The sequence below is a fragment of the Homo sapiens genome, chromosome 2 (genome assembly GCF_000001405.40).
Source record: "Homo sapiens chromosome 2, GRCh38.p14 Primary Assembly".
Taxonomy (NCBI): domain Eukaryota; kingdom Metazoa; phylum Chordata; class Mammalia; order Primates; family Hominidae; genus Homo; species Homo sapiens.
The window spans coordinates 94,639,668-94,858,959 of record NC_000002.12 but is presented as its reverse complement, the minus strand read 5'-3'; the positions used below and the strand labels follow the sequence as shown (position 1 = coordinate 94,858,959).

At 38.4% G+C, this 219,292-nt stretch overlaps 1 long non-coding RNA gene and 8 pseudogenes across 2 annotated transcripts, besides 1 other annotated feature; 7 read left to right on the top strand and 2 right to left on the bottom strand.

Annotated features, from left to right (window-relative positions):
- Nucleotides 1-1,884: 1,884 nt before the first annotated feature.
- ANKRD20A8P (ankyrin repeat domain 20 family member A8, pseudogene) lies at nucleotides 1,885-98,032 on the top strand (annotated as a pseudogene). Its single transcript, NR_003366.2, has 24 exons — nucleotides 1,885-1,993; nucleotides 5,308-5,422; nucleotides 5,585-5,758; nucleotides 9,653-9,759; nucleotides 10,806-10,943; nucleotides 13,525-13,595; nucleotides 26,872-26,953; nucleotides 29,762-29,790; nucleotides 29,882-29,954; nucleotides 35,886-35,956; nucleotides 40,036-40,199; nucleotides 41,607-41,787; nucleotides 42,955-43,878; nucleotides 45,420-45,569; nucleotides 50,377-50,489; nucleotides 52,490-52,619; nucleotides 59,947-60,226; nucleotides 60,819-61,033; nucleotides 62,942-63,164; nucleotides 66,602-66,647; nucleotides 67,817-67,870; nucleotides 68,710-68,789; nucleotides 97,795-97,830; nucleotides 97,928-98,032. The product of NR_003366.2 is annotated as an ankyrin repeat domain 20 family member A8, pseudogene (transcript).
- Nucleotides 12,321-12,427, top strand: RNU6-1320P (RNA, U6 small nuclear 1320, pseudogene; annotated as a pseudogene).
- Nucleotides 71,016-72,488, top strand: SNX18P14 (sorting nexin 18 pseudogene 14; annotated as a pseudogene).
- On the top strand, nucleotides 97,776-103,634 carry FAM95A (family with sequence similarity 95 member A). The gene is made up of 3 exons (NR_038409.1): nucleotides 97,776-99,679; nucleotides 102,814-103,003; nucleotides 103,331-103,634. It is a non-coding gene; the product is annotated as a family with sequence similarity 95 member A (long non-coding RNA).
- CYP4F32P (cytochrome P450 family 4 subfamily F member 32, pseudogene) lies at nucleotides 98,681-99,701 on the top strand (annotated as a pseudogene).
- On the bottom strand, nucleotides 107,665-108,381 carry LOC100419684 (zinc finger protein 114 pseudogene; annotated as a pseudogene).
- Nucleotides 113,650-113,850: a silencer, noted in NCBI's record as "peak3791 fragment used in MPRA reporter construct". NCBI's record gives its function as "represses an SCP1 promoter by STARR-seq MPRAs in K562 erythroleukemia cells {active_cell/tissue: K562}" and the evidence as "EXISTENCE:reporter gene assay evidence [ECO:0000049][PMID:32103011]".
- On the bottom strand, nucleotides 120,523-121,664 carry CNN2P8 (calponin 2 pseudogene 8; annotated as a pseudogene).
- GXYLT1P7 (GXYLT1 pseudogene 7) lies at nucleotides 123,170-124,284 on the top strand (annotated as a pseudogene).
- CNN2P11 (calponin 2 pseudogene 11) lies at nucleotides 133,048-133,484 on the top strand (annotated as a pseudogene).

Below are 219,292 nucleotides of genomic sequence, written 5' to 3'. Positions count from 1 at the left end.
GGCAAAATAACTCAAGAGAAAATAGGTAGAAATAGGTAGAGTTGGGATAGAAGCCTTGGAAGCTCCCCCCTACCTTGCCCACCTGGCACAGGCGGAGGAAGTCCTGGGACAATGCTGTGAGCGACCTGAGGGCCGTCCAGGGGAGCCCCGCCAGCCCATGCTGGCGCCCGAGCTGCCCGCCGCCATCTGAATATGTTGCAAAGACAGTGCTGGCCTGGCAACCGGTGAAGCTCCACGCCCCACCCCGACCCCCACTTCTACCCAAGTAGCAGCAACGCTAGAGACAGATGCCTGGGCGGCAGCGGTTAAGTCTGGCAGTTGGCCAGGCGGCCAAAGGACGGGAACTGGCCTTTCACCCCATCCCAGTTTCCATGGAGAACTCAACCACTATGGCCCCTGAGCAGACCTTCAGGTCTGGTGGGCTGTGCTCTGTGCCCGCAAACCTGACGCCATCCAGGGGAGCTCCACCTTCCCGTGCCAGCGCCTCAGCTGCTGCACAAAACTGCAAGTTGCACACGGGCAGAGATGACGGAGCAACCCCCGGCCCTCCGCGCCACTCACCCTACCTGCACACCTGCCACGCGGACCCTGGGGCCGGTGCCTGGGCGCCCAAGTCAGGCAGTCCGCACAGCAGCGGCACCAGGGTGAAAACCTGCTGCTCAGTACCATCCCGGTTACCACGAAGAGCCAGCCCCGGCGGCCCCTGCGTTCTTGGAGGAGGCCAAGTCAGAGCAACCCCTCAAGTGGGAGGGCGATGCACTTGACCCTGAGGACATCAGGTACCAGGCCCGCCAGCTCACGCCGGCATCGGAGCCGCAGCTGCAGTCTAGACGTGGTGCACCGGCAGCAAGTGGCTGGACACTCCAGACCATGCCCGCCCCCCAGTAGCGTGGATCCTGAGGCCAGACCCCCAGGCGGCAAAATCAGGCAACCGGCCCCGCCAGCAGCCGCTGTTTCATCCGTGTGGATACAGAGTGCCCAGCGCCAGGGCCCAGGATCCAGAAAGGTGTCCAAGAGGAGCGGACCTTTGAGGCCAGGTGGGCTGTGCGCTCTGCGGCCCTGAGGCCATCCAAGGGAAGCTCCGCCATCCTGCGCCAGTGCCAGATCTGCAGTTGCAAACCGCGCGTGTGGCACTGGCAGCAGTGAGGGCGGGTGGGGGAAGGAGCAGCCCCTGACTCTGCCTCCATGCCTCTCCAGCTACCTTACACTAGCCACACAGACTCCAGGGCCAGAGCCTCAGCGTTCAGCCAGACAATCCGCGAAGCCACTCAGGTGGCCGCGGAGGGCCCTTGCCAGCACCCTCTCTTCCGAGGAGGAGCGGGGCGGGCTGCAAGGCCAGACAGGCCCTCCTCCTCAGGCCGGGCTGGCTGCGCGCCTGCGATTCTGGGGCCGCCCGGGCGATCCCAGGAGAACCGGAGAGCCCATCGGCGCCTGCCCAGAGCTGCAGCCCTACCTGCCGGCGCGCGCCGCCAGGGAGCGTCTTCCGGGAGCCTGGCAGCAACCGCGGTGCAGGCGCGCGCCCAACGGCTTTGCGAGGCTCACTCGGTCTGAGAGGTCGGAGGCTGCCAGTGTCGCTGCTGAAGGCTGTGGTGGACCGGGCTGGATCGCGGATTGTGGAGTAGATCATAGATTTGAAATAGCGGATTTGGGGTTGGATCGGGGCTTTGGGGTTGGATAGGCGATTTGGGGCTGGGTCGGCCGGGGTCGGGGGAGGGGGGTGGTGAAAAGGTGACAGGGAGCTGCCCCCGCTCAAGAGCCGGTGGTTGGGGGTCTGAGAAGTAGTCACCGCCATGAAGTTATTCGGCTTCGGGAGCCGCAGGGGCCAGACGGCCGAGGGCTCCATAGACCACGTCTACACGGGTTCCGGATACCGAATCCGGGACTCCGAATTGCAGAAGATCCACAGGGCAGCTGTCAAAGGCGACGCCGCGGAGGTGGAGCGCTGCCTGGCGCGCAGGAGCGGAGACCTGGACGCCCGGGACAAGCAGCACAGGTAGCGGGGGCTCAGCCCGGGGTGGGAGGGGGTCCCCAGGCCCGGCTTCCCCGCAGACCCTGGGACGGGGCCTTGCAGGGCGCCGGGCACCCTCGGAGCGGCGGAGCCAAACGGACTCTCAGCTGTTTTCCATCCCTCATAATTCTCTGGCTGGAGCAGTTGGAGAATTTGAGTGATTTAACTCACAAAGTTAAGCATATACAGCGTTGTTATTTTTAACGTACGCTTTTAAAACATGGTTTATATACATTATAGGAGGTGCCTAATGAGAGAACTCGTTCCCCTATCAAAAATACCGTGAGTTATTTCAGTGGGCGAAAAGTTGTCAGATAAGAGAGCTTACTTGAAAAATATTTACTATATTATATATATATATTTTTTCAGATGAAAAGTATGTTTTCATTTTATAGGGAATTCATTATATATATATATATTTTTTTGAGTCGGAGTCTCGCTTCTTTGCCCAGGCTGGTGTCCAATGGCACAATCTTGGCTCACTGCAACCTCTGCCTGCCGGGTTCAAGCAATTTTCCAACCTCAGCCTCCCAAGTAGCTGGGATTGCAGGCAGGTGCCAGCATGCCTGGCTAATTTTTGTATATTTAGTTTCACCACGTTGGCCAGGCTGGTCTCGAACTCCTGACCTCAAGTCATCTGCCTGCCTCCGCCTCCCAAAGCGCTGGGATTACAGGTGTGAGCCACCGCGCCTGGCCTATGTTGTTTATTATATATCGTAAGATATATATATATATATATTACTGATATGTATACATATATAACAGATATGTTATATATATCAGTTATATATACACATGAGATGAAAAGTACATCTTCATTTTACAGAGAATTCTTTCAAATCAAATCATCAAACACTCTAAAAGTGGGCAAAGTACCTTTTTCCAGATCTACAAGTTATTTATATACATAGGAAAAAATCCTTTGCATTTCTGGTATAAGAATTTAAAAGAGGAATGAAACAGTTTTCTATCCACAATATTTGTGAGGATGTTTTATACTGCTGCTTAAAGTTTAAGTTGCTGATTACTTTTCAAAGTACTCATTTGAAAATGGTAAGTACTACATTTAAAAAGTGTGTAAGCCCTTTACCCACCAATTCCATTATACTAAAATACCCTTAGGAAATAAAGAGACATGCACTTTATTTTTCACAGTACTTACTTTAAAAAGAACCCATAGAATGGATCCTATAAATAAATTTCAGTTGCATCCATAGGATGGAATAATATGTGACCACTGAAGGTGGCAATAGATACAGAAGTACGTTGATGTGCAAAGATGTATTTTGTTATAGCTAGCGAGGAAAAAAAATTAGTTAAATTATACATACACATACTATGGTCTTGTTTTAGCAAAAATATGTACAAAATATAAAATTTGTAATTTCTGAGCATTTGTATTTTAAGTAAAGTTTTTTTCCTTTTTCTTATCTGTGATTGCTGCAGTGAGCATGTACAAAACTTCTAGTAAAAGTTTATTATTAATGGAATAATCCTTGGGAAGAGAGGAATATGAATCTTGTGCTGATGAAAATAATTTCTCACTTTCTATTGTTTATCATTATTGTGTGTGTTGTTATCTTCTTTGAGCTTTTAGCCTCCTCAGAAGTAAAAAGGGAATATTTTTATCTGTTTCCAGATTTTATTATCTATATATTTTATTATGTACATATGTTTTTCTTATATACTCATTCCATTTATGCAAACAAAGCTGGATTGATCATTTCATTTTAATTGTATTCTTTAAAAATAAAATAACATATAAATAATTACTATTGCAAAAATATTGCTTTATAGGAGTTTATTTAAAAATATTGAACTCCCCAACTGTATTTATCCATTCTTTCATTCTATTTATGGATCAAGCGTAACCTGAGTACCTGCTATGTAGCAGACATATTCTACCATCTCTCAGGACCCGTCCATCCTTAAACACTTCATGTTTACCTGTCCCGCCTGCACAAGCTGAGAGATTTAAAATAGGAATATTGGGACTTAATCTCCTTGAAACTTTATCTCCCACCTTTCAAACAAAAGCATTTCTGAAGTTAGAAAATAGAAGATAACCTTTAACTGCTCTTTCGAAAGTTTATCAGTCTTAAATACTAATATTAATCATTGGAAAGTCTTATTTGCATATATTCTCTAAGTATAAATATTGAATACAATGAGCCATATGTATTCATTTGAATCATGAGTTTCCTTTGGCTTCAAGTTGTTTGAAAATCAAAGAATTAATTTGTTTAAAAAATGCATTATTGTTATTTCAGTGCTCTTTCCCCATAGTACCTTTAAGAACTAAAATGTATTTAAGTTTCAGTTACATGCTTAGAACTGCCCTAGACCTGCTGAGTATACCATATTCTACTTAATGTAAGGTCTCATGGATTGCGTGATGCCCCGCTATTTTATATATCAATAAGATAATTTTTAAAATGCTACCAATTATAGTTATAACAAATCATGAATTATAAGTGACATTCCAATGTCAGAGGTGTTAAAATGTGACCTACTCGTTAAGTCATCCTGCAAAGTAGGTATAATTGTATCATTCTACCTAATTAAAATGGTTTTGTTTAGTAGTAATAGTAATAATTATAATATCTGGCTGGGTGCAGTGGCTCACACCTGTAATCCCAGAACTTTGGGAGGCTGAGGTGAGAGGATTGCTTGATGCCAGGAGTTTGAGACCAGCCTGGGCAACAAAGTGAGATTCTTACTCTACAAAAATTTTTAAATAAATAGCTGGGCATGCTGGTGCTCATCTGTAGTCCCAGCTACTCAGGAGGCTGGGGATGGAGGATCATTTGACCCAGGAGTTCCAGGTATAGTTACACCATTGCACTCCAGCCTGGGCAAAAGAGTGAGACTTTGTCTCAAAAAACAAAAATCTTAGAATTATTGAGTTGTTGTAGGAACTGTTCTACATACTTTACATAGCTTCTCATTTAAGCATAACGATGGTGTCCTATGAGATAGCTACTATTGTCATCTTTATTAATGAGGAAGTTGAGGCACAGAAAGGCTAAGCAATAGTTGGTAAGTGTCAAGGCTTAAAGTAGGACTCAAGCCCTAGTTGAACGGAATCCAAAGACTGAGCTCTTTCTACTCAAATAGGCTGCTGTTTTCATTAAGGCAGTGAGCAATAAGAGCTAGTAAGTATTGTACTTTCTTCAAAAAAATTATTTGTTTTGAAGGCAGAGGAAAAACATGCTATTCAATTTTTACAGTTACATGAATGATTGTATGTTTTGAGATATTGTACTACAGTTTCTTAAAAAATCCTCTTACTCTCGTAGAACTGCTCTACACTTGGCCTGTGCCAGTGGCCATGTGCAAGTGGTCACTCTCCTGGTTAACAGAAAATGCCAGATTGATATCTGTGACAAAGAAAACAGAACGCCTTTGATACAGGTATATTAGAGCCAACTATTTCAGCATGACATGGATTTGATTTACATATATAGAATTAAAATAAATTGATCTCATTTACATGTAACTAGTTGGTGAAACCTGTGGAATGTGTATTTTGAATTCTTGGAATTTACAATCTGTTTCTTGGTCTAACACGGACAGGCTGTCCATTGCCAGGAAGAGGCTTGTGCCGTTATTCTGCTGAAACATGGCGCCAATCCAAACCTTAAGGATATCTACGGCAACACTGCTCTCCATTATGCTGTGTATAGTGAGAGCACCTCACTGGCAGAAAAACTGCTTTCCCATGGTGCACACATTGAAGCACTGGACAAGGTATAGATCAATCAACTTTCTTTCCAAAATATTTGTTTTAACATTGACATAGGTAAGGGTCAATTTTTTATATGTGGAAGCTCAACCATTCCCTGAATGCAAATACAAATTAAGTTATTTTGAAATAACTTAATTGTCTAAGATTTTATTTTAAATATTGATACTTTTAAAGAAGCATTAAAGGGCACAGCTTTATAAAATGCACTTTGGAAAATATTTGTGAATTTGTTAAAGGTAAAACCTTTTCAACTTTTTTTCTACACAGGGTTATTCTTTTTTTTTTTTTTTTCTTAATTAGTGTAAAACAACACAGGAAAGAAAATATTCCCTGGAAATAGGCTTTATCTTAAAACTCAAACAAAACTAAAGCAACTTAGAAAAAGTGGACATGCTGCTGCTGCTGCTAATTTTCTGAAAAACTGATGTATTATCTCTCAGTGGCAAGGCTTAAGAGGGAAAAATGGGAGGGGAGAAAGAGAGCAATCAGAAATATGCAGGTCACTTGGATATTAGATAATGAGGGGAAATGCCAGGAAGAGGTTTTTTTTTTTTTTTTTAAGTTTGTTTTATGTGTTTAGACAAGGTGCTGTTTAGCTTTGGGTCTAATAATTTTTGGTTTGAAAAAGAATGAGTTGCAACTTGCCTAGAGACGAATTTTAGGAGGACTCTGAGGAAACTAGATTGGCAGTGAATATGTGGTGACGAAGTGAGAAACACTTCAGCAGAAGGTGGAACAAATTATTAACTGACTTATTGCTCATCCTGGCAGAAACAGCCACTTAAATAAGAACCTAAAGCCTCCTCTCAAATCTAGAATGTCTTAGTGGGAAGGTGGGAGATAAGGAGCTTGTAAATAGCAAAATCAAGTGGGATTTTGAGTTTACTTGTCCCTGTTCTACCCATAGCCAGGAAACTTAACTGGAGTTTTAATAAATGACACTCTCTCTTACTCTTTTCTCTTTTTGGCCACATCTCCAACTGATAAAGGAATTAGCCATGTGGGTGAGAGGTGAGACTGAAGTGATTGCTGCACTAATTCTCAGAATTGTGCATTACAGTGACCTGAGGACATTTTGTTAAAAATCTACAATTGTAGGCTTTCCCCTGAAGATTTTGATGTAATAGACCTAATAAGGCCTGAACATGTTTAAAAATGTTTTCTTGAAGCTGGGCAAAGTGGTGTATTCCTGTAGTCCCAGCTTGAGCCTAAGAGTTTGAATCCAGCTTGAGCAACATAGTGAGACTCTTGTCTCTAACAACAATAATAGCCAAAAAAAAAAAAAAAAAAAAAACCACACACAAAATAACAAAAAACCTTCAAGGTTGGGATACACTCTTGATTAAAAACCCCAGAATAGATAAGTGCAATATATAAATTTCTGTATCTCAAAAATGTAAGAAATCTCTAGAAGAGTTGGCATTTGATAGTTGCCACTTCCTTCAAAGTTCTCCTTTTCAATAATATTAGCCTGACTTATCTGTCTTTCTCTACATCTGTGACTGGGAAGTGAAAGGAAATATCATTGGCAATATCTCTCAGCTTACAGAATAACATGTTTTCCTTCCCACCATGAATCATTCACTACCATTCAGAGAGTCTTCAGAAATTTGCTTATGGGTAATCTTTCAATAGGTAGAGGCTGACCCTTTCATGATTTCATGTCCCTTTGTCACCACGCAGGTGATTATGTGTCAACAAATGTTCATTACAAGTTGGGCTTTCTCAATTAGAATAGTAGCAAATCCTAAACTTTTTTTTTTAGTTGAAGTTTTATTATGAACTATCTCAGTATGTTTAAGTTTATAGAACTTTAGCATACCCAAAATGTCAGTTTTAAACACTGAAATCCATGAAGTTACTAAGAATATAGATAGGAATTCTTTTAATAATTTAGTTTTAGCAGTCTTGTGAACCAATTATCTATTTGGTTAACAATCTGGGAAAATTATATACAAACATATTTTAAATGAATACATGTTGGAAAAATTCTTGAAGCAGGTATTGTGAGTCGTTTTAGCAATTTTTATTACATATGAGAGCCTGATTTTTTGGTAGAACATATGATACCAGAGAAAGAAAATATTTTACATGCAAATACTTGGATTATACACAACCATTTAGTAACACATTAATGGCGAATATAAAAACACAAGGGCCATATTCTAATGTGGTACACAGATTTGTTTGTTTTCCTCTATAAGTTGAATCAACATGTAAAATTTAGAAGACTCGTGAAGAAATGTGGACTTCAGGCTTATCCTAAAAAATCAAATCTGGTGTCCCCTGAGTTTCTATCATTCTTTGGTCTGCTGTGCAGAAGTTGCCCCTTTATAGAAGGCAGGTATTCTCCAGTTTGCTACTGTGCCCACCTTAGTACTTCCCTTACTCAGGCAACCTTCCTTTGTCCTTGTAAGTATCTGAGTTTACAACTCCTATGTTATAGTATATTTTGATAAAAATTTCAAGGTTTTTAAGTCAGCATGTATTTGTTTATAATATATAGTCTATAGAGTATATAAATCCCTCAGTTATGGAGTTGAATTTTAGAGTTTAGAATTTTTTAACTCTTTTCTTTATATATACCACAAATAATTCTCTGCCCATAAGAATGCCTAGAAGCCTTTTTAGGTTATTCCTGGTTATAGTTGGATAATTTACGAATATTGCAGACAGTACATCTTTCTCCTCAGTGCTCTTCCTTAAAGATGCAAGTGACTTATTGGCTTGTATAATGCCAGAAATAATCCATATGGATCAGTATGAGAACTTTTATTGATAAGCCATTATGTTTTTATTTCCAATTTATATTTTGTCTAAAATAAAAAATAATTTTAAGTAGCCATTTAAGTGGAAGCCAGTAAAAATGGATTTAAAAAGTAGAGCTGCACTAGGGTCCCGGGATTACCATTATAATTGAGAATAGTATTTCTTACTGAGTTTTGGTTTTTAAAATATTTGTTCTTAAGTTTTTTAAACCTATCTCTCTTACACAGAATATACTGAGCTTTCTAACAGTAAAGATAAAAATCTCTTCTCTTGTATTAGGGGAAAAACCCATGGACTACTTAATAATAAGGAAAATAAATGCATTTGAAGGCAATCTCTCTTAATTCAAAGCTCATTTCCATGGTGACCCATTTGGAGCAGGAGTGCCTGACATTGGCATCTGGGATCCTGACACCATTGATAGAAGTGAATCAAGCAAGTTTGTACCACCCAGAGGAAACCGCCACCTGTATTGGGAAGCTCTGGCAACTGTATCTCTGAAACTCTTAATTCCTCAAATGTTAATGTTTGCCACAAATAGTATTGTCAAAGGGGGATTAGGTAAAATTAAAGAGATTTCTTGATTATTGGACATAAAATACAGTTTTGTAATACTTCTCAAATACAGATGGTCATGGAGTCTTTCTCTTGGGGTATAATACTTCTGATAAAGCAAATATTCTTTGGAATATAGTTTAAGAAACACTGCTTTAGAGATAGTAATTTAGATCATTAATTTATGTAAAAAACTTAAAATATTTGCTACTGTGTCTTAGGGTTTTAGGCCCTTGCCTCAAGAAGCTCTTGGTTTCAGTGGGAAACAGTGAAATGACTACAATGTACCATGCTAAGTGCTGTGATCAAAGCAAGGATTCTTGGGACTGGTAAATGTTTAAAGTGAGTTTTGGCAATCACCACAGTTAATCCGGGGAGACAGAGGAGGGTTGTTTGCAAGGCAGAGCGCAGCACATCAGAAAGCACAGAGGAGTGAGAAGGAAGGGACTGCTTTTCATTTACTTCCTTTCTATATTGTATGTTGAAGTTCAAAGCATCCTAGAGAAGACTTTCAGTTCAGTTGAGAAATATGTAATTTTGTGAATTATTAATTTTTTTCTGCTGTTTTGTAGGACAGTAATACCCCACTTTTATTCGCTATAATTTGCAAGAAAGAGAAAATGGTGGAATTTTTATTGAAAAAGAAAGCAAGTACACATGCCGTTGATAGGCTGAGACGGTACAGTAGTTCTTTTTTTAAAAATAAAACCTGAGTATTCTAGAGTGGTCACTCAAGTCAGAAATATTAATAAGAAGATTAACATAATTATTGGCATATAATGAAAAATATCACCATGAATAATCAGATAGACCAGCAAATATTTGGACTGAGTAACATAAAGAATAGTACATAGTAGGATTCATCTTCTCTTATAATATACAGTGTTTGGTATTTATAATCAGATGTTTTTGGTACTGTAATCTTTTATTAGCTAAAGGGTTTTGTATTAGTTTTATTAATTTTTTTTTTTTTTGAGATGGAGTCTTGCTCTGTTGCCAGGCTGGAGTGCCGTGGTGTGATCTCAGCTCACTGCATTCTCCACCTCCCAGGTTCAAGCGATTCTCCTGCCTCAGCCTCCCAAGTAGCTGGGACTACAGGTGCACGCCACCATGCCCAGCTAATTTTTGTATTTTTAGTAGAGATGGGATTTCACCATGTTGGCCAGGATGGTCTCGATCTCTTGACCTCGTGATCTGCTCTCCTTGGCTTCCCAAAGTGCTGGGATTACAGGTATGAGACACTGCACCTGACAAGTTTTATTCATTTTTAAAGTGTGGACTTTTAGTTTATGACTACTAGCATTGTCATTATTATTATTGTTGTTGTTGTTGTTTTCAGCCTGCAGATAACTCTTATCTGACCCCTAGCTGATTTGACTAGGAAAGCAATGGGGAAATCTTCATCTAAGTCTTTGCCTACTTTAGATAAGTGACCTCAGCACAGTTTCTTGGCCATCGAAGGACTATAAGTTAGCAACTTGTATTATGTCTTACCCCAGTGGGACAAGAGGCTTCCCTGTTGTCCCTTTCTTTTAGCCTTGGTGACAATTTACAAAGATGAACACTTGAGCACCCTAGATGCTTATAGACCCAAGCTAGTACATGCAAATGGTTATTACATCTACACTGACAGGCGGATATTAAATTGGTAAAGTGTATCAAACTAGCTTTTTAAAAAAGTCTTTATTAAAGTTCTTGAGTGGAGTTATTTCTTTGTTATTTTAGGTCAGCTCTCATGCTTGCTGTATACTATGACTCACCAGGTATTGTCAGTATCCTTCTTAAGCAAAATATTGATGTCTTCGCTCAAGACATGTGTGGACGAGATGCAGAAGATTACGCTATTTCTCATCATTTGACAAAGTAAGTGTTTATGTTAAAAGGCCAGTTAATGCTAAATTGAAGTTTAAAATAATTGCAACTACTCCATCTTATACATTAGGTGAGAGTTCACAGTTTGGTTCAGATAGTTTGAAATAGCGAAGAGTTAGTCTGCCTTTTAGCCAGAAATCAAGCAGAAGTCTAGATTAGTTAGAAGTAGAGTGCAAGATTTTTTCTGGATTTTTGAGACCTTTATCCCTAGGGATCTCAATGTTATTCATTTTATTCTAAGTATAATCCCCATGCATGGGATAAAAGGAGCCATGTCTTTGATTTCTTTTCCTTTCCTTTCCTTTTTTTTTTTTTTTTTTTGTAGAGACAAGGTCTCACTCTGTTGCCCTGGCTGGTCTTGAACTTTTGAGGTCAAGTAATCCCCCTGCCTCGGCCTCTGAAAGTGCTAGCCACCATGCCTGGCCTGACTTTTCTAATTAGTTATTGAGTCTTGTAATGTCCAGTTTAACAGAAAATCTTGTCCCCTGGGGCTCTCTCCTGTGTCTTCCTTCTTTGAATTTTCCAAGAAGCTAAGGGGTTTCCTAAGTCCAAGGAAGGCAATCTTTCTTCACAAGTCAGAAGAAGGGGAAAAAAGGCCATTCTGATCATTCTGTTGTTTCCATGGACTCACTTGCTGTATTATTGCCATTATAACCGGTCCTGCAATCTGATAATGATTGACCTTTGCCACCAGGATGCCTTCACTGATTCAGACCCCTCAGTTTTCATGGTGATTCATATATAGAGGTCAAAGCTACGGTGTTTATTAGTTTATGTACTTGTGCTCGGTCATTGTTCCCAGCACCCTGCTCTGGCAGCTAGGCCTCCTAGCTTTATCCACACAAGTATTGAGCAAGTTGATGCTCACCGTACACTAAAAACCTTATTTGGAGCCCACGTCTTAGCTAGACTTTGCCTAGGCCTTCATGGTATGTTATCCTTTGAGAGCCATGTTTGTCTTTCCTTTAACCAATATTAGTTGGGATTGTTCTCAATAGTCAGGGATGTTCAAATAATGTTGCAGGAAGAGATCAGAGTTCCCTGTCTCTTTTGCTATCAGATCTGTACCTTGAGGCTTTTTTATATCCTGTGCAGCAGCTTTGGTTAGATAGCGGAATGTTCCATGTTATCTTTCCACTGAGTAGTGGGAACCAGCTTGCAGTTGGCCCCTCAAGTAATGTGTCTCTATAATCATGAAAATCTCCTGGGCTACTTGCAGCTCTTCCTCAAGTTTTAAATATATTTTAAAATTCTACCTCACAGGAAGCCATTCAATAAAATTCTCTGAATCTGAAGTAAGTGAGTTGGATTTAATAGAGCTAAGCCTCATCCATGACTCATGAGTATCCATGTATCAAACAGGGCTTTGTACTTATTTCAACAGCACATATTTTAAAATTGGATCAATACAGAGCAGATAAGCATGGCTACTGCCTAGGGATGGCACACAAATTCAGAAAACATTCCATATTTTACATAGTCCCAGGAAGGCCATTTGACTATTTGTTGAGTAGCTCCAAGGAAGCAGTGTGAGCAAAACCAAAACAGGTGACACGCAATATTGAAATTGTGATTATCGCTATGAAACTATTGATGTATGGTGATCTCTGAAATGGGAACAGAGCTGAGTAATAAGGGGATGTTACATGTTGTTAGTACATGTCTTGGAAATGAGAAAATGTCAACTTGCATTTCCTTCATGGAACTGAAAAACAATCAAAGCAGGGTTTTGTCTTGTCTGTTAGTTGGAGAGGACCATGGAGATCCAGCAGCCAAGCACAGATCTGCTGGCTCAGAGTTTGGGGAGGTAGAGAAGGAGTGGTAGTTGTCCAAGCCAGGTTTTGACACCTATTAGTTTTCTGCCCTTGGTGTGATTGATGAGCTCAGTGATGAGCTCACTAAATTTATATATATATATAAATTTAGTAATAAGTTATGAATTAGGTAAAATGCCCTGAATTACAAGCCACAATGAATACAAGTAATAACCAAAATTAGCACTTAATAACATTTTCTGAAAACTGCAACATTTGAATATTAGAACTTACAGAAAAACACACACCGAGCATTATTTGGGATTCCAAAATGGTTTCAGCAATAAAGTTCAAGAATAAATTATTCCATTGCTTTACTATTTCTCTGAACATTTAAACATGTAATCTCATTACATCTTCCAAACAACTTAGTGAAGTAAGGTAGCAGAATCCTTATTTTTTAGAAGAAGCCTAAGAGAAGCAACTTGTCTGAAGACAAAATACCTACAGAGCGAGGTATTTTGGTTACAGAGCGAGGACTTACTCTGAGTGCAGGACACTTTGCATGATATCCAGCTAACTAGAGTTCATTTACTGAGCTGTGCTTCCTCCATTTATGAGTACTTCACTTTCTTTTCTTCTTTAATTATAAGCTTAATAAGCTTGTAAGGTTTACAAATTTGAAGTGTATGGGACATTAAAATTCTGATATTAGGTCTGATATTGCCTGAAAGGGTTTTGGAATTTAATATGTTTGGTAAATATTTTTTATTTCAGTATAAAAATAGCAATTTTATTTATTACTTTTGTATACGTAGAATTCAACAACAAATTTTGGAACATAAACAGAAGATACTTAAAAAGGAGAAATCAGGTAAGACTTCTGATTGTGAATTTCTTACTTCTCTTGGTGGTCCTACTCTTGATAAGAAAGTACAAAGTAAGATGTAAGATTAAGGTAGTTTCAGTCAAAAAAGACCAGTTTAAAAATATGTGTAAATTGAAAGTGTATATATGTATATACATATGTAAATTAATTTTTAAAATTTAACTTGTTTAGTTTGAAATTCAGATTTATTTAAGAAGGTAGTTGTAGCTAATTTATAATCTCAAACATTATTGTCTGAAAACATTCATTTATTTAATTATGATCCCTAAAATCCTATATAATATTTTTGCATAAATAAGAAAAAAGATTTTTAAGTTAGTATGTTGTATGTTTCCTCTATAGTCACATTATACCAAATTGGACTTGTTATACAAATGGATCTTCGATTTCATTTTTATAATAAATTGTTTATATTTAGTAAATAAATAACTACAGTTGACCCATGAATAATGTGGGGGTGAGGGACTCTGATCCCTGTGCAGTTGAAAATCTGAGTATAACTTTTGATTCCTTCACCTTAGCTACTAATAGCCCACAATTGACTGGAAGCCTTCCTGATAACATAAACAGTTGATGAACACCTATTTTGTTTGTGCTGCATTATTATATACTGTGTTCGTACAATAAAATAAGCTAGAGAAATGAAGCTGTTAGAAAGGAAATCATCAGGAAAAACATATTGACTTTTCATAAAGCATAAGTAGTCCTGACAAAGGTCTTCATGATCTTCAGGTTGATTAGGCTGAGGAGGAAGAGGAGAGGTGGATCTTGCTGTCTCTCTGTTGCAGAGGCAGAAGAAAATCTGCATATAAGTGAATCCCTGCAGTTGAAACCCTTGCTGTTCAAGGGTGAACTGTATTACATATTGATTTGTGTCACTAAGAAAGTAACTATCTTTAGAACCGGGAACTCAGCAATCCCTTTCTGGTACCGTAAATAAATGGCAATAAGAACTGTAGAACTGAACCAGTGTGCACCCATACAAATAGGAGATTATTTTTTGAAGATAGCTACTGAGCACAGAAGATGGAAAAGCAATTCCTTTGTGAGAAGCACAAGTTATATTACATATTCGTACACAAGCAAAATGATTTTATCTGTCATAGTTTACATACGTACACATACACACATGCACATGTGCACACACCTGTGCACACAGACACAAAGTTAAAAGTCCTGCTGATTCTTAATGACCAAATCCAACTGTTCACAGAGAGCGGTGGATAATGCATCCTACTGTTTGGATGCAATTCTTTTGACTTTTTGACTTGTTTTGTGATGAACTGCCTTTAATGGGTTTAAATCATGTTTTTAGTTTTATGAGAAATGAAGAAAAAGATTAGAAGCAAGTAAACAGGAACTCTATGGTCTGTAGTAGACTATAATAGTATATTCAATAGTCATATGTTTTTCTCCAGTTATACAATTTACTTGAATGATGCACAATTAATCAATTATTATTATCATAGTAGATGGGGTCTCTCTATGTTGCCTAGGCTAGAATACAGTGTCTATTCATTGGTGCAATCATAGCTGACTGTAGCCTTGAACTCCTGGGCTCAAGCAGTCCTCCTACCTCATCCTCCTGAGTAGCTGGGACTACAGTTTTGTGTGGTTACATCTGGCCTGATACACAATTATTTATTTGTTTATTTATTTTTAATACAGGGTCTCCCTCTGTTGTCAGTACTGGTGTGCAGTGGTGCCATCTTGGCTCACTGCAACTTCTGCTTGCTGGCCTTAAATGATCCTTTCACCTTAGCCTCCCAAGTAGCTGGGACTACAGGCATGCACTACCACACTTGGCTAATTTTCTTTTTAAGGGTTTTTTTGTTTGTTTGTTTGTTTGTTTAATAGATGAGGTCTCACTATATTGCCGAGGCTGGTCTGGAACTTCTGGGCTCAAGTGATCCTCCTGCCTCAACCTCCCAAAATGCTTGGATTTACAAGTGTGAGCCACTGCACTTGGCCTTCAAAATTATTATAAAAAGGAATGAAGCCCAGTTTAGTTGCAGAAAATTGACCACTTTTTCATTTTTGTTTCTAGAAACATTCATATTGTAGAACATATTGTCAATCACCCAGATTCTCTATTTTTTATTCGGATAAAAGAGGATTGCTGCTTATTTCACATTATTTTCTGACATTATTTTTTCATTTATTCCTTCTATGGCTTTATTCAATTGGATAGATATAGAAATACAAGAATCTCCAAGTCAAATATCAAGGCAAAAAAAGAAAAGAAAAACAGATTAGGGAAAGTTATTCTGTGAAATAACCATCTGATTACAGTTACATGTATCATATCAACTTAATACAAATCTTACACAATGAATTTGTGTCAAGGTTTCCCAAGACCACCCCAGGTTTGGTGGTTCATTAGAAGGACTCACAGGACTCAGCAAATAGTCATACTCAGATCTTTAATTGATAACAAGGAAGGGGACAAGCAAAATTAGTAGAGAAAAAAGGTGCATGTGGTCAATTCTGGAGGAAACAAGGCACAAGCCTCCAGGAGTTCTGTCCTGTGGAGTTCCCGGGATCTGCTTAATTCTCCCAGGCTCACATTTTGACAACATATGTGCAGTGATGTCTACCAGTAGCAGAGTCTCATTAGAGACTAAGTGCCCAAGTTTTTCTATGGAGGTTACTCTCCCTCACATGTACCGAAATTCCAGACTCTTACAAGGAAAGCAGCTGTTTAGAGTAAATACACTGTTTCTATAAGCACTTTAGACACAGTGAGCCATTCTTCTCAGGGAATGGTGGAAACCCTCCCATTTCCAATTTCCTAAACACCAGCCAAGGGCCAGCCTTGCATGCAGGCCTTTCTAAGGATGGATGGCAGCCTCTTGCCTGCTATATGAAATCTTTTCTGCACAACACTTGTAACCCCAACTTAATTTTTGGTGTTGTTTTAAAATTTCATTTTAATAACATAATATTATAAGATAAGGTAACTTGGTACTAATTTCTGTTGTATGATCCATCTTAAGTTGCAGTGCTGGTTACTTTTTTGGCTTTTGGTGATGAACAGCTATTTGTATATAAGTTACCATAGCAATGTTAGGTAATTATAATCTGTCCTATTTATCTCATTAACCTTTCAGTAAAATTGTTAAATTAAATGAGCAAAATAATTTCTGAGTTAAAATTAGAATAAAAATTGTCTTTTATTTTGATTACATGAATAGTCTAGTTTTCATATTGTGCTAAATCCCTGTTTAGAATTATGAAATAAGATAAAATATTCAATTATTTTTATCAATATTTTCTTACCTAAGCATGCAATTAAATTTATTTATTTTATATATTTTATATAGCTCAATTTGAGAAGTAATGACCACATGTTGTTACTTTGGTCTTCAATGATCTCTAATTTTTAGGGACACCGTGTCTTGCTTAAATATATCATAGTAACAGGTTCAGTGAATATCTTTATTTTTTATTTTATTTACTTATTTTTTTTGAGACGGAGTTTTGCTCTTGTTGCCCAGGCTGCAGTGCAATGACACAATCTTGGCTCATTGCAACCTCCACCTCCCAGTTTCAAATGATTCTCCTGCCTCAGCCTCCCAGGTACCTGGAACTACAGGCATGCACAATCATGCCTGGCTAATTTTTTGTATTTAGTAGAGATGGGGTTTCACCATGTTAGTCAGGCTGGTCTCGAACTCCTGACCTCAGGTGATCCACCTACCTCGGCCTCTCAAAGTGCTGGGATTACAGGCATGAGCCACTGCCCCCAGCCATTTATTTATTTATTTTAATTGTTGTTCTGGAGATCCTGGGATGCATAGACAGTGAATATCTTTTTTGTTTTTTGAGATGGAGTCTCACTCTGTCTCCCAGGCTGCAGTGCAGTGGTGCGATCTCAGTTAACTGCAACCTCCGCCTTCTAGGCGCAAGTGATTCTCCTGCCTCAGCCTCCTGAGTAGCTGAAATTACAGGTGCCAGCCACCATGCCCAACTAATTTTTGTATTTTTTATTAGAGATGAAGTTTTGCCATGTTGGCCAGGCCGGTCTTGAACTCCTGACCTCAGGTGATCCACCCACCTTTGCCTCCCAAAGTGCTGAGATTACAGGCATGAGCCACTGAGCCCAGCTGAATATCTTTTTTAAATCAATAACCTTATTTCTTAGAGCAGTTTTAGGTTCACAGCAAAATTGAGAGGAAGGTACAGAGATTTCTCATATATCCCATGCCTCCCACACACGCATAGGCTCCCCCATTATTACTATTTTCCACCAGAGAGTGGTACATTTGTTAGAACTGATGAACTTACATTGACACATTATAATCATTCAAAGTTCATAGTTTACATCAGGCTTCACTCTTGATGCTGTACATTCTGTGAATTTGGACAAATGTATAATGACATGACATGTATCTATTACTGTAATATTATCGACAGAACAGTTTCACAGCCCTAAAAGTTCTCTATGCTATGCGTGTTCATCTCTCCCTTTCTCCCTAGCAACTCGTGGCAACCATTGATGTTTACTCTGTCTTCATAGTTTCACTTTTTTCAGAAGAGTCACATAGTTGGAATAATACAGTGGATATCTTTTTGAATAGTTAAAAAATTAAAGCTCCGTGGCAGTTGAATGTAGTCATTTAAGATGTTCTTTGTCCTTTTGTTTTCCTTTTGCTTCTTTATCATTGTAAAGAATGATATATTCTGATGACATATGCTTTACATACTTAGAAAACGTGATTTGTATAGATATGTGGCACATAATAGAAAGGGTTGAGGAAAAGGACACCGTGCTGTACCACACAGCACAAACTGGAGCATCTTGCTCTGTGAGGTGGGTCCAGATAGACTCTCTAGTAATGGAAGGGGACAAGTGCAAGGGGTTGTACTTTATAAAACTGGAATCACAAAGTCTTTCATACTTACCTTCGGTTGGAAATAAGACCAGGCAGTGAATGCTATAGGTAAATACATATGTTCCTCACTGATCCTCTTCCTTTGACTGATGGGGTTGATAACAGCCTGTATTATGATGATGTGACTCACTTACAACTAGATTCTGTCATGAGGGATTGCAAGAGAGTTTTGCTTTCTGTGAGGTGAAAAAGAATTTTTTTCCCCTACTAGGGAGAAGGGCAAGCACTGGAACATTCTGGTAGTAAAAGGGCATTGATGGTTTTCTTTCTATATATTTTTCACATCATATAGTACTGCCCAGCAGCCTGCCACACCTCCCTGGTGTTTCTTCAGCTTCTCTCTGAATGTGAGGTGTGGTTCCTAGCGGATAAGCTCTTAAAGGAGTGATATTTCCAGCGGTTTTTCTGTGGGAGGTAAAATGGCAGGTGAATTTGGGCCTTGCTATATGTAGGGCAGAGCAAATAGCTACAACTAAGTAAACCACCCAGCACCGTCCCCAAAGAGTAGTAGCCAGAGTAATACATTGATCTCTTTTGAGCTCTTTTCCAGTAGCAGCTGGAAAGTCTTTGCAAGGATTCCTGTTTCTGGTCTGATTCCTATGTTTTGCTGACTTCTGGTGATAGGGTGTTTTATTCTAAACTGAGCAGTTTGAACTGAAGAGCTAGAGAGGCTGTGTTGTGTTATAACAAAATAAGTGCAGTAGCTCCCCCTTAACTGTGGGAGATACATTCCGAGACCCCCAGTGGATGCATGAAACCATGAATAGTACTGAATCACAAACTGTTTTTCCCTATACATACATATCTATGCTAAAGTTTAATTTATAAATTAAATTGAATCTGATGTTACCAGCAGATAGGGTGTGAGAATTGAATTGTGTCATCAGCAGGAATGATTGCTTGCTTGTTGGTGGGGAAAAACCCTCCACATATTTGGTCACAGAAGCCTTCTTTGTTGATGATTGTTGCTGTGGTGTGACAGCAGAGAAAAACGTGTCAAGTGTGTCTTTCTGCACATATAGTGGATAAGGGATACTACTGTATACTCTGTTTTAATGGCACCTCATATTGTGGTCCAGAAATCATGCTCTTTGACACTTTTGACTCATCACACCTGTTCTGCTAACAATACCATTTTTACTCGATCTCACAGGGTTTGGCTAGGATGACTTGCATACTTCAGTTCACTTGTAGATACCAAATTTTAATAAATTTATTCTTCTTTGCATCTAATAAATACAAAGGGAAGAGTTCTTACTGCATTAACTACCTACCAATATGTATAACGAATGTTAATTCTAATAAGGTCCCAGGCATGCTCCCAAAGGAATGCTTTGTAACAAAGCATCAGTCTTATGCTTTAAAAAACCAAACCAAACCAAAACAACAACAACAAAAAACAGGATCTAAAGCATACATACAAGTGTGCACAATTTTTTTATGAAGGTAGAGTCTTACTATGTTTCCCAAGCTGGTCTCAAACTTCTGGGCTCCTCAAGTGATCCTCCTGCCTCAGCCTCCCAAGTAGTTTGGATTAGAGGGATGCATCACTGTGCATACTTATGCTTTTAATATTCTGTACATTTATTATTGATTTAAAGTGCGTTTTACCTTTTTCTTTAATAGATGTTGGAAGTTCTGATGAATCTGCAGTCAGGTAGGATTTTATAGATTTAAAAAATTATGTTAACTAAGAAAATATAGATGGAAGAAACGAATATCTGTTGAGTGTTGTATTGTGGGCTAGACATCCTAATATGTTCTATGCATTTATCATCTCATAAAGCCATCACAACATCTGTCTTCCTATAACCTGCTGTTTATTAAATAAACAACTATGGATTAGAGCTGATTAATTGCCTCATGATCCCATAGTTAACAAAGTAGCTGGCCTACAGTTTGACCATCAGCCTGCCTACCTTCCAAATTCTGTCTCTTGCTCCTCAGCATAGATTGACAGATATCTGTGCAGCCCTTGGATCAAGGTATAGGTCTGAATCAGATTAGTCAGATTCATTAATTTGATTAATGTCTAAATTAATGAGAGTTTAAATACCTTGAACTCTCATTTATCATTAGAATGTGGTTAGTCCAAGAGTTTGTCCTAATAAATTTGACAATTTCAGTGGTAACCAGTATCTTATTTTTACCATCAAAGGCTCTAGGGCAGATCTTACTTAGCTTTGGCCATAGGGGTGTAAGTTTTACAAAAGCAAGTTTAGGCAAGTCTTAGAGACAAATTATTTGACTTCCCAGTTTGGTTTTCCATTTAGGCAAGTATTTCTGCTTACTTCCATAATACATTTTTTAGTCTTGTTGCTTTTTCCATGACTTTTCTATAATCTTGTCTGCATTTTTTAAAACTTTCTTCTCTGCTTTTCTTGGTATTTCTTTTGTTCTATTATTTTTTCAAACTCTGCTAGCTATGTATTCTAAGTTTTTCTATAGATAGTATCAAGAGGACATAGAATTACAGAATTTTAAGGAATCTTGGAATGAATTAAAATACCTTCTAGTATTTTTACCTGTGTTGAACATTCTGGTCAAATGATTCTCTAGATAGAGAATGTGAGGCTCAAAGAGATTAGGATGCTTTTTTTTAGACATAGGAATTGGCAGAAATGAGATTTGAACTCATGTTAAAGCCCAGTACTCTTGCTTCTTTTTATATCCTATTGGCGTGTGTTTTAATAATACAAACGGGAGTGAGTCTGTGGGTAGAATGAGAATGGAATTAGCTGGTGAACCCAATGGAAGTAGATAAGAATGGAATGAGCAGGGGAAGTCCAAGTTTGAAGATAAACAACACTGGATTGGATAGGAGTACAGACTCTTCTATAAGAGATCAAAATATTGGGGTTTATGACAAGTTTGATAAAGATAAATTATAAAAATGAAGGACACAAGATGTTGGGAATTATCTACAAAGGCATATTAAAATAGAAGGTTCAAGGGAGCTCTAAAAAGTTTGCTGCTTTTTTTTAAATCAAGGACTGACAAACTTGAAGATTTTTACTGAAAGATGCTAAAACATTTTGAGACACTGGGAGGAGCGTCTGCAGCAGATAGAAATGTGGTGTCATCTATTTCCATCCTGACTTACAAAGGGGTGGCTTAGAGCCCCTGGAGTAGTGAGGGGCTGGAGATTGCTGAACTACATAGATCTGTGGCCCAGTACAAGTGTCTCCTCACCTCTGCCTCTTTTCCCGATTCACTGATGTCCTTCCCATGTCCATGTGGGCTGGGTCAGGGGCATGACTGGCTGGCAAATCAGTCATGGAGTTCAGTTGGGTAGTTGGTAGTGTGTCTAGCTGGGGGCAGGTGATGGAGACTCCAGTTAGCTTGTTTTTCAGGAGCAGGGATATAGAGAGCTCCTACTCCTGGTCATTTGAGGCCATCCTTTCAGGAATCTGTGCTTTCATAGACTGAAGATTTAAAGATTGAAGACTTCTGTGGAGCCCTGCAGAAGTGGAATCTGGAAGTGGGAGCCCATAGGAAGACAGATACTTAGAGAGTACTTAGGGAAATAGAGGTGCAACTACCAGGACTCTGTTTTTTTCTGGCAGTCTCTCTCCTTGGGTGTCTGAGTGCCTATGAAGAGTTTTAAGGGCTTGCTAGTTTATGTGGACCTGAATAAGGTAGGACCTATAGGGTGAAAATAATGGGATTTTATAATTGTTAATATTTCAATCTTTCTGGGAAAAGTATTCTCAATAAGAACATACACCTTTGTTATTTGACTTCTGTACATTTAGCTTTCATACATTTCAAATATTGTAGGGGCTTTCCTGTACTGATTTAGGGCAAAGGAAAGCAATAGGACCTTCCTAAGTGGGTTCCATGCTGAGGAATCAAGACTGCCATTCTGAAGTGATGCAGATTAGTCTTTTATCCAGAGACAGATCATGGAAAAGAGACAGTGGATCTTTCTACCTTGTTTTAGGTCATCAGTTTTCTTCCAGTTTAGGTAACAAAATTTATGTCATCCATTAATTGAATTTTAAGTTTAGCTTCAGGACAGATAATTTGTGAGGGCAAATCATTGTCAGGCTCTGCCAATTTATTGACTGTCACTATTTGTTATAAAGCTCAAAGTTAGTTTTCATTGAATATTTTATAGATTTAGACAGGTGGAGGCAGAAATAGGTAACTAAAATCTATTTTTAGAACAGAGGACATATTTTAATTATATCAAGAATCACTATTTAATATATAGATTGCTGACCTTTCCCAAGATTATGGTTTCCTTTTTTGAGGGGGAAGCTGGATATAAACTGGCAGTTAAAAAAATTGTAAAGAAATCAACTTGCTCATTTTCGTTGTGTATTTTCGCTCTCAAGCATTTTCCATGAACTGCGTGTGGATTCATTGCCTGCATCGGATGACAAAGACTTGAGTGTTGCTACTAAGGTAAAGTGGTCTCTTGTAAAATTAATTTTCTCACTCTGAATGTACTTTTGCAGAGTATTTACTTTTCAAGTTTAGCAGTGGTTTACCTATCATTGTTTTATGGTGGTAATGGAAAGTTGGTCAGAGAAAAACATACATATGGCTAGTTGATTCAAAAAATGTGTTTAACTTTGGTAACTAACAAAGATTGATAAGTACTGTGACAGGGTGGGAGCTGAAAAAAAATGAATTGGAAAATTAGTAGTGACAGGAAAATCACATTAGGAAATGCTTTCTCCAATAGAGGAAATGTGAAATTTGGTTAAGGTTTATTTGGATAAATACTAATACTTTGACTTTTAAATCATACGAGTGTGACTTTCTTAATATTTATGCCTGTATAAATCTTCAGTGGATCAAATTATTTGCAGTAATCATGGGATCCTCCTGGTGATTTTTAGTGGCAAAAATATTCAGCACATAGCATATAGCTTTTGATCTTGGAAACTTATTATTTTGGTATCCTATTGTTTTTATGAGAGATTGTTTTTCTACTTATATTATTGGTTCTGTAGTGAGACAAAAAAAATTAAAAATTGTAGAAAAATAACTGAGTGTGGTGGTGTACACCTGTAGTCCCTGCTACTTGGGAATTTGAGGCAGGAAGATTGCTTGAACCCAGGAGTTTGAGAACAGCCTGGGCAACATCGTATCTGATTTAAAAATATAAATTGTGGAAATATAGAAATTTAAATTTATGTTCTCAAAATGTGTATTGCAAAGGAATTTTTGTGTGGTTTATGAGTTGTCCATGAAGAGTTTATATAAGGCACTTCATCTAATTGAATAACATGTATTTTGCTGCAAATAACCAGTTCTAGAAGCAGAGACTCTTAATACCAATGGATGGTAAGACTTTATCATCATAATTTTGTCATTGTAGTTTATTTAAAATATTTATTTCACCAGGTGTGGAGACTCACCTGTAATCCCAGCAGTTTTGGAGGCCGAGGTCGGTAGATCACCTGAGTTCAGGAGGTCGGTAGATCACCTGAGTTCAGGAGTTCAAGATCAGCCTGGCCAACATGGTGAAACCCTGTCTCTAAAAAAAACCAAAAACAAAACAAAACAAAACAAAAGCAGAAAAATTAACCAGGCGTGATGGTGCATACCTGTAATCCCAGCTGCTCAGGAGGCCAAGGTGGGAGAATCGCTTGAACCCGGGAGGCAGAGGTTGCAGTGAGCCAAGATCACACCATTGCACTCCAGCCTGGGTGACAGAGCAAGACTACATCTTAAGAAATAAAATAACCACTCAAAGTCCTCATATCATATTCTGAAATTTTGAATTTCAGAAGGTTTTCTATTTAGTTGTTTAAATAATCATTGGAAGCTCCTGCATACCATAAGCTACTGGAGGTCAGTAAACATATTTGTGTGTATCCTGGAGTACCTAGAATACATTCTTCCATGTAAGAAGCATTTTACTTGTTGTTTTTTGAGATGGGGTTTCATTCTGTCCCCCAGGCTGGAGGGCACTGGTGAGATCTTGGCTCACTCCGATCTCCATTTCCTGGGCTCAGGTGATCCTCACACCTCAGCCATCCCAGTAGTTGAAACAATAGAGCTATGTCACCATAGACCTGTGTCACCATGCTCAGCTGAGTTTTGTAGAGACAGGGTTTTGCCTTGTTGCCCAGGCTGGTCTTTAACTGTTGGGCTCAAGTGTTCTGCCTGCCTCAGCCTCTCAAAGTGCTGGGTTACAGGCATAAGACATTCAGCCTTAATAGTTGTTTAATCTGAATAAATAGACAAATGAATTTTTATATAATGGAATGTTATAAGTAATATAATAAACCTAATGTATCTAATAATTAAATATTGTATTTAAAATATTGCTTACATTGTATTTTTTAATATTTAAGGGTGTATAAGTTTTGATATGTTATGTTGAGAAATTATGCCATAATTAAAAAGGAAATAAAATAGAAATAGGTCATCAGTAGCAAAGAGGGTTACAATATATTTTCTAGTATAATTCAACTGGAATCTTAACATTGAGATTTTAGATTAACATTTCTTAAGCTTTTTATTAGCTCCAACTCATGTTCTATTAAATATACCTTTTCAAGCCATACATTACTCTTTATTATTATTATACTGTAAGTTCTAGGGTACATGTGCACAATGTGTGGGTTTGTTACATGTGTATACACGTGCCATGTTGGTGTGCTGCACCCATTAACTCATCATTTACATTAGGTATATCTCCTAATGCTATCCCTCCCCCCTTCCTCCACCCCACGACAGGCCCCAGTGTGTGATGTTCCCCATCCTGTGTCCAAGTGTTCTCATTATTCAATTTCCACCCATGAGTGAGAATATGTGGTGTTTGGTTTTCTGTCCTTGTGACCGTTTGCTCAGAATGATGGTTTCCAGCTTCATCCATGTCCCTACAAAGGACATGAACTCATCCTTTTTCATGGCTGCATAGCATTCCATGGTGTATATGTGCCACATTGTCTTAATCTAGTCTATCATTGATGGACATTTGGGTTGGTTCCAAGTCTTTGCTATTGTAAATAGTGCCGCAATAAACATACGTGTGCATGTGTCTTTGAGCAGCATGATTTATAATCCTTTGGGTATATACCCAGTAATGGGATGGCTGGGTCAAATGGTATTTCTAGTTCTAGATCCTTGAGGAATCACCATACTGTCTTCCTCAAAGGATGAACTAGTTTACAGTCCCACCAACAGTGTAAAAGTACTCCTATTTCTCCACATCCTCTCCAGCACCTGTGGGTTCCTGACTTTTTAATGATCGTCATTGTAACTGGTGTGAGATGGTATCTCATTGTGGTTTTGATTTGCATTTCTCTGATGGCCAGTGATGATGATCATTTTTTCATGTGTCTGCCATACATTACTCTTTAGAATTCTGGTGACCAATTTTTTTCTGGGTGGAAAGCTGATTGAAAGTTCTAGTTTTCTCTCTCTCTTATAATAATGTTCTTTCAGGTAGTGGTCGATGACCATATTTAGCTAATTGAATGTCTTATAGTAATAAACTCTATCACAGAAGTACTTACAAAAAACTAATTGTAGCATAAATATTAATTAGTATTATCAGGGATATGAAAGAGCAAAAGGCTCTGTTATAGATCTATTTCCCCATGTACTTTATTGTACTTCATGCTGTTTCTTTTCTTTCTTGGCTTAAGCTCATATTTCATTGACCAATTAGGTTTGTTTTTTGTTTGTATCTCTCTTCATTCTCACATTTTAAATTGAAATTTTTGGGGAGTCAGGGTCTTGCTCTGTTGCCCATGCTGCAGTGTAGTGGCATGATCTTGGCTCACTGCAGTATCCACCTCTCAGGCTCAAGTGATCCTCCCACATCAGCTTCCCAAGCAGCTGGGACTACAGGCACACACCATCATGCCTGACTCCTTTTGGTATTTTTTGAGCAGAGATGTGTTCTCATTATGTTGCCCAGGCTGGTCTCAAACTCCTGAACTCAAGCAATCCACCCACGTTGGCCTTGCAAAGGGCTGAGATTACAGGTGTGAGCCACCATGCCTGGGCAGCATTGAGATTGATTTAAAGAAATTGATTAGGGCTGGGTGTGGTGGTGCACACTGCTTATCTCAACACTTTGGGAGGCAGAAGTGGAAGATTTACTTGAGCCCAGGAGTTTGAGACCAGCCTGGACAGTATAATGAGGCCTTGTCTCTACTAAGATAACAATAAAAACATTAGCATGGCATGATGGTACGCACCTGTAGTTCCAGCTATTCAGGAAGTTGAGGTGGGAAGATTGCTTGAGGTCAGGAGTTTGAGACCACAGTGAGCCATAATCAGGCCCCTGCATTCTAGCCCTGGGTTGACAGAGTGAGACCCAGTTTCATAAAAAGAGATTGATAAGAAACTCTTGATGCAACTCATTATAATTTTAAAATGGAAACTAATTCTTGATATTACCTTAGCAGTGTGTCCCCGAGAAAGTGTCAGAGCCTTTACCTGGACCTTCGCATGAAAAAGGAAACAGAATAGTCAATGGACAAGGAGAAGGTGAGAACCGTATTTTATTTAAAAAGTCATTTGATGGAGGCCGGGTGCGGTGGCTCACGCCTGTAATCCCAGCACTTTGGGAGGCCAAGGCGGGTGGATCGCGAGGTCAGGAGATCCAGAACATCCTGGATAACATGGTGAAACCCCATCTCTACTAAAAATACAAAAAACTAGCCAGGTGTTGTGGTGGGCGCCTGTAGTCCCAGCTACTCAGGAGGCTGAGGCAGGAGAATGGCTTGAACCCGGGAGGCAAAGCTTGCAGTGAGCGGAGATACCACCACTGCATTCCACCCTGGGCGACAGAGCGAGACTCCGTCTCAGAAAAAAACAAAACAAAAAAAAGTCATTTGATGGAATGTTTATTTGAAAATATGAGCACTAATAGAGTGTAATAGCTAAAGAAAGTGTCCTATTAACTGTATAATAAGTAAAGGAGAAGTGAAATGGTGATAAGTTGTGTGTCTAACCAAGGGTCAGCAGTTGATACTATCAGGAGTACCACTAAAGGAGCTGAGTTATGAGTTCCATTTTAAGATACTCTAAGACCTGAGGCAAGTCAGGAGAGAGGGAAGAGGAAATGAATAAAGAGAAAGAAAGAATGAGGAGAGCGGAGTGTACATGGAATAAATAAAAAAGCATATGCAGAGGTAAGTAATAGAGGATAGTAAAGGCAAATTGATCTGTAGAAGAAGGAAGAACATGGTGTTAGAAACAGGAAAGAAGATAAAGTGAGCTTCCAGTACGAAAATGTGTCAGAGAATTAGAATAACATTTTCCTTCTCTTGCTGTCATCCTCAATACTGGGGAGGCATTAAGGATTGAGGCAACTCACCACACAGACCTGTGTTTTGTCTACCATAGATGAACATCACCAAAAATGGTCAGCCATGTATGGCTATAATTTGTTTTTATAGAAAATGTAACCTCATAGGATAGTATCATATAGGCCAAATTAACATAATTGAATAGTGTTGGGTGATTTATGGAGAAGAAATTAATTTGAGAAGTATTGCCTGATTAAAAGTTCATTAGAAACATTATGGCTTACAATGTAGTATTAAATTGAGGGACATAATAGGGAAGAAATTGAGGCTAGGGCAAAAGGGCAATTAGGGTAAACCAATATGGAAGCACATCAGTGTAGAACGGGGCATTCAAATTGTCATGAATTAGTTGAGAAGCTTCTGGAAGGTGCACATTCTGATTCAGCAGGTATGGGAGTCTGCATTTCTCATGAGTACTCAGGTGATTTTGGTGCTGGTCCTTGGACACAGCTCTGAATAGCAAGGGAATAGCCTTCCTTTAAAGAACTCTGGAAAAAGAACCATTGGAGAGCAATTTAAAAAATAACAGAATCCAGGGAAAGCATTAATTTCCTTTTATTTCTGAGCATGATTCTAGCCACAGAGGAAGGAGAATGAGATGAAAACAGAGAGATTACAGGTGTATACTACTGCTGAATACAGATGAAAAAAGTGGTCAGTGGTCACAATTATCCATAAAAAGCAGTTAGGAAGGGAAGCATCAGGATGACAGTTCTAAAAATCAATTTTTCAAAGGAAGAGGGATTGTGAAAGCACACGGAGGGAGGAAAGAAAGACATTTGCTGGGGTCTTGGGAGTTGAAGCCAAGTAAACTTGAGACAACTCACTTCCAGTTGCTTCAGCATATGCCCAGTCTCACAAAAGAGGTTATTGCTGTGGAGAGTACTGGAGGCAGGAGGGAGTGCTAGAGTTGGGGTAAACCACAGCAGCTCATTTCACTTGATAACTGTCAGGCCTCAGAGAGAGAAGTTTCACTGACATGAGGGAATAAGATGTGATTAAGTTGCATATAGATGCTTTGGCTAATTTTTTTTGAGACAGCCAGTTCTTTGATATGATAGCTGTTTTATAAAAGTCCTTTACAGTGTAAGATAATACACCAAACTTAGTTAATTTTAGAAGCAATCATATTATAAAATTCATTCTGTGAATACCAAAATTCTCTTTTTCAATAAATACTGCACTGATTTTGAAATTAAATATGTATTCATATCCAGCAAGTCTGTGGTAATTCAGTGTTTTCTTTTTTGATAAATATTTTGATATCGGAAGCTTATTCGACATGGTTTATGTGTTTTATGGACCGCCTTGCATGAGTGGATCAAGGAGCTCTAATTGAAGGCCAAATGAGGGGACAGGAGAAATGTAGGTGCTGCAGTAGCCCATGTGATCATGGGAAAAATGAGTAGTTTGATTAGCTGTCATTTCATAAGTGTGTATAAGAGCTGATCAATGTAGAACACTTTCTTTGATGAGAGGTGAATCACACATTCACCTGAACTGTCATCCCAACTGTGTATTTCCTCAGTGACAAGACAAGGGGAATTTGTTTGTGGCATGCTGGCAGCAATGCCTCTGATGTGTTGAGTTAAAATACTCTGTACATTCACCATCAGCTTTGATGTCGATTCCCTCAGGTTTGATTTGCTCCTCTGTTTAATGGTCCCTTTTCTCCTCATCAGTCCATGTGTTCACGGTGATATCCATGCTTTTCTATTTTAGGTATAGGCATTTGAAACATAATCTCACTACTGAAATGTAAACTGTGCATTTTAGGAATCCTATATTCCTATTTTCCTCATTATGTTTCTGTCATGTTGCTGTCCTAGGCAATGAAAAGAAGCCAAGAAGAACCCTCCAAACCTTAAGTAATTATTTTTATAGCCAGGCATGAGAATTCAGCTCGATAGTACCACTGCATGAATGTTTGGTTGGCCCTGTCATACTTACATATAATTGATGACATATCCCCTTTGCTTTGTAGGGCCTCCTGCAAAACATCCTTCCTTGAAGGTAATTAATTATGTATATTTTTGAATCACTAACTCCATGTTGTATAAAACATATATGATTTATGAATCATTTTCTTTTAAAACCCATTCAGCCTACCACTGGAGTGGAAGATCCTGCTGTGAAAGGAGCAGTACAAAGAAAGAATGTACAGACATTGAGAGCAGGTACATTTAATGGAATACTGGAAATAAGTACATTCAATGATTGGAAGTACTCACATTATTCTTATTCCTAATTCTATTTGTTTAAAATTGAATGGAAGGCATTGACATAAATGTTATTGTTGGTATCCATATTTGAATAAAAGTAAATTTAGAAGCATAAAAAAGATTTTAAAAATGTAAGCTTTAACTCAGATGTTTCTCTTTTAATGTTTTGAATAGCATGAAGTTTTCAGTATAAAATTTTTATACCTGTCAGGGATTCAAAGCAGTGAATTTTGAGACTCTAAGATATTTCCAGTGAGTTAAGTGCTACTTGGAGTTCTGATCTTTACCTAGAGGAAAGCTTTACTTATTAACATGTCAGATTCTGTTTTAACTTTAGAGGCTTGCTGCTGTGTGTTTGTGGCATCTTTGACTATTAAAAATGAGGAAAGTAATGATTCATTTGTAACTGGTAGACACAGTCTTTTAAAATGGTGATTTTGAGACTTTTTGGTGTTAAGGTTTTTAAAACATGATTGCATAGAGGCTACCGACATCATAAGTTGGTTGTTTTTCATTTCAATGCCCTTTTGAAATCTTTAACTATATTGTGATGCTCAGAAATAATATGCAGAATTTTTTATTTGTGTCCCAAAATGGTATGTGAGTGGTTATACACTTTACATACCTTTCTGCCACTTTCTTTGGTGTATTTTGTATTATATTTTCCAGATGTATCCACATTGATATGATTATCTCTGGTTTAATTCATTTTACACTTTTCATTGTATTCCCTTATACCACTTTACCACATTTAGTTAGACTCTCCTGTTGCTGATAAATGAAGAAAGAAAGAAAAATAAAAATAATGTCAGATTAAGTGGGCTTTTCTTTAATCAGTTTGTATTTATTAATATTTACTATATGAGAGTTTAAAGTTGAAAAGTTCAGAATACAAGCATGCACCACCATATTTTATAAATGCCCTTAGAACTGTGACTCATGAGCCTTTAGCCTATGAAGTTAGGACGATTCATTTCTCTGAAGAAGTTTGTTGTGCTGTTCTCAAAAAAGAAAACTGAAAATAGCAAATGATATTGTCTTATTTGACCTCTTGGACATCTTTGAATGAAACTGCAACTCCGGGGATACTCAGATCAAAATTCAGAACTAATGTTTTGAACAATATAGTTTGTGAATGTCCAGTGGATCATGAGCCCTTGATGGGAAAATGACCTTTCAAGTTTCACTTTTGCATTTTTTGCTCTTTTCCTTGACTTGTCTTAAAAGCTTAAATTCAACCGTTTTATTTTTACAGAAACCAGAATATAACTTTTAAAATTTATGTCTGTCCTGTCTCACGGTGTTGTGTACTCTTCAGATCTTGTGTGAACATAGACTTATGTGGGAACAATTAGGTTTTTTGTTTGTTTGTTTGTGTTTTTGAGACAGAGTCTTGCTCTGTCACCAAGGCTGGAGTGCAGTGGCTCGGTCTTGACTCATTACCACCTCTGCCTCTCGGGTTCAAGCAATTCTCCTGCCTCAGCCCCTCGAGTAGCTGATACTACCTGCATGTGCTACCATACCCTGCTAAATGCTCTATTTTTAGTAGAGATGGGGTTTCACCATGTTGGCCAGGCTGCTCTCAAACTCCTGATCTCAGGTGATCTGCCTGCCTCAGCTTGCCAGTATGCTGGGATTACAGGCAGGAGCCACTGTGCCAGGTACAAATAAGATTTTTAAGGCTATTATATTTTATACAATTCTTTGGTCTTTGTGAATTCTGAAGGTATTCATGCATTGAGGGAAGATCATCTCAGTGTAATGAAAGCAGTTTTTAATGTATATTCATTAAAATTTTTTTTGAAGTTTTTGTCTCTAGTACACAGAAACACACAATATTGTCATGGGTATTTGACCTTAATGTGTTTATGCACAAACTTAGTTATTCAAATATTTTCTTATCCCTGAAGAATCCTAATTATTAATAAAAAAATTTCTCATGGAAAACAACATATATAATAGAGATTGTTGAGTGATAAAGTAAATTGTAGTAAATAACAGAAGCTTAGAACAAGTTAAGTAAACTTGTCTGAGTTAATAGCAATTACAGGACTTTTAAAATACATTAGACCATGAGGGAGTAGTGTGTTTGTGGGGTACAGGACATCATGGTCCTGCTTCAGTGAAGAAAGAACTTTTACACCTTATTACAATTTGTATTACTATTTACATTCTAATAAAAACTTTATTGTCAGATATTTTAGATTATGTTTCTACTAGTTGAACCATCAATAGTAAGACTTTTCAAAGATTTGGGAAGTTATGAGTTGATGATAAATATCTGTATCACCATCCATGATCAAAAATCAGACAGCAACTACAAGACTTTGGACCCGCGAACTTCATAGTTAAAGAAAGGATTAATCTTGGAGCTGTGTTTTTATCAGGGAATTATACTCTTCATTACCTCTGTGAATCGCAGTTATTAGAGTAGAAAGAGAGCAAAGAAGGGAAACAAACATAGAAAATTTTATTCTAGATTACCTCAGTTGGCTTCATGCTACCATAGTTCTAGCTTTTAAAAAGTCATTTTGTGGTCAAATGTACTTTGTGTTTACTCCCTTTATGCAGCCTACAACCAAACAGAATGCTTCTTAGCAAGGCATTTGTATTCTTCCCTTAAGGAAAGCAACATATAAATAACAAAGAGAATGAGGAGAAAGAGTAATTTCATTGAAGTTGGTATTTAACATAAATTTGTGTGCGGGTACCATGATTATATTTAGAATTTTGGGCCTGGAATAGAAAACCAGCTAGACGTCTACAGATTTCCTACTCAAACACAGTGTGCCTTTGTTTTATTTTTACATCTCTAATTTTGCAATTATTAGGTACAACTGTATGCACTGTCACTAAAAATACCTTCCAAAACCAAATATTAAATAATGCCTATGGCTTTCTGTATTATAATGTTGATTTCCCCAATATTAATGGGAACCATTGAGCGTTTGCCTTGTGGTGTCTCCTCAGCTGTATTCACACATTCCATCACCTTGTCTTAATGGATAATCATGCACTATGAGTATGGGTTTTCAGAAGAGCTGTATCATTTAAAGATAACACAGGAGCATCAAATTTAATTCTGCTAGAATACCTGGTCTATTGATTAACTGCAGCTAATATGGGGTCTACTTCACATACAAGTTAAATTCAGTGCCCTTAATCAGTCATATGATCAGGTCAACAGTAATAAATTATGCAATATTTTTTCACCCCTATAGTTTTAATTTCTTTTTCCCCTTATGTCTAGAATTAACATTTTATTTTACATAACATGATGATAATCTTCTAGAGTAGTGATGACGAAGTATAAATGCAAGGTTTCTTACCTATGCAAATGACTTGTTTGCTTCTATTTTCTCATGAGCTTGGTAGATCCAGGAAACAGAACTTTTAAAACAAAATCCCCATATATGGCTGGGCGCGGTGGCTCGTGCCTGTAATCCCAGCACTTTGGGAGGCTGAGGCGGGCAGATAACCTGAGGTTGGGAGTTTGAGACCAGCCTGACCAACATGGAGAAACACATCTCTACTAAAAACACAAAATTAGCTGGGCATGGTGGCACATACCTGTAATTCCAGCTACTCGGGAGGCTGAGGCAGGAGAATCACTTGAACCTGGGAGGCAGCAGTTGTGGTGAGCTGAGATTGCACCACTGCACTTCAGCCTGGGAAGCAAGAGTGAAACTCCATCTCAAACAACAACAACAACAACAACAACAACAACAACAGCAGCAGCAGCAGCAACAACAGCAGCAGCAACAACCACCACAAAACCCAAATGCATTTCCTTGGCACAGTAAAACTGAAACAGAAAAAGTGTAAAGTAAATACAAGTAACTGAAACAGTTTATGTATATTATTTTACTTCTCATTTGATAAAATTTGTAAAGTAATGAGCAGAGTGTATTTCTCCAGGGACCCAGATATATACATTTATTCATTCAATAAAAATTCATTCTTATAATGGCCACTGATACTTGTATCCTAAATATTTCTGAAAACATCTCCTCAGGCCTGCAGCATCTTTGCAACACTGCCTTATATTTTATCTTTGTTCATTGATTTATGTGCCTCAGAATTTTATGCTCCTCACAATAATTAGAGTTAATTATCTCTAATGCAAATAGATCTGTGAACCACTCCTGAATACCTATGTCCAAGCATCTTAAAGTTTTATATAAGGATTTCAGAAACTGATTTCTGGGTTGGGCATGGTGGCTCGTGTCTATAATCCCAGCACTTTGGGACGCTGAGGCAGGTGGATCATTTGAGGTCAGGAGTTCAAGACCAGCCTGGCCAACAAGGCGAAACCCCATCTCTAATAGAATACAAAAATTAGCAGGTGGTAATGGCACATGCCTGTAATCTCAGCTACTTGGGAGGCTGAGGCAGGAGAATTGCTTGAACCTGGGAGGCCGGGTTGCAGTGAGCCAAGATCATGCCACTGCACTTCAGTCTGGGAGACAGAGTAAGACCTTGTCCCAAAAAAAGGAAAGAAAAGGAAACTGATTTCTGCCCAAATCTCCATCTGTAGCCCTTTCCCCATCTGCAGCCCTTTCCCCATCTGCCTTTTTCTCTGGAATTACTGAGCTGCTGGTAATGGCCCCCTCACCATTCCTCTTTTGCAGAGAAATACATACTCTCTTGGAGGCTTCTCTCCCCCTCTTGTTGCTGCCTGGCATGTGCTCACCCTTTCTTGCCCTCTGCCTCACTTAATCTGGCTAACCTTACTCTCTAAGTCTCAGCTCATGCATGATCTTTAGGAAAGCCATCCCTGACAGCTTTTATTTTCCTTCCTTATACCCCAGTGCCTAACACTTAGCAGGAACTCAATAAGTAATTATTTAGCAAAATTAAGACTGTTTATACAAAGATGATTCAAAAGATTGTCCTCTACAGTCTAGCAGCAAAGGGGATCGACATGTTAAGACATGATGTGCAGTTCAGGTGGTAAAGTGACACTGGAAAAATTGACAAAGTACTAAGGGACTCCAATGAAGCAGATACCCGTGTGTGTGGAGAAAGATAGCTAGAATCAAGGAAGACTTCACACAGCATTCTGAGCCTTTTTTTTTTCTTTTTCTGTTGTTGGAGACAAGTTCTTACTCTATCACCCAGGGTGGAGTGCGATGGTGTGATCGAGACTCACTGCAACCTCAAACTCCTGGGCTCGAGGGATCTTCTCACCTAAGCTTCTTGAGTAGCTGGGACTACAGGCACATATCACCATACCTGTCCAATTTTTTGTAGAGTCAAGGTTATCTATGGTTCCCAGGCTGGTCTTAAACTCCTGGCCTTGAGCAATTCTCCCATTTTGGCCTTCCAAAGTGCTGGGATTACAGATGTGAGCTATTATGCCCAGCCTACTTTCTGAGTCTTAAAAGATGAAAATAGATTTTTCAGAATAGTAGGGGAAAACATTTGCGATGTAAAAAATGGGGTGCACACTAATTAAGGTATGAACAACAATAATTTTGCAAATTATTAGTAACTGCCAACTCAATTAGTGTCTTGTTAAAAAGATACTGTTATGAAGTATAGTAAAGTGTTACATTGTATATTTTGACTGTATTTCAAAATTTTGTTTTGTTTCTAACAGTTTTGTTGATTTATGTTGGGTGGAACAATTTGTGAGTGACCCTGAGATTTCATATGGCTTGAACCTGGTGATATCTAGTGTCTCCCCAAGTGGTTTGTTGAAGTTTTGGATGATTAGAAGTATTTCTTAAAGAACTAAATATTTCAGTAAACATTAAGCTTCATTGAAACTCTCAAAATATAAAATACAAAGAAATGTTATTCTCTATTTATTTTTATATAGATTATAGTCTTTATCTAACTGTTCTTAGTTCATTTGAACTAAACCAGTGAATTTGTCAACAGAACAAGCCTTACCAGTGGCTTCAGAGGAAGAGCAAGAAAGGCATGAAAGAAGTGAAAAGAAGCAACCACAGGTATATGAACATTTAAGTTTCTTGTTTAATATTGGGTTTTGTTTTTTTTCTTTAGTAACAAGGCATAGTCCAAATGACATGACCTTTTAGATTATACCTTTAGAATCCAATAGATCATAATTTTATATTTAATTTTTAAAACATTTTAACCAGTTATGAAACTTAAGATATTCTTACTATCTCTAGTAACTATTAGTTATTCTGGTAATTCTTACTATCTCTAGTAACTCATAGCTGTCTTTACCCTTGGAATTGAGGCAAGACATTTTCAGAATTATCTTGCTCTTTTATTTGTATAACCTTACTCATAATACAGAAGGTAACATGAAATATTGGGTTATATTATTAAGGAATAGAAATTATGAACAGTTTAACAACAGTGGCCACTGAGTTAAAGTAGTGTTAAAGGAGTCATCATTGCCAGTGGTTCAAATGTTGCAGTTTTGTATTGCTGGTCACCAGTGCCGAGTTTAAAGATTTATTCTGTTTTGTGGTCACCAGTTGAGTTCTGTGTCTGTGTTCAGGGAGTGAATGGTGTCATAAAAATCAACCCAGTTGCCTATTAAGAGAATCGTACCTTGTGGAATGGGACCTTTGGTGTCAGGGTACAAACAATAACTTTATTTTGACATAAATACATAGTAAATGTTACTAAAATTTAAAAAATCCATCCACTATCACTAGTGGAACTTAAAATACATTAGAAGTGGATACAAGCAGAAAATCCATCTAGGTACATAACACTATCATAGTATATTATTTGAATTAGAATTTAAAATTTTGCTTCCCTTTCTTATTGGTGTTCAGTTTGGCTCTTAATAATTCAGTGTTTCCCTAGTCTCTAGTTAATCTTCAGAAATATACACGCACTGTAGGGGCTCACTTTTGCTGGTATGCTGAGGTAAAATCTTTGTAAGAGGGGAAGATTTTATAATACTACCTATCAGCTTTGAATTCATTTCTGGTAGATTTTACACATAATGCATTAAGTTTAATCCAAACAAATGCTAAGAGTTCAGCTTGCCAGTTCATATTTCTGTCCTATGTTAAGCCAAGGCAAATTATTTTTCACTTTTTAGTTACAATCCTATAATTTAAGAGTGGCAACACATAGATTAAGTTTCACAGTTAAATTTTAATTATTTTCTAGTATTTTTGTTTATGCTTGATTAAAGCTAATTTTAAAACATGCACTCTGACAGAAAAGACATCTGAGAAACAAAACAAGCAAATTTGTTTTCCATTTTGCACCTGCCAAAAAAAAAAAAAAGTCTCAAGAACCAGAACTGGGTAAGAATTGTGATAAAGGGAATAATCTGTCTGTATATTCACGACTTTCTTTAAAATTCATTACAAACAAGTTCGAGCTGAATATTGGTGAAAGTTTTGAAAACTCCAGAATTACTGCTTGCCCTGAGGAAGAGCTCCTATGTAGTAACTCTAAAGAGGGACGAACAAAAAAGGAGTGCCCTCTAATCTGATGAATCAGGTCCCTGATTGTGAGGAGGAAGATGCATCTGGAGGGTCCAACTCTGTGGCAGTCCAGGCAGCGCCTGAACAGAGGAAGCCCATGTCAAATGTCTTTTTATTCCATTCATACTCCAGGTCCCTGAAATACAGTTACCAGTCATCTTCTAAGCTTCATTTAAATGAAAATAAATCAGACTATAAAAGTGATAGCAAACCAGACACATAGCTTGTTTCTAACACAGATGATGAAAATTTTTGTAATGATACAGAAACCAAAAAATTAAGGAACCCAGTAATTATGATTGAAATGAAAGATGATTAAGAGTTTGACATGCAAATGGCAAAAAATGTAAACCCAGATACCACTAATTGGAAATTGGACATTAGGCATTGGCTTCAGTCTAGAGATCCAGAAAGTCTTTTTGATTTGTTGTTTACCCACCCCAAAGAAATGAAGCATATGATTCAGATAGAAAGCCACAGTATTTCTGCTGCTACAGATACTTAATGAAAACAGAAAACCAATACAGCGTTTATTCCAGAAGCCACTATATGGCAGTCCCAGTGCTAACAACTACAGAAGCATGAATCTTGAATTATAAAATGTGAGTTATTCTTTGCCACATAGTGAGAGAACATCAAAAATATAGCTAGAAGACTTATGGGAATATATTCCAAGGTCACCAACATGGCACATGAATACATATGTAACAAACCTGCATGTTGTGCACATGTACCAGAACTTAAACTATAATAATAATAATAAAAAAAGAATGAGGTAGGCATGTTACAAGTTGAGTTCCTGGCTTTGGAGAAAAGCAAGTCCAACTTCAAAAAGATAGAGGTTCACTTGCTGCTGCTTTTTCCTCTTTATCAATTATTTGATTTAGTCAAATTTTCTATTCAAGAAAATCTCATGTGTACAGTTACAGTGGGGTTATCTAAATGTGTAATTATGTGTCAAAGTAGATTAGTTCTGCTATCTAAATAATGGTTCTGGAGAATGTTCTCATAATGTTTGTTCATTAATCAACCTATGTCTCACTATCAGTCTTCCAAGTGGCGTATGAGCTGGGAAACTAATTCAGCCACATACCATGTGACCTTCTGAACCAGATCAACATAAAGAAATTGCTAAAGAAACAAGCTCTAGATTCTAGATTCTTTTTTCTGTATTCATTTAGAGATGATTTACATTTATTTAATGATAGAATGGGAATACAATGGGAGGGAAGCAATGACTGAGACAAGCCACAAAAACACATCTAGCCTTGAGATTTGCAACGAATATTCCCAGCCAAATGAGTCTGTTTAATGTGTTTTCATGCATGCAAGTTTATCTGCTTAGCTCAAACTGTTTGAACTTACAGTCCCATCATAGTTATTTCCAATATTTTTGAAAACAAACATATACTTACACATATTTTAAAAAATCACCATTCTGCAATATTTCTGTTGAATCAGACCTTACATTATGTTGTTTAATAAAGTATGGTAAGTTTTGGCATGTATGATTTTTATCATATAAGAAGCATAATTTCTTAGCCAAAAATTTAGCCTTTGACTCTTTAGTAGAAAGTTGAGTTCTGTACATTGTGTTCTAAAGATAGACAAAAATCTAGAGATTTTCTTCTTTCAAAGTAAAAGCAGATGAGGCCTTTTTCCACCCTCTGAGGCATTAAATTGCTTTGCTCAAGGTTAGACTTTTAATATATCTGACTAATTTGATAAATTTATCTGGCAATTTATGTAATTCAGCAATATGGAATTGTATCATGTTATATGGTGCCATGAAATGCTAGTGAATGCCACCTCAAGAGCTCTGGATGAAACATTTAATATGTCTTGGTTGGTTTGACTCCCATTATCAGTAGATAATGCAGTTAAAGTAGGTAACTGTACCATATGTTTTCCACCTATAAACTTTTGTGGTAATTGAATGTGAAATCTGGGAAGCATCTCATTTTCCAGAATTCGGCACTAGAAACTCAGCAGTTTCACTCTGCTTCTTGTGTTGTGGCAAACGTTGGTTCCCATAATTCAAAGAGAACCTTTACTTTTTTTACTTTTTTGATATCACAGGATTCAAAAAAAAAAAAAAAAAAAGAGAGATAAAAGGCAGTGGGGAAAAGAGTAGCTCAGTACAGAAAAGGGAAAACTTCTTTACTGTTCCTGAAGGCCTACAATGTCACATCCTCTTAATCTGGCTATTTCATGTAAAATCCAGGTAGTAAAGACAGAAGACATATGTTATGCCTGTGTCTTTTTATTTCTCTGTTTCTGCCAGCCAGATAGCATAAAAATTTATACCAGATAGCAAAGAGTGGATGGGAATAAAAGCACAAAATGGAGAAGAGCCCTTTTTGAAATTTTAGAAAATTCTTCTATTCACTCAAACAGAAATGAGCAGATTTGACAAAAATTTCGATGATAAAATAAGAGTATCTTATAATTATAATAATTATGTATAATGATAAAATTAAAGTAAGCACAAAATACTTTTATCATTAAAGTGGTGATAACCTGAATCAAGTAAAAAAAATCAGGGAAAAAGTTCTTTTTATTGAATAAAATAATAACAATTATTATTCATCTTACTTTTATTAAAGGTCAAAAAAGGAAATAATACAAACAAAAGTGAAAAAATACAACTTTCAGAAAATATATGTGATAGTACATCTTCTGCTGCTGCTGGCAGATTAACCCAACAAAGAAAGATTGGGAAAACGTATCCTCAGCAATTTCCCAAGAAGCTGAAGGAAGAGCATGATAAGTAAGCCTATAGCAGTGTGTGTTTTTTTGTTTGGTTTTGGGGTTTTTTTGTTTGTTTTTGTTTTTTTGAGATGGAGTTTCTCTCTTGTTGCCCAAGCTGGAGTGCAATGGTGTGATCTCAGCTCACTGCAACCTCTGCCTCGTGGGTTCAAGCGATTCTCCTGACTCAGTCTCCCTAGTAGCTGGGATTACAGGCATGTGCCACCATGCCTGGCTAATTTTTTGTATTTTTAGTAAAAATAGGATTTCACCATGTTAGCCAAGCTGGTCTCGAACTCCTGACTTCAGGTGTTCTGCCCACCTCGGCCTCTCAAAGTGCTGGGTTTACAGGAGTGAGCCACCGTGCCTGGCCGCCTATAGTAGTATTTCACAGGAGATAATTGTCATTGTGCTATAAACTAATTCAAAATTGGACTAATATTCCTTATGATTAACAAGTTTTATATTTTTACCAGGGGTATTTAGCCCTGCCTGGTAATCAGAAAAATGCAAATTAACATAAAATAAGATATATTTTGTAAAGTCATGCTGATATTTAAGAAGTAATTACTAGTGTTGGCAAATGTGAGGAAAAAGGCATTCTCATACACTGTTGGTATAGGAAATTAGTAAATTATTTCTGAAGGTTAACTTAGTGCTGTGTATCAAAATTTCAAATAGCCTGACATCCCTTTAACTCAACAACTCCACTTCTGGGACTAGATTTCACAGGAAAACATAACTTGTGTAAACATACACACACTTATTAAGGGCATTAATTATATGTTACACATAATGAACAATAGGTTAATGAATGTATAAAATATATGTAATAAGAAGGTGAATTGAAAGTATTAAGAAATAATTATAAAAAGTGTGGGGAAACAGATGTTAGACTCTTTAGCCTAGTTTTGGATGACAGTCATCTGCAGATATAGTTTGTGTGAGAGACATCTGAAGGTGTCATCTCACTCTGTAAATCATTTGGAGAAACACCGCAATATTTCATAAAGATGAAAATTTATTTCTAGTGAACTTATACGCTTGTCAATAAATAGTAACTTTAAAAATTTAGTTGATTGTAAATGATCTTTTCTAATTAGGGAGTAATTATGACTGTGTGATTTAAAAAGGTAATTTTGAACCTGTAACTTTACTGAATTATCTCTGGTATCCTTTTTTATAATATATATTAGAGTGAATAGTAACAAAAACTTTAGCAGAATATTCTTTCCTTACTACTTTTCAAGTATATGCATTCTTTTGAAGATGTTGAAGTGAGAAATTAAATATCTGAGAACTGCAAAGGAAAAATAATCCAGAACATAGAAATTTTATTAGGATAATAAACATCTGCAGAGGTATATCACAGGATGAACTCTTTATTTTTTAACAAAATGAATTTTAAGATAAATGTCTTTATCTGCAGATGCACCTTAAAACAAGAAAATGAAGAAAAAACAAATGTTAATATGCTGTACAAAAAAAATAGAGAAGAATTAGAAAGGAAAGAGAAACAATATAAGAAAGAAGTTGAAGCAAAACAACTTGAACCAACTGTTCAGTCACTAGAGATGAAATCAAAGACTGCAAGAAATACTCCAAATCGGGTAAATCAATCTTTGGTAAAAATTCTATATTTTAAACTTTATCTTATCACTGTTACTTATAATGTCCACTTGATTTAATATATATTGTTTAGGTCTAAAACCAGAAATTTTATCTCATTTTTAAAAATGAATGATGACACTTACAGGTACAATTATTAATATTTATTATAAATCTTGGCATCCACATAGGATATTATTTTATTACAAAGAGCTTTTGAAAACAATAATATGCCATAATATATACTTAGTGATAACCTATTGATAAAAATTTTGTTCCAGGTAAAATTTTTCCTTGTACTTTCCCCTATTTCATATTGATTACTGCACCTAATATTATAAAGAGGAAACAGAAATTATTGCAATCACAAATAATCTCATGATATTCTAAGAAGAGCTCTATAAATTTTATCTTATTTACTGTTGGTGTTTTGAAATAAAAGTTTTCTTTCGTATTGATGTATTTACACCACAGAAGTAACTGTGATCTGTTGGAGAACTAGAAGTAGAGTCAGAAGTCCTGGGGAAAATCCTGTAGCTTGCTTATATTTTTAACATTTCTTTTTCAAAATTGTGGTAACTAGATGAGTTCATCAATGAATGTATATAGGAGTGACTAGTATAATGTCTAGTTTATGACTTAGTGAATGTAATTCTTATAACTGACTATAAAAGTGTTAAAAGAGTCAAACTGAAATAGAATGTTATCGGTGAAACAGAACTGTAATAACTCTGGGAAATTTTATCTGTCCAAATACGTGTGAACAAAAGTTCTTACTATAGGGTGGTGTATGGGTTAGATATCAAAGTGTAAATGCAATTTTTTGATATATCTTAATTTAGTCAAATTTGTTAATGCTTTAATTTATGCTTTTGAGTTTGTTGTAATTCAGGGAAAGGCTTTTCCAATTCCGATATTCTTAAAAATTCTCTGGTGTGCGTGTGTGTGTTTACTTTTATAAATTCATTGACTCTAAATACATTTCTGAACTTTCTGGAATTTATGCTCTATAAGGTTCAAAGTTTTGCTTCAACTTTTTCTCCAGGTGGATATCCACTTATGGTAAACTTTTTAGTGTACGGATGTGCAGGTTATTCTTTAACTTCAGAGGTAATCATGATATGTTATTTTATTGAGTACTAGCTAAAACTTTCTTTTGTTTTATTTAGGATTTTCATAATCATGAAGAAACGAAAGGTCTGATGGATGAAAATTGCATTTTGAAGGCAGATATTGCCATACTCAGACAGGAAATATGTACAATGAAAAATGACAACTTGGAAAAAGAAAATAAATATCTTAAGGACATTAAAATTGTTAAAGAAACAAATGCTGCCCTTGAAAAGTATATAAAACTCAATGAGGAAATGATAACAGAAACAGCATTCCGGTATCAACAAGAGCTTAATGATCTCAAGGCTGAGAATACAAGGCTCAATGCCGAACTGTTGAAGGAAAAAGAAAGCAAGAAAAGACTGGAAGCTGACATTGAATCTTATCAGTCTAGACTGGCTGCTGCTATAGGTAAACACAGTGAAAGTGTGAAAACAGAAAGAAACGTAAAACTTGCTTTAGAGAGAACACAAGATGTTTCTGTACAAGTAGAAATGAGTTCTGCTATTTCCAAAGTAAAAGATGAGAATGAGTTTCTTACTGAACAACTTTCTGAAACACAAATTAAATTCAATGCCTTAAAAGATAAGTTCCGTAAGACAAGAGATAGTCTCAGAAAAAAGTCATTGGCTTTAGAAACTGTACAAAATGACCTAAGAAAAACACAGCAGCAAACACAGGAAATGAAAGAGATGTATCAAAATGCAGAAGCTAAAGTGAATAATTCCACTGGAAAGTGGAACTGTGTAGAAGAGAGGATATGTCACCTCCAACGTGAAAATGCGTGGCTTGTACAGCAACTAGATGACGTTCATCAGAAAGAGGATCATAAAGAGATAGTAACTAATATCCAAAGAGGCTTTATTGAGAGTGGAAAGAAAGACCTCGTACTAGAAGAGAAAAGTAAGAAGCTAATGAATGAATGTGATCATTTAAAAGAAAGTCTCTTTCAGTATGAGAGAGAGAAAGCAGAAGGAGTAGTAAGTATCAAGGAAGATAAATATTTTCAAACTTCTAGAAAGAAAATTTAAACATTTGGTTCTGGATACATGTTGAACTTAGTTGAATATAAAAATCTAGATAAAAAGTGTGTTTACCATACTGTATAATTCCATTTACATGAAGCATCCAGAAAAGATAAATGTATAGGGACAAAAAGTAGATTAATGTTTGCAAGGGGCTGGGGCTGGAAGCTGGTAGTGACTGCTAATGGGCATGAGGAATCTTACAGTGATGGAAATGCTCTAAAGTTGGATTGTAGAGATGGCTGCACAACTCAGTAAATGTACTAAAAATCTTTTAACTTTAAGTCAAAACAGATACATTCTATAGTATGTAAATTATATTTCAACAAAGCTGTTTTAATAAAAAAGGAAAAATGTTTACTATATCGGCTTAGAAACATGCCTCATTTCTAGGAAATAAAAGAGGTGAGAGATGATTTACTTTGAGAAAAGACATTGTGTCACCTATGAAATTTTATTAGGCACAGAGTCATATTTTAAGGTAGATAGTTCTGTACTGCTGAAATAGTAATTTTAATGTCTTTATATTGCCACATGTTAAGACCATAATGTAGTTATAAATGGAAATGTTTACACCTGAAGTATTTTCAAATTAAAATTTAATTAAGTGATTTTCTTCGACACTTAATTCTAGATTCCCCAGATGAATTGAAGTGTATTGCTGTGTCTTGTAGTACCTTGCTTTAACTAGCTTTTTATGTATTTTAGTTGGTATAGCTTTGTTATTATTCATATTAATTTAACAAATCTGAAAATATGTCAAATTACGTATTTTTATGACCACGTAATGTTTTAAAGGCACCTACTTGTTATAAAATCATAATTTAGGAGAAATGTGGTAAAACTTAGCAAAACTATATTTGGTTTAGTCTTCCCACTGGTATTTATAGTTTACTTTGAATATTTATATTAATAATTAGGTCATAATTTTTATTTCAAGGCTCAATGACTGTCATTGGAATATAATTTTGTTCAGTACAAAGATACTTGTAGCTGTCTGTGATTTACGAGTTAGGCATTACATCTCCATTTTCAGACTGAGGGGTGGCAGGCTTCACATACAGTGGGAATGGAGTAATTACAGGAGGGAGTTGTAGGAGCTTTGAAGTCAGAGAGGGAGGTAGAGGCCTTTTTACCTAGGGCCTCAAAGGCCATTGGAATTTTACTTTTATTCTGAGATAGGAATCTGTTGGAAGGATTTGAACAGGTGATTGAATATGTTAGGAACTTTGAGGCTGAGTTGAGCTTCTGAGATGATTGAATGTTGGAATGAATCTGTTGTGTAAGTAAGAGAATACCAATTTGGCAGGAAGAGAACATATTCTGCATCCCTCACTGAATTCAGTAATACATAAAAATGTGTACATGTGATTAAAAGAAGGTGAATTGATATGTGTGGTGATAATTTTCAAAGTAGATATGTTAGAATTAAACATTATTAACATAATTTAATAATAAGGCAATTTATAAAATCAGTAACAAAAATATTTTATCAGGTGGTTGTGAGACAACTTCAACAAGAAGTGGCTGACAGCGTAAAAAAATTAACAACGTTAGAGTCTCCACTGGAAGGTATATCACATTGTCACATTAATTTGGATGAGACACAGGCCTCAAAGAAGAAATTATTTCAAGTGGAAAGTCAAGTATGTATGGAATTTAACATGTCAACAGTTATTCTGTAGCTAGTTGAATTATATAACATGTTTTAGGATACTAATTTTGGCAGAAGCTTGATTTTTTATTTTCATTATAATGAATGATTTCCATTTTACTATCTTTATAATTATTTTTTTATGTTGTGACTTTCATTCTACCATTTTGAAAAACCATTGCATACCTTTTCTCTTACAATATGTACCCTTGGAAAAGTTGAGAATTATACATCATTCCTCATAGAAAATTGACTTTTTTCCTGTTAAACAGTATTTTTAAGTAATTTTTGTATTTCTCTGATGAGGCAGGCCAGATTAAATCAGAGGAGAATGTTTCATGGAATGTTCCAGAAAATTGTCTTATTTCTTCACTTTTGTGAATGGACACAGAATCTGTGTCTATTTGTTTCACAGATTCTAGGTTAACTTGTACAGAAAGGCCGTTATACTATTCTTTGAAATGTGCATGTTTTAGGTTAATTTACAAACTATTTGAAAAGTTAGGCATTTTCTTTATCTATCTTTTATTTAAAATATACTGTAAAACTGTAGAAATATTTAGATTTGATATAGCATGTACATCAAAAATTAAGAGTTGAGAAAATTATCTTGATCCTGCCTTTGGATTTTAAAAAATTCACTGAGATGTCATTCACGTATCAGACAGTTCAACCATTTAAAATGTACAACTCAGTATCTATTAGTATGTTCACAGCATTTTCATCACCCTGAAAAGTGACCCCACATCTCCTAGGCATGACTGCAGCCTTCCTCCATGTCCCTCCACCTACCCCTGTTGTAGGCAACCACTGTCTACTTTTGTCTCCATATGTTTGCCTGTTCTGCATGTTTCATATACATAGAGTTATACAATATGTATACATATACAATATGTATATGTATACTTTGGGACTGGCTTTTTCACTTAGCATAATGTTTTTAGAATTCATGCATGTTTTAGCACACATTCATAGTTTATTTCTTCTTATAGTTAAATGATATTCTATTCCATGGCTATACTGGTTTTCCATTCATTCATCAGTTGATGGACCTTTAGGTTAGTTTCCACTTTTTAGCTATTATGAAAAATGCTGCTGTGAACATTCACTTACAGGTTATTATGTGGACACAGGTTTTTATTTCCCTGCCATTGGACTTTATCCTCAGAGTTAACTGGGCAGATTTCAGCACTTGTCTTGCTCATGCTATCCTTTCTGCCTTCTCAGTTTCTGTTCATCTAGCCTCATTCATTCAGACCTGGCAGACAATTTTTTTGTTTTCATGAAGCTTTCTCTGACTGTTCTCTCATTGACCTTATGTGTTAGCAATCGTTGTCTAGTCTGTGCTGAAAAACTTAGTCCTTAATTTTACATGGCTTTTTTTTTTATGGAAGATAATTTTCTCTCATTATAAATTTGCTTAATGGGGGAATAATATATAATATGTATGCCACCTATCCTTGCATACATTGAAAATATTTTAGCTTAGAGGTTTGTAGCATACAATTCAATCCTTTATACCATACCAATTATTTCTTCTTTGAGACCTTGACACAGTAAGGTTATATTCTAAATGTATTTTTAGCAATTAAATATCAAATCTAACCCAATTAGTCTAACACAGGAGATGCGTTCAATCACGTGTTTATGTTTTTCTCTCTATGAAAAAGAATCTCAATTGGCCTTTTTTCACTATGTAGCCATTACTGTGTTTCTGGATTGCTCCCAGTCTGTCAGCTGAACAGTTCTGGGTGCAGCTTGTCTGATGAAGGATAGCACAGCCCCTCAATCTCAGTACTCAGCAGAGTGCTTGTGAAGGCAGCACCACAGCAACAGTTGCTCAGAGTGAACGGATTCAGGAGCCTTGACTTAGCAATAGAGTCCAGGGTTTTCAGCTCAGTGTCTTTAGCCTGTCTCTGCTGGTCATGTCAGTTACATACTATTCCATCCAGGAGGTGCTATTTACATTGTAGTACATACATAGTCATTGCCTAATGAGTCATACAGAGAGAAAAGTAAGTTATAAATTATGTCCCCCATTTGCTGCAACTCTCAGTGGTAAGAATGATTAAGTGCAGCTATAGGAGAATACTTCCATTGGCATGCCACCTGCGTAAAACACACAATTTTGTTAAGATATACAATAAAATTATTATGCTAATAGCAAATATTTTATGTAGCTCACTATGTTCCATGTAGTCTTCTAAGTGCTTCATGTTAGTCCCCAGTTAAACACCTGGTTTTGGAAGGCTGAGGCAGGAGGATTGCTTGAGCCCAGGAGTTTGAGAGCAGCCAGAGCAATATAGTGAGACCCTGTCTCTAAAAAAAAAAAAAAAAAAAAAATTTTTTTAAACACTTAGCTGAGGCATGGTGGTGCATGCCTGTAGTCCCAGCTACATTGGGAGGCTGTGGTAGGAGGGTCGTTTGAGCTTGGAATATTGAGGCTGCAGTGAGCAGTGATCAAGCCACTGCACTCCAGCCTAGGTAGCAGAGGGAGACTCTGTCTCATAAATAAAACATGTTGTATAGATTCCCATAGAAGTGAGTTAGATATCAGACATAGAATTATTAGCCACTTTGATGTCTACCTTGGGAGTAAAACATATAATAAGGGGCAGCTTTAAACCATCTCAATCAATGCCTCTAACTTCTCGAGAAGGTTCTTATTTCATGAATTTCTAAGCAAAGGACTACCTGGATTAAGACATTTGGTAGACACCATTTTGAGATGAAGAATCTTGAATGGGAAGAAGGGAGATCTCTACTTACTGAAGCCTCCCAATGACATAGTTAAGTGTCCCCCAAAAGGAACTTTAGAACAAGATGTTCATCATGCCATATGTCTATGGGAAAGGAAATTCTTTAAAAGAAAATAAAGGCAAACAATTGATAATCTGATTCTCATGGGAAGGTTTTCATTATCAAAGAAAAAGAGGGCTGGGTTCCATGGCTCACATCTGTAATCCCAACACTTTGGGAGGCTGAGGGGGGTGGATTACCTGAGGTCAGGAGTTCAAAAGCAGTCTGGCCAACATGGTGAAACCCTGTCTCTACTGAAAATACAAAAATTAGCCAGGCGTGGTGGTGTGCACCTGTAGTCCCAGCTACTTGAGAGGCAGAGGCAGGAGCATCACTTGAACCCAGGAGGTAGAAGTTGCAGTAAGCTGAGATGGCACCACTGCACTCCAGCCTGGATGACACAGTGTGACTCCACCTCAAAAAAAGAAAAGAAAGGGACAAAGTATACTGGTCCAAAAAAGAAGAAAGAATGAAAAAAAGGACAAAGTATACTGGTTAGTATCGTAACAGTGAGATAGTCCCCCTTTGAGATTAGAAAATAACAGTATACTCAAAGTAACATCAATAAGAACCAACATAAAATAGACAAGATTCACTATCTACAAAAGTAATCTGCACCAAGTAGCAATGTATGAGCATGTGGTGGAGAATATTGTCTATAATATGTGTTCTAGAAGGAAGAGACCTCAAGAAAAAGGTCAGAGCTAGAAATGTAGATTAGGGAATCTAGGTAAAAGTTTAGGAGATTTTAGGAGTCCTGAGAGAATTTAAAAAGTGAAATAGCTGCCGGGTGTGGTGGCCACACCCGTAATCCCAGCACTTTGGGAGGCCAAGGCAGGCAGATCATGAGGTCAGGAGTTCAAGACCAATCTGACCAACATAGTGAAACCCCGTCTCTACTAAAAATACAGAAAATTAGCTGGGCGTGGTAGCATATGCCTGTAATCCTAGCTACTTGGGAGGCTGAGGCAGGAGAATCGCTTGAATCCAGGAGGTGGAGGTTGCGGTGAGCCGAGATCATGCCACTGCACACCAACCTGGGTGACAGTGGGAGACTCCATCTCAAAACAGAAAACAAAAACAAAACAAAAAACCAGAAAAGGATAGGGCTGAAGAACAGAGGTTGCTAAATTTAGAAATGAAGTGGGGTCAGAGGAATAGAGATAGGGCTGAAGAACAGAGGTCGCTGCATTTAGAAAGGAGGCGGGGTCAGAGGAGCAGAGGGAGCATTTGGTCACTGCTCTGCTGAGTAAAGTAGGATAAAGTCCTTCATGACCCTTGGACTTTTTTATTGGAATTATTAAAAATCAGATTTCAGTATAAAAAACACAATAATTGATGAAAAAATATTTCTGAATGAGACCATGTGTCATAGAGTCCAATGGAAGGGGAGAAACAGGATAATAGAAAAGCCACAAAAAGTAGACAAAAGTTGTTTTTGTTTATTATAGAAAAAATAAACTTTATTTAAAGAGAAATGGTTAAGAGAAAGGGAAAAACTGAAACCTATGGGTGAATACTTAGAATGACAGTGTTTAGCTCAGCCTGAAGACAGATGAGGATGAAAAATGTAATGGGAACTAGATAAGAGTTTTCTAAAATTTGTCTTAGTAAGATATAATTTAAGAAAACTTGGAATATCTTAAACTATTAAAAACAATATTTCTAGAGCATCTTTAAAAACTAAAATGTAAATATAACTACTCTTTTTTTTTTTTAACTAACACTTAGTATTTTTTGTGTAAAAACCCTCATTTGTAACGAACATTGTTGGCAGTTTAAATTTCAGAAAAGATAATGATGAAAATTTGAATCATTTTTAGCAGTTTTAAGAAAAGTGACTATTATTGAAATCTGACCTTATTGGCATCAGGTTTATAAAATGCACTTTATACACCTGCCTAAATACATATTACTCATCCACTTATGAGAAATAATATGTTTGAGATAAAAGAGGGTCTACAGATTTTACAAAAATAATTTTAAACACTTTTTTTAAGCCTAAAAAAGAAAATGAAGAATTAAGAAAACTTTTTGAGTTAATATCATCACTGAAGTATAATGTGAATCGAATAAGAAAGAAAAATGATGAATTAGAAGAAGAGGCAACTGGGTATGGTTTTCATATTGTAGAACATGTTAACCATTTATTAATTGATTTAACGCTAATTTTACTTGACTAAAACAGATACAAATTCATTTTATGTTTGCATTTTCATAATTAAATGAATTCTATTTTAAAATGTATTTCAGAAACTCACAGCACAACTTTTTAGACATGTGTGTCATGGGGCGGGAGTCAGCTGAGCTGCTGGGGCAAGGTGAAATTTTTTTTGAATGCCAAAATATTCTTTTTTTTTTTTTTTTTTTTTTTTTGAGAAAAAGTCTGGCTTTGTTTCCCAGGCTGGAGTACAATGGCGTGGTCTTGGCTCACTGCAACCTATGCCTCCAAGCAATTTTCCTGCCTCAGCCTCCTGAGTAGCTGGCATTACAGGCATGTGCCACCACACCCGGCTAATTTTTGTATTTTTAGTAGAGACGGGGTTTTGCCAAGTTGGTCAGGCTGGTCTTGAATTCCTGACCTCGTGATCTGCCCGCCTCGGCCTCCCAAAGTGACATGAGCCACCATGCCCGGCCACTTATTCTTTAATGATTTTGAAAACAATGACCATGCCTTGGACATATAGTGTCCGGTGCACTCTTCATTATCTAGTTTGAATTTTTATTTCTGAAGATATTTTTTGCTGTCTGTGGTCATTTTTTCTTCCTTTTGTAGTATCGTCTGCTGCACTCAAATTGTTTAAAGAAGACCTGTTTGTGTCATACGTTAACATCAAATTTATCTTGATATGTAGCTTATATTTTGTTTCTGCTTCTTTTTCTTTTAGATATAAAACATATGGAAATTTACTCATTGTACATGAGTACGTCTGTTGTATACATGAAGTATACATGTTATTAAACTTGTTTTACATAAATAAATTTCATATATATAAAAATATATGTATAACTTAAAGAAAAAGTAAAATGAACATTCATGTTTTGATCACAGATTTTTTTTAAAACAATGGAATCTGTCTTTGAAGCCCTGAACACAGCTACTTTCCTATTTTATTTACTGAGCACTTAATTTGGTTTTCTGATTCGAATCAACATTTTTCTGTCATTGCCTTTCTCTACATGGTTTTGTATCTCTTTCATTTTGTTGACATTATGTCAGCAAAGATGTCTAGATCTCTTCTTCAAAGTCTTTAAATCGTCACACATCTCTCTGCCCCTTTCCTTTTTTCTAAAACTGCCTGTATCCTTTTTCTCCTCAACTCAGATATTAAAGATGTTTTCTTCTCTTTTTCTACATTGAATGATCTCCTTGATGCTTTTTGTGTGTACTTTTTTTTCTTCTGATAGACTGTGGTCAATGGGTATCAAAATGTACTTTTGTGTCTTTTTAAACGTATGTGTTTTACTTTTTTATCTTGGTTACTCATCTCTGGGTTATGGCTTATATTTAGTAATAGGTTATTTTACTTGGCATACCAACATGGATATGAGTAGTTTATTTACAAAAAGTGTATGGTTAGGCCAGGTGTGGTGGCTCACACCTGTAATCCCAGCACTTTGGTTGGCCAGTGTGGGTGGATCATTTGAGGTCAAGAGTTCAAGACCAGTCTGACCAGTGAAACCCCGTCTCTACTAAAAATACAAAATGAGCCAGGCGTGGTGGTACACACCTGTAATCCCAGCCACTTGGGAGGCTGAGACAGGTGAATCACTTGAGTCCAGGAGGCAGAGGTTGCAGTGAGCTGAGATCACACCATTGCACTTTGGCCTGGGCAACAAGAGTGAAATTCCATCTCAAAACAAAACAAAAAACAAAACAAAAACACTGTATGGCTATAATATCACTTTACCTGCCATATATGCCATAAAATTGTTCTTCATATTATTTAAGATTATAATTTCATATAGAATGCTTTCAAACTATGTTCAGTTGAAACTGAAAGGAACATAGTTTATAGATTTGTTTCTTTGATATGCCATAACAGATGTTTAAACAATTATTAAATATTTACTCAAAAATAGTTGACTTACTAATTCTGTACATTTCTGCAGATATAAGAAACTCCTGGAAATGACAATAAATATGTTAAATGTATTTGGAAATGCAGACTTTGATTGCCATGGAGACTTAAAAACAGATCAACTGAAAATGGATATTCTGATTAAGAAGCTAAAACAGAAGGTAATTTAAAAAAATTATTTTATCTTAAGGTCTAGATTACATGTGTGAGACATGCAGGTTTGTTATATAGGTAAACGTGTGTCACGTTGGTTTACTGCACCTATCAATCCATCACCTAGATATTAAGCCCTGCAGGCATTAGCTATTGATCTTGATGCTCTCCCTCCTGACCCTAACAGGCCCCAGTGTTTGTTGTTCCCCTCCCCGAGTCCATGTGTTCTCATCATTCAGCTCCCACTTATAAGTGAGAAGATGCAGTGTTTGGTTTTTTCTTCCTGCATTAGTTTGCTGAAGATATCAGCTTTGAGCTCATCCATATCCCTGCAAAAAGCATGATCTCATTCATTTTTATGGCTCCATAGTATTCCATGGTGTATGTGTACCACATTTTCTTTATCCCGTCTATCACTGATGGACATCTGGGTTGATTCCATGGCTTTACTGTTGTGAATAGTGCTGCAATGAACATACAAATGCATGTATCTTTATAATAGAATAATTTATATTCCAACGTATGGTAATTTTAAATCAGTTTTGGTATTAAAAATCATGTAATTTTGGAAAATATTGATAATGGAAAACCCAAATTCTGCCAAAATATGTTGAGAAAATAGAGGGCAAATATATATTTTCAGACTTTCAATGCCTCAGGCTCTTAGTTAATCTTCCCCAGATCTGGGAAGACCTAGAAGGGGAGAGATTGGGCTACGTTAATGAGGGCCATTTCAATCTCTTGGCCCTGCAGCAGCCATTTCAAAATATGACAAAAAAATATATTTGGGGGTAAAATATTTTGATTTCCTTCAGCTTCTTCTCTCTGTGATGCTGCACCAGAATCAGGTTAGAAAGGAAGCCACATTATAGGAGTTAATAAAACCCATCTGATGAGATTTGATAGTTTGAAGGGTGTGATTCCCAGACCGTTTAGATAGAAATTGGGGCCAAAGAAAACAAGGTCTTATTCCTCAATATAAATCTGTCAGTGCTTTAAGCAGTGAAAGATTTTTCATTTAATTTTACAGACTTGAAACTAATGAAAAGGATAGCTTTTAAAATATAAATCTCTTTTTCTATGAAAAGGACATGCTGTTGATTCTCTTAGGCCTTGAACCCTGGCCAGTGATCTGAAACCAAGCAGTACCTGTCTCCAGATCACTAGTACCAAAATCACTAGTACCAAATTGATTTGGGGTGGGGGGTAACAGGTTCATTGAGAAATAATGAACACACCATGCAATTCACTCATTTAAAATATACAATATACTAACTTTAGTATTTTCAGAGAGTTATGCAGTCATCATTACAATCAATTGTAGAACATTTTCATCACCCTAAAAACAAACCCCACATCATTTAGCTATCTTCACTAGTTTTCCCTTCCTCCCTCAGCCCTAGGTAACCACCCACCTTCTTTGTATAGATTTGCCTATAAGCCTCTGAAATGAAAAGCAAGTGGTCTACTGTGACTGGCTTATTTCACTTAGCATAATTTTCCATGCTGCATCTGTGCTGTAGCAGGTATTGATGCAGGGTTTTTGCTCCTTAGTTCAGCTCAATCTGGGTTCTTCTCTTATGACCAGGAAAAATTAATCACACAGACACATTGAAGGGTGAGGAGGACAGAATTTATTAAGTGAAAGGAAAGCTCTCAGCAAAGAGGGGGGTCCTGCAAACAGGTTTCCACCTCACAATTGAATAGCAGGAGCACAGGAGCTGAAGCGGCCAGGTTCCTCCTCTGCATAAGGCGTGAATTCCTGGTGACTCCACCCCATCCCCCCAGTGCTTGTGGGCCTCGGGTCTGCTGCTGGCATGTCCAGGCAAGACAAGTCCAGGTTCCCTTATCTGCACATAACATCTGGTGTAAACACTTGTGGGGCTGGTTGGGGATTCTCTGGGGACCCTTCCATATCTGCCTAGGCATTTTGCTGTCTCCTCCTAATACAGTATCAGTACTCAGTTTCTTCTTATTGCTGAGTGATATTCCATTGTATGGATACATCAAACATTTTATGTATCCATTCACCAGGTGATGGACCTTTGGGTTCTTTCCCACCCAAAGGTGATGGACATTTTGGTTCTTTCCACTTTTTGACTCTTATTAATAATGCTGCTGTAAACATTTATATATGAGTTTTTGTGCTTGCATATGTTTTTGATTTTCTGGAGTATACTCATGACTGGAATTTCTGGGTCGTATGGTAACTTCATGCTTAACCTTTTGAGGAGCTGCCAGTTTGTTTTCCAAAGTGGCTGCATCACTTTACATTCCCAGCAGCATTGGATAAGGGTTTTAATTTCTTTACATTTTTCCTAACACTTATTTTCTCTTTTTTATTGAAAAAATGTTTCATCCTGTGGTGTGAAGTGATAACACATGTGGTTTTGATTTACTTTTTCCTAATGACTAATTACATTAAGCATCTGTTAATGTGCTTATTACCCATCTTTAAATCTTCTTTGCAAATATATCTATTCAAAATCTTTGCCCATTTTTTAAATTGGGTTATCTTGTTATTTATGAATTGCAAAGGTTCTTTATGTATCCTACATATGTAAGTCCCTTATCAGATACATGCTTTTCAAATACTTTCTTCTAGTCAGTGTCTTACCTTTTCACTTCTTGATACTGTCTTCTCAGGCACAGCAGTTTTCAATTTTGAAGTCCATTGAATCCATTTTTCCTTTGGAGTTATAGCTAAGAAAATACTGCCAAATGCAGTCACAAAGATTTATGCCAGGGTTTTCTTCTGAGGGTTTTATAGGTTTAGCTGTTACAGTTCACTGTTTTATTTTGAGGTAATTTTTAAATAAGATATTTGGTCCAACTTTATTTATTTTTTGCATGTGGATATCCAGTTGTCCCAGCACCATTTGTTGAAAAGACTATTCTTTTCCCATTCTGTTCTTTTGTTAACCTTGTATAAAATCAATTGACTGTAAATGTGCAGGTTTATTTGTAGATTATCAATTCTTAGTTTGTTTATATCTATTCTTATGCCAAGGCCAAATTGAATTTAATGAGAAGTTTTTTTCAATCATGTTGCATATTACCAGTTGTCTTATATCATAATAAAAATTAAATTTAGTGGAATATCTTTAACTTCACCTTTTGTGTCACAAAGGAGTCTCTGGCCAGCTTATACCTTACTCTTAAGACATGATGGCAAGTCAAGCTTACAAGACACACTTTCTTTTTTTCTCTATTCAAACCTTCAGTCTCTATTCCATCGTCTCCCTCTATAGTTATATTTTCAGTAAGTTTTGGTCACAGGATCTGCTGATGTAGTCTAATATTTAGTGTATTATGTTTTGCTAACTCATTATAATTCATAGAATCTTCCATAGATGTTTACCATCCAGGAAGGAGAAGTCTGAGCTGCCAGCTTTCCTCAGTGGAAATCAAGTGAAGTCATCATCTTGTAGTTTGCAGATCCTCTTTCCACCTGGTAGCTGGTTCTCTTGGGTAGCACTGCATCTAATCCTTTACTTGATGCAGATCTTGCATTCTCAGAAACCACAGTTCCCTGTATTGACCTCCTTTTACTGAAACAGAGATGCACAGCTCTGCTTTCTAGCTCAGTAGAGGATTCTTGGAATATAAAGTTTAACTCATTCCAAGAAAAAGTCTTAAGAGTGCAGCACTTCAAAATCAGGTAATGTTCAGGCAATTTATCAGAGACAAATAGTAGATTAGTATTTTGACTTTTGAAATTTCAGAGCCAAGTTGTGTGCTGTAGAGAAGCATTGTGGCATAACAGAGATGGGACGGTCTTAACTTCTCCATACAAACAAGCTTGAAGTAAGATAAAGGAGAAATTGCATTTGATGTCTTAACACTCAAAGCATACTGTGTTTATTTTACTTCTGTGAAGACTAAAAATCATTCCATAATGTTCTCCTTATTTCCTCATTGAGAAAAGGAAAATGAAAATTGAATACTAGATTGATTAATAAATACTCAAAGTTTATTCTTTTAGAATTTCCATTAACTGAAATCAGGTACATGTCTGATTTTGGTTATCTAACCAAGTATTTCTAGTTGTTTTTCAAATCATACATCTTTTTGCTTTGCAGTCTTATTTCCTAACTTAAGGGGAAATTGTAAGGAGACACCCTTGCCTTGTTATTAGAGTTCATAATTGAAGGGGGTTTTAGGAAATGTTCCTCCTCAGCAGCTTATGTCTCTCTCCTGGTTATCTACTGCTTCTCAATAATGTTTGCCATCAATAAATTAATCTCAACATTTTTTAGATCCTACTTTAAAGGAGACTCTTTTCTCTACGTAAGTTATGTTTCCTGTTGTCTCTTTTTAAAACTTATTTTTCTAACAATTATCCAGGGTTTTGTGGCTTAAAAGAAAAACATTTATTTTGTTCATGAACCTGTGGTTTGAAAAAAGCTTAGCCAGGACAGGTCATCTCTGCTCCCCTCAGCTTCCCTAGGAACAGCTGATCAGCTGGGGAAATGGAATCATCTGAAGCTTTGCTCACCCATATGTTTGATGGTTGATGCTGGCCATTGGCTGGAACCTTGGTTGGAGCAGGCAGCGTGAACATTGACACTGATACTCCCAGGCTGTCTCTGTGGCCTGATCTCTCTCACAATCTGGGGGCTGAGTTCAAAGGGAAAGCAGTCTGAGATAGGGAAGCCACGTGATATCCCTTTTACTGCATTCTATTCATTAGAAGGAAGTCTGTAAGGATTGCCCATATTCTGTTTTTTTAATGGGATAAATATAGCTTCTCTTTTGTTTTAATTGACGTGTATACATAACTTTGGCCAATAGAGTGATATTTTGATACATGTATGTAATGTGTAATGATCAAGCTAGCTAGTACATTTACTACTTCAACCATTTTTCATTTTTTGAATTGTGAACATTCAAAATCTTCTGGCTTTTTAAAAATATACAATAAATCATAGTTAACCATATTCACCCTACAATGCCACAGAACACCAGAACTCATTCCTCTTATCTAACTGTAATTCTGTATCCCTTAACCATCCTCCCCTCCCCTACCTCTGTGAGCTTTTTTGTTGTTGTTAAGAGACAGGGCCTTGCTAGTCTAGTCTGGGCTCTGGGCAACTGTAGTCACCCAGACTAGAGACAGTGGCTTGATCATAGCTCACTGCAGCCTCAAACTCTTGGGCTCATGTGATCCTCCCACCTCAGCCTCCTGAGCAGCTAGGATTATGGGCATGCACCATTGCATCTGTCTGATTTTTGACTTTGTAGAGCTATCTACCTATGTTGTCCAGGGTGCTCTGGAACTTTGTCCTCAAGTGATTCTCCTGCCTTGGTCTTTCAAAGTGCTAGGAAATTACAGGCAATAGCCATGTTGCCCAGCCCTCAGTTTTTCTTTAGCTCCCACACATGAGTGAGACTGTGCAGTGTTTATCTTTCTGTGTCTGCACTTAACATAACATCCCTCAGACTGATCCACATGGCCACAAATAACGGGATTGAATTCCTTTATATGGTGAATAGTATTCCATTGTGTTTGTGTGCCACAGTTTTTTGTCCATTCATTTGGTGATGGACATGCAGGTTGATTCCATACATCAGCTATTGTGAATAGTGCTACAATATACATACAAGTACAAGTATCTTTTTGATCTATTGTTTTCTTTTCTATTGCCTGAATACCCAATAGTGGGTTTGCGGGATCCCTTGGCAGTCCCATTATTAGTTTTTTGAGAAACCCTCATGTTGTTTTCTATAGTGGCTGCACTAATTTACCTTCCCACCAACAGCATGTAAGAGTTTACTCTTCTCTGGAACCTCACCAGCATTTGTTATTTTTTTGTCTTTTCAATGATAGCAATTTATTCAAATTGAAGCAAGATTGTATCACATTGAAGATTTGATTTGTATTTCCCTGAGGATTAGTGATACTGAGCATTTTAAAATTTATTTATTGGCTATTTGTATTTATTTTTTCTAAAGAAAAAGTATAGTTAGATATTTTGCCCAATTTTGAACTCAGATGTTTTTTTACTGTCAAGTTTTTTGAGTTTCTTGTATATTTTGGATATTAGTCCCTTATTAGATGAATAGTTGACAATATTTTCTCCCATTCCACCGGTTTTCTCTTCACTCAGTTTGCTGGGCAGAAACTATCTTAATGTAATACCATTTGTCTATCATTTGGTTTTTGCCTATGCTTCTGATGTCTTACCCATAAAAATCTTTGTACAGCCTAATGTCCTCAAGCATTTTTCCTATATTTACTTAGAGTAGTTTCATAATTTTGGGCCTTACATTTCAGTCTTCAATCAATTCTGAGTTTATTTCATTATGTGCTGTTACATAGGAAGCTAGTATCATTCTTCTCCATATGGATATTTAGTTTTCTCAGTGCCATTCATTTGAAGAGACTGTCCTTTCCCCAGTGTATGTTCTTGGCACCTTTGTCCAAAATCAGTTGGCCGTAAATATGCGGATTTATTTCTGGGTGTGTATTCTATGGCCTTTACCCCAAGAATCATTACTTCTTAAAATGCAATTCAAATTAGCATGAAACATTTGCAGTTTAAGGAAAGGCTTATGGCATCAGAATCCTTATTTACAGGATTCATTATTTTGTGTTTTTTTGAGATATGGTCTTTGTCTGTCATCCAGGCAAAGTGCAGTGATGTGGTCATAATTCATTGCAGCCCTGAACTCTGGGTACAAGCCATCCTTTTGCCTCAGTCTCCCAACTAGCTGGGTCTACAGGCATGAGCCACCATGCCCAGCTAATTTAAAAAAAATTTTTGTAGACTTGGGGGTCTCACTATGTTGCTCTGGCTGATCTCAAATTCCTGGCCTCAAGTGATCTTTCTGGCACAGGCTTTTAAATTGCTACAATTACAGGCATGAGCCACCATGCCTAGTATAGAGTGTTATATTATTTTCAAAGTCTTATTCTGAGAGCCATTTATTGACTTTGGCCTAAATAACTCAATATGATATCTCTGCAACTTTTTTTGACATATTATGAGGAATGATAATGAGGGAAGGTGGTTAGACACTTTTTACTAAGAGATAACTTAAGTGCCATCTAAGGAGGAACAAAAATGAATTATCAGAAAAATAAAAGTAAGATGAAGTGCAAAAGTTCTGTGGCAAAGATGATGATAGTAAATAATATATTTCTGTGACTCATGGTAACTTTAACTTTGTTCTTAAAATTCTGAGTAATTTAAGGGTTCACATTTGAAGAATCCACTGCATTACAGATAACATTTTATTGCAAGTAAATGCATTTCAAAATTTGCTATTGGTTTTGTATTAGATTATTCTCAGCCTACTTCATTATCAAGCTGTATTATTTTATTCATGCAGTTTGATGATCTTACGGCAGAGAAGGAAGCTTTATCTTCAAAATGTGTCAATTTGGCTAAAGACAATCAAGTTCTTCAACAGGAGTTTTTATCTATGAAAAAAGTACAACAGGAATGAAAAACTTGAGGAGGATAAAAAGATGTTGAAAGAAGAAATATTAAATCTTAAGACACATATGGAAAACAATATGGTAGAACTTAGTAAACTACAAGAATATAAATCGGAGCTAGATGAAAAGGCAATGCAGGCAGTAGAAAAATTAGTAGAAATCCACTTACAGGTTAGTTTTTTAAATCAGGTAAGTTTATCTGTAATGTGCTTTCATTTATTTCACCGCAAATTTTATTTTGGATATGTATATATTATGTTTCCTCTGCCTTTCTTGCAGCAATTTGCTTTGTAGAGTTCTAGAAAAAAAAATGACATCTGTTTTTTCTTTTAAATATTTACATTTCCATTATTATTATAACAAAATCAATCTTTCAGAGTAACGACTCACTGTGGAGTCGTTTGATGATTAAGATCAGTTGGCATAAGAAAAAATTGTGATTTAGAAATTATGTGACACTTTTGAATTGGTCATAAGCTACGTTCATTAATCACTTTTTAAAATTATGAATGGATTCTATTACTTTTTATATGACCAGATTACATTAATACTAACATAATTATGATTTTGAATTTTTATAAATCAGACAATTCTGAATTCAGTTATTAGTTTTGATATTGCTGATAAATATTTTAAGCTTCAGCCTCTTTTACTAACATATTCAAAATCGCTCTTTGAATCACTGACTCAAAATGAAGGGCAACAAACATACAATAATTAGGTTATAATTGTTTTAAAAGTGTATTCTTTTCCTTTGTTTTAGGAACGAGCACAATATGAAAAACAATTAGAGCAGTTAAACAAGGATAATATGGCTTCACTAAGTAAGAAGGAACTCACACTTAAAGATGTGGAATGTAAATTCTCAGAAATGAAAACTGCTTATGAAGAGGTTACAACCGAATTAGAAGAATATAATAAGGAAGCCTTTGCAGCAGCATTGAAAGATAACAATTCCATGTCAAAAAAATTAATGAAGTAAGTCAAAACGTACACTCATAGAAAATGAATTCAGCTCATTAATTTGTTTTGAAAGCATAATTTTTAGTGAGATGGCTTCAGGAGATTAGTAGGAAGTGAATGCTAATCTAATAATGTAATTTCAGAAAATAATGTTAGTAAATAATCTTACCTTTAAAATGTTAGTCAAGGATAGTTTCTGTCCCATTTCTTTCTCTCTCTCTCTCCCTTTTTTTTTTTTTTTTGCTTTTGTATGGCTTTTTTCCCCTGAAAAGTCTCATGTAGTTAACCTGATCTGTTAGTTTTTGTCACTAAGTATTTTTGAAGCTTTATAATTAATAAAGTGATCTTGTTATAAAATTGCTTGTCAGAATTTCCCTAAATAGAAATATTAATGAGTTTAATTTATTTTTTGGTAGATCACAACCTAAACCCAAAGTGTCAAGTGATACTGCTACTCTGGGCACAATCTTTTTTGATTGTGATCTTTAGTATTACCACTAGAGGGTGCCTCAAGAAAGACTATTTGTGTAACATTTTCAAGATGTTACAGAAAGGCATCCTTGTGAAATAGGGAATAATTATTAAGGAATTTGAAGTGTAATTCAGAAAGTGGTTAAAAAATAACTAGAAATACCATTTGACCCAGCCATCCCATTACTGGGTATATACCCAAAGGATTATAAACCATGCTGCTATAAAGACACATGCACACGTATGTTTATTGCAGCAGTATTCACAATAGCAAAGACTTGGAACCAACCCAAATATCCAACAATGATAGACTGGATTAAGAAAATGTGGCACATATACACCATGGAATACTATGCAGCCATAACAAATAATGAGTTCATGTCCATTGTAGGGACATGGATGAAGCTGGAAACCATCATTCTCAGCAAACTATCGCAAGGACAAAAAACCAAACACCGCATGTTCTCACTCATACGTGGGAATTGAACAATAAGAACACATGGACACAGGAAGGGGGACATCACACACCGGGGCCTGTCATGGGGTGGGGGGAGGGGGGAGGGATAGCATTTGGAGATATACCTAATGTTAAATGATGAGTTACTGGGTACAGCACACCAACATGGCACATGTATACATATGTAACAAACCTGCACATTGTGCACATGTACCCTAAAAAAGTATAAAAAAACAAAAAACAAAAAACCTTGTTCAGCCTGAAAGGGTGTGTGGAAGGCAGAAGGAAAAACCCCACCTCTAGTGCCTTGGTCACAGTGCTGGGGGCTAATTGCCTTCAGACATGCTTTAGTTCTTTTTGATCATCAACCAACCAATCTAGTTCTCCCCCAGGAGTTGTTGTTCTGAATTATTCCTCAGAGCCAAATGGTTAATTGTTCCTAGATAATGGGTGAAATGCACAAGGGTGAAACCTAAAATTTGTTTGCTAAACACAAGTATTCCTAGATTTTTTTGTTGTAGTTCATTTTAGTTTTCTTAACCTACATTAAGGAGTACAACATGATGTTTTGATACAGGTATTTCTAGTGAAGTAGTTCTTATAATCAAGCAAATCAACATATTCTTTTCCCACATTGTTACCCTTTAAATACGAGTATTTCTAATGGAATCTTCAGAATCTCACAAGTAGAGCCCTTTTAGAAGGCAGCAAGTGTTACCTGTTGAGCCATACATCACTGATAGCCATTTCTCTTCCCTGTCTACTTTGTACTGCTTGTTCAGTATAAATTACCTTAGAAACACAGGTGCTTCTTTAGAATGATGTTAAAATTATAATTGCTTACCACAGTATGCTCTCACACATCTTCGGTGTGAAAACACTGTTGAGTGGATAATTTGGTTTGCTCTCAGGGCAAGTTTTTAAAAACTGCAAGTCATTAAGAATCATTAGAGGAAAAATGAAATACTAAGTGTTTGTCTTTGCTATCTTTACAGATCGAATAAGAAAATAGCAACGATCAGCATGGAGCTCCTTATGGAGAAAGAGCGGATGAAATATTTTCTCAGCACTCTTCCTACAAGGCGAGACCCAGAGTCACCTTGTGTTGAAAATCTTACTAGTATAGGACTCAACAGAAAATATATTCTCCAAACACCCATAAGAATTCCTATTTCAAGCCCACAGACTTCAAATAACTTCAAGAACTCCTTGACTGCGGTTAGTTACATGACCGTTTCTCTTTTGGGTTTCATTTCTCTAATATAATTCTTGTTTTTAATTTGGTGAAATACTGAGTTCTGTTGACTTATGCATGTTTAGTAAAGATCATAATTAGCTGTGTTAACACAGAAAGAAAATGGGAACTTTACGTTTTTTAATTCCCTGGAGCTCTCATTGTCAAGAGATACCCGTTTACTAACTTTATTCAATAAATGTGACTAAACTGACACATTTAAAATGTCTTTAAAAGCTGCATTTAAGTTAGGTTTTAGAAATTGCATATTATTGCCTGATAACTGATGATATGGTTTGAGATGCTTTGGCTTACTCTCTAATTGATTATAGTTTGTTTAGCTGTGGTTCATACTGCCCCCCCCCCCCACCTTTTTTTTTTTATTGAGACAGTGTTTCACTCTATTGCCCAGGCTGGAGTGTTATGGCACCATCTTGGCTCACTGCAACCTCCACCTCCCGGGTTCAAGCAATTTTCCTGCCTCAGCCTCCCAAGTAGCTGAGGCTACAGGCACCTGCCATTACACCCAGCTAATGTTTGTATTTTTAGTAGAGACAGGGTTTCACCATATTGGCCAGGCTGTTCTCAAACTCCTGACCTTGTGATCTGCCTGCCTCAACCTCCCAAAGTGCTGGGATAACAGGCATGAGCTACCGCATCCAGCCCATGTCACTTTTAAAGTTTCTTTGCACTGGCCAGGTGTGGTGGCTCATGTCTGTAATCCCAGCACTTTGGGAGGCCGAGGCAGGTGTGTCACAAGGTCAGGAGTTCAAGACCAGCCTGGCCAAGATAGTGAAAGTACAAAAAATAAAAATTAGCCAGGTGTGGTGGAGAGCACCTGTAATCCCAGCTACTAGGGAGGCTGAGGCAGAGAATTGCTTGAACCCAGGAGGCAGAGGTTGCAGTGAGCCGAGATTGTGCCACTGCACTCCAGCCTGAGTGACAGGGTGAGACTTCATCTTGAATATAAAACATTTTTAAAAAAGTTTATTTGCACTGTCTCAACTCTTCCCACCCATAATCACAACTGAATGATTGGCATCCAAACAGTTTACCACATATAGATGTTTATTATTTAGTAGAATCCAAAATAATTGCATTTTATGAATTAAACAAAACACTAAAATGTTCATTTCCATTTTTATGTTACAAGCTTTGTGCTTGGCCAGGTGCCGTGGCTCACACTTATAATCCCAACATTTTGGGAGGCCGAGGCAGCTGGATCATCTGAGGTCAGGAGTTTGAGACCAGCCTGGCCAACATGATGAAACCCATCTCTACTAAAAATACAAAAATTAGCACGGCATGTTGGCAGGCATGTGTAATCTCAGATACTCGGAAGGTTGAGGCAGGAGAATCACTTGAACCTGGGAGACAGAGGTTGCAGTGAACCAAGATCATACCACTGCACTATAGCCTAGGTGATGGAGACTCTGTCTCAAAAAAAAAAAAAAAAAGGTTTGTGCTTTTCTTACATAAGAGTACATCCTCTGACTATAAAAATCCTAGAAGAAAACCTAGGAAATACTCTTCTGGACATCATACTTCTCAATTAATTTATGGCTAAGTCCTCAAAAGCAATTCCAAGAATAACAAAAATTGACAAGTGTGATCTAATTAAGCTAAAGAGATTCTGCACAGCATGAGAAACTATCACAGGATTAAACAGACAGCGTAAAGAATGGAAGAAAATATTCACAAACTATGGATACAGCAAACGCCTATTATCCAGAATCCATAAGAGACCTAAACAAGTCAACAAGCAAAAAATAAATAACACCATTAAAAATGGGCAAGGAACATGAACAGACACTTCTCAAAATAACACATGTAAGTGGCCAACAAACATATTAACAAATGCTTACCATTGTTAGTCATCAGAAAAGTGCCAAACAAAACATCAATGAGATACCATTTCACACCAATCAGAATAACTTTTGTTAAAAAGTAAAAAGAAAACAAAAAAGATGTTGGGGAAGCAGTGGAGAAAAGGGAACACACACCGTTTTTGGCAATGTAAATTAGTTCAGCTACTATGGAGAGCAGTTTGGAAATTAAGAACTAACAATGACCGTTGGATGCAGCAATCCCATTACTATACTAGGGGTATATCTAGAAGACAATAAATCATTGTAATAAAAAGATGCATGCACATGTGTGTTCATTGCAGCACTATTCAAAACAGCAAAGACATGGAGTCAATCCAGGTGCATCCAAGGCAGATTGAAAATCCAAGGTAGATTGGAAAGTTCCATATATACCATGGAATACTATGCAGCCAAGAAAAGAACAAAATCATGTCCTTTGCAGCAACATGGATACAGCTGGAATCCACTATCCTAAGCAAACTAACACAGAAACAGAAACCAAATATCTCATGTTTTCACTTATGTGGGAGCTACACATTGGGTGCACATTGTCATAAACATGGGAACTATAGACACTGGGAAATAAGAACAGGGAGGGACAGAGTGGGCCAGGGTTGGAAAACTACTTATTGGATCCTATGCTTACTACCTGTGTGATGGGTTCCACTGTACTCCAAACCTCGGCCTCCCTCAGTATACTCTTGGAAGAAGCCTACACAGGTACCATCTTAATTTAGAATACAAACTAGAAAAAAAGAAACAAACAAAAAAAAAACCAAGAAAAATTTACTATTAAAAAGTTTACTATGAGTAGAGAATAGAAATTTCTTTTTAAGATAAAATTTATTGATGTAAAAAAATGGATTAAACTTGTATAAAGGGCAGAGTTTTGCTAAGAATTTCAAAGCAATGCATTCATTGCAAAAGATGACTTTAATTATTTAATTTTTTTTTTTTTTTTTTTTTTTTTGAGACAAGGTCTCACTCTGTCACCAGGCTGGAGTGCAGTGGTGCAATCTTGGCTCACTGCAACCTCCACCTCCTGGCTTCAAGCAATTCTCCTGCCTTAGCCTCCCGAGTAGCTGGGGCTACAAGTGTGCACCACCATGCCCAGCTAATTTTTGTCTTTTTAATAGAGACAGGGTTTCCCCATGTTGGCCAGGATAGTTTCAATCTCCTGACCTCATGATCTGCCTGCCTTGGCCTCCCCAAGTGCTGGGATTACAGGCATGAGCCACCACGCCTGGCCATTGTTTAACTTTTGTACTAATAACACTACCTTTCTAAAATCATGTATATGCAATAGACCAATATTAACTGTATTTTTGTCCGATTACTCTAAACAGCATTACACAGATGCATCCTCTGTTATCTAAACTTAAAATAAGTAGAAATTTTACTTTATTTATGTGATTATTTTTCTATTTAAGCAAACTTCAAGTTATGTCTAGTTGCTAAAAATACTAAAGGCCACATTTTGTAAGTGATACATTATTTGCATGATAATGTTTCTTGTTTAACTTAAACATTATTATTATTTTTACTTATTTTAGATGGAGCCGGACTATGTAGAACAGATAACTAGAGAAACAAAGAGAAGTATGTTGCCAAAATTTATTAATTACATTTAGGTTTATTTTAGAAATAAAGTGTAAATAACAAATGGCATTCCTTTTCATTGTTTGGTTAGTAGATACTATGTCAAGTATTTTTTATCTTACACACATCTAATGCGAGATGTGAAAACAAAATCTTTCACAGAGAAGACTGTACTTATGCACCATAAATTCATCATGTTCCATAGCTTAAAAAATTCCCAAGAAGTCTATGCATCCATTTTTTACTGGCTCTACACTTTCTTAAGTTTTGCCATTCTCATGGAAGTGTCAGCCAGCACACTGAAACGATTCTCAGAAAACAAAGCCATCACCAAGTTCTCAGGGTTTTGGTAGAGATTGAAGGCCAACAGACCTGAGACTCATTTTGAAATCCTTAGCTGGGCAATAACCCTTCATAAGCAGTCACTTGACAGGTGACATTTTAAATCTCCTGTCATTTACTGTGTCATTGGCTTACATCTGTTCTCAGGAAAAGTTCCAAATTTTTCACCATGAAGTAAAAACACCCACATCAATGTGATGCTTGTCAAGTTACTCAGCCTTGCTTCTTGACACTTACCGCACTCTGCCCTTTGCTCTAGCACCAAAGTGGACAGAGTAGAACTCCGCAGGGCTCTTCCTCACCTCAGGCTCTTTGCCTTCGCCTCTTCCCTCTATCTGGCAAGCTTTTCCTTGTCCTTCAGGTATCAACCTATGTTATCTCCTCCACCAGAAAGCCCATGATATTGACATAAAAGTGGGATAGATGTCCCTTTTGTGTGTTCCAGTAGTGCCCTGCCGTATACCTGTCATAGTATCTATGACACTATGTGGACCTTGCCTGCCTGTCTGTTTTTTTAGGTTATAGCATATGACTGTTGAGAGGTGGCCCATACCATCTTCATCTTGGAATTCCAGTGCTGGTTCTAGGACCTTAGCACGTGGCTGTTGATTACATGAATGAAGAATGAAAAACCTCTGATATTTAAACACAATAGAATTAATGTCATGTGTAAATTATTTAATAGTAATTTTGTATTGTAAATGTACATACATATTTCTCATTCTTACTAACTCTGATAAAGTTCTCAACTCTTTAGTATTTAAACTCACATTTAGTTAACTGAAGTGTTTTAGGTAAAGAACATAATTCTTTCTTTTTTTTTCCAGCTGTTGCTGTGTTGGACACTTGCTCCCATCTACTTACTTCTCTATAATCCACTGGTAAGCCACATCTAATGAAGAGAATGTTTAACCATAAAGTCTTATGGAAAAATTTTATTATTTAAAAGATTATAAAACTTTATTACTGGGCTATTTACACAACATTTTAATTGTTTCTCATAAAATATATAACATTACAATCTTTACTGAAGTAGGATGTTTTTGTATCACATGTATGATGATAATTTATAGGGTAATTTAAATGATGTTTTTTAGCCTCCTTAATTTTAAGTGGATCTTGCAAATGAACACCAGTATTATTGAGTTTGACGTACTCAAATTGCCCAAATGTCAGCTGTTTAAACAGCCAAACAACCAAGTCATCATTGATACTTTAGTAAAGGTCATCGAAGGCTTCTTTGCATTTTACAGCTTTTACTGCTTAGGGGAGTTAAGGAGTACCTGCCAGGCTTGTCCATGCTAATGTGACAATTTTCTTTTTGTAGTTGAACCGTATTTTGTGGGGAGATATTTTGAGGCTCTGTAAATATCTAGTTACTCCTCAGAACCCACTAGATTTAGCATTTCATGGATGACTTGTGTTTGAACAGTTATTACTATGATGGTTGCCAGATGATTATTTTCTTCTCTTCTTTGCTGTACATGGAGAAGTAAAACCAATAAATAACTGAGAAGGGAAAGCTCATGATTCTGGTGCTCCCATTCCCCAAGATTAGGCCAGTGGTAGACATTTCAAGCTGACTTCATGTCTTTTTTATTTGTCCTTATTACTCTGTCAGCACTTTTTTAGTTTCTGGAACAAGATGTTCTAAGCTCATCTTGTATTTTCTCTGCTCCAGCCATGGAATGAGTGATTTTTCTTAGAAGCAGAGGTGGAGCCACTGAGGAAGCACAGGCCAGCCCTCCCCAGCACATACTCACTGGTCCCCAACAGAAGAACCGCTGCCGCCTCCATGAGGTACCAAGAAACTAGCAAAGGGCCTTCTGGCTGTCTGGGCACAGTCCTCATGTGGTCCCTGGCTCAGCCTCAAGGGTTCTGCATTAGTCTTCCTGTAGCCTCTGTGCTGTGTCTGTAGATCGGGTCTCTGTGGGAAGGGCCCTGGGAGGCCCAACAGCACAAGATGTCTCATCTGCCAAATGTCCCTGCCTTCCTCCCACTCTGACACTCAGGAATAGGCTACATGGCATGTCCAGGCAGTGCCAGGCCACCTCACTATCTCCTTTAAGATTGGCCCAGAGGGCTTTTGGGGTGAGTGTGGAGCTGGGCACCTGGAGCCTGAGGCCAACTGTCTCTCCCTCTGTCTTGGAGGAAAAGCCATGTCCCAAAAAAAACCCCAGGGCCTGACCTCTGGGCACACATACAGGGAGGGATGGTCTGTGGGCTGAGGGGGGCATTGTAATGAGACTTTGAGCACGCTGCTCAGGGGCCTGGTCAGTGGACCATGGTCAGGGGGCCTGGTCATCAGGACCTAGTCAGTTGGGACCTGGTTAGTTGTGGCCTCCTCAGTAAAGGCCTCATCAGTGGGGACCTGGTGACCTAGTCATTGGAAGCCTGGTCCATGGGGACCTGGTCAGTGGTGGTCTTCTTAGTGAGGCCTGATGGGTTGGAACATAAACAATGAAAAACTGGTTGGTGGGGCCTATACAGTATACTAGGTGCCTGGTCAGTGTTGGGCCTTAGTGGCTTGGAGCCTGGTCAGTGAGGGCCTGGTCAGAGGGGGCTCGGTCAGCTGGGGACTGATCCATGGAAAATTGTTCAGTGGGGGTCAGGTGAGCAGCAACCTGGTAAATTGCGGTCTTGTCAGTGGGAACCTGGTCAGTGGGGACCAGGTCAGTGGGAAATTGGTCAATGAGGTCTGGCCTATGAGGCCTATTAAGTGTGAGCCTGGTTAGGAAGACATAGTCAGTGGGGACTTGGTCAGTGGGAACTGGTAAATGGAGGAGTGGTCATTAGAGGCCTCATCAGTGGGAACCTGGTCCTGGGCGGCTGATCAGTAGGAACCTGGCCAGCTGGCCACTGTGTGGCCTCAGGCAGGGGGTTTGTCTGTGGAGTCTCCTTGCCTCCATCTGCAGAGAAGGTGAGTCAGGGCACCTTGGAGGGTGGCTGGAAAGAGAAGGTGAGAAGATGTGTCGAATCCAGCACTGCTTGGCCGACCTACAACTTTACACATGACCTGTGTTTCACCTAGAGGTGGTGCCAGCCCTCTCTGCTGTGCCTGGTGCCCCTCCTCTGTCTGCATCCCCAGGACCACCATGGGTGGGGAAGGCAGAGATTGGGGAACACCTATAGAAGCTCTAATGCTGGCCATGAGCCCTCAGTGATGACCTGGGTGCACCCGTGAGTGGAGAAGCTAGGCCTGGCCAGAGAAGCAGGAGAAACACACACATAAGTGCACACATATACAGGCACACACACATGCACAAACACACTGCATCCACACATGTCAGTTCAGGGGATAGAGGACATTGACTCTGGGCCCTGTTGACCCATGCAGGCTCCCATTGTGGTGGGTTGTGTCACCCCACAATGTCACTGTTGCTAAGCCCCCATCGCCTCTGTGTTGTGGAGCAGTTAGAGACACACAGCCGTGTCTGTGAGTGGCTCTGCGTGAAGGACCATTTTCTAGGTGAGAGGCACATCTCAACACAGCTGACTGATCAGACTCAGGTGAGTGGGACCTGCTCTCTTCTTTTTCTCCTGGCTTGGGGACAGTCGCTATCAGGTGGGTGGTTTTGGCCTCTGGGCAGCTGCTGAGGGTAATCCCTGAACACTCACTGGGTGCCTATTCTGTGCTGACAGTCATCTCATTCATCCTCGCAGCAATTCCATTCTGCATCTTTTCTGATCACCCCCGTGATGACCCAGGACAACCCCATCAGGCCCTCTCACCCAGGCCCAGTCCAGCTCCATGATAACCAAGAAGCAGGTCCAGAGACAACCACCCTTCATGGTGCCTGCATCTGACCCCCCTTGGTGGGAGTGACCAGCACAACATGGAAGAAGCCAGGGCAGCATGCGGCCAGCTGCCCTGCAGCCCCAGATGGCTCCTAGGCCTTGGGAAGTCATTCTCAAAGGGGAAGCTGGTCATTTTGAGGTCCCTGGAGGGAAGGGTGAATGTGTCATCCCAACATCCCTGGAAGCCAGAAGCATGCCATACATCTTAGCCAACCTGTGTGACAGAGGCCCCCTCCTGGGGCACAAGTCCCATACCTAAAGGGTCCTGTCCCAGTTGAACCTCATCCTGAGTCCTGGGAGGGGAGGAGCACCATGGGCCTCCCTGCAGCAGCCAGGATTACCACCCAGGGGACTCAGCCTTCTGTGGCCCTGGCCAGACTTAGAATTTGGCCCAAGACAAGACAAGCTCACTCGGAGCAGCTTGTCAGTACCCGGGGCCTGTGCATGCCAGGTAAGTCCAAGCTGACTTAAAGAGCAACTGGCCACCTCTGCAAGGGTGTGCCAAGAGCAGGTGGACCAGCCACCAACCTCACCCACTCAAGGAAACAGGGATGGCCAGGTTCCCACAGCCTGAGTGACCACCACCTGACAGCTGATGGAGTAGAGGCCTGAGGAAAAGCAGATGGCACTGGGGCCCTACCTCTAGGGCAGAATAACTGATTTACCCTGACTGGCAGCAAGTGAGGTTGGTGGCTGGTCCACCTGCTCCTGGCACACCCTTGCAGAGGTGGCTGGTTGCTCTTTGAGCCAGCTTGGCCTTGCCTGGCATGCACAGGCCTCAGTGCAACAACTGTGCTGCAAATGGAGCCACATATAGGAAATGAGCAGCAGGTTCAGGAGCAGGGTGTGCGCTGCCTTTGGGGCTCCAGTCCATGCATCAGGGCTCCTACAGCACTGTGGGCTTCTTGGGTGCCAAGAGGCAGACCACAGGCCCTCTTGAGGAGGCTTCTATGTTCAAGTGCAGAAAGGGCCTAATCTGGTGGATGAACCACTAGACCAGCTTCTAGTGCCACATCTTTTGTCACTTCCTGATGTGCCCCACCAGCACTGAAGAGACAGCCTGGAGGCAGGGCAAGAGGAAGGCTGAGAAGGATGAGACGGTGAGTGCCAGATTCTCCCTGGCCCTGAGCCCACCCCCAGGGTGACACTCAAACTTTAGGAGTGGGAGAGCAAGGTTGACGGCTTCAAGTGCTTCACTAAGAAGATGGACAACAGGGCACTCACCTCAACTTCACAGCCAATGAGTTGACATGCAAGCAGGTGATGGTGACAGGCTTTAAGAAAGAGCATCAGAAAGCTGCCAGTTCTTCAGCCTCAGCCAGGCCTTGGAGCTGGACCAGGCCATCCACTTCACCACAGATGCCTTCAACACTGTCAGTGAGCTCTTTGCCAATCAGCCCAGGCAGGACCTGGACCCAGTCATGGACCTGTTAGTGCTGTCTCAGGGACACCAGACCAACATCCTGAACATCATCCACATACACAAGGAAGTTCTTACCAAAGTCACGGAGGGCAGGCAACATGTGGCAGAAGGGAAGACAGCGATGCAGAGGCTGATGACGTCAGAATCACAGGAACAGGAATTCTTTCACCACTTCAGTGGAAATTAACCACTTCCATCCAGTTTGAATGAGAGACATGAAATCACAGATGCAGCATTTCTTGCAACAAGAGATACAAATTTTTCAAAAAGTCATCCAGTAATCGATAGCGTTGAATGACTAGATATTTGATTGTGGACTGTTTCCAGTTCAAGGATACCTTCTACACAGAATAATAACACTAGCAAAGAGCTAGTGCCAGCTATCCGTGGTAGCACAAGTATGGTTTTGTGCTCAACTGAAATCCAGCTGAATACAGAATTGTGTAGGACACAGTTAATATGGTGATAGAATAGAAACAGTAGCAAACATGAACTAAATCATGCCATGAATGCCTAAACTACCATTGTAAATTTTGGAAGAATGATCATACCACTTTACTGCTTTTTGAAGTATGAATATTTTAGTGTATATGCTATAGACCACAAACCCTGTAAAGAGTCTCAAATAAGTTGGCTGGATAAAGCCTGCTGTGCATGTCTTTATACTCAAAGACTGATGATGCAATTCGAATATGTGTCCCCACCAAATCTCATATTTAATTATATTTCCTAATGTGGAAGGTGGATCCTGGTATAAGGCGATTGATTTATGAAGGCAAATTTCTCATGAATGGTTCGGCACCATCCCCTTGTACCATCCTCACAATCATGAGTGACTTCTCATGAGATCTGACCACTGAAAACTCTACGTCACCTCCCTACTCTGCGTGTTTTCCTCTTGCCATGTGAGACAACTCACTCTTTCTTTGCCTTGTACAAAGATTGAAAGATTTCTGAGGCCTCCCAGAATCAGAAGCCCTGTGCTTCCTGTCAACCCTGCAGAACCATGAGCCAATTAAACCTCTTTTTCAAAATGAATCAAACAGAAAATGGCAAATGACGATTGCAGCATTGCTATAAAGATACCTGAAAATGTGGAAGCAGCTTTGTAACTAGGTAATGGGCAGAGGTTGGAAGAGTTTGGAGGGCTCAAAAGAAGACAGATGAGAAAATTTTTGGACTATCTTAGAGACTGGTTAAATGGTTGTGATAAAAATCCTGGCAGAAACATGGACAGTGAAGGCCAGGTTGAGGAGGTCTCAGATAGAAATAAGAAGCTTTCTGGAAAATGTCTTCCTTTTGAATATGGAAAGCTTACACAATGCCTGTACCATCATTATACGTTAGAAGCTGTGAACTTGCTTTTTATTTCAGAGGCTCGTAAGAAAAAGAGACTGTAGCCTTGACTCAGATGAGACTTTGGACTTTGTAAGTTTGAGTTAATGCTGAAATGAGTTAAGACTCACTCTGGCAAGGCATGATTGTATTTTGCAATGTGAGAAGGACATGCCGTTCATGGGGTCAGGGACAGAATAATATGGTTTGTCTCTGTGTCCCTATCAAAACCCATGTGGAATTATACTCCCTAATGTTAGAGGTGGGGCCTAGGTGGAAAAAGATTTAGTTATAAAAGGGTATGGGTAGATTCTTCACGAATGATAAAGGACCATCACCTTGATGCTGTCCTCCTGATAGTGAGTGAGTTCTCATGAGATCTGGTTGTTCAAAAGGCTGTGGAACCTCTTTCCTCACTCTGTCTTCCTCCTACTCCTGCCTTAGGAGATATCTCATTGTCTTGGCTTCTCGTATAATTAGGAGGCTTCTTGATTCCTTCCAGAAACAGAAGACACTATGCTTCCTTCACAGCTTGCAGAACCGTGATTCAATTAAACCCCTTTCATTTACAATAATACAGAAAATTAGAACTGCAGAGAGAGCTGTGAAATATCTTCAAGGCCTTTTTCCCTTTGTCTTGGCTATTAGCACAGGGCTTCTTTATATGCCAATTTCTGAAGTCTTCTTGAATTTTTCCCCTTAAATGGGGTTTTGTGTTATTGCTACATAGCCAACCTGCTATAGAGATACCTGAAAAAGTAGAAGCAGGCTCAGTAGTGGGTAGCAAACAAAGATTGGGAGGGTTTGGAGGGATTAGAGCATGACAGAAAGATGAGGGAGTGGGAGGAAGTGATTTAATCATGGATGGGCAGGGGTGGGTGTGGACGGAAAAAGGGGTGGGTAGGGTGGGAATGAGTAGGCTGGCTGTAGGGTGGTGGGAGGGTGGTGGGTAGTAGGAAGGGGGAGTAGCCTGCTGCAGAGGCAGAGCCTCATGGAAAACCATTACTAGGGCAGTGCACCTGTGGCTTTGCAGGTTTGAGCCCCCATGGCTGCTCTCATGGACTGGACCAGTGTTGAGTGCCTGTAGCTTTTCCACACTGAGGGTGCAAGCTGTTGGTGGGTCTCTGAATCTGGGATCTGGAGGGTGGTAGCCCGCGATGTGGGGGCTCCAAGTCCGTATTTTCCTTCTGCAGTGCCCTAGTAGAGGTTTCCCAAGAACTCTGTGTCTGCAGCAGGCTGCTGCTTGGAAACAGTGGGAGGTGGGGGTGGGAGGCAGATCCTTCACCAATGGTTAAGCACCATCTTCTTGATGCTGACCTAGTGACAGTGCATTTTCATGAGATCTGGTTGCATAACAAGGTGTGGCACCTCTTTCCTCTCTCAGTCTTGCTTCTACTCCAGCCATATGAAACATCTCCTTGCCCCTTGGCCTTCTGGTATGGTTGTGAGGCTTCCTGAGACTTCCCAGAAGCAGAAGCTGCTATGCCTCCTTTACAGCCTGCTGAACCATGAGCCAGTTAAACCTCTTTTCTTTATGATCATAGAGAAAATTAGTGCTATGAAGTGGAGCTATGAAGTGCCTTCAAGGGCCTTTCCCCTTTTCTTGGCAACCAGCACTCAGCTCCTTTTCATGCAAATAACTGAAGCCTTCATGAATTTTCTCCCTGAAAGTGGACTTTTCTTCTTTTACCACACTGCCAGGTTGTGATAAAGATAGCTGACAGTGTAGAAGCAGGTTCAGAAGTGGGTAAAAGACAGAGGTCAGGAGAATTGGGAAAGCTTGGAAGACAGCAAGATGAGGAAAATTTGACCACTGTAGAGGATTGTTAAATACTTGCGATCAGAAGGCTGACAGAAGGATAAACACTGAAGTCCAGACTTAAAAGGTCTCAGATGAAAATTAGGAATTTCCTGTGAACAGGAGCCAAGGTTACATTTGATTGGCCTTAGCAAAGAACGTGGCTGCACGGTGACCCTGCCCTGGAGATCTGTGAAACTATGAACTTGGGGGTGATGATTTAGGATGTATCTGGTGGAATGAATATCTAGGCAGCAAAGCACAAGAGGTGTCCTGCCTGCATTGCACAGCCTGTGTTCTTATGTGTGACCTAAGAAATGATTTCAAGTTGGAACTTCTATTTCAATGAGAAGTGGAGACCTAAAGTTTGCAAAATCTGCAGCCTGGCCAAGTCGTCAAAAAGAAAAGCTGATTTTCAGGGGGAAAATTCAAGACGGCTTAGGGTATCTGTATAAAAACAAGCCCAGTACAAATAGCCAAGACAATGGGAAAAAGGCCTTGAAGGCATTTCAGGTTCCTCTGCAGCAGCCCTTGCTGTCACAGGCCCTAGGGCCTGGCAGAGAAAAATGGTTTCCTGGGGAAGCTTCATGGCCTCATTGCTCTGTGCACCCTCAGGACACTGCTGGCTGCATTCCTGCAGCTCCACCTCCAGCCATGGCTCAAAGATGCACAGGTACAGCTTGGGTTACTGCTTCAGAGGTGGCTCCAAGCCTTGATGGTTTCCATATAATGATAAGCCAGCAGGTGCACAGAGTAAGAGACTAGAGGCTTGGGAGCCTCTGTCTAGACTCCAGAAGATGCACAGAAATGCCTGGATGTCCAGGAAAGAAGCTTTTCCAAGAGGCAGGGCCTCTTGGGAAACCTCTACTAGGGGAACAAAGAAGGGACATATAGGATTGAAGCCCCCACACAGGGAGGCATCATTCTCCAAACCCCAGATTCATAGACCCACAAACAGCTTGCACCCTCAGTATGGAAAAGCTACAGGCACTCAACACCAGCCCTGTCCATCAGGGCAGCTGCAGGGGCTGAACACTGCAAAGCCACAGGTGCAGATCTGCCCAAGGCCTTGGGAGCCCAGCCCTCACACCCCTGTGCCATGGATTTGGGACAGGGTTTCAAAAAGGATGATTCTGGAGCTGTAGGATTGAGTGACTGGCCTGCTGGGTTTTGGACATTTATGTATCCTATGAGTCCCATCTGTGTTTTGTGCTTCTTTCTAGCAATTTTTTTTTCTATTGGTTGAGAATGCTTACCCATTGCTTGTACAATCATTGTACTTTGGAAGTAGTTAAGTTGCTTTATAATTCAGAGACTCATGGCAGAAGGGACTGTAGACTTGTCTCAGATAAGACTTTGGGCTTTGGACATTTCAGTAAATGCTGGAGTGTGTTAAGATTTGGGGGACTGTAGGGAAGGCATCATTGTATTTTGCAATGTGAGAAAGACATGAGATTTGGGGGACCCGGGACAGAGTAATATGATTTGGCTCTGTGTCTCTCCCAAAACTCATGTGGAATTTTAATGGGGAATGTTAAAGGTGGGGGCTGGTGGAAGGTGATTTAATCATGGTGGAGAGTGGAGGTTGGATGGGAGGGATGGGGAGAGTTGGAGGGTATTGGGGGGGGTGGGAAGAGTTGGGAGGGATTGTGTTTGGTTGGGGTTATGGGTAAAAGGTGGGAGTGGGGGTGGATCCTTCACAAATGATTAAACACCATCTCCTTAATGCTGCCCTTCTGAGAGTGAGTTCTCTTCATGATTTTGGAGCTGTGAGATTGAATGAACACTGTCCTGCTGGGTTTTGGGTGTGCATTGGGCCTATGGTTCCACTTGTGTTATTTTTCTTGGAAATTTCTTCCCTTTGGATTGAGAAAACTTACCCAATACCTGTACCATCATTGTACCTCGAAATAAATGAATGCCATTTTAACTTCAGGGACTCATAGGCAGAAGAGACTGTAGCCTTGTCTCAGATGAGACTTAACTTTTCACATCTGAGTTAATGCGAGAATGAGTTAAGGCTTTTGGAAACTTTTGAAAAGGCATGATTGTATTTTACTGTGTGAGGAGTGCATGAGATTTGGGGGGATCAGGGTCAGCATAATATGATTTGGCTGTGTGCCTCTAGAAAAACACGTGGAATTATAATCCCAAATGTTGGAGGTGGGGCCTGGTGGGAGATTATTTAATCATGGATGGGAGGTGTGGGGGTGGGAGAAAAAAGGGTTGGGTAGGGTGGGGAACAGTAGGCCGGCTGTAGGGTGGTGGGAGGGTGGTGCGTAGTAGGAAGGGGGAGTAGCATGCTGCAGAGGCAGAGGCTGATGGAAAACCTCTACCAGGCCAGTGCACCTGTGGCTTTGCAGGCTTTAGCCCCCATGGCTGCCCTTATGGCCTGGGCTGGTATTGAGTGCCTATAGCTTTTCCATACTGAGGCTGCGAACTGTTGGTAGGTCTATGAATCTGGGGTCTAGAGGATGGTGGCCTCCTGCATAGCAACTCAAAGCCCTTGTTTTCCTTCTGCACTGCCATAGAACAGGATTTCCAAGAGGCTCTGTCTCTGCAGCAGGCTTCTGTCTGGAAACAATAGGGGGTGGAGGTGTGTTGTGGGGTGGCTCCTTCACCAATGGTTAAGCACCATCTTCTTGATGCTGACCTAGTGACAGTGAGTTCTCAGGAGATCTGGTTGTATAACAGGCTGTGATGCCTCTTTCCTCTCTCAGTCTTTCTCCTACTCATGCTGTATGAAACATTTCATTGCTGCTTTCCTTCTGGTATGATTGGGAGGTTTCCTGAGTCTTCCCAGAAGCAGAAGCCACCATGCTTTCTTTACAGCCTGCAGACCCATGAGCCAATGAATCCCCTTTTCATTATTACCACACAGAAAATAAGTACTGCAAAGTGGAGCTATGAAATATCTTCAAGGACTTTTCCCCATTGTCTTGGCTATCAGCACTGGGCTTCTTTTTAACGCAAATATCTGAAGCCTTCTTGAAGTTTCCCCTGGGGGAGAGTGGAGGGTATTAAGGGGGTGGGGAGAGTTGGGGGGGATTGTTTTTGGGTTTACGCGTGAAAGGCAGGAGTGCCAAACTGCAACAAAGATAGCTGAAAGTGTAAAGCAGTTTCAGAAGTGGGTAACAGCCAGAGGTTGGAGAGTTTGGAGAGCTTGAAAAAAGACAGGAAGATGAGGGAAAGTTTGGACCATTGTAGAGACTTGTTAAATAGTTTTGATTAAAATGCTGACAGAAGGAAGGACAGTGAAGGTCAGGCTTACAAGGTCTCAGATGAAAATGAGGAACTTACTGGGAACAGGAGCCAAGGTTACTTTTGTTTTGCTGTAGCAAAGAACGTGGCTGCAGGGCGATCTTGCCCTTAAGATCTGTGAAACTTTGAACTTGAGGGTGATAATTTAGTGCATATCTGGTGGAATGAACTTCTAGGCACCATAGCACAAGAGGGATCCTGTCTGCATCAAACAGCCTGTGCTCTTATGTGTGACTGAGGAAATGACCTCAAGTTGGAATTTCTATTTAAATGGCAAGCAGAGCTCAAAAGTTTGGAACATTTGCAGCCTGGCCAAGTGGTCAAAGAGAAAAGCTGATTTTCAGGGGGAAAATTCATGAAGCCTCCAGAAATTTGCATAAAATGGAGGCCAGTGCTAATAGCCAAGACAATGTGGGGAAAAGCCTTGGAGGCATTTCAGAGATGTTTGCAGCAGCCCTTGCTGTCACAAGCCCTGGGACTTAGGAGAGAAGAATGGTTTCCTGGGCCAGCCCCATGGCCCTGCTGCTGTGTGCAGCCTCAGGACACTGCTGCCTGCATCCCAGCAGCCCCAGCTCCTGCTCTGACCTTGGCTGAAAGATGTACAGGTACAGCTTGGGTCACTGCTTCAGAGGGTGCAAGCTATAGGCCTTGGTGACTTCTATATAGTGTTAAGCCAGTGGGTGCACGGAGCACTAGTCCAGAGACTTGGGAGCCTCCATATAGATTTCGGAAGATGTATGAAAATGCCTGGGTGTCCAGACAGAAGGCTGCCCAAGAGGCAGAGTCTCATGGGAAACCTCTACTAGGGCAGTGCAGAAAGAAAATATGAGGTTGGAGCCCCCACACTGGAGGCCACCATCGTGCAGATCCCAGATTCATAGACCCAACAAAAGTTTCATACCCTCCATGGGTTAAAAACTCCAGGCACTCAACACCAGCACAGCCCATGAGGGCAGCTGCGGGGGCTGAACACTGCAAAGCCACAGGTGCAGAGCTGCCCAAGGCCTTGGGAGCCCAGCCCTCACACCCTTGTGCCCTGGATGTGGGACAAGGATTTAAAAAGGATGACTTTGGAGCTGTAGGTTTGAAAAACTGGCCTGCTGGGTTTTGGATTTTCATGGGACCTGTAAGTCCCACTTGTATTTTATTCTTCTATCTGGTGAAAATCTTCCTTTTGGCTGGGGATTCTTACTCAATGCCTGGACAGTTGTACCTTGGAAGTAGTTAACTTACTTTGTATTTCAGAGGCTCAGGGGCAGAAGAGACTGCAGCTTTGTCTCAGATGAGACTTTGGGCTTCAGACATTTGAGTAAATGCTGGAATGAGTTAAGACCTTGGGGGTCTTAGCCAAGACGATGGGGAAAAGTCACTGAAGGCATTTCATAGCTTCACTTCACAGTACTAATTTTCTGTATGATCATAACAAAAAGGAGTTTAATTGGCTCATGGTTCTGCAGGCTGTAAAAAAAGCATAGTGGCTTGGGGAAATGGCAGGTAAGGCATCACTGTATTTTGCAAAGTGAGAAGGACATGAGATTTGGGGAGGCAGGGAGAGAATAATAAGATTTGGTTGTGTATCCCTACAGAAACTCATGTGGAATTGTAATCAAAATGTTAAAAGTGGGGCCAGGTGGAAGGTGATTTAATCATGGAGGGTGGTGGGTGTTAGAAGGTTTGGATTGGGGAGAATGGGGGGATTATGGTGGGGGAGAGGGGTGAGAGGTGGGGGTGGGGGTGATCCCTCACAAATGGTTAAGCACCATCTCCTTAATGCTTTCCTCATGATGGTGAGTTCTCGTGATGGTTTTGGAGCTGTAAGATTGAATGGATACTGGCTTCCTGGGTATCCATTGCATTGGCCCTGTGATCTCATTTGTGTTATTTTCCTGGTAACCCTTTACCCTTTGGATTGAGAAAACTTACCCAATGCCTCTACCATCATCATACCTTAAAAGAACTCCCTTTTAAATTCAGGGACTTATAGGCAAAAGGGACTGTAGCCTTTTCTCAACTGAGATCTTGAACTTTTTACATTTGAGTTAATGCTGAAATGACTTAAGACTTTTGCCAACTTTTGAAAAGGCATGATTGTATTTTACTCTGTGAGAAGGATATGATATTCAGGGGATCAAGGTCAGAATAATATGGTTTAGCTGTGTATCCCTACCTAAACTCATGTGGAATTGTAATCCCGAATGTTGCAGGTGGGGCCTCGTGGGAGGTGATTTATTCATGGATGGGAGAGGGGTGGGGCTGGAAGTACAAAGAGGTGGGTTAGGTGGGGAGGAGTAGGCTGGCTGTAGGGTGGCGTGTAGTGGGAGGGGAGTAGCCTGCTGCAGAGGCAGAGGCTCATGGAAAGTCTACTAGGGCAGTGCACCTGTGGTTTTGCAGGCTTTAGCCCCCATGGCTGCTCTCATGGGCTGGGCTGGTGTTGAGTGCCTGTAGCTTTTCCATACTGAATTTGGGAGCTGTTGGTGGGTCTATGAATCTGGGATCTGGAGGATGGTGGTATCCTGTGTGGGGGCTCCAAACCCATATTTTCCTTCTCACTGCCCTAGTAGAGGTTTTCCAAGAGGCTCTGCCTCTGCCTCAGGTTTCTGCTTGGAAACAGTCGGGGGTGGATATGGGGTGGGGGGCGGATCCTTCACCAATAGTTAAGCACCATCTTCTTGATGCTGATCTCCTCATAGTGAGCTCTCATGAGATCTAGTTGTATAACAGGATATGGCCCTTCTTTCCTCTCTCTGTCTTGCTTCTGCTCCTGCCATATGAAACATTTCATTGCCTCTTGGCCTTCTGGTATGATTGGAAGGCTTCCTGAGTCCTCCAAGCAGCAGAAACCACTATGTTTTCTTTACAGCCTGAAGAACTGTGAGTTAATTAAACCTCTTTTCTTTATGTACATACAGAAAATTAATGCTGCAAAGTGAAGCTATGAAATGCCTTCTAGGCTTTTCCCTGAATCTTTTGGCTATTAGCACTGGGCTTTTTTAAATGCAAATATTGGAGGCCTTCTTGAAGTTTCCCCTGATAATGGACTTTTCTTCTTTTACCACATTGCCAGGCTGCGACAAAGATAGCTGACAATGTAGAAGCAGGTTCCGAATTGGGTAATGGCCAGAGGTTAGAGAGTTTGGAGAGCTTGGAAGAAGACAGGAAGATGAGGGAAAGTTAGGACCATTGCAGAGACTTGTTAAATAGTCGTGATTAAAAGGCTGACAGAAGGATGGAGAGTGAAGGCCAGGCTTAGAAGGTCTCAGATGAAAATGAGGAACTTACTGGGGACAGGAGCCAAGGATTTTTGTTTTGTCTTAGCAAAGTAATTGGCTACACAGCGACCCTTCCAGGGAGCTCTGTGAAACTTTGAACTTGAGAGTGGTGATTTAGGGTGTATCTGGTGGAATGAACTTCTAAACAGCAAAGCTCAAGAGTTGTCCTGCATACATTGAATAGCCTGTGCTCTTACATGTGATCAAAGAAATGACCATAAGTTGGAACTTACATTTAAATGAAAAGCACAGCTTAAACGTTTGGAAAATTTGCAACCTGGCCAAATGGTGAAAAAGAAAAGCTGATTTTCAGGGGGAAAATCAAGAAGGCTTTGGATATTTGCATAAAAAGGAGTCCAGTGCTAATAATTCAAGACAATGGGAAAAAGGCCTTGCAGGTATTTCAGAGACCTTTGTAGCAGCCTTGCTGTCACTGGCCCTGGGGCTTAGGAGAAAGGAATGGTTTCCTGTGTGCAGCCTCAGGACACTGCTGCCTGCATCCCTGCAGCTCCAGCTCCAGCTCCAGCCATGGCTGAAAGATGCACAGGTACAGCTTGCATCACTGCTTCAGAGGATGCAAGCTCCAAGCATTGGTGGCTTCCACATAGTGTTAAGCCAGCAGGTGCACAGAGCACAGGACTAGAGGCTTCAGAGCCTGCATCTAGACTCTAGAGGATGTATCAGAAAGCCTGAGTGTCCAGCCCGAAGCTCTTCCAAGAGGCAGAGCCTCATGGTAAACCTCTACTCAGGCAGTACAGAAGAAGAGTATAGGGTTGGAGTCCCCATACCGGGATGTGCCATTTTCTAGACCCCAGTTTTGTAGACCCACCAACTGCTTGCACCCTTAGTGTTGAAAACTACAGGCACTCAACACCAGCCCAGCCCATGAGGGCAGTTGTAGGGGAAAGTTTCTGCAATGCCACAGGTGCAGAGCTGCCCAAGGCCTTGGGATCCCAGCCATCACAGCACCCTGTGCTCTGGATGTGAACATAGATTCCAAAAAGATGATTTGGAGCTGTAGGATGGAATGACTGGCCTGCTGGGTTTTTGACTTGCATGGGGTCTGTAAGTCCCATCTGTATTTTGTGCTTTTTGGCAAATTTCTTCTTTTTGGCTTGGAATGCTTACCCAATGCCTGTACAATCATTGTACCTTGGAAGTACTTAACTTGCTTTGTATTTCAGAGGCTCAGGGGCAGAAGGGATGACAGCCTTGTCTCAGAAGAGACTTTGGGCTTTGGACATTTACGTAAATGCTGGAATGAGTTAAGACATTGGGGGACTGTAGAGAACGCATCATTGTATTTTGCAGTGTGAGAAGGACATGAGATTGGGGAGGGGGGCAAGGGGAGAATAATATGATTTGGCTCTGTGTCCCTACCAAAACTCATGTGGAATTGTAATGAGGAATGTTAAACGTGGGGCTCGGTAGAAGGTGATTTAATCATGATGGACAATGTGGTTGGCAGATCCTTCACAGATGGTTAAATACCATCTCCTTAATGCAGTCTGTGTGATAGTGAGTTCTCATGATAAATGAATGCTGTCCTGCTGGGTTTTGGACTCGCATTGGGCCTGTGTCACAGTTGTGTTTTTTTTTCTGGGAAAATCTTCCCTTTGGATTGAGAAATCTTACCCAGTGCCTGTACATCATTGTAACTTGAAGGAAAAGAACGCCCTTTTACATTCAGGGACTCATAGGCAGAAGGGATGGCAGCCTTGTCTTGAATGAGACTTGAACTTACCGCATTTGAGTTACTGCTGGAATGAGTTAAGACTTTTGGAAACTTTTGAAAAGACATGTTTGTATTTTTCTCTGTTAGAAGGACATGAGATTTGGGGGTGTCAGGGTCAGAATAATATGGTTTCACTGTGTTTCCCAAAAAAACTCATGGGGAATTGTATTCCTGAATGTTGGAGGTGGGGCCTGGTGGGAGGTGATTTAATCATAAATGGGAGGTTGATAGTGGTGGAAGGAAAAACCAGTGGGTAGGGTGGGGAGGAGTAGGCTGGCAGTAGGGTGGTGAGAGGGTGGTAGGCAATAGAAAGGGGGAGTAGCCTGCTGCAGAGGCAGAGGCTTATGGAAAACCTCTACTAGGGCAGTGCACCTGTGGCTTTGCAGGGTTTAGCCCCCATGGCTGCTTTCATGGGCTGGGCTGGTGTTGAGTGCCTGTAGCTTTTCCATACTGAGAATGCAAGCTATTGGTGTGCTTATGAATCTGGGGTCTGGAGGATGGAAACCTCCTGCGTGGGCCCTCCAAGCCCTTGGTTTTTTTTTTTCTTTTTTTTTTTTTTTTCCTGCACTGCCCTAGTAGAGGTTTTCCAAGAGGCTCTGCCTCTGCCTCAGGCTTCTGCTTGGAAACAGTGGGGGGTGGGGGTGGTGGGGGCAGATCTTTCACCAATGGTTAAGCATCATCTTCTTGATGCTGACCTTGTGATACGTAGTTCTCAGGAAATCTGGTTGTATAATAGGGTGTGGCATCTTTTTCCTCTCTCTGTCTTGTTTCCACTTCTGCCATATAAAACATAGCATTGCTGCTTGGTCTTCTGGTATGATTGGGAGGCTTCCTGGGTCCTCGCAGAAGCAGAAGCCTCTGTGATTTATTTAAAGCTTTCAGAACCATGAGCCAGTTCAACCTCTTTTCTTTCTGATTATACAGAAAATTTGTGCTGTGAAGTAGAGCTATGAAATGCCTTCAAGGCCTTTTCCCTATTGTCTTGGTAATCAGTACTCAGCTTCTTTTCAGACAAATATCTGAAACCTGTATGAATTTTTCTCCTGAAATGGACTTTTCTTCTTTTACCACATGCCAGGCTGCAACAAACGTAGCTGAAAATGTAGAAGCAGGTTGACAAGTGTGTAACAGCCAGAGGTTGGAGAGTTTGGAGGTCTTGGAAGAAGACAGGAAGATGTGGAAAAGTTTGGACCAGTGTAGAGACTTGTTAAATAGTTATAATTAAAAAGATGACAGAAGGATGGACAGTGATGGCCAGGCTTAGAAGGTCTCACATGAAAATGAGGAGCTTGCTGGGACCAGGAGCCAAGGTCACTTTCGTTTTGCCTTAGCAAAGAACGTGACTGCATGATGCTCCTAACCTGGAGACCTGTGAAACTTTGAACTTGAGGGTGATGATTTAGAGTGTATCTGGTGGAATGAACTTTTAGGCAGCAAAGCTCAAGAGGTGTCCTGTCTGTGTCGAACAGCCTGTGGTCTTACATGTGACCAAAGAAATGACCTCAAGGTGAAACTTACATTTAAATGAGAAGGAGAGCTTAAAAGTTTGGGAAGTTTGCAGGTTGGCCAAATGGTCAGAAAGAAAAGCTGATTAGCAATGGGAAAGTTCAAGAAGATTTCAGAAATTTGCATAAAATGGAGTTCAGTGCTAATAGCCAATACAATGTTAAAAAGGTCTTGAAGGCATTTCAGAGACTTTTGCAGCAACCCTTGCTGTCACAGGCCCCGAGGCCTGGGAGAAAAGAATGGTTTCCTTCTCCAGCCCCATTGCCCTGCTGCTGTGTCCATCCTCAGGACACTGCTGGCTGCGTTCCTGAAGCTCTAGCTCCAGCCATGGCTGAAAGATGCACAGATACAGCTTGAGTCACTGCTTCAGAGGGTGCAATCTACAAGCCTTGGTGGCTTCCACATAGTGTTAAGCGAGCAGGTACACAAAGACCAAGACTAGAGGCTCGGAATCCTTCATGTAGACTCCAGAGTATTTACAGAAAAACCTCGGTGTCCAGGTCGAAACTTTTCCAAGAGGCAGAGCCTCATGGGAATCCTTTACAAGGGCAGTACAGAAGGAATATATAGGGTTGGAATCCCCACACAGGGAGCACCATTCTGCAAACACCAGATTCATAGACTCACTAACAACTTGGACCCTCATTGTGGATAAGCTACAGGTACTCAGCACCAGCCCAGCCCATGAGTGCAATTGTGGGGGTTAGACCCTGCAAAGCCACAGGTGCAGAGCTGCCCAAGGCCTTGGGAGCCCAGGGCTCACCACTGTGCTCTGGATGTGGGATCTGGATTTAAAAAAAAGTGATTTGGAGCTGTTGGGTTCAATGACTGGCCTGCTGGGTTTTTGACTTGCGTGGGGTCTTTTAGTCCCATCTGTGTTTTGTGCTTCTTTCTGGCAAATTTCTTCCTTTTGGCTGGGAATGCTTACCCAATACCTGTACACAATCATTGTACCTTGGAAGTACTTAACTTGCTTTGTATTTCAGAGGCTCAGGGACAGAAGGGATGGCAGCCTTGTCTCAGAATTCTGAGACTTTGGGCTTTGGACGTTTGAGTAAATGCTGGAATGAGTTAAGACATTGGGAAACAGTAGAGAAGGCATCATTGTATTTTGCAGTGTGAGAACAACATGAGATATGAGGGGGTCAGGGTCATAATAATAGGATTTGGCTCTGCATCCCTACCAAACTCATGTGGAATTGTATTGGTGAATGTTAAAGGTGGGTCCCAGTGGGAGGTGATTTAATCATGGAGAAGAGTGGGGGTTGGAGGTAGGGGTGTGAGGAGAATGGGGGAGATTATTTTGTGGGTGGGGGTGAAAGATGAGGGTGGGGGGGCCGATCATTCACAAATGTTTAAACAGTATCTCCTTAATGCTGTTCACATGACAGTGAGTTCTCTTGATGACTTTTGCAGCTGTGAGATTGAGTGAATACTGTCCTGCTGGGTTTTGGACTTGCATTGGGCCTGTGGGCCCATTTGTGTTATTTTTCTGGGAAATTTCTTCCCTTTGGACTGAGAAAGCTTACCCAATGCCCATACCATCATTTTACCTTGAAAGAAAAGAAGTCTGTTTTAAATTCAGGGACTCATAGGCAGAAGGGACTGTAGCCTTGTCTCAGGTGAGACTTTGAATTTTTTACATTTGGAATGAGTTAACACTTTTGGAAACTTTTGAAAAGTCATGATTGCATTTTGCTCTGTGATAAGGACATAAGATTCTGGGATATCAGAGTCAGAATAATATGGTTTTGCTGTGTGTCCCTATGAATCTCATGTGGAATTGTAATCCCTAATGTTGAAGCGGGTGACTTAATTATGGACAGGAAGTTGGTGGTGGTGGAAGGCAAAAGGGATGGGTAGGATTGGGAGGAGTGGGTTGGCAGTAGGGTGGTGGGAGGGTGGGTGGTAGTAGGAAGGGGGAGTAGCCTGCTGCAGAGTGAGAGGCTCATGGAAAGCCTCTACTAGGGCAGTGCACCTGTGGCTTTGCAGTGTTTAGCCCCTCAGCTGTTCTCATGGGCTGGTTGGTATTAAGGGCCTGTAGCTTTTCCACACTGAGGGTACAAGCTGTTGGTGGGTCCGTGAATCTGGGGTCTGGAGATTGGTGGCCACCTGTGTGGGGGCTCCAAGCCCATATTTTCTTTCTGTACTTCCATAATAGAAGTTTTCCAAGAGGCTCTTCATCTGCTGGAGGCTTCTGCCTGGTAACAGTGGGAGTTGGGGTGTGGGTCATATCCTTCACTAATGTTTAGGCACCATCTTCATGATGCTGACCTTGTGATAGGGAGTTCTCTGAGATCTGGTTGTATAATAGGGTGTGACATCTTTTTTCCTCTCGTGTTCTTGCTCCTACTTCTACCATATGAGACATCTCATTGCCCCTTGACATTCTGGTATGATTGGGAGGCTTCCTGAGTCCTCTCAGATGGAGAAGCCACTGTGCTTCCTTACAGCCTGCAGAATCATTAACAATTAAACCTCTTTTCTTTATGATCATAGAGAAAATTGGTACTGCAAAGTGGAGCTATTGAACTTTTGAAAAGGCATGATTGTATTTTACTCTGTGATAAGGACATGAGATTCTGGGATAGCAGGGTCAGAATAATATGGTTTGGCTGTGTGTCCCTGTAAAAATTCATGTGGAATTGTAATTCCAAATGTTGAAGGTGGGGCCTGGGGAAGATGATTTAATCATGGATTGGAGGGGGTTGGGGTGGAAGGAAAAGGGTTGGTTAAGGTGGGGAGGAGTAGGCTGGCAGTAGGATGGTGTGAGGGTGGTGGGTAGTAGGAAGGGGGAGCAGCCTGCTGCAGAGGCAAAGCCTCATGAGAAATCTCTACTAGGGCAGTGCACCTGTGGCTTTGCAGGGTTTAGCCCCTGCCACTGCTCTCATGGGCTGGGCTGGTGTTGAGTGCCTGTAGCTTTTCCATACTGAGGGTGTGAGCTGTTGGTGGGCTTATGAATCTGGGGTCTGGAGGTTGGTGGCCATCTGTGTGGGGGCTCCAAGCCCATATTTTCCTTCCACACTTCTCTAGTAGAGGTTTTTCAAGAGGCTCTGCCTCTGCATCAGGCTTCTGCCTAGAAACAGTGGGAGTTGGGGGTGAGTGGTTGATCCTTCAGCAATGATTAAGCACCATCTTCATGATGCTGACCTTGTGATAGTGAGTTTTCATGATATCTGGTTGTATAATAGGGCATGGCACCTTTTTCTTCTCTCTGTCTTGCTCCTCCTCCTGCCACATGAATCATCTCATTGCCCCTCGACATCCTGGTATGATTGGGCGGCTACCTGAGTCCTCCCAGATTCAGAAGCCACTAGGCCTCCTTACAGCCTACAGAATCATGAGCCAATTAAACATCTTTCCTTTATGATTCTAGAGAAAATTAGTAGTGCAAAGTGGAACTATTAAATGTCTTCAAGGCCTTTTCCCTATTGTCTTGGCAATCGGCACTCAGCTTCTTTTCATTCAAGTATCTGAAGCCTTCTTGAATTTTCCCCCTGAAAATGGACTTGTCTTCCTTTACCACACTGCCAGGCTGCGGCAAAGATAGCTGATAATGTAGAAGCAGATTCAGAAGGGGATAGCAGACAGAGTTCGGGAGAGTTTGGAGGGCTTCCAAGACAAGAAGATGAGGGAAAGTTTGGATCTTTGTAAAGAATTGTTAAATACTTGTGATCAGAAGGCTCACGGGAAAATGGTCAGTGAAAGCTAGACTTAGAAGGTCTCAGATGAAAATGAGGAACTTAATGGGAACAGAAGCCAAAGTTACTTTTGTTTTGCCCTAGCAAAGAATGTGGCTGCACAGTGACCCTGCCCTGGAGATTTGTGAAACTTTGAGCTTGAGGGTGATGACTTACTGAGTATCTGGTGGAATGAACTTCTGGGCAGCAAAGCTCAAGAGGTGTCCTGTCTCCATGGAACAGCCTGTGCTCTTATGTGTGATGGAGGAAATGACCTCTTGATGGGACTTACATTAAATGAGTCACAACTCGTACATTAAATGAGAAACAGAACTAAAAAATTTGGAAAATTTGCAGCCCTGCCAAGTAGTCAAAAAGAAAAGCTGATTTTCCGGGGGAAAATTGAGGAAGGCTTCAGAAACTTGCACGAGAAGGAGCCCAGTGCTAATAGGCAAGACAATAAGGAAAAGGCCTTGAAGGCCTTTCAGAGACCTTTGCAGAAGCCCTTGCTCTACAGGCCCTGGGGCCTAGGAGAGAAGAATGGTTTTCTGGGCCAGTTCCATGACCCCCCTTTATATGCAGCCTCAGGATACTGCTGCCTGCATACCTGCAGCTCCAGCTCCAGCTCCAGCTCCAGCTCCAGCCATGGCTGAAAGATGCACAGGCACAGCTTGGGTGACCCAAGCTACAGATGGTACAGACTAGAAGCCTTGGTAACTTCCTCACAGTGTTAAGTCACTGGTGGATGGAGCATGAGACTAGAGGCTTGGGATCCTCTCTATAGATTTTGGAAGATGTATGCAAATGCCTGGGTGTCCAGGCAAAAGCATCCCAAAAAGGCACAGCCTTATATGAAACTTCTACTAGGGCAGTGCGGAAGGAAAATATGGGGTTGGAGCCCCCACACTGGAGGTCACCATAATGCAGATCCCAGATTCATAGACCCCCCCACCCCCCGCCAACAACTTGTATCCTCAATGTGGAAAAGTCACAGGCACTCAATACCAGCCCAGCCCATGAGGACAGCCATGGGGCATAAACCCTGCAAAGCCATAGGTGTCAAGCTGCCCAAGGCCTTGGGAGCCCAGCCCTCACACACCCCTGTGCCGTGGATGTGGGACAAGGTTTCAAAAAGGGTGATTTTGGAGCTGTAGGATTGAATGACTGGCCTTCTGGGTTTGGAGTTTCATGGGGCCGGTAAGTCCTATCTGTGTTTTGTTTTCTTCTGGCAAAATTCTTCCTTTTGGCTGGGAATGCTTACCCAATGCCTGTACAAGCACTGTACCTTGGAAGTAGTTAACTTGCTTTGTATTTCAGAGGCTCATGGGCCTAAGCTACTGTAGCCTTGTGTCAGATGAGACTTTAAACTTTGAACATTTGTGTAAATGCTGGAATGATGTAAGATTTTAGGGGACTGTAGGGAAGGCATTGTATTTTGCAATGTGAGAAGGACATGAGATTTGGGGAGCCAGGGAGAGAATAATAAAATTTAGCTCTGTGTCCCTACAAAAACTCATGTGGAATTGTAATCAGAATGTTAAAGGTGGGGCCTGGTGGAAGGTGATTTAATCACAGTGGAGACTGGGGGTTGGAAGATGGGGGGGTAGGGAGAATGGGGGAATTATGGTGGGGGTTAGGGGTGAAAATTGGGGGTGGGGGGTGGGTCCTTCACAAATGATTAAACACTATCTCCTTACTGCTGTACTGTGAGTTCTCTTCATGATTTTGGAGCTCTGAGCTTGAACAGATACTGGCCTCCTGGGTTTTGGACTTGCATTGGGCCTGTGGTCCCATTTGTATTCTTTTCCTGGGAAATTTCTTTTCTTTGGATTGAAAAAGTTTACCCAATGCCTGTACTATTACTGTAGCTTGAAAGAAAAGAACATCCTTTTAAATTCAGGGACTCATAGGCAAAACGTACTGTAGACTTGTCTCAGATGAGATGTTGAATTTTTTACATTTGAGTTAATGTTGGAATGAGTTAAGACTTTTGGAAACTTTTGAAAAGGCATGAATATATTTTGCTCTGTGAGAAGAGCATGAGACTGCGGGGGATCAGGGTCAGAATAATATGATTTGACTGTGTTTCTTTACCAAAACTCATGTGAACTGTAATCCTTAATTTTGGAGGTGGGGCCTGGCTGGAGGTGATTTAATCATGGATGGGAGGGGGGCCGGGGGTGGAAGGAAAGGGGTGGGTAGGGCAAGGAGTAGGTTGTTAGTAGGGTGGTGAGAGGGTGGTGGGTAGTAGGAGGCGGGAGTAGCCTGCTGCAGAGGCAGAGGCTCATGGAAAGTCTCTACTAGGGCAGTGCACCTGTGGCTTTGCTGGGTGTAGCCCCCATGGCTGCTCTCATGGGCTGGGCTGGTGTTGAGTGCCTGTAGCTTTTCCATACTGAGGGTGTGAGCTGTTGGTGGGTCTATGAATCTGCAGTCTGGAGGGTGGTGGCCTCCAGTGTTGGGGTTCCAAGCCCGTATTTTCCTTCTGCACTCCCCTACTAGAGGTTCTCCAAGAGGTTCTGCCTCTGCAAGAGGCTTCTGCCTGAAAACAGTGGATGTGGTGTGGGTGGATCCTTCACCATTAGTTAATCTTCTTGAAGCTGATCTCCTGTTAGTGAGATCTCATGAGATCTGGTTGTATAACAGGGTGTGGCACCTCTTTTCTCTCTCTGTCTTCCTCCTACTCCTGCCGTATGGAACATCACATTGTCGCTTGGCCTTCTGGTATGATTGGGAGGCTTCCTGAATCCTCCCAGAAGCAGAAGCCACTATGCTCCCTTTACAGCCTGCAGGACCATGAGCCATTTAAACCTTTTTTAAAAATAATATTACAGAGAATTTGTACTGTAGAGTGGAGCTATGAAATGCCCTCAAGGTTTTTTTCCTTATTTTTTTACTATTAGCATTTGCCTTCTTTTATATGCAAATATCTGAAGCCTTCTTGAATTTTTCCCCTGAAAATGAACTTTTCTTTTTCCACATTGCCAGGCTGCCACAATGATAGCTGAAAATGTAGATGCAGATTCAGAAGTGGGTAACGACCAGACGCTGCACAGTTTGGAGGGCTTGGAAGAAGACAGAAAGATGAGGGAAAGTTTAGACTATTGTAGAGACGTGCTAAATAGTTACAATTAAAAGAGTGACTATAGAGACTTATTAAATAGTTACAATTAAAATGGTGACTGAAGGTTGGACAGTGAAGGCCAGGCTTAGAAGGTCTCAGATGAAAATGAACAACTTACTGGGAACAGGAGCCAAGGTTACTTTTGTTTTGCCTTAGCGAAGAATTTGGCTGGATGGTGCCCCTCCCTTGGAGACCTCCGAAACTTTGAACTTGAGGGTGATGACTTAGGGTATATCTGGTGAAATGAACTTCTAGGCAGCAAAGCTCAAGAGGTGTCTTGTCTGTATCGTACAGCCTGTGGTCTTCTGTGTGACTGAATAAATGACCTCAAGTTGAAACTTATATTTAAATGAGATGCAGGGCTTAAAAGTTTGGAAAATTTGCAGCCTGGCCAAGTGGTCAAAAAGAAAAGCTGATTTTCAGTGGGAAAATTCAAGAAGGCTTCAGAAATTTGCATAAAATGGAGCCCAGTGCTAATAGCTAAGACAATGTTTAAAAGGTCTTGAAGGCATTTCAGAGACCTTTGCAGCAGAGCTTGCTGTCATAGGCCATGGGGACTAGGACCGAAGAATGGTTTCCTGGGTTAGTCCCATGGTTGTGCTGCTGTGTCAATCCTCAGGACACTGCTGCCTGCATCCCTGCAGCTCCAGCTCCAGCTCCAGCTCCTGCCATGGCTGAAAGATGCACAGGTACAGCTTGGGTCAGTACTTCAGGGGTGCAAGCTTCAAGCCTTGGTGGCTTTCACATAGTGTTAAGCCAGCAGGTGCACAGAGCACAAAACTAGAGGCTTGGGAGCCTCCATCTAGACTCCAGAGTATGTACAGAAAAACCTGGGTGTTCAGGCAGGAGCTTTTCCAAGAGGCAGAGCCTCATGGGAAAACTTTACTAGGGAAGTACACAAGGAACATAGGGTTGGAGCCCCCACACAGGGATGCACCATTTTCCAGACCCCAGATTCATAGACCCACCAGCTGCTTGCACCCTCAGTGTGGAAAAGCCACAGGTGCTCAACACCAGCCCAGCCCATGAGGGCAGCTGTGGGGGATAGACCCTGCATGGCCACAGATGCTGAGCTGCCCAAGGCCTTGGGAGCCCAGCCATCCACCCCTGTGCTTTAGATGTGGGATGTAGATCCAGAAAAAATGATTTGGAGCTGTTGGATTCAATGACTGGCCTGCCAGGTTTTTGACTTGCATGGGGTCTGTAAGTCCCATCTGTGTTTTGTGCTTCTTTCTGGCAAAATTTTTCCTTTTGGCTGGGAATGCTTACCCAATGCCTGTACAACCATTGTATCTTGGAAGCGCTTAACTTGCTTTGTATTTCAGAGGCTCGGGGCAGAAGGGAAGGCAGCCTTGTCTCAGATGAGACTTTGGGTTTTGTACATTTCAGTAAATGCTGGAATGAGTTAAGACTTCGGGGAGCGAAGGCATCACAGTATTTTGCAGTGTGACAAGAATATGAGATCTGGGGGAACCCTGGTCAGAATAACATGATTTGGCCCTGTGTCCCTACCAATACTCTCATGGAATAGTGATGGGGAATGTTAAAAGTGGGGCCTGGCGGGAGGTGATTTAATCATGGAGAAGAGTCGGTGTTGGTGGTAGGAGAATGGGGGAGATTATTTTGTGGACGAGGGTGAAAGATGAGGGTGGGGTGCAGATTCTTCACAAATGGCTACACACTATCTCCTTAATGCTGTCTGTGTGATAGTGAGTTCTCTTGATGACTATGGAGCTTAAAGATTGAGTGAATACCGTCCTGCTGGGTTTTGGACTTGCCTTTGTGTTATTTTCCTGGGGAATTTCTTCCCTTTGGATTGAGAAACTTTACCCAATGCCTGTTGTACCTTGAAAGAAAAGAAATCCCTTTTAAATTCAGGGACTTATTGACAGAAGGGACTATAGCCTTGTCTCAGATGAGACTTTGAAATTTTTACATTTGGCATGAGTTAAGACTTTTGGAACTTTTGAAAAGGCATGATTGTGTTTTGCTCTGTGAGAAGGACATGAGGTTCTGGAGTATCAGGGGTCAGAATAATATGGGTTGGCTGTGTGTTCCTATAAAACTCACATGGAATTGTAATCCTTAATGTTGGAGGTGGGGCCAGGTGGGAGGCGATTTGATGTTGGATGGGAGGGGGTTGGGGTGGAAGGAAAAGGAGGGGTAGGGTGGGGAGGAGTAGGCTGTCAGTAGGGTGGTGGGAGGGTAGAGGGTAGTAGGAAGGGGGACTAACCTGCTGCAGAGGCAGAGGCTCATGGAAAAACTACTAGGACAGTGCACCTGTGGCTTTGCAGGCTTCAGCCCCCATGGCTGCTTTCATGGGCTGGACTGGTGTTAAGTGCCTGTTGCTTTTCCATACTGAGGGTTTGAGCTGTTGGTGGGCTTATGAATCTGGGGTCTGGAGGATGGTGGCCTCCTGTGTGGGGCCTCCAAGCCCATATTTTCCTTCTGCACTGCCATAGTGGAAGTTTCTCAAGAGGCTCTGCCTCTGCAGGAGGCTTCTGCCTGGAAACAGTGGGCGGTGGTGTGGGTGGAGGATCCTTCACCAGTGGTTAATCTTCTTGACGCTGATCTCCTGATAGTGAGTTCTCATGAGATCTGGTTGTGTAACAGGATATGGCACCTCTTTCTTCTCTCTGTTTTGCTCCTACTCCTGCCATGTGAAACATCTCATTGCCGCTTGGCCTTCTGGTGTGTTTAGGAGGGCCCTGATCAGTGTGGGCCTGCTCAGTGGACCTAGTCAGTTGGGACTTGGTCAGTGAGGCCTATTTAGTTGGGAGCATGGTCAGCAGGGGTCTGCATAGAGAGGGTCTCATTAGGGGGATCTAGTAGTGCAGGTCTTGGTGAGTGGGGACCTAGTGGCAGACAAATGTTTGGTGTCTGGTCAGTGCAAACCTGGGCTGTGGGACTTGGTCAGTGGTGACCTGGTCAGCTGGGGCTTAGTGGTGGCCTTGTCAGCATGGGCTGGGTGACTGGTGACCAGGTTAAGGGGTGCTACTCAGTGGAGGCCTGGTCACATGGGACCTAGTCAGCAGAGGCCCTTGTCAGTGGGGCCCTGGTCAGGGCAGCCTGGTCAGTGGAACCTAATCAGTGGGGGCCTGGTCAGAGAGGACTTGATCAGTGGTGGCTTTTGTAGCACTGGTCTACGGGGTGACCTGGTCTGTGGGGATCTGAGCAGTGCGTGCCTGTTCAGGGGGGCCTACTCATTAGGGTCCCGTTCAGGGGCATCTGGTCACCTCAGTCCTGGTTAGTAGGGGCCTGTTCACTGGCAGCCTATTCCCTGGAGGCCTGGTCAGTGGGGCTTCATCTGTGGGGCCAGGCAATAGGGTCATGATCGGTGGAACATGACCAGTGAGGCCTTGTCAGTAAGAACGTGGTCAGTGAGCGCTTGTCAGTGAGGCCTTTGTCAGTGAGGCCTTGTCAGTAAGAACATGGTCAGTGAGGCCATGTCAGTGAGGCCCCTGTCAGTGAGGCCATGTCAGTGAGATCTTGTCAGTAAGGACATGGTCAGTAAGGACCTGGTCAGTGAGGCCTTGTCAGTGAGGCCTGGTCAGTAAGGTCCAGGTCAGTGAGGTCTTGTCAGTAAAGTCCTGGTTTATGGAGTCCTAGTCATTGTGGGCGTGGCAGCGGGGGCCTGGTTAGTGGGGCCTGGTGATGGGGGTCTAATCACTGAGGATGTGGTCAGGGAGGACCTGATGTGCGGGATCTGGTCAGCAGGGACCTGGTCAGTGGGGACTGCTGAGCCCTGATGGGAGATGTCAGGGGAAATGCATGTTATCAAGGTCCCTGTGGACAGCTGGGATGGCCCAGTGGTGTCCAATGGCCCAGTCAAAAGTGGACAAAGCAGGTGTTTGGATGGACCGGGGAGATCTTGCTCAGAGATTCTCACAAGACAAACATAAAGGAAGGGCCAGAGTGGTCGGAGAGATGGTCACAGTCTATGGGCTGCACAGGATGGAGGAAGCCAGGGAACAGGCAGGGTGGGCAGCTGGGGTGCAGGGATAGGCAGGTGCATATTGGGAGATCAGACCCTGTGAGGGCTGTGGGGGCGTCAGGTGGGGTGGGCTCCAGGTGCACCTTCAGTGCACTGGGCAGGTCTCAGCCCAGGCTCCCTGGACCCTGGCCGAGTGATGTGGTCACTCCTTTGGGGGACTGCTGTCAGGCCCCGGCCACCCACCATGGGCAGCACTGTCCCATCTCAGGACTGGACTTCCTCAGATCCTGCAGAGGGCACAGCCTCCAGCCCAGGAGGGGCAGCCCCTTGGTGGAGCCTGAGCTCTCCATGGTCCTGGAGCATCACCTGCCAGCCCTGTGCTCCATTTTTTCCCAGGTCCCACATTTCCAGTGTCAGCCAGCAGGGAGGCCCAGTCCTCCCTTCCCTATGTGTCTCCTGGGCTGAAACTTGCGGCGCACTGGGACAGGGATGGTGCTTTCCTTAGGCCCATTTAGGGAGGGGACTGGTTCCCAGCCTGGCACAGGTCCTCAGCTCTGCCTTGATTGCCTTAGAGTGAGATGGATCAGTCAGTGCTCTGAAGGTAAATGTAAGAGACTGTCCCTGCTGTGTGCGAGGCTGGTCTAGGGATGGAGGACTTAACAGGTCCTCCCAATCTGTCAGGCCTGGACAGCACTGTCCTGTCTCAGGACTCAGAAAGTCCAGTCCTGAGATAGGAAGGTGTTGCCCAGGGTGGGTGGCTGGGGCCTGACAGCAGTCCCCAGGGAGTGACCACATCACCCAGCCGGGGTCCAGGGAACCTGGCCTGAGACCTTCCCAGTGCATTGAGGGTGCACCTGGAGCCCACTCCACCTGATGCCCCCACAGCCCTCACAGGGTCTGTCCTCCCAGCATGCACCTGCCTCTCCCTGCACCCCAGATGTCCACCCTGCCTGTTCCCTGACTTCCTCCATCCTGTCCAGCAGGATGGGCTGGGAAGTGGGAAAGCCTGTGTGCACATTTCGTGGCAAGTAGGAGTGACACACCATCCCTGGGAGGCACCTGCCAAACCCAACCCCAGAAGTCTCCCTGAGGTGGTTTTACCAAACCCATAACCCACAACTGTGATTGTGGTTTGGGGGTCAGCACCCGCTAGTGCCAGGGCACTACTGGGAAGCTGGGACCTGACCAATGCCCATGGTGTCTGTGGCCTGAGGACAGGGTGTCTTGGGGCCATGAGGACAGGCCACCAATGGCCATTGGGTCATAGGGCCTGAGCCCCAGTGTTTTTCCTTCCCTGGCTGCTTCTGGTTCAGTCCCATTCAGGGCCCTAGAGCCCAAGATGCAGCATCCAAGGTTCCCTCCAGAAATCCTGGTGGCTCGACTTATTTTGTCATGTTTCATCTGATAACAAAAATATCATATCAGCTGCACAGAAAAATGGCTCAAAGTGCTTAATGACTAGAAGAAATCGAGGAGCAGCAAGAAGGTAATGTGGAGAGGGGAGGACCTCCATGACCGGTGTCTGCAGAGCCAGGGGTACAGGCACCCAGTGCAGTGACCTGGCACCACCTGCCTCTCAGAGGGTGGGTAGCACACTGTCCTTACCTGGGGGACAGCAGGCCTGGCCACCGGCTTTTCTCCCTGTCCCTGCAAGCATCACATTGCTGGAAGAGAATTTCATGCCAGAGCTTGGACCGTCCCTAGCTTGGGAGGTACGGGTTGTCTCTTGGTGACCTAAATGAAAAAATAGGTCCAGAACAGAGTTCCTGATGCTGGGCACTCATCCACTCTTTGAATCATGGGAGGGGAGGCCTAGTCCTAGGTAAACCTAACCTCTTTGAGGAACCACAGTGCCCAAGGCTGGAAACCTCCAGAATCCTCCGGCCCCCGATCCTCCCCAGGGACCCCTGTGGCCTGTCTCACCAGAGCATTCTTCCATCTGTAGATGTTTCAGCTGCTGTACAAGGGAGTCCCATTTCAGGTGTGGGGCTGGGCATGGTCACTCCTGCTGGATGTCTGGAAGGTGAAAACCAAGGACCTAGGGAAATACCAGGTACAGCCTTTCCACCCTCATCCAGAGCAGGACAAACAGGCCAGGTGGTATCAGGAGCCCAGGTCTCCAGCTGGAGGGAATGTCAACCCTGCAGTGGGAGCCCATCACGCATCCTAGGCACAGATGCTAATGTAGGCACCGCGGGTAAGCTGAGCTTGGTACCCCTCCCTGGCTTCAAAAATAAGCCAAACAAGGAGCTTTCTGCAGAATGAAACCTGTTTTTCATCCAGAAGCACTGCTGACTGTTTGGTGGTTGCTGTTGGGGCAGTGAGCCTTTTGTCCATTCTGAGATTGGGCTGGTTTCTCCTCTTGGCCCTGCCCTACAGACCATAAAGGAAAACAGCAAGAGGTCCGCAGCAAACATCTACAGATGGCCCTGGACATCAGCCACATTCTGAGAAACATGTCATGTTCTGGGAGGGCTAAGGCATCAAGTAAGGCCTCTGGGGCTGGAGGATCCCAGGGCAGGTGGGGCAATCCAGAGCTGTGGGGGCTTCCATGGGAATTGGGAGGTCTCAAGGCAGAGGGAGGGGTTCCACAGGAGGAGTCACAGAGCCACCAAGGGGTCTCCTGGCCCAGGGAGCAGCCAACACCATGGACTGAACACCCGCTGGGCTCCAAGCCCTGGGCCAGGCTGGGGCATATGGGGCCAGGAGGCAGCTCAGAGTGGGAGACAGAGAGACAAGTGTGCTCAGAGGGCACCCGTATCTGGATGTAGTGTGGTCCTGAGTTTCTGGCTGGGAAGCGCTTCCAGGGTTTCATATGTATTATGGAGCTGCTTCCTCTCTCCAGGCTCACCCTGCAGGAATCCCAGTGAATATATTGCCACCATCTTGGAGCTCAGTGCCCTCTTAGTGTAATGGCACCAGCAGATCTGCCTGTGCACGGACTTCCTGTACTACCTCACTCCTGAGGGGAGATGCTTCTGCAGGGCCTATGACCTGGTGCACAACTTTAGACACCATCATCCTGGAGCAGCACCTCACCCTCACTTGCCGGGGTGTTGATGACTTCCTCAAGGCTAAGGCCACATTCAAGATTTTGGACTTCAGTGATGCATTTTTGCTGAGCAAGGTGGGCTTCTCCGGGATTTTAGTTCAGGAGGTAGAATGCAGCTTGAGATCAAGTGTCTGATCAAATAACTTGAACTTGATCTGGAGAGCTCTGGGGAGCCATAGAAGTTGTTGGATAAAGGAGGGACAGTCGTATATGTTTTAGAGATGACTGTGGAAGGCTGCCTGGAAGGAGTGAACAAGAGCCAGGAGACCAGGGAGGGAGCTTGTGGGGCAGGTCTGGAGATGACAAGGGAGGGATCCTGCTTTGATGAAAGGTCTTCAGGGAATGTCTCAGGTTACACTCAGGTGTCCTCAGAGCTAGTGTGTTCAGGGGTCTTGCCTCCAGGATGAAAATGAGAAGGAGTTGTCAGACAAGAACATATAAATGAAGGCTGGCATCTTCGTGAGTGCCAATCGTTGTCCTGGTGTGGACTACTGTGGGAATAGGGGTCTCTCCATCCAGGGACATGGTGGATGGACCCTACATCACTCCATTCTGCCCTTCCTTTCCCTCCCATTCTGAGGGCCTCAGTGCAAGGGCGCTGTCCAACCTCTGGTGCTGAAGCAGCCGAGAGACCCAAGCCTGCCACTCAGGATATGACAGCACAGCCAGTGGCCTCTACTGGATCCTGTACAACCTCAGAAGACACCTAGACACTGGGAGTGCTGCCACCACGTGGTGCAAGAGTTCTGAGGGACCGCAATTCTGAAGACATTGAATGGTGGGTGCCAGGCCTCGTGGCTGTTCCCCAGCCCCTCTCATAGGCTCTGCTCCAGCTGGTGAAGGGGGATGACGTCTCTGTCAATTCTGCCATGATTGCCTAGCAGGAAAAGGAGCAGAGCCCAGAAGCAGGGCCTGGTACCCAGCCTGCCTAACAAGGGAGAATTTGTAGGCTTTGTGGACAGAAAGATCTGGGAGTCCATATCACCCACTAACTTGCTGAGACATTAGTAAAATCAGTTTTCTTTTCTGAGCTATGTTTCTGTCATTTGTAAATTGAGAGGAATTTCTTTTACACCACGAGGCTGCTTGGAGAATTAGTGACAGTGTGTGTAGAGCAGGTGCCACGCAGCAGGCATTTGGTGTCCAGACCACTCCTCTTCCGCCTTCATTTTCAGCCTAAATTTGCATTTTGTTCTTAAGACTTTCACTCCCCTTAATTTTGCTCTTTCCTCTGATTCCCAGCTTATCGTCTATCCCATGGAGTCACTAAGATCTATGTGGGTAACAGTCATGTATGCATTTATGTGTATGTACATATATACTTTGTTGGTGTTGGAGTGCGGTGTGGGAATGTGTGTGTGTTTGTGTGTTGGAGTCACTGCATGACTGAAACTGTGCACACCAGGCTGTGTTTTTGCTCATTGCTGGAGGTGCTGTCAGGGGCCTTGCCGTCAACCCCAGGTCTGACCCTTGCAGTGCAGGCAGGACATTCTGGAGCAATCATGACCTTGGAAGGATCCCCAAGGAGTGCCTGGTGGGTATTGGTGGATAAATAACCCAGTTCCCTTGTTCTGGGTATGATGACTCTGAGGCACATGTTCTATGCTGTCTCTCAGAGGTACCTGGCAGGGCTGAGTCCTGGCTGCCACAGTGGAAACTTTCTTGATGAAAGTCCCTTTAACTGCTGCATTCCTTTCCTATCTCTGTTCCCCACTCCTCTACTGGTGTTTCCTGGGATTAGCACCCTAAGGAAGAACTGGCAGTCAAATTAATATCCTAGAGTTATCTCCAAATAAAATTTTTATATTTGAATCTTTGCCTTAGGATCTACTTCTAGGAAATTCAGACTAAGACACACATTTTTCTTTCGGCTCCTTCAATCCCCATAGGCCTGACATTGTGCTGTTTTTATCAAAAAGGAACATGAGAATCAGAGAGGGAAAGTCACTTGCCCAAAGTCACCCAGCTGAACAGTGGTAGAGTTCAACTTTGACCATGGGATGTCTGGCCCCAAGGTGGAGGCTTGCTCCTCTCCTATGAGACTCCTCCCTTATCAGGGTCAAATGAATGAATGGAGGATGTTAAAAGTAGGGTCTCTGAGGCCTTTGCCAGAGAAACCCCAGGCTCATGGCTGGTGCCTGTGTTCTCATTCTTACCTCATTAAGAGTAGTAATGAAAAACATGCTCAGTGCTGACCGTGTGCCTGGGGGTGTTGTTGTAGGCATTCCGCTTACTTTAATTCATTTAATTTTCACAATAACCTTGTTTTTACTTCTAGTTGTTAGATGAAAAAACCGAGGCAAAGAGCAATACAGAGAGTTGCAAAAATTCATACTGCTGGTCCAGGTTTGAACCAAGCAGTCTGCACCTGGAGTCCTTGTTTGTAACCATGGCACCCTGGCTTCACACATATCTCATCGTGGAGTTCCACCTTGTGTCAGGCATGGCACTGAACAGCTTCTTTTAAGAACATAATTTGTAGCCAGGCGCCGTGGCTCATGCCTGTAATCCCAGCACTTTGGGAGGCCGAGGCGGGCGGATCATGAGGTCAGGAGATTGAGACCATCCTGGCTAACTTGGTGAAATCCCGTCTCTAGTAAAAATACAAAAAATTAGCTGGGCATGATGGTTGGCGCCTATAGTCCCAGTTACTTGGGAAGCTGAGGCAGGAGAATGGCGTGAACCCGGGAGGCAGAGCTTGTAGTGAGCCGAGATGGCGTGACTGCACTCCAGCCTGGGCGAGAGAGTGAGACTCCATCTCAAAAAAAACACATAATTTGTAATTATGTAAATTACTAATTCTACTTCAAAGTGCCACACAGCCTTCATGTGATAAAACGAAGCAATTGGTAAGTCTAAGCACTGAGAAAAAACATTCTTTTTTCCACTCCCAACTCCATTCCAACAGTTGGGACAGTGTTTTCTCTGTGCCTATAGAAACCTCAGCTACTGTGCCGAGGAGTCTGGTCCCTTTGGGGAATGTGGCAGTCAGGTGCTGGCAGGGACCTCGAAGTGGCTGAAAGATCATTAAGAAAAAGCTGTTTACAAAGGTGTGGGCTGGGCCAAGGGGAACCATGAGGGATGGCGCAGGTCCCTGGTGTTAGCGTCATCTGGGAGCTGTCACCACACTCCAGGCTGATGGGGCCATAGAGAAGCTGTTCCAATAACTCAGAGGGAGAATCTACAGCTGAAAGAGGAGGCCAGGGGACACATCACTCCCTGTGCCCTTTGACTGCGTGTGGATGCCCCCACCGACCACACTACCATCTCCTTATTAGATTGGAGAGGCTGCAGAGTGGGGTTCTAAGCCTCCTATTGTGGCTCACCTCCAACAGTGAGTCAGCAGCAGCTCCCCTAGCCCCACAGCCCAGGGTCCACTTAGCCCCTCTATCCTGTACGGTCCCCTTCCCCACTGGGAAGCAGATACCCAAATGAGCAGCAGAATCCTGTCTCTCCCTGCAGGTCCCTCTGCTCCTTATGAGTGGTGTTTTGTGGGTGTCCTCCCTTGGTTTAGGATGGGAAACAACCTTTTCCCTTCCACAGGGATTGTTTCTGTGTACCCCACCCTGAGTTTTCCCCTGGTGGGACAACGGGCAGGTGGGGATGGTGGGACGAACTCTTTAGAACCAGCAATGCCAAACACATCCCACTCTGGGGAAGTTCATTCTAAGTGTCATGGATCCTCTGGAATTTTTTGAAGGTTTCCTGTTTTCTTCTCCCCCTAACCAGCTCATCTGATCTCCTGGGATCTCTACTAAGATGTTGGCAGCCCAACCAGCTGGTCTGGCCCTGGACATGCCTTCAGGGACTGGTTATGCTTCATGACCTGTGTTGCGGTCATTAGTAAACAGCACCTGCTTCTAGCTTTACTGTTGGGCCTGATTTTATCCCTACCCTGGCTTTTCATTGCAGCTGCTTCCTGCTCCCTCCATGGACCTGCACAGAATTGTCCCATGTTTCTGTTTGTTTGGGCACCACTGAGGAAGGAAGCATGAAGGACGCAGAGGTCAGGCCATTCTATTGCCCTCCTGCTGCTGGGTCTTTAATCCTGAGATGGCTTCAGGGGCTGGTCCTTCTCCATGGCCCCCTCCACATATCTCAGGTTTGTGCTCAAAAGTCACCTCTTGGAGGGGTCTCTCCCTGTCACTGTGTTTGGAACAGCTCCTTTGGTTTCTTTCTAGCTCATCTCACTCTGGTAATGTCTTTCATTACCACCACCATCTGAGCTGGTCTTATGACCTGTTAGCTTCCTTCATCAAACATGAGCACTAGGATGACAGGGACCTCATCTGTTCTGTTCCTCCTGTGGCCTGGGTCCTAGCACCATGTCTGGTACAGTGTAGATGCTCAAGGGAAGTTTACTTTATAGAACTGTCTACCTGGGAGATGTTGCTGTTAGTCTAACCTGTACCATTTTGTAATCCTGCAGCCATTTTGCAAACCCTGGTCAGAATGAAACATTCCTTGGGAACTCGGGCCATGAGAAGCATCCTTCCTGACCACCTGACTGCGGAAACATCCTTATCGCATCCTCCCGGGCGAAGGCCCAACAGCCTGACTGCAGGAACATCCTTGCCATATCCTGCCGGGCAGCAAGCTCTACCGCCCAGACCCCTCCTTCCCAGTCCCATGATCGCCCCAGCCTGTGAGCGGCAGTTGGTGATGGCACTAAGCTGATTTCCTCCTCTGCAGGGTTTTGCTAGTAATAAAGGTGTTGCTGTTGAAGCCACCAACCATGTCTCTCTGTCTTTCTTTAACCCTAGCCTTGCCTTCAAAACCTAACAATAACTCTACCTCTCCATTTTACCAAGGATTATATGAGACTCAAGGAGAGCAAGAGACTTACCCAGAATTACAGAGCCAGTGAGTCACAGAGCCTGAACTTGAGCTCAGTTCAGCTGAATCCAGAACTCGTGTCTTCCTGAGAGTCCAGGGAAGGAAAGGTGGAACTGCAGCCAGTGGGTGCCCACATGCTTGTCCTAGGAGACCCCAGGTAGCCTCCTGGGAATTGTGTCCTCATGGGCACGAAAGAAGAACTGCTCACCTGTGCTGCATCAGCTAAGTGTCCCCATTGTCCCAAATTGTTATATTGTTTCAAAGTTTTGTTTTAATAACTAAATTTCTCACAGCTCAGTGTTCAAAACAAAGCACAGAGGCATGTAGAAAGTCGTGTGGGTTTTTCTCATTTTCTTCCCAGTGACTACAAATGAATGTACAAAAGAACACAAATACACTCATACTTTTATATAGAGATGAGGCCCTCCCACTCATATTCCTCTGCCACTAGCCTTCCTTTTTTTTTTTTTTTTTTTTCCCACGGGAGGACCACTTCTCCATGTCTAGTCCATGTCATTTGGGAAGGCTGACCCACCCTGGGCAATCAGCAGGGTAATTCATTCAGGAGTGGGCATGTGATCCAAGCTGGGCTCATGGAAGTCATCCCTGAACTTTTGATGAAACTGCTGGGAATGAGGTGCTTTCTTTTTATTGGCATAGCTATTTGCAAGGAAGTAAGTGATGTGAACTTTATGGGGCCATTTTTGCTGCTGTCTCAAAACAGCCACTAGAAAAGCAGAGCTGACACAGGAAATGAAGGGACAGAATGAGCCTTGGTTGATATTAGTTGACCCCTGATCCCGTTGAGCCAGAAGCCCATCTACTCATGGACATTTTAAGTAAGTAGAGCCAAATAGTTCAATGTTCTGCTGGATCAAGTTAGGTGTCAGTCACTTGCGGTCAAGAGAGTCCTGCATAATAGCACTTTCTCTGATGCTTAGGTCCCACCTGCCAGAGCTTTAGAGCTGTAGAAGGGTAAAGTGAACCCAGGCAGTGCTGAGCTAGCCAGTCTCCTGGCTAAGTGTGCAAAGGAACCCTGGAGTCACTACCACTTTGGTCTCACAAATAGCCTTGCCTGCTGCTTACCATACAGCCACAGGCGTATTGCTTCCCTGAGTCCTTAGGCATTATACCTGTTTTTGAAAATGATTTTTATTTAAGAAAATGTTTTGTGGAGATGGTGTCTTGCTATGTTGCCCAGGCTTGTCTTGAACTCCTGGCCTAAAGTGCCGAGATTATAGGCATGAGCCACTTTGCTTGGCCAGCACTGTACTTCTATTAGTTATCAGTGCTTTTTTGTTCTGTAGTTTCTAGTGTGTGCTTGAGTGTGTGTGTGTGAGTTTATGTGTGTGTGTGTTTATGTGTGTGAGTGTGTGTGTGTTTATGTGTGTGTTTATGTGTGTGTGTGTGTTTGTGTATGTGTGTGTGTTTATGTGTGAGTTTGTGTATGTGTGTGAGTTTATGTGTGTGTATGTGTTTGTGTGTGTTTATATGTGTTTGTGAGTTTATGTGTGTGTGTTTGTGTGTGTGTATGTGTGTTTATATGTGTGTTTGAGTTTATATGTGTGTGTGTTTGTGTGTGAGTGTGTGTTTATGTGTGTGTTTGTGTGAGTGTGTTTGTGTGAGTTTATATGTGTGCGTGTGAGTTTATGTGTGTGAGTATATGTGTGTGAGTGTGTGTGTTTGTGTGTGAGTTTTTATATGTGTGTGTGTGAGTTTTTACTTTCATCTTGCAGGGTTATTGCAAGCATCAAGTGGGATCCTGTAGGCACAGCACTCAGTCCAGTGACTGGCACATACAGTGAGCTCTCTCTGTTCTCCTGGTTCAGAGAATTACTTAAGGATCTGTGATGTGTGCCAATTTTCAATGCCCTGGATACATAATGGGGAGTACTGTTGCCGTAACTTTGCACTAGTTTTAATTCATTTTATCTGTTTAGCATGAGATACCTCAAAGTCACTGAATAAATTTGTCACACACAAACACACACACACACATATATATATACACACACACACAAGTATGTTTCTTCAGAGCTGACAAGCTTATTTTTTATTCCCTGATGCTGCAGTAGAGGCCACTGTGTTCTGATTTTTTGAGTGATGGCTGCCAGCTCTCCAAGTGTCACAGTCGGTGAGGCATCCATGGGGGCGAGTGCCAAAGATGAGTGTGGCCAGTCAGCATCTGCAAGCCCATTTTGTCTATTCTCTTTATAATATGTTTTATTCATTTTTTAGGTTTATCATTTAATCTGTTATAAACATCTCTCCTAAAATGTTTCTTAGTTCTACTAGGGGTTAGTTTCATGAAATAAGTCCAGAAATAGTCCAGGGCAGCCAGGGATACCCTACATGCCATTGGGGAGGGAGAAATCTTGTAGATTGAAGGTTTTGTTGTAGGGACAATCGTTCCAATTGTCTTCAAGTTGCTAAACCCAACTCAGGGCACTTCATCTTATTTGAAGAGAGCAGCAAGCAGAGAGAGCAAAGGGAACTTGGTTAAGAGAAAAGAAGAACAATAACTCTCCCCTTTCCAAACAGATTTTCAGAAATCCAAAGCAGTGAATTCTGCATTTCACATTGGCCAGGACTATAAGCTCTGCTCACTACAGTTATGAGAAAAACTGGGAAACTCATTTAAAGACATAAGCCAGGGCCAGGCATGGTGGCTCATGCCTGTAATTCCAGCAATTTGGGAGGCCAAGGTGGGAGAATCACTTGAGCACAGGAATTTGAAACCAGTCCAGGTAACATAACGAGACCCAGTCTCTACAAAAACAAAACAAAACAAAAGCTGGGTGCGGTGGTGCACACCTGTTATGCCTGCAGTCCTACCTACTCAGGAGTCTGAGCTGGGAGATCACATGAGGAGTTCAAGGCTGCATGAGCTTTGATTATGCCACTGCACTCCAGCCTGGGAGACAGAGTGAGACCATTTTTCAAAAAATTATAAATTAAATAATAAAATGTGGATAAACACATAAATACATTTAAACAGTGCTCCTTGGAAAAAGTGAATCTATGTTCCCTTAGTGAAGAAGATGAGAATAACGGATATAGCAGGGAAATGGACAGCATTGGCCACATTAGACCAAAATGAAAGTCATAACAGGTACCCCAAATCAGTACCATTAAAACCACATAATGTGACCATAATGCAGTCAAATTGTGACCAACAAAAACAAACTGACAAAAAAGGTATCATGGAGCATACGAATTCTAAATCTAAATTGAATGGAGCTCAGAAGGGCTTCACATTGAAAATGAAACCATGTGTATGTAAGTGACTTGTAACAAAGCTATCACATAGCAACATTAAGGTGGCAGAGGGGAAAGGGTGCTAAGACAGATATCTGTCATCTTATACCATTTTTTAAGAAAGGAAAAACTACAAAATTATGAATTTGAGTTCTAATTGAGGGATAAGACAATGATAAAGGCAACAATTGTTAACATTTACTGTGCTTCAGTCCTACCCTGTGCTCGTTCATGCCCAATAAGTGAAGAGCTGGAACTGAAAGCTTTCTTATATTTATTCAATTGTAGTCTCCCTCCAGGGTGTGGAATCATGTATAAAGGAGGGATAGTGTTTAAAGAGGTATTTTCTGCATTTTTTACTTCCATAAGCAGTCTCTGCTGTGTGAATTCTTGTATGAACTATGAGTCTGAGGCAACACTGAGGCTTTTTTTCATATTCCTTACTTTCATAGCTTCTCTCTAGTGAGAACAAATACCTACTCAAGATGAAGGAAGATGAAAGGCTTTCCATAGACTTTACCTTCAGAGGGTTTCTTTTCACACTTCTGTAAGATAGGAGAGTTCAGGAAAGATGTTCTCATGCATGTTAACTCATTGAGCTCCCTTCCAGTATGTACCCCTCACATGTTCAGTTTGGTGAAAAATTAATGATGATTTCCCTGCCTTTCACTCACAGGGCTTCTCACTATTGTAAATCTTAAGATGGCTTTTAATTCTGATGACTTTGCAAGTCTTTTCCACATTTATAGGGTTTTTTCCAGCATGACTCCTTATATGTGCATGTTTTGAGGCTTGCTGAAGGCTTTCCCACATTCCTTACATCCATAGGGCTTCTCCAAAGTGTTCTTTCTTAAATGTTTATTAAGGTGTAGGGAAGATCTAAAGCCTTTCTGACTTTTGTTACATTCATAAGGTTTCTCCCCAGTGTGAATTTTCATAATGTCGCATAAGAAATGACTGATACCTAAAGGCTTTCCTTCATTTGGGACATGTACAGCTTTTCTCTCCCGTAGTACTACTCCTGTGTGAACCAGAATTTGGAGCAGGGACAGAGGTTTTTCCACTTTGATGATTCTTATTCTTCATCTCTACAGTACAGGACTGCATCTGGACAGCACGGACTGAGTTATTTCTGAAGATGTTTTCACATTGAGTAAAATTATACATTTTCTCCCTGAGTTATGTGTGCCCTAAGGCATATGTCTCCACTGCGGGCTATTCCAAATGGACTCCACTCATGAATGTTTGTTCTTGTATTAATTTTACTATGTATATGATGGACATTGTTCTGACTGCCTGTCCATGTGTTTGATTTTAGCTATTTTTCTCCCATATGAAACCCAGTGAATGTTGCACCTCAAGACTATCATGTTGATTGTTTTCATATATATTACTTTATTGCAATAGTTTTTGGGAAACAGGTGGTTTTTGGTTACATGGAAAAGTTACTTAGTGGTGATTTCTGAGATTTTGGTGTATGCATTACTCGAGTAGTGTACATTGTACCCAATGCGTAGTGTTTTATCCCTCACCCCCCAATCTTCCCTCGGAGTCCCCAAAGTCCATTAAATCATTCTTAAGCCTTTACACCCTCATAGCTTAGCTCCCACTTATAAGTGAGAACATACAATATTTGTTTTTTATTCCTGAGTTACTTCACTTAGAATAATCATCTGTAACTCCATCCAGGTTGCTGCAAGTGCCATTATTTGATTCCTTTTTAGGGCTGAGTAGTATTCCATGGTGTATCTATAACACATTTTCTTTGTCCACTCATTGGTTGATAGACATTTAACCTGGTTCCACATTTTTGCAACTGTGAATTGTGCTGCTATGAATGTGTGTACATGTGTCTTTTTCATATGACTTCTTTTCCTCTAGGTAGGTACCCAGGAGTGAGCTATACTAATTTAAATAGAGATAATTATAAAATAATGACCAAGTGAAAATTACTGTTTCTAGTAGTAAAACAAAATACATTTATTGAGTAAAGTTAGAACATATTTCTGCTCACATAAAGAACATATAACTTTTGTATTTTGAATAAATGATATGCTTTATCTCACTGGACTCATCCTATGGTTAATTGGTCAGGGAGGGTTGGAGAAAGTAGCATATCTTTAAATTTAGCTTCTTGATTCACATTTTTCTTCAAGTTTCAATAGCTCTCTTTTAGTTAAATGCCTCTAGGAAGATGTTCAGATGCTTTGGGCTTTCTGTGGCCTCAAGGCAAAGGGATAGTGAATCTGAAGTCTCTTACTGTCTTCATGCTGTTCTCTAGACCTCTGCTTTCTCTGTGGCAGAGGGTCTCTCTGGTCTGATCGCTGGGGCCATTGCATTGCTCTTCTCTGAGATGAAGCTTGTACTCTTGAATCAGAGTACAGTGGAATTCTCTTGCTTTATTAGCCTCCTGTTGGCTTGGATAAGATCTTCAGATCTCTCTGAGTTTCCACATCCTTCTTCTTCCACAGTATGTCTGGAATGGTCACATGAGATTTTTTGGCAGGATCATTTTGCCCCATGGGGCAGTGGCCCCATGTTATGTATGTTAGTTTTCAACTCAGTTAAGTTGCTTATTTACCTCTATGACACTTCCACATTGCATAGATTCATAGGTCTAGCAGGAGGTTTTTTATGTAAACCAAGCTGCCAGAAACAAGAATGCTGACACAGTAAGTCAGGCAAACCAAATTTATTACTCACAGAGGAGCAGGAAGAATCAGCAAAAGCCTAAGTTCTATGGCAAGTCTGACCCTTGAGGTCAGAAAAGTTGCCCAGGGTTGACGGAGTCTCCTCTGCACATGCCCCACTGTGTACTGCGCTGAGGAACCCCTGAGTGCTCCACCCTAGGTTTCACACCCCATGTGCACCTTGGCTCTCTGAGTTTAAGAGTTGCAGGGATATCCTGTTCTAGGAACAACAAGGACAGATTCCAGACTGTCCCAGACAGTTTCTACTCATCTCAGGATATTGTCTTCTTGGAACATTCTAAAATTATCCTGAGAATTAGGAGATACAGAAAGCTGAGTTGGTCAAGGGCATTCAGGTCTTTTCCTCCTGACCACATAAACAAAGTAGACTATGAAACAATAAGCGTTGGCAGAAATAATCATATTGCATTATGATAGCCATTCTTCATTATGATACAAAGAATTTATCCTCCAAAAAGTTATCTGAATTCTAAATCTGAATGAACCCAACAAAACATAGATTTGGGGCTGTTGTTACAGTTTAATTAAAGATATACTAAACCAACAAATTTAATTAAATACATAAACTTTAGAAGAAGTAGAAAAATCATAGACTCATTTCAATAAAGGCTGGCATACAAAGTTATCAGATATATGACAGAGTAATAGAAAATGTTGACACTGCTTAGGGCAAAGTGAATATGATTGATATTCAGATGAACAAAGAAGATAGGAAACTCAATAGAAAAATGAGCCAAAAAATTCCAATACATTATTAACAATCTGACAAATGCAAATATACACAAATAAAATGAGATCTGTATTTTCACCACTTGCTTAGAAAATATAAGAATCCTAGGTAACATTGAGTGATGAGGATATGAGGAAAACAACCTTTATAGGCAATGGATGGGAAATTAAATGGTATTAACCATTTCAGAAAATAACATGACAGGACCCATTTGAAAGTATGCATACTCTACAACCTGTCTCGATGATGGGTACATATCCCTGATATAGTTTGGATGTGTGTCCCCTCCAAATCTCATGCTGAAATGTGATCCCCCATGTTGGAGGTGGGGCCCAGTGAGAGGTATTGGATCATGGGGTGGATCCCTTATGAATAGTTTAGCACAGGAATGTCCAACCTTTTGGCTTCCCTGGACCACAATGGAAGAAGAATTTTCTTGGGCCACACATAAAATACACTAAAAATAGCTGATGAGCTAAACACACACACACACACACACACACACTCTTATGTTTTAACAAAGTTGACAAATTTGGGCCACATTCAAAGCTGTTCTGACCTGCATTCAGCCCACAGGCTGCAGGTTGGACAAGCTTGGTTTAGCACAATCCACTTGAGTGAGTTCTTCTCAGTGAGTTCATAGAGATCTGATTGTTAGAAACAGCCTGGGACTGCCCCCTTCTCTCTCTTACTCCCTCTCTGACAATGTGACACACTGGCTCCCCTTCACCTTCTGCCATGATTGTAAGCTTCTTGAGGCCTCACTCAGAGCAGATGCCATTGCTTCCTGTGCAGTCTGCAGAACACTGAACCAAGATAAACCTCTTTTATTAAAAAATAAATAAATAAATTACCCAGCATTGGGTATGTCTTCTTAGCGATACAAAGAGACTAACACAGCCCCTGACAAACTGTGACACATGACCAAACAGTGTTTTCATAAGGATACCATAAGGAAGTGAATATTTCAGTAGCAGGATATCAGTGTGAATTCTACTGCAAGACTGGATAGGGAAAATGTGGTTGATTCATTTTATTGAAAACTATGCAGCAGCTACAGGGGAATAAACAACCAAAAATAACCTACAGCAATGTGGGAATGTATGAAGGATGTTATGCTCTGTGAAAAAATTAGAAATAAAATTAGATTTATAGCACAATACTCTTTAAGCAAAATGTATACACTCATGTATATACACATACACACACTCAGAAAACAACCTTCTTATCTTGTAAGAATTCTTTAAGAGTAAAGAACCTATGTCAAACACATTAGCATGCCTGTCTTTGACAAGGGATAAGGAATAAAAAAATGAAACAAGTAAAACCAGAGAAACTTGTAGGAAACAATAATGATAATGTCTCATGAAGTAAAGAATGTGATTAATTTTTTGCAACTGTGGTATAAAAACAGATTGTCAAATTCAAATGTAATGAGCTCTGGCATAGAGCTTATTGTAGGGCAAAAATCAAATTTAAATACTTAGTTTATATAGTTTGATGCAGGAATGGTCTCCTTTGTGAAGTAGTAAGATACACTAAACAATCCATGGGTGTATGGGAAGAAATACTCAAAATGCTACTTATATTTATTTTTTACTCATTTTTCCAACAGTTTAGTATCTAAATGCTAGGGGAGGCCAGATGTGGTGACTCACACCTGTAATCCCAGTACTTGATTGGAGAGGGTGGGGGTCAAGGCAGGAAGAACACTTGAGGCCAAGAGTTCTAGACCAGCCTGGGCAACCTAGTCGGCTTTTGTGTCCACACAAAAAAATTAAAAATTAGCCAAGCATGATGTCGTGCACCTGTAGTTCCATGTACTGGAGAGGCTGAAGCAGGAGGATCACCTGAGGGAGGAGTTTGAGGCTGCAGTGAACAATGGTTATTCCACTGCACCATAGCCTGGGTGACAGAATGAGACCCTGTCTCTTAAGTGGAAATAAGTAAGTGTGAGGAGAACACGTGATCTTTCTAGTTTTCAGTCCCTCTTGCAGTTCCCTGTAGATTATTTTGCTTATTCCCAGTGTTCCAGCTGTCTCTGCACATTGTAGGCTTGTTCTTCTACCTACTCAAGTTCCCAGATCCAGCAAATGTCCTCAGAGATGGGCTCTGCTGCTAATCTGTGATCACCAAGGAAGGGCTTGTTTTTCTCTGAAATTTAGTTCATTGAAACTTTAGGCCCACAATTTTTTGATGGCTTTAAACAAAAAAATAATAATTTTTTAAAGTTCATCCAATATTTTCTCATTATGGCAGGAACAATTGTCTTTGGTAACTTTATTTTAATTGGAATAAGAATTTCTAACATTGGCATTGTAATGAGGTTTTTGGTCTTTGACCCTAGCGGAGCAATTAAATCCACGTCTATTTCTTCTCTTATGCATGTATTGAAGGATCAAATGAGAAAATATATGTAGAGTGCACAAAGTGTCTGATGTACACTAGTGATATACAGTTGTATTATGACTACACACTGAAAACACATAATCAACCAGATTGCTTCCTGAGAACTAGAGCCAGGCTTTTCCAATGATACTTCACTGTCAAATAATTCTATTCAATTTTTCATGGGACTTAGGGTTTGGTCCATGAAGTGCTGCCACAGTATGCAAATCAATTATGTCAATAAATGTGCTAATTTATTCAGCAAACATATTCTTGTAGCAATAGTTACTCATTGAAAGAAGTAACATATTTAATTTCTAGTAGAAGCTACTTCTCTCATTGTGAACTCGTTACAAAGCTTGAATGCTCTAGCTATTTTGAGGAGCATTAATAGGCATTACCCAAAGAAGATGATATATTCCCTAGACAACAAGAACTCTTATTTCTCTTTATCTTCTTTTTGATAAATGCTACAGTCTCTTGGTAGTGAATCCAGATTCTGTGGTGTGGGGAAAAGAAAGAGAGATCAGACTGTTACTGTGTCTGTGTAGAAAGAAGTAGACACAAGAGACTCCATTTTGTTCTGTATTAAGAAAAATTCTTCTACCTTGAGATGCTGTTAATCTGTAACCCTACCCCCAACCCTGTGCTGGCAGAGACATGCACTGTGTTGACTCAAGGTTTAATGGATTTAGGGCTATGCAGGATGTGCTTTGTTAAACAAGTGCTTGAAGGCAGTTTGCTTGTTAAAAGTCATCACCACTCTCTAATCTCAAGTACCCAGGGACACAATACACTGCGGAAGGCTGCAGGGACCTCTGCCTAGGAAAGCCAGGTATTGTCCAAAATTTCTCCCCAAGTGATAGTCTGAGATATGGCCTCATGGGAAGGGAAAGACCTGACCATCCCCCAGCCAGACACCCATAAAGGGTCTGTGCTGAGGAGGATTAGTAAAAGAGGAAGGCCTCTTTGCAGTTGAGATAAGAGGAAGGCATCTGTCTCCTGCTCATCCCTGGGCAATGGAATGTCTCAGTGTAAAACCTGATTGTATGTTCCATCAACTGAGATAAGGAGAAAACCGCCTTAAGGCTGGAGGTGAGACATGCTGGCCGCAATACTGCTCTTTAATGCACCGAGATGTTTATGTATGTGCACCTCAAAGCACAGCACCTTTTCTAACCTTGTTTATGGCACACAGACATTTGTTCACATGTTTTCCTGCTGACCCTCTCCCCACTATTACCCTATTGCCCTGCCACATCCCCCTCTCTGAGATGGTAGAGATAATGATCAATAAATACTGAGGGAACTCAGAGACCAGTGCCAGCGTGGATCCTCCATATGCTGAGTGCCGGTACCCTGGGCCCATGTTTCTTTCTCTATACTTTGTCTCTGTGTCTCTTTCTTTTCTCAGCCTCTCATCCCACCCAATGAGAAACACCCACAGGTGTGGAGGGGCAGGTCACCCCTTCATGTGGGATGTACAAAACAATTCTCCACAAATTTAAATTTATGCCTATGATCATGTGTAATGAAATTAGTCCTCAAGAGCCAAGTTGAGACCATGTTCAGAATGAAAGCTTCAGAAACCCATGGCAAACACATGAATATAAGACCATTTTAGACACAGTCCCCAGATTACCTCTGAATTCAGTGGGGGAAAAGTGACAAGGAGCAATATTTAGGGCATCTAGGATAGTGCTACCTTCTCATCCCTAACATAAGCAAATTAAAACTTCATACTAATGCTCTGAAGCCTAATAATAACTAGTAAGGTTTATGTCTGTCAAAAAGCCACTGCAGGCTACTGTTAAAACCAGCTACACAACCATCTGGAAGCCATTTGCCTCCTTCTGGTTAAAAACAGTCCCATGTCTACTGATGATGTAGTTAAGGCTGTATCAAGATCTTCTATCTCTCAGCAGGGATGTGGTTTCCCAAATGCTAATGTTTGACCAACAAAAGTTTTGCAGCCAGAGTTTGCGCAAGTATTGGTAGATAGAAAATACAAAATCCAACCATTTCTCATGAATGATTAAACAAAAAAAGAATGCAAGAATCCTGTGTGCGTGTGCATGGGTATATGCATGGGTGTGTGTGTATTCAAGTTTGTTAACTTTATTAACTTTGTTTAAAATTTAATTTTAAAATTAGGTTGGGGAGTAAAATATCATTCTTCCTCTCTCATCATAAAACTTTTGGCTCACGGGATTCTGACATTCCATCATGCTTGGAAAAGTTGGATTTATGAAACCAGTAGCCGGACTGAGCCAGCCTATGCAGCTCTTACATAGGTGCTCCCTATTTTGTGCACAAGCATCCTCAAGAGACCAAAGATAGTGATTGAGAGAGATGGGCTCTGAAGTCTTTTTATTTCAACTTCTTGGAATCACCACCTTAAACATCAAAATCTTTTGGGTCATTTATCAGATTAATTACTTTTTCCATAAAAAGAGTGAGTTGAGAGGATAACAAGAAACTCCCTGTCCCTGCTTCATCCTGAAAACAGGAGAATCAATATCTTAACCCTGTTTTTGAGAGATGAATGGGTAGGTCAACATTGCTTGGCTATTTGTCCTTCCACTTGGGACAGATTACCACTGCACTTTCCCCTCAATCTCTAGAATCATGGCTTATGGAAAACAATTTTGTACTGAATTACTAAATGCATCAAAACTTTATTAGACTTATTATCAAAGAGCATGCTCAGATGTATCTATTATAAATAGTAATAAAAATATAAAAACCTAAAAACAATATTATAAATAACAGAGAAAAGGTATGCACTGTTATGAAAGCCTTTCATATTTAGGGATATCAGGTAAGGCTTCCCTTCGTGGGGAAGATGAAGAGCAAACTAAAATAAGAGTAAGAGCTGGCTGGATGTGGTGGCTCACACCTGTAATCCCAGCACTTTGGGAGGCTGAGGCAGGTGAATCACGAGGTCAGGAGATCGAGACCATCCTGGCTAACACCATGAAACCCCGTCTCTACTAAAAATACAAAAAAAAAAAAAAATTAGCCAGGTGAGGTGGCAGGTGCCTGTAGTCCCAGCTACTTTGGAGGCTAAGGCAGGAGAATGGCATGAACCTGGGAGATGGAGCTTGTAGTGAGCTGAGATCACACCACTGCACTCCAGCCTGGGCAACAGAGCAAGACTCCATCTCAAAAAAACAAACAAAAAAAAAACCCAGTAAGAGCTAATTATATAAACCTGGGATGGTAGTGGGAAAAGCATATGAATAAGAAGACCAAAGTCCAGGAGACAAGAAGAAATATATCTGAATCATTTAGTTCAACAATGTTCATGCCACAAGAGGGGGGAAAGAGAAAGGAAACAAATTTTGTACTGCTTGAACCCATTTTTGGACTCTTGCTATTTATCCTAGTACTAACGTGAAGTCTTTGGGAGTTTTTAAGCAAAGCAATTTACAATGCAAATTGTATTTGCATTTCAAGTAATCATTCCAGATATAGCACAGAACCATTTTTGGAGAGAGAATCAGGGAGAGCACTTTAGAGGTTCTCACCATAGCCCAGGTGAGAGAGTGATGGGCTGGAATCCATGATGGCAATGAAGATAGAAAGAGAAAAATTCATTCAAGAAATAGAGAGAAGGTAAAATCTGACAATACTTGGTGATTTGAAATGGAAATGTGAAGAAGAAAATGTCAAAAGTTAATTGAGATGTCAGGTGTAGGTAGAAGTTGACATCATTTGCTGCAAAAAAAAAACACACACACAAGAAGAATACCACTTTCAGTGAAAGAGACATCTGGGTTGCTTAAAGTATGAAATGGGACTTTTCCAATTTCATGCAGGTAAATTAGGAGGGCTCAACCTTGAAGCACAAAAGATGGTGATTATGGTAACACTGGCCTTGAGACCAGGACCTGTATCAGACTCTAGAAAGATCAGTGTGATTTGGAGCAGGTACAGACTGGAATATTTCAGTGAAAAACAAAACAAAACAAAGCATTCACACTTATTCTTGCAGCCTTGTTTTATTTGAAGGAGTAAATAATTGGGCCTTATTCAGAGCTGCAAGTTTTGGTAAGCCCTAAAATGAACAAAAAATTGTATAAAATGGAAGCAATTCACCAATTCTATTCACTTAACATTTACTGATTTTCTTCCAGGTTTAAGTATTATGATAGTCATTGTACAGTAATTACTTTATTGACCATCTTCTCTGGTGTTTGTATTAATACACAAAGAAATCTAACTTTAAAAGTGTAGCATTGCTTTCAGCTGACACCAATCATTACCCGTTATCTCAATTCATTAAATCATATTGTTTCAGCAATAAGTTACATTTTGAAGTTAATGAAATACTTAAAAGGCTGTGATGTTGTAGCTGCAGATGTAGTATGCAAAACACATTTGATTCATGTTATTTAGCACAATTTCATCTTAAAATCTTATCTATAAAACATTTTTACACATCTATTATTCTCTTGCTTTATGTAAAGTTTATGTCATTTATCTCTATCAAATTAAGTTACATTTCTAGTTTTACTCAACCATAAAAGACAGCATTAATTTTTACAAACATTAATAATGAACTATATTCACTCATAACTATTTATGTCTAAGTTGTCTTAGATTTACTGAACAATTTCTGAGTAACTAATGGCTAACCTTTTATTTTTCTATGATGATAAACATTTTTACAGTATCCAGGCTTCAGACATATTTTTGAAAACTTATTTCTATATGGGTCAAAATTTAAATCAGTTGTAATATGTGATCCACTCAAATATATTCTCCAGGATGCACTATTAAAATGAAATACCGAAGTGGTTCCCCAAGACACCAATTTAAAGTGTATATGTGCAGTGCAGGGTTACTGGACCAAGGCACAGTGTAAACAGCAAAATTTTATTTTTTGTTTTCTTTTTCCTAAGATGTTTCTTATTCCCCGTTATATGAAAATGTATATTACAGGCAAAGAAAAATTAACACGAATAGAAGTAAATATAAAGTATATTCACATTAATATCAGCTTTGCTTTATCTATTAAAGGATGTAACACACTTGTGGTTTTCAGGACCTTGTAACTCCTGGTTCATTGGAAAGCATAGAAATTCTTCAGAGCCTCAAGAGTTGTGTTTAACGCATTATTTAAATAGTGTCCAACCAGTAGTTAGATAGCTTAGCACTCAAATAGCCTTTGAAATCTCTGTAGACTCACCTCAATTGAGGAGTCCTGATAATTTACAGAAGTGTGTAGTGCACTGATGGATAATGTCTTTGCCTGTGGAGTGTTTCATGTGTTGGTCCACTGGAGTGTGTGTGTGTGTGTGTGTGTGTCTGTGTGTAGGTGGGTGAGTATGGGTGGGTGTGGATTGTGTGTGTGTGTATGTGTATGAGTTTACATTGTGGTATGTGTCTGTTGGGGTGCTGCCATTTGGGATTTGGAAGAGTGAGGACCATAAACTTGTCAACATTCCTACATGCCTGCTTCATAACAAGTGTACTGAACGTGGCCAAAAGTAACTAAACCAAGTAAACAAATTAGACATTAATTAAATTTAATGCTGGGCAGGAAAGAAGTATTCAAGACCAGGTAAAATGAAGAAATATAACCAAATGAATGAAATGTTTAGATTGATTCGTAGAATGAGACGAATATTTTTTAAAATTTGTAGTTTCTAATGAATAACAGCATATAAAATAAGAATGATATGGCTCTCAATTGACTAAAAACTGTACTTAAGTTTTGAGCTAGTGAAACAACCATATATGATCTTCTATTTCCACTTTTCTGTCTCAAGAATGACTTGTGAAAATGTTTTTTTTGAAATTTTACATTCTTATCTTGAAAGAGCTTCACAAAATTTACATGAGAATCTGGATGCTCATAAGAGGTCTGATTTTTTAATGGCATGTTTGTATTTCTGTTATGAACATCAATGTCAAGCATTCGTTTCCTGAGCTGTTCTCTACAACACAATTTAACTTGTAATGGACACTCAATAAATCGTTGGTTGGATATGCAAATCAACACCTTAGTTCCATCAATTTTCATTTCATATAAAAATGCCTGATCTTCTATACTCATCAATGAAACAGAGAGAGATGAAGGAGGGAGAGCAGTTGAGACTGAGAGGATGACAAGCAGACCTCATTCTGCAGTGGATTTCCTACACTCTCCACTTCTGAATGCTTGGAAACACTTGCCATGCTCAAAAAATATTGGTATTTCCTAGGCAGCAAATGGGAGTTAAAGAAAGTCCATATTTCTATATTACAATAACTTACACTATAATACACAGATGGCATACATTTCTAAGCTATTTCAATTCACAGAAAATGTAGATAAATTTAGGTGAGCAAGATGTAAGAGAAGGGTTAGTAATCAAGCTGAGTGTGATTGTGAGATTAAATCTAATATTATCTTATACAATTATTGTATAATTGTATCAGTTGACATATCTGTTGAAACAGAAGGTGGGAGAGTTTTGCATGCGCTTCTGAAATGTAATGGATGATGTTAGGAGAGAGGCGGGTCAACGTGGCTAGGCCAGAAGTGTTTACTAATTGAGGCTTAGGAAAGTTAAGCTCCTAATCAGAGACCGGGAGATAGAGGCGCTAAAGTGTATAACATTTATATTTAATATATATTTAATAATATATAATAAAGTCTTAAAATGCCAGTTTTAAGTCTTTTCATTTTCTTCTTAAAAACAGAGGTTTTATTGCGTTTGGTCCACAGTCGGTATTTCACATTATCTCATAGTGCAGGGCTCCTGGGGGGAGGGCTCTGTGCAGTACTTGGCGTGGCCTGGGGCCGGGGGAGATAGAGCAGTAGACCTGGTCAGGCCCGGAAGGGGAGAAGGAGGGCCGGGGCTCCTTAAGACCTACTGAGGGCCTGGGCGCGGTGGCTCACGCCTGTCATCCCAACACTTTGGGAGGACGAAACAGGCGGATCACATGAGGGAAAGAGTTCCCGACCAGCCTGGCCAACATAGTGAAATCCCATCTCTACTAAAAATACAAAAAATTAGGCAGGCGTGGTGGTGGGTGCCTGTAGTCCCAGCTACTCTGGAGGCTGAGGCAGGAGAATCGCTTAAGCTGGGAGGCCGAGGTGCAGTGAGGCGAGATTACTCCAGTGCGCTTCAGCCTGGGCGACAGAGTGAGACTACATCTCAAAAAAAACAAAAATAAAAACAAACAAAAAACCCTACTGAGGGCCACGGAGGTGGGGGAGCTAGGATGGAGAGGGGTCAGGCTTAATCCTGGCAACTCAGAATTCCACTAACTTGTACGGGTCTCAGTTTCCTCACCGGGCCCCAGCATAGGTCTGAGGGTCTGAGGTCTGTTGGTCTGAGGGTCCTAGGGAAATCCAGCCACTCAGGAGCCTGAGATATTTTAGCATCGTGGCTGGGCCCCCTCTCCCAGGGAACTCATTTCCCAGCACCCTCTCCACTGTCTCCGCCCCATTCCTCGGAGAAGAAAAAAATTTTCTTTCTTTTGTTAATACTTCCTGAAACTTTTGCAGGTACAGAAACCACAAACTGATCGGCTGACAAAAAGGGGAAGAGGAGAGGCAACCAGAAATCTTCAGGGACTGGTTCCCTCCATGCCCAGGTCTCTTCTCCCCAGCACAGCTCAGCCCACAGCCTGGAAGTGCCAGCGGGGACCTTCACCCTACACGCATCAGGATACGGCCTTGATCCCTTCCCCCACAGCCCGGTGGCTCAGTCCTGCGAAGGAACCAAAGCAAGGGGAGGTGGGGGAAAAAACCCTGCTGCCTGATCCCACGCTGCCGCTCACAGACCCTCGGTTGACTGGCAGCACTGAACAGGTTAAAAAAAAAAAAGATGAAAACACAGAAAAACCCAACACCCAGACGGGGAGACCATGTGTGGAGAGAGCGTGCTGGGAGCCTCAGTAGCTGGTCTCCTCCTGGTACTAAGGGGCCTCCCCTGGCCCTGGGCAGTTGCCGGCGGAGGGAGCCCCGTGGGCCACTGGGCCACCCGGCTGGTACTTGGGTTCATATATTTGCCGGCCTAGGCCAAAGACCTGTCTGCTGTGATTGGCGACCTGCGTGTAGCCCATCTTCAGGGACATGGAGGAGTTCTCACACTTGTCGATTCCCAACTTGGTGTCATAGATGTGCCACTGGTTCCCGGGAGCCGTCATGCCCACCTGGCTGGCGCACTTGTTTGTACCCATCCGGAGGCTGATGGTCGAGTTGTCCATGGGGGGCAGGATGCGGTTCTTGGGGTCGTAGAGATGCCTCCTCGTGACGTATGCGGTCATGCCTGACTGGCTGGCACATTTGTTGGTAATCTGCAGCCGGATGACGCACAGCCTGGCCTTCATGGTGGTGTCGTTGAAGTTCTGCTTCTCTGAGTACTTGTCACGGATGTCCACCCCGCTCTGCAGCCCCTTAGTCTTGGCCTTCCCTGCCAGGGCGAGAAGAGACACCCGCACCTGCATATTGTTCCCACTCTCAAACAGGTCGTTGGCCTCAAATAGGTCCACGGGATCATGCCGTAGCTGACCATTGCCTTGAGGATGTTGGAGAGGTTTTCTAGCTGGTGCCAGTTCTACACGGAAGCCGTTGATCTTGGGGACTGAGCCCGGCTGCAGTTTGTTCACGAGTGTGCATAAAATAATCCCGTCCTTCAGGCCCTTCTGGAAGTCGGGGCGGATGGAGAGGCCAGTGAATCCCTTGATCCAGCTGCGGAGCTCTGCCTCCTTCTGGGAGTCATATTTGAACAGAAGCCTGTTCTGGACGTCCGCCAAGAGCCTGTAGGAGGGGCCCTTGTTGAACGCGTGGAGCTTACGGCTGGAGGGCGCCACCGCGGGGCGGATCCCACAGGACCGGAAGCTAAGTCTTTTTTCTAGTTCGCAATATTTTGTTTTCACCACACCATTGTTTTACTACATATCTTTTGTGTATTTAAAAAATGTGTAAAAATGTGTGGAAAATGTTAGACCATCTCCCTTTTTTCCACCTTCCCTTTTACCTTTTACTGCCATTTACATCCACACATCCACACACACATACATCCACACACACACATACTGACCAAAATTAGTTTTGATGTACGAATGGGTTATTTGAAGCAAAAAGTCAATCTATATTAGTAAAAGTGTCATGCCAGTACGAATTATATTTATAATCCTTTTAAGAAGAAAGAACTTCCGGCCGGGCGCTGTGGCTCACGCCTGTAATCCCAGCACTTTGGGAGGCCGAGGCGGGCTGATCATGAGGTCAGGAATTCAAGACCAGTCTGGCCAAGATGGTGAAACTTCGTCTCTACTAAAAACACAAAAAAATAAGCTGGGTGTGGTGGCGGGCGCCTGTAATCCCAGCTACTCGGGAGGCTGAAGCAGAGAATTCCTTAAACCCGGGAGGCAGAGGTTGCAGTGAGCCAAGATCGGGCCACTGCACTCTAGCCTGGGCGACAGAGCAAGACTCCGTCTCAAACACACACAAAAAAAAAAAAAAAAAAGAAAAAGAAAGAACTTCCTTAATTTTTTGAAGAGACTATTCTGTATCCATTTTATAATTTTGTGGCCACTGAAAAATATATGTTAAATCACAGACACAGTGAATATAGTAAGTGGTAGTTTAAAATGTTAAAATGTTAAATCACGCCTGTACTCCCAGCACTTTGGGAGGCTGAGGGGGGAGGATCGCCTGAAGTTGAGTTCGAGACCAGCCTGGCCAACATGGTGAAACCCCTTCTCTACTAAAAATACAAAAATTAGCCAGGTATGGTGGCACAAATCTGTAATCCCAGCTACTCGGGAGGCTGAGGCAGGAGAATGGCTTGAACCCTGGAGGCAGATGTTGCAGTGAGCTGAGATCAAGCCACTGCACTCCAGCCTGGACAACACAGTGAGACTCTGTCTCAAAAATAAAATTAAGTGTTGAATTTTTACAAGTCGTTGTTCCTATTCTAATTTTTGAATGCAACCACAGCCTCTAACAAAACAGCCTCGTTAAACTAATTGGCTGATAATGAATTCTTAAGTTAAAGGGGAATTCCACAGAAATATATATTGCTCTTTTATGTTTAAGAAAAGTAAGTGCCTGAAAAACAGATGTGTTCTGTAAAACTGAATTACTTTCTATCCAGTTCCACTGGTTCGCAGTGTTTTATCTTTATATTAAAACATATATAAATGATTGATGGATGAATTTTTTTCTTTTAGACACTGCTGCTGAATCCATGGAGAGAAAAAGGATAAATTTCCAGAACTATAGTCCCTGTGCTCCAGTTCGCCAGGCGGGCGCGGCGGAGACGGAGACCGAGGAACGCGGCTGGGGCCATGCGGCGCTACCGCGCGTGGTGGCGCTGTGTCTGGCCTGAGGCTTCTGCTCGCTCCTTTACGCCTTCAGCCAGCTCCCCATGTCCCCGGAGGAAGGCGCGCGCGGTGGTGGCGGGAAGCCTCAGGCCGCAGTGGCTTCCTGGCTGGCGGGAGGCGGATGCAGTGCGGTGAGAGGCGCGGGCAGCGCTGGTCCCGCTGCGCATCCCGGCAGGTGGGACAGGTGTAGTCTGAAAATACAGCCTGTTGAGAAAATGCATCTAGGTGAAAGATTGGAAGAAACTATGACGATGTTGAAGTCAGCTATTATTTTCAGGATCAAACCTCTTCAATTCCAGATTTTTGCTGAAGATCAACTACATCATAGCTTTAAAGGAAGGCTTGACAGGGGTCATTTCTACAAATATTTAATTATACAATATACTCCATAACCTTTCCAAGTGAGAATGCAGTAGAGTGGAAAAACTCTTTAAACCATGTGGTTTGCAGAGATTGTCCTTGCCGTTATTCCTGAAAGAAGTTGACTCTCACACTGATAGCCTTTTTAAAAGACCAGCTGATAATATTTGGTCTTTACTAAAGAAATTTAATTCCACACAAATTCTGCAATGGCCCCAGAACACAAGGAACGTCAAATAGGATGGTATAGTCGCTTTGCTAGGCATCCATACTGTGGAAAAGCTGGAGTAAACTCTGGAGTTATGTTGACAAACATGACTTGAATGAGAAGGAAGTATTTCAAGAATAATATGACAACTGTGTGACTACAATGAGGAGATATACTTATGACATGGCTTAAAATGTACAAGTTAAACATTACATGGGCGATCAAGATCTGTTGGATATCATGTTTTTTCATAATCCAGAAAGGCTTTTTGTCTTTCCGTGTCAATGGAAGTGTCATCCAGATCATTGTCTATATGGAAGCAGTTGCCAAGAAGCAGAAGAAGGAATCTTTATTTTTCACGGGAACAGAGGTGTTTACTATGATGATAAGCAACCAGCATTTAGAGCTGTTTATGAAGCACTGAGAAATTGTTCTTTTAGGATGACAATGTTCATTCATGAATAAAACCTTTAGAATTGGAACTACAAAAAACAGTGCATACATACCGTGGAAAATTTTACTAAATATTTATCAAACAATTAGCAAAAACATAAGAGATCGCTATGTCAGATCACCAAAGGAAAGGTGATTCTTGTTGCCTGCTACATCAAATGGATGAAAAGAACAAAGCGTCGGAGGATAAGTATGAAGGAACTGTCTTGGGTGAAGCATTAAGGCAGGAATTATTCATCTACAGAATATTTTTTTTTTTCCTAAAGAGGTTAAATGAGCAGTATTTTCAGGTAATGAAGAATAAGTTAAAATCTTGGGCTTCAACAAAGAAAAATTTTTGGCCTCTGATGTTGTGTAATGTTACTTACTATCATTCCAGTATTGATGAAAATATTATTGAATGGTTTTAGCCTGCAAACTTCTGTTGACTCATACTCTCAAGAGTGGTGGGGCTGTGAAAATGAAGAAAACGTACTTCAAACACAGTGCAAACACTCAGACGGTGAGTAGAGCGATAATTTTATGTCAGCACTAACCTCACTTTAAATGTGTGAGAGAAAATTTTGTCTACAGGAGTAGAAACAGTTCTGTTTCTAAAGAAATGTGATGTAACCAATGTAACGATGGATGATCTATATCTGCCTTTATACATTTCATCTCTGTTTTAAAATATTTTTTATGATAATCATATTAAAATTATTTTTAGATTATAAGGAAGCTGCATGTTAAAAATTGAGCTGTATAAGAAAGAGGAAATATAGTGAAAACTTTGGGGTTTTAATCTGTGCGTGTGAGAGAGAGTGAGAAATATAGTGTTTTCATTGTGTATGCATTAAACTGTCTTGCTAAAACTCAGACCTAAAATTGTTAAGTAGATATCTGGGGAACTTTTTTTATCACTTTAAATGAAAAATTTCAGCTTTACTGGGCATTCTGGAAGCAAAATATGTTATGCTGATGATAAAGTGAGAACCTTAAGAGTACACTCATTTGATGGTGGAAAATGTGATGGACCAAAATGCAGAAGCTATACACGTCCTGTGAGTAGTAATTTTAGTTACAATGCAGTAGGAAAATGTGGTGCATTTAAACTTTTCTTCTACCCCATAATGGCTTTGCAAGATACTTGTAAAGAAGCAAATGTCTAGAGCCTTACTTTAAGAAAGTTAAACAACTTTGGTGAATGATTTGGATTAAGATTGTTACATCCAGCTATAGAAATGTGGTTTTAATTGGGTTGATGTGAGTGAGTACCTTCCTTTTTTGAATACCACTTAAAACAGTTAACTTTTTAAGTCTTGAAGATGAGAAAAATATTACTTATCTAATATAACTATTTTAATAGTTATCTAATTTATAGTTATCTACTATAACTATACATTCTGAATACTTAGCATGTACTGTGCTGGGGCACATATCTTGTTTTCCCAGCTGCTAAACGATTATCTTCCTTTTCTCCCTGGTATTTTAATGCTCAAGTAGAAAATGGAAAATCATGAAGGAAAAATATCACTTGTGAAAATCGTGGCAGTTAGCTTTATGAAGACATAGTGGCCTCTGTGGGGACATGGGATATGCAGAAAGAGATGGCTAGTACAGTTGTTCTGTCTTCTGCAGTTCAGTCAGGGACACATTGAGAGAGGAAAGTTTAAGCAGGTACATTAGAAATTGATAACCAGCCCAGCATTCTTAGAACAGATGGGTTTAGAGAACACGAGTTGTAGTTCCTTGGCAGAATGCCATGGTGGATATGAGAAACTGTGAACTGTGTTGAAATTGAGCTTGAGCAGAAAATGAGAATACTAAAAATTTGAAGTTCAGAGGGTATGCATTAGATTATTTCTAATGGTCCCCATATATGATCATTGCCTGCCTGACTATATAAGACTCCTGTTGGGAGCTTGAGAATAGATTGCTGAGCTTAGCCCTTTGGAGACTCTGGTATGCTGTGTCTGGGATGGAGTCTGCAAAAAAAAAAAAATTTAAAGAAGAGACTTAAAAATTATACAAAACTAGAATAGTGCTTTGGTACTATCAGATTACTTGGTGGGCTATTCCCACTTCGATTCTTCATATAGAGGATGTGAACAGAGAAACATGCAGATAAATCAGTCAATGCCAACTGCTGGGGGAAACGTCCATAGTCTGCAGGTTCCCACAGAAAGGATAGCACTTCCATCCTCTCCCATGAGGGAAAAATAAAGGAGAAAAGCTTTCGGCCTCTCACCATAAGTTCATTCAGTCCTCCCCTTGGGAAGAGAAATGACTTAACTGAGGAATGTGCTTGAAAGTAGCTGTACTGGTGAAACTCAGCCTCTGTGGGTTTCTCTCTCTTTCAGAGTCAGCTCTCTTCAGGATGTGCATTTATTTCTCCCTTTGGAGGAGGCCTCAGTCCAGCTCAGCCAAGGACTGAAAGGCACATCTGGCTAATTCAAGACTGGGGTATTGGGAGGTCCCCTTGGCCCCAGATCTATGATATGTTCTCTAGTCCTGAGACCTGCTGACTCTCGTGTCTCATTTCTCAGTTGGGTCATATCTTGGGGTTATTTGTGTTCCCAGCTCTAACAGGAAGGTTCCTAAGCACTCATTTCTTCTTAACCAATTTCTGAAGGTAAAATGTTGGTGAAGAGTGCTCTTTTCTTCCTGCTACCATTAATTGGTGTTTATTTTGTGTCAGGCACTGTTGAGTATTTTACATTTCTTATCTAGTTTGATCTTTACAGCAACTTTATATGACAGACATTGTTCCCCCATTTTTCAGGCTAGAAATCTGAGGCCCAGTGTCCCACAATGGCTGTGTGGTGACACTAGGCTTTGAGCACAGAAGGTTGACTTCCAAAGCCTATGTTCCTAACCATTATGCCACTCTGTGTTGTGACAGCGCCAAACATACTTTCATTCATATATATCTTTTAACTGATCATGTTCTTGTGTGATTTCTTTCAGAAAGGCTTTTACATCAAATATTGATAATAATAATAATGAACACATGTTGAGCACTTACCATGTCTCAAGCACTGCTCTAGAACTTCCCATGAAAGAACCCCTCTAATCTTCAGAACAACCCTGTGAGGTAGGTGCTACTATTACTCTGTTTTCACAAGTAAAGAAACTAAGCACAGCAGATCCACAGTCATTCTGTAGGATGCTGTGTAGAATGGCTCCTGGGACACTGGGAAAGCTCTTCTGCACCTCAGTATCTTCTTTACTGGTTCATTAATGTCTGATATTTCTGCATGAGAAAGCACAACATAGACAGAAAGCTTAATATGTATATACACACACTGAAAGATAAGGCATTGACATAACATCTCATTATAGGTATTAGAAATGCAGTCTCAAGAGCAGGTTCTCGTGGGGTGACAGGCAGGGTATTCTAGGGGAAGGAATATCCCAAGAAAGGTGGCATTACAAAGGAAGAGGAGAAAGAAAGGTGTAAATGAGGAGACACTGATTTTCTTCCATTGCAAAGTTTTCCAAGGCTGGCCCCTTTTCTATTACATTCTTACCCAGTAACTCGTACTTTCCCTAGAGCTCTTGCGAGAAAGAACTATTGAGAAAGTAGCCCATCTGAAAGTATATTTCTTGCTGTTTATCTGCTTCCAGAACTGGCTGAAGTTTACTTTTTGGTTCTCCAGAGACCTAGCTTCTTCCAATGTGGTCTATTTAATCTCCTGTCATGTGGGAAATTATATTCAAAATCTCCATGATCCTCTGTCCATAGTAAGTTATGCATGTAGTGAGAAGTACATGCCACAAGGTCTTGAGATTATATCTGCAATGTGTTGCTGCTGGCTGTTGATCAAGATAGGCTGGGAGAAAAACATTATTTTCAGGTGTGAAAATCTGTCACCTTTATCAAATAACTCTTCTTGCATATTTCCCAAGACGTTGTAGCCTATTTAAACTCGGGAGGTTAATTTTGTAGCATTCATTATGACCGAAAATGAGTTCACACAATCATGATGCTCTCTTTATTAGGTGTTACTGTTAAACAATATTAAAATACACACAATGTGGCTGGTCTTTTGTAAGCTACATGGCATGTTTACTTCTTTGTCAGGTTTCTTAATTGCATTTCTTCATCTTTCCGAATACCAGTGTCACTGTCACCCACAATATTTGCTGTTTTGAGCACATGGTTTACATTTTATTTTGCCCAATAATAGAATATGATGGGGACATCTTATCTGAGTGTTTCATAGTATGCTGTAGTTTGAATTCTTGGCTGTTGGTTTCCCAGAGTCCCAGCTCCTGCCACTGCATTCTGCCTTTATAAATGGAGAATAATGGCTCTAAAAAAAATTCACCTAAGAATCTCATGATAGTGGAGAAGGAGGACCATGGAAATGCTAAAGCCTCCCACTCGGCTTCTGTAAATCATGCAGAGGATCAGGAAAATGATTGAAAGTAACGTATCCCAAACAAAGAAGTCAGCTGTACAATTCAAGACCTGTGTCTGGCTGTAAAAAAAACAAAAAACAAACAAAAAAATGGAAAGAATAACTTTGCTACTCATCTTGTTCAAAAAACTGGAGCAGATTGAGTATCTAGACTCAGTTTCAGAAGAAATGTTAAATACTGATAGGGGCATATTCAAGATCTTTAGGATTTTTTGGGGGGAGGAGAGGGGAACATAAAAAAGCAATAATAAAGATAAATCTGAATGCAGGAAAAATACACATAATCCATGAATCTAACACCTGTTTTCGCATGTTTATCATCTTTGTCCCTATGTAGATCTATGTTTTCTTTCATAGTTGCAGTCATAGAATATACTCTATTCTCTAAGCTTTTATCCTTCAACATTATAGGAGAATGTTGTTCCATGTTACCACATAGCCAACTGTTTCAAAACTTGTCTAGTAAATTCTGTGCTGTTGTTTTCACAGGGAGAAACATGCACATGTATATTACTTGGTTTTTTTTTTTCTGTTGAATCATACTCCTGGAATAAATTTTTTTCAGTGAGGTTTTTGGTTCCAAAAAGTATAAACATTTTGGTGATCTTTAGTAAGTTGTATTGCTTTCCAAAGAAGTGATAGGAATTATACTTGCCACCCCAACAGTGAAAGAATTGTAATTTAATTTCAATGTAACAGAGGATGCTACTCTTGCTATTATATTTTCTATTATAATGAAAACCTTTAAAGATTTAAACCAAGCTGGATTGTCTTTCACGAGCTGCTGTTAAATGAACACCTTGATATCTTCGTTCTTGGAGAGAAATGAGCCAAGGAGGAAGACCATCTAAAAAAAACCACTAGACAATTTGTGCTCATTGGAGTGGTCTCTGCTGGGCAAAAGGTCTTTAGAATGACTCATGGATTTTCTGGCAAGTGGCAAACCACACAAGTGCTATGTCAGGCCAGGAAGACAGGTGCAGCCCTGTCAGTGTCAAAGAAGAACACTGGTAGCAGAAGAGCTAAGAGTGAATGAAAATTGAATTATCTTTATTTCTAGGACTTGTCTATTGAGAAACAACAGTGCTGGCAACCATTTACTACCAACAAGAGGCAGTTCCAAGAGAAGAATATAAAATATGCTCTGCTCAATCCCACAAAACTCAGAGTGTCTCACAATGGCCAATTTCTTATTTTTACCCTGTCCAGAGACAAGGAAGGATGCATCAGGGAGCTGCTGGCCTCTGCGATGAATAACTTGAGTCAGCCTGCAACATGTGAAAGAATTCAGCTGATCAGGATTTATAACACTAGCTGGATTTTTTGCTTTCTCTGGGGTTCATGAAGCATGGTGTTGTGAGATACCATAGGAGTCCCAGAGTAAAGTTACATACCTACTTCTCTTCCTTATTTTTATTTTTTTGGCATGTTCATATTATTTTATTACCAACATCGTTGGCATCCCTGAGTATGAGAGTTCAGAAGAAACTTAGAGGCTATTGTCTGATTCAATCCTTGCAGCTTACAAAAAGAAATGCGGGGAGCAGTCACTGCGTGACTAGCCTGAGGTCACTCAGGAAGTTAGAGGCAGAACTGCAGCCAGGGTCACCTCTCTTTACTGCTACTAGTGTGCTCTTTCTACTGCACCCTGATCACAAAACATCTCCCAACCCAGGAACAAGGTCTACCGCATAGGTGAGCACAGCAGCATGATCACTCTCTCAGTCATCTGTACTCCTCCTTTGCTTTGACCAAAGACACAGGAAGGGACATTTTGCCCCACATAAAACACCTCTCAAAGGCTTGGCAACAACAACAGATAATAGAGAGCATTGACCTAAGACCAACATTTCAACCATGGTGTCAAAACAATATTTTATTTCAGCAAAGAAAAACTATGTCACAAGTGGATTATTATTACTAATAATCAGACTAGTGGTACTTGCGAATGACTTGGTTTCATACTCACACTTGGACAACTATGCACACTGAGTATAACTGACCTTATGAGAACATCATTCTCACTAAGATTATGATGTGCTTTCTCACGTGGGAACTGTACATAATATTGCATGTACCCTTGGGAGGATGTCCTGCCTGTGATGTTGTCTTTCAGGGGAAGAAGAATGGTTGAGAACTGAGGGTATATTAAACATTTACTTTTCCAGATTTTTCAAGATTTCTGTTAAGCGAGATCAGAAGAAAGCCATCTATTTGGATTGCATCACTCTAACCTGGTAAGTCGAATTGTCTACACAGAATTATAATTTCACGATATGTCCAGATTACTTACCGAGAGCCAATTTGAGACACCAACAGGACTAGTAAAACATCTTTGCCCTGTGGGTAGCGTTGCTATCAAAGACCTTATACATTATGTCATTCAAGAACCTTTATATTAAGATCCTTATGGAAAATCCTTCCCGAAGTTTAACCCTATGATAAAGGGTTTTTTTCTCCTGGTAACATAGTGGGCAATTGGGAACTGTTTAACCCAATGCATTGATTTCATTGATTGTTTTGGTTGCCGAGAAGTATGGATGCTCAGAACAGGTTTTCTTGTTTTCAACTGCTAATTCCTTTATTTAAATTGTAATAAATGTTTCCCTTTACTTCTTTCCTTTTTCTTTTTAAGAAATTTAATGTATTTCCTAATATATTATAAATTATTAATAGATCAATTAGCATAGAATAATCTGGAATAATGCTTAGAGATCTCCCATTGAAAAAGACCCCAGTACCATAGGGTTCACAGCTGAGTGTTAACTGAACTTGAACAAATTCTGATTTTATTTAAAATGATCAAAGCCTAGTAAAAAAATTCCTGCAGATCATATGGGGCACATAATAACTAAAAAAAAAAAGAAAAAAGAGGGGTGGCTTTCTTCAATTAATTTTATAGTGTAATATCAAAGCTTAATAGTTAATATATTTCATCTAATGTAGAATGTCAATGTTTAGAAATCAGACATTATTTCATGTACCATTAGAGATATACTGCCAATTAAACTGTGACTTCCTTACGAAAAGCAAAAAAAGGAATTTTAAAGATATTAAAACATGTAAAGAAGAATATAAGCACTATACTCCCAATCCCTTCAATTAACATGTTAATATTTTATTGCATTGGTTTTCAGTAATTACTTTTAATAAAATAAAGCATTATTAGCTAATGTTCCACCCCTACCACTCCAATCTCATTCTCCTTCTAGGTGCCCCAGGCCCAATTGCTAAAATAAATTTGTTGTACACTTTAAAGTCAATTTTCTATACGTTTGCACATAAATTTGTGTATTCGTAGAAAGTATTTTTGTGCTGAGAAGGTACAATAAGCCCTTCAAAGTTGTTGATGTTCAGATTCCAGTTGGCAAAAGTCTTACACATGTGACATTAAATATTTTCAGTATTAAACATGCACATTCCACAAGTTCAGCAGTTCTGTATTATATATCCAGAGTCTGCCCTGAGGGATGCTTACAACCTTAGTATAAACTCTCACTCACCCCTTTTAGAGAATAAAACTTACACCTATGTAATGACCAGTCCAGGTACAAGGGTGTCCTCTAAGAACATTCATTCATGTACTCAACAAATCTTTATTGAGCACCTGCACATTTCATGCCAGGGAGGTGACCTGTGTTCTCCCTACACAACAGGAGAAAGAGTGGTGGCATCGGCAGGAAAGTGCAGTGGAAAGGAGGAGCTGACTTTGGCAGGAAAAAGAACGATATTACTTTGAATTTATCAACTCTGACGTAACATCCTGATAAAAAGTGCCATATCCAAATCACGTTGAAGATTCTCAAAGGACAGTACCAAAGTTGAATAAAAACACAGTGCCTCAAATGGGAAGTGGTATAGAAAGGCCTGAGGCTGGGGTATGGAGGCACACGGGGTGCAGAGAACGAGGGAAGAGAAGAGTGAAAAACTGCTCGGGGTGGGGTGGCATTGATGGCGAGAGATGGGTGTAACATGCATTTATGAGGACAGACATGATCAGGTTTAAAGAAAAAGAATTTTTTCTTTTTCCAGCAGTCCCACTACGTGGCATTTATCTACAGGAAAGGAAATCAGCATATTTAGGAGATACCTGCACCCTCATGTTTATAGCAGCCACTATTCACAGTAGCCAAGTTTAGAATCAACCTAAATGTCCAAAAACATAATAGATTAAAAATGTAGTATCTATTCACAGTGGAGTACTATTTAGCCGTAAAAATAATGAAATCCTGTCCTTGGCTGCAACATGGATCAGGCTGGAAGACTATATTAAGTGAAATAACCTAGGCACAGAATTATAAATCTTGCATGTTCTCACTCATATGTGGGAGCTAAAAAAAAACGAACTGAGCTCATGGAAGTGGAGAGTAGAATTCTGGTTATTATAGGCTGGGGAGAGCAACAGGGAGGAGAGGACAGGGAGAGGTTGGTTAACAAATACAAACTTACAGCTAGATAGGAGGAATGAGTACATCTATGACACCAAGCTGGGAATCGACAAGTGTGACAACTCCTCCATGTCCCTGAAGATGGGATACAGTCAGGGCGCTCATCAGAGCAGCCAGGCCTTCGGCCTGGGCCCACAGATATACGACCCCAAGTACTACTGGGGAGGCCCAGTGGCCCATGGCGCTCCCTCGGGCTCCGGTGACTTCCCGGGGCCAGGGGAGGCCCCTGAATATCTCCCTTACCACCAGGAGGAGACCGGCTACTGAGGCTCCCAGCACGCTCTCTCCACACATGGTCTCCCCTTGTGGGTGTTTGGGTTTTTCTGTGTTTTCATCTTTTTTTTTTTAAGCTGTTCAGTGCTGCCAGTCAACTGAGGGTCTGAGTGGCAGCGTGGGATCAGGCAGCAGGGTTTTTTCCCCACCTCCCCTTGCTTTGCTTCCTTCTCAGGACTGAGCCACCGGGCTGTGGCGGAAGGGATCAAGGCCGTATCCTGATGCGTGTAGGGTGAAGGTCCCCGCTGGCATGTCCAGGCTGTGGGCTGAGCTGTGCTGGAGAGAAGAGACCTGGATATGGAGGGAACGGGTCCCTGAAGGTTTCTGGTTGCCTCTCCTCTTCCCCCTTTTCTCAGCCTATCAGTAAGTGGTTTCTGTACCTGCAAAAGTTTCAGGAAGTATTAACAAAATAAAAAAAAAATTTTTTTCCCCGAGGAATGGGGCGGGGACAGTGGAGAGGGTGCTAGGAAATGAGTCCCCTGGGAGAGGGGGCCCAGCCACGATGCTAAAATATCTCAGGCTCCTGAGTGGCTGGATTTCCCTAGGACCCTCAGACCAACAGACCTCAGACCTACGCTGGGGCCCCGTGAGGAAACTGAGGCCCGTACAAGGTAGTGGAATTTTGAGTTGTCAGGGTTAAGCCTGAGCCATCTCCATCCTAGCTCCCCCACCTCCGTGGCCCTCAGTAGGGTTTTTTGTTTGTTTTTGTTTTTTTGAGATGGAGTCTCACTCTGTCGCCCAGGCTGAAGCGCACTGGAGTAATCTTGCCTCACTGCACCTCGGCCTACCGGGCTCAAGCGATTCTCCTGCTTCAGCCTCCAGAATAGCTGGGACTACAGGCGCCCACCACCACGCCTGGCTAATTTTTTGTATTTTTAGTAGAGACGGGATTTCACCATGTTGGCCAGGCTGGTTTGGAACTCTTGCGCTCATGTGATCCGCCTGTTTCGTCCTCCCAAAGTGTTGGGATGACAGGCGTGAGCCACCGCGCCCAGCCCTTCAGTAGGTCTTAAGGAGTCCCGGCCCTCCTTCTCCCCTTCCGGGCCTGACCAGGTCTACTGCTCTATCTCCCCCGGCCCCAGGCCACGCCAAGTACTGCGCAGAGCCCTCCCCCCAGGGGCCCTACGCTATGAGATAATGTGAAATACCGACTGTGGACCAAACGCAATAAAACCTCTGTTTTTAAGAAGAAAGTGAAAAGACTTAAAATTGGCATTTTAATACTTTACTATATATTATTAAATATATATTAAATATAAATGTTATACAATTGAGCGCCTCTATCTCCCAGTCTCTGGTTAGGAACTTAACTTTCCTAAGCCTCAATTAGTAAACACTTCTGGCCTAGCCATGTTGACCCGCCTCTCTCCTAACATCATCCAGTATATTTCGGAAGCGCATGCAAAACTCTCCCACCTTTTGTTTCAACAGATATGTCAACTGATACAATTATACAATAATTGTATAATATTAGATTTAATCTCACAATCACACTCAGCTTGATTACTAACGCTTCTCCTACACCTTGCTCACCTATATTTATGTACATTTTCTATGAATTGAAATAGCTTAGTAATGTATGTTGTCTGTGTATTATAGTGTAAGTTATTGTAATATAGAAATATGGACTTTCTTTAACTCCCATTTGCTGCCTAGGAAATACCAATATTTTTTGAGCATGGCAAGTGTTTCCAAGCATTCAGAAGTGGAGAGTGTAGGAAATCCACTGCAGAATGAGGTCTGCTTGTCATCCTCTCAGTCTCAACTGCTCTCCCTCCTTCATCTCTCTCTGTTTCATTGATGAGTATAGAAGATCAGGCATTTTTATATGAAATGAAAATTGATGGAACTAAGGTGTTGATTTGCATATCCAACCAACGATTTATTGAGTGTCCATTACAAGTTAAATTGTGTTGTAGAGAACAGCTCAGGAAACGAATGCTTGACATTGATGTTCATAACAGAAATACAAACATGCCATTAAAAAATCAGACCTCTTATGAGCATCCAGATTCTCATGTAAATTTTGTGAAGCTCTTTCAAGATAAGAATGTAAAATTTCAAAAAAAACATTTTCACAAGTCATTCTTGAGACAGAAAAGTGGAAATAGAAGATCATATATGGTTGTTTCACTAGCTCAAATCTTAAGTAGTTTTTAGTCAATTGAGAGTCATATAATTCTTAGTTTTATATACTGATAGTCATTAGAAATTACAAATTTTAAAAAATATTCCTGTCTCACTCTACGAATCAATCTAAAAATTTCATTCATTTGGTTATATTTCTTCATTTTACCTGGTCTTGAATACTTCTTTCCTGCCCAGCATTAAGTTTAATTAATGTCTAATTTGTTTACTTGGTTTACTTATTTTGGCCACGTTCAGTACACTTGTTATGAAGCAGGCATGTAGGAATGTTGACAAGTTTATGGTCCTCACTCTTCCAAATCCCAAATGGCGGCACCCCAACAGACACATACAACAGTGTAAACACATACACACACACACACACACACAATCCATGCCCACCCATACTCACCCACCTACACACAGACACACACACACACACACACACACACACACACACACACACACTCCAGTGGATCAACACATAAAACACTCCACAGGCAGACATCGTACATCAGGGATCTCTTAGTGCACTACACACTTCTGTAAATTATCAGGACTCTTCAATTGAGGTGAGTCTACAGAGATTTCAAAAGCTATTTGAGTGCTAAGCTATCTAACTAGTGGTTGGACACTATTTAAATAATGCATTAAACACAACTCTTGAGGCTCTGAAGAATTTCTGTGCTTTCCAATAAACCAGGAGTTACAAGGTCCTGAAAACCACAAGTGTGTTACATCCTTTAATAGATAAAGCAAAGCTGATTTTAATGTGAATATACTTTATAGTTATTTCTATTCCTGTTAATTTTTGTTTGCTTGTAATACACATTTTTATGTAACTGGGACTAAGGAACATCTTAGGAAAAAGAAAACAAAAAATAAAATTTCCCTGTTTACACTGTGCCTTGGTCCAGTAACCCTGCACTGCATATATACACTTTAAATTGGTGTCTTGGGGAACCACTTCAGTATTTCTTTTTTTTTTCTTTTATGTTGTAAACCTTTCTTGTAAAAATAAACAAAAAGCAAAAAAAAAAGACAAACAAACACATTAGACTATGTCAACATGAGGTCAGGATAATCAATATTACTGTCTGAACCTCCACATCTTGTCCCACTGAAAAGGCTTCAGAAGTAATTACACTCATGGAGTTGTTATTTCCTATGGTAATGATGCTTCTTTCTGTAATATTTCCTGAAAGATTTGCTTAAGGCTACTGTAGAGTTTTAACTTTTTTTCCATAAGTAGAAGGGGTAATTCTAATGATAAAAAGTGTATTATATAAAACACATAAACCAGTAACAGAGTTTATCATTATCTAATACTATGTACTGCACACAATTGCATGTGTACTTTAGTATCACCGAAGGAAGAGCAAATTTGTTTACACCATCATCACCACAAACACTAGCAATACATTTTGCTACAACGTTAGGTGGCTTACAATATCACTGGATGATAGAAAATTTTCAGGGCCATTAGAATCTTATGAGGCCAACATCATACATATATGGTCTGTCATTGACCAAAACATAATTATGTGGCACATGAGTGTATATATCAGATACATCAATCAATATATTCAACATTTCTCCCCTGCTTATCCTAATGATAAAGATGATATAAAATATAATTTAAAAAATATAAGAAGAAATGGTGTAATGGTCTCTATATTAAAAACTAGAGTTAAATTGTTTAAAAAATTTTAAGTAGATGCTAAATACACAGATTGAAATACATTAAATACATTAAGAATGTTTGTTCTGTTTCTTATATATTGCTGGTTTTCTGCCATTGAAAGTTTAATTTAGACCTCCTTATTTCATGTAATCACCCCAATAATTTGTCTTACAAACAATTAACAGAAGTTAACACTATATAACATAGTTGTATAGTGTCTTACTCTTACAATGGGATACTTTACTTTTCATGAGGGAAAACAGTAAGCTATAAAGTTTACACAATCTGAGATGTAGATAAAGATTGATGTGCAAGATTGCTTCTAGATATATCACTTTATAATGGTAACATAAAAAAAGGAAAGTAATGTGTAAAATATCTTCTAATGCAACTCTTTCTACTCTTCCTGACTCTCATTGGCCTTTTTTTTTTTTTTGACTTCTCACGAATACATTAGGAGGCTCCCTCACCCTCTGGCTTTAGGTTAGGTTCAGCCTGTGGAGAACCCTGTAAGAAGGCAGAAAGGAAGAGGAGACAAGGGTCACGGTGTTTATTCTATTGGTCTCTTCCCCATGAGGTTGTCTTCCCTACATGTGTCTCTTTACTGAAGGTCACTTTTGTTCTCCAGGTGGTCTGATCTTCTACTCCTTCTTTTTCCAGGGTTTGTTTTTATCCTCACTGAATGCCAGTTCCAGATTTATTGCTTACAATTCTTTCATGCTCCTTCCTTCGTATGGAAGCATTCCTCAAATTATTCTTAGTTGTATTTACCAACTGTTTTCTGTTGAAATTCTGACTAATCCAGAATATAAAACTTTTTAGAGTCCAGTCATTCTTTGCCATGTTCTGTTTCCCCCCATCTCTGTGGCTATGAAAACATGTATCAAATATTTTACCTGACTCGCAGGAAGGGGAAGTCCCACTGCTTTGCCTGTTTTGGATAGGTAGCATCAGTTAAACTAAACCTTTCATAAACCACTGATACATCAGTGGTTTCTTGTTACGTAGAATGAACAGTATTCACCAGAATAATATCCTGACTAGCAAACACATCAATTGCCACTTGATATTCTAAGTGTTATGAGTAAAATAAAAACTGAATAAAGATTTTGCCCTCAGGATGTTTATGTTCTCCTACGTGAGAAAGATAATTAAAAATACAAAATATAATATCAATTTTTGAATCATAAGTGTTATGCAGAAAGTGAATTAAGGTAAATTTCCATGCTTGTAGTTTTGCTTATGGTTTACTATTTGTATTCATTTTCTAGGACTGTCATACAAAATACCACAAACTAGGTAGCTTAAAACATCAAAAGCTTATTCTCTCAGTTTTGGAGGTCAGAAATTCAAAATCAAGATGTTAGCAATACCATGCTCCCTCTGAAACCTGAAGGAGAGAATCTTTCTTTACCTCTTGTCTTCAGGTGCCAGTTATCAATTCTTGGCACATCTTTTGGCATGCAACTGCATCAGTTTGTGACTCTGTCATCACAGGACATTCTCCCTATATGTCTGTATCTCTGTGCCCAGTTCTTATAAGGACAGCAGTCACCTGACCTCATCTTAACTAGTGACATCTGCAATAGCTCTATTATCAAATAAGTTCACATTTTAAGATACTGGAGTTTAGCACTTCATTGTGTCTTTTAAAGAGACACAATTAAGCTCATATGTAATAAATATTATTATTCAAATTAAGTATATCCTACACTTAAAATATAGTGATAAAATAATTTGTAATTTCTAAAGACCTCATAATCATACAATCAATATTTATAACAGATTTCTCTTCATTTTGTTATCTATAAATCTGTATTTTTGTTTTCATTTACAACCATGACATCCCCAGAAAGCTTTTCTATACAGAGAAGTGGCTCTGAAACTGTTATCAACATCTAAACTTTTGTACAAATTGAAACTATTGTAATTTCAATTTACCTGAAGAATGTTTTCTTTTGATGTATTTGAACTGAGTATCCCTGTGATTGACAGGATGAAATGTTTAATTATGAAATAGATCAATATTGCTCATTGTGATATTCATCATTGAATAATTATATTTTTATTTTGTCAATTCTGAGTTATTTGGAAACAAAAATACACAGAATGTTACCTTATATAAATATGTTAATACATTCTTGATTATTAATAAATCTGTTACTACAATGTCATATCCTCTCAGTAGTAAAAGCATATTTAATTTATGCTTTTATCCATTAGAAAACAGTGAAGCTAGAAATTATTTAAAATTTTCCCCTAAGAAATATGTGGAAAAAATAAGGAAACTTATATTTTAAAATGAAATTGCATTAAGAAGCCAACATTGATGCATTTATTGTCTAAAGACCAGAGTTTACATTAGGGTTCACTCTTTTTATTATACAGTTCTATGGGTTTTGCTAAATGCATGATGTCATGTATCCACCATTACAGAATCATACATAATAATTTCACTGCCCTAAAAATTCCCTGTGCTCCACCTACTTATCCCCCACATGCCCAACTCCTGGTAATGACTAAACTTTGCACTAGCTCTATAGTTTTGCCTTTTCTAGAAGATTATATACTTGGACTCATACAATATGTAGACTTTTCAGACTGGCTTCTTTCACATAGAAATATGCATTCAAATTTCCTCCATGTCTAATCATGACTGGATGGCTTATTTTTTTACCCCTGATAATTATGTCATTGCATGGATATAGCAGAGTTTGTTTATCTAATTAAGGAATGATTACCTATTAAAGGATAAGCTGGGTGCTTCTAAGTTTTAGTAAGTAAGAATATAGCTGCACATGCAATAAACATTTGCATGCAAGTTTCTGTGTGGTACAGTATACTATTTCTTTGTTCTTAAATACTTTTCACTGGTGTGAACCAATGAGATGCTAACATTGCATTGCTCGTACTTGGTTGGTTTCTAAACTTTACTTACTTTTACAATTTTTAAAGAGAAGTTTCTATTGCCAGTTTTTTAAAGTGATATGCTCTGCTGGCCTTGACATAACAACACACCATCATTAGCTTTTAAGTCCTTAATATGCTCAAAAAATTAGCGAGCAACTATATCCATGAACCACCATCTAGATTGCAGGAATTAAAGGGAGAACAAATGTTCATTGAATAGATACAATTTACCAGGACTTATGCTAAGCATTACAGATCTATAATCTCTTTATATATATATATATATATATATATATACACACACACACACACATATATATAAGAAAATTAAGGTGAGAAAGTAATAAACAATGCTAATTAGCTCTGTTTTTAAAAGTAACAATCCAAACTTAAACTCAAATTATTTTTACTGTAAAACCACTGTAGAAAAATAAAAAAATTAAATTCAGAGTTCTATATTGCATACTAACTGTAAACCACATCATTGTTCAGATTGATTTTTTTTAACAGATCAAAACATATTTAATCCGTTGCATTGAATTTAATGCATTGTGTTGCTACTCCTTATTTTATTTTGTTTTATTTTACTCAATTTTATATTTTATTTTCTTTCTAGTAGAATATTAGCTGGTACATCTGAATACCAGAATGTAAAGAAAGGAAGAACAGATCCAAATAAATATTTAAAGTAATAATGGCTAAGAATTTTCCAAAATTAACAGCAGATACTGAATACAGATTCAAGAAGTGCAGAGAATACCAAGCAGAATAAATGTCAAAAATCTATACTTAGGTATATATTTTTTAAACCAAAGAAAATCAAAGACAGAGAGACATACTGAAAGGAGCCAAGGGTAAACAAGAAAACTTACCTGTAAATAAATAAGGCTAAGAATTACAGTTGGTTTTTCATTAGATGAAAGCAAGAAGAGAGTGGGGGGAAATACTTAAAGTGTTGAAAGTGAAACACACAGAGACACACACACCATCTACATTTCTTTTCTTTTTTTTTTGGAGACTGGAGTGCAGTGGTGTAATCTTGGCTCACTGCAACCCCCACCTCCTGGGCAAGCAATTTCTCCTGCCTCAGCCTCCCGAGTAGCTAGGACTACAGGCGCATGCCATCACACCTGGCTAATTATTTTTGCATTTTTTGTAGAGACTGGATTTCACTGTATTAGCCAGGATGGTCTCAATCTCCTGACCTCGTGATCTGCTCGCCTCGGCCTCCCAAAGTGCTGGGATTACAGGTGTGAGCCGTCGCATCTGGCCTACATTTCTATATCTAATAGAATTATCCTGCAATAGTGTAGAAGAAATAAAGACCTTCTCAGACAAACAAAAACTGAGAAAGTTTATGGTCAGTAGACATGCCTTGCAAGGAATGTTCGAAGAAGTTCCTAGGGAGAAGAAAAAGGGTATAGGTCAGAAACTGGTCTATATAAAGAAAGGAAGAATATCATAGAAGGAATGAATGAAACTAAAATAAAATGTTTTATTTTCTTATTCTTAATTGACCTAAAAGATAATATTTTGTTTAAAAGGAATAACTGTAACAATGTATTGAATGAATATAGTATATAAATGAATACAATAAATGGCAGTAGTGTCATAAATAATGGTAGGAATTGGGATTACTTGTATCTTAGTTTGCTCAGGCTTTTATAACAGGATACCATACACTAGGTGGCTTATAATCAACAAAAATGCAGTTTTCAGTTCTGAGACTGGGAAGTCCAAGGTCAAGCCATGTGCATATTAAGTGTCTGGCAAGGGCTTGTTCACAGAGGACGGTCCAGTCACTGGGATTTCACACGGCAGAAGAGCAAATTAGCTCTCTAGGGTTTCTTTTGTAAAGGCACTAATTCTATCCATAACAGTTTGCCCTCATGACCTAATCACTTCCCACAGACCCATCTCCAAATACTCTTACCATAGGGATTAGGTTTCAACATACACATTTTGGGGGAATAGGGGAATACAAATATTGAGTCTGTAACACTCTTGTAAAGTGATATTTGTGTTGAGTTATTCAAAGTCTTATTTAAAGGTAGATTGAGATTAGTTAAAAATGTGTATTGCAAACTCACATAAATCACTAAAACTGTTCTAAAGTATAACTGACATGCTAGGAGAGGAAATGTAATGGGATTATTTTAAGTGTCAATTAAAACAATAGAAATAAGAAAAAGAGTGATTGTTGGGAGGCAAAGAATAAATGATATGAATAGAAAATAGTTATAAACATAATAAATACCAGCCCAACTTTTTTACCAGCCCAATAATTACTTTAAATGTGCATGATCTAAATATACCAATTTACAAGACAGCTGTTGTCAGAGAAAAACAAAATAAGACATCTAGTTAACAATCTTTTTCTTTCTTTATTTAATAAACCTGAACAACATTTTACATCTAATTTAATCCCAGCACTTTGGGAGGCCAAGGTGGGCAGATCACGAGGTCAGGAGATCGAGACCATCCTGGCTAACACGGTGAAACCCCGTCTCTACTAAAAATACAAAAAAATTAGCCGGGCGTGGTGGGGGGCGCCTGTAGTCCCAGCTACTCGGAGAGGCTGAGACAGGAGAATGGCGTGAACCCGGGAGACGGAGGTTTCAGTGAGCCGAGATCGCGCCACTGCACTCCAGCCTGGGCAACAGAGCGAGACTCCGTCTCAAAAAAAAATAAAAGTTGATGAGTAATTTTTGTCATATGGAGTTCAGTGATATTTATAATAAAAATTGCATACCACACAACTGATCAAAGCACAGCATATCCGTGCCACCGTAGTCTTACTTATGGCTACCTGTCCAGAGCTCACTTTGAAAAGTCACTTCCCTACTGAAATTCATGACACTTATGGAATTGTCAGAATCTATAAAGAATGTATAAGGAATTTTTATAAACTATGAATTACTCAAAGTAAGATATTTTGTTAAAGCAGCAGGAATGTACTAAAACACCATGTAATGGGAACAAGAAATGACATCCTTAGTCATAAGCAAAAGTTGTTGATGAAATGGCTAAAAAATAAATATGCCCAACTCAGCATCATTAACAAGGGAAATCTCATAGGTGATAAGGAACAGAACCTGGCCCTAAGGTTTCTAATAGGGCCAAAGTCTCCCACTTCATGTTTTACTCCTTTGGGTGTCTCTATGCAGTAAACTCACTAGTTTATGTACTAGGGAACAGTTGGTTTAGAAAGGTCATGCCAAAAGGTCAATATAAATTTCTTCACTGGCCTTCTTTAGAGTAATGAGACCTTTCTGTAAAATAAAGATGGTTTTGTTGCATATCCATACAGCAACCTATCATTTATAGGAGCTATTCTTTCTGCAACATCCATATTAATACCCAGGTGAAAAGTGAACCAAAATAAAAAGAAGATAAAAAGATGAATGAATTTTTTTTCTTAATTTGGGCAAAATTACTTCAAAATGTTACAGTATATACAACATCTCAAAATATGTAATTGGAAAGAAAATTTTACAAACTAAAAATATTTACATTGTGCATGTTTTGTTTTTTTATTTAGAAATAAAAGCCAAACAGGTACCCAGAGAAGCCAAATACAAGATAATAATTACTTTGAACACTTTTTCATTCAAGCAAATTTCTGACTGTGAATGTAGGGTTACAAGTACATTCCAGAAAGTGAAGGTACATTCGGTCTACTAAATTTCTTGGCCATAATTTTCTAAATTTTACTGAACTTGGAATCACAGGACTGGGGAATATTCATTGGGGAATATAAAAAGTAGCTTTCTCATTTTTGCAGTGATTTCATATAAAAGAAGAAACATTATTTATATAAAATATTTTCTTCACATGAAAATTTGGTTGGTATATCTGTGCTATTTTACCTTTTGCTAAATATATATTAATAACTTCAGAAAATATAATACATGACACATTTTGATTTATCTTCTGTCTTCATATATCCCAAAGCTTGAGTTAAAATGAAGATAAATCATAAAACACTCAATGATTTTGTATGTTATATTCAAAATAAGGCCACATTGATCCAAAATCACTCTGTAGTATTCAGTTACTTAGAGGAGCATGTTAAAGTTTTCATACCCATATAGGATAATCAATTGTAAGAATTTCTGTCATTTGCCTCAATGGAGGTAACAATGTTTATTTATTAGTAGAATAAAGAGAATTTATTTCCAAGAAATGCAAGAGTTTTATGTATTTTGCATTTAAAAATTAAGTACAGTTCAATGTGTGTTTTGATTTAAAAAATAAAAATGAACGGAATTCTAAACTACACTTCTGATGTAGCCATGTGGCCAAAATACTAACAATCTGACTTAAAATATATCTTCATCTAATTATTCCTTCTGTGCAAAAGATGAATTTGATTTGTTGGGAAGGATGCTTTGAAAGTATGAATTTAATTTCCCTTCTTCCAGGGTATCTATTTCTTCCATCATTGTAAGTAGGAATTGCTTGCTCACATGCAAAAATGCAAACACTGGTTTTTAAGTGCTATCTGGAAGAAATACTAGAATACATATATTCTACATACATATAATATTTACAATACATATTCAAGATATCTATAGATACATAAAAATAAACATTTAATGAAAATTGAAAATATTAGAAAGGCCTAAGGTACTTCAGGTAGGTAATCTCATTTATTTTTACAGGAAAAGGATATTTCCCAATAACATTAAAGCTTATATAAAATTTGATAATTGGTTAAGTCAAGCTTCTAATAAGTGGTAAATAAAGATTTACTTGTTACTATCCATTATATGAGTATTAGTTCATTCTCACACTGCCATGAAGATATACCCAAGACTGGAGACTGAGTAATCTATAAAGAAAATAGGTTTAATTGACTCACAGTTCTTGGGAGGCCTCAGAAAACTTACAATCATGGCAGAAGGCAAGAGAAGCAGGTACCTTCTTCACAGGGTGGCAAGACTCAATGAGTGCAACCAGGGGAAATGTCAGATGCTTATAAAACCATCAAATCTCAAGATAACTCACTCACTGTGATGAGAACAGCATGAGGGAAACCACCTTCATGATCTACTTACTTCCATCTGGTCCTGCTCTTGACACATGAGGGTTATGGAGATTACAATTCAAGGTGATATTTGGGTGGGGACACAGAGCCAAACCCTACAGTATGTATGGTATCCTACTATGTATTGCTTGAATCTACACAATACAGTTCTGTCTCTTCAAATGGATTCCAGCTGAGGACAGTAAGGAACAAAATTGACACATAATATGTAGAAAATAATGTATCAACAAAATGTATTATATAATAATTTTCTTCATTAAATAATATTTTTTAGTAAGAATTATGTTAGGTGCTGTAGGAATAAGAGAATAAAACAAGTGTGTATTTTACCCTTTGGAGAAAAGTAATACAAAGAAGAAAGCCGAAACAAAGCAGAATCAAAGTTTGACCTTCATATAGATATGCATGTAAATATATATACATTTGTGGACTTTCAAAAAATTTAAAAACATTTTTATTAGAGAAACGATAAAACTTTATGATAAAATTGCATTCAATTTGGATTTAGAAAGGGTAAAATTATGTGTCTTAGACCATTTTGTGCTTCTAAAACAGAATACCATAGATTGAGTAATTTATAAAGAACAGAAATTTACTTCTTACCATTCTGGTGGCTAGGAAGTCCAAGATCAAGATACCAGGCTCTGAGGTCTTCTTGATGCATCCTCACATGGTGGAAGGTGGAAGGGGCAAGAGAGAACCAACTCTCTCTGTCAAGACCCTTTATAAATCACCTCATCCCATTCATGAGGGAGGATCTCTCATGGCCTAAACACCTCTTAAAGGCCTGACCTCTTAGGACTATCACATTGGCAACACTTGAAATCTGGAGGAGATTCATTAAAGCCATGTCAGTATCCATTTCTTACTAAAGGTAAAAAATAATTTGAAGTATGAAGGGAACACAAAATGAATAATACCTCCAAGAAATATTCATTCATTTGTCCACTCACTCACTAAATAAATATTGAGAGACTGACTTGTAAAAGCTAATTTACTCTCTTCTAAGCTCCATCATACCAGGCTGGGAAACTCCCAGTAGATAATATGGGCACTAAGATCCAACCTAATATAAACTCAGATCAATTTACTTCAGATATCAGGATAAAAAGTTCTGCACCATTGTGAGCCATGGTTCTTCCAGACAGCAATACAAGGAAGTAGAAGAGACAGAGTTGATCCAAAAAGCAATGAGCCTGGGAAGTTTTTATAGCAGGTAATTTCAAATAAATCATTTTCTATACAACTGAGATTCTTCTATTCATGAATAGAACCTTCTTAAATGCACTCCAGCATTTCTCCAAAGTGGGGCATTGTAAACAACTAAAAAGAGGGCCAGAAATGGCTATTTATCTCACTTGAGCGTAATAGAGCATCTAATACCAGCATCCAGGCTGGGTCAATGGAAATCTGGTGCCAGACTTTGCTTTTGCCTTTGAAGATAAAATTTTTTTTTCTTTAAACTGTATTTGAAGTGAGATTCTATATGGACTGCTATGTAAGGGAAGGGATTCTTTGAAAATGGGTCCAACCCACTAGAAGAAGAGTTAACAAATGGAGATAAGCTGAACCCTGATTACTTTACTTGGAGCCTGAAATCACCTTTAGCTTAAATCATACTACCCTTGGGCTTAGTTACTTTAGTCTACTTTTTTTTTCCATTTATGTTACTTGCCCCCAAATGAGTCTTAATGGGGACAAATGGTCATTCAGGTACAGGCCTCAGAAGAGCATTCCTGATGAGAGGAAACATTTCCAAGGAATGTTAATGAGATTGTTCTGGGACAGGATAAATAAAAGAAATACATTTAGAGGAGTTCTAATTTAAGGAACAGCACAGAAAGAGAAACGTACAAAACAGCTAGTGGTGGAACAGTAATAGAATGAAAGGGAAAACCAATTTCTTTGAAACGTTTACAGTCATGCCCCACATAATAATGCTTTGGTCAATGACACACTGCATTTAAAATAGTGGTCCCATAAGATTCTAATGGAGCTGAAAAATATCTTCCATGTAGTGACATAATAGCCATTATAACTTCAAAGCTCAATGCATTCCTCAAGTGCATTTGGTGATGCTGATATAAACAAACCTATTGTGCTGCCAATCATAGACAAGAATAGTGCATATAATTATGTACAACACATAATACTTGATAATGATAATAAATTACTATGTTACTCATTTATGTATATACTTTACTATTTAATGTTATCTTAGGGCATACTCTTATTTATTAAAAAAAATTATCTGTAAGACTGTCTCAGGCAGGTCCTTCAGGAGATATTTCAGAAGAAGGCATTGTTATCACAGCAGACTACAGGTCCATGCATGTTATTGCCCCTGAAGACCTTCCAGTGGGACGAGGTGTGAAGGTAAAACACAATTATATCGATGATCCTGATCGTGTGTAGGCCTAGGCTAATGTGTGTGTTTGCATTTTACTTTTTAACAAAAAGGTGTACAAAGCTGAAAAAGGAAAAAATCTTATAAAACAGGTACAAAAGAAGATATTTTTGTATAGCTGCACAATGTGTTTGTGTTTTAAGCTAAATGTTATTATAAAAAATCAAAGCTTTGAAACATATAAAAGCGTTAAAATATATTAGATTAAAAGGTATAGTAAGATAATGTTAATTTCATGGTCCTTAAGTGTATCATTTTTATAAAATCCACAGTCGTATACAGTAATGTCCCAGGGTTTCACAGTCACTCGCCATTCACTCACTGACTTATCCAGAGTAACTTTTAGTCTTCAAGCTCCATTTATGGTAAGTTCCCAATACAGACGTAACATTTTCCATCTTTTATGCTGTACTTTTACTATACCTATTCTATGTTTAGATATGTTTAAATACACAAATACTTGCCGTTATGTTACAATTGCCTACAGTGTTCAGTATAGTCACATGCTGTACAGGTGTGTAGCCTAGGAGCAATAGGCTATATCTCATATAGCCTAGATGTGTAGCAGACTATGTGGTCAAGGTTTTGTAAACATCTATGATGTTTGCATAATGACAAAATTGCCTAACAACGCATTTCTCAGAACATATCAGTTTTACTAAGGGGCACATGACTATACATATTTAATTTTTACTGGTGAAATATTATTATTCATATTGAACAGAATTGGAACTCTAGCTCTATTACTTATCTCTCCTAGTTGAAGCCAAGCTTTTTCCAACAGATTGGAAAACTATATGCTACTGAGAAAGCTACTGGTATTGGAGTTCTAAAATACATATATATGTCTCTTAGCTCTCAAAATTATTTTGTAATATCATATGCCTAACTACAAAAATATAAGTGCCCAAATATTTAGACTTGTATAGTCAATGATTATAATTAATCTTGACACTAAGTAATATTCAAAGAGGGAAGTTTGCTCTTTATTTTCCTAATTGCCATGGGCAACCATCAGTTATTTACTTCATTTCCTTTCAATAGTTCTTGCTCTCAGCAAGTCGGGATCTCTCAGAGAGAAAGATTCATAGAGGCCTGAGAAAAACAGAAGAATCTAGGGACAAATGTAAAACCATCTTCATAATCACAATCCATTTGTTAGATACACCATCCTAAATTTTGTCCTAAAGAATAAGCAGGGCTCATATTCTATTTCTTATATTTTTTGAGGGACGATTTCAGTGTAAGCAACAAAGCAGTGGAAATAATTTCAAATGCTAGAATAGTTTTTTGAGTAAAATCTGGTCCTACTAATGATTTAAGAGCTGGAACACAACTTCTTGCAGGTCTAGAGCTGGATCCTAGTCCAAGTGTTCCTGGAAGGGATGGGGTAGGGGTGAATGGAGTGTGGGAATGCAGTCCTGCCGAGTATGGGCAGCTGTTTTGGAGCCAAGCAATTCACAGTTTCACTTTGCCAAAATAAATCCACTTGAATGATTTTTTTTTTTCAGGGATGAAACTGAGAAATCGGTGGTGAGTAGTTCTGCTTAGGAAAATTTTTGACATTTCAGGATAAATGACAAATATTACACTTTTCCTGAGACTACCTTAAAAATTCTTTAATATATCTAATTCTCATTATTTTGCTAAACTGTCTATACTTGCTATTCACTTATTCACATTTAAATTTTTATTGTGACTATTAATTATATAAATGGAAATAGCTGTAACTTTTAAGTATAGAATCCCTATATTTTTCTTCTTGCTAGCCATATCTATCTTATTTATAGTGAATATCCAACTTTCATGAATTCTGAAAGTGTTCAATGACCTCAGAAAGCAATACGATTGTGTGGTATACAGAATATTAGATGGTCATGACCTTAGCCTCCCAGTGTTACTTTGATGATTATATTGTATTACATAGCAAAATGGATTGCACAGATGTAATTAATGTTAATAATCAGTTGATGTGAAGACAGGAAGATTATCCAAGTGTACCTAATCTAATACAATGAGCTCTTTAAAATTTTATTTATTTTTGCTCGACTGTCTTATTTCTGAGAGCCAGTTTTCAAGCTCTGAGGTCCTTTCCTCAACTTGGTCCATTCTGCTGTTAATACTTGTGATTGCATTATGAAATTCTTGTGGTGTGTTTTCCAACTCTAGCCAGTCAATTTGGTTCTGTTTTATACTGGCTATTTCACCTATCAGCACCTGAATTATTTTTTGTGTTTGTTTCTTAGTGATATGGTTTGGCTCTGTGTTCCCATTCAAATCTTATCTGGAACTGTAATCCCCATCTGTTGAGAGACGAACCTGGTGAGAGGTGATTGGATCATGGGGGTGGTTTCCCCGTGCTGTTCTCATGATAGTGAGTGAGTTCTCATGAGATCTGATGGTTTAAAAGTGACCCTCCCCCTTCACTCTCTCTCTTCTGTCACCCTGTGAAGAAGGTACTTGCTTCTCCTCCACCTTCAGCTATGATTATAAGTTTTCTGAGGCCTCCCCAGCAATTCAGAACTGTGAGTCAATTAAATCTTTTTCCTTTATAAATTACCCAGTCTCAGAAGTTCTTTATAGCAGGGTGATAACAGCCTAATACACTTAGCTTCCTTGAATTAGGTTTCGATGTTCCCCTGAATTTCAATGATCTTTGTTCCTATCTATATTCTGAAATCAATTTATGTCATTTCAGCCATCTCAGCCTAGTTAAGAACCCTTGCTGGGGAACTAGTGTGATCTTTGGGAGGAAAGAAGACATGCTGGCCTTTTGAGTTGCCAGAGATCTTGCATAGGTTCTTTCTCATCTGTGTGTGTGTGGGTGTTCCTTTAATTGCAGTGTAAATTGAGTACAGTCAGTAGACTTCTTTCCTACATGTTTTCAGAGTCCTGAGGCTTTGTTCAGGGCCTTTATTTGTAGCTAAATTCTTGTCTTTCTTTTCACAGTGGGGTATGATAGCAAAGTATTATTGGTGTTGAAGTTTTGGGGTGTGATCTAGTAGCTGGTGCTGAAGTGTAATGGTCACTGTGTAGGCTCCTGCTCAGTCATGTGGCTCCTCCGTATTTCCTCATGGGTTGCAGCTACGCTTCCTCTCAATGTTTTGAAAGTCAGTGTAGGCTCCTCTCCCACTTGAGTGCTCGCTGCAGATCTTGGCTTGGTGCATCCAGGCTGCACACCATAATTCTGAAATGATCATAGGCTTTATGTTACTTCCCCAGCTTGGAAGCAGCAGAGAAGGAGACCCTGTGGCTCAACGTCTTTTCTCGTCACTTGGGGCTCCATTGCAGAAAGATGCAGAAGTGCAATCAATTAGCATGATCAGCCTGGCATGGGGCAGCTGTACTGTGAGCCCAAGCTGGGGGGATCCTGTCTGGTGACTAGCAGAGAATGTGGGTAGGATCCATGGGAGACAGACTGGCCTCCTCTCCTTAGAGCAACTACAACTTGCTGGATAAAGCACTCAGAGTCTTTGCTTCTTCCCTAGTCCAAGGGTAAACAGGGAAGTTAAACTGGAGAGGCAGTGGCAGAGGGACTTTTGGTTGCCCCTAGGAGCTCCATCTCTGAGAAATGTGGAGCTGCTGCTACTGGGAGTGTTCAGCCAGAGGGTGAAGCAGCTGCATTGCTTGCTTGAGGTAGAGGCTCTGCTTGTTGGGGAATAGGGGGTCAAGGGCCCATAGCAGCAAGAAATGGGGATTTTTCTCTAAATGGTGGCTGTGGTGTGCTGTACACATCGGGAGAAAGCAACCAACTTAGAAAATATATCTCAGGATATCATCTACGAAAACTTCCTCAACCTCTCTAGAAAGGCCAACATTCAAATTCAAAAAATATAGAGAACCTTTACAGGATGCTAAAAAAGAAGTCCATCCCCAAGACACATAATCATCAGATTCTCCAAGGCCAAAATGAATGAAAAAGTGATAAAGTAAGCTAATGAAAAAAGGCAGATTACCTACAAGGGGCACCCCATCAGGCTAAAAGCAGAAATTTCAGAAGAAATCCTACAAGCCAGAAGAGATTGGGGGTCTATATTCAACATTATTAAAGAAAAAAATCTTCATCCAAGAATTTCAGATGGAGCCAAACTAAGCGTCATAAGTGAAGGAGAAATAAGATCCTTTTCAAACAAACACATTCAGAGGGAATTCATTACCACCAGACTGCCTTACAAGAGTTCCTGAAAGGAGTAGTAAATATGGAAAGGAAAGACTGTTATCAGCCACTACAAAAACACCTTTAAGTACACAGACCAGTGACACTATAAAGCAACCACACAAACCAGTCTGCATAATAATCAGCTAAGAACAGGATCAGAGGATCAAATCCACATATATCAATAATAATCTTGAATGTAAATGGCCTAAATGCCTCAATGAAAAGGCAGAGTGGCAAGCTGGATAAAGAAAAAGACCCAATGGTCTACTGAATTTAAGAGCCCCATCCTACATGCAATGACACCCATAGGCTCAAAATGAATGGATGTAAAAAAATCTACCATGCGAAAGGAAAACATAAAAAAGCAGAGGTGGCAATCCTAATTTCAGACGAAACAGACTTTGAACCAACAAAACTCAAAAAAGACAAGGAAGGTCATTACATAATGGTAAAAGGTTGAATTAAACAAAAAGACCTAATTATCCTAAATATACATGCACCCAACACAGGAGCACATAGATTCATAAAACAAGTTCTTAGAGACCTACAAAGAGACTTAGATTTCTACAAAATAATAGTGGAAGATGTCAACACCCTACTAACAGTATTAGACAGATCATTAAGGAAGAAAATTAATAAAGATATTCAGGACTTGAACTCAATACTTGATCAAATGGACCTAACAGACATCTACAGAACACTCTATCCAAAAATGACAAAATATACATTCTTCTCATTACCACATGACACATACTGTAAAATGGAACACACAATCAGACATAAACCAATCTTCGGCAAATTAAAAAAAAAACATTGAAATCACACAAACAACACTCTCAGACAACAGTGCAATAAAAAATGTGGCACATATACACCATGGAATACTATGCAGCCATAAAAATGATGAGTTCATGTCCTTTGTAGGGACATGGATGAAATTGGAAATCATCATTCTCAGTAAACTATTGCAAGGACAAAAAACCAAACACTGCATGTTCTCACTCATAGATGGGAATTGAACAATGAGAACACATGGACACAGGAAGGGGAACATCACACTCTGGGGACTGTTGTGGGGTGGGGGGAGGGGGGAGGGATAGCATTAGGAGATATACCTAATGCTAAATGATGAGTTAATGGGTGCAGCACACCAGCATGGCACACCTATACATATGTAACTAACCTGCACATTGTGCACATGTACCCTAAAACTTAAAGTATAATAATAAAAAAAACAAAAAAAAAGTGCAATAAAAACAGAATTCAGTACAAAGAAAATCACTCAAAACCATACAATTACATGGAAATTAAACAACCTGCTCCTAAGTGACTTTTGGGTGAACAATAAAATTAAGGAAGAAATCAAGACATTCTTTGAAAATAACAAAAAGATAAAACAAGCAGGAATCTCTGGGACACAGCTAAAGTGGTATTCAGAGGGATATTTGTAGCCCTAAATGCTCACATCAAAATGATAGATATCAAACTAAAAACCCAGCATTACATCTAGAAGTACCAGAGAAGCAAGAGCAAACAAACCTCAAAGCTAGCAGAAGAAAAGAAATAACAAAAATCAGAGCTGAAATGAAGGAGCTTGAGACATAAAAAAAATAAATAAATAAAAGATGAACAAATCCAAGAGTTGGATCATTGAAAAAATCAATAAATAGATATATGGATACCTAGACTTGTAAGAAAAGGAGAAGCCCCAAATAAATACTATCAGAAATGACAAAGAAGATGTTACCACTGATCCCACAGAAAAAAAAATAATCACCGTAAACTACTTTACACACCTCTATGTACACAAACTAGAAAATGTAGGAAAAATTGATACATACATCCACCCAAGATGGAAGCATGAAGAAATTGATCCTTGAACAGACCAATAATGAGCTTCAAAACTGAATCAGTAATAAATAGCCTACCAAAAAAAATGCCAAGGACTAGATGGATTCACAGCTGAATTCTAGTAGATATTCAAAGAATAGCTGGTACAAATCCTACTGAAACTATTCCAAAAAATTGAAGAAGAGGGACTCCTCTCCATCTCATTCTTTGAGACCAGCATCATCCTCTATGAGACCAGCATCATCTTCATATGAAAACCTGGCAGAGAAACAGCAAAATAAAAAAAATAAAAAAACTTCAGGCCAATATCCTTGATGAACATAGATGCAATAATCCTCAACAAAATACTAGCGAACAGAATGCAGCAGGACATCAAAAAGCTAATTCATCATGATCAAGAAGACCTTATCCCAGAGATGCAAGGTTGGTTCAATATATGCAAATCAATAAATGTGATTAATCATGTAAACTAAAGACAAAAAACATATGATTATCTCAATAGATGCATAAAAAGCAAAAACCACATGATTATCACAATAGATGCATTCAACACTGCTACATGTTAAATACCTTCAATAAATTAGGCATTCAAATGACCATACTGCCCAAAGCAATTTACAGATTCAATGCTATTGCTATCGAACTACCAACAACATTCTTCACAGAACTAGAAAAAAACTATTTTTAAAATTCACCTAGCCCTCAAAAAAGACCCTGGATAGCCAAGGCAATCTTAAGCAAAAAGAACAAAACTGAAACCATCACATTATGTGACTTCAAACTCTTCTACAGGGCTACAGTAACCCAAGTAGCACAACACTAGTACAAAAACAGACACATAGAACAATGGAACAGAATAGAGAGCCCAGAAATAATGCCACACATCTACAGCCATCTAATTTTCAACAAAGCCAACAAAAACAAGCAATAAAGAAAGAACTTACCATTCAATAAGTGGTGCTGGGATATCTGATTAGTCATATGCAAGAAGATTGAAACTGGACTCCTTCCTTATACCATATATAAAAATCAACTCAACATGAATTAAATACTTAAATGTGAAACCCAAAACTATAAAAACTCTGGAAGATATCCTAGGAAATGCCATTCTGGATATAGGAACTGGCAAAGATTCCATGATGAAGGTGCTAAAAGCAATTGCTACAAAAGCAAAAACTGACAAATGGGATCTAATGAAACTAAAGAGTTTCTGCACTGCAAAAGAAATTGTCAACAGAGTAAACAGACAACCTAAAGAATGGGGGAAAATTTTTGCAAAGTAGGCTTCTGAAAAAAGTCTAATATCCAGAATCTATAAGGAACTTAAACCAATTAACAAGCCAAAAAAGAAAAATAAAAACAACCTAATTAAAAAGTGGATAAAGGACATGCACAGACACTTTTCAAAAGAAGACATACATGCTGCCAACGAGCATATGTAAAAACCTTAACATCCACTCATTAGATAAATGCAAATCAAAACCACAGTGAGATACCATTTCACACCAGTCAGAATGGCTATTATTAAAAAATCAGAAAGAAACAGATTTTGGTGAGGTTGTGGAGAAAAGGGAACACTTATACACTGCTGGTGGGTGTGTAAATTAGTTCAGCTATTGTGGAAAGCAGTGTAGTGATTCCTCAAAGAACTAAAAACACAATTACCATTTGACCCACCACCATTACTGGATATATATTCAAAAGAAAACAAATTGTTCTACCATAAAGATACATGCACACATATGTCCATTGCAGCACTGTTCAAAATAACAAATACATGGATCAACCTAAACGCCCATCAACAGTAGATTGGATAAAGAAAATATGGTACATATACACCACGGAATATATGCAGCCATAAAAAGAATGGAATCATGTCCTTTGCAGCAAGATGGATGGAACTGGAGACCATTATTCTTAGCAAACTAATGCGGGAACAGAAAACCAAAGACTGCATGTTCTCATTTATAAGTGGGAGCTAAATAATGAGAACACGTGGACAGGAACAACAAACACTGGGGCCTACTAGAAGGTGGAAGGCAGAAGGAGAGAGAGGATTTAGAAAGAATACATACTGCGTACTATGCTTAGTACCTGGGTGATGAAATGTTCTGTATACCACAGCCTCATGACACGAGTTTACCTATATAACAAATCTGCACATGTACCACTGAACCTGAAATAAAAGTTAAAAGAAGGAAAAAAGGAGTCTTACCTGGCTTGCAGCCCAAGAAGTCAAAGTGATTTGAATCACAAGAAGGGTTCAGTGTATTGTTGCTGCCTTTGAAGACAGAAAGGGGCCACATGCAAGAACCAAAGGGTGTCTTCTAGCAGCTTGTGCAATCCCAAGTGGACATCCAGAGGAAATGTGAGCCTCAGTGCTACAACCACAAGAAACTGAATTCTTCCAACAACATGAATGAGCTTAGAGGTGACTTTTCCCCTAGTTTCCAGATAAAAACGTAACGTTAGCCATATCTTCAGTATCACCCTGTGAGTTCCCAAGTAAAAAAACCGGTGGAGTCTGCCTGGACTTTTGATGTACAAAACTGTTAGAAAATAACTGAGTTTAATGTTAAGTAAAAAATATGAGAAATCAAACCTATGTAATAATTTTGTTAATTTCTACAAGTCTTTCAAATCAAATAGGTAGGATTTTTAAATTATATATTTTGTTGTAAGGTTGTGTATTATCATTCTCTATATAAATAAATTCAAATTTTAAAAAACTTTATTCCAAGGGTTTGTAAAAACATATATTATTATATTGTGAAAAATGATTATAATTTCAGTTATAGTTCTCAGTTGTGGTTTTATATTTTCTTTCATATTTTTCTTGCGTGTTTTCTATGTGGTTTTCAAGTGTTTTTAAAGTTTTCCTCCAACCTGGATTTTCTTTCTCTCAATCCATGTATCCTCCAATTTTTTCAAATATCCCCATCAAATTGCCTCCCTCTCCACTTACTAATCTATTCCTTTCCACTTTTTAGTTGTTTCACACTTTTGTTTTTAGTTCATATTTTAGTATTTTAGTTTATTTATCTTTTATCTTCCTAAATAAAAAAGTTCTTCCTGGAGCATTTATTGACATTCTCAAAGGATGAACCACTTCTATAGAGCTTAACCAACACATTTACTTACAGTTATATTCCCATATTATCAAAACTTTATACTACTCTAAACTTCTTTTTCTGTAAGTAAAAGTCAATTGGTAACTATAATTTGAATTTTCATGTAAAATGACTTGTACAATTGTTTTGTGCAAATGTTATTTTCCTTTTTCTTGTTGAACAATAGGACCAAAACATAAAAACAACCAAATGGCAAACATTTCTTTGACATATTTACTCTGTAAGTGGGCTATAAAGAGGTCTCATAAAACTATTTTTTCTTTAAAAAAATCCTTCTTTTCTGTATCTTCCATTTGATATTAAAATATAACATTAAGCTACTTTTTTTTTTTTTTAAGATGAAGTCTCACTCTGTATCCAGGCTGGGGTGCAGTGGCACAATCTCGGCTCACTGCAACCTCAGACTCCACTCCCTAGTTCAAGTGATTCTCCTGCTTGAGCCTCCGCAGTAGCGGGGATTACAGGCTTGTGCCACCATGCCCGACTAATTTTTGTATTTTTAGTAGAGATGGGGTTTCACCATATTGGCCAGGCTGGTCTCGAACTCCCAACCTCGTGATATGCCCGCCTCGGCCTCCCAAAGTGCTGGGATTACAGGCGTGAGCCATCGCGACCAGCCTTGTGCCTGTTTTATCTGTTATTCCTTACATTCTCTTCTCTTTACTATTTAATTCTATTCCATTTACATAGACTCAATGCCTAAATTTTATTTAACTTTGAATCATAATTTTCTTTAATTATCCTAAATTTTCTCTGCTTTCTTTCTTGACTTATTCCTTCTGGTACTTCATTTCAATTACTAAAATTTACTTGGTTGGTTATTGTTAACTGAACTTCTAATTCAATATAAAGTAGTTCAAAATTATGAGTCTTTATTTTTCAAAAGGTTTTCTTTTCCAGTCATCATCTAGTAATATATGATTTTAAAATTTCATTAGACTATCTTTTAATTATCTTGGTTTAATGAAGGATTGTTTTACATATATGTATTTCTTCCTCAATTTCCTTCCTTAATACTACTGCATTGCTTTGTGCATGTGCCCAGCTCTATTTCTTGGTATATAATTTTTTGAGAAGTGTGATGTAGTAACAAAAAGAAATAATATTCATGAAAGGATTTTAGAAAAACTTTAAAAATAGGTAATTTAAATAGAGGTTTCGGCAGCATGCTGATGCTCCTCAGTAAGAACTAGATGGCATACATAAAGTCAAAAGAGGTTTGACTTTGACTTCAAAAACAATTCAACTAGATAGAAAGGAAATAATAGGTAGTTTAAAAATTACTATAGCCATCCCACCTAAATTAAAATGCAGAAATATGTAGAATTAGAAAGTAAAGTATTTATCAAAATATAACTGTTGATCCAAATTATTGCTTTTCTTGTCAGAAATATTCAGGAACTAGGAAATAATAGTCATTACTGTCCCAAGTCAGTTATTCTTTATGTTCATAAGTAATTGCTTATTTGCTATAGCCAATACTCATGGAAGCCTTTGTCTTCTGTGACATTGCAGGTTTACAGTTCTGCTTCAAATTTTTGAAGTTTTCACTGTTATATTCACTGGCTCATTTTATTTCATTATTTTGAGTCTGGGAGACATTCCCTTGGCTCAGTGTTTTCATCTATTGTAAATTCACTTCACTCACAAAGTTGCACCTTTTCTTCATTTTTCATTATAATAAATAACAGTTTCTTTGGTTTGGAAATCTACAGTCAACCTTAAGTTTACATTAATATTATTTTAATTTGTCTCTATTTCATTCCTGCTCTCATAACCCTTACCTAATCAATGTCTAAATTGTGAAGAATAAGCATTGTAGTGACAAATGTCATGCTTGTCTACATTTCTTTAGATAATATCTTTTTATTTATTTATTTATTTTTATTTCTTTTTTTTTTTTTTGAGACGGAGTCTCGATCTATCGCCCAGGTTGGAGTGCAGTGGCGCGATCTCGGCTCACTGTAAGCTCTGCCAGGTGCGGTGGCTCACGCCTGTAATCCCAGCACTTTGGGAGGCCGAGGCGGGCGGATCACGAGGTCAGGAGATCGAGACCATCCTGGCTAACACGGTGAAACCCCGTCTCTACTAAAAATACAAAATATTAGCCGGGCATGGTGGCAGGCGCCTGTAGTCCCAGCTACTCAGGAGGCTGAGGCAGGAGAATCGACAATATCTTTTTAAAACCTAATTATTTGATTCCTGAATTGCCAAATTCCAGTCTGTTTTTTAGTCCTTTTCTTACTACTTTCTAAGGCATAATAAATGTAACTACTGGAAGAAATGTATCAATGTCAACTTTGAAAATTTTTAACTATCTAAATTTGGTGAAATGATAAGATATGGATATATATATTAAAATATTAGCTTGAGCAATGACTCAGTACTTCAGAAACAAGTAGCAGGCTTTAAAACCTGAGGAAAAATTAGGCTTGTGTCACAACACAAACCACAAGAAATCCAAAAACAGTAAGGGTGACTGTGCAAGGAGGACAGAAAAGAAGTACTAGACCAATTTAACACTATCTTACATTTATCAGAAATAACAGAAATTATACATATATGCTCTACAGAATTTTAAAAAAAGAAACAAAATATGGTGCTTTTCTCCAGATGTTTTGGCCAGAGGACATAATCTGAATGATTTAAATTCCTTGAAATTGACTGTGACTTGCTATACAGCCAGCATATGGTTGTTTTATTTTGTAAAATATCCTATATGCTCTTGAAAAGAACGTGCCTTCTGTTTCTAAGCCAATTCGGTTAAGTCAAAACAAAATTCTAACTATAAGATAATAGTAACTGAGAATAAGTAGTCACCTGCAGAGGACCAAAGCATTCTATCAAACTTTTACTGCAACTGGATTTCAAGAAGGTAATGGCATATTAAAAAAGAACCCAGAAATAAACCCAAATACCTAAGAGCCAACTGATCTTTGCCTAAGCAAACAAAAACACAAACTGGGGAAAAGACACCCTATTCAACAAATTGTGCTGGAATAATTGGCTAGCTACACGTAGGAAGTGAAACTGGATCCTCGTCTCTCACCTTCTACAAAAATCAACTCAAAATGGATTAAGAACTTAAATCTGGCTGGGCGCTGTGGCTCATGTCTGTAATCTCAGCACTTTGGGAGGCTGGGACATGCGGATCACCTAAGGTCAAGAGTTCAAGACCTGCCTGGCCAACATGGCAAAACCCCATCTCTACTAAAAAAATACAGAAGTAAACCAGGCGTGGTGGCATGTGCCTGTAATCCTAGCTTGGGAGGCTGAGGCAGGAGACTCGCTTGAACCCAGGAGGCAGAGGTTACAGTGAGCTGAGATTGCACCACTGCACTCCAGCCTGGGGCTACAGCAAGACTCTATCTCAAAAATAAATAAATAAATAAATAAATAAATAAATAAATCTAAGACCTGAAACTGTAAAAATTGTAGAAGATAACATTGGAAACACACTTCTAGACATTGGCTTAGGCAAGGATTTCATGACAAGAACCCAAAAGCAAATGCAATAAAAACAAAGATAAATAGGTTGGAAATGATTAAACTAAAAAGCCTTTGCAAGGCCGAAGGAATGATCAGCTGTGTAAACAGGCAACCCACAGAGTGAGAGAAAATCTTCACAATCTATACATCTGACAAAAGACTAATATCCAAAACCTACAAGGAACTCAAAGAAATCAGTAAGAAAAAAAAAAAACCTCATCAAAAGTGAGCTAAGGACATGAATAGATAATTCTCCAAAGAAGATATACATAATGGCCAATAAACATATGAAAAAATGCTCAACATCACTAATGATCAGGGAAATGCAAATCAAAACCACAATGCAATACCACCTTACTCCTGCAAAAATAGCCCTAAGCAAAAAATCAAAAAACAGCAGATGTTGACATGGATGCGGTGATCAAGGAACACTTCTACACTGCTGGTGAGAATGTAAACTAGTACAGCCACTGTGGAAAACAGTGCGGAAATTCCTTAAAGAACTAAAAGTAGAACTACCATTTGATCCGGAAATCCTACTCCTGGATATCTACCCAGAGGAAAATAAGTCATTACACGAAAGATACTTGCACATGCGTGTTTATAGCAGAACAATTCGCAATTACAAAAACCTGGGACCTACCCAAATTACCATAAAACAACAAGTGGATAAAGACACTGTGGTGTGTGTGTGTGTGTGTGTGTGTGTGTGTGTGTGTATACACACACAATAGAATATTACTCAGCCATAAAAAGAAATGAATTCATGGCATTTGCAGCAACCTGAATGAGACTGGAGACTATTATTCTAAGTGAAGTAACTCAGGAATGGAAAATCAAACATTGTATGTTTTCACTCATAAATGGGAGCTAAGCTATGAGGATGAAAATGCATAAGAATTATACAATGGACTTTAGGGACTCAAGGGGAAAAGGTGGGAAGGGGGTGAGGGATAAAAGACTACAAATAGGGTGCAGTGTATACTGCTAGGGTGATGGGTGCACCAAAATCTCACAAATGGCCACTAAAGAACTTACTCATGTAACCAAACACCACCTGTTCCCCAATAACCTATGGAAATATATTTTATAAAAAAATTATAGAAGGAAAACAGCTATAATGTAGAATTTTATATGCAAATAAAATGCTATTGAACATTGAGAGCATTTTAAAAAATATTCCCAGACTCATCCTCCCTCAAGTGGTTTGCTACCCAAAGCAGGGTACTAAAAACATTTTTAGAGAAACTATTCAAACAAGAAAGTCAAATATAGATGGTATGTCAAGAACTATCAGATGTACAAATCATCTGATGTCATAAAAAATTTACTGTTATTCATTAATTTTCTTTTTAATAAATGTTTTATTGTTGTTTCACACCCCTAAAAAATATACAAATCATAAACATAGATCTCAATGGGTATATCATAATAAACATTCAATGGATATTATAAAATTTAAAAAGTAAGCTACTATTTTGCAATAAACATAAATAACCATGCAAGTTAGAGAACTAGCTATTACTGACAACCCAGAATTCTCCTAAACTCATTCCTAGGATAATATTTGCCTACCTTTTCCGGGTAACTAATGTCCTGACTTTCAACAATTTTCTCATAATGCTTTCTGGGTTTTCATTTTCAGATTTTGTATTGTAGTTAGTAAATTAATTCCTGTATAATTGATATTTCTGATGTTATTGTTAGAGGTATCTTTTTTTCAAATTTCAATTTTAGAAGTTCTTCTTTCCTTAAAAAAGAAATGCAATGGATTTCAAATATTATCTTATAGTCACATACCTTGTAAATGTATTCATATAATAGTTTATCTGTAAATTGTTCATTTTTTTGGTGAAAAATTAGCTTAATTGCTTCTCCTCAAGTTCTTATATCTTTTTTATTTCTTCTTTACTTTCTCACTAGCAATTTTGTCAGGTGTAAGGTTGAGCAAAGTTGATCATAGTATCATTTTCTCATTCCCAATGTCAGTAGGAAAATGTTCAACACTTCGCCATTACAGAGGTGTTCATCACAGTCATTTTGGAAGTAGCCTTTAATAATTTAAATATTTTTTCATCATTGCAACTTAGGTAATAGGTTTTGTCACTCATAGACTTTGGAATTTTTTTTTTTTTAGTTATAGAGAATGTCATATAATTTTTGGCTTTTATTCTGTTAAGAAAACACACTGCAGTTTTAAAATTTTGAATATGAAAACATGTTCATCCCTGTAACAAGCCCAGCCTGTTTGTGGTTTATATATTGCTGAGTTTTATGTATAATATTTAATTTAAATTATTTTTAGCTAGGTTGTAAGAGAGACTGGCCTGTTACTGTCTTTTCTTCTAATGTCCTTGTCACATTTCTATGTTAAAATTATCGGTAACCTTATAAAACAAGCTGAGAAATTTTTCAGTAGGGGAAATATGTAAATAATGTTAGTTTTCTTTCCTGTTAATATGTTTTGAAGAATTCTCTAGTGAAACATCTGGACCTAGAACTTTTGTACATATATGAGAAAAAGTTATTATGGATTTTAAAAATAGTTACAGGAATATTCCGATTTTTATGTCTTCTCATGTCAGTTTTGGTAAGTGACATTTTTCAAGTTTTTTACAAATTTTATTTAAACTGTCAAATATGTACTGCAATAATGTAGCTCATAACTTTGAATTTCTTTCTTCTATAGGATCAGTAGTAATACCTTTTCTTTTTATATTACTGTGCTCCCTCCCTCCCTCTCTCCCTCTCACACACTTTTTTTTGGTCTCTGAATTTTGTAAAAGGTTATTTTAACATTATTACAAGGAAAAACTTTTGGCTTTTTTTGATCCCCTTGATTATGTGATTCTTTTTGAATGTATTATTTTCCATTAATATCTCTTGTATGACTTCTATTTTCATTGGATTTGGTTTACTGTTTGGTTTTCAGCTTCTTTAAATGTACCATTTTTAAGCATGTTCTGTTTTCAACCTGTGGGTATTTGGACTACTGGCATTTAATCTTTTATTCTTTGCAATATCACCATTAAGGCTATAATTTTTTAAAAAAAATCAATAGCTTTAGGGATAAAGGGTTTTTGGTTACATGGTTGTATTGTATTGTGGTGAAGTCTGGGCTTTTAATATAGTCATCACCTGAATAGTGTACCCTGTACCCACTAGGCAAGTTTCCATCCCTCACTCCCCTGTCACCCTCCCCGCTCTGAGTCTCCAATGACCATTTTACCAATCTGTATGACTTTGCATAACCAAGGATATCCATTTTCTTGAGTTTCAATATCTCATACATTTATTCTCCTTTTCTTTTCTTTTTTTTTTTTTTTTTTTTTTGAGACGGAGTCTCGCTCTGTCCCCCAGGCTGGAGTGCAGTGGCGCGATCTCGGCTCACTGCAAGCTCCGCCCCGCTGGGTTCACGCCATTCTCCTGCCTCAGCCTCCCGAGTAGCTGGGACTACAAGCGCCCGCCACCACGCCCAGCTAATTTTTTGTATTTTTAGTAGAGACGGTGTTTCACCCTGTTAGCCAGGATGGTCTCGATCTCCTGACCTCATGATCATCCGCCTCGGCCTCCCAAAGTGCTGGGATTACAGGCATGAGCCACCGCGCCCGGCTTCTTCTCATTTTCTTAAAATATTTTCTAATTTCCATTGAGACTAATTTTGTGACTTGTGAATTATTTAGGAATATGTTGCTTGATTTTAAAATATTTGTGGATTAAGTTGTCCTTTTGGAAATGATTTCTAACAGTTTAACTGATGTCAGAAAATGTATTATTTCTATTTTCAATTATGAAAATTTGTCACGGCTTGATCTATGACACAACCTACAGCATTTGAATAAATATTAAATGTGCATTCACATTACATTCAATTTTAAGTTTATCGAGTTTAATATTATGCTATATATATCAATTAGATCAAATTTGCTAACAGAGATATCTAATTCTTCATTATTCGTAATTACATTTTTTTCTACTTCTTCCAACAGTGTAAGAAAAGTGGGCAGAGGTCCCCAGTATGATATGGATGCATATATTTCTCCCATTGTTACATGCATACAAATTTTAAATTGTCACATCATGGAATACTGCTCATTTTATCATTTTGAAAGGTATTCTTTTGTCTTAGTACTGCTTCTTGCCACTAAATTTATTTCATCTGATATTAGTACATCTATCTCAGCTTTCTTTTGGTTATGTCAGCCTAACAGACCATTTTTACATTTTTTTTTCAGACTTCCTCAGTTCTTATTTTTAATAAAAAACATTTAATTACTTTAAAAATTCATTTTAGATATTTTTATTAGCGGAAGTATGAAAATCGTTTATATTTAGCTCAAGATATTTTGATTGTGGTCTACCACTTTGCTATTTTTCCATCTGTTGTATTTTCGACTTGCTCTTTCTTGCCTTTTTTTGCAATTAAGCATTTTTTTCTCCAATATGCCCTTATAATCTCCTATAAGTTTAAGTATCTTTTGATTTTGCCCTAGATATTATTTCATGATTCCTTGACTTATTAGTGTCTGAGTATAAAGTAAAATTTTCATTACTTTTCTTAGACTATGAAGATCCTATAATAATTTTGATATTTTGTTAGGTAGTTTTGTTGATATTTATTTTAAATTTTATATGACGCATTTTATTTATATAGTCACTATTTATTTAGATTTATCCAGATGTTTTGTCCTTCCTTTTCTTGATTTCATTTCTAAATTTCTACATTTACATCTAAAATAATTTTTCTTCTGCTTGACATTATTATTTCATTTGGTGTAATGTATAGATGATATAGATAGTTCCCTTATTTTTTGTTTTCCTGAACATGATTTTTTCTTATATTCCATAATATTTTATTAGGAATAAAATTCTAGTTACCAGTTGGCTTCCATTTGAGAAGTCATCCCTAAGTCATATTGCCACTTTTTGAAGGTAATATGCCTTTTTCTAGAACTATTTTTGAGATAGTCTCTTTGTCATTAATTCTCTAATATGAGCTATGTAGTTGTCTCCGTATTTATCATGCTTCACTCTGGCACTTCCTGAGACTGTGACTTATAGTTTTTCCATCTTTTTTTAAATTATTTATTTATTTATTTATTTTTGAGAGAGTCTCACTCTTGTTGCCCAGGCTGGAGTGCAGTGGCACGATCTCGGCTCACTGCAACCTCCGCCTCCTGGGTTCAAGCAATTCTCCCACCTCAACCTCCCAAGTAGCTGAGATCACAGGTGCCCACCACTACGCTCGGCTAATTTTTGTATTTTAGTAGAGACGGGGTTTCACCATGTTGGTCAGGCTGGTCTGGAACTTCTGACCTCAGGCGATCCGCCCACCTCAGCCTCCCAAGGTGCTGGGATTACAGGCATGAGCCACCATGCCTGGCTTCCAACATTTTTGAAAAATGTTAAGTTTACCTATTTAAATGTGGCTTTTGCCCTTAATATTTCTAATATTCTAATGAAATTGCAGCTAATAGTTAATTCTGGTTAACTCCGTTTTTTGGAGGGTTATCTAAGGTGTGTTACAGATCATATTCATAAAATCAGTGATTAAGCTGGTTTGAGACCGAACTGCAATTATTGTGAATGATAATCTATTTATTTCCATTAATATTCCTAAACCTTTGAAGTGTCAAATGAAGCCTGGGGTGTAGAAATCGGCCTTTCTCATTGATAAGTCTTGAGCCATATATTTTATTCTCTTAAAACTATAAGACTATGAATATTTCTGCTTAGGTTTTTGGTCTATCAATAGCCACATACATGTGAGAAAATCTTTCGTGGGTCAAGGAATAGTCAATATTCTTCTCAATTCTCTGAAGTGCTGTTTTCTTCGGTATTTTAGCCCTGTAATCTTTAATGCCTTGGAATCTTTTTGATACCTCCATGCATATTTTATACAATTTTCATAAGAAGAGAGCTGAGTAGAGAGTCAGTTTATAGTTCAGAGAAAAGAGAAAAACAAGGAAAAAAATAAAGAGAATGCAAATTTTAAAACAAAAGCAATTCAGAATTGAAATTATAGAAATTATCTATATAATGAGAAAGATGAAATTGAAATCTAAGAAACACATGACTATGACAAAGCAAATGTATCTTTAGATACAATGTGCAGATATCAATAGTTTAAGAAAGTAATATTTATTTTCTTATTTAAAATGTTAAGATAATTACCACAGAGATAAATTTAAATACTTGTTAAACTAATATAGTGAGCTATTCTATAGACAAAAAATAGAAGAAATGGGGAAAGGAAACAAACAAAAAATGTGACTAAATGTATAATATGATATAAATTGGCCTAAGTTAAATGTAACAATAATGACAATAAATGCAAATGAGTTAAAAGCAGTAATTAAAGGATCCTGACTTTTATAAATTTTTTAATAATTAAGAGCCAAAAGATGTTGTTGACATAAGTAAAAATTTAAAAGAAGATATATATGTATATAACTACTAACATTAAAATTATTTTATAACACACCAGGCTTAAATACTAAAAAACTAGAGGGGCAATATTTACATGACAACATGACATAATATAATTTCAGGTAAAAATATGTACATTGAAATATATTTATTATTAAAGATTAAAATTATATGAGCTCTATTTTTCAATTAAAAATTGGAGAAAGAGCAGTGGAGGAAACCCAATAGAAATAGTTAATGAACAAAAATCTTTAAAGCAACAACAAAGAATGTTAATCTAACCAAAAGTTAGTTTTTGAGAAAACATTTAGGATACAGAAACCTGTGGAAGGTTAATCAAGACAATAAGAGAGACTGTGTAATATGCACAATTAAAAATTTTTAAGTATTAAAATAGCTTCATTGTAATAAATGTGAATGCTAGAGACAGAAAGATGTAAGGACTGTAACAACTAAGAAATATTAATAATAGGAACTAAAGATAAAGAATATAGGATTTTACAGGCAGTATCTAACAATCATTTCAATAATTATTTCTTAGTCTATTAAAGATCATTCCTTCAAATCCTCAGATAAGTAAATTCTATCAGAATTTTAAGAATCTGTTATTTATTATGCTACTTCTGAATATAGAAAAACAAATTGCCTAGCTAAGGCTAGCATATGTTTTATTCCAAAATCAAGTAGGTAGCAGTAATTATTTTTAAAATAATATTTATGCCAGCAAAAGAGCACATCATTTTGTCCGATGATTTGTATGAGAGAGCGAGAGTAAGGGGTTTGAGCTAGATATAGATTTTATTGTGATTATCATTACCTTCAGTCCACACAGGTTTCAAATTCCCATAGGAATGGCTGATGTTGGCTGGGTTTAAGGTGGGTCCTGGGGTGCTGGAGGATTTTGTTTAGTACCTCTGTTCCCCTCTCAGCTTTCAGCATCCTTACCTTCCTGCACCGCCGAGGTGTTCTCTGTCTTTCCTCTTTCCCTTACTCAATACGTAGACAGCTGATGCTTATTATTTGGTATCAGGCTTGGCATAGAGGTAAAAAGTGGGGTGTTTTATGTTGCCCTGGCTCAGCCTCATTCAATCTTAGGTATGTCCTGTGTGAAAAAAGTCCAAGTTTTCATTCCTTTTTCTGTCTTTTTGTTGTGTTGGTTTTAGACTACTGTCATTGAATTAAGCTGAATTTTTTTTCTCAAAATGGGGCATTCTTAGTGTTCTTGCATTGTGTCCAACTCATCTACGACAATAAAACTCTGTCTTGGATCTGTGATTGGTTTTGGGTGGAAATATTTACCACTCTATAGTAGTTAAAGGCTTCTTCTTGTTATTGGTATAGAATCTTAGCCACAACTGTTTCCTAGCACTCTTCCAAAGATATAGGATGCATTCTTCCACTTGTTCCCAAGCCTCAGTGCATCTTTGCCTGTGATTAGTGGAAATGACAGTTGTGCTGTCTCTTCTATAGTGGCTTAAAGCTTTTGCTTCCTAAGAAAGAATGTTCTGGGGTAGTGGGCAAGGCTTTTTGCCTGTCCCCCAGCAGCAACTGATTATTACCCGAAGCCTGCACTACGCAGCAGGGTCTCTCTCATCTTCTGCCCAGTTCCCAGTCTTTCCCTTCAACAGACAAAGGTCCGTGTAAAAGAGTTTAAGAAATGACCATTTCTTGTGCCTGAGGCCTCCTGCTATTCTAAACTCACAATTTACCCACATTTAGCCTTTAAGAATTTATTAAAGTTTAGCTGATTTCTTATATGATTATATGGTGACTTCCTCTTCATTTTTTGATTGGTCAAAGATGAAACTTTTGTGTGTCCTTTCCATCCTTGAGGGCTTGTCCCTCTCTGGAATCAGTTTACTTGGTTGCCATGCAACTTCATCTCTGATGGGCTGAAAACAACTTATGACTTTGTAGATAATTCAAATATTTCTCACCTTAAGGGTGGGAGCATCATTCTTTTCACCTTTCTACATCCTAATCGGAAGCTGAAAATCACACAGAGGTTTTAGAAATTACTCTTCCAAGGTGCAAAATATTAAGAATTTCCATTTTAAATCTTAGCAGAAAAAAATTACTCTAGTTGGAGTTTCATCAAAAAATCTTGTAAAATTTGAAGTTTTCTTGAGGGACATCTGCCTTCATCTAGTGTGAATTATGAAAACCTTAGTTACACTTGGAAGAGTAAATCCTTACAAATCAATATATTTAACATTGGTAAACAGACAAACAATAAAATTAAATTATAAAGAAACAACAAAAATAAATCATTTAGATATCTAACATGATATATATGAGGATTTATCAAATTTTACCTCATGGTTTAATAATTTCTTCAAATTAAAGAGAATACCTTAACACTAATCTGCCTTTAACAAATAAAATTTATTGCTTATAGTTCATACATGTTGTCTTATTAATGCATTAGAAAAAACCTTTTAGTATAATTTTAAAAATTATTTAAAAATATTTAAGTATGTTTCAACAGAATTGGTACCTTTTATAATACTGTGCTTTCCTTTATGCATTTTCAAAATTGTGTTGAATTAGAAATCAATAAAGTTAAAACCAAAAATTAAATAGAAAAAAAACTGATGAAAGAAAAAAGCTAGTTATTTGAAAACATCAATAATATTGATAAACTTCTATCAAGATTAACTAAAACAAATAGAGATGATATAAATTATTAATACCAGAAATGAAAGAGAGGACATCATTAGTGATCCCATGTACATTAAAGGATAGTAAAGGAATATTATGAACAACTTTATGCACAAAAATTTAATGACGAGGGTGAAATGTACCAATTCCTTGAAGGACACAATCAACCAAAACTCACATGAGGAGAAATAGATAATCTGAACAGGCCTTTATCTATTAAAGAAACTGAATTAATAATTAATACCCTGCTAAACAGAAAGCACCAGGGCTAGATAAGTTCACTGCTAAATCTTACCAAACATTTAATCAGGAAATTATATCGATTCTGCACAATCAATCACTTCCAATAATAAAAGTAAAAAACAAGTTATTCTGGAAAGAGGGACCATGGCACAAGAAATGTTTGGCACAGCACAACCAGTCCCCAGAGACCAAAGCTGGGCCATGTCTTCAAAGCCCAGAGTGTGCATAGCTTGAGTCAAGCTGAAGGAAGGAATAAAAAAAAATGGGGAGAAAGTCAGGGGATATATGATGAAGCAAAATCTTTTATGTCTGATGTTCTCAGAATGAATAAAATTATAAAATGCAAAGTGCATATATCACAGTTTCAGAAGCAATATTGGTCCCACTGCTGATTTTCTAAAATGGAGAACAGATCAACCTCTACACAAACTGATAGTGAGGCAGAATATCCTGGTCTTCTTATTGTAAGAGAAGAAAACGTCTTTCATGGAAGTAACAGTGAAAGAATCCGTTATCAGAACATAGGACAGAACCTTTAGGGGTATTTTCCCTGCAGGCACTAATTAGATATATATCATAAGAGCTATGAGCACACAGGTTTACTATCAGTGAGGCTGAAGCAGTGTAATTTCTGGGAATTATAGGCATGACACACATTTGTGACAAATCAAAGACAATACAGATTAAACTGCTAGATCTAATGTCAACCTGTTTTTTGTAGAAAGCCTAGGGATAACTGCCCAAGGTAAATTTTTACAATATGAGCACCTAGTATTTCCAGGGACTTCTTTACTCCTTTCCACATTGCTTTTTTGATGAATGACACTTTGATTTTGTCCCCGATACAATGACCACAGCATAAAGAATTAGTGCCAGTATAGTTAGATTATAAAATCAAAAATTTGACTAAGACCATAGGAAATAAATCAACAGAATTACAAGATGTAGATTTTAAAATTACTTGGTAAGAACTTGCTTAACTCAAAATACAAGTACAAAATGATATATCAGACAGGAGTCAGACAGGGGAGCAAAGTTAATAATGTGTTTTATGGGATAAAGGACTTATTAAAGGAAGTAGATGTGTAGAGCTGTACAAGTAGCTGGGAAACTCAAGGTCTGAAAGGGAAGTTCAAGAATCAGAGGACCTCTCACTAACAAGTCAATATGAAATACCAAACATATCTCTTTATGTAAGGGTTGCTCCTGGGATGCCCTTTGAGAGGCTGTGATTTTGTGTAGCTACCACCTCTGTGGATTCACATCTAAGAATCTTTTGGTGAGTCTTGGGCTGCTGTTGATGGACAGAGGCAACAGTTGGCAAAGGTGTTGAACGTGGAATAGAGCAGATTTAGGACAGGTTGCAAGCTGGCTGGAACCTCTGCATTGATTGGATACTGCATTTGATTATGATGACCTTCAGAGAATAAAGGCCACCACCTTACTTCCTTTTTCCCAGTTATGTACGAGTTCCTCTTTTGGAAAATACAGAGAAGGACATCTTGAAAAAAAATGTACTTTTTTGCCTACTCAAGATGACACAACGCAAAACACCAGAAATAATTGTCAGAATTGAGGAAAATAAGAATTTTCTTTCTTATGAAATGTTTAGTTGGGAAAGGTGTTCTAGAATAGCCACATTGGATGGGAGGATAGCAATGTTTCTCTCAGGTGAGGAGAGAGTATTTATAAAGCTCGATGAATATCTCCAAAATTTAGGAGTGGCACAGGAGTCTGATGTTTAATTAATTATTTTCCAGAATTGTAAGAGTAAAAGACAAAGGCTGATAAGCTGTTTTGCTGGTAAATTAAAGAACAGCGGCTAATACATTTAGATTGTCAATTTCATGGGTTTGTGACCACTGTAGTTGTATAAGAACCCACATTCAGTGGATCCTTCAAAACTTTACTGTTACTGTCTTGAAATCCTTAATAATTTTATCTTTGAATTTGTGTTTTGTAAGTGAACTCTGATGGGACAATGGAGCATGAGCCAGGAGCATGGGGCCTCAGCTCACATGTGATCTCACCTTTTGCCATCTTGCTCCCCCACTGATACCTAGAGACCACTACACCACCTCTTACCCAGCAGGGGTCTGAGTCCAAATACAAGGAGACTCAGGGTCATATCCTGAGTAATTTTGAGCGCTCTGTGAGCATCCCTGTTTCCAAGGCAGAGTGAAATTAAGAGCAAAGAAAAAACATCATGACAGGTCAAGAAAGAAACCATAGGAAGAAAAATTCTATTATATTTTCTTTTGTTTGTAAAAGGGATCCTGCAAATTAAGTAGCTGACCCGGGGTTTCACTTTCTGGATTTCAGGGCCCACGAATGCATTACCTTTTAGCCCAGATCGGAAATGATCCACATGAGCAATGAAAGATGGCAGATGGCTTGAAGCCAAGTGTTCTTTAAGAACACTTGGGTGGGAGTCCATTGCATGGAATGAACTTCTAGAACAGGGGTGTTCAATTGTTTAGCTTCTCTGGGCCACACTGCAAGAAGACAAATTGTCTTGGGCCACATATAAAATGCACTAACACTAACGATAGCTGACAAGCTAAAGAAAAAAAAAAACACCAAAAAAAAAATCCCATAATGTTTTTTAAAAGTTTACCAATTTCTATTGGGCCTCATTCAAAGCTGTCCTGGACTGTGTGTGGCCTTTGGGCTGCGGGTTGGACAAGCTTATTCTAGAAAGTGAAAAGTTTCATGGGAATTGACAGTTGTAGATTAAATGATCACTTACTATCAGTTAAGAAAGAAATTTCTCTCTTCATTACCACTCCTACTTCCAGACTTCAGTCCTAGAGTGGTCAGTAGAAGCAGTTATCCAATAGGAGAGGGGGTAAGTAAGGTGAAGACCGCTGGAAAGGAAAAGAAACCAAGAATGACCCCTTCCCACAGCCTACAGATGAAAGAGGTAGGGGAGAAAACATATCTGGATTATATTTTAATTAAAATATAGAAATTCATATTCTAATTTCTGAAATAAAATTGTGGTTTACAACATAATATAACTATCTATTAAATACCAATAACCAAAAGAAGTCATGAAAGCTGCTATATTTTTTTACAGATCTGGAAACTTTTCCTGAATACATATTTAAAGAACTACAGAAGACAAAAATGAAATTGCATTGAATGACAATTAGAGACAAGTTTGTTCTTTCGAAAAAATTGGATATTTGCTTTGTAATTTTCACCAATTTTATTTTCCTGAATTATTTCTATTTTTAATGTAGAAACAAAAGTATCTGAGATGGGTCTAAGATATCAGAGAATTATCTGTATTTGTATTGAGATATATCAAAATATAATGTTAATATGATTTGTCACTGAACTATATGATAACTCAGTCGTACTTCTGTCTTTTAAAATTGGCTACAGTTAAACTTCAATCTGTCAATAAAGTAAAAGCTACCTACGTGGGAATCCTAAAATTATAACATGTGATAAAATCTCAGGGGGAAGTTTTGGATTCTGTTGTTTTTATTTTCTGCCATTTGTGCCGATTTGAGCGGTAACTGACCTCATGAAACATGGAAGTATTATTTATGTACAAGGAACTGACCCCTGAGGAATTGAAGGTCAGCACTAAAATAAAAATGTAGGGGGAAATGCAACTAATAAAATGTAGGAAAAAAAACGTGAACAGAAAATATAATAAACCTACATGGTGGTGCTTACATAGATAAAACTGAAAGAGGATTGTAAATAGAACTGTAAGAATGGATTTGTCTACCATTTATTATATTTTGTTAAAAATAAAGAAATTCAATTTACAATATTGAATTTTACTAGACTTTCTGGTTTGAAAAGCTAGAGTTTCTTTTTCCTTTCAGAAGGCTTGTATTCAGGTAATACTGATGAAGAGAATCCTCAAGACCTTTACACTCTGGGTCAGTTCCAAGATGGCTAAGAAGCTGTTTAAAACAACCAAAAAACAACTTGATAGGATTGACAATTTCATGTTTTTTAATAAGTGTTGAATGAGACTGCTAACTACAATCAGCAGATATACATATGTGGTGTCATAGATGTTAGGTTTTCAAAAATAAAGAATGTGTTAGAAAAATGCCTGCAAATCATTTGAATGTTACAACCTTTTTAAAAAAATCTGGCTGTTGAGTGCAGACTGTGCTGTTTCACCTTTTATTACAAAGACTCAGTGAATGAAACATATTTGATAGCTTGGCAATAGAAGAAAAATTTGTATTTAAATGAGAACAGAAGACACTGGGCTGGAATTGATATGATTATGCCACAATTGATGAGTCATAACTAATGACACAGTCTAGAGCTCATGAAGCAAATCTGACAATGGGAGTGAGAGGAATGCAATCAGCACACTGGGAGGAAGGCAGGTGCATGCCCACAGATCGCGCCACGGTGGGGTACTTAGCACAACACTTGCTCCTCATGGTGTATCTCTTGGTTTCTAAGCAAAGGTCTTTGGGGAGAAAAGATGTTATTAAATATTATAAAACTGAAACAAAAATAAAATTGAGCCTAGCTAGGCACTTGAAAATATACTAGTCTGTGACACAGTAAAAGAAAAATCATGCGGATAGGCAACAGATAGTTTTGGAAATTTAAAACTCAGGTTTTGTTTTGTGTCTTCATATATGATGCTGAGGTAACAGATATAAAATTAGGAATTTGTCAGCAATAGCTCCTCCTGCCTTTATCATATGTTTTAAACGATTTAACAGTGACATTTTATTATATTTTCTTTTTTATTGAGATTCATTTCCTATCTTGTCTAATATTCTCCTATTCTCCTGATAGTTTACACACAATTATCACAAAACACTAGCAGTTCCATTAGTTTTGTCTTCACTATCCTCAGAGACTTTCTGAGGAAATAATAATATTGTTTCTTTTATCTTTATCTCTGGAGCTTAGTAGGGTACCTTGCCCATTGTAGTTGAGAAATGATAAATAAGAATGACTGAAAAAAAATACATTTGAAAACAGCTGAACATAAGAAGAAGCTTGAGATATTTATAATATGGACACTTGTTTTTTTCCTAAAGCAAAGCTATTACTATTAGTTAGAGATTATGTAGATTTCAATTTCTTTATAGAAGACAAAATAAAACTAGTAGATTAAAAAAGTTAGTTCCTGCCACTATCCTTCCCCCAACAAGATATCTGGAGACTGAGTGCCAAAATGAGCAAAGAAAGATTCAAGGACCAAGACTGGTGGAATCCTCTCACTCCAGTATTCTTAGAGTCTTGCTTGGGCTTGAAGCATAACACTGTTGTCACATCACTTGACATTGCATTTACGGAATAAGATTCAGTGAGAAAGAACAAACAAGAAGTGATTATATCCTTTAAAGAGCTTTCTCAGAGGCATCGGCTAGTATCTTCTGTTTGCTTCTCATTTGCCAGAGTTGCATCAAGTAGCTTCTCCCAACTGCTTGGGAAATTGGGAAGTACAGTTTTCTCAACATTTTCATACCACCACAAACACTCCCAAGAATGTTCCTAAGCAGTCTGTAATACACAGGACACGTCCCAATGACCAAGAATTATCTGGTCTGAAATATCAATAGTGGTGAGGTTGAGAAAACTTCCTCTGAAGCACCTGGCATTGGGATAAGGTCTCCAAAGGAAACGTTAAAAGACAATGCAAAATGAAGAAGAATATGGGGTACAAAAATTATAGTTATCAATCAACCACAGAACTTAGTTTTCCCCAAATATCTGAAAGGTTGTTTGACTTGTCAAAATGGAAACAATGTACTCAGTATTGCTTCAGAAGGCAAACCTAAACCAAAGTTTGAAATTTGTGATGATGAACATATTAAAATTATAGAATCATTTGAAGGTTATTATTATCCAGCAGTAACACAGTAGATGCCTTTACAGAACTGAACGCAATGAGAGACTAGTATTGTGTCCCTTTGTGAAGTCTTTAAATTATAACAGTTTCAAAGTATATGAAGATTTTGACCAAATCAGAACAAAGGCCATTCATGATATAAACCACTTTGAGACAGAAAGAGCTACTGGTTGGGTCTATAGGGCCGCTAGTCTAGGCCCCCGATAATTTATGCACCAGGAGAAATGTCTTTGAGGAACAGATAATTGCCTTCTGCATGGCTCTCCTAGACATGTTGGTGGAAGCTGCAACAGGAGTGGTTATTATTAATCCCTTTTAGAGAACTATACTAGTCTCACCTCTGAACCACCCATCAATATTGTGCTCAATTAGCACTTTATTTCAATTGACAATGAAATTATATACTGAAAACAGCATGAATCCATGACCTGACCAGAAGCATTCTCTAGCCAGTGAATGATTTTTCTATCCTTGCCTCTTTTTCAATTTAACAAAAGAGGATAACACTGAATTCAGACTACAGTTGTGCAGACCCTCATTGTTTTAAGTCATCAGAAAGAACATAATTAAAAATTAATTTAAAAACTAGGAATATTTATATTGTCTTTCCTTACAGATTTCCTCTTCTGGTCTTTTGCCTTAATAGTTATTTACTATTTCTCATTCATATTTGGTAGAAAGTGTCATTATACAATGTATAACAAAGGTCTTGAGAACACAAATGTATAACTCTTTCATATAATTATAATCCAAAGAAATCTTTAATATATTCATGTTAAACATCGGTTTATATGATATTTGCAATCCATGTGAAAAAACCATTTTACAAAAATATTAAAATAAAGCCCAAGTTTTTGTATTTGAGTGATTCAGCTTAAGAAGACTTATATAAATTATGAAATAAATACATATTATGTGATCATAATGCAATACACCTTTAAAAACCACTTGTTTGAAAAGAAGCAAGGCATATTCACTGATTATATACAACTACTGCTTTCAAAATTTTCACTTTTAACCAGTAGACTTTTCATAAGTGTTTTATATTGTCAGGGTGTTTTTTGTTTTTGTTTTTATGATTTAATGTATTTAACTTGTTTCTCTATTAGAACAGAAAAACACACATTTCTTTATTTCTTCTGCATTCCTTTCCATTTGTTGGCCATGACAGCAGTTAGATTATACCCCTTTCTACTGAAACGTTGTGCTAAGTTTTGGGAGGGCAGGAGAAAATATCTTCAGCTTGAAAAAAAAAATACTTGAATAAACAGGTAATTTTTTTATTAAGATATACAATGGTCACTTTCTTTAGTGAGTTATGACAATCTACCTCTGAAGTACAACATGTTAGAGTCATTTGCTCTGGAAAAAGTCACTTTCAGGAATGGTTTTATTACAATGAAAAGGAATAGGTATACTGGCTCTTAAGTGCCACTATTGCCCTTTATGAGAAAGAGAACTAGATTAGCCGGCACGCTTACATCCCACACTCTTTATGAGCCTTATATGTTTTGGGGTATTTTCAACATTTTAATCTGGATGATGTTATTTTCAGAAACATCCTAAAACAATTTTCAAAGAAGCAAGGAAAAGGTTAACACTGAACTTGCGTAATTAAAAATTCAGTCATGAAAATGCATTTGAATACATTTGTTTAGCAATCCTAACATAGCAATCTTCAGAAGTTGCCCAGAGATATCTTTTGAGGTTTCATATTATGTTAAACATGCAAAAGCATAAAAACAGGGAAAAACGAAATGGTATAACAATAAAAAGGTTTAAAATGATGAGGAATATTCATTTGCTTCCCTGATTAAAATTAAGTTATATAATTATATAGATACCAATATATTAGAATTGTTATATACAATCTAATTTAAGGCATAAGAGATAAGTGTGTTCAAGGGGAGTAGAGAAAAAGTGCTCTTAATTTTTCTTTTTGATTTTTTGCTGTGGTTAGTGTTAATACACGTATATTGAATGGATATCTTATTTTTAAACAACAAAACCTTATTGCAACAACAGCAATTTACATATACCTGATATTTTATATAATGCACTAATGAAAGCATTGTGATGTTAAAATTAGCATCGTAGAAAGGAAATTGATAAATGTAACTATCAAACATTAATTTTGGGGGATGAATATTTTCTAATCTATTTCTGAAAAACTATTACTTGGTTATACTAATTTATTTGAGGGTATCTTCCCCTGTATCATTTTTACCACCACTTTTGAAAGAAGCAAACAATACTCCTGAAAAATAAATTTTAATTCTATAGCTTTCTACGACAACTTTTTTCTTATTCATACCAAAGATGAAGCTATGCCCATACCTCATTGATTATATATGCAAAGAGTTCTCTATCAGGACAACATGAAAGATTTCTTCCCACTGAGGAGTCTCTCCATTACTGAAAGTCAATTGGCAAATGTTATTATGTTTCCACTAATAACCATTTGATCCTCTTTTAGATTTTCATTCACTCTAGTGTTAAATGAATCTCCGCTGAAAATTATTAAATCAAAACTATAATACCTTAATAGAGAAAAATGAATGTTATGAGGCAGTATCTCACCATCAAAGTTGCAGGGACATGTCTTTTCAAAGTGAAATATATAGCTTATCTAGTTAACAAAAGGGCAACAAATTCCTTTGCAGGTCTAAAATTGAGCCAGCAAAGTGGTGGTTTACAAACAGATGCCAGTTTCAATTTTCATGTTAGGTGATCAAATATATATTGAGTCTGCTTAAGAAATGCTGTTATCACAGGATTCAACACACAACGTCGAATTCCTGCATAGAGAAATTTCATTTTTTCATTACATTCTATACATGCAAACTTCCTAGCTAGTGTGGAGAAAACCTAGGAAAAAAAAAAGTTTAAGGTGAACCTTGAAGGATGAGAATGAATGAAGTACAGACCATTATGTAAGGTTTGAAGGCATGACACTGTATACAATTATTGAGTAAGGATGGAACACATCCACACTAGTGATGAGAACAAATTTATATTTTGAGTGCAGTACATCCATTCATTCTTGATTCCTTCTTAGACATTATTTCCTAAAATTGAGCCACAGGATGGTCAGAATGGTCAGATCTGCTACCACAGGGAACTGGGACTTTTGTTTAATAATACATACTCCACAAACATGCACAACCTCTTCTCCTCTTTTCCCTAGAGTAGCTGATTCTAGTACAGTGATTCATGTGACCTGGATGGGTAAAGGGGTATATGCAATCAACTGAGTTCATTAGAATAAGTTTTAAAGTGTTAAAGAAATGATAAGGCTGGGCGTGGTGGCTCACGCCTGTAATCCCAGCACTTTGGGAGGCCGAGGCGGGTGGATCAGGAGGTCAGGAGATCGAGACCATCCTGGCCAACACGGTGAAACCCTGTCTCTACTAAAAATACAAAAAAAATTAGCCGGGCGTGGTGGCAGGTGCCTGTAATCCCAGCTACTCGGGAGGCTGAGGCAGGAGAATCGCTTGAATCTGAGAGTGTCGGAGGTTGCAGTGAGCCAAGATCGCCACGACACTCCAGCCTGGCAACAAAACGAGACCCCGTCTCAAAAAAAAAAGAAAAAAAAAAAAGAAATGATGACTCCCTGTAACAATTGCCTGGTGACTATATTCAACTTAGATCAAAACAATGCAAAAAATCTACTGTAAACTATGTCATTTCTGTATCAGGATTTTACCAAGTTAGCGCAGGAGTAATTTATATTTTGAGATTAAACTTTAGAGCAGAGTTTTTAAACGGAAAATTCTGTGATAAAAATTTCTATAATATACTGAAACCTTGGAAGAAGAATAAAAGGCATAAAATGGTATATGTATGGAAGTTTTATTTTATTTTGATTAATTTAAATACAAATGTAAATAACCTCATCTGTCTATTGGCTACCATATTGGATAGCACAACCGTACAGCATCAGTAAGATTTAAACTCATAAAAGTATTATCAAATCTATTAAAAATAGATGACTTTTTCCTATCTTAAAATAGAACTAAGGTGACATTTTTTTTCCACAGCCATATTAATGGATAGCAGCCTTTTCAATACTGTTTCCTCATAAGTGTATGGATAAACGGATTCCAAATATATTTGGTTAAAAGCAAGACAAACAAATATATTGAATTCAGATAACGACTCTAGGTCAGAGATCAATCGAAGGTGGGTCCTGATTTCAAGACTACATTATTTTGTGCTGAGTGAAACAAATGAAAGCTAACTAAAGTAAATAGAAATGAAATAAGATTTGTAATATAGGTAAAGCAAAGTGCCCTAGGAGAGCAGGAATATTTCTTTCCATTGTCAGATATAAGCGTGATATTTGTGGTGGGCCTTGAAAGACTAGAAGAATAAGAGATGTAAACAACAAGACTTAAAGGCATAAAATGGTATATTATATTTATGGACATTTGGAGTTCTCACTATTAAGTGGGAGGTATTGATAAGAACACATGGACACGTAGATGGGAACAACACACAAACCGGGGCCTTCTGGAGTGCAGAAGTTGGGAAGAGGGAGAGGATCAGGAAAAATAATTAATGAGTACTAGGCTTAACACCTGGGTGATGAAATAATCTGTACAACACACCCCCATGACACAAGTGTACCTATGTAACAAATCTGCACCTTTATCCCTTAACTTAAAAGTTATATATATTAAAAAAAAAACAGTGAAGTTTGAAGTGATGCTAAAAGAGCAATCGGGCAATAGGACATGAAAGGTCATGATGCTATGTCTGGAAATCTGAAACATACTCTGTGGATGATAGAGCCAAAAATATTTTAAGTATAACAACATGATTTGATCTCTGCATTAGGAAGATAGCCCTATGGCAATATCTGGGGATGACTGCAAAGGTAAGAAATTACAGGCAAGGAAACCAGTGAAGAAGTTACTAGCTACAATTCAAGAATGATAAATACTTGAATCAGGCTAGTATTTTAGAAGGTATGCAAAGTAAAGGCTATCTTTCTGAGCCATTGCAAAGTTGGGAGGTGATTACTGAATAAACCAAGCATCTTCGGGAGAGGAGACAAAGACAGTCTGTGCCATTTCATTTCGAGGCCTAGAATAAAGAGTGATGACACTTTATTCTAGAGAAGGTTTGGTTCTAAAATACTTCTTTATTTTTCTGATTTTTATTTTTTGGTACTTTAATTGGAAAATTCCTAGTATTTTTGTGATGTCAGTGAAGAAATTGACGATTAAAGAGAAAGAACATGAGTTAAACAGAATGTACAATTCAGAAACTAGGTTTTCAATTACAGTTATATTTTTAGGGAAAAAATGGTAATGCAAATCTAATTTTAAAATTCAGTCAATACAAAAGTGTGTAATGCAAAATAAAAAGCAAAATTAACCTCACACCTACCTGTTAAAGAGTTTCCACTGTTAGTAATTTGCAGTATTTACTTTCATAACTTTTCCTACATATGTATAAACATATATACATTTTTAAAATATTAATTATTTATCTTCACTGTATATTTGTATGCAAAAATATCTATAATGCATACCTAATAGCACTGCTGAATTATATACTTGCTTGAGTTGCATAATGTTGCAGCCCTACAGGTACATATTTTTATTTACACAACTTGGATGATTTTCATTCAGTGAAACAATTTATTAATTTATTCCTTCCATGTCAATGTATGTAGAGCTTTATTATTATTTTCCATGGTTTTCAGGATATTCCATAACACAGACACATCACCATTTATTCTTTCTGTAGTAGACATTTAGGGGATTTAAAATGTTTACATTATAAATACTGACAATTTAGTAATTAGTGTCTTAGAGATTTTATTCCAAGTTAAAAACAAAAATAGAGATTTAATATAAGTCCAACTGAGAAATCTATAAAGTAGGCAAAATTTTAAAGTTATCATACACATACAAATTCAAATGTATTCTTATCTACTCATATTTTTAGTAACTCCTCTGATAAAAAAGAGATCATAGTAGAAATAATCAGATATGAAAATAAAAAATTAAAGATTTAAAAATTTGGTATGTATTACTCTCCACTGAAGACACGATCTTATTGGTAATTATTGGAACATCATGCTATCTATATACCTATTATTTTAGATATTTATCTATCCACATAGTTTCCACATCATGCTGACACACACACATCTAGGTGTACACACACGATTTGGGCCCTTTTACACTATATCATTTTAAAGTGATATGTGCTGAGATTTGATCTATGAAATAGTCACCCAATTACAGTTCAGAGAATCTCCATCTGAAAAGAGGTGAACACAATTTTCACCTTGTGAATATTCAGAAATTGAATCCAGGGAAGAAATTTATTCCTAGTGAACATTGTATATGAAAAATGAGAACCTAGGAAGTGGCTATTTTCATAATGATATAAATCTGGAAACACAACTAGAAATACACTTCAGCTAAGCAAGAATTGCAAAGAACTTTGTACTCGTTCAAATGAAATTATTTCCTCGCAAGGAATTTCTTTTTTCAGTTTCTCTTTAATTTCATTCAGCTCATTTCTATTTTGTAATTACCACCTTCCTAAAAAGCAATCATAATAACCAGTTCTTCTGAAGGTGGAGAAACAAGAATATGGTCAACTAATTACAAATGTTTGGGAACACTTATCAACAAAATGTATAAAACCAATTCATTTTCTGCCAATAACATGATCATGTATGTCTCAAATCACAAAAGACGATGAATTATGCAATTATTTTTCTCTTATTTGAGATCCTTAAAGATTGGAGTAAGAACAAGGAAGTTATATTATTTTTCCATAGGGACTAAAACGTAATCCACATGCTTTAATATAATGGGCTGCTTGTTTGCCTTTCTGTGAGACAAGGCAAGCATATCCACCATACACACAGCATTGATCAATCAATAAACCTTGCTATGCCAAAACCACAAATTTAATTGGGTCAGCATTAGGGATCCCATATATTAGTTTTTCTCATGACCAATCCCGTTTGGAAATATTCTAATACATCTTCAAATGCAACTTCTCTATTGTAAAACTGATAGGTCTAGAAAATGTGGAGAAATACAGTGGGAGGAGAGGAAAAGAAGGGGAGAAAAGAGAGACGAGAGAGGAGAGAAAGGGAAGAATGGGGAGAGAGACAATATATGTTTTTAAACATTTGGAAACCATTTGCTTCCTTTTTTCTTTTACATAAGGCAAATAAGACAATATGCATAGAAGTACTTTATGTTTCAATTTTGAGAGGAATAAGTTAAGAAATGTGATCCTAGGCTTATTGTAAGGGATAGACTCATTCTCTTATCTTCCAGGAGCAATTTTTCTTAGTGGTTTTTGAAACTGCTGACCAACCATTGTCATTAAAACCCTCTCTCTCGGTTTCTAAAATACTGAAATCTCCTTATACCTTATAATCTTCTTGACTACTTTGACTTAACTTTTGACTTAGTTTCTATTTACAATCTACCATAAAATAGAAATGTTTATTTAATAATTATTTATATTCTCTCTGTGTGTACACATAAACACACACACACACTTCCACAATCCTGTTAGAAAGTTATTATTTCTAATTTATACTAAGAATACAATGAAATTGTCCATTTAATAGGAAAGCCCAAGATAACATAGTAAATCCCGAAGCCACAATACAAACACAATTCAGTCTGATTTCTAAGACTATGTTCTCTTGTCACGCCATGCTACATGTCCCCTTAATACCATGGTTCAACGTTCTTCAGTTCTCTTACTGTCATCATTTATAATTGCCTTTTGAGAGATCTCATCCATTCTTAAGATTTGAATGTCCACTTCTGCATGGATGGCATGCAACGTCTCCAGTACTGACATTTTCCATATATTGCAGTACCACTTTGGAAATGCACTGACTCTTTAAAAGCCACATAAATGTTCAGCCATTAAATTCAAAATTATTATGTCTTAATAAAAATGATTCCCTCCCATCTCAAATCATTATTTTCTTTCAACTATCATATACAATAACCTGTTACACAAATCCATACATTGTTTATGGTAAGTATTTTGAAACCATATTTTTATCTTCATTCTTGTCTGTAAAAGATAATCTATTATTGAATTCTTTCACACATCACTCTAAACTCTTTTGCATTTTTCTCTTATCCACTTTTACTTTCAAGATTTTTATCTAACGGCTTTATCCCCTACATTGTGATTCATACACAGCCCCTGGGAAGTGAGGAGTGCCTCTGCCCAGCCAACATGCAACCCTCCAGGTGTGAAGTGGCAGCCTTATGTGTGATCTTTCTGCCCTCCCCAAGTTTGCATTTTCGACACTAAAGTTTACTTTTAAATTAAAAAAAAATAATAATATAGAAAAAGGTTTTCCTATTAGAGTTTCTGTTTCTAAATTCTGCCTTAAATCCAGGTTTTATAAAACTATCGTTCGGGTGTGGTGCCTCACACCTGTAATCCCAACACTTTGGGAAGCTGAGGCGGGTGGATTACCTGAGGTCAGGAGTTTGAGACCAGCCTAGCTAACATGGTGAAACCCCGTCTCTAGTAAAAATACAAAAATAAGCCAGACATGGTGGTGCACACCTGTAGTCCCAGCTACTCGGGAGGCTGAGGCAGGAGAATTGCTTGAACCCAGGAGGTGGAGGTTGCAGTGAGCCGAGACTGCACCATTGCACTCCAGCCTGGGTAACAGACAGAGACTCATTCTCAAAAAATAAAATAAAATAAAACAAAACTATCAATATTTCTAGTGAAATTCATATCACTCTAATACCTTAAGATATATTATCAAAATCTCCTACTTAATCAAGCCCTGTAAACTCCCATCAGTGAAACTCATACATAAGTGGTGGTGGAGGGGGGAACACCTTTTCTTATTGCTGGAAACCTAGAGTAGTTTTGAATTAGAAATCCAGAGTTGCTTTGAGTTACTGTTATTCCATGAGAAAGACAGTATTTTATGGATATTTCTAAACTCAGAAAGATAGATCTAACCAAAGATGGCTTCTCCCAGTGATTTTTGATCTTTCTAGTGGCAGTATATAATCCATTGCAGGAAGCTGTGGTGCTATCGGAAGCTGAAACATCAAGAACCCAGATTATTCACATTCCCCTGACTCCTATCTCCTCTCTCTCTCCTTCCCCCACTGCCCCACTCATTGATCATTTACTATTTCTTTTCACACTGAATTATGCTTTTATCATGAATAGTATCTAGGTTTATAAGTGTACAGTAATATAAATTCTAAATTCTTTGGTTTAAATGTATTAATTTTCTCTCATACTTTACATCCTAGAACCATTATCTTGGATTATGGTGTTCCTAGACATTCTTGGACTATTCTTTATCCCAAACTATTTCAAATTTAGAACTTCAATCTCTAAAAGACTGTTAGTAAAATTAATTTATTATTTTACCTGCTCACCTCTTTGCTACAGTGGGTCTTTCCTATCTGTGGATTCTATATCCATGGACTCAAAGAGACACAGATTGAAAATATTTGAGAAAAAACAATAAAAATAGCAATACAACAATAAAAATAATACAAAAAATACAGCATAACAACTATTTACAGAGCATTTACATCGTATTAGGCATGATAAGTAATCTAGAGGTTATTTAAATTATATAGGAGGATGTGTGTGAGTTATATGTAAATACTATACCATTTTTTATCAGGGACTAGAGCATCTGCAGATTTCAATGTCTGAGAGGTCCTGAAACCAATACTTCACAAATACTAAAAGAAGATTGTACTTCTGTATCTATCTGTTTTTTGTACAATTGAAAGATTCAGATTCTTCCCTTTTTATCTATCTCAGTTTATAAGCACCCCCCCATAGTTTTTCTTTCATCTAAACAAATGATGGACCATTTTAAACAGAAATTTCATGCCCGCATTCTTAGTGTTTAAATCTCTTCATTTATGTTCTACCTTCCATGATGATCACAAGTACTGGATCACTGTACCAATTTTTTTTCTCTTTCTGTATCTTGATATCAGAATGCCATTAGAGGAAACCACGTATTTGTGTAGATTATGACACTCTAAACCTCATCTGGTCTATATGAACTAGTTAAACATGATCTTTATCAGTCATCTTTTCCATTTCCCACATAAGTTATTCCAAATGGATACCAAGCACCTCAAGTCCCTCACATTTCCACCGCTACAAATGCAAAGAGTGAATATAATCATATGGGAAATTGTGGTTATTAGTAAGATTCCTTCAATGTCCTGTCTGTATCTCTTTATATAACAAATGAAAAGCAACCGAATTAGAATTTTACTCATTTTCACATCTTTTTCTATAGGCCCACAGGATGAGCTTTTCACCATTTTCTTTTTAGAGGGGATTTTTCCACCAGTGACTTTGATTTCTATACTTTCATTTCTACCATAACCTGAATTCTGATCTCAAGTATTTTCAACTAATGTTCAGACACGGTGGCTCTGTCATAGTTCTTACAGTCAAGTCTCTTATTTTTCTCTCACAATTTCCACCTCCGATTAGAAACTACCCTAAATCCTCGCCTTTCATTTTCAGTCAAGTTTCTGAAAAGAATATTCTATGAAATGTTTTTCAAATCTGGCTGCACATTAGAGTCACCTTGGGGAGGTTTTGAGCCACACTGATGTCCTTTTCCCTCCTCAAGAAATTCTGATTCCGTTGGTCTAGGGTACAGTGATAGGCATAATTTTTGTTGTTGTTGTTGTTTTTTCTTTTATTTTTTGTTTGTTTGTTTTTAAACTTCCCATGGGTTTTTTTTTTTTTGAGATGGAGTCTCACTCTGTCTCCCAGGCTGGAGTGCAGTGGCGCGATCTCGGCTCACTGCAAGCTCCACCTCCCGGGTTCACGCCATTCTCCTGCCTCAGCCTCCTGAGTAGCTGGGACTACAGGCGCCCGCCACCTTGCCCGGCTAATTTTTTGTATTTTTTAGTAGAGACGGGTTTCGCTGTGTTAGCCAGGACGGTCTCAATCTCCTGACCTCGTGATCCGCCCGCGTCGGCCTCCCAAAGTGCTGGGATTACAGGCGAGAGCCACCACGCCCGCCCCTTCCCATGTGATTCTTATACGCAGCCGTATTTTGAAACCACTGTTCTACTAACTCAGACAATGGTTTCTCATTCCTCTCTCATGTACTCCAAATACTTTCTACTTCTACTTCTCCCCTAAAACAGTTCTTTTGAAGGGCACTAATATCTCCCTTGATTTCCAAGTCCAGTTAACTATTTTTAGTTTTTGTATTATTTTTTCATACTGAGTCTCAACTTTTCTTTAAAAGCCTTGCTTTCTATGACATCCTTTCCAAATCCATTTCTATATTTTTCTCAGTTTTCCGTTCTGGTTCTTTTTCTCCTTCCTTCCTCTCAAAGGCCACTGTTTCCCAACCTCCTGCTCTTTGCTCCTTTTTCGTCCTTCTTTGTAAGCACCCTCATGACTCCCTCCTCTTGCAGGGTTCCACTATTACACATTATGTTTCTGTAGCCCGTATAGACTTTTGCTGTATAACATCAGATTCATATTTAAGAACCTACTAAGTCCTTCCAGAATGGTGTTCCAGATCCACCTCAAATACCATGTTTCTGTCAAACAGCAGCTTCTCCACCTGAACTATTCTTTCTTTAGTATCATGATTCCCCAGCCCTGACACTCATGAGAATCACTTGAGGAAATTTAAAATTCTGAGACTGGGCTGGGCGCAGTGGTTCAGGCCTGTCATCCCAGCACCTTTGGGAGGCCGAGGCTACAGGATCACCTGAGGTCAAGAGTTTGAGACCAGCCTGGCCAGCGTGGCAAAACCCCATCTCTACTAAAAATACAAAATTAAGCCTGGCATGGTGGTGCACGCCTGTAATCCCAGCCACTAGGAAGGCTGAGGCAGGAGAATCACTTGAATCCAGGAGGCAGAGGTTGCAGTGGGCCAAGATTGTGCCACTGCACTCCAGCCTGGGCAACAGAGGAAGAAAGAGACTCTGTCTCATAAAATAAAAATATAAAAATAAAAATAAAATTCTGAGACTGACTTTCAGAAATGTTGATGTAATTGATCTGGGGTACCTAGACATTGAGATTTTTAAAATATTTCAGGTGCCCCTAAGGTTCAGGCAACCTGAAAGTTAGGAAGCACAAGAATGAATTTTAGTATCAGGGTATTCAAAGGTGGTTTCATATTAGAATCACCAGGAGAGCAATTTTTAAATACTATTATAGACCCAAACCCATTTCAATTGAATAAGAATCTCTGAGGTTAGATTTCAGGAATTTGTATTGTTTTAAAGTTCCCCAGGTGATGCTTATGTGTAGGCAAGGTTGAAAACCATTGCTTTAGTAGTTTCATCTCAATGAATGGCACTGTTTTCCACACAATTGCTCATCCAGGCCTGGGAGTCATGTTAAACCCAGACTTTCTCCCCACCTTTCTCTTATTCCACACTCAAATAAAATCCACATCCCATGAATCCTACATTTATAAAATATTCCTTTTAAACATCTTCTCTTGAATGTCTAATGGCCATTTCAAGTTTTAACATACATAAAATTAAGTTTTTGACATTTCTAACCAAAACAGGACTTGCAAAGTCCAAAATATCATTTTGACATTTCTTTTCCTAAAATAGTACTACAAATAAAAGATCAATATTGCCAATTTTTTGAAGTGAACTTATTTGAATAATATAGACTTTTTAAAAAGATCTTTGGATTTTGTTTTTCTTTGTTCCTTTAGGAAAGAGTATTAAATAATAATATTTAAGATTATAGTACTTTGAGTATATTTAGATAGAATGATAGAACAAGAAATTTAAAGAACTTCTGTTGTTGGAAGAAAAAAACTTATAAAAAGATTCCATCTCTTTGTCATGAGTTAAAAACAAACATTTTAAATTTCAATAAATTTCCAAAGGAAATTTGGCTTATAGTAAAAAAAAGGAAGAAGTAGTAGTATATTGAGAGTTAGTCTCAGCTCCTTGAACTTGAGATGTTTCTATCTATGCCTGTTTCTTGTCTTTTTAAAAATACTTTAAATTTACAGCAATAATCTGTTATATTATCTTCTTTGTTTTTAATATTGGTTCATATAATTTCTTAGTGTGCTACTTCTTTCGTTCTTTCAAGAAAAATGAAACTACCCAGAGATGGATTTCCAATCTAAGTTTTCACTACCTTTTGTGCCCCTGAGAGCCAGTAAATCCGGTCTGTTTTGATAATATTTTAGCCATGACACAGGCCAGTCATGGCAAGGAAAAAAAAATGAATTCATAAGAAAAAAATCTGTATATTTGTGAAAAAATCAGGATCTATCATATCCCAAGTTTATTTGGTGGCATTAACATATAATAGTCCATTTGCTTACTCCCCATAAATATGTAAAAAGGCAAAGAGAAAGTAAAAAATAAAATTATTCTTCCACTCACACAAGTGGCTGAATAGGCCTAATCAATATTAACTTCATTGTTCCCCCATAATTCTATGTTTAGCTTTTAAACATCTATCTTTTAAATATGCTATTTTTATTAATTTCAAGTTAATCAACTAAAATAGGTTCATTCCTTTCATTTTACCAGTATTACAAGTGACTGTCTAGGAGCCTGAGTTCTAATGAGGCAGCCATTCCAAACAAGTGCAGACAAAGCAGTGGTTTCCCTGGCAACGAGAACCATGAAAAAGCTCTTAGAATAGTTATTCCCACCCTTACACACAACTCCTTTTCATTTCAGTAAAGCTTCCTGTCAGAACACATTCATCAATGTAATTTGCCAACAAAGTTTAAGAGATTAAATCCCCCTCCCCACAAGAATGTAAAAATAAAAAAACAAAATAAAACCTACAATCAAAAATCAACAGCTATGCTGAAATTGTAGTTAGGTCATCAGGTAATGCTTCAAAGGAAGTAAAGGACATCATAAGATTCCTGAATACAGTTAACACCACTTTGAACCTGAGATTAATTTTCGTTTGATTTTTAACAGAGGATACAGAAGGTAGATGCATCAGGAGGAGGGGCAGGTGCCTTTAATCATTACCTCTAGAATTATCACTTTTAACCTCAAAGCAGTTTTTATTTAATTTAGTAAAAGTTTATAAAAGTTTAAATTATTGTATGCATCAAATTAAGATTTAAGATGTCCTTCATAAACATTAACCTTTTGTTGGTGATGTTTACCAAGAAAGGTAAACTCTGAAAACATGATGTCATCGTTTCAATTGGTGGAATTAAGTAAAAGATTTTCAAATGAGGCACTTGAACCTATTTTCTATCTACGCATGCAGTAGAAAAAAAGCACACAAAACAGGCAGCATTTTGTGTTATGCGGCATTTCAAACAAGAGGGAAAACACATCTGGAAATAAAAGGTGTTTAGTTGAAAGAACTGACCTTAAATAAAACAATTGCAACACTTTATTTGGGCTTCTTACTGGAAATCAAATTCTTTGAGTTTAAAATACACCTACTAAATGTAATACAAAACCAAAATAACACACTTTCAGCATTTCTCAAAATGTTAGCACCCAGCAAATGCAGAGTTTACAGTTCTAGTGATTTTCCCTGTTCTTTTCATGGAATGCATATCTAACCTGTTTTTCAGCCAGCATGCTACAGCAAAGGAAGATTCATGTTGTCCAGGGCTATTTCTTTAAAACAGTATGGAAATTACTTTTACCATAAATTAGGTTGTGCTTTAATGCTGAGAAAGGTCTATTTTGCCTTCATTTTGACCCATGACATACTTAGCCTTATAACAGCATAATGAGCATAATGAGGTCAAAACTAATACTGCAAAATAAAACACACTCACACAAACACACATTATTTCTCAAGGAAGATGAAAAAAAAAAGGTTACATTGATTTTTTTTTTTTAAAGCGGGACATTCTCACTACTTTTTTCACCTGAAGATTGAAAAGGAAACTCATTTCAGTTTGTAACATTGCACTGACTGTTCCAGACACAAAATGAATCAAGTCTCCTGTTGGATTATGTGGTTAGCATTTCTTCTCTTCCCTGGTGAGATAATTTGTTACTTACAGCTGTGGTATAAAAACTCAAACATTGTCTTTTGCAGAACGGATTTGAAAAGTGGGCCCCCATTCTATTTTTGTTAGAAAATAATAAAATCACAAATTTTATCATGTATCAAAAATGTAAAGTGAAATATAAATGTGAAAGGTCTGATATTTACTTAATGAATATTTACCAAATACTTAGCATTTGCATATTAAGTACAAGTTTCAGGAAAAAAAAATGTAGCCATGTTTAAATCTCAACTTTATTTCTTCCTCTTGCTTTATTTTTTGAAAAATAAGAAATATTCACATTAAAGAAAAAAGAGAACATATTTAAAAATATTTTCATCTATATTCTAGTCTAACCAGAGTATCTATAATTTATATTAGTTACCAAATGTATTAGACAAATTAAAACACAAGTGTTTTTATTTATTATTATAATGCTTTTTTAAAATATGGACATTCACAATTTTATGCTTACAAGAGAATATATAATTCAAGTACTCCCATGAAATAAAGTACCAGTTCTCTACAATCAAACCTATAGTGCAAAACGTCAGCTGAAAATTACTTATAAAACTTTCAATTAAACTTTTACTAGTTTAGGTATTCTCTTCATAGTTGAGAAATATAATGCAAATAAAAGTTGAGTATGCCTCCCTGCCTCCAACTAAGACGTAAAGTTGATCTTCCATGTCATGTTTCTTAAAAGTAACTCTAAAATAAGTTTCTTTCAAACCTTCTAAATTATTCTCTTTCCCTAATGGCTTGTTGTATTCTTCCCCAGCAGAAATGACTAAAATAGCCCTATTGCACTTAATCTAATTAGGGATTTTTGGAGAAATGGTGGTTACATAGTTCTCATTAACTGACTAAAAAACTGTACCATCTCCAGAGGTATAGATTTTAAAAAGCAGGGGAGGGGGATGATTCCTTTTAAAGCTCCAGAAATGAATGTAAGTGTTCATATTCTGGTATGTTAACAGTTTGTTCCAGTACATTGATATTTTATGTGGAAGCCCTACTCTGCAATTAATATGCCTGATGCAAATTGAAAAACCCATAATCCATCCTTCTCTGTTGGAATGAAAGTGTATATTATTATTGAGAAGCTGCAGGATACCAGAACCATTTTTTAAACTTGACTGCTCATTACCTTAAATCTGCATATAAAACAGTTTTGCATTCAGATGAGGTAATACATAACGGAATATATTGTGGCGCATATAAAAAAAAGTGCTCCAAATAAAAACGACCTGTGGGCTTCCTTTGTAGAAGAAATTTATGCAGTTCCAGGCATTAGGGATTAATGATAGCTAAGAGCAAAAGAGAAGGAATGAGCATTAAAACATTGTGCCTAACTTTCCTGACTACCCCAAGGCTAAAGGACAAAGTGAATTGTCAAATCTCCTTAAAGGTAAGGACTACGAATTTATATTAAGTAAATATGATATTTGGGGATTGCATCTGGTTCTGTCACATTAGTATTCAGAATATTTCTTATAGCTTTAAAGGAGAAAAGACAACCTTAATGGAGGTATGAGAGAAGAAAGATTTTAAAAATCCTTTGTTTCTAACAGCTTAGAGAGCCTCTTTCCTTTGTCTTGTTTCCAAAATTATGCATACAATTCTTCACAGGACATAAAATGCTATTGTCTGCTATGATTGACAAAATCCAAGATTTTAATGAAAGTTATACTGTAACTATTTTAAAGGGAAGGGGAACCACACATCCCTAAGAGATTCAAATGTAATATATTCTCAAAAATGGAAAGATTCCAGGGATACAGATTTCTTTCTTTCATGGATTTCTCCTAAGCGTGTTCAATTCATTTGATCATCACCGCCTGTGATCTGGGCTTTATTAACATTTTAGCATTTGGTTGGACCCTTCTTACCTCTCTCTCTATCCATCACGTAAGACATTTAGTGCTGCCTACTGGCAGTTATCTGTGTAATTGTTTTATTTCACTCACTAAGTGATAAGATCCTTGAGTCAAGACGCTATGCGATATGGCCTGTATCTTCCACAATAAGTAATCACATTGATTCAAAAGATTCCCTCACGATACATTTTTATTGCAAAAATGATTTTGTATTTATCCATTTTGGAAAAGAAATTTTATCTCTTGAGCCCCTAAAAATGGAATTGTACACATTAAGACCCTTATACATATCACATAATAATCTTCAGGGTCAAACATTATAGTTTTCACCTGCTGCTATTCCTTTGCAGTAGACTAGAATAGAGAATTATATAAAATTTCTACGACTGTCAAAAAAAGATATATTTTTGGAAATCATGTAAAATCAACCTTCTTTATTTTACAGATATAGAAATTTAGATCTGTAAGGACCATCAGTGTGGTGAAGGTCACATGGTAAGTTAATTACAGAATCAAATTTTTCCCTTTCATTTCAATCTGTTTTTAAGTTCTACATGATTCCACTTTCAGGAAAAAGCTATTAAAATACAGACTGGCTTTGGTAAGAGTGATATATATTTTTATGTTTCAGACCAGCATGTTGTTTCATGCTGATGTTAAAAGATAATGGTTGATATCAGATAAATGCCCACACATACACACAAACACAAACTAACTTGGGGTCCAATAAAATAAGACTGGGTGGTTCACATATTTTCCACTAGTGCAAATATTTTAAAGAGATAATTTTCTTTGATAAAGTCTGTGTTCTTAAAACTGATTAACACATAGTCCTTACTAGAAACTCTTTACAAAAAAAAAAAAACCCAAAAATGAGAGTGCAAAAATTGAGAGAATAAGTCAAAGGAGAAAGAGAAGTTCTACCATAACTGAAATTCATTGTACCTGTACATTAATCAAAGAACAAAATTGACTGTCATGTGATTTGACTCATGCTAAAATGTCCCTCACAATGAAAATAATCTCTTTTATTGGCCCCTCACAGTGTTTAAAATTTTTCACCATTTAAAAAAAAATTGACTTAAAATACTTCATCTTCTGACATTTTTGTTCACAAAAATAGTAAAATTAAAGGAAAAAGGTAGATAATATACCAACTCTGCAGGGTATTGCAGGAAGTTCAGAGAGGGAAAGAAAGAGGAACTATAAATAGTTATCATAAATTACAGCTAAATATTTTAGTTTAGCATAAAGAGGGTATGATGAATGTAAACAACATCACATATAGTTCAAAGTAGAGTTGTGGAATTACTTTTCCATGACAATGTTTAAGAATTGTACAGCTTTGCTGTTATCTAGTGATGTATCCCCACCCAAATCTCACCGTGAATTCCCATGTGTTGTCAGAGGGACCTGGTGGGAGGTAGTTGAATCATGGGAACAGGTCTTTCCCATGCTGTTCTCATGATAGTAAGTTTCATGTGATCTGATGATTTTATAAAGGGAAGTTTCCCTGCACAAGCTCTCTTCTCTTGTCTGCTGCCATGTGAGACATGCCTCTCACTTTCTGCAATGATTGTGAGGCCTCCCCAGCCACATGGAACTGTAAGATCATTAAACCTCTTTCTTTTGTAAATTGCCCAGTCTTGGGTATGTCTTTATCAGCAGTGTAAAAACAGACTAATACAGTAAATTGGTACCAGGAGTGGGGTGGGACTCTGCTCTAAAGATAACTGAAAATGTGGAAGCAACTTTGGAACTGGGTAACAGGCAGAGGTTGGAACAGTCTGGAGGGCTCAAAAAACAACAGAAAAATGTGGGAAAGTTTGGAACTCCCTAAAGACTTGTTCTATGGCTTGACCAAAATGCTAATAGTGATATGGACAATGCAATCCAGTCTGAGGTGGTCTCAGATGGACATGAGGAACTTGTTGGAAACTGGAACAAAGGTGACTCTTGATATGTTTTAGCAAAGAGACTTGTGGCATTTTGCCCCTGCCCTAGAGATTTGTGGAACTTTGAACTTGAGAGAGATGATTTAGGGTATCTGGCAAAAGAAATGTCTAAGCAGCAAAACATTGAAGAGGTGACTTTTTAGCCGGACATGGCAGTGTGCGCCTGTAGTCTCAGCTACTTGGGAGGCCGAGACAGGAGAATTGCTTGAACCCAAGAGGGGGAGGTTGCAGTGAGCTGAGATCATACCCCACTGCACTCCAACCTGGGTGACAGAGACTACAAAAAAAAAAAAAAAAAAAGATGTGATTTGTGTGGTGTTAAAGGCATTCAGTTTTAAAAGGAAAACAGATAATAAAAGTCTAGAAAATTTGCAGCCTGACAATGTGATAAAAAAGAAAATCCCATTTTCTGAGGAGAAATTCAAGCTGGCTGCAGAAATTTGCATAAGTAGCAAGGAGCTGAAAGTTAGTCACCAAGACAATGGAGAAAATGTCTGCAGGGCATGTCAGAGACCTTTGTGGCAGTCCTTCTCCTCACAGGCTGGGAGGTTTTAGAGGAAAAAATGGTTTCATGAGGCAGGCTCAGGGTCCCTCTGCTATATGCAGTCTAGGGACCTGGTGTCCTGCATCCCAGCTGCTCTAGCCATGACTAAAAGGGGCCAAGGTACAGCTCAGGCCGTGGCTTCCAAGGGTGCTAGCCCCAAGCCTTGGCAGGTTTTACATGTTGAGCCTGAGGGTACACAGAAGTCAAGAATTGATTTGGCAACCTCTGCCTAGATTTCAGAGAACGTATGGAAGCACCTGGATGTTCAGGCAGAAGTTTGCTGTAGGGGCAGGGTGCTCATGGAGAACCCCTGCTAGGATATTGTGAAATGGAAATGTGGGGTGGGCACCCCCACACAGAGTCCCCACTGGGGCACTGCCTGGTGGAGATATGAAAAGAATGCCATCGTCCTTCAGACCCCAGAATGGTAGCTGTACCGACAGCTTGCACCATGCACCTGAAAAAGCTGCAGACACTCAACGCCAGCCCATGAAAGCAGCTGGGAGGGAGGCTGTGTCCCACAAAGACAGAGGTGCAGAGCTGCTCAAGACCATGGGAACCTCCTCTTGGATCAGTGTGACCCAAATATGAGACATGGGGTCAAAAGAGATCATTTTTGACCTTTAATATTTGACTGCCCTGCTGGATTTCAGACTTTCATGGGGCCTTTGTTTTAGCCATTTTTTTTTTTCATTTGCAACAGCTGTACTTACCCAATGCCCGTACCCCCATTGTATGTAGGAAGTAACTAATTTTCTTCTTATTTTACTGACTCATAGGTGGAAGGGACTTGCCTTGTCTCAGATAAAACTCTGGACTGTGAACTTTTGAGTTAATGCTGAAACGAGTTAACACTTTGGGGGACTGTTTAAAAGGCGTGATTGGTTTTGAAGTGTGTGGACATAAGATGTGGGAGGGGCCAGGGTGAAATGATAAGGTTTGGCTGTGTCCCCACCCAAATCTCATCTTGAATTGCCATGTGTTGTTTGAGGGACCCAGTGGGAGGTAATTGAATCATGGGGGCAGGTCTTTCCCATGCTGCTCTGGTGACAGTGAATAAGTCTCATGAGACCTGATGGTTTTATAAAGGGGACTTTCCCTGAACAAGCTCTCTTCTCTTATTTGCTGCCATGTGAGATTTGCCTTTAACCTTCCAACACAATTGTGAGGCATCCCCAGCCACCTGGAACTGTAAGTCCATTAAACCTGTTTCCTTTGTAAATTGCCTAGTCTTGGGTATATTTTTATCAGCAGCGTGAAAACAGACCAATACAGCTAGGGTGGTTAAGATAGAGATATGGGCAAGATAGAAATCCTTAACAACAAACACATACATCAAATTGTTTCTTCCATCTAGGATGGTTCTTTTAACACACAGGTAATCACTTTGTGTGTTTCATTAAGGTATTTTCAAAATCTCTTTGAACAGCATAAGTATAACTTTTAAAAGCACGTACTACTAATACTTTATAAAAGTATTTCATAAGGTAGTTTACAGTAACTGAGGTTGATTGGTGCCATTAAGGAAAAAACTTTTACTTTTTTATTACTAAAAATCTATGTAAATCTCACTGGCACCAAATGCATTTTTCAAACAAATAAAGAGGCTTGAAATGGTGAACAGCTATTCTTTACTGTCTACTAAGGATAAGAAAGTACAGGCTGTTTTCAAATTAAAACCAGAAGCATATACAATGAGACATTATGTGGACTGTTGTGACTATTAGGGTTGTTAGATCATGTGCTGTGTTACTATGGGATGTTTGGGAGGCTCCTTTGAATATATTTTATTATCAAAAAATTTATTTTTCTGATGTATATAATCAGAAGCTCTTGAAGTATATAACTATATAAATATTAAATGCTCACTTCCAACATAATATTCATTTGATTAATAAAACTGGAGACAATTTATTTTAGTTGGTGGATTATACTACTCTCATCCTTGGTAGATTATGCCATAAAACTGAAGTATTTCAACCTCAGGAAATATTCCCACCAGTTAAGTTGATGTTCATTGCCAGAGTATAGTTACTTTGTTGAATTTCCACATGTAAACTCTTTTATTGAATTAGATATGTAGAAAAGTCATTGTTCTATGCTTCATTACCAGTTACCAGTGGCATTTGTTCTTCTCTATATAAACTTAACATAGCAAAATTATAACCTACCTATCTGTATATTCTACACAATATAACTCCTAATTTTATCATCGGTGAGATGGTACAAAGAATTCAACAGTCAAATTAGACTCATATGAAGTAGAAATGTTTAATCATTTTTAGGATATAAAAGTCTAGTGTCTGGAGGCCCAGGGAGAACTAAGGTGAGAGGTCGAGTATTCACTGGATCTCTTCCTACTACAATAAATAAGTTCTGGCACATTACTTACACAAAAGATAAAAAGTATCAGTAATAAACACTTCCATTTTATAATCAAATAGGCACAAAGGATGCATAATATTTTCCAGGAAGCGATGCCCTATATATCCATAGATTCTAGGGTTGTTGTTGTTTTTTTTTTTTTTAACACAGGAGATGCTAAACAACCAAGTACATGCTGCTAAAAACACCCTGCAGATAAAAACCCTCCCACTAGCTAATTTAACTAGCTTGTTTGCTAAAAAGTCTGCTTTTAGCATGTTTACAAATGTATTAGTCTGCTAGGGCTATTATAACAAAGTATCATCAACCGGGTGGCTTAAGAGTGGGAATTTATTTTCTCACAGTTCTGGAGGCTAGAAGTCTAAGATCAAGGTGTCAACAGGTTTGGTTCCTCCTGCGGCCTCTCTCCTTTGCTTGCACATGGCTGCCTCCTTACTGTGTTCTCACATTGCCTTTTCTTGATGCAAGCACTTCAGTGGTGTCTTTTCCTCTTCTTAAAAGGACACCAGTCCTATTGGACTAGGGTCCCATTCATATGACCTTAATTAACCTTAATTACCTCTTTAAAGGCCTTATCTCCAAATGCAGTCACTTTGTGGGTTAGAGACTCAACATATAGGTTACAGGGGAACTTGATTTATTTCATAACAACAGGGATATGACTTTTATTTCCTTGTCCTCTATATAAAGGAAGAGCCTAGATAGCAGATCTGCTTCCCATCCTTTTCTTTCTCAATGAAGAATGATTTATGTTTTCCAAAAACAAAAGAAAACTCAAAAAACTCTGGAATTTTATCTCACGAGAGCAAATAAATTGAATCATTCAGCCCCTAAATGCCTCAAAAGTCTGTAGAATAGAGCAGCTTCAAAAGAACAAGTGGGAAGTAATGAGGAAGAGTAAGAGACAAAGCTTCACAAAGGCTGTGTTAAAGAAGAACTCTTACTCCTAGTGAATTCTGAGGTGATATCACAGACTCAATTTATATGCAAACCTGAATTTAAGTGTACTAAAAATATAAAATTCACTTTGGAGCTAATGAAGTAACTTTTCGTCCAAAAAAAATATATTACTTTAAGTATTTCTCCTGTAGTAAAAGTATTTACCGTTTTATTCATAGCTTTGGATTGAGCAAATAAATCTTAAGATATATGTGTCATAATATAGACTATAACATAAAATGTGGGTGAACACAGTAACTCACTTTTACATCATAATCAAGTCATTAGCTTCTCATTTCCACAATTAAAAGAAATATGTCTTATCAGCTATTCAAAATCTTAGGTTAGAGAAAGTTACCAAGTAATTAGCTGCTATTCTGGACACACAGAAATTAGAGTAACAAAACCAGTTCACACATAGATACATTCTTTGAGAGACAGAATAGTGGATTAACCACAAATATAAAGTAGAGAATGCAGAGAATGCCCCTGATGGAATTCTCAAGGAAACAATTTCTAGTGGACACAGTTGGCTGCCTAACCCTCTTACATTTTCCTTATCTTTCTTTTTTTTTTAACAGAATCCATATTTTATTCAGATATCCATTCTATTTGTAAATAGTCCCTGTGTTTAGGGAAAGACCAGCTTTATCCATAGAAGGGATATCAGAATAAAATAAACAGAACTCCCCAGTTCCAGAGTTGGGCCTCAGTTACTCTTAGACAATGTGGGTAATTATTTTCCCATTGCTCCTGGTTGTTTCAAAAAATCAGACATACATCAATCAATACCTGTGTTTGTAAATTGTTATCTGGGAATAAGCAGACAGTGCAAATAGTTTCTATTATAATATAAAGAAGGAAAGACTTCTATTCATAAAAGGGGAAAACTCTTTCCCTTGTATTCACTGGATTTGAATGAGAAATCCTGTACTGCTCATTGCTCTTACCAGCCATTGCATACTACAAGGGGAAGCAGAAGTAGGATTAAGCTAATAGGTGAACTGCAGGGTGGAGAGGCAGAAAGAATGTGCTTCCTTGCTGAGATCTCTGAACCATAAATCAAGCAGAGCTGAAAACTTTTCTACCTATCTACTTCTTAATATATACTATACAATCTCTTCATTGTTTAGGTGGGCTTTATTTGCAGGGTATAAGCTGTAGTAAAAGAAGGGCCAAAGATGTAAATAAATGTGACTGATAGAGGACAGCATAAAAGAAAAAATAAGTTTTTTTTTAAAGCAGGACTGTGAGGAGAATTTTAATAGAGTCTAGATTGGTGAATAAAAAAGAACAGAATATCCCAAAAAGTATATACTAATGCTCAAATCAGTAAAGAAATATGACTTACCACTTTGTGGAAAAATAACATGGGTAGATTCATATCCCCTACTGTGTGTAAGATTATTTTCAAAGAGATTAAAGCATTAAATGTAGAAAATAAAACCACAAAGGCTCTAGAAGTAAACATAGGACATTTCCTTTATAACCTTTAAGTGGTTAAGGTATAAGTAATTATAACTAAAAGTCTAGAAGCTAAAAGATTAAAAAATGGGTATATGTGAATACAGTAACAATAACTTCATGAAAAAATATTGTAAACATTCACTTCTCAGTCTTTTGGCTAAGATCAAGTGAAATATTGTAAACAAATTAAAACTACAAGTAATCAAAGAATAATATTTACTCTTCATATAGTATAATTTCTTTACTATATGAAGTGTTTCTAGAGATTTATCAGCAAAAGACTCAAACTCAAAAGAAATATAGGCAAGTATATAAACAATTGACAGAAAGTAAATGCAGGCCATCGTGGTGGCTCACGCCTGTAATCCCAGCACTTTGGGAGGCTGAGGCGGTTGGATCACGAGGTCAGGAGATCGAGACCATCCTGGCTAAAGCGGTGAAACCCCGTCTCTACTAAAAAAAATTAACCGGGTTTGGTGGCGGGTGCCTGTAGTCCCAGCTACTCGGGAGGCTGAGGCAGGAGAATGGTGTGAACCCGGGAGGTGGAGCTTGCAGTGAGCCCAGAATGGCGTGAATCCAGAAGGTGGAGCTTGCAGTGAGCCGAGATTGTGCCACTGCACTCCAGCCTGGGCAACAGAGTGAGACTCCATCTCAAAAAAATAAATAAATAAAATAAAAATAAAAAATTAAGTAAATGCAAATGACTTTAAAGTATATAAAAGTATATTCAAGTTCAACCATAATAAAACTACAAATAAAACTCTATCAATATTCTTTCACCTATTAGAATAGCATATTTAATAACACAAACTTCAGCAAACATATAGAGAAGTAGGTACTACCATTCATGCATCCGCATGATTGGAGTATAAATTAGTACATATTTATCAAATAAAAAATGCATGTGTGCATGTCCAATCAATTATACTCTAGGCAGATTATCCTAAATAACTACTTACATATAAAACGACATATATGACTATATTCATTGCAGAAAAATATATAAGAACAATATTCTGAAAACAACAAAGTTTTTAATATAGTATGACTTAATCATGACACATCCCTTTGATGTTCTGCAACAGTAAAAATACTGAAAATTTTCTATATGTATTAACGTGGAAAGTTTTTCAAGATATATTGCTAACGAGTAAAGCAATGTGCCAAAAGGATACGTGTTATGCTGTCCAAATAAAGGAAATCAATAATGTATTTTGTTATTTCTTATATATACATAAAATACTTGAGACACCAAGAAGCTGTTGTTAAGAGGCAAGAACCGGGCAGACAACAGAAAAGGATAGAATGTGGAATTTTCCAATTCTGTATCATGTAAATGCATCACCTGTTCAAAAAATAAAATAATGTTCACGGTTCCCTACATTTTCTGAGAAATATCCAACTCTTTAGCCAGTAATTTATAGCCTTTCAAAATTGTTCCGGTAATATTTCATTTTTCTTGCTCATGCTAAACCACCTTCTCATCAAACTATTCAGTACCTTAAATTCTACTAAAATTTCTTTGTGGCATCACACACATACCCATTTCAATACACTCTTTTTCTATCATCACCTGTAGAAACCTACATAACTTCACAGCACATCTCAGATGCCGGCTCTTTCAAGATCTTCTCTGATAAACCCAAGGAGAAATAATTTTTCCCTCATCAAAATCCTTAGTGCACTTGGCATTACATCACATATTCTTCTTATAGGAGTGGTCTTTCTATTAGCATTGAAGGTCCTTAAGAGCAAGATTGCTTTTTAAACATCTGTATTTCTTAAAGTATTCTGTGCAAAATACTACGCTAGGCCCTACATTTACTCAAACATTTTAGCTTAATGAATTAAAATATGACTCAAAATGGAATGGTAAGTTGTTCCATCTTAATATATTAAGAAATATTACCAACAGCAACGACATCAAGAAACCAAGAAGACGACCTTTAATGGAATATTTGATGGACGCTGAAGTGAGTCTATTAACAAAAACAAACAAAAAGAATCAGGGACTACATTTGCCATTAATTCTAAAATTGTTGCCATTTAGGGCCTCACTGAAATATAGGGCCAAATAGCTGTTGCTCTTCCAGTAGCAGTTCTCATATTAAATGATGAATTTGCAAGGCATGCCCCCTAGGATTTCATCTGTTCTCCTTGAGAAAATGTCAATAACTTCTATAAAGAAAGAGTGGCCCTAGTTAGAGTTTTTTAGTTCTAAGTCTATGTTTAACCCATTAAGAAATAATTCATACTTAGTGTATATTTTTAAAAAACACTAAAATATAGTCTAAATTTTCCTGATTTTTTAAACTATGTAGGAATTATATAATAAAATGTGATTACCTAAGAGAATGTTCTGGTTTTTAGGACATATACAATGAAGTACTTAGGATTAAAATAATAAGATGGCTCCAATTTGCAAATAGTATAGAAAGAAGAGAGAGAGAGAGCACACTACCAATATATTCAAATGTAATTTAGAAAAAAAATCTGGATAAAAGGGTATATAGGACTTTCTTCTACTATTCTTGCAACTTCTTTCTAAGTTTAAAATTATGTCAAAATGGCTGGGCGTGGGGACTCACGCCTGTAATCCCACCACTTCGGGAGGCTGAGGCAGGTAGATCACCTGAGGTCAGGAGTTCGAGACCAGCCTGGCTAACATGGTGAAACCCTGTTTCTACTAAAAATACAAAAAATTAGCCTGAATTACAGGTGAGCACCTGTAATTCCAGCTACTCGGGAAGCTGAGGCAGGAGAATCGCTTGAACCCAGGTGGCGGAGGTTGCAGTGAGCCGAGATTGAGCCATTGCACTCCAGCTTGGGCAACAAGAGCAAAACTCCATCTCAAAAAAACATAGTATATAAAAATAAGAGTTACACACACACACACACACACACACACACACACACACACACGTCAATGTACAACCAGGCAAAGTGAGTCTATGTTAAAATTCAGTCATCACCTGTAAACTAGTTCAACCATTGTGGAAGTCAGTGTGGCGACTCCTCAAGGATCTAGAACTAGAAATACCATTTGACCCAGCCATCACATTACTGGGTATATACCCAAAGGATTATAAATCATGCTGCTATAAAGACACATGCACATGTATGTTTATTGCGGCACTATTCACAATAGCAAAGACTTGGAACCAACCCAAATGTCCAACAATGATGGACTGGATTAAGAAAATTTGGCACATAGACACCATGGAATACTATGCAGCCATAAAAAATGATGAGTTTGTGTCCTTTGTAGGGACATGGATGAAATTGGAAATCATCATTCTCAGTGAACTATCACAAGAACAAAAAACCAAACACCGCATATTCTCACTCATAGGTGGGAACTGAACAATGAGAACACATGGACACAGGAAGGGGAACATCACACTCTGGGGACCGTTGTGGGGTTGGGGGAGGGGGGAGGGATAGCATTAGGAGATATACCTAATGCTAACTGATGAGTTAATGGGTGCAGCACGCCAGCATGGTACATGTATACATATGTAACAAACCTGCACATTGTGCACATGTACCCTAACACTTAAAGTATAATAAAAAAAAAATCTCAGAAACTAGAGTCAGAAGAATAGAAAAAAAAATTCAGTCATCATTATCTTTAATGGATGGAATGGAGTTTAGAGTAAATAGTGCAGGGAAGGTAGGGTTATGAGGTTTTAGTGTTTTCTTTCTTAATCTGCATTCTGATTACCAGATTATTGTTCACTTGATAAAATTTTATCAAATTGTGCCCTGATAATCGGAATGTAAGAATGTCACATTTTCTGTAAGATATCCTTCAATGAATTTTAACAAAAATACTATGAAAAAATAAATTTCTCTTTTTACTTGATTACCCTATTATAGAATGCATATGTTTAGTGTCTTTGTACAGTGATAAGAAAATACCTCAAACAGGATTTAAAAAAACATAAACATATGTAAATGACACTTTTCTTTATTTTTTATTTATTTATAATAGGATCTCAGTCTGTCACCCAGGCTATAGTGCAGTAGCATGATCACAGCTAATTTCAGCCTTGACCTTCTGGTCTCAAGTAATCCTCTCAAGGCAGCCTCCCATTTAGCTGGGACCACAGACATGTGCCACTATGTCTGGCTAATTTTTTGAATTTTCGGTAGACAGGGTCTCACTTTGTTGCCTAAGGTGGTCTTGAATTGCTGGGCTCAAGCAATCCTTCAACCTCAGCCTCCCAAAGTGCTGGGATTATAGGCATGAGCCACCAGGTCCAGCCACTTTTCTTTAATTGAAGTGCTATAGCCAATACCAAAGTTGGTGCCCTCCCATCCAACTTACAATTTACAGTATAGCACCTATACATTTAGTCTGCTGCTCTAAATGTCTCCCAGTAATCAAACTGTGTGTGAAATTCATAATATGGGGCACACTATTTTTTAATCATTCTAACTACTGTAATTATGTCCTTATCTGTATTCATGTCCTGAAAGTTTATGCAAGTAAAATTAGCATAATGACATTTAAGTTATTTCATGTTTATGTGCATGCATTTACTGGACATTGCTATCTTTTACAACTTTACTTTTTAAATTTCTACTTTTCATCCAAGAACTCTCACAAAATATTTGACTTATCTTCTTTTGTTTTTACATTTTTCTGTTCAATTTTTTCATTAATCCAACATATCTGTTTTAATATAATATAATATCTAATATATTATAATATATATTATATTCTATTTTATATTATAATATATATTCTATTATATATTATATTCTATAATATATATATTATGTTCTATAATATATATATTATGTTCTATAATATATATATTATGTTCTATAATATATATTATGTTATATATTATATTATAAATATATATATTATATATATATTTGTTTATATATATATTTATATATATATTTATAATATAATATAATTATATATAACATAATATATAAAATATTTATAATAAATATATAATATTATATAATATATATAATATATTATGTTATATATAATTATATTATATTATAAATATATAATATATTATAAATATATATAATATATAATATATAATATATATTATAGAATATTATATATATTATAGAATATAATATATATTATAGAATATTATATATATTATAGAATATTATATATAATAGAATATAATATATATTATAGAATATTATGTATATTATAGAATATTATGTATATTATAGAACATAATATATATATTATAGAATATTATATATATTATAGAATATAATATATATTATAGAATATAATATATATTATAGAATATTATATATATTATAGAATATTATATATATTATAGAATATTATATATATTATAGAATATTATATATATTATAGAATATTATATATATAATATGATATAATATATTATTATATTATATATAATATTATAATAATATATTATATTATAATAATATTATTATATTATATATAATACCTAAGTTTTAATGTAACTATATGTGCCAGTATGTTTGCCTATAAATCATCATGCAGATAGAAAACACTTTTAGAAGCTTCCTCTTTCATACCAAATTTAAACCATAAGGTTTAAATTTATGGAAGTACTTAGAAGTACTATTTATGGAAGTACATAAGGAAGTACTTAGAGGTTGTGGTGTACACAGGTTTATTTTACTGAAAACTGAAAATAACCCAGACAAAAGGACGAAACTTATTGGGAATTGGTATGATACAAAAGGTATCTTTCACTCAGAAAAAAAGTAAAAATATACCTTACTAAGTTCATTTTCTTCAAAAATTTTAGATGATTATTTAAAGTTGGATTCTTTCATTTTCTAGGGCTGCATATCCTTTTTCCCAAAGAGGAACTCCAGATTTTATAAGTTGCAGTTCCAATAAGGACTAGATCTGTCCCTAGTTTTGATGAACTATACCTGGGAAACCAGAGGTATGGCAATCCTAAAATGAATATAGGAAAAGAGTTCCAATAGACACAAATTCCCTTCCCCTGGTGAAAATGAAGATAGAAACAACAACAAAAAAAGATATTACGTAATATAAAATAAAACAAATGTTCATTATATTTGAACCTGTATTCTCTTCTAAACTGAGTTTCAGAGGGCAAGGAACATGTCTGTCAGATACTACTTTCTATCCAGTACACATAGTAGCTGCACAATAAACATTTATGATGTGAATTAATTAGCGTTTCTCTGGCCTGCCAATGCCCTGTGTATAGAAAATCTGTAAATTTCCACTAACTTTAAAAATACTCATATTTTCCTGGAACAGAAAGTAAAGATTACATGGTAGACAAAATTGCATCTGTCTACTAATGATTACCATGTAATCTTTAGTAGATGGCCTTGTGGTTCTCAGTAAGAGTCAAGTGACAAAGGAGACAGAGGGAGCAAAGCTGAAAGACTTTAATAAACTCTCTTTGCAAATAATGTTTTTATTCAATGTCAACTGCTTATTAAAACATCCCAGGGCTTGACTCTTCTGAGTCTTTTATATACTTTTTTTCTACAACAGAGGAGAAAGTAATCACTATTGATTTGGGCACATATCAAAAAATCAAAAAAAGAGAAACAAATGAACATTTGCATTTCAATTGTGACCACCATACAGCTAATAGCTTATCATAACTCTTAAAGGTTGGTCCCAAGGCTCTCATACAGGTTCACCCTTTGCTGACCTCTTACAATCTTTCTGTCAGCATTTTGAATGCTACTGATTCTGTGAGTAATATTTTCAACGGAGGTCAGACAGGCCTGTAAGTCCAGCGTGTCCTCTCACTTACGAATTCCCCTTCTTTTGTGGCTTTTCACCATGGGTTCACATGTCATGGACTCTACATCGCAAACTGCAGTAAGCAAATTTCAATCCTGAGTGAAAGGAGAAAAAAGCAAATCCTACTTGACTATTGCTAGCTTGTTTACACCATAGGGCTAGAGTAAGCTGAAATCGACAGAGTATAAAGAAAAGAAAGTCCTCTTGCAGTAACACACACACTTATTTTCAGACTCATAGTTTAAATGCAGTCTTTTATTTGTCACTACCACTGCATTATCATCAGAGGATTTATATGCCTAGAGCTGCCAGAAGTGTCACCAGCTCCGACAATGCCCATTTTGGGGCTTTTTCCGATGGCTTATTTTATTTATAGTCTTGATGAAACTGGGGCAGTCACAAAACTGATTAGCGATCTGGCAAGCAGGGTCTGCTCTGCTAATGATCTGTGTAAATATTGTGCTGCAGAGCCTTTCTGTGACAGGTCATTGATGCTAACAAACCGCAGAATGCAAACAGAGACCTGTGCTGCCTTCACTGCAGATGCACAGCAGCCAGCTTACACTGACAAAGCAAATGAAAATCCTCTTGTTGTCGATCATCTCAAGTAAAATGGCCTAAAAATCAATTCTAGGATAGGCTTTCTTTCTCGAAGCTTTAATCTGGCGATGATGACAGTGATAATGGTATTTCATTATACACATAAAGTAAGAGAGAAAAACGTAACAAAACAAGATATGAAAGATGAATTTAAACAATGGATTGTGAAAGCCTTGCTGTTTGCTTCTGTTTTTAAAAATATTTTGCTACTTTTTCTTGGCTGCTGCCGTTGCTACAGTTGTAGTCTGCACAGAATGAAGCCTTAATCACACAGTCATGCTGAAACATATTTACAAAGGTAAAATTAATGGGCTTATCTTAAGCAAGATGTCTTTCTATGGCATCATTAGCATGCTTTAGATTTTTAAAATAAATGTGTTTTTATTCTTCCAGTACATCAGAATTGGAATTGGAGTCATGTCAAGATGTTCTCACTGGCAAAGACAGGAGGAGGTTAAAATAGCTCCTTGTACGGCAGTAACCTCGGGAGAAAAAGAACTAATAGAAAATAAATGGCGGGTATTTTTTTTTGAATCATTTGTATGATAAGCTTATAATGTACTTGTCTCAATGCAGAAAGCACAAGGAAAAAATAAATATGTCCACATCACATTGGTAGACAAAGCACTAAGCACGTAGGTTGTCAGAAATTCGATATCCCTTTCTCTTTTCTATATCCTCTACCAAACAGAAAGTTTCACATACATCTGAGACTTCAGTGTCTATGTGACTTGAGTACAATTTCCTTTTTCGTCTTTGTTTTTCCTTTACTTACTCGTTTCCCTTTATTCTTACCTGAGATATAGAGAATAAAAAATAACACTATAGAATCAACCTTTTTTTCTAGGTAATTTAGAATAAATTTTCCAGAACATAAAAAGGATAATGATGGCATTATGTAAATTTCAGACCAAAATTTTCTGAATTAAATTATTTTTACATAGATAATGGTTCACTTCTGATTAGGAACAATAAATAAAAAGTAATCTTAACAATATGACAATACAACTTAGCCTTCTTGCATTATCTTTTTTAGTCTAAATATTTAATTATTATAATTTGCACAAAATCAAAATTATAGTGCAATTCCTTTCTTTACAAAATAATCACAATAAAGTATTTTAATCAAGCAACTGAGCACATACAATTATTATTCTATGTCCATAAAATTTTTTTGCAGAAAACATTTATATAAGAATTTCAGTAGTCAAACATTGAGTAGCAGGAAAATACTATTAAATTTTAAAAACCAAACAAGCATTGGAAACAGAAAAATGGATACAAAGAGAAGCAAGTATTCTCCTGTATTTATAATTGTGGTACTTTACAATATATGTAATATATCTTTAGAAAGATTAATTGTCTTTTATTCTCACAGAAATTCTATGAGCCAGGCAGAGGAACTGTTTTTGTTCCCGTTTTACTTCTGTAAAAACTGAGTCTCAGAATAACTGCTCCCCAGAAGTATAGAATGATTAAAGGTCAGAGACAGAGCCTGCATATTTTCACATTTGTTACACTTTTTTAGCTATTGTTGTCCAAGAGTACTCTTACTTTTGAGATACTTTCTTTATTTCACTGTTCAGAATTTTTATATTTGTATGATTTAACAAAATAATCGGTAAATTTCATTTTTGGGGATTAAAAATTAGGTTGTGGAAGCTACATTAGGTTGTGGAAGTTGTGCCCCATCTGAGACAAATCTTGGATTAATCAGTGATTGATTAAATTATTGAAAGTTTAGTTATTCAAAGAAATTGGCATAGAAGTACATTAAGCTAAGCTTTATCTGGTAAGATGGAGAACTAACATGATGTGGGCTTCTTTCTGTGACCACAACCCTGGAAATGACACAGAAATCAGCATCTAATACTAAAAGATGTGAGAAACCCTGGCAGTTACAAACTACAGTAAAGTCTGCGAGTAGAGAAAAAAATGACAGCAAAGAGCAGAAAACTGAGTGTAAGGAAACCAGAATATGCTGGGGCGGAAGTTTTTAGTGGTCATCATTTCTTTTCATTGCATTCCTGTATTTTTTTCTGCTCTTTCAATAGTTAGAATACCCACAGTGTGCAAGGCACTCTTCTAAATAGTGAGAATACACTACAGAGCCAGAAAGACAAAACCTTGACCAAATGGAGCTCCCATTCTAGCAAAACTAGAGTTGAAAAGAGACCACTGCTAACTCCTTTAAAGTCATTTTGGAGTCGGCCAGGCAGAATATGACTCAACCTAGCTTGGAAAATGAGGAAATAGTGACAAATGCAGAAAGACCATCTGAACCCTAGGCATTCTCCTCTAACCCAGCTACTCCATACAATGAGTGTTAGGATGGTGATTAAAACTGAGGGAGACCAGTCTTGGTAAACAGCACCACCCAGGACACATGAATACACCAACTTTTATGGAGGAGGAAGGCAAACAAAGGGTGGCAGAATCCAGTTATTTCCTAAGGAGTCCTTCATTCTAAACACTTCTGGTGGGTCAATCTTGAGCCTGATTTTAGTGCCATGTATTCTTAATCAGCATAATAAATCTTACTAGGAAAAAATAGGCCTCAAAGGAATTCAATGACTCTAAAATAAAATACATGTATATCGAAGACAACCAGATTTACAAAAATTAACAATAGTTTAAAATATGTGACCATGTGTGTTGGTTTACGTCTGTAATCCCAGCACTTTGGGAGTCCAAGACAGGAGCATTGCTTGAAGCTAGGAGTTTGAGATCAGCTCGGGCAACCAAGAGAGCCCCTGTCTCTACAAAATAAATAATAATTAAAAAAAATAGCTAGGTGTGGCGGCATGCACTTGTAGTCCCAGTTACCAAGGAGACTGAGGCAGGAGAATCTCTTGAACCCAGGAGGTCAAGGCTGCAGTTAGCTAGGAGGCTGTCACCACTGTACTTGCTCCAGCCTGAGTAACAGAGAAAGACACTGTCTCTGAAGAAAAAAAAGAAGTTAAAATAAATCCAAAAATATGTATAGTAAATGTTCTCAAAGACATAAGGCACAATATTTGAAACCTGAAGAAGAAATTAGCAATCATAAAATATTTTTTCAGTATGAAAACATATCTGTTGAAATGAAGGATTAAATATATGGTATAAACAGCAGAAGGGTTAAATTTGAGGAGTGCTCATTAGTGAGATGGAAAATAATGTTCAAATAATAACAAATTTTTTTTAAATTTAGAAAACTAGACTTCACATGTACTGCTGATGGGAGTACAGACTGATGCAACTATCCAGAGAGCAATGTGGAGTGAAATGAAATCCAAACCTATGAACCAGCAATCCTACTCTTGATCCACATGGCAAATCAACTTAAGTTTAAACTCATGAAAGGATATGATATCCATTAGAGACATTTGTTGTTGCAGGGAGTTGGAAGGAGGCAAAGAATCTATCACTGTAATACACACACACAATTGTTTATGAAAATGGAATACAGGCCAGGTGTGGTGGCTCATGCCTATAATCACAGCGCTTTGGGAGGCCGAGGTGGGCAGATCACAAGGTTAGGAGTTTGAGACCAGCCTGTCCAATATGGTGAAACTCCATCTCTACTAAAAATACAAAACTTAGCCAGGCATGGTGACATGTGCCTGTAGTTCCAGGTACTCGGGAGGCTGAGGCAGAAGAATCGCTTGAACACGGGAGGCAGAGGTTGCAATGAGCCGAGATCAGGCCACTGCACTCCAGCCTGGGCAACAGAGCGAGACTCCATCTCAAAAAAAAAAAAAAAAGAAGAAGAAGAAGTAATAGTGTGCTGTGCAGCATGAAAAAAAAATGAGGTAAAGATACACACGATAACAAGAATAGGTCTTAATAATATAGTGTTGGATTTACAAAAGTAAAAACTATATATACAGCATATAACTCAAAAACAACCACAAAATTTTACAGTTTTCAAAAATGCATATTCAAGGGCCTACCACAAACACATGAATGCAATTGAAGTAAGAGGGAGAAGCAGAAGGAAATAAAAATAGAGATTAGAGATTAGGGCAAGATAAAATAATTAGATAAAATAAATCAAGAAATTCCTATTTTATTTATCATGATAAGAATGTACTTTAAAAAGAGGATGACTACATAAAATGAGTTAGGGAGGAGTACCTCTTTTTCTATTGTTTGGAATAATTTCAGAAGGAATGATACCAGTTCCTCTTTGTACCTCTGGTAGAATTTGGCTGTGAATCCGTCTGGTCCTGGGCCTTTTTTTTTGGTTGGTAGGCTATTAATTACTGCCTCAATTTTCAGAACTTGTTATTGATCTATTCAGGGATTTGACTTCTTCTTGGTTTAGTCTTGGGAGAGTGGATGTGTCCAGGAATTTATAAATTTTTTCTAGATTTTCTAGTTTATTTGTGTAGAGGTTTTTATAGTATTCTCTGATAGTAGTTTGTATTTCTGGGGGATCAGTAGCGATATCCCCTTTATCATTTTTTATTGTGTCTATTTGAGTCTTCTCTCTTTTCTTCTTTATTAGTCTGGGTAGTGGTCTATTTTGTTGATCTTTTCAAAAAAACCCCTCCTGGATTCATTGATTTTTTTGAAGGACTTTTCATGTCTCTATCTCCTTCAGTTCTGCTCTGATTTTAGTTGTTTCTTGTCTTCTGCTAGCTTTTGAATTTGTTTGCTCTTACTTCTCTAGTTATTTTAATTGTGATGTTAGGGTGTCAACTTTAGATCTTTCCTGCTTTCTCCTGTGGACACTTAGTGCTATAAATTTCCCTCTAAACATTGCTTTAGCTGTGTCCCAGAGATTCTGGTATGTTGTGTCTTTGTTCTCACTGTTTTCAAAGATCTTATTTCTTTCTGCCTTAATTTCATTATTTACCCAGTAGTCACTCAGGAGCAGCTTGTTCAGTTTCCATGTAATTGTGCGGTTTTGAGTGAGTTTCTTAATCCTGAGTTCTAATTTGATTGCACTGTGGTCTGAGAGACTGTTATTATTTCCATTCTTTTGCATTTGCTGAGGAGTGTTTTACTTCCAATTATGTGGTCAATTTTAGAGTAAGTGTGATGTGGTACTGAGAAGAATGCATATTCTGTCAATTTGGGGTGGAGAGTTCTGTAAATGTCTACTAGGTATGCTTGGTCCAGAGCTGAGTTCAAGTCCTAAATATCCTTGTTAATTTTCTGTCTTCTTGATTTGTCTAATATTGACAGTGGGGTGTTAAAGTCTCCCACTATTATTGTGTGGGAGTCTAAGTCTCTTTGTAGGTCTCTAAGAATTTGCTTTATCAATCTGGGTGCTCCTATATTGGGTATATATATATATACACATATATATATATATATATATATATACACACATATATATATATATATATACACATATATATATATATATACACATATATATATATATACACACATATATATATATATATACACATATATATATATATATATATACACATATATATATATATATATAAAATCATTGGCACTCCTTGTTGCATTCATCCATTGACCATTATGTAATGCCCTTCTTTGTCTTTTTTGATCTTTGTTGCTTTAAAGTCTGTTTTATCAGATACTAGGTTTGCAACCCCTGCAAGGCTACAGTAACCAAAACAGCATGGTACTGGTACCAAAACGGATATATAGACCAATGGAACAGAACAGAAGCCTCAGAAATAATGCCACACATCTACAACCATCTGATCTTTGACAAACCTGACAAAAACAAGTAATGGGAAAAGTATTCCCTATTTAACAAATGGTGCTGGGAAACTAGCTAGCCATATACAGAAAACTGAAACTGGACCCCTTCCTTAACACCTTATACAAAAATTGACTCAAGCTGCACTGAAGACCTAAACATAAGACCTAAAACATTAAAACCCTAGAAGAAAGCCTAGTCAATACCATTCAGGACATAGACACGGGCAAAGACTTCATGATTAAAACACCAAAAGCAATAACAACCAAAATTGACAAATGAGATCTGATTAAACTAAAAAGCTTCTGCACAGCAAAAGAAACTATCATCAGAGTGAACAGGCAACCTAAAGAATGGGAGAAAAGTTTTGCAATCTACCCATCTGACAAAGGGCTAATATCCAGAATCTACAAGGAACTTAAATTTACAAGAAGAAAAAAAACAAACAATCCCATCAAAAAGTGAGCGAAGCATACGAACAGACACTTCTCAAAAGAAGACATTTATATGGCCAAAAAACACATGAAAAAAAAATTCAACACTGGGCTTTACAGAAATGCAAATCAAAACCACAATGAGATAAAAATGATGAATTCATGTCTTTTGTAGGGACATGGATGAAGCTGGAAACCATCATTCTCTGCAAACTATCGCAAGGACAAAAAAACAAACACTGCATGTTCTCACTCATAGGTGGGAATTGAACAATGAGAACACATGGACACAGGAAGGGGAACATCACACACCGGGGCCTGTTGTGGGGTGGGGGGAGGGAGGAGGGATAGCATTAGGAGATATACCTAATGTTAAATGATGAGTTAATGGGCGCAGCACACCAATATGGCACATGTATACATATGTAACAAACCTGCATGTTGTGCACATATACCCTAAAACTTAAAGTATAATAAAAAAACCCACAATGAGATGCCATCTTATGCCAGTTAGAATGGATATCATTAAAAAGTTAGGAAACAACAGATGCTGGAGAGGATGTGGAGAAATAGGAATGCTTTTACACTGTTGGTGGGAATGTATATTAGTTCAACCACTGTGGAAGACAATGTGGTGATTCCTCAAGGTTCTAGAACCAGATATATCATTTGACCCAGCAATCCCTTTACTGGGTATATACCCACAGGATTATAAATCATTCTACTATAAAGACACATGCACATGTATGTTTACTGAAGCAGTATTCACAATAGCAAAGACTTGGGACCAACAAAAATGCTCATCAATGACAGACTGGATAAAGAAAATGTGAAACATATACACCATGGAATACTATGCAGCCATAAAAAGGATTAGTTCATGTCCTTCACGGGGACACAGATGAAGTGGGAAACCATCATTCTCAACAAAAATACACAGGAACAGAAAAACAAATATCGCATGTTCTCACTCATAAGTGGGAGTTGAAAAACGAGAACACATGGACACAGGCAGGGGAACATCACACACTGGGGCCTGTTGTGGGGTGGGGAGCTAAATAAATATAAATATAATTTAAATATATACATAAATATAATATAAAATGTTATGACTAAATTCTTTGTTAAATAAAAAGTGAATGAACAAGTAAACAAATGAATCAATAAAGGTAGATCAGTAAGATTGGACCTGTTACGTTTCTGATACACTTCTGTCAGCATCTATGCCAAGCTTTGCCTAACCACCTTAAGCTCCCAATGGTCCCAATTTCTTTATTCTTGACAAATGAACTCACTTCTACTTTATTGAAACCATCAGTGACCATCTATAAAGAGCTCCTTTATGTACCTATAAATCATCCTAGCTCACATTTTCCTACATTTGAAATCACCCATTCTTGAATTTTCAGTGCCCATTGTCCAGACTAACTTTTCCACTAGAACTTTAAATTCAATCAATTCCTTTTATCTCTAGCATCAAATATTCTCTATCAGCTTTAAGCTGTTAATCCTCTGTGGTTCCTCCTGTACTAATGCAGACTCATGCTAGTCCATTCCAAAAGACCTCCTTGATATGGCTACTATTACATAGTCCTTCCTTTATTAAAAATATTTCATCTCTAACTCCCTATTGTAACAATGTGTTGTTATGCTTCCTGTTAAGTTTCTTCCTAAAATTTTTCATTAATAATCTACTAAGAAATAAAATATACTAACTTATAGTATTCTGTGACTAAGATATCTAAAGTTTGGTTTGATAGTCCATTTAAGGAGTAGATTTTCCCATCTCTTTCTTTGGGAAAAGGAACCTAGCCAAGCCCAGATTTGTGTGTCTATGTGAATCAGTAACACTTCAGGAAGTAAGTATGACATAGTGGTTAAGGTCACAATCTCTAAAATCAGACAAAGTATATTCAAATGCCAATCTTAGCAGTTATTAGGTATGTGAAGTTGAAGAATTTCATTACATCTTCTGATACAATTTTCTCATCTGCAAAAGTGTGTATTGGTAGTATAGGCATTATATTTTTGTGAAAATTAAATAAAACAATAAATACAAAATAATATTTTTAGTGTTAGGCTCATAGTAAAGGGTTACTATGTATTATTGTCATTTCACTGTGGCTCTTATTTCTGAAGGACAGGACAGTCTACTAAATGTATTGTAATGTAATGAAAATAACTAAGCCATGTTATTCTATTATTTTGTAAAGTATCTCTGGTTTTTCATTCATTAAAAAACATGCCTCTCTTTTGGGGACACTCCATTGTCCTTTTCTTCTAGTCACATTGAAGTCTGTTTGCCTTTGAAGGCAGCCACATTAACTCACTGTCTACAGGGAAAAATCACACCCCTTTTTATGGGAGGAAGTACAGATTTTTGATTCCTGAGTCCTGTAAATACAAGTAGCACCTCAGACTTTACCTAGATTGATATCCCTCTTTCTCCATTTCTCAGCTTGCAAAATGGAGTGGGCAATTGTTTAAGGGGAAAAGTGTATGTGCTTTCAAATTCCAGTTCACTTCTCATTAGTGAAATCTGTGGATTGGTGAATACAATTAATCTCCTGAATTATACTTTGCAAAAACAACCAACACTTTTTCTTAGACACAATACAATGCAATTTCATACTAAAGAAAGAATATTACCTATTAGCATAATCATGCCCATTATTTTAATAACAATAAATGGATATTCATTATCCATTTTTGTGCTGAGAATCATTTGGTGTTTTATTCCTTTCCTATAGACCTGAAGGTATCAAAATGATAGCAGTAGTAAATAGTAATCTTTGTTGTTAGAGAAAGAGGCAATGGTTTTGATTACATTCTGGTTTGAGGTAATCTGATTGTGATAGCATGTTTGGTGAGAGAAATTTGTAATCAATTTCTTTCTAACATTATTATTTACTGTAATATTTTTAAAATCTATCAACCTGTCCTTTTAAGGCTTTTATAACATGAACCTATCCTGAATATTTTTGTTTCTGTCTAATGCTTTATTTCTTTTCTTGATTTTTAACTTTCCATCTAAACCATTACTTTCTCTCAAAACAGTGTAAACCATCATCTCTATGTAAATGAGTATACTAAAAATACATCATAATACCTATCCTGAGCTCCAGTCTCAAATTTCCAACTTTTTTCTGGCCATTTTCATTTTTACTTTGTTTTATGTATAAAGAAAACAAACAAAAAGTAGCAAAAACATAAAACTGGCTCCAGCTCTTATGCCAGGTGCTATGAGTAAAGGACAAAGTTCCTGACTCAAGTTTCTCCTATTTATGTTAAAGGTACTATTGTCAAACTGATCAAAAATTTGTGGTCACAGACATTGTCATTACCTTGGTTTGTCTATGCCTACTCATATACTTAAATTCTTTTTTTCAATGATTTCTCAAATTTATTTCTACTTTCTTTACCTTCTGTGACCCTTACACTTAAAAGGTGAAAGTGGAAGACAGTCTTTTGATTTTTTTTTTGAATGCACAAAATACATGTTATTCCCTGACTCTCCTTTTGATGGATAGCCCTTTTTTGAGCAATTTACAATCATTTTCTTTTTTTGATTATTTATGAATAAAGTTCAAATTCTCACATCTAATATTCTAAATCCTTCATAATTTGTCCCAACATTTACTTCTAATTGTATATTCAAATATTCTGAAACAATCACATTATTCTGTCTAATGTATGCATTCTATACTTCTGAATATGTTTTCTATGCTTATCACCAAATTTGCACTTGTCTTTTGAATAATCCATAATGCATTTTTCCTCTTCCCCATATTATTGAAGAGTATCACATAATAGAAGCTCTATTAACCTTTCTTTGATCATCATAGTCCACGATGGCATCTCCCTCCTTAGAAGATCCCCAATATATATTGCATAGCACTTTTCTGAAAGTTGCTTTTTTGTGTTTATGTTTCTTATGTTCAGACTTGGATATTAAGTGACCTGAAGATAAAAGATCTGTATTCTACATCTTCTTTTCACACATAGCACTTACTGAGGAACTATACACATAGCAATTCTATAAAGTAGGGAGTGTTTTCTAGAAAAGAAGTGACTATGTGTTGATACATCTCCTTCAATTTTATTAATAAACTTTCATTTACGAATATGTATTAAAAGTGTCTTTAGGCTCTCTTTTTATGTTTGACCCATTTCGTGGTAAATGTGAACAGTGGAACAAGATAGTTGCAGTGCTAAACTTAGACTAAAGGGAAGAGGAACTCAGGTTCTAGGCCAGCCCTTTAGAGTGAACCACAAACCACTTTCACCTTCCTCCCATGGGGGCTGGGAAGGAGAGTAGAAGGGGAAGTGGCGATGAGTCCACAAAACAAGTGAATGTGCTCATGTGAAACAAGACTCCTGCCCATCCATGTGCTATGCCAATGTACCAATACTCAAGACTCTGGATTCCTCTTTAGGAGAAATAAAAGGTCCTGAGATTGCTTTCAAGGTCTATTCAAGGCCATTCCCTACGCCAGCCTTTTTGAAGGTGGACTGGTGTGTACAACCCTTGGTCAAAGGGATGTCTCATGAGGAGATGCTGGACAAATAGGCTGCAGTATCTTGGATGTAACAAACCCCTCATCCAGCAAGATGGAAAGAGGGGTGGAAAGAGAATGAAATTGGCTATGACCTGGGGCCTCTTTCCAATCCTCACATTCCATTGTGGACCTCTCCTGGCAGTCCAAGAATGCAGATTTCAATTTAATTTTTTAAGTTGTTATGAAGTTGTCAATGTAGGAATTTCAATACACTTTAACAGTTCTTAAGCTTGATTGATGTCTTATAAATATGTAGTCATTAATATGTGGGTCTAGATTTGCAATACTTCTGAACTTCCACAAATGTTAGGGACAGGCCTGAATAGCTAACTTTTTTCTTTTATTTCAAGTTGACTTAATATTATAAAAAACATTTTATTTTTTCCTTTAATAGAGTCAAGTATACAGTTTCTGTTTTCATCCAGTAACTTTAGCAGAGACTTTTTCTCTCTGCTAGTGAAAGAGAGGACTCAGGTTTAGAGGAAATTTGCTTTTTCAGAACATTTGATCTTCGTAACACATCAAGATGTATTTAGAGAAAAGAAAACACGGACTTAGTACTATTTATAAATAGCTTCTTTACCCTTACTCCTAAATTAAAACAAAACTAAAACCTAGGAAAAGCACTTGCATTATACAAAATTTATACTTTAGCTATTTCTACATTTAAAAATAAAATAATATAAATCACCAATTTTACGTTTTAAGCAAAAGTGTATTCTCAAACTTTATATTATTCAGCAATACCTATTACTCTCCAAGTATATGCATGTATCATTTCTCTCATTTAAAGTCTCTGACCACATCTAGAAAAAGTGAAAAATGGTGCAGTCATTACATTTTGGTTTTGGAACTGGGAATTTTATTTAGCACAATATAAATAATTAGGGAGTAATTCCTTTTATACTATTTTTCATCCACTTTTTTTTTTTTTTTTTTTTTTTTGAGACGGAGTCTTGCTCTGTCGCCCAGGCTGGAGTGCAGTGGCGCGATCTCCACTTACTGCAAGCTCTGCCTCCCGCGTTCACGCCATTCTCCTGCCTCAGCCTCCAGAGTAGCTGGGATTACAGGTGCCCGCCACCAGGCCTGGCTATTTTTTTGTATTTTTAGTAGAGCCGGGGTTTCACCATGTTAGCCACGATGGTCTCAATCTCCTGACCTCGTGATCCGCCCGCCTCGGCCTCCCAAAATGCTGGGATTACAGGCGTGAGCCACCGCGCCTGGCCTCTTTTTTTTTTTTTTTAACCATTTCTGATTTACTGAAACCCAGTCTGTATTTAATAAGGCTTAAACATTTGTATGTTTAATATAACAATATGTCCTCAGTGGCAGCTTGATTAGATTTGGATTTTAAAAGTCACTGTAGAAGGGAGGAAAAATATCAAAGAAGGGATACATACTGGTGACAAATACTTTTAAAATAGCATAACTCAAGTAACGCAAGTCAGTCTCGCCAGCCAAATGAAAATTATAGGTGGAAATCTCACACTGAACCTGGAGAATTTCCCCTTCGTGTTAAAGTATTTTCTTACTGATGTATTCATAAAACAATACTGTCCATTTATGTCTTTCAGAAACCATTCTATTATTTTCATTAACATACCTGTATATTAGAATAAAAACTTTACAAGGTTATACTTTCATTTTCCACTTTTTTTTCTTGTTTCTGTATTACTTTTTATATCAGTTTAATTTTGGCATTTAACCTAGCTATCTAATACCTTGGCAGTCAACACATTTCCCACCCTTGCTCTTGAATATA